The sequence below is a fragment of the Stigmatopora argus genome, chromosome 16, assembly GCF_051989625.1.
Source record: "Stigmatopora argus isolate UIUO_Sarg chromosome 16, RoL_Sarg_1.0, whole genome shotgun sequence".
Classification (NCBI taxonomy): domain Eukaryota; kingdom Metazoa; phylum Chordata; class Actinopteri; order Syngnathiformes; family Syngnathidae; genus Stigmatopora; species Stigmatopora argus.
In genome coordinates this window covers 11,160,622-11,383,968 of record NC_135402.1, presented here as the reverse complement: position 1 = coordinate 11,383,968, position 223,347 = coordinate 11,160,622, and the positions used below count along the sequence as shown (strand labels likewise).

At 39.8% G+C, this 223,347-nt stretch overlaps 6 protein-coding genes across 9 annotated transcripts; 2 read left to right on the top strand and 4 right to left on the bottom strand.

Annotated features, from left to right (window-relative positions):
* Window positions 1-78,320: 78,320 nt before the first annotated feature.
* trabd2a (TraB domain containing 2A) lies at window positions 78,321-154,111 on the bottom strand. Its single transcript, XM_077622981.1, has 7 exons — window positions 153,669-154,111; window positions 147,751-148,311; window positions 112,303-112,449; window positions 111,716-111,890; window positions 83,115-83,205; window positions 81,914-82,183; window positions 78,321-79,040 (listed from the first exon to the last, which is right to left on the bottom strand). Exons 1-7 carry the CDS (start codon window positions 153,777-153,779, stop codon window positions 78,857-78,859), a joined length of 1,539 nt encoding a protein of 512 aa, XP_077479107.1. The 5' UTR covers window positions 153,780-154,111; the 3' UTR covers window positions 78,321-78,856.
* Window positions 154,112-164,751: 10,640 nt separating this feature from the next.
* hook3 (hook microtubule-tethering protein 3) lies at window positions 164,752-180,842 on the bottom strand. 2 transcript variants are annotated; one of them, XM_077622589.1, is made up of 24 exons: window positions 180,645-180,842; window positions 178,927-179,012; window positions 178,696-178,768; window positions 178,422-178,472; window positions 177,677-177,809; window positions 177,521-177,588; window positions 177,279-177,341; window positions 176,637-176,720; window positions 173,157-173,320; window positions 172,958-173,098; window positions 172,733-172,820; window positions 172,170-172,283; window positions 171,961-172,071; window positions 171,807-171,891; window positions 171,659-171,728; window positions 170,901-171,041; window positions 170,583-170,670; window positions 170,167-170,201; window positions 169,236-169,318; window positions 169,058-169,158; window positions 168,875-168,979; window positions 168,670-168,741; window positions 168,078-168,214; window positions 164,752-166,567 (listed from the first exon to the last, which is right to left on the bottom strand). In XM_077622589.1, exons 1-24 carry the CDS (start codon window positions 180,699-180,701, stop codon window positions 166,552-166,554), a joined length of 2,166 nt encoding a protein of 721 aa, XP_077478715.1. In that variant the 5' UTR covers window positions 180,702-180,842; the 3' UTR covers window positions 164,752-166,551. The 2 variants fall into 2 exon arrangements, with proteins under 2 accessions (XP_077478715.1, XP_077478716.1); XM_077622590.1 differs by having other exon boundaries at window positions 164,752-168,214.
* Window positions 180,843-182,830: 1,988 nt separating this feature from the next.
* rnf170 (ring finger protein 170) lies at window positions 182,831-191,197 on the bottom strand. 2 transcript variants are annotated; one of them, XM_077623453.1, is made up of 7 exons: window positions 191,053-191,197; window positions 190,114-190,275; window positions 189,938-190,016; window positions 187,496-187,610; window positions 186,011-186,084; window positions 185,781-185,912; window positions 182,831-183,332 (listed from the first exon to the last, which is right to left on the bottom strand). In XM_077623453.1, exons 2-7 carry the CDS (start codon window positions 190,254-190,256, stop codon window positions 183,063-183,065), a joined length of 813 nt encoding a protein of 270 aa, XP_077479579.1. In that variant the 5' UTR covers window positions 190,257-190,275; window positions 191,053-191,197; the 3' UTR covers window positions 182,831-183,062. The 2 variants fall into 2 exon arrangements, with proteins under 2 accessions (XP_077479579.1, XP_077479578.1); XM_077623452.1 differs by lacking the exon at window positions 191,053-191,197 and adding an exon at window positions 190,813-191,046.
* Window positions 191,198-191,500: 303 nt separating this feature from the next.
* Window positions 191,501-197,753, top strand: gpn3 (GPN-loop GTPase 3). 2 transcript variants are annotated; one of them, XM_077622462.1, is made up of 8 exons: window positions 191,501-191,675; window positions 192,154-192,262; window positions 192,405-192,572; window positions 193,237-193,346; window positions 193,441-193,556; window positions 193,831-193,927; window positions 194,560-194,688; window positions 197,459-197,753. In XM_077622462.1, exons 1-8 carry the CDS (start codon window positions 191,628-191,630, stop codon window positions 197,522-197,524), a joined length of 843 nt encoding a protein of 280 aa, XP_077478588.1. In that variant the 5' UTR covers window positions 191,501-191,627; the 3' UTR covers window positions 197,525-197,753. The 2 variants fall into 2 exon arrangements, with proteins under 2 accessions (XP_077478588.1, XP_077478586.1); XM_077622460.1 differs by having other exon boundaries at window positions 191,503-191,675; window positions 193,237-193,361.
* A 371-nt stretch (window positions 197,754-198,124) lies between these two features.
* Window positions 198,125-203,581, top strand: arpc3 (actin related protein 2/3 complex, subunit 3). The gene is made up of 7 exons (XM_077622463.1): window positions 198,125-198,291; window positions 198,583-198,682; window positions 199,881-199,957; window positions 200,155-200,223; window positions 201,341-201,467; window positions 201,616-201,710; window positions 203,342-203,581. Exons 1-7 carry the CDS (start codon window positions 198,286-198,288, stop codon window positions 203,402-203,404), a joined length of 537 nt encoding a protein of 178 aa, XP_077478589.1. The 5' UTR covers window positions 198,125-198,285; the 3' UTR covers window positions 203,405-203,581.
* Window positions 203,582-204,409: 828 nt separating this feature from the next.
* LOC144090719 (ubiquitin-conjugating enzyme E2 G1-like) lies at window positions 204,410-207,141 on the bottom strand. The gene is made up of 6 exons (XM_077622464.1): window positions 206,934-207,141; window positions 206,530-206,632; window positions 206,325-206,422; window positions 205,071-205,249; window positions 204,900-204,996; window positions 204,410-204,841 (listed from the first exon to the last, which is right to left on the bottom strand). Exons 1-5 carry the CDS (start codon window positions 206,974-206,976, stop codon window positions 204,910-204,912), a joined length of 510 nt encoding a protein of 169 aa, XP_077478590.1. The 5' UTR covers window positions 206,977-207,141; the 3' UTR covers window positions 204,410-204,841; window positions 204,900-204,909.
* Between the last annotated feature and the right edge of the window lie 16,206 nt (window positions 207,142-223,347).

Below are 223,347 nucleotides of genomic sequence, written 5' to 3'. Positions count from 1 at the left end.
TCCCAAGTTGACCGGATGCCACGGAGGAGTGGAGTGAAAGTTAGATTTTACCCAAAACGATGACTGCAATGAGGATGAAGAAGGTGGTCTTAGTACACAATATTTGTATATATTTATTTTTCGATTTTACAAAATGCTTTTTCAACTAAAAACACAAAAGTAAAAAAATTGGATTTAAAACTTGCAATGATTGATGGGGAAAATCAGGAAATATAATGTACATCTATCATCTTCATTTGAATTTGATCCTAAAACAGAAAGTCGGCACTCATGTTTTATTTTCTCAGGCCATACAAAATGATGCGGCGGGGCAGTTTTGGCCCCCGGGCCAGCACTTTGACACCCGTGGGCTATAGGGAGGGCCCAAAAGACCTTTCTCCACCCAAACTCACCCTTCTCCTCCTCACATATAGTTAGTAGATAGTAGACTATCCTAGTGGAGGGCGTGTGCGCTTATTGGCTGTCTATTAAGCATGAATGACCTACCGTTTGGACCGCGACATTGCGACGTGCCTTTGCGCAATACTTGCATCGCAGGACGTGTGAGTTTTTTTTATTATTAGTGGTCATTGTTCGCGAGACATATCTGCTCTTTTAATGATCTCTTTAGGCTATCTCTGCTGACAACACCTTGGATTGGATTGGATAACTTTATTCATCCCGTATTTGGGAAATTTAATTGTGGCAGTAGCAAGAGGTTGATTAGACAGAACAACAAAGCAAATCAAAGTGAATGGGATCATTGAGAATCACCAAATCAAATCATTAAGACAGAAAAGCAGCAAAAACACAAAACGAGCATGAGTGGATGGAGCTACTGCCACTGGCTTCCGCGTGACGGCGCCATCTTGGAAAAAAATCCTTCTTGGGCTGCCTTGCATGACATCAACGAGCAGTGGCAGCCGCTGGTTCAGTGTTTCGTATTGGTTTGGTCAGGTTTTGTGTGACGTGTCCTTGTAATTGCCCATTGGGTTCACCTGCCGTTTCCCCGTCACTGGTGTATCTCCTGCTTGCTACCTCTCATGGGACCCAGATATTTCTGATTGTCTCATCAACCCATGTCTGTCTATTTAAACCCGGTGTACTTGTCAGTCCTGGTCGGATCGTGTTGTGCTCATGTGTGCTCTCCCCATGTCCAGTGCTTACTCAGCTTCCCAATCAGGTTTGGTTTTGTTCTTAGGTTTCTAATTATGCTGTTTTTGAGAACTTTGCTAGTTATTAAAGTTATGTTAGTGTGACATACTAGAGTGTTTGATCTATTAGTGTGACATACTAGTGTTTGATTTATTAATGATTGAATGTTGAGAATGCACAACGAGTTTGGATTGAATGTGTGTATCGGTGTTCGATTGTTGATCCTTTGATCCACATGGCAAGTGTGGGGCAGGTTAAAGAAGATCGGTATTCGATTATTGATGTCTTAGCAAATAGCTTGAGGCACGGGAGGTGTGCTGAATCATTACAGTAAAAGTTGGATTGAACTAACAACAACATCTCACTGTTCTGATTATTTCCCCCTGTGTGTCAAGGTATGCTGTTTGTTGTAAAGGCTGTTTGAGTTTGGGGTTTGTAATATACACTGTTTAGCGTGTGAGAAAAGAGGTAATGGTTATTAATGTTTATTTACTTTTGAATTACGGGCGTGAATGTGAGAGTCTCGGGTCACGCACATGGAATAGCATTTAGCACGCTACCTTCGGCCACCATTATCGTTGACAGTGTCTATAACGGTCATAGAAAGGATTTTATATTATTGATATTGCATTGTTTGCCCTGTTGAATAATAGTAGGACTACTAGAAGTTGTAAAAGGAAAAGATATAACAAGTTATGACCGTGTGTTGAACGAGTGTGTGTGTGCATTGGGTTTTGGGTTCTAAAGTGTTGATAATATATATATTTATATATAGGTGTAATTGTACATTATGTTTTGGGTTCTAACGTGTTGATAATGTATATATATGGGTTTAATTGTATGTTATGGGTTTTTGTGTTAATACATTACAGTAAAAGTTGGATTGAACTAACAACAACATCTCACTGTTCTGATTATTTCCCCCTGTGTGTCAAGATCGAATGCAGGGTGTAACATTTTGGAGGCACCGCTGGGATGCTGTTCAGATGTCCAGTGTCCAAGACCTGCTCACTGAATTCTGAGCCAGCTAAATCCCCCCAAACACAACAAACCAGGCAGATGGCAGTGAGAGGAGGTGTTGCTGTTTAAGAAGAACTGGAAGTTGGCGGTTGAGTACTTGTCATCTGAGGCCTACGAGATCATCAGAGGGACAGTAAAGACGTGCCAGTTCAGAGTTCACTCCTGTACAGTCAACAGAGCTCCTAGATCGTCAACAAAATGGAACAGTTACTCGAAGAGGTGGTAGGAACATTGAACAACCTGACGGAAAATAACCTACTGGAAATATGTGACTTTCTTAACATATTAAGAAGTGTTAAACGGAAATCGCGTCTATCATTAGTGGCTCACATTGTAAAGTACCTAGAAAGAGAAGAACTAGAGGAACTGCAGGATGAAGGCATGTCTGAATTGTTGAAACTGAAAGATAAAATATCAGATATGAAGCATGAAGTCAAAAGAGATGAAAACGAAAAGCAAGGATCAAGATTGGAAGAGACTCCAATAACTTTGCCCCAGCTACCAGATGCTGCGGGCCCTCAAGGGGGTGTGTCTCCCCAGCTCCAGCCAAGCTCATACTGGCGCAAGGACTTCAAAATTGCTGGCCAGATAGGTGAACCAGGCCAAAGGGACAAGCTGACATTCTCCAGCCTTGTTCATCAAATTGAAAATGGACTGAATAGGGGTTACCGAGATGTGGAAATTATTGATGCAGTTATCAGAGCTATCTCCCCCAGTTTGCAGCTACGTAATTATTTGGAAGAGAAACCTAACCTCACTCTTCCCACACTCAAACGCATCCTACGCGCTCATTTTCAGGAAAGGAGTGCTACCGACCTCTATGTGCAGTTAGCTTCAGAAGTGCAGCATATCAAAGAGACTCCTCAAAGTTTCTTAATGCGAGTCTTAGTTCTTAGGCAGAAGGTACTGTTTGCATCTCGAGAATCAGAATCAGGAATCCAGTACAACCCAAGTTTAGTCCAGCGTATGTGCTTGCACACGATACTCACTGGTCTCCAGAGTGACAGTGTTAGAGTAGATATGCAGCCTCTCTTGCTGAACTGTAAGACTTCAGATGAGCTTTTGCTAGAGCGGTTAAATGTAGCCTGTGCTAATGAAACAGAAAGGAGAAATAAAAAGAAGTTTAGTACCCCACAGGCAGCGACACATGTTAGCAAGGTGCAGTCAGAAGAACTACGACCTACCAATTGCCCTGGAGAAGAAAAACCAAAAGTGTCCCGTGAGGTACGAGCGGAGTTGACTGAACTTAAGGCAAGTGTTGCTTCTCTTAAAGATCTCAGTGCAGAGATAGCTCAGATTAGAGAGACACTACAGCAGGCTATGTTTCAGCCTCAGTCCTACCTCCCACCTTCAGTTAGAAGACCAGTTAGGGAGCCCCAGCCATCTTTTGAAAAACAAAATTACTACAGCAAGCCCCCAGCACCCCCCTGGAACACTAGCCGCTCTGCTTATGTCCCAAGAAGGTGTTTCGCTTGTCAGCAGGGAGGGCGAGATGTGAAGTGCACACATTGTTATCGGTGTGGGAGTGGAGAACATTTCCAAGCTGGATGTAAAATCCGAGGAGGCAGACCACTAAAAGAAGAGACTATAGCAGAGCTAACTCAGGAAAGGGAAGGTGTGCTTTGTGTGCTTTGTGGCACACCCAGTCCACTGGCCATCGTCAATCCTCCCAGCATGCAACAGCAGCAGGTGGGAACTCAGCAACACCTGATGGTGGAAGCTGCCGATTCAAAGGCAAAGATCAGACGACTTAGACAAGAGCTAGAAGAGAGGAATGAACAACTGCTCGACAACAGACACCAGCAGGAAAACATGGAGGAAGAAATAAAGAGGCTCCAGCAGGAGAATTTGAAGCTGCTCGTAGACGCCCGTGCAGCCCGCGCCTATCGCGATGAACTGGATGCGCTGAGAGAACGCGCAATCAAAGCTGACAAGCTGGAGTTATACAAGGCCAAAGTGGAGAAAGGGAGACAAGGGATGGAGGAGGAGTACACCATTGCCACCGTGAGTGTACGAAAAGCTGCAGAACGAGGTAAAAAGCACTATGACACCAAAGTGAGGAGCTCCGTGCTACAACCAGGAGAGCGCATCCTGATAAAAAACCTGACACCAGAAGGAGGAAAAATTGACAAGAGTATGGAGAGAAATAAACAGCAGCCGGTATCTCATCTTCAAGAGACAGACCAAGACAGTGGTTACGAAGATGACTGTCACTACGAGCCCCTCCAGGTGCTAAATGAGAGAGATGCCCAAGGGATGGAGTCTGAGCACAGGCCACTGCTAGCGAATCAGAGACTCGAAGTGAAGGGCCCTGCTTCCGGACCAGTACAAGGAGAAGATGACTATCAGCTGGAGGACCTGCCTGGTGAGGGAACAAATCTGGCTGTTGAAGATCCTCGTGATGATCATTTATCAGAGACCTCTCCGCCAACCACTGTGAATGAACCTGAGGCGTTGACTTATGAACGGCCAAGAAGGGAGAGACATCCACCACGACGAACGACCTATGATCAGCTTGGTGTCCCCTCCTGTTATAGTACTCAGTCACCACATCAGCTGCTACCTGCTTACCCTGCACCAGGAGTGGTTCCTTGGTTAGTACACCTGCAGCCATATTACATTCAACCACCCTTTATGTATGGACTCCAACAGGCTTGAGCCTACAAGGGTGGCATGTATTATGCGAACATGGACTGTTACGACTGTGATTACAGTTTCCATCCAGTGAACGTGGACCGTACGAGTTGTGGATTATATTTGAACTGTGGCCCTTGCCGCCTGGAGTTGTCATGAGTATCAGCTTACAGAAGAGGATGTGAAATGACAAGTTCGCTAGACTGTTCAGCATTACAACCAACAAGGGGAAGATATTTGGAATATACTGATGTCGGGACGACATTTGTTTTTGTGGGGGAGAGTGTGACATACTAGAGTGTTTGATCTATTAGTGTGACATACTAGTGTTTGATTTATTAATGATTGAATGTTGAGAATGCACAACGAGTTTGGATTGAATGTGTGTATCGGTGTTCGATTGTTGATCCTTTGATCCACATGGCAAGTGTGGGGCAGGTTAAAGAAGATCGGTATTCGATTATTGATGTCTTAGCAAATAGCTTGAGGCACGGGAGGTGTGCTGAATCATTACAGTAAAAGTTGGATTGAACTAACAACAACATCTCACTGTTCTGATTATTTCCCCCTGTGTGTCAAGGTATGCTGTTTGTTGTAAAGGCTGTTTGAGTTTGGGGTTTGTAATATACACTGTTTAGCGTGTGAGAAAAGAGGTAATGGTTATTAATGTTTATTTACTTTTGAATTACGGGCGTGAATGTGAGAGTCTCGGGTCACGCACATGGAATAGCATTTAGCACGCTACCTTCGGCCACCATTATCGTTGACAGTGTCTATAACGGTCATAGAAAGGATTTTATATTATTGATATTGCATTGTTTGCCCTGTTGAATAATAGTAGGACTACTAGAAGTTGTAAAAGGAAAAGATATAACAAGTTATGACCGTGTGTTGAACGAGTGTGTGTGTGCATTGGGTTTTGGGTTCTAAAGTGTTGATAATATATATATTTATATATATAGGTGTAATTGTACATTATGTTTTGGGTTCTAACGTGTTGATAATGTATATATATGGGTTTAATTGTATGTTATGGGTTTTTGTGTTAATACATTACAGTAAAAGTTGGATTGAACTAACAACAACATCTCACTGTTCTGATTATTTCCCCCTGTGTGTCAAGATCGAATGCAGGGTGTAACATTAGCGCACCTTCACTCCCAATGTCCGTCTCCTTCCATTTGGGTACTACCATGCTCCCCATACCGCATATGTAACAGTGATATTGATGTTGGAACTGTGTGCTGCAATTATATTCAATTTGACGTCCTTTGGTGGAACGAGACTTGTCTCAGGGGCCTCTCTCTCAACTCAGTGACGTGAAAGCTGAAGCCGTGAAGAAGGATCACAGAATTTTCCGGACTGTAAATCGCAGTTTTTTGTTGTTGTTTGTTTTTATAGTTTTGTGTGGGACTTATACGCGTGATTTTCATACTTTCATCCCTCGCCACTTCCTGGCTTCAAAGGTCCCAGCTTCGGTCAATCACGAAAAAGTATCCCAAATAAAATAAAAATCATAAAAATGTCTAAATTCGCACTAAAAATCGCAAGCAGAAAACAACTTAGATGCGTGAGGCTGTACTCGTCTCCTCTAAGAAAATGATGAAGAAGCGTAGTAAACGGAGCAAAAGAACAACAAGGAAGAACAGCGGAGAGGAATGGCAGCTAGAAGGAGAAGAATTACTGATATGAAGGGCGAAACATATCGGCCTTATCTGGGTGGACAAGCCGGCCAAATGCCGCAGGGGAGCAGAGCGGACATTGGATTTCCGAAATTGGAGGGAAGACTATGTTTTTTTGCCTTCCATTGTCCAAAACGCAATGGCAAACCCGTTATCACGATCGCAAAGTCAGTCCTTTTATTGACCTTTCTGTAAAAAGGGAAACATTTCATTATAATCACTTTACATTATAGCTGTAAAGTCGAGTTTCCCATTTGGTTATTGCCCCCTAGTTGAACTTATTACATTCAGAAATAGAATCTACATTGGCTCCGTGTTGTTATGCAGTCTTCCACTTTGGCAGAGGTCACTATTCGAAAGCCCAAAGTGGTCTGATTTTGTATTCAATCAACATTGTAAAATGGAACAGCATTGTACAGGTGTTAAGATTAGTTGGGGTTTTGGTTGGTTTGTTTGCTTTTCGCCTCTTGTGTCCCTCCGGGCTTCCCTTCCTCTCGTAACCAGCTGCGTGTACTTTGTTATCAACCCTTGTCTGTCTATTTAAACCCTGTGTGTTTGTTAGTCATTGTCGGATCATCTGCTTTGTTTTGCTTCATGCCACGTTGCCATGCCATGCTCCATTTTCCTCGTTTCCACATGTCTTCCATGTCAGGTTTGATTTTGTTATTTATTGCTCACTCCTTGTTATTTTCTTGAATCCCCTCCTGCCTTAAGTATTAAAGTTTTGTTAGAGCACTCAAGCGCACTCGTCCATTGCCTGCTTCCCTGCATTTGGGTCCAACTCATTCCAAGCTCGACATTCCACGCGTGACCCTCCACACGGGAAGTTCCGCGCGCGACCATCCACACGCGACCTTCCACATGCGACGTTCTACGGGGGACCTTCCACGCGCGACCTTCCACGCGCGAACTTCCACACACGAACTTCCACGTGCGACCTTCCACGCGCGACCTTCCACGCGCGACCTTCCACGCGCGACCTTCCACGCGCGACCTTCCACGCGCGACCTTCCATGCGCGACCTTCCACGCGCGACCTTCCATGCGCGACCTTCCACGCGCGACTTTCCACGTGCGACCTTCCACGCGCGACCTTCCACGCGTGACCTTCCACGCGCGACCTTCCACGCGTGACCTTCAATGCTCAACCTTCCAAACGCGACCTTCCACGCGCAAACTTCCACGCGCAACCTTTCACACGCAACCTTCCACACGCGACCTTCTACGCGCGACCTTTCACGCGCAACTTTCCACCCGCAACCTTCCACCCGCGACATTCCACCCACGAGCTTCCACCCGCGACCTTCCACCCGCGACCTTCCGCCCGCAACCTTCCACCCGCGACGTTCCACGCTCGACGTCGCCAAAGACATAACAACAGATAGTTACAACTGAGTGATTCCACAACCATTTTCAGGTATCGTCAATGAAGCGCAGGTTTGGTGTGATTAATATCCAGTATTGATCTCCAAGAACCCCGTGGGTTGTTTAGGCATGTTAGCATTGAAATTGCAACGGCGTCAACATTCTGTTTATTTTTGTTTTTCAGATGTGCTCCAATGAATCCTGCGAGTATTGAGAGTCAATACTTGTTCAAGACTGAGACGTAAAAGCTTTCACAATGAGGCGAATGTGTCTCATTAAAAATAGAGAGTGCAATCTGTTGGTGTCAGTGAGGATTTGTATCTTTGTGTCGAACCAGAATGTGTGATACATGCAAAGTGGTGTTCGCACATTAGAAAAAGCTTTTATGCATATTTTTTGGACTTAATTGGGTATATTTGAAAGCATTGTATGCATACATTTAAAATATTTATCATTCTTGTCATATATTTAACGCAGGGAGCTACCTCCACCTTGTAACTTGACTGATTGAAATTCTGCTCAAATAATATTTTTTAATGATTGCAGATGTTCTGCATGAAATGACTAAGTGCATATGTAAGGAAACAAATCTCCACAGGCAACTTGTCTACTAGATGTCCTTCACGAATTGCTGAGTGAGACAAATGGGAGCATCGATGGCAAAGTCATATATCAACCTATATGTACTTTAAAACCTTTAATTCAGACTATGATTTGGGGAAGGAGAGGATAAAAGCAGCACATCCAAAGGAGCAACAATGTCACCTGAAACTCGACAAAGCCTTGATCAATCGCCAGTGAAATTTATTTTACTATCTGAGATTCCTGCCTGAGTTTTCATCGGGGACTCCTGTTTCTATCCACATCACACAAACATGCAGGTTGGTTGAACATTCTAAATTGAGTATAGGCGTGAATGGTTGTCCGTCTCCTCGTGCCCTGCAATTGGCTGGTACCCAATTCAGGGTGTCCCCTGCCTACTGCCCATTGTTGGCTAAGATTGACCCACTGTGGTTTATTTGTGGATTTTTACAGGCAAATGAGCTGCATTTCTTTTGGTGTACATATCTGTTGGAGTTATGCGCACATTATCATTTATCATACCTTTGCTATAAGCTTTGCCTGAATTTCTTGCTTACGACATAATTTAATGTCTTACCACTAACGAAGAACGTTTTGTCTACTCGTATTCAAAATACAGTGGTACCTCGACATACGAGCACCCCGACATACGAGCATTTCGAGATACGAGTAAAATTTCAAGCAAATAATTATCTCTAGATACGAGACAAATTTCGAGATACGAGAAAGCCAGGTGGCCAAGACATGAGAGGCTGTTTATGATTTTAGCGCACTGTTTTTTTCCCCACATCTCTTTCGTGTATAACAGATATCTACGAGCACTGGGCTTTGCATTTTTTTCAGTGTTTTTTTCCGTTACTGCGAAATACGGAGAGATCGCTAATACGAGGAGTATATATCACTTCTCGTTGGCTGCTCATTAGAACATCAGGGGCATTGGCTCTCTCCCCGCAACTCCCTTGTGTAATGTCTGGTCGCAACTCCCTCTTTGTAATGTCTCTGGTCGCAACTCCCTCTTTGTAATGTCTCTGCGAGCACTAGGCGGAGCGTTGTATTTTTTTCAGTGTTTTTTTTCTTCCCCTTAGCCTGTTAGCTTCCGTTGACAGAGCGATCGCTAATAAAAGACTACTTCTCGTTGGCAAGTGCATCATTTTTGGAATATTTTGAAGGGAATACAAAATCAAACAACCCTCGGTTGCATATGAAAGTCAGGGTGGAGGCGGGACAAACAGCCAACCTGGCCAGGAGCAGAAATGTATCAAACTTTAATACAAAATTAGACTTAAGTTTAGTGTAAAGTTAGATAAAACTTATTTTTGAGTGTGTCTGCATCGTAATCCAAGTTCATTTAAATTAGTTTATGTTATGAAACGAGCGTGTTGCCGTCTCTCTTCCCCCTTCGAAATCCATATAATTTTAGTACTATTAAACACATTTTAGTAATATTAAACCAGTAGTTATGTGTTACTTTGTTAATAGATGGCAAATTAGAAGAAATAAAACATTTTTTCCAATCCAATATCCTATTTTGGGTGTTTTTTCAGAGGGTTATAACCAATTATTTTGTTTTTAGTTCATTTCAATCGGAAACGTTCGTTCGAGTTACGAGAATATCGACATACGAGCTCAGTCCCGGAACGAATTAAGATTGTATCTCAAGGCGTCTTGGAGTCCTTGTGCCTTGTGTTTTGACTACAGTGATGAGATTGTGAACATGTTTTGAAAACTCTGACGTTACAATTATCATGTAATACATACCTCCCTTTTAGAGTTGGGGTGTCCATGTAATCAGGGCCCTCAAATGTAATGAAAATGTACAAACCTGACATTATCCCCTAATGCAATATGTTCAGCTGCAGCTTAACAGACCATTGCAGTTTAAATGAGCAAATCCAATTTCTTGTGGTGTGTGCATATTCCCCTAATGGGACAGGGGAAGTGTAAAACAACACTTTAATGAGGGCGGAAGCAACATGCCAAAACATGTCATGTAAGAAAACGACCTAAAAATCATTCATTCGCCTTCCCTACCACTTATCCAATCACGGGTCGTGTGGGGTGCTGGAGCCTATCCCAGCCAACCATGGGCATCAGCCGGAGGACAATCCAAGTTTGTTGCCAGACAATCGCAGAGCACAATGAAACAGACAACCACTAACTCCTAAAAAAAAAAAATCTGACAAAAAGGGGAAAAAACAGTCCAATGTTAAAAGAAAAATTGAACTTAATATAACAACAACTTCATATTATCACGCACCCGCCGAAAAAGCCCTGTGCCCTGAGCACTACATAGTTTGCAATTGCAAAGAACATAGCTTTGTTGAAGCAAACTTTAGATTTTTCTTTTCTCCCTCTTTCAAATGGCGGTGTACAGAGGACTCATTTTGCAGATATCAAGTTGACCAAACATGTTAACTGATTGGCTGTGTCTATTATTGGCCATTTAAATTGTGAGGAATAGCAGTGCTGGAAATAACCCACGTAAAATCAGGGGGGGCATGCAGATTCCACAGGCTTGGGCAGGAGTAAACAAATGTTCCTTCCAAAAAATCTCTAATAAAACTGCTATTTAAAAAAAGATGCCGAAAATCCTAGGTTTTTCTGACGTTCTTCTATCTGTGAAGATTTGGTGAACCTGTCCATTGTCAAAGGAACTTAATGGGTCTGTCTTCTCATGCACTGGGAAGGACATTCATCAGGAGCTGAATGTTGTCAGCTCTGTGAATTGCTCATGATCAGTTCCGCTGAATGTCTGCAGAGATAGGCTTAGTTCACCTGCCACCCTAATGAGAACACGTGCTCTAGAAAAGTAATGGATGAATACCATCAAAACCCTATCAGCTGTGAGGCACTCCTAGGTGGGATTTATAACAGGATACACTTTCATGAAGTTCTATTTATTTTTATCATCCAAGCTCCACTTCTTGAATCCTATGATCTTTTGCCGCCTTGTACACAAATGTGAAGGTGTACTATTTACAGTCTATCAACAGAATGGCAATCCATGTAGAATTAGAACTCGAGAAGAAGCTAAATAAATAGGCAGCAGAATGGTGCGTTATCCTACGGGAATTACTGTGTTTTCTTTATGAATCACTGTGTAAATAATCTTTTTCTCCAAGAAAATAATATTGATGCTTATTTATTCTTAGTCTTTCATTAAACATGACAAGCCACCTGGTGGTGTGGAGGTTCATTGGCCTTACTTTGGTGTGGGCAGGTATGGGCTCGATTCCCACTGGTGCTGGTATGATTGGGAGTGTGAATGGTTGTTTTGTCTCTCTGTGTGCCCTACGACTGACTGGCAATTAGTCGAGGGTGTAGTCTACCTTTTGCCCAAAGCTGGGTTAGGCTCCAGCAACCCCTGCAACCCTTTCGAGGATGGGCGTTTTGGAAGGTGAATGAATGGCAGTTAAAAGGACAGATGAATGAACCATAAAAGCTATTGTATAGTTTATTGTTCACATACCCTATTACATTTACTTTTGCATTTTTCCAGGCAAACACATTTGTCAAACATTTTGAGATAAGGGCTTGGCCTCTTATGCTTAATTGCAACAGACTGTAAAGTATACAGAGTATCCAACAAAGTTCTCCCTATGTTATTTCAAATAAAACAAAGAACCGTTAGAATTAAAGTCGTTACATTGAAAATATGGTGAAACAAAGTGTGACGGCCATGTCAGAACCGCACAGGTTTGAGGCCTTGTCGGCTTCAATTACCTACCAAACAATCCTTTGGTGACCATTGATACATCTATAGTTAAAGGATCAAACATACAAATGTGACAATGTTGCACATAATCACTTAGAAATAAATAAGCCACCAGACAAAGTTATCTAGCATTTATTTTTTGTTTAGCATAGGAACACATTAACATAACTCAATTCCATTTTGCTAATGGCCCTGATCAAGCTATTCCTTCTCCATCTATTAGTGTAGGAATTAATCTATTTTGGGTATCTGTGTTGCGGATGAATTCTGTTAGGTGTTTCTTTTTGGTGCTTTATTTCCAGAGTCTGTCTCATGATGTTGCGTTAATTGACTGTTTGATGTCCCCTTTGTGTTTCAATGGTGCTGGCCATCTGCTATGTGTACCCCTATGTTTTGTGAATGAATTAGTCTAGTCTTATCTTGTCTAACTGCAACAATGTAGACTTCTGATTATTTTGCAATGCTTTTTGTCCTCTTTCTCATGGGGTAGAGTTTTCTCTTTCTTTTGTTCCATTTTTGCTCATTGAAACTAGTTTCTTAAATCCACATTTTTTTAACCTACTAGCCATACAATAAAATTATGGGAGCGATGGCTGTCCGATGGCAAACAAAGTTATACAAAGACTCGTTACTCGCTCGTAACATAACATAAACAAATTTAAATGAACTCGGATTACAATGCAGATACACTCAAAAATAAATTTAATCTAACCTTACACTAAACTTAATTCTAATTTTGTTTTAAATTTGGATACCTTTCTTCTCCCGGCCGGGTTGGCTCTATTTGTCCCGCTTCCACCATGACTTTCACATGCAACCTATTCCCAAACTCGTATGTCGAGTTACCACGGTAGTCCCAGTGATGACAGCAGAGCAGAGCAGCCTTGTTCCATCTGAAGTCCAGGATGAGTTCCATGGTTTTAGAGACGTTCAGCGCCAAGTTGTTGAGAGCGCACCACTCGCACAAATATACACACAGATATAATCAATATATAGTAATGATAAATAAATAATCAATAAATAGTATTAGATAAATAAGTGGCCAACATATTCAATTGATTGATAGAGTGCAATGGAAATATTAAAATATGTTCTCACTGAAAATTAAGATACCTCTACTTACGATTGCCTCTAGCAGAGTTGCCAACCACTCCGGAATTTCAGGAATTTACCCGGAAATGCAACGCAAATTCCGGGACTCCGGACAACCTCCCTAAACTCCGGAAATCCCCCAATTGTCACTTAATTTTTTTTTGAAGCAACCATTTCAGAAAAGTACCAAATTTCCAATTTAAATGCCTCGAAATTCATACCAACGCTACGGCTTCCGCCATTTCCATTCAACTGCACTGTAAACCGGAAGAATTTGGTGACAAGAGTCCACTGTGAATCATCCGAGTTACAAGTTCTGACGAATGATCCGTCTTGTGCGACTTTAGCGCATATCGATTTCGCGTGAATTGCATTCACTCCGGATAAACCACGGAAATGGTACAAGGGTACTCCTGAAATGGGGTCGACAGAGGTTGGAAGCTCTGCTCTAGGTACGAAATGTTCAGGTTCCGAAAGTTATACGCAATTGAGTTTCTCGAGATACGAAAAAGATCCAAGTTACAAAATCCCCCAAAAAGTAATGCATTTCCTTATCCGTTATTTTATTTTGAAAATGCAGAGATTCTCATTTTAGAACCTTGCCACTCTCTACTAGGCTCTAATTGGTTGTCTCACAACAACAACTATCCATGTTTCAACATTCTCTCTTATGTACTTTTGACCGTCGTTCGTCGTCTTAGAGTTCTGACGGTGTTTTTTTTTTTGAGGGTTTCCAAGTGTGGATAAAAGTGTGGATAAAGGAGCTGCTTCTGTTTTTATCATCATGCCTCCCAAGAAAATTACTAGTGTGGATGAAAATAAGTGGTCAGCAAGGAGGATGATGACGAGTTGGTCGAGGGGCATAATAATGAACTTTCAAGAGATGATGGAACATTCAGCAATACAGGACGACGTGAAGGAAGCAGCGAGCATTCCAACAGCAAAAATAAAAGAATATGCTGAAGAAATTTTACGAATTTTCTGTCTTCATAGAAAAAAAACTAATCAAAAAAAAGTCTTCACGAGTCGTGCTGTCGCCCACTTTGACTTTTGTCTGTTGCATTATAGAAACGTAATTAAAAGCCGTCAAAGTAGCGACTAATAAAATGGGTGAAAAATTAAATTCCAAAGAAATCATAAAACGTTAATGTTTGTTGTTGATTATTGTTATTAATGTTGTAGTTTTAATTCTTAATGTTGCATTTATGAAATGTTTGCTCATGTCTTTATGTGCTAAACACTGTTTCCTCTATTATTGCTTACCGTTAGATTCCTATTGTTCCTCGGCGTTTCAACGCGGATAGATTTTGTATGCTTATTATTCAGTTTAAGACATTAATCAATCATTTTCTTATACTTTCTCTCATTTTGTGTGTTTCTCACATCTTTCATGCAAAATTGGGAAACTTTGAACAATTTCAAAGGGTTTAGTTGGTAGTTGAGTGAGGTTCGTGGAACGAATTACATAATTTACATATAAAGTACTGCTCTACTTTTCATGTTACGAAAAAAGTTCTGGAACCAATTAATTTGTAAGTAGAGGTACGACTTTTACTGAGGTGAACATCTTCGATTTGTTACTGTATTGAGGACTGGAAGATTTTTTTGCTTGGTGTACTGGACCCATAAAATATTCATCTTCATAAACAGAAGAAAGAACATTTATTCATTTACTAATGGTACCCTGGTTAGATGTACAACTATCACTGAAGCAGCTATAGGAAAACATCCGGTTGCAAAATATGACGAAGTAGTAAAAGACAATAGACGGAAGGAGGTAGCCAGATTTTGCAGAGCACTGGCATCACACTTACGGAACCGCACAGTGACAACTCTTACTCTCACAGTGAGATGGAACCCAACGTATTGGAAAGCTAATTCGTTTAATTGGGTGAAATCTTTCCAGAAGATGAGGACTTTGACATTGATTTGTAAATGTTTGAATGCTTTGCATTATATTAACGTGAGTACACATTACGTCAATGAAGCAGAATAAAAACTACTGCTGCCTTTTGTGGACTACAGGGGCCTGGCGGCAGACGGGCTTGTGCTGTTTACAGTACTGACATGGTTTGGAATATTCCATTCTCAAAAGTATAACAGGGTAGGCCGAGTCATCTTTGACAATGTTATCCTGGCTTTTGTCTGTGTGTAAAAACAAAGGCTCCTATTTTTTATCTGATCAAAAATTAAATCCTGCGGTTACGAATAAAATAACAAACTGTAGTCTCCAGCATGCCTTGTGTTTGTCTACCCACCCAGGCTTTCCCCTCATTGTTTGAAGTAAGTTAAGTTTTATGGATTGTCATCTCTATGCACATAACTGCAGATACTAGTGCAATAGCTGCTTTATCCTTTCAGCGCTTCTATGTTCTTGCTATCGTAAATCTCACCCTTTCTTTCAATCTGCCGCATAAGATGCTATCTTTGACTCCTTAATCGCTATACCAGTCACGGCTGTTTATGCTCCTGGGGCAGACGGGGTCTTGTCAACTGTTCGACCTGTGAGACGGCGAAGAGATTAGAGGAGTAGCTCTCACAGTGTTACTGAAGCTTGGGGAGAGGTGGTGGGATAACAATAAAAAGGGGGTAAGAAAAGTTTGAAGAGGCTTATATGCATTGCCCTACAATTAAAAAGTATTGAACCTAGAGCTGGGCAATAGGACAAAAATTGTTATCACAATAAAAAAAAAATATCAGTCGATATCGATAATTATCACGGTAACTAAAATCTTTTTTGTTTCAAATTTCAAACTTCAAGCTTCTGTGAATAAATTACTTTCCTCCTTATTCAATTACAAGCAGAGGGGCCCAGCGAAGCAAAAGACAATTGTTACGCTATTGAAAAAAATATCTTTTGAAAATGGTTGTTTAACAAATGAAAGATTGAGTTTACGCACTTAGAGAAGGTGAAGAAATTCAATCACTCGTCTATTAGGATCCGACAGCCGTTTCTGGCAACCATAAAAAATTTCAACTTTCGACGTTGCATGGTTTGGACAAATGTAGCGAAAGAATCTTAACATACACACACAAACACACACATAAATCACGTTTTATAAAGATTATAGATTAGTTTATTATTGTTATTAGCACCTATTTTATTCAATAGCTTCCAAGCCATTTGACAGATTGACTCGAAATTGACAGAAAAAATAGGTAATTACCTTCTGTTTATCAAACACCTTTAGTTTTTCAACAACCCACTCCATTTATTAATTATTATTTTATTACTGTTATTACCACCTAATATCTTCAATAGCTCCCAAGCAATTTGACGTATTGGCACCACATTTGCAGAAAAGATAGGTAATTACCTTCTGCTTAACTGTTTAACGAACACCTTTTGGTTTTTTAATAACACATTACATGTATTAATTATTAATGTATTACTGTTATTAGCACATGAAATACTCGATACCTCCCAAGCAATTTGATGTATTGGCACCAGAAAAGATAGGTATTTACCTTCTGTTTAAGGAACACCTTTTGGTTTTTCAATAACACATTCCATTTATTAATTATTAATTTATTACTGTTATTAGCCGCTATTTTGTTCAATAGCTCAAGAGAAGAGCAGCAAGCTAACATATACTCATCGATAATACTTGCAAATGCTCAAAGCTTGAATTTACACACTTAGAGAAGGTAAAGAAATTCAATCTCATCTATTAGGATCCGACAGCTGTTTCATGCTACCATAAAAAAATTCAACTCTCTAAGTTGCACGGTTTGGACAAAGATAGCGAGAGAATCTTAACATACACACACCCATAAATCACGCTTTTTAAGTATTATAGATGATGGTAACAATGTTACCTTACAACATTCATGTAAGTTGTTTTTGAGACTGGGTAGTTTTGTTTTCCTCCAGAATGGGATGTCTTTGTTTATTTATTTTTTTAAATATAATATAACATTTGAGAGCTGGACCGATTAATGTGTCGTTAGCGGCCTCACAGTTCTGGGGTCGATGGTTCGTCCCAGGTCGGTCCCCCTGTGTGGAGTTTGCATGTTCTCCCCAGACTTGCGTGGGTTTTCTCTGGTCAATAAACCCTTTGTGGTGGCACTTATTTGCCACCACTATTTAGATGACTGGCAAAACTGCACCGGACTCGTTGGGCCCCATGTGCAGCACATGTACAATCATTGTGAGGATAAAGTATTGCCACATGGCACAGCCTGTGATCTTGAAACCTTTCACAAACTGACATGAGATGAGACACTGGAACATAGACGCTTTTAACAAAATAGGGCCATTCAAGCGGCAGCCTGTGGCAGTAGTTCCCAAATCTAATATAATCTAATTTTCGGAACCGCTTTATCCTCATTAGGGTCACAGGGGGTACTGGAGCCAATCCTAGCTGTCTCGGTCCGACATCTGCGAGTCCTGTGCAACGTAACGCCGCTTTTATGAAAATTCAGCTTGTTCGGCGAACTGCAGAGCAGAGAGCTTCGGTGAAGGTGCATTTTTTTCAGAAATGCAAGCCCCGGGCGACCTTACGGCGGACGCCGTGGTCCTGAACTGAAGGTAAAGCTCGCTCAGCGGGCTCTGGGAGCCTCGTGGTCGTGGAGCTGATGGTGGACCTTCCCTGAATTTTTTCTAAGTGCAAGCTCCGGGCGACATTATGGCAGATGCTATTGCCCTTATCCGAAAATAGAGCCCTATCGGCGCCTTAGATGGCTGGATGCCACGGAGGACCAAAGTGGAAGTTTAATTTAGCTAGAGCTCCCAATAACCTATTTTTTAAATTTAGATTAAGCGGAGAGAGACTATTTTTACTGTGAGTACAGTATTAAAAGTATTAACATTTTTTTATAGATAGATTATATTTATGTATTTATATATGACAGTCTTTTTATATGCTTATAGCTGTAATATTTAATAAATACACTTCTTGATAATTGTACTTTCAAACTTGTATTTGTGCATAGGCGCGAAAACATGTAGTATGGTCGTAATAATAGGGGTGATCCTACTTCTCGGTTTTTCGATTATCGCGGCCATGTCTGGTCTACATTTTCTGCAATATTTTAAGGACTAAATTATAGATATTTTCCTCACATTGAATTGTGAATATTTGTTTTAAAAACACCATTGCACGGCAAGAGCAGCTGTTATCACGTGTGTCTTTTAAGAGCTACACTCTTAAAAGCGTGCTACTGCAGAGGCCTGAGGGTATGAGGAAAGATATTTATAATGGGAGTAGATTGATTTATTCAAACGTAAACAACATTTTAAAGAGCTGCCTCTGTTTGTTTTCCATTCCAATCCCAGAGGAAATAGTCACCAGGGATGTAATTGGAGTCAAATCTGAACGTCACCAATGTATGAATTATTCATCTACTGTAACTAAACTGAACACTGATGCGGTTACAATTACATAGAAAAATAAATAAGGGAGGCAGGGAAGGAGTGAATGCTTGTGAGGGGTAGCAGGATAAATAGAGGAAGTAAAGCATGGTATGATCTAAAATGGGGATGTGTTGAGTCAGAAATGAACTGTGCAAAAAAGCTTTTACTGGAATGAAAGATAATGATTTCAGTCGGGTCTTGTGGTTGCTCTTTTTAATAGTGTAATCAATATTGTTATTTTAGGGTTAGGGTTTTATCTGGATCTTGTATATTTGGTCAAACATTGTGGTTCTCAAAGCGTGATAAGAGTACCACCAGTGGTACGCAAGATGCACTCAATAAAATATTCATTTTTTATTCTAAATCAAGTACAGCACAGTTCTTTGTACAGTTAAATTGTTTTCAAATTAAAATACAACAGATTCGCATTCAACATATAAGAATGGTTTCTTTTCAAAAGTTCTGAAACAAACTTTAAGGATGCAATATTACATATAATTTTCAAGAACATATTTTTTTCTATTAACTAGGGATACCAGATTTTAATGTTAACCATCAAAGTGGTACTTGCAGACCTTGGTAAGTATCTCTTGATAGAGCTGAATACCCCATCTTGAAGCGTATTGTGATATAATAATATGGACAATTCTTATATCAACCTTATTTTAAGTGTACAGATTAATTAACATCTTAAAACCAAGACTCTTGCAAGGCATGAATTTTTATTTTCTCTTTGATATTTAGGCTAATTGGGACCTGATGAGTGTACAAATAAAGAATTGTCTTTTTACCTTATGTCTTTTCTGAGAAAAATTATACCCACATCATAAGTGAAGGCCAGGCCCCTGTAATCCAAGGTACTCGGACGTTTCGTCGAAAGACGTTTGGTCCCCGGACCTTTCGTCGACCGGACGTTTGGTCGACCGGACGTTTGGTAGAACGGACGTTTGGTCGCCAGGTTGTTACTGTTGAAACCAGCTCTCAAAATTATAATCATGAGAGAGAGTGAGTTCAACTACCAAACGTCTGTTCTACCAAACGTCCATTCTACCAAACGTCCATTCTACCAAACGTCCGGTCGACCAAACGTCCGGTCGACCAAACGTTCGGTCGACCAAACGTCCGATCGACCAAACGTCCGGGGACCAAACGTCCGGACCAAACGTCTTTCGACGAAACGTCCGGTTACGGTAGTCCAAAATTTAACATTGTAGTCTTGTGACAACCAAAAATGTGATGTCCACACATGTGGATGCCAGGTCTTAGGAGGTTAAAAATAGAAAGCAATTTTTGGATAACCAATATCTATTTATTACATAGTACTGTCAAAAATTTGCAGGAATTATAGCAAACTACCAATGGCCAAATACTTGTAGTTTGGCCTACAAATTATAAAAGACAACAGCCGTGTGAAAATTCTTGAGATTATGATGATTGTAATTTTATATGGCACGCACAATTCAGTGCGACATCTAACAGGAATCTCCCAAAAATAAAATCAGGCAGAACACACGTGTGCAATGTTCCCTCTAATTTTTTGTATGTCTGGGCAGAAAGACAACCTTCCTGAGCACACTGAGTACCGGTGTGAGCAACATCATCATTGCTCGCTATGGGCACACACCAGTATCACACTTGCCATAAGCAGGTGCATGTCTACAACACATAAATGATGTAGTAATAATAAAATGTAATGATTAATATCTATGATTGGGCGGCTCGGCGGGTGAGTGGTTCGCGCGTCGGCCTCACAGCTAAAAAAAAAAAAAAAAAAAAAATTGGGATTTTATTTTGTGCGCTCCATATGATTTGCTGTGCGCAGAGAAGATGAGAGTAGTGCGCAATTGTGCATGCGCGCAGCTCAGAGGGAACATTGGACGTGTGTCTTCTCATTGCAATAACTTAGGAAGGAAATTGGACATTGGAAGATTTAAAGTGTTATTTTCTGGTTGACAGAGCCTTGCCATTGCCAGTGTAGTGGTTCAAATAGCTGTTTTCCGTACAGCAGCTGTGCGATCAGTTCCAACTCAGTGCTTTTTTTGCTCCGTGATTGATTGGTTAAAAAGCAGTTTGGAATATTGTGATTACGCTGAATGAAATAAGCTGCATGGAAAATGGGTGGCCATGAGAATGATAAGACCGCTGTACTAAATACATTAAATGTGAAAAATCAGAAGCGTTAAGAGTGTATTAATAGACGGTTCTGTTTAACTGAGTTAGACGACGAGAATAGGAGATAGACTGCATGCTATAAGTGTCTTTGTGTGAATGGATTTATTTTCAAGTCATCGTTAGTAAACATGATCCCTTTTACATTCTGTAGCATTATGCTGTGGGTGGGTATATGTGCTCATTTGGACTGTAACTGTTGGCTGTAAATGTCAGTGGGCATCACACCAATTCTCTTCGCTCACTTGCATTTAAAAATTTAAACCTTTTCCAATGATTATGTGATGTCAATCCCAGTATGTGTGTGTGCATGTGTGTGTGTTTGAGAGAGAGAAATTATGTGTGATGGGCTATTACTGTGGTGCATAAGAACTCATCACGAGTAGGCAGCCCATGAGATATTTACCAGAGACCTGGGAGATTGGCAGAAAGATGCTGAAAGGAAATCACAGTTGATGAAAAAGCCTCTTGTGACATCGTTATGAGGATCAGTGCGCCTTTTCAAGATGGGAAGGAGAGCCACTGATTATATACATTTTTGGTGGCCTTTATGTGTTTTGAGGTAACAAAATGCGATTTCAACAAGTTAAAAATATTCCTCCCAGTTGGAAATCTGATTAATACGTATGTGAGCACCTAAGTTACTGTTCAAAGGTTTTGCACATCTTGATAAATAAAAATGGTGATGGTGATGGAGTGATAACGTTTTAACTGTGTCTGACACTGTATCATCCAAAATCAAATGAAAGCCCTTCAATCTTCTTTCATGATGAGCCGATTTGGGACGAAATGTAGAATACATTTTTGACTGCTCATCACTCAACTCAAGCCTGCCTGGGGCAAACAATTATTTTTGATCATTTCTTATTCTTTTTGATAAGCGCTCATTTTGCAACTTTTTATACTTTCAAAACTCATTAAATATATATATAATTTATCTCACATCTCATTTTCTCACTTTATCCTCATTAGGGTCGCGGGGGTGCTGGAGCCTATCCCAGCTGACTCTGGGCCAGAGGCGAGGGACACTCTGAATCGGTGGCCAGCCAATCGCAGGGCACAAGGAGACGGACAACCATGCACACTTACACGAGTGGCGGTCCGTGAATTTTCCAGTGACGCCTTAAGCTATTACTAGTTTATGGCTATAAAACCTCTACTGCAGCTACAGCTGCGACACATAAAAAATCATCAATAATAACCTCATACAATTGAAATATTATTTAGGAATATAGCCATATTTTAATCACCAAAAATCATTTTTAATTATACACAATATTCATCCTCCTTTCTTTCCTCCTTCTTTTCTATCGCCATCGAAGCTAATGCTGAAAGGCAAGCCTGTCCTGTCGTATTTCTCGCATACGTTTTTATTCGATTTAGTGCTGAAAATGTTCGTTCCTGGTTGTGACAGGCTTGCTTGCTTTGGAGTTGTCCGACCTTTCTTAATGATGTCCAGCTTTTTTTTCTTGAAAAGTCCGTCTTGAAAATGGCTTTAACAGTAAATCTGCAAACAAATCAATTTCTTCTCCTCCTTCAGCCATTGCAGGTTGACAAAACCACTATTAAATCAACACAACAATATATTTGCTTGTGCAGCTCGCTCCAGATACAGTTTGGTATCTCTGGCTAGTCCACTCTATCACTAGCCAATCATAGTTGGTGAAAGCGATGATGTATCCCTACGCCTGCGAGAAGGTAATGACGTATCCCTACGCCTGCGAGAGGGCCTTGGTGTCACCAAATCGAATTCTGATTGGTTAAAGCAACAGTCTTATCGACGCTTGTTTAATGCAGCAGAGCCTGCAGAACTGATTGTGAAGGCCTTGATTTCTGACCCTGGCAACAAATAATGGCTGAAATGTGATTGGTTAAATGCTTCAATATGAAAACACATCTGGAAGCAGTACAATCAGGGGGAAAAGCAATGAAAGGAAGCTAAGAGACAATTTGGAATTATTTAATAAATATTCATGGAGAAAATATAATTAACATCAGTCTGCGATTCAGATATTTCTTAGGCCAGCAGAGAGGCCTTGAAGGCCTTGACGGCACACCACTGACTTACACCCATACCTAAGGGCAATTCAGAGGGTCCAATGTTCATTAACAATAATATGAATATTTTTATTATGTGCTGTCCCTTATTAAATAAATATAATCAAAACAAAGTTCTACTGCAAAAAAATGCAGCAAAGCTAAAGTTGTGAATTATCTGATGGAAAAATATTACATATAAATAGAAGATTGACTATCTCATATGACATATTCATCAGAAAATGAATTTGAACGAGAATGAGAAGTGATAAGACCGACCTGAAAAATAAGGTAAAAGTTAAATCAGATTTGTGCATATTCTAGTGTCATTTATTAAGTTGTTTTATTTATAGACATTTTTTTATGACTAGATCCTTTATAGATAGGAGACATGCACCTGCCTATGGAAAGTGTGATAGTGGAGTCACAACATTTATTTGGTTTGCAGAGATCCAACCTTTGAATTGTGAGATTTTTCTGTGTGTGGTTTGGATTTTCACACTGCACCTGTGTCTATTACGAAACACCCAGTTTGTGACATCTCTGGTGTTCACTCCCGTTGATGCATTCTCTTACAATATTGATGTGAGTCCAGCAACAATAATGGAAGAAGAGTGCTGTATTCTTTTGTTTATGATGGATATGGAACATATGTTTCCTTTTTTAAGATTGCAGACATTGTTTTTGCCCCTCACAGCATAAATTGTTAAGCAGGTGAGAAAGTTTGTGATGAAAAAAAAGTGACGATGCACCACTTTGCTATTGTTAAAAATATAGCTCTGAAAATAGATATTTATGGAAAAGGTACTTTTTCCTCTGCGTTTTATTTTTCCTGGCACCAAAATCTCCTTATAATGACTTGCTTCTCCTCAGAAGTGTCACAACTCTTGCCTTTGACAAATGTTGCAAACGAGTCGGCAGGAGTTGTGATACCAAAATAAAAAAAACAGCATTTGTCTGACATGTTAGTGGTTTGGAAATACATCGTTAAGCTATGTGTGTCTCCAAACTGGGTCATTCCCTCAAAAAAGAATACAGGATGCTGGACATGGTGTTTGATCCTGTTAGCTATCTGATGCTTGCATGCTGAGTCATACCAGGATAAAACTTAGAAAAACAGACCTGTAAGAGTCATAGAAAAGTGAGCGGTTGGCTCAATTATTTGATCTAATGAATAAAATGTTACATTTTGACACCAGGGTTTCAAACCGCTTCCGCAGTGGGTCCTGGTTTTTGTTTCAAATGATCCAGTGTCGACAGTTTAACCAAAATAAGTAGCACCTGGCTGCAATCAACTGATTGTTCGGTTTGAATAAATACCTGCACCCCCTGTGGCTCTTTGAGGACTGGTTTGTGACTGCTGCCTTACACTATATACTCAACATCACCAGTTTAGCCTTAGGTTCGTCGTTCTGTCAGATTTTGCCCCCTCATCAGATTTAGTTTCCGATTTTTTTTCAGATAACCCTTTCACTGGAGGCAATTCCTTTTAATCTAAAAGAAGGTGCGATCAGGAGACAATAACTTGATGCAACCACCCAAAATGTCATCATGTGGTCGATGGAAAATGAGTGTATTACAAACTCCCTAACTCACGGTTAATGACATATAATAAATATTATGTAGTCTAAAGTTTATAAACTATAAAGGTCAGAAGTCATTGCAGAAGGGGCCAATTGAATTTTGATGATTGATGTTAGCTCTGGGTGCTGGATAAATGTGGGATGAAATTGCCTTTGTAACCGCAAAATGCGTCTGTTGTGTGGTGACTGCATGACCTTCATATCAATTGGTTAACTGACAGAATGGTATAAATGGCCTAATCTTTGCTTTGTATCTGTGGAAATTTTTCTCACCGCAGATTGGTAATGCTCTTCCATTTTTATCGCTGACCGGGGGTGGTGGAGTGGTTGCGGCATGACTTCTATGAAGAAGTGTTTTGAAAGCTACATTTCAAGTGTCCCAAACCTCAAAAAAGATGAAGATAATGCATGTATGTAACAGCCCAACCAACATACCTTTGAATAGGTTTCCTTATTATCAGCTGCGGTGATTTGGAACTGGAGGAGGACCAAGTGAGTCGGGAAGACTTAGAGTAGCCCCAAAATCTGGAAAGGTGGCATACTCGCTGTGCGCCGCCAACCTTGTGTGGGAGATGGTAAGTTGTTTTACAACCTACATACAACCTCTTTGATTTTCACAAGTTTTAATATATCTTTTTGTTCCTCCAATATCATTTGTGTTTCTACAATGCAATTGAAGTTATTGTTTGTGAGAGTGTGATTTCCAAGGTGACCCGAAACGCACCTCCTGTTGTTTAAAAAAAAACACGGAGAAAAGTTTTAATATATGTTTTTGTTCCTCCAATATCATTTGTGTTTCTGCATTGCAATTGAAGTTATTGTTTGTGAGAGTGTGATTTGCAAGGTGACCAAAAACGCACCTCCTGTTGTTTAAAAAAAAACACGGAGAAAAGAGTAGTTTCATTAGAAATAGGTGTTTGTGCATGCCTCATTTAAAGGAAAATAGCTTGTGGAATTTTTGCAAAAACAAATCGGCAGTCCTTTTCTTGTTTCGTGCAGCAACACTTATTTGTCGTATAAAAAGCCATTGAGTGTGTGCATGCGGAGGTGTAGTTGTATTGGTTTGGAGACTTTGTGGTTTTGCTAACCTGCGGTTCAGCGTGCCATTGGCTCATGATCTCCATACTTAAGTGTCGACGGTGCCTCGTGTGGATGAGGTTCAAAACGTTAATATTTATTTCTATGACAGACCGGCACCAATTGGTGAGCGGTACTGGTCTGCAGACTGGTGGTTGGGGACTGTTGCAGTAAAAGATGACATTTATATTAGTAGTATTCTCAGGAGCACTGTACAATGTATAGGTATTAATTGCCCATTGGAATTTCACATTGAAGTATTCGTGTTTGTGTTCAGAGAGCTACGCTTTAAGGTCTTTGTGATTACCAATTTGGTACCAAACAAACAAACACATAGATAATCAATATATAGTAATGATAAGTAAATAATCAATAAATAGTAATAGGTAAATAAGTGGTCAACATAAGAACTACGTAGTATAATTAGTAGTCAACATGGGTAAGGGGTACAAAATGACTAAAGTGGCTAGCAATAAGTCTTGATTTGGTCCTAGGTGCAGAACTCGAGTTGAGTACGGGGACAGCTCTTGGGAAGAAACTGTCCTTGAGTCTGTTTGTCTTGGCTGTTATGGATCTGTAGCGCCTTCCAGAGAGCAGCAGGTTGAAGTGGGCGGAAGCCGGGATGCGTATGGTCTTTTATGATGCATTCCGCCCTTCCAAGGCACCGGGATTTGTAGATGCTGGACAAGGTAGCTAGGGGGCCATTGATGATCTTTTGAGCTGTGTTGATCACACTCTGCAGTCTTCTGTGCCGCTTACATGCCACACTGACACAGTGTAGGTCAGCATGCTTTCAATGGCAGACCGGTAGAAGGTAATCAGCTGGTTTGTGTTAAGGTGCTCTTTCCTGAGTACTCTCAGGAAATGTAGCCTCTGCTGCACCTTCTTGACGAGTGCTGTGGTGTTTGCCGTCCAAGTGAGATCAGCAGAAATGTGGACCCCTAGGAATTTGAAAGTGTTCACTCGCTCTACACATTTGCCGTTGATATACAGGGGGATGGAGCAGACTTGTTCCGTCAAAAGTCCAGAATGAGTTCTCTGATTTGACATTCAGGCCCAAGTTGTTAAGAGCGCACCACTCGTTGAGTCTAAGGCCCTCATCTCTGTAGGCCGTCTCATTCTTTTTTGTTATCGGGTCTGGCGGACACCTGAAAACTCCTTGCATGGAGAAATCATCCACACAGCTGAGGTTTGAACCCCAAAACACACAACTCCCATCTATTTCTTCAAGAAATCAATGACTTTTATTTGTGCCAAAATTCACAACGAAAGCCGTTCGGAAACTGAATGAATATTTACTACAAATTCAATCAGTAAATAACCTGTGTCTTCTTCCATCGTATTATATCTCTCAGTGCTTCTCGTGATTGGAGCATTATTTTTACAGTTTAGAGTACCCTACCTTACTATCCTCGACATTTTTAATTCCATGCAAACATTCCCTTAACTTACCTGTTCTTCAGAACATAAAACTCTTAGAGCACAGCAACAATCATGATTATGAAGTCGTTTACTGCATGGCCCGGCAGCTGAGTGGCTTCGAATCCAGGTCGGTCCTCCAGTGTGGAGTTTGTATGTTCTTTCTAGGCCTGCGTGGGTGATAGCCGGGTACTCCAGTTTACCCACACATTCCAAAAACATGTGTGGAAGGCTGGTTGGGTACTCTAAATTGCTCCTAGGTATGAGTGTGAGCGTGAATGGTTGTCTGTCCACCAATTCAGGGTGTCCCCACCTCGTGCTCGAAGTGAGCTGGGATAGGCTCCAGCACCCCCGTGACTCTTGACGATAAGCGGCATAAAATGAATGAATGAATGAAACGTTGTTTCCTTTTTCTGCAACTCTTGGAGATTTTATTATAATTATTTTTTCTGTCTGCTGAATGACTCTTGCACACTTTTAATAATTCATGAAATGCTAACGTTGGAATCCATATGAAATTATTTTTTTATCTACATTATGTCTTCAATCGTGCCACACGAGCGTCAAGCTATTTTTTTTCCAAATTATGTTCGAATTTGAATATGTGAGCACATATTTGATGAGATATTCTTGTTATTGTCATCACAACTTCATACACAAGAATTCAACAAAATGGTCCCCAAACAGACTAAAATCGAATATTTCATTCATGGGGAAATGATTTGTCCTCCTGATTTGTAACTCCATATTATGAGCTGATGATTGATGAATTCCAAATGCTATTAGATGTGCTGTAAATATTTTACATGCACCAGAAATATATTGCATGAATATACTCAAGAGTGGGGGGTTGTCCCTGAGTAGAATAAAAGCCTTTTGTTGAGTGCCCAACTGTAAATAACAATAGTAGAGTAGAAGGGCGGTAGAAGGACTCAAGGGAAAAAAATTGAATTATCTCCAAATATAGTTTGTATTTCATTTCTTATCTGCCCCCTCTTGGCCCAGATTCCCTTTTAAGATAATGAAAATTATGTTTGCAAAGTTGCTGAGTCGCAAAGAATTCATTTTCTTCAACAAATAGTAAGAAATATACAAATGTAGTCCTGAATATTGATGTTTGTGGTAGAGGTAGTTTTACCTCTCTATTTTCCTGCCAACAAGGTGTCATTTTAATGACTTGACCTACTTCACTGAAATCGATTGATTGGTCTCCACTTTGTAAAATAAACTAAAAAAGCTCAAAAAACAGTTTTAATCTGATTTTGCTGTTGGTCAGAAAACTACAGTTGTTACTGACTGACACCACTTGAGCGTTTTCTTCATACTCTACGGCTTCTTCCGTTTAGGGGCCGTGTACACTGCAATGCTAACAATGGTAAAAGCGCAAAAACTTTCAGACAGCTCTATTGTTTACACGATAACGCCGTTTTGGGAAGTCGAAATCGCAAATAATTTAAAATGCCTTACAGAGTGGAAAACACTCCATCTTGTCGTCCCTGATCTAGGAACCCTGAATTTGAAATCACCTGTTAATTCCTAATTTCTCAAGGTTCCGTGCGTGTTCATTCCCATATAAGTAAAAGCCACTTATTATATGCTGAAGAATTTATTAACCCGACAGAGGACTCACAAATAGCGTGCTGGGGCAGTTCATTACTATCTAAGCTTAGCAGTGGTGTAATAGACTGACAGACTCTGTGTCTTCTTTTATACAAGTTGAAAACAAAGCGAAGAGTTGTCTCTCTGATTGGTCAGCAGTCTTTTAACGTGTGCGTCTTCCATGAGGCGTGGGGGATTTTGGATTTCCAAATGTACATTCATCTTAGAAGATAAGCCAGTGTCTTGCTTCCACCGTTGGTGTATTCTGTAAACAGAGGCCTTTTGGGTTCCTTGATCTCCATCTGTTTTATGACCTGTGACCGGACGTTTGGTCGCCGGGAGTTTGGTCGCCGGACGTTTGGTCGCCCGGGTGAATATAATTTTGAGAGCTGGTTTCAACAGTAGATATTTAGATATTAAACTCTCTCTCTCATGAATATAATTTTGAGAGCTGGTTTCAACAGTAAACTCTCTGTCATGTTGTCAAACGTCCGGCGACCAAACGTCCGGCGACCAAACGTTCGGGCGACCAAACGTCCGGGGGACCAAACGTCCGGCGACCAAACGTCCGAGTACCTTTATGACTACCCTATATACATCAATGGTCTGGCCAAATAATTTCCTGTTTTAAGATAAACAGACAGCTGTTTTTACTGTATGTATTTCATAGTTTCCTTTTTCAATCTCAGCTGTTTCTGGGCGAGAGGCGGGGGACCTCCTGAATTGGTGGCCAGCCGATCGCAGGGCACAATGAGACGGACAACCATGCACACTCACACCCATAGCTACGGGTAATTGAGAGTTTCCAATCAGCTGACCATGCATGTCTTTGGAATGTGGGAGGAAACTGGAGTACCAGAAGGAAACCCACGCAGGCCCAGGGAGAACATGCAAACTCCACACAGGTGGACGTGACCTGGATTTGAACCCAGGACCCCAGCAATGTGAGGCCGATGCGCTAACCACTCGCGTCACTGGGCCGTCCGAGTAACAATGCCGTCCGAGTAACAATGCCTTCGCTTAAAAGTGCCCAAATATAAGATCCCATCACTGATCATCTCAAAAGGTATGGAAGATGAATGAATGAATGTCAGACAATAAATAATTAGATTTTCAAATTCCAGGTTTTCTTGTAGAGTCGAGGGTTGTAAATATAAGATATTTACCACTCAGTATAGCCGATGTTAATGGAGCCCAGCATTGTTTTGTGCCAGGCTGAGTTACGGAGACCGTGTTTTGGTGCTCCAATTTCAATTTGTATTGTAAAATCCCTTTTTGTCTAAATTACTTACTCCACTGACCCACTTTCAATTTTGTATTTCATGATGGGAAATGCAAACTTTTCTACATAGTCTTGTTTTAACTCAGATAACCCTCTGTTGCTGAGTTGTCATAGTTGTGTAAGAAAGTTCATGGGCAAAGTTACATAAATGATTTTTTTGTTACAATTTCAATAGTTATGGATCTTGTGTGTCTTAACTGTTCATTTTTGAATTCTCTTTGACAATATCGTATCATTTAATTGGTTAGTAAAATCTGAGATGTTGGGATTTACAGCAGTGCCTCAATTTCTACAGTGAATTTTTTATATCAAAGAATTGAAAATTCATTCTTTCATTCTAGGGCCAGTAATCATTTTCAATAAGATAAACTGTACAAACAGGATAAGTATAAAGTGAGCAGCTTTTTTTTTAGACATCTTTGCGTCTATTTACCACATATACACAGAGCTGACAACGTCCGTCAACGCAATTTCAGGAGTACCCTTGTCCCATATCAGGAGTTTCATCAGGAGTGAATGCGATTCACGCAAATTTGATATATAATGTAAAAAAAACCTGAAAATTTAAATCAAACTGTTATTATCATGCTTGGATGATTCACAATGCACTCATGTTTCCGAATTCATCTGGCTTATAGTGCAGTTGAATCAAATGCGTAAGTAATGGTGTGAATTTCGAGGTATTTAAATTGGAAATTTGGCACTTTTACGGATATGGTTGCTTCCCAAAAAAATAGGTGACAATTTTGGGGATTTCTGAAGTTTAGGAGGTTGTCAGAAGTCCCAGAGTTCACTTTGTTTGTCTGGACAAAACTCCTGAAATTCCGAAGAAATTAACAACATAGCGCATGGGCAGGCAATTAATCAAATGTAGAGTACAGAACCCCAGGCAGAATAAACGTTCAAAATAATGTGCAAATAATTTAGCCTATAGGCAGCGGAAGTTTTGAGGAAATCTCAAATTGGGAACTCCTCCATACTGGGTACCAACCGAGTCGGCTGGAGGATCCCAGTGTGATTGAGTGACAGGGGGACAACCAATCAGACAGAAACAGCAGAGCCAACCGATAAGCCTGTGGCTGCATCTAAAGAGGCTATATCTGTAATGGCCATTTTCTGCTTTTTTCTAGTGTTTAATGAGCTTTCTTTTTGATATAACATTGTAGCTCAAATTGTTTTGATCCACAAAAATTGCAGGGGCAAAAACACCATTTGGAAAAAGTGCAGATGAGACAAAATTACATCCATGCACACCAAACCCCAAAGCTATGCAATAAAGAAGTAGTAGAAGTCCACAAAAAATCTAATAAAATAGCTATTTATTTACAAAAGTTCTATAATTTGCATTTTTAAAAATGAAAACATTTGAATTTGTTCTCTTTTTTTTGCTCGTCTCTATTTTGCTAGTTCTAGATTTCGACAATTAGGAGAGCATGCATTCTCCACTAAATGTATTCAGGTTAACCATTTGTAATATAATTTTGCATTACATTTGCATCTTTTTGGTAATTGCACCCAGTCTTGTCTGACAAGCTGACCCTGCACCTGCTTTTAATGTCGTGTTTGTCACGCTGTGAACATTGCATTATTGATTACAGCTACGGAACGGTAAAGTTATTAATGGTCGGGATGCTTGAATAGCCATTCAAGTTGTAGATCAGGAAAGGGAAAGGATGCCAAACACCAAACAAGACCTTGAAAGGAATATAGACGGCAGATGGTAGTTTATGATTGCACATTATTTCAAAGCACCAAAGCCACATAATGGCACTGAAAACATGCCAGCTGCTTTATTCTGAATCTGTCTGCAATTGGGCTAATCAAGTATATTATGTAATTTTATATTTCCATTTTATTTACACTGAAATATTACTTCTATAAAATAAAATGTAAACACTGACATGAAAGGATTGCCCATTCATGGGGAACATTTTCAGCTTGAAACACTGGGTTTCAGAAAATCTGAGCAGAGGCAGGTTGGACCACATGAGAAAATGTCCATTGTTGAGGGCCTGGATACAGCCTGCTCCATTTACTTTCAATCAAATCTCGTCCATTGCATGCACACACACGTTGAATGGAAACATTTCAGCAGAAATGTATGCGGCTCAGGAACATTGTCACTGCGCTTGGCCGGTGTGACAACAATGTACGATCAATAAATGGCCTGTATGTCAATATGTATATTCAATACCTGTCACACTCCTAACTAGTAGAAATCTTCGCACATGTTCTACAGTTTACTGAGAACCTCTTATACAAGCCAATCAAACACTATATAGTAGATTAGATTAGATAACTTTATTCATCCCGTAGTCGGGAAATTCACTGTCGCAGTAGCAAGAGAACACAGGCAGGAAAATACATTATATACATATATATATATATATATATATATATACACATATATATATATATATATACATATATATATATATATATATATATACATATATATATATATATATATATACATATATATATATATATATATATATATATATATATATATATATATATATATATATATATACATACAGTGAACATTGCAGTGCATAATGTCAGAGGTGGTTCTTACATGTTAGTGTAATCGGTGCCTTTAGCTAATTTTCTGCTCATGCTAGAAGACCAATACATTTTCACTGCGACTAGCAATAGGCAATCGGACGCCCAGCCTCGTCTATGACATCCATCATCAAGTATCAACAAATATTTCGATAGTGTGTGAGTGAGTTCTACTTGTATGTATAGGCAACAAGGGGCTTAGTATACTGTGGGAGAGCTTTTAAATAGTGGTTGTGAAAGGCAATCCTGAACTATGTTTCTTACGGCACCCCTTAGGTATCCTACGCCTGTAGACACAATATTGGGGCCTACAAAGTGATTCCAAGAGGTTGTATGAGGTTAATAATACTGCTGGTACCGAGTGTGGATTGCAGTAGGTAAGGTGAACAAAGAACAAAAAGGCTGGGTCTATGATTCAGCGCTATGAATTTACTTGTGTAGACAAGAAGTCAAGGTTGCCAGGAGTACAGCTCTCCGTGATGAGTGTTAAAGGGCACTAGGTCACATTTGCTGGAGTGTTAAAGGGCTTCTTGTCTCTGCAACTGGCTACCAGTGAAGGGTGTACCACTATTATACAACTATGATAATAATGAACCAATGTTTACCACTTTGCAAGTGCTACAATAGAAAGAGAACAGTATTCTAAATTGTTATATATTGGCCAATGAATCGGGCCAGTTTGTGAATTTGAAACCTCCAAGATGGTTTTTGAAATACTGTTATAGCAGTGGCGGTCGGTGCATTTTCTCGTAGCGCCTTCAGCGTATCAATCCAACCCTCAAAAACTATTTTACGGCTATAAAACCTCCACTGCAGCTAGAGCTGCGACACATAAAAAATAATCAATAAATCAATGCACAAAAATGGGGTAAAATCCACTTCCTAGCAGCATTTCATGATTAAATACAAATACTGGAGCTTTTCAGACATTACAACCGGGCCAGGGGGGTGATTTTCCCGGGAAAAGACAGCGATGGATGTCCATGGCGAACCGGAAAAAATTGCACTAAAATGGGGTCAAATCCACTTCCTAGCAGCATTTATTGATTAAATAAATGTTTAAAATGTAAAATATTTAAGACAAAAAGCGAGTATTGGAACAGGAGTGTGGAAGCTTTTCAAATCTCGAACAAATTTCGCTTAAGAAAAAAAAATGTAGTTACTCAAAATAGTTATCATTTTCCATTAACCAAACCCAAATCTTAATATTTACTTAAAAGAAAAAGAATGTCCTAAACTTGCAACATTTGGCTAGGGGTGAAAGCCGTTTTTTTCGTTTTGTTTTTTGACCACCAGTGTTGTTATTGTAACAGTGCTAAAATACAAATCAAAGAACAGCTTCCATAGATGAGACACTAATTTAAACATTCTTGAAGGAAGAATTCACAGAAAGGTTATTGGATTTCTTTAGCAATCCAGTAAATTTTGATTTGAACACTGGAGCTTAAATACAAACACTGAGGACGACTTTCCCCGGGAATTTCATACAATTGAAATATTATTTAAGAATATAGCCATATTTTACTCACCAAAAATCATTTTTAACTCCACACAATATCCATCCTCCTTTCTTCCTTCTTTTCTATCACTATCGAAGCTAATGCTGAAAGTCGAGCCTGTCCTGTCGTATTTCTGGCATAGTCTGTCTTGAAAATGGCTTTAAATAAACACAACAATATATTTGCTTGTGCAGCTCGCTCCAGATACAGTTTGTTAGCTCTGGCTAGCCCACTCTATCACTAGCCAATCATAGTTAGTGAAAGCGATGACGTATCCCTACCCCTATGAGAAGGCAATGACGTATCCCTACGCCTGCAAGAAGGCATTGTGGTGTTGCCAACTCGAAATCTGATTAGTTAAAGCAACAGTCTTATCGACGCTTGTTTAATGCAGCAGAACTGATTGTGGAGGCCTTGAGGCAGATTTCTGACCCTGGCAACAAATAATGGCTGAAATGTGATTGGTTAAATGCTTCAATATGAAAACACACATCTGGAAGCAGTGCAACCAGGGGGGAAAGCAATGAAAGGAAGCTAACAGACAATTTGGAATTATTTAATAAGTATTCCTGGACAAAATATAATTAACATCAGTCTGTGATTCAGATATTTCTTAGGCCAGCAGAGAAGGCCTTGAAGGCCCTGACGGCACACCACTGGTATATGTATATGTGTGGGTTTTCTCTGGGTACTTTGGTTTCCTCCCATATTCCGAAACCATGCATGGTAGGCAGATTGGACACTCTAAATTGACCCTAGACGATTTAGGGTGTCCCCTGCTTCTGACCCGAAATCAGGTGGGATAGGCTCTAGCACCCCCTGCATCCCTGAGGAGGATAAAGCGGTTCAATACAATCATACCGCCACCAGCGGGAATTGAGCCCGCACCTGCCCGCACCGAAGTAAAGCTCTATACCACGATGCGGCCTATTCTCAAGGCTTTTGTACCATGTGAGCAGTCACGATTCTTGGGGAAGTCAGCATTCGTAATACATTGAGGATTTTATTCGACCTTTCCAAGTTCTCCTTTGGATTTTCATTAGGTAGTCTACCCACTGCTGCGTTCAACATCACCTTCCTTGACATGACACATGCAGGAAGTAATGTCATATTAATTAAAGCCGGTCTTATCACATATATTAATCTTTCATCTCTCATCGACAAGCCCATGTTTTATTGATGTCACTGACACAGTCACTGTGCACAATTTAATTCACTCTGGCAAGCTAAATGGAAACTGATGAAGAGGTTTTCGGGGTCCAATTCTTCTTTTTTTTTCTTTTTAAAACAACTGCTTATCACGTATCCCCAGGTCAAATTTAATCATGGTTTTCACCTCCAACTGATTCAGGTCCACCAGGTGAAGACCTGATCGAATGGAACAGATGATTTTTTTTCAGCCGATGTCTGTGGCATTATGTGCGTCTGTGCATTCAGGCAAAATACATCAATTGATCCATACATGATCATATCTGTGGCATTCATTCACTCATTCATCGTTCGTACCGTGCATCCTCGTAAGGGTTACCAGGGTTGCTCAGGCCTATCCCAGCTGACTTTGGACAAGGCAGACTACATCCTAGACTGGTGACCACTCAGTCATAGGGCAGACAGAAAGACAGATGACCATTCACACTCACAATCATATCGCCACCAACAGAAATAGATCCCACACCTGCCCGCACAGAAGTCAGGGGAGTGAACCTCCACACCACGAGGCAGCGGGATGTTTTCTTCTCTATATTAATTATTGTAAATGTAAATAATGCAAAGAGCACGTTTTAAAAATGTGTTTTCTTTGGTAAAAAAAATGAAATATTTACAATGTGCAATGCAGCAATGTTCTCAATTTTAAATGAAAAGCCTTTACTTGTAGAACAGCTTACAAAAAGTACTCAAGTACTCGAGAAGGAGTCAGCACGGCAAATTTGATCTGACATAACATCTCGACGTACATTTAGTTCTGCAAAATATGTCTGTATGCATTTTGTGACTACTACAAGCAGTTTTTGGGGAAGAAATTCAACAATATTCCTGGTAGACTATAAAATTGAAAACTGTGGATATAAATACACAAAAATCGCAGGAACTGAGATAAAGGTTGAGTCAATAATTGCATCCTAAACATTGACACACGTCTCACTAAGCTTGCTTAATCATGCTATGTATTTGCACTTCAACAAAAAGCCCCACAAACATAGTGTTGGAATAATCCTTAGGTATTTCCGAATTCACAATAAAAGAGGCATCTGAAGTCATATCTTTGTTTAATTCTTGCAAGAAGAAAACACATCCATCCGCGACTCTGGTCAGGATAATTCTAACAACTCGAGGTCTCTCTCGCTAATTTATTAATACGATTTTAACGCCATGCCCCACAGAAGTCTAAACATCTTTAGAGTCTCATAACAATTTATCACAGTCATCAAAACAATTGTAGGTCTGTCGAATCTTCCCAAGAGCGCTTGTTGTGGACCCGTCCTGCGAAGCCAAAACAGTCCACAGTTCCCAAGGGCGCTTGTTGTGGACTCATCCTGCCCAAGCCGAAAACAGTCCACAGTTCTTGTTGTGAACCCATCCTGCCCAAGGCCATTCCCAGTCCTCTTGATGCGAACCACAGTCCTTACTTTTGCAAGAGATGCATTAAAATGCTCTTTGTATTAATGTCAATTACTCCTCGTTGCAAGTACATATAATATAATAATATTGATACACATCTATAATAATGATAAACCTAACACATAGCCTTTGATATATTTTAACGAAGCCTCAATCGTTCGGTGCAAGTCGAAGAGTCGCTAACTGTAAATGATTTCTGCAACGGTCATCGTTCGGCCGTCTGGGCCTACAACTCACGTAAATTCATCTGACCCAGTGGACATATTCATGTTCAGTGCGGCTGTTTTGTTATCAAATAGCTCAGCAGTGTGTGTGTGAACGATGGTGGAAGCATGAGCTGACATGAATGAAGAGGTGGAATAGAAAGTATTTTTTTGTATTCTAGAAGTGACAAATGAGAAAATTTCATTTAAAGACTGTTAGCTGCATTGGTGATATCTAATATAAAATAGTAGAAAGGTATTGCACATGGTCTAGTAGATTGTACACAACATGTAGTCACAAGTTAGGCAGTGGCGCTTACCGATAATGCTCAATTCATACAGATTTTCATACCAGAAACATGGGTAACAAACTAAGATGTCATGAATGCAAAGACACCTGCACAAGTAAATAATTAGAGTAATTAATGTAATTTTGTCTACTTCAAATCCAATCAGTTGTAAGCCCGTCATGATAATTACTACTATATAAATGTTGGCTATTTATATCTCAACTTGTTGTGTAATAAACTGTATTAACAACAATGCTTTCAGGCTGTAATGAAAAAAATATTTTTCAATTCATTCATTCAACATTCATTGGCTCTGCCTTGCTATCTCTCCCTCCTTCTGTAAGCAAACTAGATTCATGCTTTAGGGGACTCATGAACATACATGCCGACGACGAGAGAATAATGTTGTATGATATGGTATGTATATTGACATATTTTGTTGGGTTTTTCTCCACGTCTCCCCTAGTCTGCTTGCCTTTGTTATTGTTCATTGTTTTCACCTTGTCTCATCCCTTATGTGTCTGAGCCTATCCGTTGCCTTGTATGTCTTTTTAACCCATGTAAGTGGATTTAGGTTCCCTTTGTTTGTTCATTTCTTGTTGCGTCATTGCTTCAATTCAAGTCACCTGTGTTGTACCTTACTTTAATACCGAAGCCCGAGAAAAGCCTACATACACTTAGTTGTATCTGTACTAACCTGCAACGATAACAAGTGCTCCTCACATTGAATTATTCACATACTATTGATTCAAAGTATCCTTGCACCTCTGGTAAATGTTTACATTGACAAGATTGGGCGGGCAGTTCCCTGGCCAATTAATAAACAAGGTCAGTCCAGCTACTCTGCTTTGATTTCAGCACCTTTACGCACACTGAAAAACCTGGGTTTGATGTTTTCTTTTTTAATCAAAATTTGTACTCCCATATGTACAGAAAAAACCTTACATAACAGAATCAGCATAGACCTGAATCTCGTATTAATTCAAAGCCCTCTTTGTCTCCCTTCAAAACATAACTCATAGCTGTCCCACTGCGCCACTTGGTGATCGTTAGGAGACAAGATCGCTGCATATTGGCCAGTAAACTAACCCCAAAGCAGGTGGGAGTGAGAGGAAAATACCCAGGCAAGGGGAAATTGCAGCAGTGAGACAGTGGAGTCAGCCAAAGAGAAGGGGGGGGAGATTCGAGAGGCAAATACCCACAGCCGGTAGCAGGATGTGGGAGGATAAATAACAAAGAGAATAATTCCCTGGTTGTGGCTGGAGATAACAGAAGATGGAAAAAAAGGAAAAAATGCAAAGAATGGATTCTACCGGGGTTTCGGGAGAAAGAGAGGAACGGAAGTAAATTGATAGTAAATATGCAACTGCCTGCATAAATTTTGGTCCTGCTATCATGTGACTAGCACAGAAGGACTCTGGAGGATGGAGTTACAGTGTCAGGAAACCTATTGTTGCAAACTTAACAGCAAATTGATGGATGACTGTTGGCTATGTTGAAAAATATTTTGACGATGACTATTTCTTTTGCTTTTATACAAAGCATTCATACTTCAGATTCATTTTCCATACCGCCCATCCAAAGGGTTGCGGCGGCTGCTAGAGCCTAACCCATCTGTCGTCGGGTGAAAGGCAGACTACACCCTAGACCAGGTGTCTCAAACCGATTCCGCCGAGGGCCGCAGTGGGTCCTGGTTTTTGTTCCAACCGATCCAGTGCCGACATTTTAACCAATCAGGTGTCTTCTAAAATAAGAAGCACCTGGCTGCAATCAACTGATTAACTGATTACACTTGCAAAAGGTATACTCTTGTTGAGTTGGAATGAAAAGCTGCACCCACTGCGGCCCTTTGAGGACCGGTTTGAGACCACTGCCCTAGACCAAACCTGGGCAATTAATTCCACAAAGGGCCGCAGTGGGTGCAGGTTTTCGTTCCAACCCAGGAAGCCTTTCCACCAATATATATACGTATATATCAGTGGCAGGCCGTCAGGGCCTTCAAGGCCTTCTCTGCTGGCCTAAGAAATATCTGAATCATATATTTATATTATATATTTTGTCCATCAATACTTATTATTCCAAATGGTCTGTTAGGTTCCTTTCATTGCTTTCCCCCTGGTTGCACTGCTTCCAGATGTGTGTTTTCATATGAAGCATTTAACCAATCACATTTCAGCCATTATTTGTTGCCAGGATCAGATATCTGCCTCAAAGCCTTCACAATCAATTCTGCGGGCTCTGCTGCATTAAACAAGACTGTTGCTTTTAACCAATCAGATTTCGAGTTGGCAACACCACGATGCTTTTTCAGAGGCATTGCCATTTTGCTGGCTGGGATACGTCATTGCTTTCACCAACTATGATTGGCTAGCTATAGAGAGTAGGCGGGCAAAAGCCATAGTGAGGCAGCCAGAGATCGCACACTCCACCCACAATGGCCGACAGAGCAAAACAAATGGATTTTGTTGCAGATTTGCTCACAAAGCTATTTTCCAGACGGACTTTTCCAGAAAAAAATGGACATCATTAAGAAAGGGCGGTCAACTCCGAAGCTAGCAAGCCTGTTACAGCCGGGAAAAGGGTGTGTGCGCCAGTTTCAGTGTGCTAACTACAAAGAGCTACCAAACTGTATTTGGAGCAAGCTGCACAAGCAAATATATTGTTGTGTTGATTTAAAGTCATTTTCAAGACAGACTATGTCAGAAACACGACAGGGCAGGCTCGACTTTCAGCATTAGCTTCGATACCGATAGAAAAGAAGGAGGAAAGAAAGGAGGATGGATATTGTGTACAGTAAAAAGGATTTTTGGTGAGTAAAATATGGCTATATTCCTAAATAATATTTCAATTGTATGAGGTTATTATTGATGATTTTTTATGTGTCGCAGCTGTAGCTGCTGTAGAGGTTTTATAGCCATAAAATAGTTTTTGAGGGTTGGATTGATTCCGATAGCAGAAGGCGCTACTCCAAAATGCACGGACCGCCACTGATATATATACATATTTCTTTTTGGTATAAGGTGTATAAGGTTTCAGAATCTTGAGGTAGGCGTTGAAGGACTAAGTATAGCTAGCATGTGGTTATCTTACTTTACTGTTTACGCTGCTCTGAGTAGTAGTTAGAAAGTGAAGCTGTGCGCTTTCAGCATCACAAACAACTGCTGTACACAACATCCGCACTGCACTGTTGTGAATCATGCTCCACGGCTTTTGCGGTCGTAAAGTTGTTTGCTGCTTGATTCAGCCAAAAGTTGATTGACCCGGAGGTTTATTTTTTTTATATGTATAAAAAAGGTACTAAGACAAAAATCCTCTCTTTGTCTCCAAAATTCATGTTTTATGCAATACATTGCTATTGCTTGAGAACCTAATGTTCAAAGGCAGGAAAGTGACTGTATGGCAATCATAAATGTGCTCATTATCAATAATCAGCCTCAGTCACCATCCTATTATTTTATGCCAACCCCGTAATTAAGTGGTGGAGATCTATTGGCAAACATCCACATTAGTCCAAAGCAAAATTAACTTGCCTAAGACTGTTTATAGACACACTTCATCATAATTATGGAGTATTTATTTTGCCAAGTGGCCACACTGCATTAATACTTGATCAATAGTCAATTACTCTTTTTAAGTTTTATAAATTATGAAATGTCATTAGAGATTTCAAGTCGATTAGATTATATAAGCATTGTAAACACTGTTTTAAAACATGTTCTCATCTGATTTTTGCACATTTTCTTAGCAAAACATGGATATTTAAATATCACTGCATTGCTTTTTTGTTTTTTTAACCACAAGCTTAACTCACAGCACTTACATAAAATCCTCATTCCTCATTGAAAGTAACAATAGTACCATAAATTTGGACCAGAAATTGTGGTACTCGGCCGTTTCGTCGAAAGACGTCTGGTCCCCAGACGTTTGGTCCCCGGACGTTTGGTCGACCGGACGTTTGGTCGACCGGACGTTTGTTAGAACGGACGTTTGGTAGAACGGACGTTTGGTAGAACGGACGCTTGGTAGAACAGACGTTTGGTAGAACGGACGTTTGGTAGAACGGACGTTTGGTAGAACGGACGTTTGGTCGCCGGGTTGTTACTGTTGAAACCAGCTCTCAAAATTATAATCATGAGAGAGAGCGAGAGAGTGAGTTTTATATCTAAATATCTAATATTAAAATATCAACAGTAAACTCTGTCATAATTTGACAGCGAGCAAACCCGGCGAGCAAACCCGGCGACCAAACGTCCGTTCTACCAAACGTCTGTTCTACCAAACGTCCGTTCTACCAAACATCCGGTCGACCAAACGTCTTTCGACGAAACGTCCGGTCACGGAAATTTTGGACAAAAATGCAATGCATTTCACACTGAGAGATATTGTGCTCAATGAAAACATACACTATTATCGTACAGAATTGCAGCATGCAGCACGTAGAATGTAAAAAAAGAATGAAAACAATTATGACAAAAAGCAAAGCTAATACACAGCTTGGCAGCTCTTATTATTTTGAGCTGAACTGTAATCATTTCACACCGGAAATGATGAGGTTCCAATTGATTTATGTGTGAAAAAAAACACACAAGGTGTATTTTTAGTCAATTTGACCTCCCTTCCTTCTTTTATCTTTGGCTTTCAGCAAAATGAGCTATGCCTATTTTTCACTTGTCTATTCTTCAGCCTCGAGTTGATCTAATCTGCTTGCAGGTGTATTACCGCCGCTGTGGCGATACAGATTGCTGAATATGGTTTTGGCCTTGTTTGCTAAAAGCATCTTAAATCTCAGATGATTGCAAAAAACAATCTTTCTATGGCCAAAAGGTTTTACTGAAACACAGTGACTGAAGTTGTCCACTCATTGGCACAAGACATATTGTCCAATGAAATGAAGTTGGGGGGAAAGACAGTGTTGTTACTTTTGTAGATTGTAGGAGTATTTTCAAATACTACCAATCAGCCAGAAAAGCCACGTATGCTGACAGCTGACATATACGACAATTCCAATGTGGCTGCTCAAGATTAAAGATCAACAATTGACTAAGTGCCTTTTTCAAGAGAAAACACAGAAATCACCTGCCTGGTATTCATATCAACTGGTGGCAAGTGCTATAAATCTGGGCAATCAACCAGTGAAAACAATCTGAGAAATAGCACAGCTCGCAAAAAACTCAAACAAGTCGACATGAATCAAGAATTTTACCCAATCTGCTGTGAATAAATAGATCAAAGAAAATACATAAAAATACATTGAAATGTAATCCATCTCAGGCTTTTTAAAGACACAAAAAGTGTATGAAACTTCCAATTTGCTAATGTAGTAGGTAGTGCAAGGGTGTCAAACTCGGGTTGGTTCGCGGGCCGCATTAACGTCAACGCCATTTCATCTGGGCCGGACCATTTTAGATGTAATATTTAGATTTTTGTTAATTGGTGATAGGTTTATTAATAGATATACTTTAATAAAAACAGAGAGACATGGTTGACATATTCCAGCGTTGAAACTTGCAAGTGAGAATCGTCCTGGCACGTCCTCGCCACCATGACATTCTGAAGAAACGGCATCCTCCTCTGTCCATTTAGTCGCACATAATCAAAACACTTAAGGTAATCAGATTCAAACAATTGCATAAGCTAACCGAATAACACCATTAAGGTCAAAAAACAACTGCCACAACAATTGCATATCAGGTCGGAAACCAAAAACACCTGCGTAAGAATTTGCACAAGTAAGCATACAAGGTGACCCGAGCGGATCGGAAACCAAAACAACTGCGTAAGAATTTGCACAAGTAAGCATAATAACTTCATATAAGGTAAACCGGGCGACAGTGTTTTTAAACAATATGCGAGTATTTTCGGAAGTTGATTCGATTATCGCCATCTGCCGGAATCCAAGTCAAAGCAATTTAAGAGTTCTTCACAGATCTTCATTGCGAACTCAGATCAACAGTCCTCGGCCTGGAACATGGTGAGCTGTCCGGTCAATAGCCCTGAAAACAATTAAAAGTCTTCGAAGCCAGCTGCCCTGTAGAGTGACCTCGAGCGTGCTCGGTCCCAAATTAAAATAAAGCTCCTATACATAATTAATGATTAATGCACATATAATAACATCCCAGAATAACCCCAACAATTGGATTAAAAGAACTGGATCAAAAGCCCAAAATAGTCCATTTTTATATATCTAAAGCAATGTTTATTTGAGCTTTTTTTTCTTAGTAAGGGAACATTTCTTTTAATCATGTTTTTCATTTCAAATGGAAAGAATTTTTTTTTTTTTAATTATGTTCAATAATAAAGTGGAAAATGGAAAATATTTATATATTTATTTTTAGATAAATATATAATTTAGAAAATTCTTTGTGAACTAAAAACACAAAAGAAAAAAATTGGATTAAAAAAATTGCAATGATTGTTTTTAAAAAGGGGAAAATCAGGAAATGTAATGTACATCTATAATCATTTGAATTTGATCCTAAAACAGAAAGTCGGCACTCATGATTTACTTTCTCGGGCCGCACAAAATGATGCAGCGGGCCAGATTTGGCCCCCGGGCCGCCACTTTGACATCGGTGAGGTAGTGTGTAGGTGGCAGCACCACTAAAAATTCATTCTTGCGTTTAACCCATCTCTTCCCGAGAGAAAGTGTTGTCATATTGAGCTGATTTCTGTCCAATTGACTTTTTGCAAGAGCTCCGCCACACTTAGTCATGGTTGCTATCACGACAAGCTGGGTGACACCAGAAATATACCGGTTTGAGGTAATTTATTTCAGAGCAATACCAGTGCCACATCCTCCATATTGAGGCAAAGGGGTTACAACATGAAGCAGAGGGTTATATTGAAAATATTAAAAACTGTAGCATGCTATTCAGTCATTTTCCATACTGCTTATCCTCACAAGGGTCACGGGGCGTGCTGGATCCTATCCCAGCCAACTATGAGCACCAGGCAGAGGACACTGAAATGGTGGCCAGCCAATCACAGGACACAAGGAGACGGACAACCATTCACACACACTCATACCTAGGAGAAATTTAGAGTGTTTAATAAGCCTACCATGCATGTCTTTGGATGTGAGAGGAAACCTGAGTATCCGGAGAAAATCCACACAAGCCCGGGGAGAACATGCAGATTCCACACTGGAAGGTCCGGACCAGGGATCGAACCCTTGATCTCAGAACGGTGAAGTCGATCTGTTAATCACTCTACAGCAGGCTGCCCCTTTAAGCATGATGGAGCCTGTCCCATCCAACTATGGGTTCAACTATGGGTTCACCTTCTCCTAACAATTTTCTCCTCAAAAGAAAACGCTGAATTGTGTCGCGGCCCCTTTATTCTTTTTCTCCGATGCGATTATACGTTTAATTACTTTTTTCGGATGGGCAGGTGGTTAGCGTGTTGCCCTCCCAATTGATCTCAGAACAGTGAAGTCGACATGTTAATCACTCTACAGCAGGCTGCCCCTTTAAGTATGGTGGAGCCTGTCCCATCCAACTATGGGCACCAGGCAGGGGACACCCTGAATTGGTTGCCAGCCAATCACAGGGCACAAGGAGATGGACAACTACTGCACTCATACCAATGGGCAATTTAGAGTGCTCAACCAGCCTACCATGCATGTTTTGAGGATATGGGAGGAAACCGTAGTAGCTGGAAAAAGTCCACGCAAGCCTGGTGAGAACCTGATTACTCCCAGCAGAAAGATACGAACCCACCAGGGATTGAACACTCCAAATTGTGAGGGCAACACGCTAACCACCAGCCCATCCAAAAAAAGTCATTAAAGGTATAATTGCATCGGAGAAAAAGAATATAGGGGCCGCGACACAATTCAGTGTTTTCTTTTGAGGAGAAAATTGTTAGGAGAAGGTGAATTTTACTACAAAAGAAAATTTCCTAGCGTTGGCGGCGAGGCACATAAACATTGGATCATTCACAGGAGACAGAAACTAAAGTACTCTGATTTATTGATATCATAAAAATGACAAAGAAAAAAAATCAACCAGGCAAACGTCCCTGCTGCCAGGATAGAAAAGAAAGGTATTTAAACGATTTAAAAACGAGACCCCAAAAAAGTCTTTACAAATGAATTTTACCAATAATTAAGCAAGATAAGTGAACTAAATCAGATGAGTTTACTAAACCCCTGTTAACTGCCTCAGACAGTCTAGGTAAACAGCTCCGAGATGTACAAGGACATGAAATTAAGGAAATTCTTTCTTTCATCTTCCATTCTGCACATCCTTGAAAGGGTCGCGGGGGTGCTGGAGCCTAACCCAGCTGACTTAAAGTGAAAGGGAAATTACACCCTAGACTGGTCGCCAGTCAGCCGTAGGGCACACAAAGAGACAATAATGCGGATTTTCCGATAAAGAGGACACCTTTTCACCAAGCTGGTGTCCTACAAGTGCAATCAGTGGTTGCAGTCAGGTGCTTCTTGTTTTCTGCAGAAATCTCATTGGTTAAACTGTCTGCTATATTGGTTGGAACAAAAACCTGCACCCACAGCGGCCCTCGAGGACCTGTTTGCCCATCCCTGCCTTTGCACGTAATCAGTACAACAAATATTTTCCCTACTGTAAATACTTAATCTGACGTTTTAGAAGAGAAAAAAAGTCCTTAATGGCTTCGATATTTCTGTTGTGATAAATTACAGTACGTTTCCCTATCTCACTTTTAGTAAAAAGATGTTAAATGCCCTACTTTAGTCTCTAAATGCTCTACTTTAGCATTTAGCGGTGTCACTTCCAAACGCTAAATTATGAATTAGTCAGGGGGCTCAGTGAAAGAACAACTTAATTAGGGATTCTGCCACAACATTGTGCAATCTCTAATAAGGAATTTGTTTCCCTTCTGTTCTCATCAGCGACACATGCAAAGAAAAAAATGAAACTTTTACAGTGCACAGGGATAAATACTTCATCATTTAGCAGATAATTAGAGCATGTGCTGTTTTTTGAGCAAAACAACTTTGGCCTGTTATTTTCCTTCCCTTTCCGAACCACTTATCCTCACAAGTGTAGTGGGGGTTGTTGGAGCCTCTCCCAGGCTAATATGGGCACCAGGCGAGGGTACTCAGACCCATACCTAGGGGCAATTTAGAGTGTCCAATCAGCCATGCATGTCTTTGGAATGTGGGAGGAAACCAGAGCACCTGGAGAAAACCCAGGGAGAACATGCAAACTCCACACAGGTGTACCGACCTAGATTTGAACCCAGGACTCTAGAGCTGTGAGGCCGGCGTGCAACCACTCAAGCCGCCGGGCCACCCGAATAAAATTCAATTGAATTTTGTTGTACATAATTTACATTCCGTAACAGAATTGCATAACCTGGATCGGATGGGAAGCTTTGCGATTCAACGTATCTAAAGCGTCTTTTCCCAAATTTCATGACATATCTTAATCACAACAAAATACTGCAAGAAACTTTACAAGTGTGAACGTATACTCTAGTTGGGTCATCATAAAAACAGCTGTTACTGAAGGAAATAATTTGCATCACATGGATCACATCCTATCACCTCCTACCTTATTGACACCTCATCTAACTTCATCTGATGGTTCAGTTTTTATGAGCATTTAGACCTTGCTGGCGGGTCATCGTTATCCATTGTCATCGTTGAGGCTTGCATTGCCCCCACAGCTGGCAACCAATGGTCATCGCTCACATCTTGGATAATCGGAGGAGTCAATGAAGACGGGGTCTACAGACACATCAGCATACCTGTCAACCTCGCCCAAATGCTCCCCTTATTAATGATTGCAATTCCCCTTATTAAGCGATAAAAAACTGCACATATTTAGTCACATAGGGCACATGTAAAGTCTAAAATGTTCTCCAAAGTGGACGGCTTTCTGACGCACTATATTTATATAGTGAAAAGGCGGACAGGTGAAAGGGGAATGCTCGCATGCACCCATCGGAGTTTCGGAGCTGGACAAAAGTGCCGGGAGGAGAGGCAACGCTTGACTTCTGACCAACCATTCCATCGTGGGATAAGATGGAAGAGCTGTCGGCGCTTACCAGCAACGGAGTCGAGGAGTTCTGCCCTGCTGCTGTTTTCTTCAGCTCCAGACTACTGAGGAACTGTGCGGATAAGCTTGGAAGAGTGACTCTGCATATTCTCTACCTCGATCACAGTCTGCAGAAGTTCCCCATCTTGTGGAAGACTTCCTGTGTGTGGTTCCAGTTTTTGTCCAACTTTACGTCTTTTTGAGTCTATCCGTTTTTACTACCGAAACTCGTAGCTCGTTTTTGTGTTTTTGCTGCTTTTCTGTCTTAATGATTTGGTAATTCTTAATGTTCCCATTGACTTTGATTTGCTTTGTACTTTGTGCTTTTTGCTTTTGCTTTGTTGTTCTGTGGCCTTTGACTGTACTGTCTAACTTATTACTATGCCTTTTCTTGCTACTGTCACAATGAAATTTCCCGAATATGGGATGAATAAAGTTATCCAATCCAATCCAATCCAATCCAATCGCGGCACCCCTCCCTCATGCACACATTCCAGTGCCTCGCTGTCATGCGCCGGGACTGGCAACAGTCAGAGACCATGACGGCGACGATCTGGACGGCGGCAGCCATGACTCGGTGTCTTTCCAGCAGCTGATTAAGCCGAAGCGGCGGTGCAGAGCAACACACCTGCGGCGAATTGGTACACCAAGTACTTAAGGACAACTGCCACTATCGGTGTATGTGTCTGACACCCTGTCTGAGGTTTTGCTGTTTTATAGTTTTATTTTCTTTCTGATTATTTTGGTACTTTACGTTCCTAGTTTTTCGACGACTGGTTCATGCTGTTTTTGTTGTTTTTTTCTTACTTTTTCCAGTTATTTTGTATTTTATGCTTTATTTTGTGAACTGCTTTTTATTATTAAATGTTACGATAGTGCACCTGCACCCCTTGTGTCTGCCTTTTTCCCCTGCATCTGGGTCCAACTCCGCTTCACTTACCCCGAGATTCATAACACTGGTGATGGATGGTCTGGTCATCATTTCCTGTGCTGCCGTATATCTTTCACCCCAGCAACTCTGACTTTCTCATTTTATACTTTCACATTCATTCTGCATTGCTTCATTTATCGGAAAGCTTTTTTCATTTATTTTTTTTCAATCTACTGGTATTACCGTCTTGACCTGTCACGAGACTGTTCTTTTTCTGTGGCAATTTTATTTATTTTTTTAGGGGGGGCACTCTATTCTAGTCATTGGGACAAAAATGTCTAAGAAGAAATGTTGATCACGTCAGCTTTTGTTTTGGCCTCTGGTGGAATTTTCTTTTAACCGTAGATAGTTCTTTATCACGGCGAATCCAATCTTTATAATGGGTTGGACTCAGATTAGTACTGGATCATTGGTTGAGGCCATGAAAAGAGAGAGAAAGATTTTGAAAGCCTTGCAAGTGGGACCGCAAATGATGAAGGTTGGTTCACTTGGCCGAGATTCAGGTTTCTAATTTCCAGCATAATTGGTAAAAAGGAAATGAAATTATATTACAGTACTTGTAAACAGTGGCATTGTTCCATAACATGTCTGTGATTCAACATCACTCAATTTAGTAAAATATGGCTTTCACAAAGCAAACCTGCTCCACTGTTTGTAGAAGGTTATTTCTAGTTTAACATCAACAGTTTCTTTTTACACCTCTTTCAAACCCAATGTTCTCTCCCTTCAGAATTTCTGGATCATTTCCTCAAAGAAACGACTGTTCTTTCTAAGATGTTAAATTTAACGACTGACATTGGACTTTATGAATCCGCTTGCCCATGTTGTGCCATGTGCCTGTATAATGGTTGCGTGACCTCACCTTAATAGAGGGCATCGAATTCCACACTACGCTGCAATTTGGAAGCACGTTTGTTGAGTTTGGATTTTACTCCCTATGAAAGAGTTTTTTTTTTACACAGGGTGCTGTTGAATCTACAACTGAGGTCTTCTTTATCAATAAAAGGCAGCCTATAGTTGACTGCTTCTCTTCTGCAGTTTTCCTAGTAGGGTTCCTGGTCCACTGGGCTTCTATTACACCCACCATTTGGTCAACATTAATTTTTTAAAGGAGTAATGGGCTTGTAATAATTCCACGAAGATGAGTATACAGTGTTTGAAGCATGTTGGGATTTCAAAACAACATGTTTGGAGATCTTTATCAAGATCGGATCCATGCAAGTTTTGGTATGGTGAAGGAAACCTACACAGAGGTACAGGGAGAACATGCAAACTCCAAATAGAAAGGCTAATGAACTGTGGAATGGGTATGCTAACCACTTTTCCCAACGTTCCGCTCCTAATTTCTAATTGATAAATCCTTTATGCTAAGCACCTTAGAAAGCACCATTGTTTTCAATATTGCATTTTGAATGTTCATGATAGGTTTATTAATAGGTATACTTTAATAAAATCAGAGAGACATTGTTGACATATTCCAGCTTTGAAACTTGTAAGTGAGAATCGTCCTGGCTTGTCCTCGCCACCGTGACATTCTGAAGAAACGGCATCCTCCTCTGTCCATTTAGTCGCACATAATCAAAACACTTAAGGTAATCTGATTCAAACAATTGCATAAGCTAACCGAATAACACCATTAAGGTCAAAAAACATCTGCCACAACAATTGCATATCCGGTCGGAAACCAATAAAACACCTGCGTAAGAATTTGCACAAGTAAGCATAATAACTTCATATAAGGTAAACCGGGCGACAGTATTTTTAAATAATATGCGAGTATTTTCGGAAGTTGATTCGATTATCGCCATCTGCCGGAATCCAAGTCAAAGCAATTTAAGAGTCCTTCACAGATCTTCATTGCGAACTCAGATCAGCAGTCCTCGGCCTGGAAGATGATGATCTGTCCGGTCAATAGTCCTGAAAACAATCAAATGTCCTCGAAGCCAGCTGCCCTGTAGAGTGACCTCGAGCTTGCTCGGTCGCAAATTAAAATAAAGCTCCTATACACATTAATGATTAATGCACATATAATAACATCCCAGAATAACTCCAACAGTTCAGATCTTTAAATCTTGGACATCTGTGCTTATTTTATTGCAAAATTGCAGCTCGTCATTGAATTATTTAGACTATTTCCAAAATGTTTTGTCCATATTTCCTAGAAGATAAATATAAAATTACTAGATGATTTTTTTAATGGTGGCTGTAGAGTTACAGAGCAATTGCATCACACAATGCCATGGTTTTTTTCTCGATAAATACTTAGGACCCCCCAGTATAGTTGTGAAAGGATTAGGTGTGGAAGATGATTGAAAAAATTGTTTTCTGCACTCACTTCGTGTAGCTCTAACAATCAGTTGCCTCAATAATTTTCTCCAACAGCCAGCAATCAATATAAACCCGTTTTTTTTTCATTTTATCACTGTAGCGCCGTCCTCATGGCTGTCCTTTGGCATGACGACTGTGGCTATTTTGTGTATTTTAGTGCTATAGTCTGACTTTCTGTAAAAAAAAAAAGTTTTCATACCAATTCCCATATGGCTTCTACAGTTAAAGATAATTGACTTTCTCATATTTTGCATGTTTCTAACCAGTATACATGCTATAACACAGTGGCGGGCCGTCAGGGCCTTCAAGGCCTTCTCTGCTGGCCTAAGAAATATCTGAATCATATTATATTTTGTCCATCAATACTTATTATTCCAAATGGTCCGTTAGCTTCCTTTCATTGCTTTCCCCCCTGGTTGCACTGCTTCCAGATGTGTGTTTTCATATTGAAGCATTTAACCAATCACATTTCAGCCATTATTTGTTGCCAGATCAGATCTGCCTCAAAGCCTTCACAATAGGTTCTTGCGGGCTCTGCTGCATTAAACTAGACTGTTGCTTTTAACCAATCAGATTTCGAGTTGGCAACCCCACAATGATTTTTCATAGGCGTTAGCATTTTGCTGGCTGGGTCATGTCATTGCTTTCACAAACTATGATTGGCTAGTAGGCGGGCCAAAGCAGCCAGAGATCGCAAACTCCACCCACATGGCCGACAGAAGCAGAAGCAAAAACAAATTGATTCTGTTTGCTCACAAAGCTATTTTCCAGTCAACTGCGAAGCTAGGAAGCCTGTTACAGCCGGGAAAATGGTGTGTGGGGCACTTTCAGCGCGCTAACTTAGCTCCACAAGCAAATAGTATATTGTTGTGTTGATTTAATGCTATTTTCAAAACGGACTATGCCGGAAATATGACAGGACAGGCTCGACTTTCATCATTAGCTTCGATGGCGATAGGAAAGAAGGAAGAAAGAAAGGAGGATGGATATTGTGTAAAAATGATTTTTGGTGAGTAAAATATGGCCATGTATTCCTAAATAATATTTCAATTGTGGGCCAAGTTCTGATATCTGAAAAGCTCCAGTGTTTGTATTTAAGCTCCAGTGTTTGTATTTAATCACAAAATGCTGCTAGGAAGTGGATTTTACCCCAGTTTAATTTTTGGCGTTTCACCATTGACGTCCATCGCTGTCTTTTCCCGGGAAAAATCACCCCCCTGGCCTGGTTGTAATGTCTCAAAAGCTCCAGTATTTGTATTCAATCAATAAATGATGCTAGGAAGTGGATTTTACCTAATTTTAGTGCATTTTTTGTCATTTCACGTGTCGACGTTCATCGCTGTCTTTTTACCGGGGAAATGATACTCCGGGCCCGGTTCTGATGTCTAAAAAGCTCCAGTATTTGTATTTAATCAATAAATGCTGTTTTCGGCTGGATTTTACCCCATTTTCGGGCAATGTTTGCCCGTACGCCATTGACGTTCATCGCTGTCTTTTCCCGGGAAAATCACCCCCTGGCCTGGTTTTAATGTCTGAAAAGCTCCAGTATTTGTATTTAATCATGAAATGCTGCTAGGAAGTGGATTTTACCCCATTTTTGTGCATTAATTTATTGATTATTTTTTATGTGTCGCAGCTGTAGCTGCAGTAGAGGTTTTATAGCCATAAAATAGTTTTTGAGGGTTGGATTGATACGTTGAAGGCGCTACCAGAAAATGCACCGACCGCCACTGACATATACATATACATGTTTAAGATTAAAATGAATGAATGAATGAATGTATGTGTATGTATATGGATATTAATATGTACATGTACATGTACATGTACATATTAATATCCATATACATACACATACATTCATTCATTTATGTATATGGATATTAATATGTACATGTACATGTACATATTAATATCCATATACATACACATACATTCATTCATTCATTCATTTTAATCTTAATCCTCAATAGGGTTCATTTCTTAGCTGGGATAGGCTTTAGCACCCCCATTTTCCGGATAAGAAAAATGAATGAAAATAAAGGATATATATTGGAATATCCTTATACCTTTGGATTCATTTTTTACATTATCTATATCTTATTCACTTCCATTGACAGTTTGAGACATCAAATCCACCCCTACCCTGAAATTTGGTATTGAGTCATTTTGTCCAACTGGCAATGTCGGTAATAGTCATCCAATCCAATTTGAGAGGGAGGCTGTCGATTGAACGAGCATAAAGGAGCATACTGTTTCCTATCGTGTTTTTACACAATGTTTATTTCCCCCAAAATGGGCCAAACAACAAAATTGACAACAGCAGCTGCTCAATCTCTGAAACGAAAAAGTGAAGTCCATCCATAATTCAATGTAATTGAATTTCTACCACGTTTGGTTTTGTCATTAATACCATATATTTTATTACTATTATTACATGACAAAAAGTGCGGCTCAAGTGGTTAGCGCATCAGCCTCACAGCTCTGGGGTCCTGGGTTCAAATCCAGATCACATCCACGTGTGTGGAGTTTGCATGTTCTCCCCGGGCCTGCATGGGTTTCTCCTGGGTACTTCGGTTTCCTCCCACATTCCAAAAACGTGCATGGTAGGCTGATTGAATACTCTAAATTGCCAATAAGTATGGGTGTGTGTGTGAATGGTTGTCCATCTTGTGCCCTGCGATCGGCTGGCCACCGATTCTTTATAACATGAATTACAGGGTTGGTCTGGGTTGAGAGTTCAATCCCAGTCGGTGCTCACTGGGTGGAGTTTGCTTGCGTGGGTTTTTTCCAGGTACTCTGGTTTCCCACATCCCAAAAAACATGCACGAAGACGGGTTTAACACTCTAAATTCCCCATATGTATGAGTGTGAGCGTAAATGGTTAGACTTCTCTTTGTGCCCTACGATTGGCTGGCAGCCAATTCAGAGTGTCCCCCGCATGTTGCCAGAAGTCAGCTAGGATAGGCACCAGCACCCCCCACCACCCTTTTGAGGATAAGTGGTACAGAAAATGAATGAATAACAAAATGGCTGGCAGTTGACTTAGTATTACAACTCACTCTCTTCTCATACTGAATGAACAACACTCCTCTAATTGCCCAGCTCATTTACTAAAATTGAAAGTGTTACAATCAATTGCACAGGAGACAGCTCATCTTTTCATTTCGTCTCTCCTAAATGTGTAGAGGACACAGGCTGCACACTGAAATTATCAGTCACTTACTGGACAAAACATGTTGAAAACTAAATCATTATTCATCCTGTGAGCTGACGTAATGTTTTTTCCCTGAGCAGTCAGCGTTCGATTCCCACTTGGTGGCGGTATGATTGCAAGTGTGAGTGGTTGTCTGTGTCATTGTGCCCTGTGATTGGCTGGCCATCAGTTAAGGGTGTCACTCGCCTAGTGCTGGGTTAGGCTCCAGCACCCCCCGCGACCTTTGTGAGGATGGAAGATGACTGAATAATTCTGTAAGCCAAGACATGACAGTACCACTTTAAGTAAAAAAAGGGCAGAAAAGTTACTAAATCCAAAAGGACATTCATCCCAAACTGAAAAGTATGTTTTGTATTCCATGCCAAACATTCAGATTCCAACTTTCTGTTGGAGGTTATTCATAACACCATTTGAAAAGATGTTTTTCACATTTATATGCACATGGTGCCAAAAATGCCTTAGACAGGGGATTGTCCATTGTTTTATGCAAATGAAAACCGTTTTTTTTTTGTAGTTTGTCACTTATAAAGAAAAGTTCAGTATTTTCAGCAGGACGCTGTCCTTTGCATTATAATTATAATAATAAATGTTAATTGTTAGGCCGCAGGGGTCCGTGCGGTGCACTCTGATTTCATTGTGTTGTGTTCAAAGTACTGCACTCTCTAAGCAATGTATTCCCAGCGGGGAGAGCGTCAAGTCTTTATCCTCTTAGATCAACAGCAAAATATTTTTGGGCTGCTTTCATTTAGGTTAAGCCAAACAACAAATGACTGTCTAAATGCCTCTACAGGTGTTTGTGTGGTGTGCTTGTCTCCACAATCACTTATAATGACTTTATTCATTATTCATTTTCCGTACCGCTTATCTTCACAATGGTCACAGGGGTGCTGCAGCCTAACCCAGCCAACTGCGGGCAGTAGCCAGGAGCAGTAGACTGTTTTTGGCAAAAAAATTGGACATGGGCAAATTTCTTGTCAAATCCTGGGTCGCTTGAGGAAATTGGAACGAAAAACGAAACACACCAAAAATGTCTGGACCAATTGTTTTTTGGCCTGGACCAAAGAAAGTGAAGAATAAACTTTTGCTAACTATTCACTGCAGCCATCACGTCTGTGTTTTTACTAGCTAAACAAATAAGCACGTGTTTAAAATATATAAAAAAACATCCCCCTTTTCAACGCATGTGAATTTTTGTATTTCATGTTAGTTTCCTTCAAAAATAGAGCAAACAAACCTGCAGGCTGTTAATTAACCCAGCACAATGGTAGGGGTCTCGTATATAAAGCATTAGGCTCATTAGACAGTAATTACATGCAATTTGCAGTCTATTTCACAGCTGAGCAGCCAAGTAAACTTTGACTCTCTATTTTCAATGTCATGTTTACTGTCATAATGCAGATCCATGAACTCAGGGTAAACTTTGGTAAACTTTGGCGCAGAACAGACTGGGGCGAATGTGGGTTCCAAATTCTATATGAATACCTGAATTTGTTTATTCAGCGCTGGCTAGCGAACTGACATTTATTGTGCCTCTCAAATGTCAATAACAAATAGACAACATCATGTTTGTGATTTCTGTTCCTGGTGAAGGTGACATTTTAATCCCCCCCAAAATTTGACACGGCTGTTGTGTGGAAACTGTTTGCGGCAGCGTTGGCGCTTGCGCACTGGCCGGATAATTACACGTGTGACAAATCGGTGAAAAGAGGAGCCATCACTTTGATTTAAGTGGGGCGAAAAGTCTCAATATTTCATTTTACACAGGATTACATTTAATCAGAAGTCTCACATTCCATCTGTATTCTGAGGTGAATTATGCCTTTCCCAGAAGGCAAATGAGTGTTTTCTATCACTGTGGTCAGAAATAATTATTTCTTCCACAGTCATTGTGCACAAGATGCCCACATCTGAAAAAGAAGCTTAATTTGTAGATTTAAAAACAGAATTGTTGGTCACAAGATCTCAATTTATCCTTTCATTTGCTTTCTGAACCGCTTTATCCTCAAGGGCTCGTGGGGGTGCTGGAGCAGGTACTCGGACGTTTGGTCGACCGGACGTTTGGTCAACCGGACGTTTGGTCAACCGGACGTTTGGTCGAATGGACGTTTGGTAGAACGGACGTTTGGTAGAACGGACGTTTGGTAGAACGGACGTTTGGTAGAACGGACGTTTGGTAGAACGGACGTTTGGTAGAACGGACGTTTGGTAGAACGGACGTTTGGTAGAACGGACGTTTGGTAGAACGGACGTTTGGTAGAACGGACGTTTGGTAGAACGGACGTTTGGTAGAACGGACGTTTGGTAGAACGGACGTTTGGTAGAACGGACGTTTGGTAGAACGGACGTTTGGTAGAACGGACGTTTGGTAGAACGGACGTTTGGTCGCCGGATTGTTACTGTTGAAACCAGCTCTCAAAATTATAATATGAGAGAGAGAGTGAGTTTAATATCTAAATATTTAATATCAAAATATCAAAAGTAAACTCTCTGTCATAATTTGACAGTGAGCGAACCCGGCGACCAAACGTCCGTTCTACCAAACGTCTGTTCTACCAAACGTCCGGTCGACCAAACGTCCGGTCGACCAAACGTCCGGGGACCAAACGTCCGGGGACCAAACGTCTTTCGACGAAACGTCCGGTCACGCTGGAGCCTATCCCAGCTGACTTCGGACTGGAGGCAGGGGACACCCTGAAACGGTGGCCAGGAATGTAGGGGGAACCCAGAGCAAAACTCCACACTGGTGAACCGGCCTGGATTTGAACCCAGGACCCCAGAACTGTGAGACCGACTCGCTAACCATTCAACCACAGCCCACAATTTATCCTACATACTGTAAATATAATCGTTATGTATGTCAAGAGGTTAGCCCAGAAGGCGAGTGGTTAGCCTGTCAGCTTCACAGTTCTAATATTGAAGGTTTGGACCTTCCTGTGTGGAATTTGTATGTTCTCCCTGGGCTTGCGTGGGTTTTCTTCAGGTACTTGGGTTTCCTCCCGCATCCCAAAAAGATCCAGGGTAGCCTGGATGAAGACTCTGAACACACCCCACCCCTGGTCTGCTTAAGAGTGAATGGCTGTTGGTTTCCTTGTGCCCTGCGATTGGCTGGTCACCAATTCAGGGTGTTCCTCACCTGGTGCCCATGGTTGGCTGGGAAAGGCTCTAGCACCCGACTCTTTTGAGGGTAACAGTACTCAAAATGAATGAATGTTTGTCAAGAAATATGTGACATTCATAATAATGTCTTTGTCTACTTCCAGTTCCTTTTGGTTAATGCACGTGAGTCACACAACAAAATTAAAACTTTTAAAAATCGAATATAACAAAGGTTTGTATAAGAAACATATTTTGTTCATAGCAAATGAATCTTTTAAAACATGCATTTTAAAAAACATTGATGGAATTTTCATATGTTTAAAATGACAAGCTTCGGAAGGTGTCTTCCTTAACAAATGAATTTTTAAAATCTGCTGTTTCCTCATTAACCACTCCAACATCACAGCTGTCACTGTGAATTTCATCCTAAATTCACCATTGGTACAAAAATAGCAGAGTGTTCACCTGCTCAAGGTCGCTGTCTTGCAGTGCTGTTTGCCAATACTCACTTCCAAAATTCATTTTTTTGTCAGGTTTGAACTTGCCGAACAATGGTTATCCATATCTTAATGTATTAAAATTTCCTCATATGGCTACAAAACATTTGAAAGACAGCCCAGGGACAACAATAGGTATATGACATGAAAGCAGTCATCACATTGTGACAGATGAATAAACAGGACTTGGACAACAGTCCTTTTTAGAATGGGTTAATCAGGTTTCTCAATTTGATCATGCGCATCCATCAACATATATATAATTTCCAAGTTATAACTCGGTTTGAAATTTTTTTTTTTTCTTGTTCATCACTATGCATTTCAGGAAATATGATACATAATGAATGAATCAAATGGTGGCGTACAAAGAATGTGTACTCAATACATCTTAATAATTTAATTTTTCATCCAGATTTTATTCACAACGGGTCAGGGCCAAGGTGTTTGTTTTAAATGTAAGTTAAATGAACTTAGATTACTACTCACACACTTGAAAATAAGTTTTAAACTTATGTTACTCTAAATTTGTTAGGGTTAGTTGGGGTTTTGGTTGGTTTCTTTTCTTTTCACCTCTTCTGTACCTCCGGGCTTCCCTTCCTCTCGTAAACCAGCTACTTTGTAGTCAACCCTTGGCTGTCTATTAAAAACCTGTGTGTTTGTTAGTCATTGTCGGATCGTCTGCTTTGTTTGCTTCTTGCCACATTGCCATGTCATGCTCCCTGTTCCATGTTCCTCATTTCCCCATGTCTTCCAAGTCAGGTTTGATTTTGTTATTTATTGTTTAGTCCTTGTCATTTTCTTGAATCCCATCCTGCCTCAATTATTAAAGTTTTGTTATAGCCCTCAAGCGCACTATTCCATTGCCTGCTTCCCTGCATTTGTGTCCAGCTGCATTCCACGACCGATCTAATCGTAACAGTTTGTTAGGGACTGGTTTTGTTGTTGTTTTTTTCCCCTATGCGACCAGATTTCCCATTGAGTTCACCTGCCATTTCCCCGTCCCTGGTGTACCTCTTGCTTGCTGCCTCGTGTGACCCAGGTGTTCTGATTGTCTCGTCAACCCATGTCTGTCTATTTAAACCCTGTGTATTTGTCCGCTTTGGTCAGATCGTTTGCATTTGTAATGCTCATGTACAGGTCTCATCGTGTTCCTAGTATTTCCCCCAGTAAGCTTAGTTTTGCTCATAGTTACTTGGTTACTTTTCCCTGGTTAGTTTTAGTCAAAGTTTTTGTTAATAAATGAAAACCAAGTCCGCACTCCCTGTCTTTGCCTGCTTCCCTGCAATTAGGTCCTACCACAAATCGGCAAACTTAAGTCTTCTCAAGAAATGTATCTTCTTTGGTAGTCGTTTTGCATACTTTCTACTAACAGGGCACTGATCCATCCACAACAGGTCGATTAAAGCGATGATGCATCAGTAATCATCTGTGTTGTTAAAGTTATAGTAATAGTTACTTCCCTGAAAAAGTAACAAAATTACTTGATTATTTCTTCAATTATCTAATGGAATAATTTTAATTGTCATTGTATCAATGACAACAAAAGTGCAAGAGGCAGAGTAGTACACCCTTAACTGGTTGCCAGTCACTCGTAGAGAACACAGTGAGACAAACAACAATCCTCGCTTACAATCATACCACCACCAGTGGGAATTGAGCCGACGCATTCCCACACCAAAGCCAAGCATACTATATTGGGGGATATAGAACAACTGCCTGCTGATTTGCCATTGCTGGTGCTTTTCAAACAGTTTTAATTGGGAAGAAATAGAAAAAAGACGCTCCTCTTTAAAGAAGGAGAGATGGCAGGTTTGGGGAAAAAAACACATTGAAAGACAAATAGGAATGATGACACTATATGAAAAAAAGAACAGGGTTGGATGAGGGGGTCCATCATGAGGATGTGGGCAATCGCAGCAACTAAAGCACGCGACAAATCCATACATCCACTTGCCGGAGGTGTGGGGTGGGGAGTTGTACCACGAAGGCGGTGAATCTTATGGCATGACTGTCAGTCCAGTGTAAGGCTGTGAAAGTACTATAATCAGTATGATGAGGAGGAGAAGGGGAACAAAAGGGGTCTGAGCTGGGACGCATTCGATTCTAGAAGATATGTGTTGGATTTTATAATAATGATTACTCCAACAATATGTTACCAAGGCCAAAGATAAAATTTTGTACGCAATGTATTGCATTCCGGTCCCATGATGTCCAATTATGTTCCTTTTTTTACAGTCTCCTGTCTGCAATTACTGTGTCTTTTCGGCAGCTAATTAAGCTGAAAGAGCAGGGTTATTCAAAACACCTGTGGGGCATCGGTGCACCCATTACTTAAGTAAAACCGCCTCAATCATCTGATTGTCAGAGCATTGCTTGCTTACTGCTCCTGCCATCGTATGGTTGTATTTTTTTATGATTATTTTGGTACTTTGCGTCCATAGTTTATGCGCCGACTCGGCAGAGTTCTTTGTTAAATTCAGTTATAAATGGAAAAGACAAAGTTTGAATTTACATTTAATCATTCATTCATTCATCTTCTGTATCGCACATCCTTGTGAGGGTTGCGGGGGTTGCTGGAGCCTATCCCAGCTGACTTTGGACAAAAAGCAGAATACAACCCAGAGTGGTCGCCAGACAGCCCTAGGGTACACAAAGAGAAAAACGACCATTGTCTTTTCAGATTTCCTCCAGGTATTCCGGTTTCCTCCCACATTCCAAAAACATGCATGATTGGACACTTTAAATTGCCCTAAGGTATGGGTGTGAGTGTGCATGGTTGTCCATCTCCTTGTGCCCTGCGATCGGCTGGCCACCGATTCAGCAGTCAGCTGGGATGGGCTCCAGCACCCCCGCGACCTTAATGAGGATAAAGCGGTTCAGAAAAGGAGATGAGATATATACATACATATACATACATACATACATACATGTGTATATATATATATATATATATATATATATATATATATATATATATATATATACATGGGCTATAAGAATTCAGGACTACATGTTGAACCAATGACTCAAGCACATAGTCAAAACTTTTACTTTTCAGGATTTCCCTCAAACACGTCTATGCACATATTTTATCACTGCAATAACATTTTCTGCTTGAAAAGGCCAATTGCTATGCAGGAACGATCTCCATTTTGGACCCTTTTCACCTTCATGACTTTGATTCATGCAGTAACCCCATTTTATTCACTTGTCTACCTGTGCCCATGAGCCCAATGTGTGATTGTAGGGGAATTTTAATGCGTTTTTGCACTTGAGAATACAGAAAATGTGATGATAGAAAGTCCTAATCTGGTCCTATCCAACAGCAACCTTCCACTTTTCACCCCAAAGATGAATAATCAAGGAATCTTCTCATCTTTTGCCACTTGTCCAGTTTGTCCTTATTATTTAAGACCATTTTAGCACAATTTATAATACTTCATAAATCTTACTATGCAGTTGAAACAATTGGAAAGTCTTTATATTTCAATTCTGACAGATTTTTAAAATATTTTTTAACTGATCTCCATTTTTTATTCACTCCATACCTACTTACTATGCACTACATGCCCACATATAGTCATATATTTTGTAAACTATAACTGTTAAATGAATATTGTGTCAGAACTGGACCCGAGGCAGGACTCAAATCCAGAGTATTTTGTATCCAAAAGGAATGTCTTTATTTTCAAGCAGTCTTTCTGAGAAGCACAATCCAAAAAACACAAAATCACTGCAAGGAGGAAAAATATCACTAAAAAAATCACTCCAAATGGGGAGGACAAAAAGTATAACCGAATCAAAATAGCAAAAAAAAGCAGTGTTTTAACAAAGTATATGGCTGTGGCAGTGTTATGATTTGCGTCAGCTGCCGAGAATAGCAGGAACCAAGGAGCAGGAAGTAGTCAATAAAAAGGGAGTACTGGTGCACAAACTTAAGGTTCAATGAAAAATGCTGACAGAAATCACCTTACAAACTATTAACTGGTAAAAGCAGTGAAACCAAAGTACTGGAATACCCAGAGAAAACGCACAAATTCTCAAAGACATAATACATATTCCAAACACTGTAAGGTTGGAACCCACCCGGGATCCAATAGTCAATCTCAGAACCGTGAGGTCGATGTATATAGTATTCTTCAGTGTTTTTTTTTCCTCCACACAAGCTACTGCAGACGACTTAAATAATAAATGCAACTCACAATGCCACTCTGCTTGAAATATTCTTCGCTTGCAACAAACACCACATTGCAGCGACTGCTTATTGCTCATTAAAAATTGCAACACAGACAAACAGTTGATCTCCAAACAGCTTGACAGCATCAATTCAAAGGCTCATTGGAGGCCACTAATCAAAACATTAAGCTAAATGACTGGATGACTGCTGCACAATAGAATTACTCTGCACTCCTTTTACCATTTGCCCAACAGAGTTTTTCAGTCATTCCTCTTTCTGAGGGTCACAGGGGGTGCTGGATCCAGGATACACAAATCGGTTGCCAGCCAAACGACGCAAGAAGACAACCATTTCCGCATACACTAATACTTAATAATAATTTGGAGTGTTCAATCAGCACACCATGCATATTTTAGGGATGTTGGAGGAAACCGGAGTATTCAGGGAAATTCACACAGAGCATCGAGAGAAAATGCAAACTCCACACATTAAGGCAGGAGCCATTTTTTAAACTATGAGGCGGACATTTTACAGTAATCCCTCAAATTTTGTGGCTTCACTTCATTGCAGATTTTTTTCTGGGGGAAAATTTTGTTTTAATTCTTTTTTTTGGTAAATTCATAAAAATCCAAGATGAAACTCGCAAGATGAAGCCACTCCCCTGTCCTCCGCTTGATACTAGGACTCAGCACTGAAGTAAAAAAAATAGGGGTGACCCTACTTCGCGGCCATACTTTGTCTACATTAACCGCGATAATCGAGAGATTACTGTAACCGCTCAAACTATTATTACAAATTATTCCGCCCAATACTTTCGTTCTAATGGAATTATCAGATTTTAAAATACAGATAGTTTATAATCTCATTTTTAGATTCTCAAAAATGATAAACAGTGTGTTTTAATGAACATTAATCAAGGGTGTTTGCTCTTTCTAAGGCAAATTTTTGACAGCAGTTTTTCACCTGGAGTTGTTATTTCTATTTTCATAACACAATTATCTCTCAATTATATATAGAGCTTGGAATTGATCGATTTAGGTGTGAGGCGGACGTCCTGACTACTTACATAGGTAATTGACCAATTTTTTTCATTGTTACTGTCATAATGTGAGAATAAAAATGGAAAGTGTGGCAAATAAATATCTCGAAATTATTTCATCTCCTCATCACCGCATGTCGAATCCCGACTTCTATTAGCCAGGTACGTGTGCCTTAAGTCATGATGAAGCAATAAAACTGTCTGAATATAACACAACTGAGCTTTGAGAGTATAGTATTGGTGAAGTTGAAGCACTCACGAAAAGTGATTGCGTTAATATGTGCAAACAATATTGAACTCATGAATTAGGGCAAAAGAAAGAGTACATTTTGGTTGATGCCAAAAAGTAGTAGTAAAAATATTGCATTTCCAGCCAACCTCCTTGTTGGGTTTATTCTGGGATGTTACTATATGTTCATTAAGCATTTACTAGGTAATGAAGTTATAAGTTAATTTGTGCTATACTTTATGTTGCGACCGAGTAAGCTCGAGGACACTTTCCCCCCACAGCTGCTTTCGAGGCCAGTTAATTGTCTTCAGGACTATTGACCGAACAGGACACCATGTTCCAGGCCGGGACTGTTGATCTGAGTTGGCAATGAAGTTCTACGAGGGAGTCTTAAATTGCTTTGACTTGGATTCCGGCAGATGGCGATAATCGAATCAACTTCCGAAAATACTCGCATTATTGTTTAAAAATACGGTTGCTCTGTTTACCTTATAAAGAAATTAATTATGCTTATTTGTACAAATTCGTACGCAGTTGTTTTGGTTTCCGATCTGCTTGGGTCACTTTGTATGCTTACTTGTGCAAATTCTTACGCAGGTGTTTTTGGTTCTGATCTAATATGAGATTGTTGTGGCAGTTGTTTTTTCACCTTAATGGTGTTATTCGGTTAGCTTATGCAATTGTATGAATCAGATTACTTTAAATGTTTTGATTATGCGCTGACTAAATTGACAGAGGAAGATGCCGTTTCTTTAGAATCATCTTGGACGAAGGCGAGTCGGGAGTGATTTTTCTTGGAAGTTGTAGCCAGAGTATGTTAATCAGTGGCGGGCCGTCAGGGCCTTCAAGGCCTTCTCTGCTGGCCTAAGAAATATCTGAATCATATTATATTTTGTCCATCAATACTTATTATTCCAAATGGTCTGTTAGCTTCCTTTCATTGCTTTCCCCCCTGGTTGCACTGCTTCCAGATGTGTTTTCATATTGAAGCATTTAACCAATCACATTTCAGCCATTATTTGTTGCCAGATCAGATCTGCCTCAAAGCCTTCAAAATCAGTTCTGCGGGGTCTGTTGCATTAAACAAGACTGTTGCTTTTAACCAATCAGATTTCGAATTGGCAACCCCACAATGATTTTTCATAGGTGTTGGCATTTTGCTGGCTGGGACATGTCATTGCTTTCACAAACTATGATTGGCTAGTAGGCGGGCCAAAGCAGCCAGAGATCGCAAACTCCACCTACATGGCCGACAGTGGCAAAAACAAATGGATTCTGTTGCAGATTTCTCTCACAAAGCTATTTTCCAGACGGACTTTTCCAGAAAAAAATGGACATCATTAAGAAAGGGCGGTCAACTCCGAAGCAAGCCTGTTACATCCGGGAAAATGGTGTGTACGGCACTTTCAGTGTGCTAACTTAGCTCCACAAGCAAATAGTATATTGCTGTTTTGATTTAAAGCCATTTTCAAAACGGACTATGCCAGAAATATGACAGGACAGGCTCAACTTTCATCATTAGCTTCGATTGCGATAGGAAAGAAGGAAGAAAGAAAGGAGGATGGATATTGTGTACAGTTAAAAAGGATTTTTGGTGAGTAAAATATGGCTATATTCCTAAATAATATTTCAATTGTGGGCCCGGTTCTCATATCTGAAAAGCTCCAGAGTTTGTATTTAAGCTCCAGTGTTTGTATTTAATCACTAAATGCTGCTAGGATGTGGATATTATCCCAGTTTAATTTTTGCCATTTCGCCATTGACGTCCATCGCTGTCTTTTCCCAAGGAAATCACCCCCCTGGCCTGGTTGTAATGTCTCAAAAGCTCCAGTATTTGTATTCAGTCAATAAATGCTGCTAGGAAGTGGATTTTACCTAATTTTAGTGCATTTTTTGTCATTTCACGTATGGACGTATCGACGTTCATCGCTGTTTTTTTACCGGGGAAATGATACTCCGGGCCCGGTTCTGATGTCTAAAAAGCTCCAGTATTTGTATTTAATCAATAAACGCTGTTTTCGGCTGGATTTTACCCCATTTTCAGGCAATGTTTGCCCGTACGTCATTGACGTTCATCGCTGTCTTTTCCCGGGAAAATCACCCCCTGGCCTGGTTTTAATGTCTGAAAAGCTCCAGTATTTGTATTTAATCATGAAATGCTGCTAGGAAGTGGATTTTACCCCATTTTTGTGCATTAATTTATTGATTATTTTTCATGTGTCGCAGCTGTAGCTGCAGTAGAGGTTTTATAGCCATAAAATAGTTTTTGAGGGTTGGATTGATACGTTGAAGGCGCTCCCAGAAAATGCACCGCCTGCCACTGATGTTAATGATGTCTCCCTGTTTTGATTAAAGTGTATTAATAATAAACCTATCACTCCTGAACTCTCAACTCTGAATCAGTTTCTTTGCTGCTCTGTTTCGTATACATAGCAATGTTATTATGGACGGATTGCGCTGTAAATGGACTTTCTCAGTCCTTCTATGATGCTAAAGTTCCAATAAAACAATTGAGAGATCATAAAATAAAATAAACGCAACGAGTGTACATGGACAAGGATTCAGAAACCTGATTATCTTACTTGTTATACCTACTTGGAAGTATCTGAATGTGAGCTCTGTAACTTTGTATTCCCTCCGATGGTCGTTCAACAATACACACTACATTTGATTTTCACATTATGTTGTTATGCTGATGCGGAAAATGAATCCCTCAAAAAGCTCATATTAGGCCATGTTAGCTGCCTGCAAGGTGAGAATTATAAGCATTTTCCCATTTTAATAAAACATATCCAAGCATTAGAAACAGCAAATCGATTGTTTTTCAGACTTTGCCGTCCCTCCAGGGTTTCCGTCCTCTCTGCGCTACTACACATTCCCATTACTGTAAAGTCTCTTAACAATGTGTTGATATTAAAATTTGAGCTGTTCTCATTGTTTTTTAATTTGGCAATTCCAGCTAGGTACGTTCTTACCATTCCGCTGTGAGATCTGTTGACAGTTGGGCCCGCCAATGAATACTCAATTAGTTTTGGTTCGAGTTAAACATTCCGATGGAGGAATTGTTATGTGTGCTCAGGCATGCTAACATTCCACTTGTGTCCAACAACATGAAGAAAAAAAAATAGTCGAATGACAAACCGAGGGGTGTTCCCCACCTGCTGCCCATAGTTGGCTCGGATAGACTCCAGCGACCCTTGTGAGGATTAGTGGTCTAGTTAATGAATGAATGAAATATAAATATGTAGTATAAAACAGATTTACATGTGTGGTTTGCAATGAAACTCTGGATTATTTTAATTTGTATAAGAAAATGCATGTGTCTATGTGATACATTAAGATCTTTTATCTCAATGTATCACATAGACATACATTTTCTTATACAAATTAAATTGGGCATGATTGTTTGATCTCTCTGTGCCCTACGACTGACTGGCGACCAGTCTAGGGCAGACCTGGGCACCCTGGTCCTCGATGGCCGCTGTGGGTACAGGTTTTTGTTCCAACCGATCCAGCAAAGACAGTTTAAGTAATTAGATTTCTGCTGAAACAAGAAGCACTAGACTGCAATACACTGATTGCACTTCTAAGGTGCCAGATTGGTGGAAAGGTTTCCTCTTATTGGTTGGAACGAAAACCTGCACCCCCTGCGGCCCTTTGTGGAATTAATTGCCCAGGTCTGGTCTAGGGTGTAGTCTGCCTTTCGCCCAAACACAGCTGGGTTAGGCTCCACCAACCCCCGGTTTTGTGTTGCTTCCTTGAGCCGACCTGAGGTCTTCTCCAGGTTAATAAACCTTGATCCGCAAACTGCCTTTTGCCCAGCGTCGTGCTTTTGCTTTCAGCTGTGTGTTCATCTCCCTGTTGTGACAAATTGTGATTTTCCTGACTTTTATATTGTTGCTGGACATTTTATTGCTTTCTGCAGTGTTCTTTCAATAATATATAGTAGTTGTTGTATTTTTTTGCAATATACGTCTGGAATTTTTTTGTAGCGCTTTACTCTTCCACTGCCTTTGACTGTTATAGACATTAAATCCATTTCAATTGTAAAGGCTGGCATTAAGTGATTATGTTTCACTGCTGCTAGGCTTCCAGTCAAACTAGATTGGATTTTAATTGCTATCAATGGCTGCAAAAGAGTTAATACTTAAAAATACATTTTTTTAAAACCCTATCTTTTTATCCATTATGTGATCAGGCCTGAATTCCAATGAAATGATCAGAGACATCTCTATTAGTTGCCCGTACTTTCTGTTTTTTTTTGTTCATTTGTACGACAGCTGGTGGAATTGATGAATAAAAATTACGCATTCCAAACGGCACATAGAGATCCTTCAAGTCTAATTGCATTTGATTACATGGCTCTTCTTTAACGGTGTATTATCATTCACTCCCCGCCATCAATATGTTATCATTGCACAAAACCGGCATGTAAACAAGTCTGGTAAGGAACAATTCTAACAAAGGCTAACATACAATAAGTATTTTGTTGCCTTAGGAAATCTTTAACACGATTATAACAAACACAGAGTTTGATATTCCACAGTGATCAGAAATCAAAGGCGGCTCAGAGCAGTCGGAACCTGATGAGAATACTGAGATGGTCATTACTGCCTCAGTCACCAAACAAGAGCTCTTACTGTGACTTCGCACAAGTCGATCAGTGTCAAAATGCCATCTAGTGTTCACTTCATGTTTAAATTGTGCAAAGATGGAAGTCTCAAAAATACAGAAAGACAAAACCAAAATAAGAGACCAGTAAACTCTAATTACCTGTGTGGTTTGTTTATGAACAACATTTTTCAAACTCCACCTAATTTTGAGACTTTTCAAAATTACTATGTCCCTTGAAGGCTGTCAAGGATTCACTCCCAAGTGGGTCCTCACGGAGTTTGCATGTTCTCACTGGGCTTGTGTGGGTTTTCTCCAGGTACTCCGGTTTCCTCCCCCATCCCCAAAACTTCCACGGTAGGCTGGTTGTTGGGGTTATTCTGGGATATTATTATATATGTGAATATTATTCATTATATGTGTATGAGCTTTATTTCAATTTGGGACCGAGCAAGCTCGAGGTCACTCCCCATGGCAGCTGGCTCCAGCTTGTTGACTTAACACCTCAACGGGTCCTCGGCTCCGAGGACTGTTTACTGGGAGATACACATCGACCCTTTACCCAGATGCAAGTTCGCAAAGAAGATCTGCGAAGGACTCTTAAATTGCTTTGACTTGGATTCCGGAGCAGATGGCGATAATCGAATCAACTTCCGAAAATACTCGCATGTTGTTTTTGAAATAGTGTCGCTCGGTACGCCAGATATGCAATTGTTGTTGCAGTTGGTTTTTTACCTTAATTGTGTTATTCGCTTATGCAATTGGATTGAATAGATAACCTTGTAATTGTTTTGATTTGATGTCTTAAATTGGCGGGAGATGAATTCGGTCCTGGAGAATGTCACAGTGGCAAGGACGATTCTCACTTGCAAGTTTAACGCCAGAGATGTGCCCGATGCCTGCCTTGTATTGTTTATATTATATTAAAGTATACCTATTAATAAACCTATCACTGGTTGAACACTCTAAATTGACCCTAGGTATGGATGTGAGCATGTATGGTTGTCCATCTTCTCGTGCCCTGCAATTGGCTGGCCACCAATTCAGTCGCTCACATGCATCCAACTTCACAATATTTAATTTTTTCTCTCCCAATATTACAATCTACGAATTCTTGGCAGGTAAACTGGCTGTGTAGATGATGCAGTGGAAAGGGTCAACTGGAAAAAGTTGATCCTCTGTGGCGTCCACTCACAGGACAAGCCTAAAGTGCAAAGTAGATCGCTGCTGTCAAGAGGGAATGCATCAAAATGGAGGGCAGGACATGTCCTTGAGTTTCATTTGATATGTTTTCAACAATTTTTCCACTCAATTCCTACTCTGAAATTGATTCGGACGAGACATGGCTGCTGTTTTTCCGCTAAGTGTTGTCTAACAGAATCCTGAGGTGAGACAGATGGGTTTCCCTTAGACTCTACAAAATGTCAGAGAAATGAAAAGACTTGACATTTTAGAGAATCTTGCTCACAGTGCACACAGTTTCTCACCAAGCAACATGAATCAAGCAAAAGGGAAATAAAGAAGAGCACAGAAATTTGGGTTTAATTGCTGCACCCACTGAAATCATCAATCCACTTTAAGTTGATCTATCAAAACATGCCACTAAAGGGTAGTTGAAGCACCATTTTGTTCTGTATGTCATATAATTATTCCATTGCACTGCCTCCCTCAGCATGTATTTTCCTCATTAATTTTCGCCAATGGGTAAACAAGAGCACACTTGACAGCAAAGTGGATGAGATAGGAGATGCATATTGAGGAAAATAATCCTTGGAATCCTGATTTATAATCCTTGTCTTCCCCTGGGGGAGGAAAGAGTTGGAGTGAGCCAGTTTAATCTAATGCCACGATGGCAGAACACATTAGTGGTGAACTTTGATTAAGATTTTTTGTATTACATAATCACCTCAGGACGGTTGGTGGTTGAGTACTTAGCGTGCAGGCATCACACTTCTGGGGTCCTGGGTTTGAAGTTGAGTTTGGAGATTTATTTTTTTGCCAAATGAGTTAACTCGCTAGTGGTCATTGATGTTCATTGGTTCACCATTTCATAAAAAATTAAAAGATTTGAAAACATTCATCCGGAATGTTGTTGTTGTTGTTATCATCCCTATCGGCATTTACTGTAACTTTTTCATGGTTTGCAGGGAGGATGTAAATATCTTATAATACAAAGTTAGCACTTACAGTTTATCGTCCAATATATAGTCAGTTTCTTGTAAAATATGGTGGTTGCGGCTTATAGTCAGGTGCACGTTAAGGTCCAACAAATACAGTATTTTCAAATTAATCCACCCACTCATCAGATAAAACAACGACACATAGTGCACTTCTGCCCCCCGATGGTCACAAAGTCAAATACACTTGTTGATGATTTGACAAAATGTGTCTATATGGATAAACATATTTACACCTGGTCAACCCACCGCAAGCGAAAGTAGATAACATTATGGTGGATATGAAAAAAGAATAAGGAAGAATCCCTGATTGACTGATTTGAGCTTTATATGAGATATGACGGGCAGCCCGGCAGCAAAGTAATTAGCCCGTTGGCCTCGCAGTGGGGGTCCTGGGTTCAAATCCAGGTTGGGTACTCTGGTTTCCTCCCACATTCAAAAGAAATGCATGGTAGGGTGATTGGACACTCTAAATTACACCAAGGTATGAGTGTGAACATGAATGGTTGTTTGTCTCCTTGTGCCCTGCGATTAGCTGGCCACTAATTCACGGTGTCCCCCCCCTCTGGCACGAAGTCAACTGGGATAGGCTCTTGTTGCCTTAAATACTCCTTGATGATTGATGAGCTGCACGTGCCATTGTCTCGGCTTTCAGGTGCTAGATGTAGAGCAACCACTCACCTGTCTGGCCCTGGGCATGGTGAAAGCCACATCAAAATTACAGCAAGTCAAGTCAAAATTCACTTGGAAGTTATTTTGAGGTGAGTCCATTTTATTACACACTTGGCCGCCCTGTCCTTGTTAAAGCTGCATGTCTATTCAAGGACAGATAGTATGAGGTAGGGGTAAGATCGGGCCCGGCCCGTGGGTATTAAAGCCCAGCCTGGCCCAAACTCTGCGAATTAACTCTATTTGCAAACTCGGCGAATTAACTCTATTTGCAGGACCGAGCTTGAAGCAAACGTGAAATTTCATACTTTATTTGTGAGGACTCTGTACTCGATTCGGGAGGAGGAGGGGTGATTTATGATAACAGATTAAAGATTTTCATCTTTTATATGATGATATAGATGACAACCTTCACTTTTGAATGCCTGCTCAGCGTCGAGGTGCCAGTCTTTTTGCTCTCGTATAAAAGCAAAGCGCCACATTGACTACATTCAGTGAAGCCAATGTAAGTATCTGTCGCATATTCAAAAATCTATTTGAAGCTTTTCCACACCTCACTCTTACTGGTGTGTGTTTGTCTTTTCAGTTCTCCTGTCTTTAGTTTTTCCTCAACTTCTTGCTCCTCCATATTGAGGATACCAGGTCAAAATAGATGCAGACTTACGGAAGGGAAGATTATTAAGTGTTCACGTGTCGTGCGCAAGGCATGCTCTGGCTCTGCAGCTCCAATTGCATTTACATTACAGCGCCTTCTCTGTTTTATCCAAATTATTTATGTTATATGTATTCCCTGGTTTAGTATCCACACTGTTTTAGTATACATTGTTATAAACATATATTTATTTAAGATCTCACCTAGTGTGAGGGGCTGTCAAGATACCTTAAGTGTGGTCATAGTCACATTAAAAAAATATTTCTATAAAATGTATTTGGTTGACAAAAAGACACATCAAAGAGGATGACCTCAAAGAGGATGACCTAAAAAAATGCTGTACCTCTGATGACAAGCAGAGAGCAGCAGTGCACACCAATTTCTCAGTTTGCTCTGCACAGTACAGTACCCGTGAAAGTTGAACAAAGATACACTTGTTAATTTTGTGTGCCTTCCTACTATTGCTTCATTTATTTTATCTTGCAGTTTTAACATCAACCTGCACAAGGGAATAAAGATGGAAATTACCCTTTGGCTATAATCTTAGTAAAATTAATTTAATAAAGGGACAATACATATTAATGCCTATATACATGTAAATGTGTAAGATTATCTTACACATTTACATGTATATGTGCATTAATATGTATTGTCCCTTTTATTACATTAATCAAACTCGAGGCAATAATGATGTTCTAATCGCAAATGTTTTCATGCGAGTCGGCTCTCCCGATTTTGTGAATGTGCCGATATCATGTCCCGATTTAAACCTTGGAAATGTAAGAAGGCGGGACAACTAGCATATATCCTAATTCTCCCCCTCCCCAATTTGAACAAAGATATCCAACATTACAGTCACATTACACATTTATTAGCAGAATTTTTTGGCAAATCAGATGTGCAGCAGTTATGAAAAATTGACATTGAATATTTGATTCTTATCAATTAGCTATGAAAAAAATAATAGTCCTATGTGATCAATTGAGCTCTCTGTCCACTCTATGATCTCTTTATTTTGCACTAGTGTAAATATATAATCTAAAACTCTGTGTATTTTTTGCAATATACCTTAGGATTGTTTCAATTTATATCATTTTTTAATTTTCTTTTTATATTTATATATAAGAAATAAAGCAGTGCGTTTTGGGCTTTGATTTTACAGCTTAACATATTTTCTTTGTTCTGCAATGTTTATTTCACAATTGTAATTATAAATATAGAGTATACTAGTGTGTATGTATTTGTTGCAATATACCTCAGAATTATTTTAGCTGTATTTGCGCTTTTTCACTGCCATTGATAGTTATACTTGACATCAAATCCATTTCACATGGCAAATTATCTCTTGTGTAGTATCATGGTGATTCTGCCTGATTTTAACTTATTTTGCAAATGTTCTTTGGTACTTAAGTACTTCCTTCTCTGACCCACTTTCAATTTAGTATTAGGACTCCTTGCACGAAAAAGTCAGTGAGTCTCAACAACCGTTTATCCAGAGTCATACGCATTCTGGCATATCGTTTCTTTCCCTTATGTCATCGGTTTCAACGGTACACGGTCGAATGGTCGCCGGTCTTTTGGTCGCCGGTCTTTTGGTCGCCCGGAAGGTAAGTGATAATTACCATTTAAATCGTTGCTCAAATTCCCTAAATACAAACTGTGAATTACTATTTAGTCATACTTAATGCTCTATTAATTATTAGGCTAAAGAAAAGCTCCAAATTTCCCGGAGTTTTATTGTTTTTTGTTGGAGAACTTGCTAAGACCCTGACTGACGTAGCTTCTTAAAGGGACAACGCATGTACATACAAACTCTTATACACTCACACGTCGGCTCAGTGAAACTGCTCATGGCCATTGTTGGCTTTTATTGATGCGTAGACCGTGTTGTTTTACCTTGTTTTGTCGCCGGTCTTTTGGTCGTCGGTCTTTTGGTCGCCGGTCTTTTGGTCGCCAGTTGTCGCGGTCGGGGCGACCAAAAGACCGGCGACCAATCGACCGCACACGGGTTTCAACTATGCAGAGGCAAACTATTGCATGAATTATCATTATTTATTTTTTTACAATTTCAATAGTAGTTACTCTTTGACAAGATTCAGTCATTTCATTAGTGTGTAAAATCTTGTGATAGTGCGACATTAAAAATGGGATGTAATTTCAGTTCATCTCAATGTCAAAATGTTTAAAATTCAGACAATAGTGACATTCTATTTCTTCATTTGAAATTCCCAATTATAGTTTTCAATATTTGGTTGAATACTTCTCTCAGTTGTATCAACTAGAAAGTCTGCAAACAATGACATATCAACAGTTCCCGCTGGCTAGAGCTGGAAATCAAGCCAAAGAGATTTCCTATGTAAATATACGAGGGACTCACTCAGCAGAGCACTTATTACATAGGTCTCAGCTAACATGCTGCAGTGACTGATGTCCTGATAAATAGCCTCGCTTAGACACACATGGACCAGAGCTCGGCTTGGAAAATAAACCAGAGTTGTTTCAATAGTGTGCTTGCTTGACCTTCTGAACGCCCGGACTTGGTCTTCATAGTGCTGGGCAAAATCATACATTCAAGTAGATTAGTCATAATTGGGGGGGAAACTAAATCCATCCAAGTGAGGATTGGATTAATAACAGGAAGTCTTCAAAGTTGTGAAACCCAAGGAACAGTCGATGTATTTTCAAGTCCATCACCTTATAAATGAAGCTATTCATTCTTCTTGAACAAGGGCGAGAAAGCAAAGTGATATTTTGAGAAACACTAGCCAGAATCATTAAGATTCCGCTGAAAATTAACAATTTGAAATCTGTCCTATTGGATGCCATGTCTTGCTTCGACTCACCACACAGGAAACAGACGTCTGCGAGGACATCTGCTTTCAATTGCGAGCTTTCCAGGTTTATTTCGTCCATGGCGTGTGCTTTTTAACGCTTAATTCTTGTTTGATTTAGTTTGAAATTGAATGATTCTGATAGTACAATGACAACTGGTCAACATTCCAAAAACCTGAAAAGTTGTCATTGCTAATATGCTGAATACGAACATATTTGGATCGACAACAATTCAGTTCATAGACACAGTATTTAGCATGACACATGTGGGGGTCAGAAAATTATAGTAATTTTCAGGGTTTTACATTTTTAACAGACTTGTCGTTTCTGCAGACCAAAAAATAAAATAAAACACAGTATTTCTTTGGGCTGCATTTCAGTAGCAAAAATATACCACTGTGTTAATTGGCTATTCGGTGAAGTTTGGTCCATCTTTTATTCTTCGATTTATTTATTTTTTTCTTCAGTGAACAACTTCGCTAAGATTTTTAATAAAAATATTGTGCAAAACAGGGAGTGTTAATGTTATAAGGATCTATATATATATATATATATATATATATATATGTATATATATATATATATATATATATATATATATATATATATATATATATATATGTATATATATATATGTATATATATATATATATATATATATATATATCTTTAAATTGATGGTTCAGTGGTTTGTTAAACAAAATGTTTACATTCTACAGTTTCCTATGTTGTTTTTAACATTACAGGTTTTGACCCTTGAGCTAATGAAGAGGTACTATTTACTCATTAACTGCGATAGATACACAATCCATTTTGACTGGAAGGGTAGGCACCGATCGAATCAATCGAATTGGGCTAAAAAAAATTGAATTTTGTCCGTATTTATTTTTTACTTTTAATAATGGGTGCCTTTAATGGTGATGGATGTCTAATCCATTCAAAATTGATAAAGATTGTTTGATCACTGCTGGATTGGACGTCAATAGCAGTGAAACACGGTCACCCAATGCCAGCCTTAACAGTTGAAATGGATTTGATGTCTTTAGTAGTCAATGGGAGTGAAAGAATTAAGTGACTAACTTCATCTAGTGTTAAAAATGAAAAGTGCAACGGAATGCATTTTTAGAATGTGTTGCGGGGCAATAAAAACTGGGAAACTGGGAAGCAGGTCCACATGCTGTAGTTTGGACACTGATGGAGTAGTCTCTTCTCCGTTTTTTTGTTAAAAAATTATAACATAATAAAACCCCAGCTAAATTAAACTGAAAATAAAATCTCTGGAAAAATACAACCATTTCAATTATTATTTTGTTAACTCATTTTCTGTGCCATTCATACACACAAGTCACAGATTATTTTTTCATTTTATTTCTCTTTTTTTATATGACCGAAGGGGAGCTTTCCTTTGACTCCACATCACGTTGTGCAACTTGGAAGTAAATTAATATAGTTTACGAGGGGATTTTATTTTTAATTCTCTTTTTCTTTCAGGAAGCCTATAGGAGTTTTTCAGGTATTCCAGGGGTTTAGTGACTACAGTAGGAAGAAAACAAGAATTCTAATAGAGTAAAATAATAATTTGGAGAGGAAAAAAAACTCCCATTAAATCAAAGGGCAAGAAATGTTTCTCTTTTCCTGTTGATATAACAAAGCAATTAACATTCATTTCCTGCCCATGTACAATGGCTTTAGCTATGCTTTCCTGTTTGTTTACTGCAGGATCAACAAGCTGGCATCAGAGCGGATGCCTTATTTGCTACAGACCACATACACACATCAGAGGGGTTCTTTTAGCTGCCTTATCACACCACATTAACCTCACCCAAACACGGCATGAACCGTGCTCAGGACACAGTTGGTAGCATGCGCGTGCAATGTTAACTTGTCCTGGATGCACAAAGAATGAGCAGAGTTCAGTGTTAATCTAGATAAATATTTTATTGTTATTTGGTACAACTGTATTTCACTGTACTTGAAATGTAAGCATTTGTTTCCATTTTTGGAGCACCTTATCGTCTTTGCATTGCCATTGACCACTCAAAAGGTTCCCCAAAAATACATTTTCTCCCTTTTTAATATGATAAAAAAGCAAATAGGTCTTATTTTTTATTAAAAAAACAATAGGAATAATTTTTAAAAATACACTTTAAACGCCCCTGGAGTTCACCAAATTAATTCATTAGCTGCATTCATGCTTGACTGGACGATTTGCCGAAAGACGTTTCGCCGACGGACGTTTGGCCGACGGACAGTTCGCCAAACTTAAAATATGTTATGATCACGCTGCGTCGCTGGGTCGTCGCAGCGCGATCGGGGGTATCAGTTACGGTCGCGCCGCGTCGTATGACGCGACCGTGGAAGTTGGTCGACCCAAATGCAGGAGGCAGGAGAGGACGAGGCATTAGCGTGATAACGAGTCCTTTAATGCATCAACCAAACGTGGAAAACAAACGTGGCCGCATGCGGCGCGCATACGGACAGAGGCAAACAGAATGGCAACAGCATAACGACCGCTAGCTACCGCTAGCTACCGCTAGCAACCGCCAACAACAGTGAACGATAGAGTGACGATCCGGCGACGTGTGATGACGCGTCGCTTACTTAAATACAGGAACCGAAAGTAATCATTGAATTGGCTACAGCCGGTACGTGTCGACGGCAACCCAGGAGGGCCAAAAGGGCACTCCTGACAAAATAAAGTAATAGTAACAGTAAGTACTACTGTAATGAAATTGTAAATCCAGAAATCCTACTGCAGAAAACTTACACCAGCATAGAAAACGTTGAGATTAATCTTTGAATTAAGGTTCTCAGCAAATCATTTTGAATATGTTTCCTAAAATAATGGGAAATTATTTAAAATTAAACTAGAAGTAAGTGTGTTCCATGGCATTTTCAGGTATTGCTCTCTACGCCCTCTAGTCTGTCCAAGGCACTTAGAATTTCTTCTAGCGTTGTTTTTTCTCAGTGTCAGACATCAATCCCCAGCTTTGATAAATTACATTGCGTGTCCAAATGGCTACTACTTTGAACGCAAGGATAAAATATAAAATATAAAAAATTGGCAGCACATTGTAGTACGTACTTGTATTTAGAAATATGTCCAGCGGGGGGCAGTACATGCCCTTGTTATTCCTAAATGAATGTTATCTGTAACGGGCCGTATATGGCCCGCGGGCCGAGGTTGAAAAACATGTACACACACGATTCGGGGGCGGGGCGAAACGTCCGTTTGGCCGACTGTCCGTCGGCCAAACGTCCGTCGGCCAAACGTCTTTCGGCGAATCGTCCGAGTACCGCATTCATGCCACAGAACATGATGTGCAGTTCAGATATTTTTGTGAATTCCATTTAAGTGGTCGCTTACACAACAATGATCAGTGATGAAAATGCAAAAACTTTTACAGAGTCCTACAAGTGTACGTTTTGCAATAGGCTTTTAGTTGGCTATCTAGCTACCTGAAATATCTCGTTGGAAAAGTATGACTAAAAACATTAAGGATGACAACAATAACTCTCACTTTTGTGGATATGCTTGTGGTGAAGCTAATCAGTCATTGCTATTATTGTTATTACAAATTTTAAGATAGATGTCTTTCATTTGGAGAGCATTTATAAAAGTATGGGAGAATACAAATTCATAAAGAAGATAAAAAACAACAAATATTGGGAATATGTCATTGAAATGTGATGCATTTTTAAGATAATTAAATAAATTAAACAAATAAATTGGGGGAAAAAGACCACATAGAATAAAATGAGCAAGTGATTAACACTGATACACAAAGTACAAAAGTATCCTCTTTCCATTCCAATAAAAAAAAGGTTTTCAGTGAGACACACGATAGACATTCGGTGGTTAGTTCTTGATTTTGTCCAAAAATATACTGCATATCTATTTATATATTCATATAAACAACACATGAAGATATTCTTTTTTATAATTCTAAAATACATCTATAAAATTTAAACCATATATACACATTTCTTACATTTGTAACATTCATTCATTCATTTTCCATGCCACTTATCCTCCGGTTGCAGGGGTGCCGGAGCCAATTAAGGACAAACTGTTCTAATATGGAAGAATGAATAAAAATCTGAAATAACTAAGATTTTTGGAGTTAATGATATTCCCGTTTGTGATGAAATAAAATGTGTTGTACCCCGTTTTTCTTTTCTCATTTCATCTCATTTTCTGAACTGCTTCATCCTCACTAGGGTCACGTGGTGCTGGAGCCTATCCCAGCTGTTTCCGGGCCACAGGCGGGGGACACCCTAAATTGATGGCCAGCCAATTGCAGGCCACAAGGAGACAAACAACCATTCACGCTCACACTCATAACTAGAGGAAATTTAGAGTGTCCAATCAGCCTACCATGCATGTCTTTGGAATGTGGGAGGAAACCAGAGTCCCCGGAGAAAACCCACGCAGGCCTGGCGAGAACATGCAAACTCCACACAGGTGGACCAATCTGGATTTGAACCCAGGTCCCCCACTGTGAGGCTGACGCGCTAACTACTCACCCGCAGGGCCGGCCCGTCCTATTTTTTTCAACAAAAATATATTTTTTTAAAATGAGATTTTGCCATTACATTCTGTCTTAGGTGTCCTTCTGTAAAATAATTGGAGTACTACATCGGCCCAAAATGTCTACCATTAACCAACATTGATACTTTATCCAAAGCGGTCCGTCAGATCCTCTACGTCAGTGGTGGCCAAGTCCGGTCCTCGAGAGCCCCTATCCATTCTGTTTTCCATGTCTCCCTCCACCAACACACCTGAATCCAATAATCGGGATCGGTATGAAGCTTCTAGACAGCTTGCTGATGAATTGATCATTTGATTCGAGTGTGGTAGAGGAGGGAAATATGGAAAACAGACAGGATAGGGGCTCTCGAGGACCGGACTTGGCTACCCCTGCTCTACGTCAATGGTCCCCAACCTTTTTATCACCGCGGACCGGTAAAGCTCTTTCTATTTGCTCACAGTCCGGTTAATGGGGAGAGCGACAACCTAAGACAAAATTGTGTGGGGGTGGGGTTGGTGCACGAACGACATCCACAACACCAAAAAATAAACCGAATCCCAAGCATAATAGCAATTATTTATTATTATTATAACAACTTTTCTCATTTCAAGTAGGAGGGTGAGATTGAAAACGTTAATATTTTTTACTCTGACGGACTGGAACTAGGTGGCTCACGGACCGGTTCCGGTCCACAGAACGGTGGTTGGGGACCATTGCTCTACATCACAGGTGTCAAACCGATTCACCAAAAGGCCATGTGAGTGCAGGATTTCATTCTAACTGAGACAGGATGACCACAAGCAGCACCTGACTGTAATCAACTGATTACAGTTGCAAGAAAACAGATTGATGGTTGGTAAAAACACCCGCACCCAGGAATCGTTTTGAGCTTTACATTGTATTTGAGTGCAACAAATATTCCGCTAGAGCTAGATAGTCCACATTTGAGGCACGAGTGCAAGTAAGGCACAAATGAGAATGGGTGAGCATGAGCGAAGCGGTGAAGCAGAGGGCAAATTTAAAAAATTGTAGTGGTTGGAGTCCCGACTCAGAGGCTTGACTGTGATGTAACCGTTGATGACGCGGAGGGGTGGTGGAGACTGTGCCACGGCACTATGAGGACAAAAAAATACAGGAAGCAGCATTTTAGTCAGAGCTCCAAAATGATTATCAGGAAAACATTGTTATCATCACATTTGACCAAACAAAGTTCTTGAAAATAATCAAAATTCAAAGCATCAAAGATGCAGATAGAGAGGTGAGACAGAACGCTCAGTACTGCAGGAAACATGACCACATGAGGGAAGGTAATCGAAAGAACAATGCAAATACGCAAATTTACGAGGTTCCTTTGTTAGCCGTTAGTTAAATGCTCAAAATCATTATAAATATATAAAACCATTATATGCAGTGATGACTTTGCTATGAACAAATTTCAAATCTGGGCGCGCTATTTTTAGAAAAAGTCCCCTGCACTTGTGTTTTGAAGTACTACGCACTACTACGCCACGTATTTGTTTTAATCTCAATCAGGCATGGGCAAACCGGTCCTCGAGGGCCGGTGTGGGTGCAGGTTTTTGTTCCAACCGATATAGCACAGACAGTTTAACCAATGAGATTCCTGCAGAAAACAAGAAGCACCTGACTGCAATCCACTGATTGCACTTGTAGGACACCGGATTGGTGAAAAGGTGCCCTCTCAATGGGTTGAAATGAAAACCCACACCCACTGCGGCCCTTTGTGGAATAGTTTGCCCACCCCTGATCTAGATCATTCTTAAACCAAGGTTTTCAAGTGTTTAGATGACATTTGAGCCCAGCTTTTTAAGCACAAAAATGAATGCCAAACTTCATCATGTCCAAAGAAACGTTTCTGTAAGTTGCGTTGGAGGAATGCGAAAAGAAAACACAAGCTATTTTGCGTAAGTGCTGTTGGGTGTTACTATTCTCCCTGCCGCTGACAAATAAAGCTATTTTTTTTTCTGGATGGCGCCTCTCCGATTAGACAACGAAACATCTTCATTAGTTCATGGCAAAAACATTTGTCAGTCACATTCTTGCAGGTTTGGCCACACGTGAATAACATTTGTGTTTTGGCTGATCCACCAACGGCAGTGTTGACGATTCTGAGTGGTTGTGTTTAGCTCTGTCGATTTAGCCCACGTGACCTCGACAAAAGGGAGAGATTCTGAGCAGACCATCCCAAAACTGACATTGAAAACACAAATATTATACAATCCTACTGAACCACCAGGTGGAAACACGGCTTTAAAGTGACTTTGATTTGATTTGCCATTCGGTTCTTGACAAACATTACATTTACTAAACTGTATTCTAAATCTTTTCGTGCAATACAGTGGTCTTGGTGGAACCCAGTATTCCAGAATTGGAGGGAATATGGTCTTCAAAAGTCTTGAAAAAGAATCCTTATATAATTTATTTTTAAAGCGATCATAGGCCTTTAAATCAAATCATCACAGAATATCGTATGATCGTCCAAAGAATCAATGTATTAAACCATCATGAAATATTTGCCATATTTTTCCAGATCCACTTGATGTGAGCGTTGTGGTAAACTGCATTTTGCATGTTCATATTTTAAGTTTATACTAAAAATCCAGTAACTACATATATTGTAATTCAAACAGGGGAGAAACCTGGTTCATGTTTAAACTGATTTAGGAAGTAAACAAATACAAGCCAAATCCCTTTTCCTTGTCGTGCTTCTTCTCTCCATTGTCACAATAATCAGGGGATCAAGTGTCAGCCGGCGTATTAACTTTTGGTGTCCACATGGTTATCCACTCACAAATTTTAGTAGGCCACACCTGTGCAATGGTCTTGTTTTCATCTGAAAGGCGAGCTTGATTCAGTGTCCGGTTATTCCCCGCCTAAAGCTACGGATAGAGCAAAACTGGATTCTTCCAAGGAATTCCCAGGCACCTATTTCACGAGTAACTAGTCAGAACTCATTTGTCACTGCAGGGCACGCATGTTTAGCTGGAAAGGTGAAGTGCATAAAGAACATGGTGATATGATACATTGCCTGTTTGAGCCTCCGGCATCACAGCAGGAAGTGTCAGTTTTTAACACTGTTTAACGGGGAATCTATTACACATTGAGAACGTTCTCATTTTCCCATATCGCTTCCTGTCCTATTAGGATTATCTCTGCCAATTTGTGTATGTTTTCTTGGCATGTATTTTTGTACAACTTTCATATGTACTATATGAGGGATGTACACAATGCAATCATGTTATTTTCAGAAGATAGAAATTGAGTATAAAAGATCCGGTTTGAAAAATGTATGTTTACATGTTAAAGTATTAACTCATTAGCTGGCACTGACCGCATGAGGTGTCCAATAGAGTTTGACTGGGAGATCTAGCAGCGATCATTGGATACAAATAAAAGGACTATGGGTTATGCCTCATTGAATTCTAATCTATCAAATTCAGCAAAGCACCCCCTAGAGATTTCCCAGATCCGATGAAGTGATAAAAAATCAGGCCCGGTAACGTCATTTTTAGAGGATCAGAATCGAGTAGAAAAAGATTGGGTTTTTAAATTTGGGGGGTGGCACGCTGAATCGGTGTGCAGCCAATCGCAGGGCATGAGGAGATAGACAACCATTCATGCTCACACTCATACCGAGGGGCAATTTAGAGTGTCCAATCAGCCTACTATGCATGTCTTTACAATGTGGGAGGAAACCGGAGTACCCGGAGGAAACCCACGCAGGCCCAGGGAGAAAATGCAAACTCCACACAGGTGGACCGACTTGGATTTGAACCCAGGACCCCAGAACTGCGAGGTTGACGCGCTAACCACTCACCCGCCGGGCTGCCCTCAAACCAGACATTAACAATTGAAATTGACTTGAGGTCTATAAATCAACAGCAGTATAAGAGTAAAGATCTTTCATCAGTCAGACGATTTTCAAAATACTAACAAACATTCCTCTTTTTCTTGGAGATGCTCCTTACCTCTCTTCTATGCGAACCCAGAGATCGTTGAAGTGTCTGTGTCTGTATTTCTTTTGCTTGTTCCGCTTTCTTTTCTTCAACAATTTCTTCTCCGCCTTCTCCAAAAGTTCCAGACTGTCTGAAGGCAGAAGCGTGTGGCTCAGGCGCTCGTCCTCAAGAGATTCCAGATCCTGCTCATTGTTAGGGAGTTCATGGAGGAAAGACTCCAAAAGATGGGACCCCTTGTTACGATCATCTGGCTCAGCCATATCTGATCTGGGTGAAGATCTCCTGAGTGGTTAAAAACACAGATGAGATATTGTTGACTAATATACCCCTCTATCAACTTTTTCGATTTGTAAATTGGATTCTGTATGTTAACTAATTCTTCCGTCCAGAGGCGATTCTGGCATTTAATTGCATTCTGGATGATTAAATTGAACGTAAAACTTGACTTTTCTGTCCTTCTGTGTTGCATAATCATCAACTAGATCATCATAATACATTTCATACCTCAAGAAAACATTTTTATTGCCCAATTTTTGACTGGAGGCTGAGATACTTTATTGACACCAGGTGGGAGGCAATGCCTCCTTTGCAAACTCCGCCGCGGAGCAGACGCTCAACGGCTGTAACTTTACATGGAAATGAGGAATAATAGTCTAGACAACTGCCTTGCTTCCACCCCGTCATAAAAAAATTCTGCGAGTGCCAATTTCATATGCAATGAGATGCTGCAAAACATGTCACGGATCAGAGTGGAATGTTATGCTAAGTCGGGTTTATCCATAACACTTCATAGGTGGTCAGCGTAGTCATACTGGTGGTACAGTTTATGAGGCGGAAATACTAGGGACTATAAATAGTTATAAGTAAATAGTAATAGTTATAGTAAAACATAACATCTTTTTGTGGATTCATGATTCATTTGACATATGTATACTCTCCAGAGCAGAGGAATTATGACCTGAGCAAATCTATGACATGTCCTGCATGGAGGAAGTGAGTGCTGGAAAAAATGTTTCAGATCTGGAGATTGAGATGGAGCGCACAGCATTTGCAGTATCACTAAAGGTAAAAATAATGTTGGCAAATAAACAACTGACACTAACATGAACACTGATCAAGTGATCAAAAGGTTTTGTTTTTTGCGTGTTCATATTGTTGTCTTTGCGTGCACATAGCATTTGAACCCGATGGTGTGAGACTTTGTTGTGATTACCTGTTTATGGGCTGCCCAGCAGGTGTGTGCTCTACCTCGTATCCTTGGCGACGTAGCACATCAATTACTGTGTTGTTACCCAGGAAGTGACCTGCAATCATAAATGATCACCAATTAAAATTTCTATGTATAAATGGGATGAAACATTCACCGAAGCCAGCCTCAACTGGTAGTCAGTCACTGTGTGCAGTCGCTTTCACAAATATAAAGCGAAGCGCACCACGGTCCGCTCGGAAGTGAACTGAAACCTCTCCAGCCGAGGGCTCGGCGGGATTGGTGGAGCTGATTTGTCCGCAACAGAGCTCGCTGGTTTCTATTCACACCAACGCAAAAGGTGTGCACCACTCACTTCATAGATTTGCTCCGGACCAAACATGGCAGGTCTGAATACATCCAAAATAAACAAATATTCACACTCAAAGACAATATAGGCTGCCAAAGACCACTCCTGCAATTTTTTAAATATGTTAGGAGTAAGTGGAGTACTTTTAAACGGTGGTTAAAGAAGAATTAACATTTTGGAGCTTTCAGTCAAGTTTTTTCATTATTACCTTGTTTGAACACATCCTCAGCGGTTTTCTGAACTATGCTCGTAAGTTTTAGAAATCATCGAATATCGCCTGTCTGCAGGCACCAGCTAATTTCACAGCTCAGTGAACAATTAGTACCTGTGAAGACTACTAAATTAAAGCGGAAAGCACATGGATGCTTTTCAAACAAGTGATTTTTAAAATGCTGATAAGGAAAAGCAGATTTGGATGCAAAAAAGGGTGTCTTTTCACACTTTCAAAGGACAACACACTACACCAGAAATGGTATTCCCACAGCAGCGCAGCTCCCCTCCGGCTTGAGAGAAGTAGCCGCTAATGTGACAGTTCAGTCAGTGGCGGAACAAAAAGGAACAAGGCCTGGGTGCGATGAGTATCAAGAGGCTGATTGAGTCGAGCGGCCGACTGGGGGTTTGGACGTGTGTGCTAGGGAACTCGTGGGTCCTTTCAGGTGACGGACGATGAGGGCCCCTCCAAATAACTGGCCAAGTCGACCTGGCAGAGATATTACAATATGCATGTGCATATGCATGCAAGTCTCATCTCATCTCATCTCATTTTCTGAACCCCTTTATCCACACTAGGGTTGCGGGGTGTGCTGGAGCCAATCCTAGGTGACTCCGGGCCAGAGGCGATGAACACCCTGAATTGGTGGCCAGGCAATCGCAGGGCACAAGGATAAAAACAACCATTCATGCTCACACTCATACCTAGGGGAAATTTAGTGTCCAATCAGCCTACCATGAATGTCTTTGGAATGCAGGGGGAAACCAGAGTACCCGGAGAAATCCCACACAGGCCCAGTTAGAACATGCAAACACCACACAGGTGGCCTAACCTGGATTTTAACCAGCTAACCACTCACCCACCGGGCCGCCCTGCATGAAAGTCGTCACTTAAATAGATATAAATAGTACACGGATGTTGGTAGGGGGTGTATTTTGTTGGTACACGGTCGATTGGTCGCCGGTCTTTTGGTCGCCGATCTTTTGGTCGCCGGTCTTTTGGTCGCCTGGAAGGTAAGTTATAATTACCATTTAAATCGTTGCTCAAATTCCCTAAATACAAACTGCGAATTACTATTTAGTCATACTTAATGCCCTAGTAATTATTAGGCTAAAGAAAAGCTCCACATTTCCCGGACTTTTATTGTTTTTTGTTGGAGAACTTGTCAAGACCCTGACTGATGTAGCTTCTTAAAGGGACAACGCATGCACATACAAACTCTTATACACTCACACGTCGGCTCAGTGAAACTGCTCATGGCCATTGTTGGCTTTTATCGATGCGTAGACCGTGTTGTTTTACCTTGTTTTGTCGCCGGTCTTTTGGTCGTCGGTCGACCAAAAGACCGGCGACCAAAAGACGGCGACCAAAAGACCAGCGACCAATCGACCGCACACGATTTTGTCCCACTCATATTTCTGTAGCTTGGTCTCTCCACCTGTACTTTTGGTCGGTTTGGGGTATCTGTGGCTCCCAGTCTGCTGCTCTGCTTCCGTTCTCCCGTGTAGAGGTACAGGGATATTACTAGAAATAAAAATATTTTAAAAAGCTACAAGCCTATGCCAGCATGCCACAATGTCGGCTGTATGGACAGGACAGAGTGGAAGTAGTATACAATAGTCCAATCTGGATACTTCCTTTCAGTTTTCCTTTCCTAGGGCTAGTTAAAGAGGTGGCTGTGCACTCTTCCCGCGAACAAAAGCCTCGTTCCCCCTGTTCAGCACAACTTCCATTGTGGATGCGGACGAGTTAAACACTCAATAATAATAGATCATTTTACATCAGCCCTGTATTTTTCTCACTCCCCGATATAACCTGTCAGACTAATAAATAAAACACGTTCAGGTTTTGAACAAAATGACATGATTAATTCCATTCTCTAAGAATTTGAATAAACTTTCTTAGTGAGTGTGTGTGCTCAAGCGCGTGTGCATTTCCCTTTGAAGTTTGGAAATCCGCCCACGCTTCTAAGGCCCGAAATTGTGCTGAACAGCTCCATTTGTCCCACCGTAATCCTTTGACGTAAATGCACATAAATCACATTGAGATGTTTCGAAAAGCGGGCTGGTTGGAGAACTTAATTGTGGAGAACTTCATTGCACCGTTTCGCTATGCTTTCCAATTTGCCAAGAATGTTCAATGGGCTACTTATTCATCATGCTAAAAGGAAAAAGCATGAAGATGTAGCAATAAAACAATAACATTATTAAAAATATTCCTAAAGAGATGTTGGAGCAAAAAACATCTATTTAGGAACTTCTCTACATACAAAATATCTAGGTTACAAAGTCCCTCGATGGGAAAATTTTATCTGTGTAAATGAAAAAAAAATTGCGTTAGTAAACAAAAGTTACAAAACATGTCTCAAAAATTCAAACATCCCTTGAAACGTAAAAACACCTAGCATCCGGTATTTTATTTTAAACTTGTCGCGATGGAGTTGCTCTCCCAACAGCCTACTGGCCTCTCATTGGCTAGGAGGGAAAATGCATGCCTTGCAAGATTCTGGGTCTTAGGAGGTTAAGCTTTCAGAATTCCAGTTGGCGACACCAAGGCCTTCTAGAAGTCATATAGTGAGAGAGTGTACTACCTAGAGGTGAGATCTTAAGCCCGAGCCGAGCCGACTCGAAATTTGGGTTATGTCGAGCCTAAAATGTCAATCACTACTTCGGGTTCGGGTCGGGCCGGGCTTCTCTCTCGTTGAAAAAAAAGTATACTAAAACGATGTGTGGTCTCTCTTGTCTAAAGTAAGGGATACTTGTTATAAAATAAATAATTTGGATAAAACAGAGAAGGCGCTGTAATGTAATTGCAATTGGAGCTGCAGAGCCAGAACATGCTCTGCGCACATCATGTGAATGCCGCCCTCTTAATAATCATCCCCTCCGCAAGTCCGCATCTATTTTTACCTGGTATCCCCAACATGGAAGAGCAAGAGGTTAAGGATAAACTAAAGACAGGAGAGCTGAAAAGACAAACAAGAGTGAATTTTGACCCTGTCACACTGCAATAAAAGATTTATATCCATAAGTAGTTATTGAGGGTTGGATTGATTCAGACGGAGCAGTACTGAAGGCCTAGGTGTGAAATACACAGCCCACCACTGGCTTAATGTAACTTTATTCTTTGTTTTCCATCATGGGGCACAAGAAAGTTATTCCCAGCGCGAGTGAAGGGAAGAGACAGTGTGTTGGTGAGTTACACTATCGCCAAGTTTGGTGACATATTCCTTGTGCATTTTATGAAAATTATGAAGTTGTTAAAGGCAATAATTGTTGGATAGACATTTACAGAATTTAGGGGGTAGAATTCGGGACCTTTGAATGCGACTCTACTTAGGAAAAATTCAAATTATGGAACCTTTCTCGGAACAAATTCATTTTGTACGACTGTGGAATATATTAATTACCAAACATTGTAGATTAAGATAACTTAATGACACCAATGGTGGAACTTGGCTGGGATGCTCTCAGGCAATAGATAATAAGGCATCATGAAGTCCCGAGGTCGATTTTTCACACTCTTCTATGGTGCCACGGCTGAGCAGAGCCAAACAATGGCTCCCAGCTAGGCTTTGTCACAGCGAGACTAAGAATGGAGACCTCTTGACACGGCAACCTGAAGCCTGAATGGCTACGCATCACCTAGCCAAGAGGGTTAGTGAGAAACAGGGGCCGAGGGAGTTAGTGATAAGGGAGAGGGGCGCTTGGCCAAGAAAATAAGGAAGGAAGGCAGAATGCACATACAAAATGGAGCTATTTAGATCTGGATTGCCTGAAATTAGAAGGCAATATGGACTTATGTAATACACGATGAGGACAAGAGATAATGGTTCGGCAGGAATAGAAATTTATATTTTCCAGCCAAGAAATGATGGAACCAAATGTCTTGCGCATCTGTGGTTACCTATAGGGCTATATATATAGTCATTTTACTTTATATAGCATTCATCTTATATTAAACTCTCACATTTAATTGGTTATGACAGTTTTGGTCTTTAAAGGTGTCTCCCCATGCCAATTTTGTCTATCCTCCTGGAATTATTGGCTTTTATTGATTTTTTTTCCAGCATTACCATCACATAAACATAATTCTGTTTTTGATTTGTTCTTTTTCAGATTGTAAATCAAGATTATTTCTGCAAAGATGCACTTGATCAAACCCTTTGCTTTCCCTGTAATACGTACACCTAACACCAGAGGATATATCAATCTTTCGACACACTAAAAATGGCCTTCTTTGAATTAATTTTCAAGACCAAATTGATTTATGGACAGGCAATTGTCTTTCGTTCATCATTAAAATCCTGTATAGTGTGCTCATGGGAGTAATGTGGGTGCATACAAAACCTTGTTTGTTCTCTTCTACTTTTCAGGTTAAATCTAAAAATTCTGTACTGTACTAAACACTAAGCCGCTTCGTGGTGTAAATGTTCACTTCGGTGCAGGCAGGCGCGGACTACCTTCTCACTGGTGGTGGTATGATTGTGAGGGCGTGTGGTTGTTTGTCTCTCTATGTGCCATACAGCTGACTGGCGACCAGTCTAGGATGTAGTCTGCCTTTCGCCTGCAGTCAGCTGGGTTAGGTTCCAGCAACCCCCGCAACCCTTTCGCAAATACACGGTATGGAAGATGAATAATAAGCACTTGCATTTTACGACTGTGAAGGTCTGAGTCCAAGGATTTTTTATAGGGGCCAATTTAATATTTTTCTCATTCCTGAATGATGGTTCAAGAAACAGCAATGTACAATAAGCCCGAATCGTGAGAAGCTCATTGGTTGAGATAAAGACCACGCGGCAGGCCTGAAAGTGCTTATTCACACCATGCTCAAATTGGCAGTTATACAGTACTCGGGTCTAATTACAGAGTTTTTCATGAACTAAGGTCACATTTGTTTGTGTTCTTGGGATGGGACACATTCATCTAAAATTCACCTAGTACAAAAAAGATTTGACAGTAGCGTTTGGCTGAAATAGAAAAGCATGTTAATATATTCATTCGTTCATCTTCCATACTATGCATCCTCGAAAGGATGCTCACACCAAAGTCAGGCGAGTGAACCTCTACACTACGAGGCTGCTCCATGTCAATACAATAGTATTCATTTTCCATGCACATCTATATTTATATTTGAATTTGTAAGCAGGCCTCAGGAGGCACTTCTCATAACATGACGACATGCTGGATAAACAAACGCTACAGGCGGTGCTGCCCTGTTTAGCTTTTTCAAGCTGTGTTAAATACACATGTTCCAATAATCAGCTGCTTCCAGCACCCCATTATCAACATCATAGCGTACTGAATGAAGTCTTTTATTCTATTCGGCAAGAATAACATGCCTGGTGCTTGCTTGAATCTTTAGTGTGCTATGATGGATGTTTGTTTTCACAGAGACACAGAAGCATAAACCTTGGGACTAAAATTTTGAAGAAAATGTTGTTCCAGCATTTTATAAATTGACTGTTTTATCGACGAAGATTGTACCAACTAGTCATGAGTCAATTAGTTCAGTCATGCTTGTCACTCAACTAATTAACAAGGTCGGGCTTGAGTCACTAACATTTTAAAAGTGAACAACAGAAAGATGACGACGTGCTGACTGGAATAATGATCGCAAATCTTTTTGTGTGTCAAACAATGGTGGCTCTATACACACTATGCAGACATTTGCTTACCTAGCGCCCCTTAGCTCCTTTCACATTGACCACCTAAGATTCATCTCTTCTGAAGCTTAGTGTAGTGCATGTGCTGTTTGTCTTACTGCACACAAAGCGATGCAGTCAAATGCAACTGAACTGGAAAATTGTAAGAAAATTATAGTCAGTGAAGGAAGAAGCCTTTACACCCTTTGATTGAGCTCGCACAAATACTGATTTAGAGCAATAGAAAAACTCTGCGGGTGTTCCAAAGGGCAAATGTTTTAAGAAGACATTCTGTGCGGTTTTGTTTCTTTAATCGCCTGCTATATCTGTGAGCTTGTGACACCATTCCAAACATGGTAAAACTGGTTTTTGACCGTCTGCCAAGCTGGATAACCCAACATATTAAGATGGTTCAGACGCATTCATCCATCACTCAATGTGTTCAGGCTTAAATTAGCCGTGCAAGACAAGGTGTTGACGCCGACTCATATTTGCTGTGTTTTTCTGCAGTTTAGTAGGGTAGGACTACAGCTTTTCCTCGCCCCGTATGTGTTGAAAACATTTTGCTCTGACCCAGATACCAGCACTGACGATGCTTCGTATGTCATTACCTGGATTTGCGAATCTGCTACGGTTGTTTGAAAACACACTTTGGAAAGTCATGTCTCATGTGGAAAAGTAGTTTTAACTGCCTGTTAAAGTGTGGCAAGGCACGGCAAGTTTAATTGCATATCCCAAGTCAACATAGGGCAATTCTAAGTACTTTACATAAATGAAATGAATCACATTAAACCATCATGGGCGGCATCGTGGACAAGTGCCTGGCAAGTCCGCCTCAGAGTTCTGGGAGCTGCCGTAAAATCGTGGTGATTTGAAATGTCCAGATTTACAATTGTATTATTTGGCTGCACAACTAAGATCAATGATGTATTACTACTCTGCGGGTAGAGAACCACTGCAATGGTTAAAAATCAAATCGCAAGGTCTGGAATTGACGCTCTCTTTATATTTGCACAATAATTAAATAGGAATGCTGAGAAAGAAAACGAAAAATCTATTTCTTTACAATATGATAACAGAATGGGGAAGGTTCAAAAGATTTTTCCAGGATTCGACCACCTTATCCATTTCCAGTCATATTTGGGGCAACTAGTATCTTTTTGCGCCTAGCAAAGCTGATCCTGCTTTCAAAAAAAGAAACAGTGCAAAATCTCTACCTATGCAAAAAGATATCATTCCTGATTTTTACATTTTCTTGATTGCCCATTTTTCATAAAGGTCCAATGATACGCTGGAAGCCTAGAATTTGGACTTGACTATGTCAGAGAGAGATTGGCAGAGAGCATGCGTTTTGGCCCACACTACGTCCATTAATTCACGTTTGATTAAATTTCAATGGCTGATGCGGGTGTATGTGACTCCGGTAGACCTGCATAGGTATAAAAGTAATATTCCTGATACTTGTCCCAAGTGTGCAGAGCACAGAGGCACATTAATACATTGTACGTGGGTGGCATTGTCATCAGATAGCAGTATTTTGGAAGGAGGTTAAGAGTGTAATAGAACAGATTATTCTCACCAATGAATATTAAAATGTTTTTGTTGGGCCTTAACCCAGAGAGACATATTTTTTTTTACTAAACGGATTATTTTTCACTTGTGTTTTCTCAATGCTAATTGGTGCTTCTCCCTTTACTGGAAGAAATGTTTTTGACCAACGTTGAATGGAATGGGAACATCAAATGTTAGCGACTCTTCGAATGGAGAGGATTACATACCTATTAAAGGGCAAAAAGGACACATTTGAATCAATCTTGAATCATTTCATATCATTTTTAAAAGAACAGTACTGTAAGTATTTTTGGTGTATGGCTACTTCCATAATTCATCAGTACATTTTCTTTTTTCTTTTTTTTGAGGGCACTTGTTTGTTTGTTATATCATTATTGTTAATATATCCCGATTTGTACTTCAGTTTTGCAAGTACTGATAAAGAAAAATGATGAAGGGAAAAAAAAGCTACATCAGAACTTGTGTGGGCCCGACAGATGAGTGGTTGGCCCGTCGTTCTCACAGTTCTGAAGTGGAGGGTTTGATCCCAGGTGGGTCCTCACTGTACAGAGTTTGCATGTTTTCCTCGGGCTTGCGTGGGTTTTCTCCCGGTGCTCTGATTTCCTCCCACATTCAAAAAACATGCAGGGTAGGCTGATTGAACACTTTAAATTGCCCCTAGGTATGAGTGTACATAAGCGTGAATGGTTGTCTGTCTCCTTGTGCCCTGCGATTGGCTGGCCACCAATTCAGGGTGTCCAATGTCTGGTGCCTGAAGTCAGCTGGAATAAGCTCCAGCACCCCCCGTGACTCTTGTAAGGATAAGCAGTTCGAAAAAAGAATGTATGAAAGAAATTGTGTGGTTTCATTAATGGTCTATGTTATTGCAATTCTGGGGCCAAGGGTTCGATGCCAGGTTGATCCTCGCTGTGTGGAGTTTACATGTTCTCCCTGGGCTTGCATGGTTTTTTTTTCCCGAGAACTATGGTTTCCTCCCACATTCCAAAAACATGCATGGTAGGCTGGTTGAACATTGTAAATTGCCCCATATGTAGGAAATCTGAGCATGATTGGTCATCTCCTTGTGCCCTGCAATTGGCTGGCCACCAAGGGAGGGTGTCCCTCGCCTGGTGCCCATAGTTAGCTTGGATAGGCTTCCGCAAACCCTGTAAGGATAATCGTTTCGGAAAATGAATTAATGTTATTGGGTTTTGGTGGAAAAGTTGCTTTTCCCATCTCGGTTTTACACTTTTTTGTTTTGTGTTTTCTTCTTAAGATAGTAAATCCTGTAGCCTGAACTTTTTAGAATGTATAATAGTGCCTACATATTCATATGCTATTTTAGAAATGTTTAATTTTTAGGTTTATTTGACTGATTTAAAGAATGAAATGCAACAAATCCCCCTTTTTACCTCTTTGTAAAGACAACCAAGAACATCAACAGCTTTCAATATAATTTTGGCTTAGGTCTTACCAGTTGTTTATATATTTTATTACAAACTTCGCAACAGTGGTGCAAGCCCACCCTTATTTTAATGGAATATACTAGATGACATGTGAGAGCTACACAGATGAGCTGAGTGGGCCATGTTAAGTGGTCTTAACCACAATTAAATTACTGCAGAGTAGCAGTAAAATATTATTTCAAGTATTGTAAGACTTTCATAACTTGTGGTGCTGATCCTTAAGAGACTCTCAATGTTAATCCAATAATCGTCTGTACAGAAAATATTATTCAACACTGGATAGGGGAAAAAACGAAACAGTTAAGATTAAATTTTGGAATCAGTTTATGTAGGTCCATGAATCAGTGTTTTTTTTTTCATGGAAATTGGGTGCATGCTCAGACACATTGGCAGCCATTAACTCTTATTTGGCATTGCACCATTTGCTATAGTATATTCTATTTTGGTTTTTCATCATTTGATCCAAGGATTTTGTGTACTCAAAACACATCTCTGATACATAGTGCAGGACAGAACTGTCAATTTAAGTATAAATACAGGTACTCATTTTAAAACACTCCTTGAGGTAGTATGTTCTTTCTATATTATATATCTGAAGAAATTAAGTATTGGCCCGGTGGAGCGAGTGGTTAGTGCGTCAGCCTCACAGCTCTGGGGTCCTGAGTTCAAATCCATGTCCACCTGTGTGGAGTTTGCATGTTCTCCCCGGGCCTACGTGGGTTTCCTCCGGGTACGCCGGTTTCCTCCCACATTCCAAAAACATGCATGGTAGGCTGATTGGACACGCTAAATTGCCCCTAAGTATGAGTGTGAGCGTGAATGGTTGTCCGTCTCCTCATGCCCTGCGATTGGCTGGCCACTGTTTCAGGGTGTTCCTGCCTCTGGCCTGAAGTCAGCTGGGATAGGCTCCAGCACCCCCTGCAACCTTAGTGAGGATAAAGTGGTTCAGAAAATGAATGGATGATCTTTGCCACTCAGAGCATTTAAAAGCTTATCACAAAAAAGTGCTTACTCCTGACATTAATCCACAACACAATGCAGACGAACGACAACATTATTGATTATTATTTTTAATTATGGTGTCTTCTTCTACCCATCCTTGCCAGCTTAGTCTGGCATAATTCAAATGCCACATCTTTTTATGTTTGAGTCATAAAAGGAAATTGTACACTCTTAAAACTACATATGACTTAGCAATTCTAAAATATAGTGGAAGAATATAAGAACACATCACAGGTTGATGTAAAGGCATGGCGAAGTCCGAGGTAAGGGTGAAGCCACAGATGGAGCCAAACTAAACGTACTTGTGTTGTTTTAGTGTAAACGGCTGCTCTATGGTTAATGGTAGACTGCATGAAGCTTGTTTCTCAAGATGATGTCAGAATTTCCTCACTAATTTGGACAAAACTTTTCAGATCCAGGTCCTTTTTTTTGCAAATCTGACAAGGCACATATTAATCTACGTCTTGCTGATGAGATACTGCAGCATTCACTTTGTAGGGTCCTAGATTATCTTGTCATGGAAGATTTTCTAAGGCAAAGTGGCATGAATGGACACAATGAAAATTGGTATGCTGCACGCATGCAGCCCCCCACTATAGCAAAACACAACACAAAACGTTTTCTACACCTGAGCTCCATGTTTTCCCACATGGGAAAAATCATGCCTGTGTTTACAACTTTTAATTGTGGCATACAATAATAGTGAACACTTAAATGCCAACTCCCTTCCCCATGAGCGTAATAAAAAAACTTAGCTCTCGCCACATTCTGCTTCATGGCTGATCAGCTGGAGGAGGTTTCTTATCCATACGCGACATATATTCATCCAAACAATAAGGACTCTCATCCAATGGACAAATTAAAAGATATCAATACTCCGTCAGGGCAAGGGTTTCCAAATTACAGCCTGCAACCCAATTTTTATTGGTCCACAGCAAATGATGAAAATATCCTTGAATATGGTCAGCTTAAAACAACAAAGAGACAAAAGAGCCTGTACTAGTAAGAACGTAAATATAGTGTAGGTAGGCGTTTTGCAAAACTAAGTCAGTTTGACCCATGAAACGGCCAACTGCAAAGAGGCACACAAATACTACGTACATAGTTCAAAACTGGAAGCTATTAGCTACGTGAAAAAAGTTGAAATTGAGCTGCAGCAAGACAATTCAACTTAAGCGAGTCCATGCTTCGCAAGTCTAAGGAAGCTAGAAAATCAGCTTCAACTAGTAAAAAAAGACAAAGTAGAGTTTCCTGCGATGTAAGGCGAGGTAGCTCAAGTTGGACACCAGCCTCGAGTGACTTTATGAGGTGTACGTGATGGGTTTATCCACACATCACATCCCTGCTGATCTGTGACTTCATGGGTGCCTATCTAAGGGCTGAAGTGAAACAACATATGACCTCAGAGCTTGCCGTCATTCAGGTAGGCTTGACAAAGAAACTCGAATGACTGGACATTGGCGTAAACAGGCAGCTTCGGGCGAGTTACGCGATGATTTGTGATTGTGGTTGCCTGGGCTAAAGTGTCGGCTAACATTGTAGTTCGAGCTTACAGAAGAACCCTACGTGTTGGACAGTGAACTCGCCAAATTGGCCGAACTCTTTTATGTCGGATACAAAAGGTTAGGACTTTGATGGAATTGTAGATGTTTGAATGCTTTGACTCGTATTAAGATGAGTACGCATTAAGTCATTATAAAGCACAATCAAACTCAGTTTTGTTCCTGCTACCTTTTTTAAAACATACGCTAACAGGAATCCTTGCGTGTGTTTCATGATAGTCCTGCCATATGTTGCATCCTTTAAATCTTGTATATGGGTTAAACACAGAAATAATTTCCATTTCACACCTAGGCCTTCAGTAGTGATCCAACTGAATCAATCCAACCCTCTATAACTATTTTATAGCTATAAAACCTTTACTATAGCTACAGCTGCAATACAAAAAAACATTAATAATAACCCAATATTATTTAGGAATGTAGCCACACTTTACTCAGCAAAAAATCTTTTTTATTGGTTCACACAATCCAGCCTCCTTTCTTTCCTCAAGAAGATTCTGTCGTACAGATTCCGTGTGTTTCAGTTCAAGAAAGAAGCCCTTTTCTATCTCCAACAAAGCTATTACAGAAAGTCGAGCGTGCCTTATCGTATTTCTGGCATAAGTTTTTATTTGCATTTGGGTTGAAAATGTCCATTCGACAGAGGCAATGGGACGGGGATGATCACCACCAAATACACCAACGTGTACAGCTATCCCAAGCGCTCACTCAGATTTTTCTGCTGGAGGAATTCATTGAGATCAATGGGAGATTTTCCAGCAAAATCATCAATGGCATACATTATAGGCAATTTTGTTCTCAGCCGAGGCAGATCAAAAACTGTTCCCTGGCTCTGCATAAAGCCTGAGAAGGCTGGATCGGGAAAGGTTTCTTGTATTCCCGAACCATCTGCGGGTCAAGGAGGGAGACAAAATCTGAAAAAATCTTGACATCTGGTTTGAGTCTGGCAAATAATATTGTCCAGAATCCTATCATGCCGTTGATGGTACTGCAGTTCACGTGAGGATCTTGCGATTGACCTCTTTGTGTGCTCGGAGCGCCCACGCTTCGTTCAGTGGCCTCATAAATTTCCTCGTATTGACCTTTTGTCCAATTTTTGTTGAAAGGTCCATCTTGAAAATAGCTTTGACAGTAAATCTGCAACCATTTCTCCTCCAGTCATTGTGGGTTGACAAAACTTCTATTAAAGTAACACAACAGTGTTTTTGCTTTTGCAGCTCACTACAGATTGGACAGACTCTCTCACTATCCAACCATAGGGCGTGAAAACTCTGAGTTCCCGTCACCCTTCAAGCAGGCCTTGTGTTGCCAACTCTAATTCTGATTGGTTAAAGTGGAGGTTGGCAACCATAGATTAAGAAGCTCTTAAGCGCTGCTCTAGTGGCTCCTTGGAACTTTTCAAAATTGTTTGAAAATGGGGAAGAGAAATATATTATTTGTTTCAATATGATTTTTGTAGGACAATCATGACACAGACATTCTTAATGTTTTCAACGCGATAAGAATGTGTAGAATAAATATTAAAGTTCAACATTTCTGTCAACGAAGATTTGCGTCATAGCCTGCGATACACATTTCTATCAGAAGGACGGGATACTGGGGCAGGTTGCTGTTGTAAACAAACCAGCCACTGTGTGATGGCCCATGGATCGCAAGGGGGGAAGAAAAATATAACTGAGGAAAACAAAGGATTCAATGTTTCTTGGACCGAATCATTGGCAACCATTGCCAATGTGGATGGATTGTCTGAATGTTTGTTTTGTAGCGAGTAGTTGTCAAATAACAAAACGAATCATGTGGAAAGACATTTCTAGATAAGGCATATTAAATTTGCAGGCAGGTACCCAGTTGGGAAAGAGAGAAAAAGTTTGATTGAATTACTTCTGGAGAAATTAGAGGAGTGTAAAAATAGATTTTAGCAGTGGATTGCATCTCTAAACTCCACGACTACCGTTGGTTCACAGATGGTGAAAGGCACGTTATGCATGTTCCATTTTGTTGTTGTTTTGTTGAATCCTCAAAATAAAAATGCCATAAAAAATCAGTTTTTTATTGCATTTCTTTAATTTCATCAAAGCAATGAAACACCATTCATTAATATCTTAATGAAGTTAAAGTTGAGGTGGCATCGTAGAACAGAGCAGTCACGTGGTGCATTGTTCTCGACAGAATGCACGGCAGGAAAAATAAACATTTAATCATGAATGCTCATGATGCATTTGTAGCCAACTTAGTAGTTATTTTTATAGTAGACTAAAATAGATACATAGAGCATGTGTTCCCTTAATTTTGTTGTGGCTCAATATTTGTTATTTGTTTTTTCTTTTCACCCAATATGGGTTTTTCCACATTTTCCGTTGCCGACACCTGGGTAAAAGCAACTGATTGACCGACACTTAATTCTGTGGTAGATTTCCAACAACAATTAATGGCTGAAATTTGATTGGTTAAAGGCTTAAATTTGAAAACACTCGTTAGCAATGGAACCAGGGGAAAGCATTGAAACAAAGCTGACAGACAATTTGGAATTATTTAAGTATTCATGGGAAAATATAATTAACCCCAGTCATTTTTTTCCCAAGCTGGCACCGTCACGCGGAAGCCAGTGGCAGTAGCTCTGTCCACTCTTATGTTTTTCGTGTTTTACAGCCCTTATATCTTTTTTAAATTACATTTTAATATTTCTTAATACATTCCTCTTTACTTTACTTTGTACTTTATACTTTTTACTTTAATGTTTTTACAACTTTCTTTGTTCTGTTAGCCTGGCTTCTTTTGGCTACTTCTTTTTTGGAACCATTCAGCCATGCCTATGCTGTCACACACATGGGACTAGCTGTTACAATACGCAGCAGAAGGAGCAACACCTCGGTGCCGCCGGAGATTCAGAGCTGGACAAAAGTGCCGGGAGTAGAGGCAACGCTTCTGACCAACCATTCCATCATGGGATAAGATGGAAGAGCTGTCGGCGCTAACCAGGAACGGAGCCGAGGGGCTCTACTCTGCTAATGGTGTCTTCAGCTCCAGATTACTGAGGAACTGTGCGGATAAGCTTAGAAGAGTGACTCTGCATATTCTCTACCTCGGTCCCAGTCTGCAGAAGTTCCCCATCTTGTGGAAGACTTCCTGTGCGTGGTTGCAGTTATTGTCCAACTTTACAACATCTTTCTGAGTCTGTATCCGTTTTAGCTACCACAACAAAGATGGCGCCGTTCAAGAGGCAGCCGGCGGCGGTAGCTCCGTTCACTCTTACTCGTTTTGTGTTTTTGCTGCTTTTCTGTCTAAATGATTTGATTTGGTGATTCTCAATGATCCCATTTACTTTGATTTGCTTTGTACTTTGTGATTTTGCTTTGTTGTTCTGTCGAATCACCCTCTTGCTACTGCCACAATGAAATTCCCCGAATACGGGATGAATAAAGTTATCCAATCCAATCTGTGATTCAGATATTTCTTAGGCCAGCCCAGAAGGCCTTGGAGGCCCTGACAACCCACCACTAAATAAATTGCACACACAACTGAGACACTGCCCTCATCGCCCTATCGGTTTGACATATCTTGGAATATTCTTATAACTATGCGTTATTTTGTTTCTTGACAGTTATAGACATTGAATCAATTTCAACGTGGAAAATTGGTATTGAGTTACCATTTCTGATTGCCATTGATGGTGATAGACGTCCGATCCAATTTGACAGGGGTGCTTTGACCTCACAGTCAAAAATAGTCTCTCCGCTGCGTTAGCCCCGTCTACTTAAAAATCTCCCCAAAAAGATGTCATACCGAGAATGAGCTGCAGATTTTTGCAGTTACTCGCATGCTTGTCGTAGGTGCGTTCTCCTGGTGCCATGTGACTATCTTGTCATTCTTTCAACATTTACTAACTAGCACAGCACTAAAAATGATCAGCAATTCTCCTTGTGCTGTTACAACCAGAATTTCTGAAAGAAAGTGGGCGTTCCCTGATGCATTGTTTTGTATGCAATAACTTCCAAATGGTCCAAAACTGTCAGATTTGATTGATTTCTCCATGTAAAAGTACACGAGTCCAATAATTTTCCATTTTTGAGACGGTCGCCATTTTACAGGCCATTTAAGGATATTTATTCTAATCTAGTTACTCATTTGAAATTGATGATCTCTCAATGTATAGTACATCAACTGAGAAGGAAGGTTGTTTGGCTTTCATGAAACCCTAAGTAAAATAGTACGACGTGAATGTTCCAATGCTCAGGAGATCTATGTTTTCTTGCGAATGATGAAATAGACATTTATATTTTTAGGAGCACACATGAATTATCTTCATTGGCCACACAGTGTGAAAAAGTTGTACATGAGCGCTTTCTCAGGATTGGTCCAGATGTCGGTTTTGAATATATGAGGCGGTGAGCGCACAAGAGGTCTGTGGTGCAAGGGTATTTTCAAAATAAACTCTCGCTCTAAATGTGTGGATGCGCGGCGTGTTTGGGAGCCGTGTGAAGAATTAAATCTGTCAGGTCGGCTGTAGTCCAGTCGCTTTCAATCCCAATCCAAACCTCATTTCTTTTTACTTTGCCAACAACTCAAGGCACTGCGACATATTGACTCATTCAATGCGGCCGTGATTAAAGATGGGCATTTTAATTAGATTTTATTCCAGCCTGCTTTGGGCAAAAGGGTACATTTATGTACAGCTAATTGCAGGGCATATAGTATAGACAACTTTTTCCACTTGTATTAAAATATATAAATAATTTAACATCTTTAATGAACCCAACAGGACTGTTTTTGTACAGTTAAAGGAAGCTAAAGAACCAGAAGAAAATTACTCCAACTGCAAACTGTACAATATCAGATTTTACCTAGGACCTCAGAAATATTCAGTATATTTTTCCTTTCCCCCTGTTGTATTCCCCATACGTTTAAACAAGAGAATACCTTTAAGTCATTCATTAATCTTCAATACTGCCCATCCTCGAAAGGGTTGCAGGGTTTGCTGGAGCCTAGCCCAGCTGTTGTCGGGCAAAAGGCAGACTACACCCTAGACTGGTCGCCAGTCAGTTGTAGGGCACCAAGAGAATACATACATCATCTGAAATATTTAGGTTGGGAGAGAATTCATTGGAATGTTATATTTATTCAAAATGAGTCTAGATATATACATTTTCAAACCTAATGTGTGAAACACATTTTATATTATCAAAATCAAAATGAAACAGCTGTTTAAGCTGCCTCATGGTGCATACGCTTTTTCTTCTCAATACTCTTTATTGCACCAGCTTGCTTTGGACCCATTGTTTTCCCCATAATTCTGCACTCATTAATCGCAAAAAAACACGTAAAAATGCAATCTATACGGCTGCTGCTCCTAGAGCGAGGGAGATGCAGCGAGAAAGACAGTGATGCTGTTCTCATAAGCAACCTCTCGCATACTCAACCACGCGGACGGGCGCATCAGGAACCATCTCGTATGTTCGGAAATTTGTCTCGTATCTCAAGGCAAAAATTTGCTCAGAATTTTCCTCATATCTCAAATTTAACGCAAGTTGGGACACTCGTACGTCAAGGTACTACATACTACTGTACTTCTCAAAAAGAGCAACAACTAACAGTGACCCCAATGTTTTTGTCCAAGGTAAAACAATCAATGTAGTCTAAGAATTTAAATACCTAGGAATCACTCTTGACTCTCAACCTGTCTTTCAATGACAGATAATAAACACTCTGAATAGAATTAAATTCAATTTGTCCAATTTTGGGTTCATTAGAAACAATCTAACTCCTGAGTCAGCAAAAGTGTATTTTGCCACAATGATCATATAGCACATGACTTACTGCCAAACAATTTGGTCATCGGCCTTGAAGACAACACTAAAACTAATTGAAACTGTTTATAAGCAAGCTATGGAAGTATTGGACAGACAACCAAAAACGCACCACCACTATCAGATTTAAAAAAGGAAAAATAAACATACACACCTGTACTGGGACAATACTGTTAAATATGCAGATGCCATCTTAGTTTACAAAATCTTCCATCACAAAACTTTCTCCACTGCAAGATTTTGGACAACAAAAAAATCCAACTCATCAACAAGGACTGGCTATAGAAGTGTGTGTAGTTCCCTTCAAAAAGACTGCATTCAGCCAAAGCACCTTCTCTGTCCGTGCCTCACATACCTGGAACTCAACCTGTCACGCAGCCTAAACATTCTGGCTTTATTACCCGGCATGTTATTCAACACATGGTAAGTTTTTGTTATCTGTCCTTGACCACTTTGGCGAATGTCATATTTGGTCTTGTTATCATTCTTAAATTTTCTTTACTCTTTCGACTAATGAAAGAAACTCCCTGTCAAAAATATATGATGTGGACACTTTAAGCTTGGGGACGAACATATCTAGACAATGTTCATAGAGATATCAGCAACAGACATATTAACACTAACATTTCTTCAAATAGGTATTTTTTGGAAATGGTTCATGGATTTTAATTACTTTTTCTTAATGTTGCATAAAATGAGTGTAGACCCAGGGGAAAGCCACAAATCTCGGAAATCCTGGAATGAAAGAGTTTGTGAAAGTCTATTCCCGCACAGTAAGTCCCACTTGCAATCGTCAATAAATGAATAGCAGTTTGCAAACTTTATATATAATTTTCTTTTCCTGCTCCTTTTTCAGCAATGCATAGTGTGTAGAGTGTAATAAGGGTTTGTCACCACTGGCAAGCATGTTAAGGGTTTGATCCTGGTGGAAGAACTGTTGGATTTGAAAGGGGTCAAGGTGAGTGCAATTCTTTTAATAAATCACCTTCACACTGTTGTGACAAAACCCTATGACTAAAAGAGAAGTCTGGGCTTTACAAAATACTGTAGTATGTCTTTTAAGTCCACGTGCCTTTGGCCCCATGTGTGTAAGAATATGTACATTTTTTTATGTGCTTTTCAATCCTGTGCTTTAAAAAGAGAGCGTGTGTTTGAGAGTGTGTGATAGAGTGTGAGAGATAGTTGCCTGAGAGAGAATGTCTGGGTGAGAGAATGTGAGACACAGAGTGTGTGAGAGAGAATATGCGAGAGTGTGAGACACAGAGAGCGTGAGAGTGTGTGAGAGATAATGTGCGAGTGTGAGACAGAGAGTGTAGAGAGTGTGTGAGAGAGAGAGTGAGAATGTGTGAGAGTGACTGAGAGAGAGTGAGTGAGAGCACGAGAGAGATCAATATTGCTTTAAGAAAGCTCTATCTTGAGAATGCATAACACAAAACCCAAACTACTGCTGCTTTCACAGCCACTACTGCACCCTATATATCACAGGTGTCAAAGTGCCGGCCCGGGGGCCAAATCTGGCCCCCCGCATCATTTTGTGCGGCCCGAGAAAGTAAATCATGAGTGCCAACTTTCTGTTTTAGGATCAAATTCAAATGATTATAGATGTACATTACATTTCCTGATTTTCCCCTTTTTAAAAACAATCATTGCAATTTTTATAATACATTTTTTTCTTTTGTGTTTTTAGTTCAAAAAGCATTGTGTAAAATCTAAAAATAAATATATTAATATTTTCCGTTTCCACCTTAATATTGAACATAATTAAAAAATATTGTGTTTCCTTTTGAAATAAAAAACATGATTAAAAGAAATTTTCCAATACTAAGAAAAAAAGCTCAAATAAACATTGCTTTAGAACTATAAAAACGGACTATTTAGGGCTTTTGAACCAGTTCTTTTAATCCAATTAAAATCTAAATGTTATATCTAAAATGGTCTGGCCCACATGAAATGGCGTTGACGTTAATGCGGCCCGCGAACCAACCCGAGTTTGACACCCTTGCTATATATGAAAACAGTTTTAAATTAGGCCCTTCATATGCGTCTTACACTCCGATGTGCTTTATGGCGTCGAAAATATAGTACAATTTATATCTGAATTCATCTTTTGCTCAACATGCTTTAAGTGTGCGTTTTACAATTTAACATTACAAGGTAAGTAACGTTTGTTAGACACAGATTTAGTGGACTTCACTACTTTATTGTATAAGAATAGAAGAATTACAACGTGGTCTACTATTGTTGATATGGTTGTAATGTACTTGTACTTGTGTACATGATCTCTGTTTTCAATGATTAATATTTGGATCATACACGGTCACCCTAATAAAAAATATTTTAGGATTTGCTCACACCAATTGCCAATGAATGAGTTTGTAATCATTAGTAGTACGAAAAAATATGGTGAGTTTTCTCCTGTTAAGTGAGTCCTCTGTGATCCATTTTATCGAATTATCTGTTTGGACTAGCGATTTACAGATCGTAAGAGGTTAGTGTGAATAAATGCACAAAACCTGATTAATTAATTTATGAGCAACAACTCATCAAGGCGGAACACAACTAAACACAATAAAATGAAATCCAAGTAATTAATAAAGAGGGAGATTAAAATAGAAATAAAAGCTAAAATACAAAATGGTTCAAATGTAAATCTCAAACTTAAACCATATTTAGCAATGTTTGGGCTCCAGTCAACTGTGTGGTAGGTCAGGTCTGGATTTTAATGGTACTCTATAACATGTGTGCGCTCATGTCAGCGTCGGCCCCAAACAGTTGTAAACTAGCTGTTTATGAGGGGGAGTGGCTGTGAAATAAAGTTGTACGTTTTGTGACTTTCACACCATCTGGCAAAACAGAAAAATGTTGGGGACGAAGATGGCCCCGCAGTCTTGTGACGTTGCTAAGTGAATCATACTGAATGGATACGTTGCTTAAGGAAGTGTGAGATTTGCCCCAGGGATTTTGGAACATTTGTAAAGGAATTTTTATCTTAATCAATGAAAAGCATTTTAATTATATGTTGTGATATGGAGGCGGCCCGGTGGAGCGAGTGGTTAGTGCGTCGGCCTCACAGCTTTGGGGTACTGGGTTCAAGTGCAGGCCTTGTCCATCTGTGTGGAGTTTGCATGTTCTCTGCATGGGTTTGCTCCGGGTACTCCGGTTTCCTCCCACATTCCAAAAACATGCATGGTAGGTTGATTCGACACTCTAAATTGCCCCTAGGTATGGTTGTGAGTGTGCATGGTTGTCCGTCTCCGATCGGCTGGCCACCGATTCAGGGTGTACCCCACCTCTGGCCCGGAGTCAGCTGGGATAGGCTCCAGCACCCCCCATGACCCTGATGAGGATAAAGCAGATCATCAAATGAGATGAGATGTGATATGGAAATGTTTGATTTTAGATTACTGAATTTAATCAGCCACCTCGTGGTGTAGAGGTTTACTCGCCTGCCTTTGGTGCAGGCAGGCGCTGGCTTGATTCCCGCTGGTGGAGGTATGACTGTGAGTGTGGATGGTTGGTTGTCTCTCTGTGTGCCCTACAACTGACTGGCGACCAGTCTAGGGCAGAGGGGGCCAAGTCCGGTCCTCGAGAGCCCCTATCCAGTCGGTACACGGTCGATTGGTCGCCGGTCTTTTGGTCGCCAATCTTTTGGTCGCCGGTCTTTTGGTCGCCCAGAAGGTTATTGATAATTACCATTTAAATCGTTGCTCAAATTCCCTAAATACAAACTGCGAATTACTATTTAGTCATACTTAATGCCCTAGTAATTATTAGGCTAAAGAAAAGCTCCACATTTCCCGGACTTTTATTGTTTTTTGTTGGAGAACTTGTTAAGACCCTGACTGACGTAGCTTCTTAAAGGGACAACGCATGTCCATACAAACGTATGGTCTTTTGGTCGCCCGTTGTCGCGGTCCGGGCGATCAAAAGACCGGCGACCAATCGACCGCACACGATCCAGTCTGTTTTCCATGTCCCCCTTAACCAACAAACCTGAATCAAATAATCGGGATCGGTATGAAGCTTCTAGACAGCTTGCTGATGAGTTGATCATTTGATTCAGGTGTGGTAGAAGAGGGAGATATGGGAAACAGACTGGATAGGGGCTCTCAAGGAACGGAATTGGCCACCCCTGGCCTAGGGTATAGTCTGCCTTTCGCCTGAAGTCAGCTGGGTTAGGCTCCAGCAAGCCTCACAACCCTTTCGAGGATGTGTGTTGCGGAAGATAAATGAATGAATTAATTTATTCGGGATTGCATGTCGAAAGTTTCTATTAACTCTTTTTTCTTCCAGCGTTGACGATTCAGGGGCTTTATAATTGAAGAAAGATGTTTCTTTTTTTTTTAACTTGAATAAAAACGATTTATATTTTGCCGGCCCGGTGGAGCGTGTGGTTAGCGCATCACCCTCACAGCTCTGGGGTCCTGGTTTCAAGTCCAGTTTGGTCCACCTGTGTGGAGTTTGCATGTTCTCCCTGGGCCTAGGTGGATTTCCTCCTGACAACGGCACCCTGATAATATCCGAGTATTGGTTCCTCTAGCGCAGGGGTTTCCAAACTTTTCAAGAAAGTGCTGCAGTGGCTGCAGGCTTTTATTCCATCCAACGTCTTACAAGTGTAATCAGGGATTGCATTCAAGATGGCGCCAAAACCTGCCCACGCAACAGCCTTTGAAAACCGGTTTGGACACCTCAACTCTACGGGTATCGGAAATTAAATTTCTGTCTGAAATATGCAATCTGTGGCGGCCTGGCGGCTTGAGTGGTTAGCACCTTAGCCTCACAGCTCTGGGGTCCTGGGTTCAAATCCAGGTCGCTCCACCTGTGTGGAATTTGCGTGGGTTTTCCCCAGGTACTCCTGTTCTCTCCCACATGCAGTTGATTGGACACTCTAAATTGCCCCTAGGTATGAGGGTGAGAGCTGGCCACCGATTCAGGGTGTCCCCCGCCTCTGGCCCGAAGTCAGCTGGGATAGCCTCCAGCCCCCCCCCCCCCCCCCCCCCCCCCGCAGCCCTAGTGAGGATAAAGCAGTTCAGAAAATGAATGAATGAATGAAAATGCAATCTACCCTGCTAACATGAATTCTCCTAACATTGATTAAAATGGTGTTAGATTGAGAGAAATGCATTTTTCAAGGTAGTACTTTTGGCAAAAAAAAGAAAGCAAAGCGCTGAGCTAAGCTATACATTTTTTTCTTTAACTAGATATACTCACAGGAGGCATACGTATGAATCTGATGAATCTGCCAATTCACACAGCAAATGCTCCATGGGTAAATTTTAATTATTGGGGAGAGGACACCATTTTCACACAGGAATCAACCACAGCTTCAGTACTCAGCCCTAATTAGATTTTCGGTCTCAAAACAGCTTTGTGGGGAACCACGATGTGCTAAGCCGCTTTGGACCGAAATGAAACAGTGACGTTCAAAAAAAGAAAATGCAGCCATCAGCGTTCAGTGATATATAAACACATCACTTTATTAAAGTCTGGAGAGCCAGAGTAATATTATGAAAGGAACATGGGTTCAGGTTGTATACAGGGATAGAGTTACTGTACCTATAGAGTAAGAGAAATAACGGCTTCCATATGGCGGTTGGAACATATGGCACCTTTTCAACGTTGTCATTTCTCGTGAGTGATGACTGCAGTGGTTCGTACAAACATGGAGAAAAGACAACTTCTTTACAAAACCTTAGCACAGAACATTGGTCAGACAGGATAAGGGGTTTATTTTAGACTACAACGTAATAAAAACCTTTTCTTATTCTACTTTCAAAGCTAAGTCTTGTAATCTAACTCGACAAGTGTACAACAGGCAAATTGTATCTGTCACAAATACTTCTGCAAGCATGCAAATGTTGGAGACTTGTTACTTGAAGAAAAAAAATGAATCACTGAGACTCAGTCATATTTCCGAAATGCTCCCAGGGACTTCGAGACATAGATTTCAAAATAACTCAGGGCAGTGTTTTTACTTTTTTATTGTACGGTTAATGTAAAAAATGACAAAACTTTGGTGACGTTACTGATAGTGTTCACTGGACTCCATGTTTGTGAAGCCCTTATATGGTGCATTTGGGTGTTACCCAAAATACCTCAACACTCATGTTCTTTATGTGTGGCATTTGCCATTTCATTTAATAAAAAGGCTAAATGCAAACTAAACAAGTTTTTTGCAGAATATGGTTTGTTGTGGATTTAATCCACAACTAGCTGCTTTAAAAATACAAACAATAGCGGATAGCAGATTTTTTTAAAATTAAGTTCAAGCATGTTACACACAAATCTATATTGTATCTTTAGTCATACAAATGCTGCACTGCACAAAATACATAAAGGATGAACATGAATTTAAAGCCTAATCTGTGCTTTGTTAGATGAAATGGTTGCACATTACCTGTGCCAGGATTTAGAGATGTGGTTCAATAAAACTAGGTGTGGATGTTTAAGATAAGCACATGGGCACGTCATTCTCAACAAGTCCACAAAAACGATCCCAAAATTACACAACACATGCCAAAACCCAGTATTTGAATCAAGGTGAAATGGTGTTTAAAAAAATGGAAAAAGATATCTTTGCATAGAATTATGAACAGGTTTAATGTGGAAGTATCCCAAACATGTATGGTGGATTGATAAAATAAACTGTCACTACAAGTTAAAAGTGGCATGGCTGTTGACCTTTCCAGTACTCATTAGTATTTTGCTTGTTTTGGTGTCCCCTCATCTCATCTCATTTTCTGAACCGCTTTATCCTCACTAGAGGATAGGACAGCCTATCCCAGCGGACTTCGGGCCAGAGGTGGAGAACACCCTGAATTGGTGGACAGCCAATCGCAGGGCACAAAGAGACAAACAACCAGTCACGCTCACACTCATACCTAGGGGCAATTTCGAGTGTCCAATCAGCCTACCATGCATGTCTTTGGAATGGGAGAGGAAACTGTAGTCCCTGGAGAAAACCCACACAGGGAGAACATGCAAACTCCACACAAGTGCACTGATGAGGATTTGAACCCAGGACTCCCACTCTGAGACCGACGTGCTAACCACTCAGACACCTTGTTTCGGTGTGATTCACTAAATTGCTGTTATGTTAGGTTATGTCAAGAATAAATAAGACAAATCTAAATCACTAGCGTCATTAAATACAATAACGGGATCCCCTCCCCTTTTTCCCAATTAAATAAAATTACTGTCTGAAAATTCAGATTTTTTTTGCTCCAAATAAGGTTATAAAACATGACAGCAATGCAATTATGTATTACTGACAAGACCTCATATCATTTAGCAACTCTATTTCATTTTTATGTGTTTTTGATACACCTGTTGACAGTTACTAACTATCCAGTCACATGTGGTTTCAGTAACATTTTGTTGATGGATGTCTTTAACTTGTTGGCGCTAAATGTTTTTACAATAAAAGCACAACTTGAGGGTAGAAGCAAAGATAAGAGAATGTGACAAATAAGACACATTGGATTGGTAAGATCTGCCAGGGAAACATTAATCCTCCGTTTTTAAGCGATCCCTGCAAATGAATGCTTTCTTTCCAGTCGACTCTGATAACATCTGGGCACTGACATCACTCCATTTCCTTCCACTGCGGCATCACTCAGCATGCAGCCTTGTGATTTTGCTACCACTCGAGCGTGAAGATGAAGCTTCAGATCACTGTTCGCCAAAGAGCATTTTATTGCCAAAAACATTTCATTTGTCACTTGAACTCTTATTGAAGGCCATTTTTCAACACCTTTGATCGGTCCTGTTAAAACCAAATGCAAACTGACGCAAGCAGAACACTTTTGAACCCTGGAATTTTGGGATATGTTTTTCTAAAGCCACAGCTCAATCAACTGTTTTTGGACATTGCTTTATTCAGTAAGCATTTTAATGTGATGGTTATTGGAGAGTGGAGAGTATACAATTCAAACCGCAGGACTTGATCAATGTGTGTATTTCCTTTAGTAGTGACCAAGAGCATCTAATTTATTTGAGGAACATGATTTGGTTCTTAGTCAGATTGTTAAATAGAGTATGAATTTAGATGGAAACAGTTACTTCTGTATTACCATGGGACCACAATGTACAAGTCTCGTTTCATTCTCAAGGTTTAACACGTTTACAGTGCTACCTCGACATACAAGCAATTTGAGATACGAGTAAAATTCAGGGCAAATATTTATCTTGAGATACGAGACAAATTTTGATATACGAGCTGACAGCGGCCGCGAGAGGCTGCTCAAAAGAACATCATGGGCACTGTCTTTCTGGTCGCAACTGGTGGCAAATTAGAACAAATAGAAATGTTTTTTTCCAATCCAATATCCTGTTTTTGGTGTTTTTTCAGAGGGTTGGATTGAAACAATTAGTTTTTAGTTCATTTCTATGGGAAACGTTGATTTGAGTTACAAGTAAATTGGCATACGAGCTCAGTCCCGGAACGAATTAAGCTCGTATCTCGAGGTACCACTGCATACGCAGTTTACATGGGTTGATTTTTTTTAACAACCTAGCTTTCTTTGATACTCTCGCATGCTGCCCAGTAAAAGGTACACAAAAGTGCAATTCAAATGAAAAAAAATGTTAAATGACAGAACATTTTAAAGTCTGTCTATGATGAGAGATGGTTTATTCAAGTGCTGGACTCAGTCATAGACAAATTGGGGTGAGGCCACTAAATATTACTTTCAAATTCACCAGAGTTCATTTTCGTGTTAGACAAAACTCTTGAAATGTTTTATACACCTTAAACAATAACAATAAATGTCAATTAAATTGTTCTTTGTTGTACTTAAGACCACAACCAAGACTTGCCCGAAACCAGGAAGCACTAACACCAAGTCAAGATAAGGACTTTTGGAATTCAGGACCACTACTGAGACCTACAACCAGAGTGATAAATACACAACAATTTTCTGCAATAAAACAAATAAAATCATCCTCATCCTGAGACAATGGTGTTTACAGTCAGTATGAATGATAACTTCTTGGACCACGTAAGAGCAGACTCATCTCTCAACTGATTGTTGCAGGGAAGTTGAGTAAGCTAAGCTGCCATAATGAGCTCCATTGTAGTGAGCATGTGTGTGTGTATGCGTCCTTTGACCCCTCCAGGGATAATTAAGGACACATTTTGCCCTAGTTTGTCTTCAGTGTGCACACACACACACACACACACACAGTGCAAAAGAGAGAGCTCTTGCACCCTGAATGCACCCTAATGTCCTCCATCCAGTTCCTTGTCTACACACAGCCAAGCTCCCCTCCATTTGTCTAAAACTAGTGCTTCTGGGCTGATTGGTCATATCACTTTCACTCACCAGGTCATACGCACACGCGGGCACATGCGTTTTTAGGCCTTACGTTAGTAAAGGTGCATCCTTGGGGACTCGTCATGAAATGCACTCTCGTTTTCGTGTCTGCTTTTGCTCAGCTGTTTCCTGCCAGAAGCTTTTGACGGCCTCCCTCTGCTCTACACCTCGGTTTAAAGCTACTTTGGAGTCTACTAAGTGACCTAGCGAGGAACTAACTGTGAACCATATCATCAAAAAGTTAAAAAATGACAGCAAAATGGATGGCGCTATAATGTGATCGCACCACCATGGTACGCCATCATTAGAACAAAACAACATATATTGAAATGTTCTGTCCCATGGCATCCACTGTTCTCATCCTCACTAGAGTCGCGTGGGGTGCTGGAGCCTATCCCAACTGACTTCGGGCCAAAGGCGGGGGACACCCTGAATTGGTGGCCAGCCAATCGCAGGGCACAAGGAGATCCATTCATGCTCACACCCATACCTAGGTGCAATTTAGAGTGTCCAATCAGCCTACCATGCATGTCTTTGGAATGTGCGAGGAAACCGGAGTACCCGGAGAAATCCCACGCATGAGAACATGCAAATTCCACACAGGTGGACCGACCTGGATTTGAACCCAGGTGCCCCACTGTGAGGCCAACGCACTAACTACTCATCCGCCGGGGCGCCCCCTCCATAAAATATGGTATATAAACATGTGATGTGACAAGTTGTAGTTTAGAATCGTTGTTTTGTCCTCTATGTGGTATTTTCAAAGTATTTACTAACTGGTCTATGGTGCAACAGACTGAAAACCGTTCTTAGTAAATGATTGCAAGATGCAATCCTCCTTGTCTACTCTACTAGGCGGGATCGATGTTTTTGAAGCCAACGCAAAAAGCCTCCTCAGAGGAAAAAAGGCTGTGTACCTTAGATCAGCCAATTAAGAAACATGGACACCAACACAAACCTGCTCTGTTATCTTGGTCTTTAGCAACTCTGCCTCAAATCTTGTCTCTTATCAGACTTAACAGCTTGTTGCATAGTTACACAGGAATTTTTTTTCTAAAACCCCGCAGAAGACTTCAAACAGCAAACAAGCCAGGTTCTTTTTGGACCACAAGCTGATAAAAAGGATGCTTTATTGGAGCTTCTGCTCTCTAGAAAGAGCAAATAAAGTCAGGATTTATTTGGGCCCTAAATGTTTATGGGGCCTTAGCTGTTGATCAGGGTTTTAGTCCAAGAGAAGGGAAGTTTGCATCACAATTTAATCCATAAAAGTGAAATTTTCTATTGATTACTTTGTACCTACTTACTTCAAACTCCTAATATTACGCGCAGGATAGTTTCGACATGGATATGAATTTAATATTATAATAATTTTCATAGTCGGATTTTGTTTTCTTGCTTTGCTCTGACTTTTGTTGACTGGATGTTGATGTTTCTGGCTCCAGTAACTGATCTTATGTAAATGAGGAACTATATTGATTGGCCAATTTCTTGTGGTTCCTTTAATTTGTCGTAGAAAGATAAACTCAGCCATATCCTCGGTGGCGCAAATATGTAGTGCATGACATCGCAGGGCGTGGCCTACTGGCTATCGGCTAAAACTGGCAACATGGCCTGATGCATGTCGCCTGTCGCAAAGCCAGCTGTCACCCTTCCACATGCTATAACATTGAGTTTGTAAGGGAAAAAAGTACAAATTGCACCAACCTGCTCCAAAGGCAAAGAAGAAGCTCTTGTCTTTGTGCTCCTCCAGCAGGGCTTTCACCCGTTTACCCATCCGTTCATTCCTCTTGTAGATAAGTTCTTGCCTGAAGTAGCTGTCTATTTCCTGGGCAGTTACCTGCTCGCTAGGCGGCAGTGTTACATTATTGAAGTTTGGAACCTGTGAAAGACAAGGCATTAGTTATTGACGTTACAAGCTGCACACCAAACGTAAGTGCTCCCAAAAGAAACGCATTACAAATACTTTTGAAACAAACTACTATTGAAGAGGATCAACTCAGAGAAAAGCTCTGAATTGAAAATCAGTTGGGAGGGCGGGGGGTGCTGCTGACGGTGGGTTGGTTGGATTATAAAGGTTTGAAAAGGGGGTTAAGGGTTACTTCAAAGGGCCAATGGGCCGTGTCATTGCAACACTCCATGTGGTGAAAGGGTCAAAATGACTCTTCGCCTATCCCTAAAAGAGGGACCAAGAGAGACCTACACAGAGATCCTACATCTGTGTTGTGAAGCCTGATTGAATCATAACCAACATACAAGCACCCTGCTTGTTCTGGGACGGAAATAAGACTTACCTGTGAGGTGTCATGATTAAAGATGATGGAATTGAGGTCTCCGCAATTGTAGTGCCTGATGAGGTCTTCTGTTGTGTATGGGACTTGAAGGCTACCAGCCCTTAATGATTCCTGCTGTAATAAAGTCTGGTTGAGGGCAAAGATTACCTGAAGTGAGAAGAAGACAAACTAGGTTTTAAAATTTTGGGGGGAGGGGTAATAATTTTGCAAGTGTGGTGCACTTCATGGGGAATCATGAAGAAGATGAGTGAGATAAATCACAAAGTATGAGTTAACTCTTCTGCCTGCCAGTTTTGTTTTCATTAACAATGACGAAAACATTTTTTTCATGATGTTGACGATGAAACTATTGTTCGTGTAGCTTGTCAGCCTGCATCCTCGCCGTGTTTGGTCGTGTCGCTTTTGTGACGAGATAATCTGCACTTAATCCAGTAAAAGAACTGGCCTGAACAGGAGATGTTAAGAGGAAAACCAAAATGGGGAAAAAGTTCCCTACCTGAAATGCATTTCCCATCTTTCCATTGTCTTATAGTTTCATTATTTTTTTTATGATCCTGGGAGTCAGTGCCTAATAAGCAACAGCAATCCAATAATTCATAACATAACTGGAAATTCTATGTGAACCAGACAAATAGTAACTGGGGGCGTATTCAAAACAGGAAAGTCCATTGTTTGCTTCCTTTGGTCCGGACCGTATAACAATGTATAATTTTTGGTTTGATGGTTCCTTTTCAGATTGGAATTAACATTCGAGTCCAAGGATTAGACAACAAACATCGTTTAATCACTGGGCATAAATGGACGGGGTAACACAGTAAAAAACATAAGTAAAAGAATCACTCATTTTCATACGCCTTTCGCCTTCATCGTGGTGCTAAACATTTTAAAAATATCCACATTTTTATGTATATTTTCCACCATAGTTTGTATGTTGGCACCTGCCCAGATGTCAAGTGGCATTCCGTCTTCTGATTGCTCCACGTTGTACCCCAACTCGGTGTTAGCCAATTTACTGTTTACTGCAGACTCTTATGCTAAGGAAACAACATGTGGCTCTGGAAGCCTGTTAGGTTTGTGATTTAAGAACAGGTTGGGACCATGGTGTGGACACTTTACGACATAAGGCGAACCGAGACCATCTCAGACCGGTTGTTTCCTCCGTATCAGAGTCGGTCGGTTTGTATTCATACCAGCCCAAAAGTGTCCTACCACCAATTTTCTAAACCAAACTGGACATGTGGGAATACACCCTCAAACATTATGAGACACAAGTATTAATTGAGGGTCCGTCTAATCTGGAGAAGTATGAACCCATGTGACAAATTGACGTCACTACAAGATTCTAACCAGGAACAAAATTTTGACTAATGGTTACTGCATGAAATTTCACGTCACTTCCTCTCAGGCAACGATGGCAGATCTAAATATATTCGTGTAGATTAGATTAGTAATGTAGATTAGTAAATACAGCCATATCCAACCAATGTATGCATACACATAAAAAAGGAACGGTATGACTTTAATAATAAATAAGTCTTACTTAGATCTCGATTGGGTCTGCACATAGGCAAATTGCGTCGCCTCCTCATGAGCCTCGTGTGATTTATGTGGTGAATTCAGACATAAAAATACATTATTACTCAAACAACAATTATTGCAGGGCCACATTTATTTTCTATGTCTGAATCTCTCGCGTTTATAAGTATAAAACCTTCGGAGGAATTGACGTACAAAAGAATAGATGCAAATTCCGCGCATCTGCAGTAGCAAGAAACCATACATTATCATGACTTTTTCCTACTGCGCATGAGTCAATTTCTCTTCAGCGACGACACTGTTCTGCGCAGGGACGTAATACATAACCTCTTTTCTAGCCTCCTTCCCCGTGCAGACGTATAAAAACATTTTTGTGTAAACTGCGTGACTGATCATTTGAAGAATAATCATTTTCTATGTCTTGACTGTACTGTCTAACTTATAACTATGCCTTTTCTTGCTACTGTCACAATGAAATTTCCCGAATACAGGATGAATAAAGTTATCCAATCCAATCCGATCCAAATCTCTTGCATTTCTAAGCAAAAAGCCATTGGAGCAAGCGACACAGCGAAGGCAACACTCTGTGGGCTTTCACAAACGTATGTGCATGTGTGTTTTAGTAGAATTCATGCATTTTCTATACTGCTTATCCTCCAAGACAGTGTTTCACAACCTTTTTTGAGCTGCGGCACCCCTGCGCTAAGAGGTCGCATGGGTCTGGGTGGGCAAACTATTCCACAAAAGACAGCAGTGGGTGCAGGTTTTCATTCCAACCCTTAAAGAGGAGACCTTTTCAGTAATCTGGTGTCCTAAAAGTTACAAATTAGTGTATTGCAGTCAGGTGCTTCTTGTTTTCTACAGAAATATCATTGGTTAAAGTGTCCTTGCTGGATTGGTTGCAACAAAAACATGCACCCACAGCGGCCCTCAAGGACCGGATTGCCCACCCCTGGTCTGTAGCCTATCAGAGTCAACCATGGGCAGCAAGGAAACACCCTGAATTGGTTGCCAGCCAATCGCAGGACACACACAGACAAACAACCATTCACGCTGACAGTCATGCATAGGGGCAATTTAGAGATCTCAACAAACCTATAACGTATGTTTTCGGGATGTGGGAAGAAACCGGAGTACTTGGAGAAAAGCCACGCAAGCCAGAGGAGAGCATGCAAACTCCACCACAGAGGATGTTCGGAACCCACCGGGAATTAACCCTCAATCTATCAGAACTGTAAGACAAATGTTGTAAGCAATCTTCCACTAGCCATTTAGGAAAATCTAAAATGTATGTATATTTTCGAAAATGATTTCATTATCTAATGTTTCGCAAAGAATTTTAAAGTATCCATATTTCATCTATTCCTATTAGTTCGTAGTCCTAAATGAAATTTATGTAGGAAACAGGGTTGGTGCGTCGGCCTCACACTGGGGGACCTGGGCTCAAATCCAGGTCAGTCCACCTGTGTGGAGTTTGCATGTTCTCCCCGGGCCTGTGTGGGTTTTCCCCAGGCAATCAGGTTTCCTCCCACATTCCAAAGAAGTGAATGGTAGACTTATTGGACACTCTAAATTGCCCCTATGTATGAGTGTGAGCGTGAATGGTTGTTTGTCTCCTTGTGCCCTGCGATTGGCTGGCCACCAATTCAGACTGTCCCCCGCCTCTGGCCCGAAGTCAGCTTGGATAGGCTCCAGCACCTCCCACAACCCTAGTGAGGATAAAGCGATTCAGAAAATGAATGAGATGAGATGTAGGAAACAGTATTATTGTGAAACTGTACAATTAACAATTCAGTAATAAAAAGAACCAAAATATTGACTTGCTGATGGTAAAATTTTCTATTTTTGTGCATGTTTGTAAATATTATAATGTATGTCATTTTATGTGTTGTGCTTTGAAGAAAAATATTTGATTATGATAAAATTTTCTATTTCTGTCAAATGTAATATTGCCCATTAAATCTCCACATGTTCACTTTTTTATGCTTTTTTAACACTGAAAACTGTGGCAGACAGTCATTGCATAGCCACAAAAGTTAGGCTACAGCACCACCAATTCCTTTTTGGGAACGAGCCGATGAATAAATGAATAGAGATAGCTGCTAGGTGTCATTTAATATCGTTATGAATTTTATGAAAATGAGAGATGAGTGTGAACTTGAATGGTAGTCCGTATCCTTGTGTTCTGCGATGGGTGTCCCCCACCTACTGCCCATAGTTGGCGGGGATAAACTCCAACACCCCCACAAGCCTTGTGAGGATGAGCGTTACAAAATATGAATGAATGACTCATAAGAAAGAATGCAATGAATAGTATCAAAAACATGAAATTGGTATGTGATGCTAAGCACAAACAACTTTAATATCCTTTAAACTCTCCTCCATGCTGTAAAACTCCACTTTTCCCAGTCTAAACAATTCATACAAAAGAAGAAAGAGAAATTATCCTTCAACCATTGTGTTTTTTTCCATGTTCTGTATCTCTGATGACACCAAGATATGATTACAGGCGATTAAGTGCAATTCACTGCCTGGAAATTGGTTGAACTGCTCCCCCATACGTGGGGTAGTCCGTGATGTAAATTACGCACATTCACGGTAGGAAAAAAAATCACGATTCTGTTCCTGGTCACGATCTTATAGTGACAGACACGAGCTTATGCCGAGAAAATAATACTTTGTTCTCTTGCTAATATCCTCCAGAAACAGGTGTTCCCGATAAACCCCCAAAATATTCATTAATTCATTTTCAATTCCGCTTATCCTCTTCAGAGCCGTAGGGTGCTGGAGCCTACCCCAGGTAACATCCGGCAAAAGGCATCCAACGAGACTGGCCGTCAGTCATGAGGCACAACGACAGACACCCCCTCACTCTCACAATCATACCGCCCCCAAGTGGGAATGAATCCCAAGCTGCCTACAATGAAGTTAGGCAAAAGAGCCACTGCAATATTGGATGGCCCCCCAAAGTGTATTTAACAAATTCTTCACTTTGTACTGCAAGCACCCCTAAAGTCCACCACTGCCGAAATACCACTTTCATGTGACAGTGAAATTGGGCCACTGATTGGCGAAAAAGACCCCAGTGAGCCTGCCGCCTGCCGCGCACTGAAGGTCCGCGGGTGTTCTTAAGAAAGACTGAAAGCGTCGCTCACCTCTCCGTAATGTGTATACTCTCTGATCTCATCACCAGCACACACTTTCACACAGAACAAGAACGTGAAGTTGGTGGGAACATTTCTTTAAAGTGAAGGTGGGTGTTGACAGCTGTGGAATTAAGTTGATCTGTCCACAATATCGCTGAATTGCTTACGCAATTCACTGTGTCGGCGCTTACTACCAGCTTCTGTTTTGTTCACGTTCTATCTTTCAAGTTCCTTCGATGACACTTTTCCCTCTCGGCCGCCCCTTTGTGGGAACCTTGGTAGAGGAGGGCGACATGGAGCAGATGCCTTCTTGTCAGCGGACAAAGAAGCCCTCGGTCACCCTGTCCTCTCCTCTCCTTTGCGCTGCCTCCAGCTTTCATCAGCCGCGCATCAAAGTGGCGCTCTGCATATGAAAAGGGCCCCCGTCTTTATGCTACGCAAATTAGCCTATCGCCACCCCTCCCCGACTTCATTTCACAAGAACACCCTCACATCTGTGCCATGTCCGTGAAGGAAGGCCCTCATCTGCGGAGTCTTCGCTCTCTTTTCCTCAGCGTGCTCCTCTTTCTCCACTCGCCGTGCCTTTCAGCCCCTTAAATTATGGCCGTGAAGAGAGAAGGAGGGTGACGGGGGGGCTCAGTCTTGCTAGATAAAAAGGACGACGGCTAAAAACAGGGGTTGGTTTATAGAAGGAGTGAGATGAAGAGGAAGCAAACAAACATGAAAGTGAAGACGGATACAGAATCAGAAGGAAATCTCTAACAAATGATGTTTTTGTTTCTCCCAGTGATTCTATTACTTGTGTTGGTGCACCCTGGGTCAACGGGTGCACTTTCCCATTCCCACTCCTTTCATCAGGTCCCCCATTCCTTCTTCTCATACATAGCCCGCGCCCCAACACACAGACACACCCCTTGCTGATATCAAAGCAAACGGAGCCAATGAAAGTCAATAATTGTCCATTGTCATGGAAATGGTCCCTCTTATTGAGACGGAGTGGGGTGCGAGCGTGCATGGACGGCAAACATCACACTTGGATTCCCACATGCAGAGATTTGGAGTGTTCGGCGGTTAAGAAAAAAACAATAAGGACTCACGCCACATAGCTTAAGAGAGTTAAAATGTACTTTTTCCTGAGGAGAGCTTAGCTTCAGGGTGGCTGTCAAATGATGATCACATTGAGTTCACTCATATGGACGGGAGAAAGCGTCTTAATGCTGCATTCAGAGCAGCCGCGTTTCGTCGTGCGACAGTGCCCATCGCCAAATGCTTTCTTGTTTTCAGACCGATCTTTACATCCCCCAAAAAGAAGTCTGCGTACCCTGAATAACGTTAATGTAATGTAAACATTTTTACCACTGTTTTTCTCCTAATTACTAGAATCTCCTAATTTAATGTCAAAAGTAGTTTTGTGTTGATAAGTCAGCCCATGAAATCACATAACTTCCTGTTCACATAAGGGAAAAATAGGCAACAAAACAACGTCAATCATGTAATATTAGAATTAGTTTGATTCATTCACTCATTCATTCATTTTCTAAACCGGGGTTCGAACCCATGAACCCAGAACCACTCGGCTGCCGGGCCGCCAAATTTTTTGCCCACAAGGGTCAACGGGATCAGGATTATAATCCCGGTATATTTTTGTAAAATTTTCACTTAATCTCGTAATATTACAATTTTAAACTCTTATTTTTTTTGTGATTTTATTTTCCTTTTGTTTTGACTATTCTTGTAGCCTTTTTTTCTTTTTGGGGGGCCCAGTAAGTGAGTGGTTAGTGCATCGGCCTCACATATTTGGGCTCGAGGGTTCGATGCCTGGTCGTTCCTCACTGAGATTCCATGTTCTCCCTGGGCTTGCGTGGGTTTTCTCTGGGTACTCTGGTTTCCTCCCACATTCCAAAAACATGCAAGGTATGCTGGTTGTACACTCTAAATTACCCCTGGATATGGTTGTGAGTGTGAATAATTGTCCGTCTCTATGTGCCCCGTGATTGGCTGGGCACCAATTCAAGGTGTCCAAGTTCTTTCTTAGATATCTTGTACCATTTTGTGTATGGCCCGCAAATTCAAAGTGCGTCACCTGTCGCCCTCCAGACGCAATCTCATAGATTTTGACCGAAGTAAAGTTCAAACTCTTGTCATCATTAAAGAGGAAAACATTGATAAAGTGCATCCCAGTTGAAAGAATCATGTTTGATAAAGTGAAAAGACAGAATTTAATTTTTCTAAAGGTCAATAGTGGAGAACAACGAAAACAAGAGCCAATATCTCCCAAAGGTAGGGACAATAGCTGTCCTCAAACATTTTTAAATGTCAATACTATCCAATATGAATATCATAAAACATATACTAATATTATTATAAACAACCAATAACTTTAATTATTCAAAGCACATTTTTATCTTTTGCATCAGGCGCTATTGCCTTTCTAAATCAGACCTGTGCACAAGTATGATAATTGGTGGAATAACAGCCAATAAATGATCATTTACCTTCATATTGCCTAAACATTTCTTTTCAGTTCCTAAAATTTATATATTCATATTCATTACCTCGGTTTCTACACTGGTGTCATGGGTGCTGGTCATTTTTTATCACAGGTTTTTAACCGGATAACTGCGAAGCTAATGGCTATCGCATTCTACGTTTCATTTGGCGTCTTTTTAACTGACACTGTGTATTTATCCGGATCAAACTGTCACCGCCGCGCAAGTACGCTTTTGCTTTCTCGCTGAAACCCCAGCTTTTAAACACTCAGACGCGTATAAACATGCACACTCGTCTGTTTAAGTTAGCTATCCTGTTTCCACACTTTTATCCTACATCCTTTCTAATGCCTTCCCTGGCCTCCCCCTCGTCTCTCGCAACACGTTCACGCAATGATTTCATTCCAACCCGCCTCAGCCCCCTTTTGATCAAGCACGTTCCCTCTCCTCATATGCCTCTTTCCATCCATCTCTCCCTCTCCCTTCCTCCCCTCCACTGCGCTTTGATCTTACACATCCCCTCTATCAGCTAGCTCTCTCTTAAAGACGTGACCCCTGCATTCCTCGGGTCACTAATGACCCCTTAACCGTGCGTGCGTCTATTTGGGCGTGCAAAGTGTGTGTACACCTGTGTGAGATTAGCTTTCTGCCCCAAGTGTACATGCAGCCCGCCCACATGTGTGTTGCATTGTTTGTGTGTCTTTTGAAATGCTTCATAATTGTGGATTATTGCCACCCCTGTGGAATGAAAGATGGCCTTTTTAGCAATATCAACTTTTCATCAAGGGAAGAAAAAAAAGACCTTCAACAAATTGGATGGAGAAATCAACAGGGTTGTGAGACTGAAAGACATTAGAAATACCATTCTGTGGTTTTGAGCAACCTTGAGCAGAGACCAAGACCAAACTCTGTTAGTGAGCTGTCCCACCAACCCAACTAAGCTCAAGTATCCCTAGCACTTTACGAAAGGGGTACAAGATAACTAAGAAACAACTTGTACACCCTGAATTGGTGGCAAGTCAATCGCAGGGCACAAGGAGACGCATAACCATTCACGCTCCATTCACACCTAGGAGAAATTTGGAGGGTCCAACCTGCCAACCATGCATTACTTTGGAATCTGGGTGGAAACCAGACTACCTGGAGAAAACCCACGCAAGCCCGGGGAGTACAGGCAAACTTCAAACTGGTGGACTGATTTGGATTTGACCCCAGAATGGTATGCCAGCATCCTGGCATACTGCATTACAGTGTGGTACGCTGGAAGCACGTCAGCAGACAGAAAGGCCATGCAGAGGGTGATCAACACTGCCCAGAAGATCATTGGCTGCTCTCTGCCCTCGCTACCTCAGCATAGACAGGAACATTGTCAGGGACCAATACCACCCTGGTCACAACCTGTTCCAGCTGCTGCCCTCTGGCAGACGCTACAGGTCTCACAAAGCACGGACAAATAGACTTAAAGACAGTTTTTTTTCCCACAGCCATCATAACTCTGAACTTGAGTTAGCGCGACACACAATCCCTTCTGTGCAATAACTTTGAGGTGTGCAATAACAATGTGCAATATCTTTGAAATCCGTGCAACATGTATACATGTGCACAAGACTTACAGCGTTGCTATACTCCTTTTCACCAGTAGATGTCGGCAAATTAACATTTAGTATTTGGTGGTTATTTTCTGTTTTGCAGTAAGAAAACAACCATTACTGGATGAATTACTAACTTTCTTATGATATTGACCCTAATAATGTGCTTTTGATTCATACAGTATCTCAGAAATACCACGTGCCATGATTTTTCTTAAGATTTTCTCATCAAAGTAACACATTTGTACTACCTATTAAAACGGTGAATATCGAGGTGAAAATTGTGAATCAGGGGTCAGCTTATACGCGAGAAATTGTGAAAATCTACAATTTTAGGGCAATTTTAAGGGTGCGGCTTATACACGAATGCGGCATATATGCAATAAAATATGCTACTATGTTCAATGTCAATAACAATACATTCCCACTACAGGCCATGCTATGAAAAAAATATGTCGACATCTTTCATGTAGCTCCTCATTTCAATGAACAGGAATGTTAGCACACACCCGCCAGTGTGTTTTGTGTTCACTTCTCTTTCAATGAATGTGAACATTTTGGCCATATTTAAAAGGGACCACAGGGCCCACAGTCAAATATACAAACCACATTTAATAAGAAGAGTCCAGTCATCCCTTTTCCCTTCTCTCTGTTACCATCTATTAGCTTCACCCAGACACCAGAAACATCATTCTCTCTCTTGCCCTGTAAAAACAATTTGGTGGGGTGCATTTACCTTGGTGCCCTGACGCAGCCAAAATATTTAGGCTGTCACAGGGAATCAGCCTCAATCCAAATGGCTCTGAGGTCCGTGTGTTTCTGTGCGCGCGTCTGAGTGTGTATTGGGGATTGTGTTGATTGAAATGTCAATCCCCTAAACCACCCGCGCAATACTATCCTTCCTCACTTACACCCCAAAAAGTTGTTTGAGTGCAACCCCCTTTCTCTCTCATTGAACTTTAAAGTTCCACTGTGTTTCATATAGATATTGGACGGCTCGTGCCTTATTTTTATTTTTAAATTGACTTTGATTGTTACTCTCACATAGAAAAAATGTTGAAGAAGCCACTGTTTTGGCTCGAGAGATCACACTTCTGACGTCTTAGACTAAACAAGAGAAGCCGGACAAGTTAATGACAGGGACACCAATTGTTATGGCGCAGTTCAGACTGTGGTCTCCTAATTTAGCACGGGATTTTCCATTCATATACGTACTATACTGTATTTTTCGGATTGAGTCGCACCTGTGTATAAGATTTTAGGGAGGGCATTTTTTTATTTTATTAGAGACCAAGAACATATGTTCAAGTAACAATAGTAAAATTGAAAACAAAGGGAGATGAGCACGTCAATGGCAAGGTGTTTGAGCATTTATTCCATGTCCGTCTTGCTAAATTGGCATCTGTTAACACAGGATTTTTAGATAACTATAGCCTAAAAAACTGCATAACAAGCTGTTGGTGATCAGACAGAGAGAAAAACGTAAAAGATGGACTTCAGTATTTGTCGTAGGCCCAGCCAAACTATGAAAAAATATGGTAGTTTAACCTTGGTGTTAAGTTAAATGAATGGATATAAATTGTAAACACCAATGTCTAAAACAATTAGTGATAAACCAGAGATAGATCTTTGTCATGCTCGTTTCCAAATTAGTCGTGTCTACGGAGTAAGATAGCCACAACAGCAGTCAGTAGACTACTTTGGCTAAAAAGCCACTACTGCTACTTAGTAGCGACAAGAGATTTTCTAGATACGATCATGTGATCGTAAATGGAGCCTGATCCTTTTCAAATAGGAATCAGGTTAAAAAAAATCGAGGTTTTAAAATGTTTGTATTTATATAGGTATTCACTCGTTGGCTTCCACTGAAGGCGATAGAATCTGCATCTCTCATAGTCAAAATGGATCTATCGCCCTCAATAGCAACTCACTGCCAACCTTTACAATTGAAATGTATTCGATGTCTTGAACTGTTCAAGACGGGGAAAAAGTTCAGGGAAACAAACAACAAAAATAATCCTGATGTATATTGCATAAAAATACATATACAGTACCATTCATTCATTCTCTATACTACTTATCCTCACAAGGGTCATGGGGGATGCTGGCGCCTATCCCAGCTAAACACATTGTACACCAAGCGGTGGACACCCTGAATTGGTGGCCAGCCAATTGCAGGGCACAAGGAGACAGACAACTATTTACGGTCACAGTCATTCCTAGAGCCCATTTAGAGTGTTCAACCATCCTACCACGCATGTTTTGGGAATGTGGGAGGAAACTGAAGTACCCAGAAAAAACCCACACAAGCTCAGGGAGTCTATGCAAACTCCACACAGGAAGGTCCGGGATCCTGGGCTCGAACCCTCAGTCTCAGAACTGTGAGGCCAACTACTTGGTTACAGAGCATAAAAGTAAAAAAAAAATTATATTCGGGTGCAGAGAACCACTTTCCATCAGCTTGCACCATTGAGTGGTGGTTGTTCACCACTAACCATAACTTCTCAACCACACACTGGTAAATACAAGAAACATCCCAATATGCTGAATTTGTCAAATGTGTCAAAGCTAGATAGTGTACATTTCAATATTGAAGTGAACCCATCTCATTTTCTGAACCACTTTATCCTCATTAGTGTCGAGGGGGTGCTGGACCCTATCCCAGCTGACTCCGGGCCAGAGGCGAGGGACACCCTGGTAAAAAAAACTGTTCACGTTAATGATTTAGGCCACTGTTAAATATTCAAACCTTAGGAACTAATGAGGCTTTTAAATTAAATTTCTATCTTTTATTGTTAACCAGGAGTCAAATAAAAACATTATTATAACTATGGAGTAGTTGTTCATTCATTTTCTGAACTGCTTTATCCTCATTAGGGTTGCGGGGGTGATGGAGCCTATCGCAGCTGACTTCGGGCCAGAGGCGGGGGACACCCTGAATTGGTGGCCAGCCAATCGCAGGGCACAAGGAGATGGACAACCATGCACACATACCCATACCAAGGGGAAATTTAGAGTTTTCAATCAGCCTACCATGCATGTTTTTGGAATGTGGGAGGAAACCAGAGTACCCGGAGGAAACCCACGCTGGCCCGAGGAGAACATGCAAACTCCACACGGGTGGATGTCACCTAGATTTGAACCCAGGAGCCCAGAGCTGTGAGGCTGACGCGATAACCACTCGCGTCACCGGACCGCCTTTGAAGTGATCATTGGTTAAAATCATCAAATCAAAAGGGGAATTCCGAACTAATGGCTCCCAAAACAGGCTATACTTCTCCCATACAGTTTGACCTTATTTGTTACCGCCCAATAGCTGCTTATTTAAATCGCTAGAAGGACAGAAAGAACAGCAACAAAAGTCTGTATACATTATTCCCTACTCACCGGATTTTCCAGACTATAAAACACACTTTTTCATAATTTGTCTCGGCCCTATGACTACTACTTAAGTGCTACTTATACATATGTTTTTTTCTCTGACCACCAGTTATGTTGATATTTTTATTCTGTAATATTTGATAAAATGTTATGTTAACAGAAGCCTAATTAGCCAGTTGTTTTCCATTTTATCATTATGACATTAGCAGATTTGTTCTTGATTTCTAATAAAATAAATTGTCCACCCATATGTGACATATGTATTTTTTTCATTTGGTGTATTATTTGGTTGGTGTGACTTATAGTCCGAAAAATATGGTATAGAAAATTAGGCTTTAGGATTACACGTTTGAATCTTGGAAATACAGCTGCTTAGAGTACAGGTTTTAAAGCCCTGTGGGCAGATCTATCCTGCCACATCACTTTCTGTGGCCCATGAATGTAAATTCATGTTTCATATTCAAATTTAAATGAAAATGAAAGTTATATAGTTTATCCTTTCTTTGGAATACAAAATCACATTTTATGATTGAAAAACACCACCAAACTGAAAAAGATATCTGCTGAAACTGAACAAGAAGAAACTATCAGTTTTGCGCTTGAAGATATGTAACACTACAAACATTTGCCTGTCTGGTCAAAACATCTGTGGGGATGCAACAAATGCCTCCCGTGTGGTGGTCCTATGTGAAATTCCACAAAACCACCAAATATGTGCACTAAACACAGAAGGTTTATGGTCAGTTGAGTTCAAATACCATAGTATAGCTAAACACATTTACATACACTGTCACGCTATCCAATATAATGGCAGCCCGTGCAAGAGCCATTTTAATTGTACCGCTTATCATTATGATGATGAATACTTCTTTGAACCCATAAAGTTATCAAATTATAAAACAACAGTTGGACATGGAAAAAAATACTACAGAAAAGGGAGACAATATTTTCCATTCTATAGAATCATTCATCCAAATAGCATACAGAAAAGGGCTGCTCCTGCAATTAAAAAAATGTAAATAAAGACCACCGAGTAAATAAAAACAGGTGCGTTTGCACACGGCAGCAGAAACTGTTAAACCACTGTGTTGGTCGCTGGCGGATAACTTTGGCCCGAGGTCCGTCGGCTCAAGTCCAGCGAGGTTTGGCTCATTACTGCTAAGTGCTGTAGAAGCTGGAGAGAAACCAGACCAGCAACAAATATGGCCAGTATGGAGCAATCCAAGCAGACTTGGGGACATTTATATATTTAAACCGCATATCAGGTTAATGTTCATTTGAAAACTAAAGCCTGTCAAAAACAATCCAAAACGAATATTCTCTTGACATGTTGAGCATTTAGGGAAGCTATTTATCTCAAAACCAAAACAGCTTTGTCATACGGGTTAACTTGGTTCATTTGTTTCGTAGTTGGGAATTTCAAGTTGACCATGAGCACGAAGATGTTATGTTGTGCTTCACCACTTTCGCTTGTTGCCGTGTAATCATTTAGTCCCCAAAAAAACATCCTGCTTACCCACATATCCCCTACCCTACACACCCTATGCCTTTTACAAAAGAATCTGGCAAAGTAGCATGTGGTGTTCCAGAAGCTGCACTTGGACAAATCAACACAATAGTTGATTAGATAGGTGGTCAGGTCACATCTGGGGTGTCAACAACTGTGACAGTTGTTTGGATAGGGACATGAGTGGTAAAAATGTGTGGGCATGGTTTTGGTCCACCCTCTGGACATAAGTAAGAGTACTGTTGTTGTTGTTGTTGTTTTTTTCAGGTTTAGCGCCACATAAGGTGAGACATGACGAGTCATAGAACAATTTGAAGCCAACATGATCATTTTGAGAGAAGGCTAAAATAGATACATACAGCATGTGTTCCCCTAAATTCAAGACTTGTACAGTTGTACCTCTACTTACGAAATTAATTGATTCAAAGACTTTTTCGTAACTTGAAAATTTTGTAAGTAGAGGTGTACTTTATATGTAAATTCTCTAATTCGTTCCATGGTCCTAACACAACTGCCAACTAAACCCTTTAAAATTAGTCAGTGTCCCAATTTTGTACGAAATATGTGAGGAAACACAAAAATAAGAGAAAATTATAAGGAAATGATTTATTAATGTCTTAGGATAAATGAAGCATTTGAAAATGTGCCCTGCGCCGCTGAAATATCTCCGTCCGCGGCCGTAATAAATGTAATACCCGTGTTTGTCAGCCAGATGGCGGCAAGAGCCCATTCTATCATCGCCGAAAGCCGTCCACTTTGTAGTACATTTTAGACTTGTACGTGTACCCTGTGTGTGTGTCATACTATGTGCCACGTTCAATTTGTACAGTTTTTAACTGCTTAATAAGGGGAATTCAAAATAAAATAATGGATAAGGAAATGCATTTACTTTTTGAGGGATTTTGTAACTTGGATCTTTTTCATATCTTGAGTCACTCGTTTGCATATAAAAAATTCGTAAGTAGAGATATGACTGTCATTTTTTGAAGCACCAAACATATTTGTATTTGTTTTTTTATCCAATAGGGCTCATTTAAAAATTTGGGTTGCCGACACCTGTGTTAAACTGTTGGCGCTGTATCAGTTGGACCAAAGACCAGGAATCACTGCGGCTCTTTGCGGAACCGGTTTGAGACCCCTGGTTTGTAGTCTTTGTGATCTGGAAACCCTGAGGTGAGTGAAGTTTAACTCATTAATATTTATTTCTCTTGCAGACTGGTACCATTCCTCGGACCGGTGGTTGGGGACCACTGATCTCGGATGATCCACAATAGATAGCAACAATATTCAGCTAATAATCAGCCCTTGTACAATAAAAATGAATGAGGCGCATTCTGGCTTTACAAAAGTGACATTTTATTCCAGTTAACTCAGCTCAAAAGGATTGTTTGCTAGAGAGTTGGCCGTAAATTCCCATCGCTAGGCGCTTTTTACTGCCAGGCCTCCCACAACACGTATTTTGCGCCGAGCACCATCAGTGGCAGCAAATGAGTTAATGTCCTCAAGAAATAATTTCATTGAGGTTTGATAACAGGAAGTCTAAACTTTCCGTCTTTAATTACAACACTGTTTGTCCACCGTATCCGTAATTTGTGTGTGTTTATTATTGTTTGTGTCTGGGTAGGCTTGTTTGTGCTTGTGAACATTTTTGGGCAGTTTTTTTTATCCTGGTTAGGGTAATTACAGATGGCTGGTTGTGTGTTAATAGGTAATCCGTGCTGGAATTTCCATGGTGCCTTCACTACTCTGGAGAGCTACTGGTATCATGTCACCAGGTGGTATTTGATTTTCTCCTTTCTGTTGACCAAACATTCCCATATTAGATGTCAGCTACTTCCTCTGATGTTATCTAACCATCATTTAAGTTGGGATGCATTACAAGAAGCTCCTCCTATTTTGCGCGTTCCATTTCCGTACTAAAATTTATGACTATTTTACAACTGCTCTTTATCAAAATCGTATTTCTTTCAAATAGTTCTTTCTATTCATTTAATGATAAGTTTGGGCACTTCGTGGTTAGCATGTTGGCCTAACAGTTCTGGGGATGAGGGTTCGATCCCAAGTGGGTCCTCACTGTGTGGTTTGCATGTTCCCCCGGGATTGTGTGGGTTTTGTCTGGATACACCGGTTTCCTCCCACATCCCAAAAACATGCAGAATTGGCTGGTTGAAAATTTGTCCCTAGGTATGAGTGTGAGCGTGTATGGCTGTCCGTCTCCTTGTACCCTGCAACTGGCTGGCCACCAATTCAGGGTATCCCCACCTTGTGTTTATAGTTGGCTGGGATAGGCTCAAGCACACCCCGCAACTGTTTTTTACGAAAATCAATGAATGAATAATTTTTGGGCTTCCTTAGATAACTTCTAAAGCAAGGTTTGTTAATCACAACATTTATCCTGTGAGCGTTGTGTTTTGATACACGGACCAAAAAAAAGTAAGGAGTAAAAATACAGTCACAATAAAAACATGTCTGATACAAAAAAATTAAAACAAGACAGATCACCTATTCTTTTTCAGAGGGGGAGTAAAAAAACGGAACTGTTATGGTTGTACTAACAAACGAAAATTAGAATAGTGACGAGAAAAAGTCTGATAAAAATAATTAAAACAAGACAAATTATCTATTCTTTTACAAAGGGTGGGAGACTGTTATAGTTTCACAGGGTCTCACACACACACGAACGCACGCGCACACAATCATTTCACCAGAACGTGTCTGCGTTTAGAATTAATATTCAAACTCGTTTTATATGCATAAACGTCCCACCATTTTGTACCCCAAATTAAACTATAATATCTTACTGATGGATTTTACATTCCAGTTAAATATTTTTTGCTCATATTTTGAACTTTGCATAATTCCCTCAATGTTTAATTAACCCAAGATCATCCAAGTAATCACCACAAAAAATACACTTAATAAAATAATAAAAGCCTCCACTGCCATTTTCCAGTCTGCTTGTCAGTCTTGTCAGAGGGCGCAAAGCCACCTACTGAGGCTTTACAAGCACTGGACATTAAACAAACTCACCTCCCTGACTTTGGCATCGTTTTGGCATTTCTACTAAGTAAACAACAAAAATGAATATAGTTGACGCATGATGCTGTGTAAATAAACGTTTGTTTGTGTTGAAATAGAGAGGGGAACAAACTCTTGGTGCATGTTTGCTTTGAGATTACTGTAGATTTTCCTCTAAGTATACATCCAGTGTAGCAACCTGCAGCCCGTTTTGTAAATGTTTCCTCTGTATTACTGTGAATGCCATTCATGTTAGCAAAGCCATCTTCTTTGATAATGAAATAAGACAAGTAATTTGGGGAATGAGTTTGAGTAGACAATATAATTTATAAACTAAAGAAGGAAAATTAATGACTAAGGATCTTAGCGGATAGTTCCGAAAATTTACTGCAGGACAAACAACTGCATGGAGACGAAACAACGATGTAGAACATTTGGTTTGAACTCTTTAAAATGAAAATGTTTTGGCATTTCCACAACGCTTAAGCGTCACTAACAGCAGTCCCCCTCATTTTGAGTTCAATGTAAGTTATTGTCTGTTAAAGCATAAGAGACATGTAGAGTAATTACTGTGCTCATTTCAATTTGTTTAGTCAGTTTCTCTATTGTTACTTACGTAAAGATTTTTACAAGCTGAATGGGAATAAGCCCCCGGACCATTGTTATGAGAAAAACTAAGGGTAATCAGTCTGGAATTAGCAAGTCATAGTTACAAATTAGATGCCTAATATAAACAAATGCTGACAAAATAGAGTTGCATTTACATTTAAATAACAGAAGTTATTTGTAGATAAGACAAGAGGCCCAGTATCTCTCGTTTAATTATTTATAGGATGAGTAGGATTAGTTACTTACTTGCCTTATATCAGTTTTGTGGTGAAACTATTACATTTTGCATCTAATGTTTGGAGACAACAAAATAAATTCATATCATTGTTGGTTCAAGCAGAATGACATATTTTTTATGTTTATGATCATAAATATTGAAGATATATATCTCCATAGACAATCTTATTCATCAGTAACATTGTTAATTTCTTTTTATCATACTAGTTAAATCCTGCAAAATTAAATTTCTGTCTGTTCCCATTCATTTCCATTAAAGGCTTTCAATTTTAAACATCATTTTTATTGTAGAGCAGGTTACTGAATGGTTAGCATGTCTGCCTCACAGTTTTGAGATTGAGGATTCATTTCCCGGGGGCTCCGACCATTGTTCGCTCTCAGCTGCGCGCATGCGGAATTGTGCACTACTCTCGTGTTGTACGCGAACAGCAAACATACCGTATTTTCTCACATATAAGCCACCCCCTGATTCACAATTTTCACCTCCATATTCATGGTTTTAATAGCGAGTACAAATGTGTTACTTTGAAGGGAAAATCTTAAGCAAAATCATTGCACGTGGTATTTCTGAGATACTGTATGAATCAAAAGCACATTATTAGGGTCAATATCATAAGGAAGTTAGTAATTCCTCCAGTAATGGTTGTTTTCTTATTGCAAAACTGAAAATAACCAACAAATAGTAAATGTAAATTTGCCGAAATCTACTGGTGAAAAAGAGTATACCAACGCTGTAAATCTTGTGTGCATATAAACTGTACACTTGATTCAGTCATCATTTTTTTGTTACAAATGTGTCTTATAGAAGAGAAACTACTGTATGCAGCGCACAAAATAACATCCAATATAAATTGAAAAGAAATAAAACACTTCAATTTTTCCTGTGCCATTTTGAAATGCAACTCAGAGAGTGGCAGCCTGTCACTGACGCAGCCTGTAAACTGACAAAAGGCAAGATACGGTAATTACGGATAAAACTGACTAACACTATGTCCAGCCAATGATATGATGCGGTTCACGTCACGTGTGTTTACTTCCAGGGCATGAAATGTTATCGACATTGATTGGCTGCATTAGTTACGCATTATGCGCAGGTGCCTGTTTTGCAGGTTAGCATATAGGCTGTCAGTTCTGCTGCTGCCAACTCTATATCATGGAGAAATTAGCCAAAGTAAAAAAGAAATGTGTTTTTTTTAAGATGGAATGGGTCTCAGAGTTTGTGCAAAGAGAAGAACAAGTGGTGAAATTGGGTGAGAAATGTCTCAGCAAAACATGCAGCTAAATCATCAAGTTTTTCGATGGAAAAATATTGCATATAAATGGAAGCTTGACGATCTCAAGTGACACATTCAGCAGAAAAGTCATTTGAACGAGAATGAGAAGCGTGAAGGACTGACGTGAAAAATAAGGTAAAATTTAAGTCAGATTTGTGCATATTTCAGTGTCATTTATTAAGATGTTTTATTCATAGATATTAAACCCTTACATTTTATTATGACTAGATAATTTATGAGTAGTAGACATGAAACTGCTTATGGCAGGTGTGATACTGGTGTGTGCCCATAGCAAGCATTTATGATGTTGCTCACAATGGTCCTCAGTGTGTTCGGGGAGGTTGTCTGTATGCCCAGACATATGAAAAATTAGAGGGAACATTGGTTCCAACCTTCCTCTGTGTAGTTTGCATGTTCTCCCTGTGCTTCCTGTGTTTTCTTTCCTTCCACACTCCAATGACATGCATGGTAGGCTAGTTGAACACTCTAAAACAGTGGTCTCAAACTTGCGGCCCGCGGGCCAACTGCGGCCCGCGGGACGATAATTTGCGGCCCCCGTCTTAATATGAAAGATCGATTTTTTTTTTTTTAATTTTTTTTTTTTTTTTTTTTTACCCCTTTCCCCATGATGGCGCCGTTTAAGTGGCAGCCAGTGGCAGTAGCTCTGTCCACTCATGTTTTTCTTGTTTTACAGCATGTTTTACATGAAAAATTAGAGGGAACATTGACATGCACCTGCTTGTGGCAGGTGTGATACTGGTGTGCCGATAGCGAGCAATGATGATGTCGTGACCGGATGATTCGCCTAAAGACGTTTCGCCGACGGACGTTTGACAGACGGACAGGTCGTACTAGTATTTGTTAGTTTAATGATTAAATACAAATACTAGTATTTGTATTTAATCATTAAACGCTGTTTTCAGCTGGATTTGACCGAATTTGAGAGCATTTTGAGCCGTTTGGCGAATGGACGTCTATAGACGTTTTTTTGCCTCCATCGCGATATCATCCAGTAATTGTATTTAATCATTAAATGCTGTTTTAGGATGGATTTGACCCGATTGCTGTCATTTTACGGCTCGGTTCTGCTACATCTGCCTGCCCAAGAGTGCTTATTCCCGGACTGCCATTGATGGTAGACGAACATTGATTTTTACTATAATTTGGACAACACCGGCGGCGGGCCGGATTAAAAATCCTAACGGGCCGTATATGGCCCGCGGGCCGAGGTTGAAAAACTTGTACACACACGATCCGGCGGGGCGAGCGTTCGAATCCCGTTTCGGCGAAACCTCCGTTCGGCCGAATGAACGTTCGGTGGAATGTCCATTCGGCGACCTGCCCGTCTGTCAAACGTCCGTCGGCGAAACGTCTTTAGGCGAATCATCCGAGTACCGATGATGTCGCTCACACTGGTACTCAGTGCGCTCAGGGAGGTTGTCTTTCTGCTCAGACCAACAAAAAATTAGAGGGAACTTTGGTTCGGAGCTGAATGAACCAATCACGGTGAGGTATACGGCTCTGGAGGGTGGGACATCGGCCGGGCTGTCCAGTGCCTCGCTCACTCACTCATTCATTCCTCCAATCAGCTGGGCGGAGGAGAAGCCGTGAGGCCGATCACTCCGCTCGGCGCGCACACTCCTCCGCTGCTCTCAGCATAGAACTGAATGAGGCGCTATGATCCGTGATCCAGCCTGTGTCAGTGTCTGTAGCCATCTCCGCGATTGAAACGGAGAGCGAAAGTGCACATGCCCCACAAACCCGCGCGACTGAATGTGAAAGATCAACCCGAGACTCATTCCAAGTGGAAAAACATATTACAGAGCCCCAGAGATGTCTCTTTCAAAGCCTGCCGTGAAGAGAAAGGTCGGTGATGAGCACAGACAGTTTCAAGAAAAGTGGGGAGTGCAATATTTCTTTGTTGAACACAGGGGCACCCCGACGTGTCTCATTTACACTGAAAAAGTTGCGGTGCACAAGGAATACAATTTGAAACGTAATTGTACTATGAGACATGCTGAGGAGTACGAAAAATACCAGGGAGATGAGAGAGCCAACCAGGTTGCCAGTCTTAAAACACGTCTTCTGAGGCAACAGGATCTCTTCAAGAAGGCTACCAAAGACAGTAATGCAGCAGTCAAAGCTAGCTACGCCGTTTGTGAGTTGATTGATCCTGTGCTAAGTGATCCCAAATGGCTCATGGACTTGGCTTTTCTTGTTGATATCACACATGAGCTTAATGTACTGAACAAGAAGCTACAAGGCCAGGGGCAACTTGTCAGTGCTGCCTATGACAACATGAGAGCATTCTGCACTAAACTTGTGTTATGGAAAGCCCAGCTCTCTCAGACAAACCTTTGCCATTTCCCAGCATGCAAGGCTCTCGTGGATGCAGGCACACCATTCAGTGGTGAGAAGTATGTTGAGGCCATTTCGAAGCTACAGGAGGAATTTGATCACAGATTTGCAGACTTCAAGACACACAAAGCCACATTTCAAATTTTTGCGGACCCCTTCTCCTTTGATGTGCAAAATGCCCCTCCTGAGCTTCAAATGGAGCTCATTGACCTGCAGTGCAACTCTGCACTCAAAGCCAAGTTCAGGGAGGTGAGTGGAGAAGCAGACAAGCTTGGGCAATTTTTGAGAGAGTTGACCCCCAGCTTCCCTGAACTTTCCCGAAGGTTCAAGCGGACCATGTGCCTTTTTGGGAGCACATACTTGTGTGAGAAGCTCTTCTCCACCTTGAACTTCAATAAGTCCAAGTACAGGTCCAGACTTACTGATGAGCATCTTCAAGCTCTACTGAGGGTCTCCACTGCTTCCTCCCTCAAGCCAAATGTGACTATGTGAGAAGAAGCGCTGCCAGGTCTCTAGCAGCAAGGAGTAGGCAAAAGAAGCCGTGTTCAGAATATTTCATGTTCAATGTTCCATTCAAGTTCAGAAAGTTAAAGGTTAAAGAGCTGTTATTACAGACATTTGAAACGGAATAAAAATAATTCATTTTCTCTACTTAGCCAGCCAGTGTATATCTACTGTATGCTCATTAGTATTATTTGGTTTTATATTACTGATTGATTTATTTTTTATTCATCTTTAAGTTAATTTATTTAATTCATTATTTTTTGTTAAAAAATAAAGATATTTGATAACGTTGGAAAGTTTTATCAGTGCTTTTCTTGTGGAAATCCTGATGCGGCCCAGTCTCACCCAGACTCGGCCTCTAGCGGCCCCCAGGTAAATTGAGTTCGAGACCCCTGCTCTAAAATGTGTGAGCGTGAATGGTTGTTCCTCTCGTTGTGCCCTGCGATAGGCTCCAATACCTCTGCGACCCTTGTAAGGATCAGCGGTCCCCAAAATGAATGGCTATATTGTAAATCTTTTCTAAAAGTTTTACAAACGATGTAATTACATCATCGCGTACCTAAGATTCTTTAATTGTACAATGAGTTCATAGCCTTGCAAGCAAGAGGATTCTGCCTGATTCTTGACAGGTGTCAATGGTGGGCATCTGATGACTGAGTCAATGAGGTGAAAGAAGCGTGACCAGGAAGCAACTAGTTGCTTGCATACAATGTCGGAGTGCAGAGAGTGGTTCTTATAGATAGGTCAATTTCTGCAGTTTTGTCGGAAATACACTAAATTTCATCACTAAAAGAAGAGCAAAGAACACTACAAAGTTGTTGTTTTTTGGGACAGTAAACAATGTTTGGTTTCCTCTTCCATCAAGCTATGGTGGCTACACGTGGATTGGTCGCCTTCTGATAGAAAGCCAATCAGAGCAAGAAAGGCAAGAACTGTGGGCGTGAACAGAAAGTAACTGTTTGCACAAATATTACGGGGTAATGCAAAGCACTTCATTTCCTCATTAGTCATAGTAGTCCAATTAGCAGCCTTACATTTTGTGAAGGTTCCTCCCAGGAGAAATGTGTCAATTGGATCTTTCCCAGAGTCATTTATGGAACATATTGATAGTGAAAATATAGAACAATCAATCTGGCGTGCCAGATTAGTAAATTGAGATAAAGGGGTAGAAATGTTATGGTTGTAAATGGAATCTATATGTTTATAGTAAGGCTGCAACAAGTAATCAATAAAAATCAATAATTACATTTGTTGCCAACATATTTGATTATCGATTATTGTTGGCAACTATTTGCAGGCGCACTCAATGTACTCAAACGCATGGGGAGAAATCAAGGTGGAGGAACAGATGGTACACACTCTTGTAAAGTAGGTGGCAGTATGCACTTAAATGTTGCTTCCAATCTGCCATTAATCAAAATGTGGAGATGCTAGCTTCCCTCTTTTTAATAAACTTTAAATTTGTCATTATATAGACTAATGACACCTTCCGTTGCAAATGCATTAGTTTGTAATGTGTAAAGCTGATCATCTTTAGATCACAGAGTTCCATAATGCACTTTTTCTCATTGATTTAAGTTATTTTGTTATTACTATTGGTTATACATTCTTGGTTTATAGAAAAAAATGTACATTTTTGTTCTAAGTATATATAGGAGTAGGTAATTAACCATTTATATCACCACCAGCAGTATTTTTTTTTTAAACGTAATTACCATAATTTTTCAGACTCAGAACTAAAGATAACAAAGGTTTTATGTACAGTTGTAAGAAAATGTTATTTTTGAAGGAAGTAGTCATTTATTTGGCTTCATTTTTACTTAAAATATGCCTAATAAACTTAACTTGTTTATTCTATATTATTGTTTACTACTGTTATTAAATGTAATTGCACAAAAAAGTCAAATTAGTCGACCAGATAAATTCTCGTTAGTTGCAGCTCTAATTCATAGACAATAAGTTTAGCAGATGTCTCGTTCCAAATTCACGTGTGAAAATATTTTGCTTGAGTTTGTCTTACTGCACAAATATTTCCCTGAAAATAAAGTTGCCATTTGAACCTGGAGAAAGCAGACAATGATCTGGCTGAGTTGTCATGTTTCACTTAAATTCCAATGGATTTGCTTTTAGCCGCAGTGCAAATATGAGCCATTGTGTCATCACCCATTGGAACAGGATTTGATAACTTTTTTGGGCTGCCTGCGTGCTACGTGTGTGAGATACTGTCATCACGCCAGCATCAGAGTAGCGCTACAGCTCGCTCTTCCAGACGCTGTCTGCGTAAGGACTCTTTACCCAGTCGGAAACCAATTGTGGAATAAGAAGAAACGTATACTATGTAATAATTTAGTTGTAGTGTTGTAGTATTTAAACGCAAGTGAAATATCATTGATTAAAAAAAAAAAAAACCTTATCTGTCCAAATAGTTATTTAAACCTTACGAAAATGCCTGCTGAAAAACATATCTGGACAACAGTATAGCTTGTTGACATTACATTTTAGTCCATGGCAAATAATCAGCGCAATAGAGGATTTGAATTGCTCCTTCAAATACGTGCTACATTTATGGCTGAGGCATTATTTTCAGCCAGTCGACCTTGCATTACAATCAGGTGTTGAATCTGGTTTCTGTTAGGATTTCATCAGACCGCACTTTGTGAAAAATCAGAAGATGTGAAGCACAAGTACAACCAACCCATAAGCAGGTAACATCCCGGCGCCTTTTAGGCGCAGATGGAGTCACGCCTTTCCTCCTTTAATGACTCTTCTCGAGACCCAAAACTACATTTCGGCTTTCTATGTGCCAATTCCTACTTGTCATGAATGGACCAAATGAGCTTCAAACATTCCTCATAGACCTGCATTCATGCCGTCCGCCATGCACCATTACTCCCAGTGATGGCAGGAAAGAAACCACTTTCATTAGCAGGTCTGCTCCAGTGAGACGTGGAATGCTATGCGGCTTTCCAACAACATGGACACAGAGGGGACGCCTTCATGCACCCATTGTTGTCGTCAACAAGCTTACTTAGTGTAATGGGCTCCGCGGAGCCCACTCTTCAAAAGACAAGGGGCATAGAGCACGAATAAGAGCAGTCATGCTTAGTCAGATTAGAGAACTGAGAAAAGATTATTTGCGGAGGTTTAAAGAGGGAATACTCAGTAGATCTCATTGATTTCAGCCAGACCAACTCAATAATAATCCTCGTAAACATTACGCAACGAAAAAAAAACATCATTAGGAACAATTTTACCCAGAAAAAACAGCTAAACCAACCACTGGAAAGGCGTGTTCCTGATGAATTAGCAGCAAATGACTATGATCGAGGGACATATAATACTTAGAGTACCGCATTTTCACGACTATACAGCGCATCGTATTTTTAGCCACAGTGTCAGTAACGAGTGCTATTTCTGTATTTTAAACACACAAAGGACGCAACGTTTTTATAGACGCAGCCAGGCATGGCATATTTATATTATATATGGATGAATATCGAACCGCAATAGCGCTAGCTACGGGAAGCAGCCCCAGACTCTATTTCCGGTGCGCAGTGAGTGCTGGGATATATAGTTATTTTGTCAATACACCCAGGATGACGGCGAACACACTAATTTGGTGCTACATGCACCAAATGCACGCTACATCCACACGCTAAAAACACGTTTTTAAAAAGGCAACGGAAGCAAAACTGAGTTCGGTTGTACTTTATTTAGCCATTTTACAATGTACTCACGTCATCATTTCATTTTCGTGACTTAGTCACATATCAAAAGTGACGGCGAGCCATGAAAAAAGCCATCCGGTCGCTTGACATACGCCTCACGTAGCCATAATCTCATGTTGCGGTTCGATATTCATCCATATATAATATATATATATAGTTCACAGTCTAGCTTTGAATGCTCTGTTGACGCCAACATCTAGCGGCAGGATTTCCTTTGCCAATACATCCAGTATGACGGCGAGCACCAAATTAGTGTGCTCGCCGTCATACTGGGTGTATTGACAAAAGAACTATATATTCCAGCTGTCACTGCGCAGTACTTTTTCTACGGGAAAATAGTAGTCGGGGGCTGCTTGCCGTAGTTGTCCTATCGACTGATTTATTTTATTTTATCGTGATAACAATTTTTGTATTGGTCCATATATAAAGCGTACTGGATTATAAGGCGCCCTGTCTATTTTGGAGAAAATGTAAGACTTTTATGTGCGCCTTATAGTCGTGAAAATACGGTAGTTGCTAAATCTGTCATTATTGGGTTGCTGCTTGATGTCAAACTAAAAAGCTGCGTCAATTATTATATTGTGCAAGGACATTATATTACACAGTTGTATTTGTTTGCATTTACATATGAATGCTTTAAAAACTGCCTTAAATTGAAATAGTCCTTCTGACTCAGTCACCAAAGGCGCAGTGGTTGACTCAGCTGACTTCTGTGCGAGTGTGGATTGTGGTCCCACTCATCGGTATGTCATTTGTTGTCTGTCTCTGCAGTATATCATCTGTAATGTAAAGCTGCGTTGGGTGAAGCTGCGTTATGTCGCGGAACAAACACATCTCTCCACCGTCAACCCCATATCACCAGATGCTGTTATGTATTCACACCCACCTTTACGTCAGAAACAGTCCAGATACTACTGATTCATGTAAAAAGAATGAACATAATGACTTTAACCGCGTAGTTTTGTGTTTTTTCTCCTAATGTTACTTCAATCTCCTGATATTACTGCAACAGGAACGATGGGGGCTAAGTATTTTGAATCAAACGCGCATCCTCTGGTTGCGGGAACAACTACTCTTCCCTTATCCACGTCTCCCTTGAAATGGCAGAATCAATCCTCCCCAATTACCGAAAAGCAAATCTCAGCTCTGGGAAAAATTGTGTTTTATCATCTTTATCTGTCATCTCTGATTGGGTAAACTGTTGAATCTGAGGAAAAGCCTCAATTTTCAACATGAATACTATGTCAATAAAGCACTAAGCTCATTTGATTATTTTACAACTAGCACTCAACCCCATTCAGGAACAGACAGACAGCAACACTGTAGCATTGACCCAACCAACAAATGAAAAGCATAATCTTTCAAACACATATATAAATAATTGTAAAAGAAAACAAACATGGTAAATTTTGGGAAACCCTGTATTTTATATTATAATCACTCTCTAGTATATATCGTATCGATTGACAATTATTTTATAGGATATGTGTTGATTGGTTAAGCAGAACTGGATCAAAACCAATGAAAATTGATTTATTTTACAACTAAAAGTACAATGGACTTTAACACTGTGTAATTTTCTTGTGAGCCTGTATAAACAAGAAATGGGAAATTCCATTTACCGATCTTACAGTTGATTTGAGCTTCAAGACTCGGAAAAAAAAGTTGTTTATTGAAAAATGTAAGTGGCCGCTTCAAGTCAGACAGATTGCGTACCTCAAACTGCGGCTGATCAACATAAAACTGAGAGTGGAAGCCATTGCCAAGTTCTGTGATGTGTATGCGTATTGTGATTGTGGAGGTTATTTAAAGGAGACGAGAATTCATTGTTTGCTCCTCTGGGGCTTTTGTGGGTTTAAATGAAATGAACGCTGTGATTACAAATGGTTTAAAGTCTCCAGGCATGGAGTATCACTGTAACACAACTATTGGCAGACACTAAAATTAAGGGTTTTGTCATTTGTTAATTATATTGATATGTGAAGAGACTTTACATCAGGTTTTGGAGCGTACTTGTCATTTCTTTTTTTTTTAAATATCTGTGAAAATATCAATTAAGCTTAGACTGATCATTTTTCATCTATGTTAACATTGTACAAGGATTGTGGGGAAAAAAACAACTTTTGAAACCACTTAGGTATTTTAAATACTGTAAATTGTGGATGTCAATCACTGAAACATTGATTATTCTTCCAAAAAAGGTTTCAAATACCAGGTATTCTTCACCTATTATCTTATGATGTTCAAGCAATTGTGAATTTATAAAATGTTTACTCAAGATAATAGCCAAAATATTGTTTTTCTCCCTCTTGAAATCTGATGGTGTTCAGTTAACAGTGTTGGAACTAACGCTGTTACATGCGTTACATTCATTCATTTATTTTCCGAACTGCTTAGTATTCTCACAAGGGTCGTGGGGGTGTTGGAGCCTATCCAAGCTAACCAGGCGGGGAACACCCTGAATCGGTGGGCAGCCAATCGAAGGGCACAAGGAGACATGCAGTCATTCACACACACATTCATACCTAGGGGCAATTTAGAGTGTTCAACCAGCCTACTCTGCATGTTTTTGGGATGTGGGAGGTACCACTTCCAGAGTATCTGGAGAAAACCCACGCAAGTCCAGGGAGAACATGGAAGCTCCACAGAGTGAGCACCCACTTGGAATCGAACCCAGACAAAACACTCGTTCAGTGTTGTTACAGAGTAAAACATTATAGTTATCGTTACTTCTCTAAAAAGGTACTAGTTACTCAATTATCAAAGTAACTATGTTACTTTTTTTTTTATTAGTAAAAATATTATTCGTCCCGCCACTAATTCAGGGTGTCTCCTGCCAGGTGCCCATTGTTGGCTGGGATAGGCTCCAGCACCCCCAGTAATGTTTGTATTTCCACCCTGAAAAGCCTCCTCAGTGTGATCCACACTTGCCATTGCAGGGTCCTTTGGCTTAAACAAAGTTTTGTGACTGTGTGAGTAAATTGGGTTTTTATGTGACTGCTTGTGGGTTTTCTCCGGATACTCTCTCACATTCCAAAACCATGCTTGTAGGCTGGTTGAACACTAAATTGCCCGTCGGTGTGGTCATGAATGGTCTCCTCGTTCCCGCGTTTGGCTTACCACCAATTCAGGTTGTCCCCGCCTCGTGGCTGAAGTCAGCTGGGATCGGCTCCAACACCCCCGCGCAAATTGTAATGATAAGCGGTTCAGAATATGAAGGAATACATGAATGAAAAGTAACTTGAACAACACTGTCAGTTACACACTGAGATAATGGTAAAGGTTATGCAGTACATGCACATTCTATGCCATTACTCCATTTTTTTAGTATAATAATATACTAATAGCAATGTGTTTATATTCATTGTAAAAAGTATTGTGTAATTGATAGGTCTTTGAAGGTACTCTGACGATTCGCCGAAAGACGTTTCGCCGACGGACGTTTGGACACGCAATGTAATTTATCAAAGCTGGGGATTGATGTCTGACACTGAGAAAAAAACAACACTAGAAGACTTATGTGAAATTCTAAGTGCCTTGGACAGACTAGAAGGCTTAGAGAACAATACAGACGCTCCCCTACTTACGAACGCAATTGGTTCCGAGCGATTGTTCATAAGTTGAATTTGTTTGTAAGTTGATTTAGTGCTATATTTTGTATTATAATTTATGTTTAAGGCCGATATAAGTATATTGAAGGTTTATATAAGTGCATTTGTATGTTTAAGGCTTGTATAAGTAACACGCATTGGTTTGTACTGAAAAAAAACATTTAATAAAATGGAGAGAATATGTACAGTACTGTAGAGAGACAGAGAGATTTATGTATTAGAAACTGGCCAAAAGAAGCGACCTAAAGACGATTGCAGTTTTCTTCTTTTTTTCATCATAAATGATGCTGTATGGCATCATTCAATTGATTTGCAAACTTTGTGCAACGTTCAATATTTGGGTCCTGCTGCTCGATCTTTCTGTTTATAAATGGTACTGACGGTCGAACGATTTAATGCCCGTGAAACGCTCACCACTCTCACGCGCATCAAGCTTCGTTATTATTGCCACTCGTTTCAAATGAAATGGCTTGCCTCTTCCTTGCAACTCCCTCAATAGAAGCCTTTAGCTTTTTACCAACCATATTCATTATTGGATGCATGAGATATTTAATGATACAAATGAAAAAGGTTCTTTGCACACTGGAGATACATTCACGCACTTCCGCATTACAACGAAGAAGAAGGTAGATGCTGGGTGAGCTGAGCTCTCACAGCGCCAGGCGTCGGTATTAGCGGCGGAAAGAAGTACTACTCCGAAAAAGGCGCGAAATACAAAATTGGACTTGCGAACATTTTTGGACTTAAACGCAATTTGCAGACATGTTCGTATGTACCGTTGTTCGTAAGTTGAATGTTCGTAAGTAGGGGAGCGTCTGTACCTGAAAGTGCCATGGAACACACTTTTACTTCTAGTTTAATTTTAAATAATTTCCCATTATTTTAGGAAATATATATTCAAAATGATTTGCTGAGAACCTTAATTCAAAGATGAATCTCATTTTCTATGCTGGTGTAAGTTTTCTGGAGTAGGATTTCTGGATTTACAATTTCATTACAGTAGTACTTACTGTTACTACTACTTTATTTCCTCTATTTCTTCTGTCATGTACTGTTCTGCGTGATCTCCAAATGGCTACTACTTTAAACGCAAGGATAAAATAAAAAATATAAAAAATTGGCAGCACATTGTAGTACGTACTTGTATTTAGAAATATGTCCAGCGGGGGCAGTACATGCCCTTGTTATTCCTAAATGAATGTTATCTGTAACGGGCCGTATATGGCCCGCGGGCCGAGGTTGAAAAACATGTACACACACGATCCGGGGGCGGGGCGAGCGCGCAAATCCCATTTCGGCGAAACGTCCGTTCGGCGAACTGTCCGTCGGCCAAACGTCCGTCGGCCAAACGTCTTTCGGCGAATTGTCCGGTCACGGTCTTGGTAGGTTTGCCAAGAATATAAAAGTATTTCTCACAATAAATAAAGTCACAAAATCTGCAAAACAGAATCCTGGTGATAAATAAATTGCACTAAATGGTAGTAAGACCGAGTGCTTGTGGCATTTTGGTAGGATTCGATGCAATTAAAGCTCTCGTGTGACAAACTTTTTTTTCTAATCTGTGGTTCTGTCTTTTAATGTCCTAAACCATCTGCCACAGGCTACGATTTGAAATTGCTAGTGTCCTGGATGAATCGGGCACTCAAGTATGTACATTGCCTTCCTTAAACAAGGAGAATTGATTCCACCGAGAAAAGGAGGGAGCAGACAGTAATCTTCTGGTCTGTGGTGAACACTTTCCAGTAAACCAAATGTATGCTGCCCAATACTCGATAATATCTCCCTTCTAAATGAAGAAAGAAACCTCTGCCATCTTACTTAACTACGTGTTAAAACGAAATAGCTGAGACGATGAAAAAAAAATTCTTTCCAGAGCGACCTTAAACATCTTCTCCAAAAGGGATCTGCACGCAGGCGCCTCATGTTGACCACAAGCGCTGTCATTGCCCACTTCTGCTTTCCTTCACAAGTTCCTGAGATTGTTGTGGAGATTGTTGATGAAAACAAAGTCGAGGAAATGGAAGAAAAGACCAGTGATCCGGTCAATTTGTGTTCCACGCGTCTCCTGCGCAATCTACCCAGCAAACCTTCTGACCTCACAGTCTAATTTGAGGAAAGTATGATAGCAACTATTCTCACAAAGGAGAGACGGAGTCTGTGGTGGTTACGGTGCTGTATTTAGTACGTGTTCAGCCGCATGTCACCAAGTAAAACGAAACAGCTGCCTTTTCACTAGGTTTGAGTTTGATTTATTTAATAAGGGACAGCACATATTCATCAACATATTTATAGTCATGTTAATGAATATATATATATATATATATATATATATATATATATATATATATATATATATATATATATATATATATATATATATATATATACTATGTAAATATGTAAGATTGTAGCCAAGGACTAATTTCCATCGTTAGTCCCTTGTGTAGGTTGAAGATAAACGATGAAACATATACACACAAACACACATGCACATACGCGCACACACACACACATGCACACATACACACACGCACACACACAAGTATGCACAGTTTTAGATAACGTTCTGCTGAGTTGATTGGCGAAGGTGAAGACGCATTTCACACACTGTTCGTAGAATCCCGATACTATCATGTAACCCTTTAAAAATGATAAAAATATACCATTTTTTATGAAATCTTTGTAAAACACAAAAGCATGCTGCTTCTTTTCACCCAAACCATGACTTACAATGGCCCATAATGACCAGCTAAGAATAAAGCTGCATTAAGCACACAAACAACATGTTAAAGCTGCGGCCCAGTGGAGCGAATGGTTAGCGCGTCCGCCTCACAGCTCTGGGATCCTGAGTTCAATTCCAGGTCACATCCACCTGTATGGAGTTTGCATGTTCTTCCCGGGCCTGCGGGAGTTTCCTCCAGGTACTCCGGTTTCCTCCCACAATCCAAAAATATGCATGGTAGGCTGATTGGACACACTGAATTTGCCCCTAGGTATCGGTGTGAGTGTGTATGGTTGTCCTTCTCCTTGTGCCCTGCGATCGGCTGGCCACCGATTCAGCTGGGATAGGCTGCAGCACCCCCTCGACCCTAATGAGGATAAAGCGGTTCAGAAATGAGATGGGTTCACTTCAATATTGAAATGTACACTATCTAGCTTTGAGCTTGGGGCGAAAGGCTGACTACACCCTAGATTGGTCCCCAGTCAGCCGTAGGGCACACAGAGACACAAACGACCACACACACTCACAATCATACCGCCACTAGCGGGAATCGAGCCTGCGCCTACCCACACCGAAGTAAGGCGAGAGAACCTCTACACCACAAGGCTGCCTTTATCCATAACATTTAACATCAATTTGACATACCATGCAGCCCAGTGGGCGAGTGGTTAGCATGTCGGCTTCACAGTTCAGTGGTCGAGGGTTAGATCAGAGGCGGGTCACTGTGTAGGGTTTGCATATTCTCCCCAGGGTACTCTGGTTTCCTCCCACATCCCAAAAATATGCAAGATAGGCTGTTTGAGTCTGAGCGTGAATGGTTGTCCGTCTCCATGTGCTCTGCCATTGGCTGGCCACCAATTCAGGTGTCCCCCGCCTGTCCATATTTTTCTGGGATAAGGTCCAGCAACCCCCGTGACTCTAGTAAGGATAAAGCGGTTCAGAAAATGAGATGAGATGAGAAATTATTAGTTCCTTGGTTGTAGAGTCAAGAAGCGAAAACGAATGAATTTCAATAGTTATGGATCTGTGAAGTCATCAAAATTCTTTATTGAGTCCTATTTAGATTAGATAACTTTATTAATCCCGTATTCGGGAAATTTCACTGTCACGGTAGCAAGAGGGTGAGGTAAAGATGACGGTAAAGTTTCAATCGTTTAAGCATAGTGTGTAAAAACCTGTGATTGTAGGCCACTAAAGATCTTGTTAAAGGAAACTAACATATAACAATTCCCACTCCTCCAAGAGGTAAATGCTGCACCAGCTGGAATAAGGCATTACAAAACATTGTTTTTAAAAAGCCATCAAAAGCCAATCAACTCAACCTACAGAAATGATGTCTTTTTTTTCTTTCATTACGTAGCGGTTTTTGCCACAGAGGATCCAAATTCAAATATTGCTGGGTGGTTTGAGGAAGAGAATTATATGGTGAGGGCCAGCAAAGCCCGCTTTAAAATAACAGTACTTAAAGCTTCTGGGTGTTAGCGTAAATGGTGGTGTATAATCCCCTCAGCTCCGACCAGCATTAGCTGAAATTCCTCAATAATGGGCAACATGACTCTGTTGGGACTCAAGTCTTAGTGAGATGTTTGTAAGACTGTTAGGGTCAGCGGAGGGCGCAGACAGACAGGCAGACGGACAAGGAGACTCAAGTGTGCCTCTGCTTTGGGTAACAAGGTGCCTCTTTTTCAGGGTGATTTTAGACCTGGACCATTAGGATCAATTTTTCCATCATAACAAAGGAGGTGGAGCCGGGCTGAATGTTTGCACAGCTGATTATTAACACCACACCTTTTTCCACTCAAACAAGCCAAGGGTAGAAAGTGGCAACTTCGGTTTTGCTGAAGTTTAATCTGTGTATTTAGTCTTTGTCAATTATATTGAAAGTGGAATCAATTTGTGAGTGAGCCTTCACCCTCACATTCAAAAACTGAACAAAGCTACCAAGTACAAAAGCGGGAAACGCACGATGCCCATCGATACTGCAGGTGACAACCGTCCTGCATTTCGGCTCATTCGACACAATACATACCTTGAGTGCATTATCATTGCTTCTCACACTATGAATAATAACTAACAATATACAGCAGGCCCGCTTATTGGAACACCAATAACGCATCCTTGAGCTTGAAGCCGTTGCAGCTATATAGGCAGAACAGTTTGGTTTAGCTTGGTAGGACACTGTATGGAATTAGGAGCTCCTATCTGAGCGCCAATTTAACACAGCAATAAGATTAGTATTAATAAACATTAGCTCTGTCATAATCAGTTGTATTGTTTACTGCCCAACGTGTGCGGTCGTTTGGTCGCCGGTCTTTTGGTCGCCGGACTTTTGGTCGCGGTCTTTTGGTCGCCCGGACACAAACAACGGGCGACCAAAACACCGGCGACCAAAACACCGGCAACCAAAAGACCGGCGAAAAAATGACCGAGTACCACTGCCCTAACTCCTTCCAACAACCTTGTGTGTCGAATGTTACCTATCAAGTGTAATGTCACTATACAATGATAAATTGAATAATGAGGTAAGTGTAATGTCACTATACAATGATGAATTGAATAATGAAGACCTTTTATATCTCATCTCATCTCATTTTCAGAACCACTTTATCCTCACTAGGGTCGCTGACTTTGGGCCAGAGGCAGGGGACACCCTGAATTTATGGCCAGCCAATCGCAAGGCACTAGGAGACACACTACAATTCACGCTCACATTCATACCTAGGGGCAATTCAGAATGTCCAATCAGCCTACCATGCATGTCTTTGGAATGTGGGAGAGAACCGGCTGTACCCAGAGAAAAGCCACGCAAGCCCGGGGAGAACATGCAAACTCCACACAGGTGGACTGACCTGGATTTGAACCCAGGTCCGCCACATTTTTTTAATAGCGCAACAATTGTCTGTTGGTTCTAAACAAGCAGGTGGGACCGGGGAAGCCAGGCCCCCTGCTTGTAACCAATAAAGAATGAACCAGGATTATAAGGGATTTATGACGAACATAAAGCCGTGAAGCTGGCATGACAGGGGAGGACGTTGACACACTACTCGAGTGCCACTCAACCCTCACAACTGATGAGGATCTCGTCAAAATGATGCCCTCTGGGAGTAAGGAAGAAGAGGAAGTGGACAACGACGAGGAAGAGAATAAAGAATGTGGTTTTACTTTAAGAAATCTGCACGAGATCTTCAGTATGGCACGGAGTTTGCAATAACGGGTCCAGGGGCCGTTGAATTTGGCAATCACCTTGAAAGTGTCATGTGGTTGTATAAAAGCATATTTGTACTAAAACCTGAAACACCGGTCACAACTCCCACCGCTATCTTCCTTGTGTGCCGCAAAACCTCCTCCTGCTGCCCCTACGGCGCCTCCTAATGATTTCATCTTGATCCAATGTCTCTCGAATCTGACGAAGAGGACTCCCAACAACCTGTTTTTTTTGGCTTTCTTTTTTAAATCAAGCAGGGGGGGAAATATTTTCACAGTAATTAAAGTATTTAATTTCTATTATTTATAGATTATATTTAGATATTAATACATTTCAGTCTTTGTCTATAACTGTGGCATTTAATAAATACACTTGATAATTGTACTTGTATTTTTATATAAGCGGGAAAATATGTAATATGGTAGTAATAGTAGGGGTTATTCTATTTTATGGTTTTTCGATTATCGCGGCCATGACTGGACTACATTATCCGTGAAATTCGAGGGATTACTGTATATGTGACTTTACACTTACCTGGGAGAAATTGAGGCCGTTGAGGGGATGACACTGTTCCTCCACTTTCTCCACAGCTCCTGTCCTCTTCCTCATTCTCTCAGCCTCCTGGGCCAGGTACAAGTCCAGAACCGGCACTCCTCGAGTTTTAATGTCTGCCTCCGTAAGAGAGTTAACCATCAACATGACCCAAACGGGACGCTTCCTCTCCCAATTTCCGGCGATGGCGTTGAAGAGATAGTCCGCATAGAGTCCCTTCCCTCTCTGGTCTGGCGTCATCCACGAAGGCATCATGAGTTTTACATACTCCAGGTGCCGTTTGAGTCTGCGATAAATGTCTCTGGGTAGAACGTCCTGCAGGTTCTCGCCCTGAGGGAGCAGCTGACAGCTGGTCAGGGCGGAGATGGTGTAAGGATCGGTTAGGTCGAGCTCGAAGTAGACAATGTTGCTTTCCTGGAAGGCCAACTTGGAGTTCTCTGGGATGAAGTCCCACACACGTGTGTAAGGAACATGGATGGTGCCGTAGAAATATGAGGGAGGGTCTCGTTTGATCGTCCATAAGAAGGAGTTTAAGTCAGTTTGCTGCAGGGAGAAAACATTTTAGATTTTCTCATGTGGTAGAAATGGTATCATAGCCATTCTAAAGCATACTAATAAAACTGACAAATTTCACCACCTGCAGAAATGCCTACGAGGTGCCAGATGTCATCATAGGCTAGACACAGGACTTTTTCCGGAAAGCATGGCAAGGAATTTTACCACCAATAGAAAATAAAACCCCTGGTTTCCTTTCCAAATAATCCACCTTCTCAATGAGGATCACGGAGCCCGTCCATACTTTTCATTTTCATGAACAGATCAAATATTTATTTACTTTTTTTTCATGAGCTTTAACATCCTTGTTAAAAAAAACATGATATGTAAAGATCCGATAATTTAAATGTTATTATTTGTTTTGTGATAAAACTATGGAAAACAAAGCTTGCTCTTAACCATTGTTTAGTCACAGGTGGCTGAGAAAGTAGCGACAGTGGCACAACGAGACCCACGTGTCTCTAAGGAAGTCTGGGACGTCATTGCTTGATTGTGCCTGAATTGGCGTGTTCTCGTAAGAGCTCTCGTAATTTCATTCATTCATTCATTATACGTACTGCGCATCTTCGTATGGGTTGCGGGGGTTGCTGGAGCCTATCCCAGCTGAGTTCGGGCGAAAGGCAGACTACACCCTAGACTGGTCGCCAGTCAGTCATAGGGCACACGGTACACGGTCAATTGGTCGCCAGTCTTTTGGTCGCCGATCTTTTGGTCGCCGGTCTTTTGGTCACCCGGAGGTTATTGATAATTACCATTTAAATCGTTGCTCAAATTCCCTAAATACAAACTGCGAATTACTATTTAGTCATACTTAATGCCCTATTAATTATTAGGCTAAAGAAAAGCTCCAAATTTCCCGGACTTTTATTGTTTTTTGTTGGAGAAGTTGTTAAGACCCTGACTGACGTACCTTCCTAGGGGGACAACTCATGTACATACAAACTCTTATACACACACGTCGGCTCAGTGAAACTGCTCATGGCCATTGTTGGCTTTTATTGATGCGTAGACCGTGTTGTTTTACCTTGTTTTGTCGCCGGTCTTTTGGTGGTCGGTCTTTTGGTCGCCGGTCTTTTGGTCGCCCGTTGTCGCGGTCCGTGTGACCAAAAGACGGCGACCAAAAGACCGGTGACCAATCGATTGCACACGGGGCACACAGAGAGACAGACAACCATTTGCACTCACAATCATACCACCATCACCAGCGCGAATAGAGCCCACGCCTGCCAAGACCGATGTCAGGCGAGTGAACCCCCACACCATCAGGCGTCAGGCAGCCCGCTCTCGTAATTTCCTCTATCTGCTTGCTGCCCAAATTCTTTGACCAAAGCAACCGGTGGATATTGACCTGAAATGTTCTCATTGTGGTGACATATCTACATCAGAGCTGCAAGCGTGTAATTTCTAGGTCAGCCGTAGCAGCCTTTTTTTCACCTTGGATATACTGCATACAAAGTTAGCTAATATATTACATGCTGCAATGTGCTTCTACTTATTTTCTAAAGCACTTGAACTCAGCAAATATGCTGAACTGATTGCCAGTGGGGCATTTATGAATTAGACATCCATTTACACCCAGCCTCATTTTTAATAATACATTTAAATGAGGCGTGTAAAGAAAGATTCCACCAGTGGTGTCACATAAGATTCCCTTCAAATAGTTTTCCTACTCAAGGGATTCCTTCCTGGATCCCATATTTCTCTGCCACACCTTCAAAAATGTAACAGAAATTAAACCATGGAGGCTTGTTAAAATATATATATTTAAAGATGTCCCAGATCGTGGCGGCCCGGCGGATGAGTGGTTAGGGCATTGGCTTTTACAGTTTTGGGGCCCTGGGTTCAAATCCAGGTCAGTACTCCTGTGTGGAGTTTGCATATTTTCCCTGGGCCTGTGTGGGATTTCTCTGGGTACTCTGATTTCCTCCCACATGTGAAAAATATGCACGGTAGGCTGTTTGGACACTCTAAATTGCCCCTGGGTATAAGTGTGAGCGTGAGTGGTTGTCCTTCTCCTCGTGCCCTGCGATCAGCTTGCCACCAATTAAGGCCCCCCGTCTTGTGTCTGAAGTCAGCTGGGGTAGGCTCCAGCACCCACCGTGACCCTTGTGAGGATAAGCTGTTCAGAAAATGAATGAATGTTCAAGATTCAATCACATGATCGGAAATTGGGCCCGATCAAGTAATTTTTAGAGAATTGTAATTGGGTCAAAAAGGTCAGGTTTTAAAAAAAAAAAATTTTGTAAGTCGTTGGCAGTCATTGATGGCAAAATATGTCCAATCTATTTCGTTTGGGAGGTCTAACAGAACACATTTGAGACATTCATACCATCCAACATTTGAGCCACATAAGAGGGTTTATTAACAAAAAAATATTTTTTTACAAATAAATTGTTCAGCACATAATAAGGTTATTATTATTAGATTTAAATATGTGGTTCTCATCAATGAAACCGAAAGAAAATAATAGTCCAATGGGATAAAACGGAGCTCTTTTGATTGGATTGGATAACTTTATTCATCCCGTATTCGGGATATTTTATTGTGACAGTAGCAAGAAGGTGATTAGACAGAACAACAAAGCAAAAGCACAAAGTACAAAGCAAATCAAAGTAAATGGGATCATTAAGAATCACCAAATAAAAACCATTAAGACAGAAAAGCAGCAAAAACACAAAACGAGCAAGAGTGGACGGAGCTACCGCCACCGGCTGCCACTTGAACGGCGCCATCTAGGTTGCGGTAGCAAAAACGGATACAGACTCAAAAAGACGTTGCAAAGTGGATTGTGCTTTTCTTGACTTTTATGCTTTCTTTGTTCTGTTTCAATGAAGTAAATATAAATAAACAGTACTGTACATTACTGTGTCTGTATTTTTTAGATATACCTCTGGATTATTTTAATTATTATAAGAAATAACAGTGTGATGAATCAAGCTCACATGATTGTCATTTCCTTGACTTTCATATTGTCGCCAGGAAATTTTGTTTCACTAATGCATATATATTTATAGTATAGTACTGTATTTATATTTTCTGAAATATTATTTTTGTTCTTTGTAGCCCTTAGCTCTTTTTTGTCATTGTTAGACATTATTCATTTGTTTTCTTTTCAATCCGTTTCGATCAACACTTTCCCTCCTCCCAATCACAATGGATTGGACGTCTATCTTCATCAGTCAATGCAGTTAATACTTTTTTAAACCTTTTAAAAACTGTTCCCTTACTCCCTCTGAAAATGATGTCTTGGGGTCGAATTTCCAAACGCGTGATCAGCACCATCTCTATTTGTGAACGTAATATAGAAGTTTGAATTTTAGTTTCTTGTCTATTGTGCATCATTTGTAATGAGCTGCCAGTCAGGGAGGCATAAACCTAGTCCGTGCAAAAAGGTGGCCTCGCATACATCCCTTTTTTGAATTCATGTCTAGTGCTAGGCCCAGGGCTACACAAACGGGAGTATTGAATGCACCATCTGCTGAGGAATGTAATTTTACAGATCATTCAATAAGCATTTCGGCAAGTTAACACTAAGAGAAGTTAGTCTATGCCTTGCATATCAAACACTGGGGCCGTCTGACACTTGGCCAGGAGATTGTTTATTAGTCGAGTGCTAACAGAGCCATAATGACTTATTAACAGGCCACTTGGGTGCAAAGTGTCAAACAAACAATACATATGATGTCACATGGTCAGACTGCCGGATGAGTCGCACCAATGTTTGCAGCTGAATCAGACGTAGAATAATATACTGATGTCTGAGTGTATTTTATGTTGCTCTATTCATTCATTTTCCAAACCGCCTATCCTCACACTCCTTTACTAACTATGGCCACCAGGCAGGGGACACCCTGAATCGGCGGCCAGCCAATCACAGGGCACAAGGAGACAGATAATGATTCATCCTCACACTCATATCGAGGGGAAATTTAGCGTGTTCAACCAGCCTAACCTGCAAGGAGTACCCAGACAAAACCCAGGCAAGCCCGGGGAGAACATGCAAACTGCATACAGTGAGGACCCTTGAGGATTGAACCCTCCACCCCAGAACTGTGAGGCCCGATGCACTAACCACTCTCCACCGGGCCACTCAATAGTGCTCTATAGACAATAAATCAATTGCAGTTGTGACCAAAGGTTTATGAAATGACTATAAGTTTGAGGATGTAATGTATTAATTTATTTACATGACTAATTTACTGAGGGATAATGATGTGTTGATCAAGCACGTGCTGACTATTATTTTTAAAATACTTATTTAGACTGAACAACATGTAATGTTTGTGGAGCATGTAAGCATGAAAAAAGCAAGCTTAGCAGGAAAAAATGTGAGTCACCACCAGAACATTTGGCTACGACTGCAGAGCGGTAAGTGAATTAATAACTCATATTTGTACAAATTGCTTTAAAGGTCATTTTTAATCAGCCTTTTGGGCAACATAATTTCAGAATGCATGGCATTAGAGCTCATGTTCCAACTAGAAAATGCCAGAAAGAGGAAAGAAAAGATATTTGTAGTGTCCAAATTATTTTAAACTCCATATATATATATATATATATATATATATATATATATATATATATATATATATATATATATATATATATATATATATATATATATATATATGTATATATATACTTATATATATACAAAGCAAATCAAAGTAAATGGGATCATTAAGAATCACCAAATAAAAACCATTAAGACAGAAAAGCAGCAAAAACACAAAACGAGCAAGAGTGGACGGAGCTACCGCCACCGGCTGCCACTTGAACGCCGCCATCTTGGTTGCGGTAGCAAAAACGGATACAGACTCAAAAAGACTTATATATATGTATATATATACTTATATTTACGATATTGTTTGAGGGGTATATTCAAAAAGTATCTTCAAAGTCGAATAATTAGACATGTAATTGTGTTTTGTTTGCCTTTTAAGAACTGTTTTTCACACTACACAACTCCAGTAAATTTAAAGTGACATTAAAGCTCTCATATGTGATCAGTACACTTAAAATACTACTGTATGAAACATAACTAGAGTCAGCCTGACTCTTTAACTTTCATGACATATTGAGAAAGCAAACAACAGGATATGGTAAAAACGATGCCACATTTTGGTCTTGGAAAGATCTGTTGATGCACTTGACAAAATGTAAAATCTTATACTATCTGCAATATTTCAGTTTTGAAAAGAATGTCGCCCTATTTCTTTTTTAGGATGTTTTTTGGTTCTTTTTTTATCTACCTGTCCATCACTCATTTTTTAATGTACCTGTACCATCCATCCATCCATCCATCCATCCATCCATCCATCCATCCATCCATCCATTCCACTTACTTTCTTGTTGAGCTCACAGTTGCCTGAGTCCGGTCTGATCCTCCACGGGTCTCCTCGGACTAAAAGAACCAGACAGTAAAGGATCAGTGCGCTCGGGTCTCCGCTCATCATCGTGTCTCTTTGCCCCCCCTCCCCAAAAAAAGTATTCGGAACTACTATTCCACTGAATGCATGAGTGAATCGGAGCGTCGTGGGCTCCACGCGGCCACGCCAAACAAAGCGGTCATGCTCACGCACTGAGCCCGCACTGGGACTCGGGCGCCGCGGTGCTGGTCATTTGCTGGGGTTTTTCCTTTTCCTTCCGCGGGTGGGGGTCACATCACATCGTCCGCTTGTCAGACCTCTTCTCTCCGTGTGGCCTCCTCTTGCGCAAAACTGCTGCGTAAAACGCGCTCGTCCCAGCGGACCATACATTGAAAAGTTAGACTGACCTGAATGGAATCGTGCGTCCAATCAGCCTGACTTTTTATTTGCATCTGTGTGTCGGCATGTCGGCTGTGCGCGTGCACGAGCATCTTTGCTGACAGGGATCGACCCCCTGTGTCCCCTGACCACCCCCAACGCCCACACGACCTCCTTACGCACGCGCAAACGAACACACCCTCTAACCTTACTTTAACCTTAGACCGATTCTCAGCCCCAATAGCGTTCAATGGTTAACCCTTTATTGGGTAATGACTACTTTTGGTCATTCAAAAACAAAAACAACTGGTGTCCATGAAGTGGACATGATAACAATTTTGGTAGGCCACACCAATAACATTTGCTATATAGTGTAGTAAATTGTATTTATAGGAGTGGCGATCCGTGCATTTTCTCGTAGTGCCTTCAACGAATCAATCCAACCCTCAAAAACTATTTTATGGCTATAAAACCTTGACTGCAGCTACAGCTGCGACACATAAAAATTAATCAATAAATCAATGGACAATAATGGGGTAAAATCCACTTCCTAGCAGCATTTAATGATTAAATACAAATACTGGAGCTTTTCAGACATTACAACCTGGACGGGGGGTGATTTTCCCGGGAAAAGACAGCAATGAACGTCAATTGCGTACCGGCAAACATTGCCCGAAAATGGGGGAAAATCCAGCCGAAAACAGCATTTATTGATTAAATACAAATACTGGAGCTTTTTAGACATCAGAACCATGCCCGGAGTATCATTTCCCCCGGAAAACGACAGCGAAGAAGGTCTGGCATGGTCCGTCATAGATAAGTCCATATACGTCCATACGCGAAACGGCAAAAATTGCACTAAAATGGGGTAAAATCCACTTCCTAGCAGCATTTATTGATTAAATACAAATACTGGAGCTTTTCAGACATTACAACCGGGCCATGGAGGTGATTTCCCCGGAAAAAAACAGGGATGGACGTCAATGGCGAAACGGCAAAAATTGCACTAAAATGGGGTAAAATTCATTTCCTAGCAGCATTTAGTGTTTAAATACAAACACTGGAGCTTTTCAGATATCAGAACTTGGCCCACAATTGAAATATTATTTAGGAATATAGACATATTTTGCTCACCAAAAATCCTTTTTAACTGTACACAATATCCATTCTCCTTTCTTTCTTCCTTCTTTTATATCGTCATCGAAGCTAATGCTGAAAGACGAACCTGTCCTGTCGTATTTCTGGCATAGTCCGTCTTGAAAATGGCTTTGCCCGCTCCAAATACAGTTTGGTAGCTCTGGCTAATGACTAGCCTCATAGTTGGTGAAAGCGATGACGTATCCCTCTGCCTGCGACAAGGCAATGACGTATCCCTACGCCCGCGTCAATATATTGTGGTGTTGCCAACTCGAAATCTGATTGGTTAAAGCAACAGTCTTATTGACGCTTGTTTAAAGCGGCAGAGCCCGCAGAACTGATTGTGAAGGCTTTGAAGCAGATTTCTGACCCTGGCAACAAATAATGGCTGAAATGTGATTGGTTAAATGCTTCAATATGAAAACACACATCTGGAAGCAGTGCAACCAGGGGGAAAGGAAGCTAACAGACAATTTGGAATTATTGTAGGTATTGATGGACAAAATATAATATATGATTCAGATATTTATTAGGCCAGCAGAGAAGGCCTTGAAGGCCCTGACAGCCCACCACTGATTTATAGTATCCATTTTTGCTACTGGAACCAAGATGGCGCCGCTCAAGGTGACAGCCGGTAGCGGTAGCTTTGTCTGCTCTTGCTCGTTTTGTGTTTTTGCTGCTTTTCTGTCTTTTTTTATTGCATTTTGGTATTTAGTTTTTTACCTAGGTCTACAATGTCTTGTGAGTCTTATGTCTGTCTTGCTGCTGCAACCAAGAAATTTCCCGAATACGGATTGAAATAAACCTAACCTAACCTAACATAATAAGTAGAAATGCACTCTCACACTTACCGTATTTTCTCGCATATTAGCCACCTCCGCGTATAAGCCGCACCCTTAAAATTGCCTCAAAAACCATTGAATTTTACAGTTTTCACCTCCATATTAGTGGTTTTAATAAGGAGTACAAATGTGTTACTTTGAAAGGAAAATCTTAAGAAAAATCATTGCACGTGATATTTCTGAGATACTGTATGAATCCTGCTGGATTGCACATTCTGAAAGAGTGTTGCCCGCACCTGGGCGATATTAGGGTTGCTTGGTTTTATGCTTTTTCCCCCTGGTGTCCTGTCTGAGTGATTGCCCATTGTGTTCCGCTGTCGTTTCTCCGCCCCTGGTGTATTCCCTGCCTTCTCCCTCGTGTGTTTCCCAGGTGTTCCTAATTGTCTTGTCAACCCATGTCACTCTATTTAAACCCCACTGATTGTTATGTCATTCGTCAGATCGTCTGCTTTCGTTTGTCCACGTTTCCTCGTTACCTCCATCCATGTTCCATTTGCCTCGTTCCTCGCTTTACAGTATCTCCCCTTGTCAGGTTTGGTTATGTGATTTGATTTCTAATTCTTTGTAATTTCTAATATCCTGCTTAATTTATTAAAGTTTTGGTTTGAGCGCCACTTCCCTCGTTCTCGCCTCGACATCTTGCCAAAGACGTAACAGACGAATTCAAAAAGGAAGTCATTATCAGAGTTGGGACATGGAAAAGCAATGTATTCATTCACATTTTCAGAAAAATAATATCGGCACAAAAAACAAATATGGATAACTACAGAAAAAAACAGTTTTATACTAATTCATCTCGTAATTGTTGTTTTCTTACTGCAAAACAGAAAATAACCAACTAATAGTAAATGTTAATTTGCTGACATCTACTGGTGAAAAAAGTATAGCAACTCTGTAAGTCTTGTGCGCATATAAGCCGTACCCTTGATTCTGTCATCTTTTTTTACAAATACAGATTATATGCGAGGAAATACAGTAATAGCACATTAAAGCTTATTCGTTCATTCATCGTTTGATGGTTCAAAAAGCAAGAGAACACGTGGAACTTTTGGTATGACTATAACTAAATTCAAAAAGATGTATTTAATAAAATTGCAACTGAGGAAAACATGAGTAAAATTATAATATTGTTTACCTGTCTGATAGGCTGGCATGAATGCTGCAAAGCTTTTATGCAATTTTCTTCAGTGTGTCAATGTGAGGGCGGCCAGGGCCCTGAGTAGTTAGCGTGTTGGCATCATAGTTCTGTGGTCCTGGGTTCAAATCCAAATTGGTCGTCATGCGTGGAGTTCGCGTGTTCTCCGTGGGCCTGCGTGGGTTTTCTCCAGGTACTCCAGTTTCCTCCCTCATTCCAAAAACATGCATGGTAGGCTGGTTGGAAAATGTCAATTGCCCCTAAGAATGAGTGTTTGTCTCCTCGTGCCCTGCGATTGGCTAGCCACCGATTTGGGGTGTCCCCTGCCTCGTGCCCAAAGTCAGCTGGGATAAGCCCCAGCACCCCCTGCGACCCTAGTTAGGCTAAAGCGGTTCAGAATGAAATGTCAACATGATATAGTATGTTAATACGATGGGTGTGCAGGTCTGACAGAACACTGGCACGGGGGAACATGCAAATTCTTCATAGGAAGGTCAGGCCCAGAATTGAACCATAAAACTCAGCAATGCGAGGCGAACATGCTACCCACTCAAGTGTATTATTTATTTACATTGTATTTAACTCAATGCCCGCCACTGACATTGATAGAAGTCCAAATGATTTCAATTGGGAGGCAGGAGTGACGGTGAATGTTCTCGTTTCAGTAGTACTATTGTTCTATACCAGGGCTGTCAAACTCGGGTTGGTTCGCGGGCCGCATTAACGTCAACTCCATTTCATGTGGGTCGGACCATTTTAGATCTATATTTAGATTTTTTTTTTAATTGGATTAAAAGAACTGGATCAAAAGCCCTAAATAGTCAGTTTCTGTAGATCTAAAGCAATGTTTATTTGAGCTTTTTTTTCTTAGTAATGGAAAATTTCTTTTAAACATGTTTTTCATTTCAAATGGAAACAAAGTATATTTTTTAATTATGTTCAATATTAAAGTGGAAAACGGAAAATATCTAAAAACACAAAAGAAATAAAATTGGATTGAAAATATTGCAATGATTGATTTAAAAAGAGGAAAATCAGGAAATGTAATGTACATCTATAACCATTTGAATTTGATCCTAAAACAGAAAGTGGGCACTCACGATTTACTTTCTCGGGCCGCACAAAATGATGCGGCGGGCCAGATTTGGCCCCTGGGCCGCCACTTTGTTCTATATTTTAAATGAGAGGTAGATGTCCCAATAAAGTGCTAAACATGATTGGGACAGTGCAGACAGATTTATGACTCCCACATCCTACATCCCACCACAAGTACAGACACATATCTGAAAACTTTCGCTGCCATCCTACATTTTAATGAAGGGAATGTCAGAAAAGATGCTGCTGGCCTGGTTTGCGCCCATAGTTTGCGTGCAAAGTCGGGCGGTGCCAGTAGAGATGCGACAGCCGATAATGTCCGACAGTGTGAGCGTCATTAACATGAGAAAACGACCCATTATGTTCGCTTTACGCTGCAAATTGACGAAGACGATGCGGACACTCAATTAGCGCAACTGTATGCGCATCCTCTTATTAACTAGTGACTTTTAACAAGATCAAATTAAAGAGGCTGAGAAAACAAATCAGGAATTTGTTAAATTAATCGTCCCCGTATGTCCGTAAAGCGTAAATCGTGAATTTTGACACATTATAAGACAACTTTTAAAAATGTCCAACTTGATAAAATTCTCGACTGGCAATAGTCGTTTAATTCGAGCAAGTTTCGGAAAGCAAAAATAATTTAAGACTAAAACTCGTGAAAAGTGTGTTTTAACCCTTTACTAGGCATATAACAATGAACATATTATGTATGGGGCGCCGTTTGTAAAGCTACGGTCGTTTTAAAAGACATTTTCTCATATTTAGCGCCACACAGTGTTTCAAATATGTTGTGAAAAATTTTAGGGTCACCTTTTCTCGCATATTTACCACAATATTTAGCAACATCACTACTATATTCCTGAATAGTAATTGCTCAATCTACATCGTAAATTTAAATGTTAAATCCACATCTTATTTTAAAATGTTACATCTAAATCTTAAATGCAAATGTTAAATCTAAATCTTAAATTTAAATGTTAATTTTAGCGTGTCAGTCTCACAGTTCTGGCGTTGAGGGTTCAATACCAGGTCAGTCCTAACTGTATGGAGTTTGCATGTTCTCTCCAGGCTTGCGTGGGTTTTCTCCGGGTATACTCCAGTTTTCTCCCACTTTTCCAAAACATGCAGGGTAGACTGGTTGAACACTCTAAATTGCCCCCAAGTATGAGTGTGAGTGGGTTAGGGTTAGGCCCGAAGTCAGTTGGGATAGGCTCCAGCACCCCCGCAACACTTGTGAGGATAAGCGGTTCATAAAATGAATGAATGAATAAATGTTAAATCTAAATATAAATCCTAAATAGAAATCTGAAATTTAAATGTTAGATACACTCAAACCGGAGTACCCGAGGAGAACCCGCGCAAGCCCGGGGAGAAAATGCCATCAAGGTGCTTGGTTTTTCCTAGTGGGTATTACTTCACATATTGTTGTCATGTGTGCGTAGACAACAATAGGGTGTAGGCAGATTCATCTCCCTCTTTTGTGAACATTGCTGGAATTCCATGCATATGGTGAGAGTATATCTTCACAATGTACTCAACATTTTAAACACAATATACATTCAAACCGAGGTTTGCTAAATGCAATGATTCTTGAGGACTTGCTGTGAACACCAACGTCACCAAGTCTGCTTGTATTGCCCCCTAGTGGATATTTGACAGTGATATTCTGATGCCTTCACTGGGAATTTTGTGTAGGGCTATCATTTAACATGTTTAGGTTCAAGCAGAGCCAATTTTTGCTCTGAGCAATGTGGGGGACCGCCCAGGGCATAATCCATAAGAGGGTGCACGAGAGCCCTCCAAAGAAAATCTTCAATAAATTAAACCAATCCCTTTGAAATTGATTCAAATGGATAAACTGTAGCAGATGTTTTAGACTCCTTTCACCCTTTTTACACTTGGCATTATATTCTGGATGTTTTGCTTCAACCTAAAACATGACTTTTTTGCCCTTCTGTGATTGAATTGAATTGAATTGAATGCTTTTATTGTCTTTATACAAGTATAATGAAATTTATTATATATATATATATATATATATATATATATATATATATATATATATATATATATATATATATATATATATATATATATATATATATATATATATATATACGTATATACATATATACCATTAGAAACATTTTATTATTGTTTAAGGGCTGGTTAATAAATGTATTGTTGTTACTTTGGTGTGTGTGTAAATGTTTTATTACTGTAATCAGAATACTAATTGGCTCTACAAAAAGGCTTGTTTTGGTTTCAATGTCATTGTTAACAACTCTTCATTCGCAACATGTCAGTTTTCAATTGGTCAAAGTAGTCTTCAGTAAAATGTTTTCATTAAAATTTTCAGAATAGCCTACTTAAATCTAAAGTATATATGTGGACAGTAAACTTGATTATGGTTCATCCTTATCCTGCACATTTGTAAATCTATACACACTTAACCATGACCCCAAAACGTGTTGAAAGGGTGCATGAATGATTTATGTTATCTTTTGGTTTTCTTTCTTACCTCCATGCTTGAACAGGGCAGCAATTCTTTTCTTCGCCGCCACATCACATCCTATCAACACCTCTGCAAGATGTGCTTAGACAGCAGGAGGCATTGCGAGAAGTAGAAATAAATGAAAGAGATTCTTGTCTTGAAAAGAACACGTTGACCTGAGCGCAGCGTCTCGTCCCATGGCCTGTGCGCTCAGAGGTCAACGGAATCCAAAGAGCGTGCCTGTCTTCCGCTCGACTCTGACTGTGTCAACAGGCCGAGCGCCAGCTTTAGGTTTCCTTCACCTGCGCCTGTGAAGTGGCGCCAAAAGACGATTGCGAGCAGCGGTACCTCGTGCGTGCGGTCCAAGTGTTTGTTTTGGAAGTCGCGTTTTGCCCCATCAAGATGTGTCAAAGGCAAAGTGTTGAAACATCCCTTTCTTGCGAGCGTCGCGATTGTGCGCCTCAATGAGAACATTGTGATTTCACGCCAGATTTTCAACCAATGCCGCCTAGAAATAATAGAGGGCTTGCGTTTTGTGCTGATTTTCTTCCTAGAGGAATATTTCGGTAATTATACTTTGATATTTAGAATGAGGAATGTTGGGAAAATAAGAACATCTGGCAATGGTGGTAAGTTTTGCTTGACATATCAAAAGCGAGATTGCAAATGCGACCGTTTTCTAGTTGTTGATGTTTCTTTAGTCATTCAAAAATGTCAAAAATCATTTTGTCAAAAAGTTTCCTGCAGACTAAAACTCAGTGCTCTTATTTGTGAACCCGCTTGCAAATTTACATAATTGGTGACAACAAGAACTCATTGACACTAATACCTTGAGATATGATCTTAATGCGTTGCAGGACCAAGCTCATATGTCGATTTACTCATATCTCAAATCAACTTTTCCCATAGAAATGAACGAAATACAAATTAATTTGTTCCCACCCTCTGAAAAAACACCAAAAACTGGATATTACAATGGAGAAATATTATTATTGGTTCTAATTCACTATCTACTAACAGAGTAACAAATAACTATCTACTGGTAATGATATTCAATGCTAAAATGAGATTTACTCGTATCTCAAATCAACTTTTCCCATAGAAATGAACGAAATACAAATTAATTCGTTCTCACCCTCTGAAAAAAACACCAAAAGCAGGATATTACAATGGAAAAATATTTTTATTTTTTCTAACTCACGATCTACTAACAGAGTAACAAATAACTATCTACTGGTAATGATATTCAATACTAAAATGAGACATAATTCAGTACAATGCGGAGTGCATGGAGGGGAGAGAGACTTTTTGGACGACAACATGCTCATAACATAACCTCATCTCTCATCTCATCTCATTTTCTGAACCACTTTATCCTCATTAGGGTCATGGGGGTGCTGGAGCCTATCCCAGCTGACCCTGGCCAGAGGTGGGGGACATCCTGAATCGGTGGCCAGCCAATCGCAGAGCACAACCATGCACACTCATCCATACGAAGGGGCAATTTAGAGTGTCCAATTAGCCTACCATGCATGTTTTTGTGCAATGTGGGAGGACACTGGAGTAGCCGGAGGAAACCCACGCAGGCCCGGGAGAACATGCAAACACCACACAGGTGGACGTGACCTGGATTTGAACCCAGGACCCCAGAGCTGTGAGGCCGACACGCTAACCACTCACTCCACCGGGCCACCCTCGTAACACAACATAAACATAAATTACACTTAAATTAATTTAGATTGAAATACAGAAACACTTACAAATAAGTTGAATCTTACCTTACACTAAACTTAATTCAAATTTTGTTTTAATTTTTTTACCCTTCTTTTTCCGGCTTGGCTTCTTTTGCCTCGCTTCCACCTTAAATGTCTCTCACTGTCATTTCGTTTTCTTCTGATGACTATGATAACTTAGCAGCCTAAACCCATTTGGCATTGTAAAAGCAATCTGTAAAAATATTAGGGTTTTGTCTTCTGTTGCATTTAAAAGAATGGACTCAAGTATTATGCTGTGTATTATTTGATACGTGACTTTTTATATTTTTATATTACTTATTTATGTTTTTACTGGGAAAACGCACTACGTGGAGTAGCACCACCAATTTCTTTATACGCAGCTGTGTATAATGACAAGAAAGGCTTTTGATTTTTTTATTGAATATTATGAAGGGGGAAAAAAATCAGGTTAAGTTGCATGGTAGATGAATTAGGGGTTTGCCTACTGTTAGGGCCGTTAATTTTTTGGTATTGATTCAAGCATTTATTTGTGTTAGGGATTCCGATCCAAACACTTAATCGTAATTTGGCCTAAACATCATTTTTAAAAAGATCGGGATCTAGTTTAAAAAAAAGGAAAAGATTAGTTTATTACGCTTTTCAACCTGCACAAAGGACTAAAGATGGAAATGAGCCTTTGGCTATAATCTTACATATATGTTCACTAACATGAAGATGTATATTAAGATCTACTCTCCTTTTATGAAATATATCAAACTCAAAATATGTCATAAATAAGTATTTACTCATTGGCTGCCAATGACGGTGCTAAACGTCCTATCAATTTTGACTGGGAGGTGTGGCAGCAACCATCCGATGATATTCAATGATGCACCAATGAAATATCAGTCATTCATTCATATTTTTTGGGATGTGGGAGGAATCCAGAGTACCCGAAGAAAACCCACACAAGCCTAGGGAGAACATATAACCTTCACACAGTGAGGACCCACCTAGGATCACACCCTCGACACCAGAACTGTGAGGCCAACGCGCTAATCACTCGACCTAGGAAATAAAAATTCCAAAATGTACCTTTGCCTGTAAGACCAATAAAATGTAGACATACCAAATATATTTCAATTCAAGTTTTATTTACAAGGCTGTCTCCAAATAGCACAATATCAGATAGATGCTATCCACCCAACATTTTTTATTTCCACTTTTCAAAGCATTCAAGGACTCTTTCTATTTTGCATCATGTGACTATGTACATAGGTGTATACAAGGGATAGAAAACTTGGCAAATGGAAAGTTTTTTCATTTTTTTTGTCCAGATAAGTACACAAAATTAAACACTTGATGTTAGTCTGACAGTTTTTTTTCTCTGTACACAACAAAGTTGGCAGTCCAATAACAAAAAAGGGGGATTTAGGACTTATACCGAGCTACCTGGAAAAAAAAAATCTAATCTCAAGTAGAAGTTATTTTCTTATTACACTTGAACATAAGAGATGAAACAAAAAAAAGCAAACCAAGTTCAATCAGTTCCTTGTAACTTTCCCTATTGAGATTTTCAGCTTTTTAAAGCAACAACCTTTTCAACAAACTTGTTTTCTGAGTATTTCGAGTGCATTACTTTACTTTAGGATAGAAACAATTCTGATGATCAATCACAAAAGAGCCGCAATTAAGGCTTTGTTTGCAGATATTGTACATCATAACTTCTAAGGAAAAATTTAACCTAGACAAAAAAAGACACGTTCGTTAAAACCAATCAATCCCAAAAAAGTTCAGTTAAAACACACTCAGTTAATAATAATACTTCATTCATCAAATGAATTTTACAGGTTACTGTCCAAGTATTTGGATAGATTAAACAAAGAGTTTTACGGCCTTAACGTGCTACAATTTGGTAAAAATATATTTTTTAAGTATTGTTACCACGTGTGCCAATCACCTTAAAAAGGCTCACCAGTCGAATATGGCGAACTTAATGCATTAAAACAAAAGCTAGTCAAATACAGCTAATATTAGTACTACTTATGCATAAATTCAAGCAATAGCTGTGAAAAAATGCAGCAAAATGAATTTAGTGTGTCTCTATATCTTGACTGTTAAGTTTTAATAAAAAAAAATAAAAATATAATTTATACATATACAGCAATTAAAGTACTAGTTTAAATTTGAGGAAATTTTAAAAAAATTTAAGTGTATGGAAAAAGTATTTTATTTAATGAACTTGGTATTGACTGCAATCGACTGTTTACCAAATATCATTTTATTCAATTCCCAAGTGAGGAAACAGTCACAGAAGTAAGATATATTCATTTTGAGTATCAGAGTAGATTAATTAGAATGAATTTTGAGGTTCAAAATGTGCTTTTCCTGTTACAAAATTCAACAAATAAAACCTGAAATAGTGATTTCCCTGGAAAACAATAACGGTAAAACACAAAATTGATTTATCAATCAGACTGTTAAACTGTCAATCTAATATATGACGAAAGCACTGCATGAAACCACTTCGTTCTTGACCAGTATAAGACGATTATTTAAAAATATGGAACCTTTAAAGTGTGTAATGTAATAGTAAAAACTGCAGCACAGGAAAAAAATAAAAAATAAATAAGAATAAAAAAAATATTTTCAAAAAAGAAAAGGAAAAAAGCACACTGCATATGTTAAACCATTACGTACATTATAATGTAAAAAGTATAATGTGAAAAAGGTAAGCCCTAAACAACCCTGGTTCACAATCAACTATGAGGCTAACGCTCATTTCCTATAATTTTCTTTCCAAAAATGACACAATAAAAGGTCAGCTTGCATCACTGCCTTAAAAATCATCGCACCAGTAACAAAGGCACTACACTGGAGGACTTAACCATCTACCATGTGTCAAAGTATGCATTTATGCCTGTAACAAGCATGTCACCACCACTTCTATTGACCTATAGCAACCGCTGCAAATAAAATAGTAATATGATTGAACAGCTACACAAAATTAACAATATATATAACACATGACAGATACACCACACTTGCATGATAGCGTTGACCTAAGTTACACATAATGGGGAAAAACTTTTTAAGGCAGGGCTTTTGTCTGCTTAGGCTTTCTAATATATTAAAAAAAAGTATTAGGAATTGGCTTCTCTAATGAATCTTTTTGTTTTTCAAGGAAATGATTCACAAATGGGAATACTTACATTCAGCTCAATACTGGTTCTTAAGTCCTTGGACATTAATTGACAGGTGCCTGCTTTATGTCCAAGTATATACTAAATAGATGAGCATGGAATCTACATTATATCACAAAATACATAGTAATTCAATATGTTCTAGCTTAGAAAAATACTTGAGAATAGCCTGTATTGAAAGTGGACCTGTTTGTGAATTCTATGTTGTATGCGAACATATTCCTATCCTATGCCTGTCAGCTAAAACTTGACGTAAAACCCCATTTAGCAGGCCATGGTATCACATTGAAAGGTTATGTCTTTATATTTTAACCCCCAAAACAAGTGCCCCCACATCTGAGAGGAGCATTCGACCGATCTTTGTTTTAATGTTTCTTCTTCTGATAGTTTTCCTATGAAATACTGACATCTAGTCACTATTGAACAAGTAGAAAATTGCTGTTGAGGTATTCAGGACAGATTTTACGACGCTTTTCTGGGCCCGTCTGAGGCCTTTGTAACAGTTTTATAAGACCTGATGCAGGTTGGAAGCAATAGCACGTGAAATCGTGAGTAACAAGAAAGGAGCAGCGATGGTAGTAACGGGGTAACCCTAACCCCCAAAACAAGAGATGACTGAATAAAAAAGCACGATGAAAAGGAGTCGCGAGTTTGCTTTTCCCGCGGCTCCCTCTAAGGGCGCGTCTGCGAATTGCAAGGTTGCAGACGCCCGTTAGTGGTCATGCTGCTGTCTGTACGCTGGGTTAACTCAGTCACTGCAAAGTCATGCAAAGAGTCAGCAGGCGGTATTTCATGCATTGTGCGCCTTGGGTTTCGCCAGCACAGATCACAGATGAGCCCGGTCACTCGTGTGCCAGTCATGCTGGGATATTGCTGTTAGTGGGGGAAGGAGGAGAACAAAAGATGATGGTCAGATAGCTGGGCGTGTTAGCAGCAATTTTGGCCTTGATTAGAGCGAACTGACTATGAAACCCCAGAAATGATGTGGTAAAATACATTAGATTGTGGCTTCAGTTCCAGGGTTATCTGTATTTGTTAATTGGCCCTGCAGCAAAGCAATAAAATATAATTGAATATGGCCAACAAAAGAATGTTAAATAAGCCAACATTCACTTGCATTTCTCAGCTTCCACACTAGATGGGTGTTGTCACAGAAGTCATAGAATGTAATATTCAGGGAGAAAAAATAATATGAATATAACGACATTAAAATTGAACTTCTACAAGGTTAAAATAAAAATATGATGAATGCTAAATTATAGATTATACTATTACAAGATGCAAATTGTGAAACAGTCATTTTGTTGCTTATTTTTCTCTAACATGAACCAGAAGTTGTTTGGTTTCTAGGGCATCAACTTTTGCTGAGGTGAAGTCTGTGTGAGCACAACATTTTTTTGCGTAATATTAGATTTAATATTTGGAGAAAAGTCCTAAAACTATACGATTAAAAACTATTACATTACTTATTTTTCAAAGTCCGAATTTCTCTGACAAATGAGTTTGCCCTTGCAGCCTTTGATTTTCTTAAAATCAGAAGAAGCAGGCCAGTTCCCCAAACGGCAATAAATTAAGTCCTCCATCTAATCTTACAATTTACGTAGAAGGTACAAACAATATTAATATATTAAATATTTTTTTGTGTGTGCACGCATTAAAAATTTGTCAACACAAATACATTGTATTTTCCGGCCACAGTTTAAATTAGTTCACATCTAGGGTTTCTTAAATGATCAATTAAAAGGGTTCATTTTTAAAAGGGGTTCGGAATGAGGATCATGGAAAAAATGGGTGCTCAAATAACTGCGTGATCACTTATCAGTCGATGAAGTTGCTTCAACGCTATTGTCTTTACTGCATGCTTAAAATTCCTTTTTGGCAATAAACTTTTTATGAGTGAACCACATACATGCTGATGAAGCCTCCGGCCCTTTTGAACTTATTGCATCATTTTTAGATTTTTTTTCATCGGCTAATTTGGGAATTAAAAGGGACAAATAAAATGTCTTAGCTTCCTTTCTAAAAATAGAAATAAATATCAGATGAAATGAGTAAACTAGGAACCTGACACATTGTCATTTGTTGGCTGCAGAAACCTACAGAACCTTTTGGATCAATGCAGGTCGAGGTGAGCAATGCATTCGACAAGACTAATAACACTTGATAAAGTAACGCTGGTTCATCACTTGATTTAGGGAAAATACGCTAAGGTGGAAAATATTTTAAAAAGTGGTGAAATATTTTGGCAGTCTTGCATCTCTACCTCATGGATCTGATTAGGAAGAAGGATGGAAAAACAAGTCAAATCAATAGGCAGGAGTTGCAATTAACGGTTCAGGGCTTTGCATGGTAGTTTTGCTGTCACACTTTTTTCCCGTTCTACCTTGCGGTAGCTGGCTGGACGTGGCCTGGGTAGGAGCGCCGAGAACTGGTGGCTTGCCTCTGGCGTGCCAGGAAAGATTGACTAGAGCCGGTGTTGGCCAATCTGTCTTCAGCCGCCTTCTTTTGGAATGTCATTCCCTGAGAAAACAAAATGAGAGAAGAAATGCCATTAGCACAATGTAGATGTGATTCAGTCATGTTAAAACAGATGGTGTTGCAGGAAACGATTATTACCAGCCCAAAAATGCTGATGAATTGGGGGGAAATGAAATTTCTATCAGATAAGATGTGTTAGCAAACATTTGTTATGATCAGGCTTATACTGTATTGCTACCTAGTCATTAAACATTTGTGCATGAAATAATTTGATCAGCTTTGGAGGATTGGGTACTGAAATTATTCATTAAAATTAATGAAATGTTACTTTTTCTGTGATTTAAGGTGAAAGTAATTATGAACACAAAAGAATGAATGTGTGATTAAGATGGGATGTTTTCCCTCCATTTGTCATTACAGGATAAAAATCTTAAAGACAAGACATGCACCGATAATTTCACTGGCTGCATTTTAAAGCTGTTGATGTCAGGTCTTACCATATTGTACCAGGCCGAAACTATCAGTCTCTCCTCGTAATCCCTTTGGTTCTTTGTTTTATCCATCTCTTTCTGTGGTGGAAAAACAACACCATGGAAACATGATTTTAACGAAAGTCCATAAGCTAATCACACTCATGTCCTGACTCATCTTTGGCCTTCAGTGTGGCTTCCCCAATTTCTCTAAGATAGCCGTATTTATTACCTCCAATGAGTGCAACATGCGCTCTTTCTCCTGTAGTTGGTTCTTCAAGGCTTGAACTTCTGGACCCGAGCCCTGGTTCTGCTTCGGATCCAAAGTGCGAATAACCTGGGAATCCGGTGTAATCTGTCATGTGTGCTCTGCTGTCATTTGCCACTTTTTCAAAAGGTAAAATAAAATCCTCACGCTCTTGGCTTTCTCCAGGTATTTTTTGTATCTCTCCTCCATCTGTTTCATCTCATCATCTTTCTTTTTCAAGGCCTCTTCAAGTTCATCCACTCGTTGAGCTGAAGGAAAGGGAAAACATTACACCGGATGCAACCACAGTTCTTTCTATAACATCACAGTTCTACTGTAAACTCACAGGTGGCAGCATATTTGGGCTCCAGCTCATCAATGAAGGTGTTCTTCTTGAGTAATTCATTGTTCACCTCTTGTAGTTTCTCCCTGGTGAGGAGGATTACAAATACATGGAATAGAGCTCATAGTGATGGCAGAAACATTTTGAAATGGATGAATTTAGATCAGTGTTTCCCAACCACTGTGCTGCGAGAAATGGTCAGGTGTGCCACGGGAAATTACCTGCCAAGTAGTCATATATTGTAATATTCCAAAAGAAAATTTGTAATGTTATGACATTAAAATTGAAATTTGACCAACAATAATTCCATATTGTAATATTACAAGGTTGAAATCATAATATTAGAAAATTAAAGTCTTATTTTTAATCTAACGTGAAGCTGAAGATGTTCGGTTTCACCGACATCAACTTTGGTAATGTAAAGTCTATGTGTGACCACAAAACGCAATGTTAAGGAATTGAAATAATCCAAAAATTAAGAGAATAAAATTGGTACATCACATATTTTTACATGTGACCCAGAAGATATTGAAATACTTTTTTGTGTTGCTTTGATTCCTGCTAAAAACGCTTTGATGAGAATGACTTTATAGTGTAAATTTTACACTATAAAGTCATTCTCATCAAAGCGTTTTTAGCTGAAATTTTTTGGATTTAAAACTGTAAATACATAAGTGATCATTTTAAATCCAAAAAAATTCAGCTAAAAACGCTTTGATGTGAATGACTTTATATTGTAAATATATAGGTGATAGTTTTAAATCCAAAAATTTTCAGTTGGTCGTGTGCTATGACATTGTTGCAATGCAAAAAGAGGCCCGCAGCTCAAAAACAGTTGGGAAACACTGACCTACATGACCGTGTACCCGACATGACTTCAATGAAATACTTGAGCTTTAGTGCAAACTGGTGGGTGTGTTAAAAAATGACATACATGTGCTCTGCATATTTCTTCTTCATATTGGAGGACTGAAATAAAAATGAAAGAATTCCAGTTAAACACAATCTCTCATTTAACATAATCAAAATGACAGTATTTAGTACCAAGATAAAACTACAAAGAAGAGGAAAAACTACTGAGTACTGGATTAACGGTCATCACGAATTACACAAAGATAGCAGCCTCTGAAAAATAAGGTCATCGACATTAATCTTTTGCTCGAAGTTTCTTTCACAATTGCTAACTGAAACTAGGAGCAGAAGAGATGAACAACGAAAAGAAAGCAAGGAGAAGAAAACTACTGGAGTTCTACTAAGAGTTCAGTCCAAACAAATATTGTTAAGAAACTGATTTGTTTCCCTTAGATCCCGTAACATCCATGAGAAACAAACAATCGTTAAATTACGTACATCATCTGCTTTAGAGCCTTGCTCTTGTAGATTTTTCTGTAGCTCTTCTATCTGACTCTGTTCCTCCATCAAGCGCTGGTTGGTTAACCTGAAAACACGCAAGGCTCAGACCAGTTTGACAACATTGTTTTGCCCACAGCATGAAGTTTATATTTGGATGGTATTACATTTAATATCTCAGAGGCGAGTTGGAGGTAAAAGGTTGCTGTCCCGATCTTGGAATAAACTTTTCTAGAAAGTATTTCTTGTTTCTGTGTGCATGTGTGTTTGGGGGGGTTATAAATAGATACACGTCATGTCGTTGAATGCTTTGCTGACCTGTTTTCCGTCTCAAGTTCACTTTTCCTCCGGTTAGAGTCTTCAAGCAGACTTTGAAGGAGTGCGATCTTTTCGTTATCCGAGCCCTCCTGGGCCAGTTTCAACATTTTGTTCTCATGCTGAAGGCGGATTAAATGCTCCCTGTGGGAAAATGCATCCCAGAGAGGAAATGAGGCTGGAAACTTTTTTTCCTTCTAAACCAAGTAGTGGTACGCCCTTTTTAAAGCCACTTTATTCACTGGTATGCACGTATCTAATTCGTTTGACATGACTAAAACTGAAACTGACATTTGGAACTCGATGCAATTAGAAACAATACAGGAAGAGTGAAGGTCAAACAGCAATTTTAGTTAGGGTTTCCAATGTGAAGCATGTTTTTTAAAAAAAAGTGTGGCTCTGCCAACACATAATAAAAACCTATTGGAAAGCAGTAGTCAGTCAGCACCGTATTTCCTCGATTATAAATCGCACGAGCCATAAAATGCATAATAAAGATGGAAAAGACATAAGTCGCACTGCAGTATAAATCACACCCTGGGCCAAACTATGGAAAAAAACTGATTTATAATCCAGAAAATACAGTAGCTATTGCATAAGTCAGATGAGCAGGCACATTTCAGGATAAACTAAAATATGTAACAGCTGTAGTCGAAAGGAAAATGAGCTGCAAAGCATCTGGCTGCAAAGTGAACAGCAGCTCTGCACAGATATTACTCTAAAAAAGAGATTACATGGTACAAGAGATTACAAGAACTAACCGAATTTCCGGCGTTGTGATCTCAGCCGCCAAAGAATCAGAGCCATCGGTGTTGGTAAGTGGAAGAAGACCTGGGCAAAATGATGATCTTGTCATTGCGTATTGTTGAAAAAGACTGCTCAGATTTTATCACAATCTTGGCATTATACCTAATGTTAGTTGTCCCTCTTGGGCTTGGACACAATGGAGTTCTTCAATGGTCTCCTTTAAAGAATCTCTCTCCGTTCGCATACGCTACATGGAAAAGGGTAATTATTAAAAATTGTTTTATGTGACAGAAAAACTTTTAATTAGTGCTCATACATCTTTTTCTTTTTGCAAAGAATCTACTTTCTCTTTGACGCGTTTGTACTCAAACTCCATCTTGTCTGCCTTTTTCGATTCTTCTGACAGTCTGTTTTGAAGTTCCACAACCTGCGCAGAGCAGAAGAGACAATCATGGCCAAAATAAGAAAGTGCATGTTATACATAAAAACGTGAGAAGAAATATGGCTGACGGCCATTTGCATTACCTGTCTCTTGTATGTCTCTAACTGGCCTTTGGTTGCATTCGCTTTTCGAAGCTCTTCTTCTAAGCTAATGTTGGTTTGCATTAACACAGTGTTCTTTTCTTCCAAAAGTTTAATCTTTAAGAAAAAAAACAAGGGGATTAAACAAATTACATAACAGAATTATTATCATGAGGAACCACATTTCCTAGTTTAAAATATGCTTTGGAATTGTAATCCCTGTTTTGGCTTGTATTAATACCATTAGGCTTGTAGCGAGGCTGGTAAAGATGTCTTATATCAGCATATTATGATTCAACAGGGTAGAATACAATATAATCAAAGAAGAATGTGATAGTACAATGTAAAAAAAATAACAATGGACATCCATTGTGTCCTTTATTTGTGGGATCTGGCTCTTTTTTATGTTTGAAATAAAAACTCCATTATAAGGTTTATTATGTATGAATTATAATATTAAGCAATTTTGGAACATTTTTTGGGGGAAAAACAATTACGTGAATGTGTATATAAAAAAACTATTAACTTATTGGTGGAATTAAGATTTCATAAATGTATGGTTATACCTGTCTCCTGAGAAGTCCCATGTCCTCAAGTTTTTTCTTATAGTGTTCTACTGTGCCCTCAAGCTTTGACACCTTGTCCGATGAATGCCTAGTTGTAAAATAAAATGAATAATTTATTCTTTATTAGAGGTATGCCAAGTGAAAAAAAGCAAATCATTAAAATCATTTTGCCAGCAATTCTTTTTCAGGATAGATAAAAGTAACAGAAAAAAAGAGATTGCTTACCTGAGGACATCCATTTCGTCTTTGAGTGACTGGGCTTCATCAGCCAGAGATGTGAGTTCTTCATTCTGTGACCGCGCATCTAGGAGTTCCTTTTCAAGCTCCTCACAACGGATTCGATAGTCGTCTTTTGATGCTTCCAACCTGGAAGTGAGAAGGATAATATGAAACTTTCATGACAAAACATTTTCAAAAATCATACCTGAATGTTTCTTCCTGCAGCTGTTCTAGTTGAGTCTGTAATTGAAGGTGTCTACGTCCAGCCGGGCTGTTTATATCCTCAATGGAGTCCGACTGATTGAGCCTTTCCATTAAAACCTGGTTTTCTGCTAGCAAACTGCTCTTTTCCTCCTGGAGAGCTGCGACCTTAAGTTCCAAAGAGAAATTAGTTTAATAAAAAAAACAAAGTTAGATAGCATTATGGCTGGGTGATTCATTTTCTTCCCCCATGTTCAGTGAACTAAAGACATGGCTGTGCTTGGTTTAGCTAATTTTACCAGGCCTGGCAACTATTTCTGAAAAACGTAATGGGTCAGGTAGAGGTGTTTTGTCTTTGTTCAGACATCATTTTAACAATCATTTCCAAATGAAGATCGTTTTAACAATCATTTCAAACTGCAGAAAGTCTTTTCCCCAAAACAAAGCATAGACTTTTATTTGATTTTAATTACGTACTATATTATTTCAGTGGAATTTGAGGTAAGCTACTGAATGGGGGAGCGGGGGGTAGTAGTAGCAGTAGTTGTGAAATAAATAAATAATGTTAATAGGATGGGTAAAGTTTATTTCTGAAGGGGTGAGGTGAAGCTTTGTATACTTTTCAAGCATTTTCTTTAGTTTGAAAGGAAATGTAATGTAAATAGAAATGTTCATCAGTAATAAAAAAAGAAAAAAGGCCATATCACCCAGCTCTATAAAGCACCTTAATTAGTCTCTACATAGCAATATTAGCCAAGGTGATGAGGCAGACACACAGCAAAACCTCAACAGGGCAAACCAACAAAGAACTACACACTGATATTTTCTCAAATTTTAAACCAAGCAAAGCAAAAGCTACATCTCAATGTTAGTCTATTAGTACTATACTGTGTATCATTAAGTATAGGTATAGTATTTTAGAATTTAGTATTAAAGGGTTGACACTTGACACCCTTCTGCAATTGTGGGCAGAGTACCTCGGGTTTCCTGTGTGCAGACACAAACGTGTACTGTCACACGGAAGGTGTAAATTGATGCAAGCAAGCTGAAAAAAACTTGTGGACTCTAATTTGACACAGCACACAGAATGAATGAAAAAGAGGCAGAAGTAAAGTTTGAATTTACCCTCTCTTCTAGCTCATTAAACTCTAACCTCAGTCTATCGCGCTCCTCTTGAATATGGAGGGCCTTTAAAGCAAGGCACATAGTATGAAGAAGTCAGGAAAATAGAAGAGACAGATTCCACACAAAATTTTCGGTCTTCCTTACACCACATGATACTTTTGGTAGTGGAGGGAAATGCATGCATGCATTAAAAAAAGCTACCGTATTTACTCACATATAAGCCACACCCTTAAAATTGCCTTAAAATGGTTGAATTTTACAATTTATCACATATAAGCCGCCCCTTGATTCACAATTTTCACTTCCATATTCATGCTTTTAATAGGGAATACAAATGTGTTACTTTGAAGAGAAAATTCTAAGAAAAATCATTGCACGTGGTATTTCTGAGATACTGTATGAATCATAAGCACATTATTAGGGTCAATATAATAAGATAGTTAATATGCCTGTCTTTGTAAATGCAAAATATCAAATTCTTCAATTTGAAAAAAGATATAAGTCTATCTTAATGAGAACCTGATGCTTTTTAATGTACAGACGCTCCCCTACTTACGAACGAGTTAGGTTCCGAGCGATTGTTCATAAGTTGAATTTGTTTGTAAGTTGATTCAGTGCTATATTTTGTATTATAATTTATGTTTAAGGCCTATATAAGTATATTGAAGGTTTATATAAGTGCATTTGTATGTTTAAGGCTTGTATAAGTAACACGCATTGGTTTGTACTGAAAAAAACATTTAATAAAATGGAGAGAATATGTACAGTACTGTATAGAGAGAGAGAGAGATTTATGTATTAGAAACTGGCCGAAAGAAGCGATCTAACGACGATTGCACAGTTTTCTTTTTTTCATCATAAATGATGCGGTAGCACTGTATGGCATCATTCAATTGATTAGCAAACTTTGTGCAACGTTCAATATTTGGGTCCTGGTGCTCGATCTTTCTGTTTATAAATGGTGCTGACGGTCGAACGATTCAAGTTGTATATGTGCAAAGCTCACCACTCTCACGCGCATCAAGCTTCGTTATTATTGCCACTCGTTTCAAATGAAATGGCTTGCCTCTTCCTTGCAACACCCTCAATATAAGCCTTTCGCTTTTTACCAACCATATTCAATAATGGATGCATGAGATATTTAATGATACAAATGAAAAAGGTTCTTTGCACACTGGAGATACGTTCACGCACTTCCGCATTGCAACGAAGAAGGTAGATGCTGGGTGAGCTGTGCCCTCACAGCGCCAGGCATCAGTATTAGCGGCGGAAAGAAGCACTACTCGGAAAAAAATACAAAATCGAACTTACGAACATTTTTCGACAAAAATGCAATTTGCAGACATGTTCGTATGTACCGTTGTTCGTAAGTCGTATGTTCGTAAGTAGGGGAGCGTCTGTATTACAATTTTCTTATAAGAAGTTTAATATGTTGTGGCGCCCAAATTGCTTCTAATGTCGAAATATCTAGTTTTTTATGGTTCATGTTACTGCAATAGTTGTCAGTTTGGAACAAGAAATAAAAGAAAAAAATCTAAGTGGAATTTTGATTTATTTCATAATCACAAATATACAATTTCCTTTAAAAAAGGAAGTTACTAAGCACAACCAGGAAGTGTGTCCGTATAGTGTTCACCAAGTCTCTGGGTGCAATAATAGCATGAGATACAATTACGCAGATATCAAGGCTGATATTTTAACGATCGACCGCAAGACCTTTGATCAACCTTAATACTATTGGGATGTGCTGACATGGTAAACGCTACGAATCTATCAAGGCTACTCGCGTTCGGCCAGTCAGAGCACATTTGTAACTGCAGTGGGCTGATGACGCCATGAGCGAGCAGTGGCAAGCACAAGTGAGTTTCTTCACCTTTTATGCAATACACGGTTTATTTGTTTTTCTTGAATTTCTTTCATAGAGGTCAAAATAAATTTTGTTTAACGTTTTATCTGTTTACATTTTCTCTATTTTGAAATAAATGACCACACTGGCCGCATTGTCTTGTGTCATGGCATTATGGAGTTATGTTGTTTCATCTTTGTCACCTTTCAGTTTTGTGCTTGTCGTCTTTTTATGCGCATTTTAGCCGTACCCTTGATTCAGTCATCATTCAGTCCGACAAATGTGGCTTATATGCGAATAAATATGGAAATTGTAATCAGCTGACACTAGAAAACCTACAGAATATTAGTATTAAGGAAGAGGGACAGTATGAATAAAAGGAAGTGTGAGAAATAATTTTATTCTGATTACATTTTTAAAAAAAAATGGAATAACTTTAGGGATAAATCATTTAACATGTGAAAAGGCCAATTACTCATTTGACTGCGATTTCCAAACAAAAATGAAACAAACCTGCATATCGAGTTCACGACACCTCTGGGAAATTTCCTCCTTTGTGGCCAAAGCTTCATTCAGTTCCTCGACAGACTTCTTCAGCTAAAATGTAAAATAAGTTAAAATCATTCACTTTAGTGCTCAAATTGCAGGCAGGGATTTCCAAAGTAAAATTAAAATATACAACTATCAAACATCTAACATAGCATACCTTTGAAAGCATTTATAAACATTGTCAACCAATTAATATTATTTCAGTCAAATTTATATAATTCAAACAATTTCTGTCAGCTCTATTTATTTTTTTGTTTTGTTTACCTTGTTGGTTTTAGGCAAGGAATGAATGGACAAATAGTGTTAAATATATTAGAAAAATGTCAAATTAAAACCCTTAACAGTTAACATTAAACCTTACAATTAATTTAAAAAATAATATGAACTGTAAAATGCAGTCAGGTTAATTGCTATTACACACAAATTTTAGACGGTTAAAGGGTTTTAAGTATTAAGGTAATTAGCGACATTTCATAACAGAAACCTTGGCCCCAGGTTGGCATTTATGCATTCACAATTCACCCAGGCAGTTCAACGATGCGAAGACAATTATTCAACAAATAGTTTCACCAGCATGTCATATGAAGTCAAAACACGTGTGCATACCTGTCTGTCTAGATCCACGTAGGATTCATTCCCTCCTGTCACTGGCGTTTCTTTACTCATCAGCTGACAGAAACACAAAACAGTTGATTTAAGATATGACTACATGGCACAACATGGTGCAGGAATGTTGGCAAATTTAATCTGACCACACAATTAACTTGAATAAAAGATGAAGTCTAGGTAAACACCACTAATGACTATAGTAAATATCTCATAAAGGCATCAAAGACTTTTTAATCTACCTCTTGGATGGCTGTCATGACCACATGCTGGACTGATTCCTCCATCATCATAATGGTTTGGATATATTCTAGAGGAACAAAGGTAATGCTAAGGTTTTTTTTGTTTCTTTTTTTTTATATACACTTATTATGTTTTGACTAAAACATAATGTGTACCTTGCTTCTGTTCACAGTTGACAGCGCAGCCTAGAATGAGTTGAAGCATCCTCCCAAGTTCTGCAGGGTCAGAATGTTCTCCAATGAGACTGATGTCAGGTAGCGTGAAGTCGTTAATGTGTTGCCCAAGAATCTTGAAAAGGGAGAGTAGATTATTATCCATGGCTGTGTTTCCTCAAATGTCAATTGAGTTATAAAGGCATTGAAAAACAGCAGGAGCAGAATTGTTACATTTTTTACTTTACCAAACTGCTTATCAACACTGGGTTGCGGGGAGTGATGGAGCCTATATCAGCTAAGAATGGGCACCAGGTGGGGAACACCCTGAATCGGTGGCCAGCCAATCGCAAGGCACAAGAAGATGGCGGCCAGTCACGCTTACGCTCACACTCATACTTTGAGGCAATTTAGAGTGTTCAACCTGCCTACCATGCATGTTTTTGGGATGTGGGAAGAAACTGAGTCCCTGGAGAAAACCCACGCAAGCCCAGGGAGAACATGCAAACTCCACACTATGAGGGCCAACCTGGTATTGAACCCTCGAGCCCAGAACTGTGAGGCTAACGCGCTAACCGCCAGAATTGTTATAGTCTTATAAATTAACAAGGTTGTTTTGCGAAATAATCTCATTGCAGTGTAATATCATAATGCTATTGTTAAAGCAAAATTGATTTTGGTGCCACTAGGCTACAAAACTGACCAAGAAAGAGGAAGAGAAACAACAAACTAAGGGAATTAGTCTTACCTCTTGGTTGTAATCTAGGATACCCTTGAGAATTTTCTTTAGATTGCTGACCTGAAACAAATCCAAAATTACACAAACACTTTTTGCTAAGTATTAATGAAATAAAGTGGCTAAGTTTCTCACTAACGGTACTTTTCCATATAATTTACATTGAGTTACCGGAAATTACAACAAAGATTGCATGGAAAAAAAAAACACAGACGTTGGCACCATAACAATACTCATCATTCACAACATGTGAATCAATAAGACAAAATTCTAAGACTATCCTTGCCTTTAACCTCCAGTTGTCCCCCACATCGGGCTTGATGCGAGTAATCCATGCATCGTTAAAATACACTTCGTCTCTACAAAAAGAAAAAAGGACGTCTTAATTACATAACAAATAATATGCATCCCGGCGAGAATCACAAAACATTTAGCCATGTTTCCATTGCAACAGTGCAGAAAATTAAGGCAAACTATCACAATCCATTCAATGCAAGATTTGAGATTTTCTACTTACATTTTCTGTAGAGCCTGAGCCATGACGATGCCACTCGTCATATCATCAACAGTTTTACATTGAGCCTCTACCCCGAATGTTTGAACCTAAATAGAAAAACAAAAATACATTGGAATATCAAATTGTCGTTCCAGTATTAAAATCATTTTATATGTAATATGTTGCACACCATTACATTCCTTCTGAACTACTTTAGTATAAACAAGTGGAACTGATTAAAGACACCATCTCCTCTTTTGCTCAATGTTAAATTAATCTATTGCCTAGAATGTCAAACCCATATGTTAAAAGTTCATGTGACGGAGGCAGCGAAATTGAGAGCAAGCATGTTGGAAGTTTGATAAAGGAAATGAAAATCTGGAACTCTGCTCATTTATTACATTCCCTACTTTTTGAATATTGCAGTTCAAAAGACCATGTAGAGAAAAGTAGCTCAAATAATAACTTTAAAAAAATCATATATACAAATACACAAAATTATATTTACATCACTGGTAAATATCTATTGCTTATAAGTTAAGTCAGGGGTTGGGAACCTTTTTGACGAAGAGAGCCATTAACAATTCATATTTTCTAATGTTATTCCTTGAGAGCCATACTCCGAATTTAAAAGTCAAAATACATGTAAATGGGTGTCTTTTATTTTAGTAATTTCACCACTTTTAAAGTGGAAAAAAAGAATACTTTTGAAAACATTCTTATGCAGTTGCTAATCAATGAGAGTATGCATTCTAGCAGAGTCTAATGCAAAAAAAGAAGACTAAAGCAGCACTGGACGTAGTATCTCAGTTCTGTCACCAGCGGGTTCCATATTTTAGCACACAAGTTAGCGAAGAGCCAGATGGACCCATCGAAAGAGCCACATGTGGCTCCCGAGCCATAGGTTCCCTACACCTGAGTTAAGTCATCTTTGTATACTGTACACACACACCTAAAAAAATTGAAAAAAAGCTTATGGAACATCACACATTTTATGAACCACAGGCAGAGAAATCACACTATATACAATTAAGAGTCATCATCAGGACTCAACTACCGAAATTGTACTAACGACTTAAGAAAGGGCGGCCCGTTGGAGCGAGTGGTTAGCGTGGTCGCCTCATAGCGGGGGACTTATGTTCAAATCCAGGTCGGTCCACCTGTGTGGAGTTTGCACGTCCTCCCCGGGCCTGCGTGGGCTTTCTCCGGGTACTCCGGTTTCCTCCCAAGATCCAAAGACATGCATGGTAGACTGATTAGACAGTAAATATCCCCTAGGTATGATTGTGAGTGAGAATGGTTGTTTGTCTCCTTGTGCCCTGCGATTGGCTGGCCACCAATTCAGGGTGTCCCCTGCCTCTTGCCCGAAGTCAGCTGGGATAGGCTCCAGCACCCCGCGCGACCCTAGTGAGGATAAAGCGGTTCAGAAAATGAAATGAGATGATTCTATAAACCGCTTGACCTGCCTGCCACAAAATAACAAGACATCCATTAGGAAATGCGGAAAAGATTGCACGGTTGACAGTATTTCGTTCGATAAGACAGCCTGCAAGCTTCTACAACACAACACAACACAATGTAGGCAGCCAACAGCTGGCCTGCATACGTCAAGCTCGTGTCATTTTTCCTCCAGCCTCTTCGCGTCACCACTGTTAGCTCATAAGCTAGCATTAGCATTATATGCTAACATTAGCTAGCCAAAACAACGCAGACTGGTGACGTTGGGCTCGATGACTTACCCATGTCAGAAGGCTTTCGCAGAGCTCCACGCGATCCAAGGACCCCGATGTAGACATTTTAAATATAGGTAGACAGAATGTAGATGATAAATAGAGCGTAAAGTTTGGAGTAACCTCAGACGCTCCAGAGGTCTCTCGCTCTCGGTGTGTCTCACTCCCCTGCACCGGCGTCTGGCTCAGACAGGCTGGGTGGGTGGAGTTTGGGCTACATACACATTATGTTCCTTCCTTTGCTATCAACCAAGGTTTCCAAACCAAATTTTGCACGAAAAAGATCTCACCAAAATCTGCCCAAAAGCGTAACCTGAATGGATGTAAAAGTCTGCAACTCCCCCTTTGAATGCCATATTTTGTGATATACAGGAACATTTTGAAAAGTTTAATGAAACCTATACACTGTACCCTACAAATCAATGAAAAGGCTTCTGCAGTAACTTTAAGATTCCTCTGATTATCCCCGCTTTTATTTGAATTTATATCTGTATATATCCAGGTCGATCCACCTGTGTGGAGTTTGCATGTTCTCCCCGGGGCCTGCGTGGGTTTTCTCCAGGTGCTCCGTTTCCTCCTACATTCCAAAGACATGCATGGTAGGCTTATTGGACACTAAATTGCCCCTAGGTATTGGTGTGAGCGTGAATGGTTGTTTGTCTCTTTGTGCCCTGTGATTGGCTGGCCACCAATTCAGGGTGTCCCCCGCCTCTGGCCCGAAGTCAGCTGAGATAGACTCCAGCACCCCTGCGACCCTAGTGAGAATAAAGTGGTTCAGAAAATTAGATGAGATGTGATTATTTTTCTGTTAAATCACACATCACTTTATAATTACAATTACTTTTTACATTAAATTGAATAAATGCAATGTGTGCACTTTTCTGATTAAGGAATTTTACACTATAAGTTTCCAGACACAAGTGTATGTGACATACTAGAGTGTTTGATTTATTAACGATTGCATGTAAAGAAGATCGGTATTCGATTATTGATGTCTTAGCAAATAGCTTGAGGCACGGGAGATGTGTTGAATCATTACAGTAAAAGTTGGATTGAAGTAACAACAACATCTCACTGTTCTGATTATTTCCCCCCGTGTGTCAAGATCAAATGCAGGGTGTAATTATCATGTACAATTATCATAATTTTTTTATTCATCGCAGGTTGAATGCTAGCTTTAAAAAAAATTAAAAAACAATAGGATAGGTTCTTACATCAAAAAGCAAAAAATATGACAACAAATTCTATTACATAGAACCCTAAAATTTCTTCTCGATTGCAAAAAGGTGTTTCCTATCTGTTTAATATGTATGTTGCATCACACCAAGCATTTCACAATTGATTCCTAAACGATGAGATGTATCATTGATTACTGCTGCTGTATGTATATGCACATATATTGATGTCGTAACAATTGTGGTGGGGCTTGCGCCGCAGCCTCAGAATCACACTGTTGGAGGACTTGAGCCAACAAAACTTTAATGACTAACTCCCTCAACAAACACTGAGTAATTACATGCTGAGTAATATATTTAAATAGAAAGCCACTGTAATTATTGCGCAAGAATCACATTTATTTCCCCAAGTCCATTTAACAAAGGGGATCAAATGTCCAGTGTACAGTAAGCATCAGTTCACAGCCAGAGATATGTCTTAAAAAATAGGATTTAGAAATAACGACTAATTAAAAAATACTAATTTATTAGTTTGTATGGATTGAATATTTAACACAACAAATATTGTTGTATATTGTTGTTTTATTTATGGAGAACTAAAATAATTCTTACTCATTGGATGGAAATATTGTTCATTTGATGGTCTAACTAAAAAAAAATGAAATCCTAATTTCACACATTTGTGTTGGTACTACGTATTGAATCTTCTGTAAACACGGTCCTTTCTTACAAAAGAAATGTCCAAAACAAAATGCTAACACCCCTCAAGTGTGTCCTCCCTGCTAGATGAATAAATGTTCCTATATTATACACTGGTAATTCATAACAGGATACCATGATGAAATTCAATTTTGATACCATAAAAAGATTGATGTACTTTATAAACTGGAGGACAAAAGGCACACAGCCAGTCAACCATTCACACCAATTGATTTTCAGTTTTCAATAAACCTAACATTCCTGCTTATCATGAAGGCAAAACCCCACACAAGCTTTGAAGCAGACATGCTGACAACTAGGCCGATTGAAGTTTTTTTTATTTTGTTTAGAAGTATAGTATAGAGAAGCCATTTTTAATCCCTCACCCTAGAAATCCAAGCACAGTGGCAAAAAAATAAGCATAACAAACCAGATGTATTGAGAATCTTCCCTTTGGTGAGTTCCTCAGCTTTAAACCTCCATTGTGAGGTGAGCTCTAACTTTCCAAGTGTCACGAGAGCAGGAGTGTCTTTGAATTACAAGGAGCGCCAGTTTAGCCATTAAGTCTCTGTGTGACCACCTCCCTGTACATGATGGAGATGTACACAAAGAGCAGGAGAATGACAAAGAAGTCATCCATGAATCCCAGCAGGCCAAAGAGTGCCTCAGGAAGGATGTCTAGCGGTGAGGCAAGGTAAGTCAGGGCTCCGATCAGGCAGAGAAGGATTCGAATTCGGAACATCCAGAAGAGGCCCCCCATAGAGAACATCTCCCTAAAGGCGTGACGGAGGAGGGTGGGTACATCCCGTAGCCTGTCCATTAACTGAGTGAAATGGGGAGAAAAGAAAATAATCAACAATGAGTTATGACTTACTACTACTTACCTTGTGTTTAATATGGTTTCATTCAATAAAAATGACTGTTAAAGGTGCTATGAAATACTACAGCAAGTGACTTTAAAATGTCAGCAGACCATGTTTTGGACACAATTCCATCCCCCAAAAATGGAGGAGAGGATTAATATAAAATTAGATTCTAATTAAACTTTCGTTGTCAGAGGCCTTGGCACAAGCCACTAAAAATCTCAAACAGTGTGTGATGTCACACCCAGAACGAGCTGGAGATTTTTGCAGTCTGGTAGCATGCTATATATAGGGGCTCGACTCTCTTGTTGCCATGTGTGATCATACTGTTATTCTGTCAACGTGTGCTAGCTAGCCAGCATAAGAAAGCTAAAATGGTCATCAATTATGGTTGTGATGCCTCAACCAGAATTGTTGAAAAATGGGCCGTTCCCTGATTGTTTTGCCTGGAATAATTGGAAAATGGTATAAATAGCTGCATTTGAGTGCTAACTTTGTTTTCCACATGTAAAATGAATTACATTAGTGCAGTCATTTTCATTTTTAACAGGTTTGCCATTTTATAGCACCTTTAATGAAAAAGTAAACATTGCAGCTGGTTAATTTGTCATTCATTAATTCATTTTCTCTACCGCTTGCATAGCTGTCAACCTCGGCCAATTTCTCCCCTTACCAATCAATGATTGCAATTCCCGTTATTAAGCGATAATAAACCATCCAAACGCAATGTGGCACATATTTACTCACATTGGGCACACTTAAAAGTCTAAAATATTCCCCAAAGTGGACGTGGTGCCCAATCAGTCAGTGCGCCTTTTGCATACACTAAATTCTAGATTCTGTAGCTGTCGCTGTATTTCGCTGACAGCTTGACTGTCTGGGTACATTGCTTGCTGACGTGCTATATTTATATATAGTGAAAAGGCGGATGTGACTGACGCGTCTGCGTATATCATGTTTAAAGCATGACAACATTAGCAATTGACGATTAATTGCTACCAGTGACTGAGACAATCCAGATTAGAGCCAAAATGGGTAAAACGAGATCGGCTTTACAAAAAATACTTTTAAAAAAAAAACTACAAAAGTTGTTATACAGCGTACACAATTTGAAAAACGTATAAGTTGACAGCTATGCGCTTGTCCTAAGAGGTGTCATGGAGGGTGCTGGAGCCTATCCCAGCTGACTTTGTGCACCAGTCGGGAGACACCCTGGATTGGTGACCAGCAAATCACAGTGCACAAAGGGACGGACAACCATTCACGCTCACACTCATACCTAGGGGCAATTTAGAGAGTTTAACCAGCATACGCTGCATGCTTTTGTGATGTGCGAGGAAACCGAAGTACCCGGAGAAAATCAGCTCAAGGGGAGAACATGCAAATGCCACATGGGAAGATCTGGATCTGGGATCGAAACCTCGATCTCAGAACTGTGAGGCGAAGCGCTAACCACTTGTTTACTGGGCTGCCGTTAATTTATCAATTACAATTAGAGCTGGGCGATAAAGCGATATTTATCGTGAAATAATTTTTGTCAACGATAATACTAAAAACGTTCGATAAAAATTCCATAATTTAAAACTGCAATTTCACCACCCGACAACCACAGAGAACGGTGGCGCCGTCTCGAGATGAACACTAGTTCCTGACCAAGTTGATTATTTTATTTCATATTGCCCACCAACTTTTGGTTGGAAGGCAAATTTATAAAAATAAAGAAGCATCTCAAAATGTCTGCAGGTTTTATTCTTTACTTATCATAGAGTAAGGTGTGAGATGTCTTATCTTTGTTGCACAAAAGAACAACAAAATACCTTTTAAAACCATTATATTTCATATTCTCTTTTCTTATAAAGTACGGTAACATAGTTACCTTCATATTTGAATAAGGAGGAAAGTTATTTATTTACTTATTCACAGAAATTTGAAGTTTCAAATTTGAAACAAAAAAGACGATTATCGTGATAATTATCGATAGACTGAATTTTTGTCATATTGCCCAGTTCTAATTACAAAATTTCATTCTTGGGATGACCATCTCATGTTTACTGTAGTTTGATTTTGAATGTGTATGGTTGGCATGGCCCCCTCGTAGTGTAGATGTTCACTCGCCCGAAGACAGCTGGGTTAGACTCCAGCAACCCCTGCAACCCTTTCGAGGGTGGGTGGTATGGAAGATGAATGAATGAATGATGGTTGGCATGGTAATTGATTTAGCTGTCAGTGAATGAGAATGTGGAGTTGTCTGGCTGTTAAAACAGCTAACCAGATTGGTTTTGTCTTGTTTTTGGACTATCATAGATATGAATAAAAAATAGGATTCAAAGTTTAATAACCTTAGGACAGTGTGACTTTCGAGGTTCTTTTCTATCATAGTTATTTTTAGAGAAGAAATCAAAACTCACAGATCTTGGCTGCCCTGAGAAGCGTCGGTTGTAATCATTGATGTCCCTTAAGATGAGTTGAGGTTCTGCTTCGCCATCCTGTACCCTCTGAGGAGCAGCATTCTCATGGAACAGTGGGAAGAGCAATGTTACCTAAAAACAGGGCCAAGGAAAAGAATTGTATAACTTCAAATGAATCACACTAACAAATACATATAATCTTACACAGAATATAATGTGTGTCATGTCACCATTTGTCTGCATATGGGACAGTTAATGGCACCCAACCAGGCGCCATATCTCCAGTAGGCTATAATACAGGAACCTATACAGGAATAAATAACACTTGCATTAAATATGGCAACATGACAGGTGGCCATCTTCACTGTCAAATTTGAAAGGAAAAAAAACACCTGAAATGAGCACTAGATAAAATCACTAAAATCCCCCATATATAAATTCACAAACAATTAATTCCTAAACTACATGACTGTCAATTTGACTAAGAAAACAATATTCCAAGAGTGTAAAATTCATCCTTACTCATGTAAGACCCACCATTGATGTTATTTTTCATTCTAGCTTGTAAATAGTACTGTATTGCCTTTCCTGTAATCAAGTATCCTTGAAATTGATGATGCAATTCAGTCGCTTTATTACCATGAGAAAAAAAAGTAGAATGTATAATCATACAAGAACTGGTGTCAGGCAAAATTAACAGCCATACACACAGACTCTAACTTCTTCCCACTCAGATGCCCCAACTAAAAATTCTCGCCTTGAGCCAAAATTCAGTTTTATACTGCATGTCCCTTTAACTCCATCCTTTATTCCCCAAATGTAAACATGGCATAGATCAAACAATACAGACACTCCTCAACTTACGAACGCAATTGGTTCCGAGCGATTGTTCATAAGTTGAATTTGTTTGTAAGTTTATTTAGTGCTATATTTTGTATTATAATTTATGTTTAAGGCCTATATAAGTATATTGAAGGTTTATATAAGTGCATTTGTATGTTTAAGGCTTGTATAAGTAACACGCATTGGTTTGTACTGAAAAAAAAAACATTTAATAAAATGGAGAGAATATGTACAGTACTGTAGAGAGATAGATTTATGTATTAGAAACTGGCCAAAAGAAGCGATCTAATGACGATTGCAGTTTTCTTCTTTTTTTCATCATAAATGATGCAGTAGCACTGTATGGCATCATTCAATTGATTTGCAAACTTTGTGCAACGTTCAATATTTGGGTCCAGCTGCTCGATCTTTCTGTTTAGAAATGGTACTGAATGTGCAACGCTCACCACTTTCTGACGCGCATCAAGCTTCGTTATTATTGCCACTCGTTTCAAATGAAATGGCTTGCCTCTTCCTTGCAACTCCCTCAATAGAAGCCTTTAGCTTTTTACCAACCATATTCAATATTGGATGCATGAGATATTTAATGATACAAATGAAAAAGGTTCTTTGCACACTGGAGATACATTCACGCACTTCCGCATTGCAACGAAGAAGGTAGATGCTGGGTGAGCTGAGCTCTCACAGCGCCAGGCGTCGGTATTAGCGGCGGAAAGAAGTACTACTCCGAAAAAGACGCGAAATACAAAATTGGACTTGCGAACATTTTTGGACTTAAACGCAATTTGCAGACATGTTCGTATGTACCGTTGTTCGTAAGTTGAATGTTCGTAAGTAGGGGAGCGTCTGTACTAACAGCACAATATTCTTACCACAAAAAAGATGACCACAGTTTGTCTCAACCGGTAAAACAGCTTGTTGTAAACACACAGGGCAAGACATGTCTCTGTAATACTGCTGTCTGGGTTCTGGCTGGGGATTTTCCTCCTGACATACATTCAAATGAAAACATGTATTAACATGGCATAATGTAATGTTTTTCTTTTTTGCCTTTGAATTGAAGGAAACATATATTTATGGGTCAAAATAAATAATGTGAATATTTCTGGTGAAAGCATTAGGAAAAGAAATGGTTAAGAAGGCCAAGATCAAAGAGAGTAGACAGAATGTGTGCTTGTATATTACTAACAGGGCCATAGATCAGAAAGATCTAAGACAGGGTCGGCAACCCAAAATGTTGAAAGAGCCACATTGGACTAAAAAACAAAAAAACAAATATGTCTGGAGACGCAAAAAATAAAAGCCATACATAAGCCTTATAATGATGCAAAACACGTTGTATGTAGCAATATAAGCGTACTATCAAAATGACTAAAGAATGACGCACCACGTGACTGCTCAGTTGTACAATGAATAAAGTTATCCAATCCAATCCAATGCCGCCTCATGTTTAACTTCATTGAAATATTAATGATGTTTCATTGCTATGATGAAATAAGAAAAAATACAATAAAGAAATCTAATTTATGTCATTTTTATTTTGAGGATTCAACAAAACAACATCAAAATGGAAGTTTTGAAGTTTGGAGATGCAATCCACTTCTTAAATCTATTTTTGCGGCCCTCCAATTTTTCCAGAAGTAATGCAATCGCACTTTTTCTCTCTTTCTCAATTGGGTAGTCGGCTGCAAATGTACAGTGGTACCTCGACATATGAATGCCCAACATACGAGCAATTTGAGATACAAGTAAAATTTTGTGCAAATATTTATCTTGAGATACGAGACAAATTTTGATGTACGAGCAGACAGCGAACGTGAGAGGCTGATCATAAGAACAATAGATGACGAAATTAGAACAAATTAAAATGTTTTTTCAATCCAATATCTTGTTTTTGGTGTTTTTTCAGAGGGTTGGAACAAATTAATTTGTTTTTAGTTGATTTCTATGGGAAACGTTCGTTTGAGTTACGAGAAAATCGACATACGAGCTCAGTCCCGGAACGCATTAAGCTCGTATCTCGAGGTACCACTGTACCTGAAGACTGTTTTTGTTATTTAACACTTTCTCTTTACAAAGCGAACACTCCGGCAATCCTTCCCCATTGGCAATAAATGCAAATGAGTTGGTCTAAGAAACTGTGAATCCTGTTCTCCTATTTTTATTTTATTTCCCTCTTAGGATCCATAGCCTATAACACACTCGCCGATTTGTTGACAGCATCGACCTCTATAGCATCCCGCCTTGCTACGTGTGTCGCAGGCTATACGCAAATCTTTGTTTACAGAGATTTTGAAATGTAATATTTATTCTACGCATTCTTATAGCATTGGAAAACATCCAGAACCATAGCCTTGATTGGTCCTGATTTGTTTGCATTTGGAGGTATAGCTGTCTTTGGGCCTCCTGTGCTTTGTAAACAGGGCATGGATGCAGAGTTATGGGTGCGAGTTAATGGCCGTCGTTAACACAATCAAATGATTGTAAATATGCATTTAAAGTGTTTCTGCTGCTTGATTTATTTGGGTAATTTCGTGTTGGTGGTATTGTTTCTAATGGGGTTGTGGTAACTGTGTGGGTGCTGTGGTCTTGGTTTTTGGTAAGCAAACTTCATTTAAACCAGTGGTCTCCAAACTATTCCACAAAGGGCCGCAGTGGGTGAGGGTTTTCATTCAACCCATAAAGAGGACACCTTTTCACCAACCTGGTGTCCTACAAGTGCAATCAGTGGATTGCAGTCAGGTGCTTCTTGTTTTCTGCTGAAATCTCATTGGTCAAACTGTTTATGCTAGAACGGTTGGAACAAAAACCTGCACCCACACCGTCCCTCGACGACCGGTTTGGGGACCCCTGTAGCTCTCTCCAGAATATTCATGTTTTTCATTCACTTTTCAGGATCCCCATGAAAGAGAATTCTATTTCTACACATTCCTCAAGCTGATAGTGTGCTATTTTGTTATGGTATCCTATTGACACTTTTGCTTGATTGAATTGAACTGCTGAATTGCTTCTCATATTATATCTGTACATTTTGCTCGATTGATTTGAAGTGCTGAGCTTTTTCTGTAGCATACCTGTACATAAATGTATACAAATGTTGGCTGTGCTATGTGTTTAACTGAAATTTTCATTTCTCATCTAACCTATTTTTCAAAAGAGATTTTTTTATAACGCAACAACTGTCTTTTGATTCTAAACAAGCCGGGCACCTCTGCTTATTTTACAATACATATAAAAAGGGTAAAATTAACATGGTTTCCCTGGGCCACATTTGGGATTATGACGCTCAGGGAAACCTTCATTTTCAAAAATACCTGCTCTGATTGTAGTTGCTGGCGGACAGCGTGAACATGCTCCTGGTTCTCAGGATGAATATTCTGTGGTTGTTCCTCTCTGAAATATAAACATGAACAGTAGGGAGATCAATTTACAACTGATCTTTTAAGATTCAGGTTATCTATTATGATTGTTATAATTTGTATATGCTTACCGGCATAGTAGTGTTAAGATGCCCACCAGGAAGGTAAAGGTTAACACCACAACAAAGAGAACCTGGTTGCTGACGCCTTCAATTAAAGTGTCTTCATCTTGAATAAGATAGTCCACGTCTCCACACGGATTGTCCTCCATCATCCACACTCATAACCCAATACTGGAATCAATAAAGATAAATCACATTATATACAATTAAATTTCATCATCAGGACTCTACCTAAATTGTACCAACGACTTAAAAAAGGGCGGCCCGTGGGATGAGTGGTTAGCGTGTCGGCCTCACAGTGGGCGACTTGGGTTTGAATCCAGGTCGGTCCACCTGTGTGGAGTTTGGTGTTCTCCCCAGGCCTGCATGGGTTTTCTCCGGGTACTCTGTTTTTTTCCCCACATTCCAAAGACATGCATGGTAGGCTGATTGAACACTCTAGAATAGATTGACCCTCGGTATGAGTGTTCGCGTGAATGGCTTTTTGTCCCCTTGTGCCCTGCAATTGGCCGGCCACTAATTCAGGGTGTCTCCCGCCTCTGTCCCGAAGTCAACTGGGATAGGGTCCAGCACCCCCCGCGACCCTAATGAGGATAAAGCGGTTCAGAAAATGAGATGAGAAAATGACACTCAAGAACGGTCAGCGCAAATACTTTGTATCTTGATCGGCATATTCAATGAAGATTTTGTAACTATTATTCTACTCACCTTTTAGTTCCAATGCAATAAACTATCTGAGGAGACTATCTCAAAAGTCGTTACTTTATTGCCATCCAGTAAATATGGTCTGCCATGACGCTACATGAATTTATATCGTGGCCTCGTTCTTGTGAATCAAATTATGAACATTTGATGAAGTCTGTTTGCCATTAGCTTTACGAAGCCTCAACCTAGCTAGCAATAGCAATTCGTTTCACTACGTTGTTTGACAAGCGTCTTGAGTCTTACCAAAGCTGTTATAATGAAAGAGATTTCCTGGTCATGCAGCTATTAGCCGACACCCATCGGAAATTAAGAGCTGATCCTCTCACGGTATGTTTAATTTTAAATTTCAGTTTTACGCTTTTTCATTTTTGTTTTTGTCCAGGTTAATGATAGTTTGTTCATTTTTAAAACATTTTTTCTATTAGATATGTAGATAATGGGCGTGGCCAATGTGTCGACACAAACTCACAAAACGCTAATTATTTGTATTTATTTTTTTAATTAAATGATGTGTTTCTGTACCACCTGCAATAATACAAAAAAATACAAGAGAGGAAAGTTGCAGGCCGCTGTAAAACTTCGTTTTATTCGCCTTACCCAAGTATCTTATTTCTTGAACATCTCTGATCATAACTACAGTGCAGTTCGTGAACTATTTTACCACAAGATGGCAGTAGTCTTCCATTGAAGCACTTTTAATTTCGTATAATGGGCGCGCGAGGAAGTATCCGTCATCCGGTTGTCACCGAAAATGTTGTTCTTTCCAACAGCGAGATAAATTTATATCAACAATTTTGTTTTTATTTTTCGGCGTTAAAATGCCACGATTTGCTCAGATAGTAATGGGCCCTGCGGGTAGCGGTAAGGTAAGTTATCTGACGATTCATGGCTAAATGCTCATTTAATGCTCATAGTCGAGATTGCATCGTATCATAGCTTCAGCCTCTTAGCACTAGAAGTGGGCACTTGTGAAAACAGAATTTTGCGCTACAACACTTGAAGTTGCGGGTTTTTGTGGTTCCAAACCCGCATGTCGTCTTGTGGCATATTTTGAAACTATCCTCGGAGCAAGTTGGTTGTATAAAGTTTTGTTTGTTTGTTTTGACGCTGACAACATGGCGGAGCCACCACTACTACATTCAACGTGGGATTAATTTTGATTACTTTGAAAAATTACCCCTGGAACATTTATGTTTGGAATTTTGAATCAAGGGACTGTCAATGGTTCTGTGAGCCTTGTAGAATGGTATCAAATTTTGTGGAAAGGTGATTTGGATTTTTTTTGTCCAAGTGTCAGCTGTAAATTAACCATCTTTGAAATTTTTGTTTTGTTATACTTCAAAGAGCACCTACTGCGCTACGATGATCCAGCATTTTGAGTCTTTGAACCGTTCTGTCCAAGTGGTCAATCTCGACCCTGCTGCTGAGCATTTTGACTATCCTGTAATGGCAGGTGAGTTAGATCGACTAACACAAAAGTCACCAAAACTGCCCCATGTAGACACACTTGTACACCAGAATGGACTGTGTATTAATTTGTTAAACATATGTGATTTTATAGTAAAATTGTGTCATTATGGTGTATGTTTTGTCAGACATCCGTGAACTCATTCAGGTTGATGACGTGATGGAGGATCCGTCTCTTAGATTTGGCCCCAATGGAGGTCTGGTCTTCTGCATGGAATACTTTGCCAACAACTTTGACTGGCTGGAGGAAGCCTTGGGTCACGTTGAAGATGACTACATCCTGTTTGACTGCCCAGGTGAAGTTTGGGGAAGATATAACATGCACGTTTATTTATTTGGATGTGCCATTTTTCCCTCCTGAACACATTTCTGAGGTATCGGCAGATTCACAAATTTGAGCGACTCGACTCGCATTCAAAAATATGCGTCTGACATGATAGATCAGTAAAAAACAGTTTCAGGAACAGGTTAAGAAAGAGTGAGATCAATTTAATAGGAAATAGGTTTATTACCAGACTGCAGGATGGGGAGAGAGCTCGAACAGCTGTGAACCGCTCACAATCTGTTGTCCTTGCAACTCTCCGATTGAACAGTGGGTCAGTCTTTATATAGGATAACAGGGTATAGTATAGTTTCTATGACAACGACCAAACTTTGGGCAAAGTCTGATCAATCAGTGGCAAGTCTCCATGACAACGACCAAACTTTGGGCAAAGTCTGATTAATCAGTGGCAAGTCTCCATGACAACGACCAAACTTTGGGCAAAGTCTGATGAATCGCTGTTATGTTTCTATGATTACGATGTTTATAGACTTACAAAAACTGATACAATATGAACAAGCAATTGCCAAGCGTCTTTGTCATCTTATCTTACAATCTTATCTCACATGACACATCCCTAAAAAGTATGTTTCCCATAGTCTTTCTCCTTTTAAAATGAAAAGCTTTGTCTTTTCCAGGTCAGATTGAGTTGTATACTCACCTACCCATCATGAGGCAGCTGGTGGAACAGCTCCAACAGTGGGAGTTTCGGGTGTGCGGAGTCTTCCTGGTCGATTCCCAGTTTATGGTCGAGTCTTTTAAGGTTTTATTTTAATTTTTATAGTTGCGTACTTCTTATGTGTTCTTTGTGTGAAAATAAATGCCATTTCTTCTGATCACAGTTCATTTCAGGAGTCATGGCAGCCCTGAGTGCCATGGTGTCATTAGAGGTTTCCCAAGTTAACATCATGACAAAAATGGATCTGCTCAGTCCAAAAGCCAAGAAAGAAATTGAACAGTAATCTTAATTTTTTCCTCATATCGTGGCAGAGAGTGCTTGTGTCCATTTTGGGCAAGACCTTTGTGTGTTTCTGTTTAGCTGTAGTTTTGGACTTGTCGTCATAAGTATTTACTATAGCAATACACATAATTAGTTTGAATAGGTAGTGATCATTTTTTAAGAAGCACTGTATTTACTTCTTGTAATTAGTCTGAGAAGTCGTTAAATCCATAAATGTTTTGCCAATTTATTTATAGGTATTTTACAAACCATTGTGTTCTGTTTTGCCAAGGTACCTTGACCCTGACATGTATTCCATGATGGAGGATAGCTCTGACGCCATCAGAAGTAAAAAGTTCAAGAAGCTGACCAAAGCGATTTGTGAACTGGTATTGTTTTATCTGCAATTGTATTTTTTCACACCAGAATTAGTACGTCAATTCTTGGGCATGGTGTTGATTTCCTGTATTTACATACTTAGACAATGTTGATGAAAGCATTAACTAAAAAAAACAAACAAAAAAAAAAACCTTGAATGACAAAATACACCCCGTATTTTCTCGCATATATGCCGTATTTGTAACTAAAAAAAACTGAATCAAGGGTACATGCACAAATTAGACCTGACATGCACGAAACTGCAAGGTGACAAAATGAAACGCCATAACGCGAGGCAATGCGGCCGATACGGTCATTAATTTCAAAATAGAGAAAATATAAACAGATAAAACCCTAAGAAAATTAATTTTGACGTCTATGAATGAAATTCAATTAAAAAAAAAAAACCGTATCTTGCATAAAAAAAAAAAAAACTCACTTACTTGTGCCTGCCATTGCTTGCCATCTTACTTTTTACCGGTTCTTAACCGTGCTCTGACTGGCCAGACGCGAGTAGCCAGAGGCGGTCAATATGCGAGAAAATACAGTATTTCTAAATGAGGATGACAATGACAAAATAACTTAATGACTGTCTTATTCCGTATTCTTGCCTTAGTTATTTGTCAAACATTTCTATTTACAGATTGATGACTACAGTTTGGTGAGATTTTTGCCTTTTGATCGCACTGACGAGGAAGGTATCAACATAGTACTTCAACATATTGATTTCTCTATACAGTATGGAGAGGATTTGGAAGTCAAAGAACCTAAGGTACCAAACCAATGAGTGTATTGACTTTAGGCTTAACCTCTCGTATATTCTGACATACTATTTCTCGATTGACCGCATCAAACTTTGCATTGTTCTTAAAAAGAAGAAAAAAACACTACTGACTGCAGTCTTGTATTTCAGCAGTGGACTAAGCTTTATTTTTACTGGGTGTATTTCCTTGATACAAGTGATATCATACAAAAACTGTATGTAATTTTAAAACATTTCACAGTCTGCACACATACTGAATAAATTAGAGATTGACCAATATGAGAACGATAAGGGATGTTCCCGATAAAAAATCAGATGGGAATTTGGTAAAAAAAAAAGATTTCCTTTAATGAATTGGTTGACATTTTAATGAACATTATTTATTTGGATACTCAATATAAAAATTAAAAAAAACGCAATGTACTGAAGCCGCGAAGTGGTAAAGGATGATAGTATACAACTCAGGTGGCCATCTGCCTCTATATTATGATTTGTCCCCTGACATTTTGTATTTAAAAATTTATAGGGGTTAAAATTTCTTGTGCATGTTTAATTTGCTGTCACATCTGAAATCTTTATAACATATTATATTGGCAATTTACAGGTGATTACAATTTGTAACTATTTCACTACAAACTGCTGGTAATCGGGTGAGAGTTGGATTGATTCTGCAAACTGCCCATTACCGTATTTTCTCGCTTACAGGCCATATTTGTAACCCAAAAAATTATACAGTGGTACCTCGATATACGAGCACCCCGACATACGAGCATTTCGAGATACGAGTAAAATTTCGAGCAAATAATTATCTCTAAATACAAGAAAAATTTCGAGATACGAGAAAGCCAGGTGGCCAAGACATGAGAGGCTGTTCATGATTTTAGCGCACTGTCTTTTTTGCCGCATCTCTTTCGTGTAAAACAGATATCTACGAGCACTGGGCAGAGCGTTGCATTTTTTTCAGTGTTTTTTTCCGTCACTCACTGCAAAATACGGAGAGATCGCTAATACGAGGAGTACCGTAATTACTCGAATATAACACGCAGGTTTTTGCAAAATAATTAATTCCAATAGTTGGGGGTGCGTGTTATAATCAAAAACTATTTTTTTTTTTTTTTTTTTTTTTTTTAAATTTTTTTTTTTTTTTGTGTCTTGTTACATGGCCCTTAGCCTGGTGCTTTTTCTTGCCAAATAAATTGAATTGAAATTGAATTGAATAAAATAAATTACAAATTTTCGATCGAAAAAAGCATTGTCAAACTCACTTTGACGCACGGATTTTACGTCATCTCGTGAAGCCGACGCACGGATTTTACGTCATCTCGTAAAGCCGAGACCACCACTGCCCCCCTCTAGCCTCGTACCCGTCTCAGTTCACCCTCTCTCAGTTCAGTGTTATAATCAATAACTAAAATAAATTACAAATTTTCGATCGAAAAAAGCATTGTCAAACTCACTTTGACGCACGGATTTTACGTCATCTCGTAAAGCCAATCGGATGATGTGTTGTGGGAGGAAGAGGAAGTGGATGAAGGAAGCGTGGACGTTGATAGGATTCTCAACGAAGAGATGTATGAGAGGACAGACAAAGAGAGAGAGGAACTTTTCATTTGAAGGATTCTAATGAATAAATTTGTTTGAACAAAACAATCGTGAAACGAAGAAAAAAAGGTAAGATTTCTGATTTTCGTCAGCGGGAAATTTTAGGTGCGCACTATATTCGAGTACTGCGTTTTTCCAGATTTTTTTGGCCCAAAGTTATACCTGCGTGTTATTTTCGAGTGCGCGTTATATTCGAGTAATTACGGTATATATTTCTTCTCGTTGGCTGCTCAAAAGAACATCAGGGGCACTGGCTCTCTCCCCGCAACTCCCTCGTGTAATATCTCTGGTCGCAACTCCCTCTTTGTAATGTCTCTGCGAGCACTGGGCGGAGCATTGCATTTTCTCAGTGGTTTTTCCCCCTTAGCCTGTTAGCTCCCATTGGGGGAGCGATCGCTAATACAAAACTACTTCTCGTTGGCAAGTGGTCGTGCGTTATCCTATTGAAGGAAATACAGAAGCAAACAGCCCATCGATAGTGAAAGTGAGGGTGGAGGCGGGGCAAATAGAGCCAACCTGGGAGAAGAAAGGTATCAAACTTTAATACAAAATTAGAATTAAGTTTAGTGTAAGGTTAGATTAGATTTATTTTTGAGTGTGTCTGCATCGTAATCCAAATTCATTTAAATTTGTTTGTAATATTACGATTCACCGGTGCAAAAAGTCTCCCCCGCTCGAACTTCACGCAGGTTGGCTGTCATGCTGTTGGCAAATAAGTCATAATTCCAGTAAATCATTTTTTTGAAAGAAGGCATGAATACAAGTGGAATACAAAGTAGGCATCTTTTAACAACAGTTTTCCAGATAACTACATATAGCCTACGACATAACAGGTTGTCAGTGGCCAGAAAGAGAGGGGAAAAAACATATTCGTCGCAGGCCCAGCCAATTTATGAAAAAAGTGCGATTTACAGTCTGGAAAATACGGTTCTAGTAAATAATCTTGTAACGCATGACAACATATTCTGGACAGAATAGTTCATGGTGCGCATTCATGACTTAGAAATATCGTAGTTACAATTCATTTTTCTGTGGAAAACATTTTGAGGCCAGTTCTATCAAGCACTACGCCACTGAGCACGTTTTCTTCATACCTTGTATTTGCGCCTTCAAAATGGCATCATAGACGGACTACCCTACGCATCCAATAATTCTTTCATTCTTTCCCCTTTTGCAGGAAACCGGTGAAGATCCTGATGACATGAATTATGATGAGTTTTTCAAAGCCCAAGTGGAAAGTTGAGAAATATTACCATGACTAGTCATCTAAAAGGCCCAATGATTAACACGTGGGCTGCCATTGACAGTGATAGATGAACCAAGGATGTTATATAAAAGAACTGTTTTTATTTTAGATTGACCATGCATAATGGTGACAGCTTAACCCTCACAGCACTCAAATGAAGAAAATACAATCTTCCTACACCTAGATAAGATTGACTGTTATATAAAGCAACCCATTGGCTAGCATTTTTTTTTTTTTTTTTTTCGACAGGTATGAATAAAAACAATTTATTCACTTAATAGCATTGCAAGACATAAAATACAAAGATTCACAAGGATAAAAAGTAAGAATAATAAATAAAATAAATAAAATAAATAAAATAAATAAAATAATGGCTAGCATTGAATGGATAGAACGTTTATCACTTTCATTGACAGTGAAACATGATGATTCAACGTCGGCCATCCCAATAAAAAAATGTCCTTGTCATCAATGGCAGCGAATGAGTTGAGGATTTTTTTGGTCATTGTCTTTATATTTATCGTGTTTTTTTAAACTGTGACCTTTTGTTGAAATCACGTGTATATTATTTTTAGTAAAAAATAAATAAATAAACAAACTGCATTATCGTCTTCTTGAGTTCATTGTTAGGACGCCCCCTAGCGGCCCTGCTACAAAGTGCTATGTTTCCTCTTCCTGTTTCAAAAGAAGGCGGAAGCAGCATCTTACGGGTCTAGCATTTGTCTGTAAACGGTCCAATTAATAATTCGCCACCCAATATGCCGGTAAGTGTGCCCTAATTATTTTTAGCTAAGACCAAACGTTCTATCGTTCGGTATCTGTCGAGTGACTCCAAATAACTTTCTTTTACGTGCGGTCGCTTTCATGTTAGCACTGTCGGCTAACTGGGGTAGCATTCGCTTCAAACGAAGAAATTACGTCGGCGTCTAATGATGTCAAAATGTTAAACCTAAAGTTTGAATTTGTATAGTAGCTGAGTGATTTATGGCCGGACAGTTTACTTGCCGTTGTGAATTTGGGACATGTCAGCAGCTGTGTTGCACCTCTCTTGTCAGGCGTATCACTCAACTATGCAGGAGGATAACACCAGGACGGTTGGGAACATGGCTTTACTGCCCCTTAAAACACAATTTAAGGGGCCGGCGAGAGGAGACGGTGAGTCTGCATCTCTTTTACATAGTGTATATTAATGTAATTGTTAGGGTTGTCTTGGTCAAATATTTTTTGCATTCGAGTCACCTCATATTGTGGGTTTGCCCAGTATCGACCAATACCTCATCATTTATTGTTTTATTCCAAAACACATCTTTCTTTTGACAATATCTACCTGCAATTTATATACTAACCTTTTCTAATCATTTTTCCCAAAGAGATTTTTTCCTTTTTTTCCCTTTTTCTGAACTGCTTTATCCTCACTAAGGTCGTGGGGGGTGCTGGAGCCTATCCCAGCTGAGGGGGACACCGTTATTTGGTGGCCAGCCAATCACAGGGCACAAGGAGGCAAACAACCATTCACGCTCACACATACCTAGGGGCAATTTAGTGTCCAATCAGCCTACCATGCATGTTTTTAGAATGTGGGAGGAAACCGGAGTACCCGGAGAAAAACCCATGCAGGCCAGAAGATGCAAATTCCACACCGGTGGACCGTGGATTTGAACCCAGGTCTCCCACTGTGAGGCTGACGTGCTAGCCTACCTCAGCAATTTATTTAATAATTTATTGATTTCTTCCACAACATACATCTTTCTTTGGACAATCTCCACCTGCAATTTATATTTTAACTTTTTATAATCATTTATCCAAAGATAATTTATTTATTTATTATTAGGCACTGTTGAAGTGACTCGTTCCATCTAGGGGTAAAGCTGAGACATGCAATGTAGGCCTATTTAAGCTTCTTGTGCTGGCCGTATACAATTATACTTTTACCATTTGCTGTGGGCCAATCAAACCTGGCAGCGGGCCAGAGTTTGGACACCACTGCACAAGAATGTTTTAATTTGTTAAAATTGCATCATACACCCAAATCGCGTGTGAGACATATCTTGTAAAGAAAATAAACTGGTGAAATTGATAACATGGAGTGGTAATCCAAGGCAAATAATCATTTGACCTGAAAATAAATGTCCTTCTTTAAATGGTAACTAATGACCATTTTATAGTTTACTCTTGACATCACTTAATTACTAAAATGACTTTTTGTAGCCTTGAAACTTGTTTCCTAGGTGTCCAAAAGTGATCTGGTGCATCATTTAAATTTATTCTGACACATGATTTAAATATATCTGTGTATGTGTATATCTATATTTGCAGTAGAGGATGTTTAGCAGCATATTTTAATGCATTTCAGGCATAGATTCGGACATAATTGATGAGGCGATCTATTATTTCAAGGCCAACGTTTTCTTCAAGAACTACGAGATCAAGGTAAGAGCTTCCAATAGTTTTCCTTTATATTTTTAAGGCAGACAGAATATTTAAGGACGAAACCGCACATTGCACACGATCCACTTCATTCTTTTACATGCCCTAGCTTGTTCCCTCTTACCGCTTAAAATAGATGTTTCCAAATGTTGGGAATTGCATTCCCTTTTTTCATTTATGCTGATTTTGTCTTTATTCAGAATGAGGCAGACAGGACGCTGATCTACATTACACTTTACATCTCTGAATGTCTAAAGAAGCTGCAAAAGGTATTTCTTATAGGATATCCAATTATTTCTTTTTGGTAAGAAATTGTTTTTCTCTTGTCATACATGTTTTTGCTATGATACCGATTCTAAAAAGTAACTTTTTACTCTACAACCTTGCAACTTACTTGATTAATACATAAGTACAGTGGTACCTCGAGATACGAGACGGCGGGGGGGGGGCTTTATCCACGGCAACAATGCACTCGTAAACGAACAAACAAATTTAAATTAACTTGGATAACTATATACAGACACTCAACGTTTAATGTAACTTCAAACAAAACTAAATTCTAAATTTGTTGTAATCTTTTTTACCTTGCGTAGTTCTACGGGTTGACACCACCTGGCCGCTCCGCCGAAGTCTTCAAAACGAACGCATCAAGAGTTGTTTTTGTTTACCCTTCAAAATATTTCGATAATAAAGCCCTCTTTTTGCCCGCGCGTTGTGCGTTTCCTGGTCCTAGGAGGAACTCGTCTGAATTAATTGTTCCGTGCTCGTAGATATTGTTATACACGAAAGATATGCAAAAAAGACCTGGCTTGGTTGCATCACGAAATTTTGATCGCATGACGGGCGAATTATTCGATCGAAATTTCCCTCGTAAGACGAGAATTTTGTATGAAGAGCGGTCGTATGACGCGGTACCACTGTACTGTATTTTCTCGCATGTTAGCTGTATTTGTAACTCAAAATGATGACTGAATCAAAAGTACTGCTTATATGCGCACAAGACTTGCTATACTCTTTTTCAGCAGTAGATGTCGGCAAAGTAACATTTACTATTTGTTGGTTATTTTCTGTTTTACAGTAAGAAAACAAGCATTACTGGATGAATTAATTCCCTATGATATTGACCATAATAATGTGCTTTTGATTCATGCATTATCTCAGAAATACCACATGCGATGGATTTTTTTTAACGATTTTCCCTTCAAAGTAACACATTTGTACTCCCTATTAGAACCATGAATATTGAGGGGGAAATTGTGAATCAGAGGGCGGCCTATACACGAGAAATTGTCTAATTCAACGATTTTAGGGGTGCGGCTTATACACGGGGGTGGCTTATATGCGAGAAAATACGGTAAGTTAATGCTTGCATTTGGCTCATTTCAGTGCAGCTCTCGAGGGCAAGGGGAGAAGGAGATGTACACTCTTGGAATCACCAACTTTCCTATTCCTGGAGAGCCCGGTTTCCCGCTCAACGCCATGTACGCCAAGCCCGCTAACAGGCAGGAGGAAGGTATGATAGAAAGGAGATGTAAAAAGTGGCCGAGAAGAAAACAAATCAACATCTTTTTGGCAATACTATTAATGTGACTGAAAGGGATAGACAACTTGGATTTTGCAACAAATGTAAACTGATGACAACATTCTCCCACATTGTCTAGATACAATGCGGTTGTACCTCCAGCAGATTAGACAGGAGACCGGCTTGAGGCTCTGCGAACGGGTGTTTGATCCCCAGACAGATAAACCGAGCAAGGTGAGTCTATGGTGTACACAGCCAAGAAAATTCCTGAACCCATTTGGAGATCAAATTTGATATATGGTTGTTTAATTTGTTCCGTGACTGGTGAAGATGCACCAAACTCGAGATGAATTAATACATTTTAGGAGATCTCAAATTGATCAATCATTAAACGTGTAGCCGATCTTGTCAGCTATTTTCTCAGTTGAAATCGTGTAGTTTTCTTTTTAGATGAGATTAAACTTTATTCACCCCGTACTCGGGAAATTCACTGAATTCACTTGAGAAGAAAAATACTGCTGCAAATTTTAAAAAAAATTCAATGCCGAATTGCAAAAATGTGAGTGATCAATATTGTAATGAAAGGAAGTTTTGAGATTTTTATCTTTTGCATATGCTGTTGAAGCAGTCTTATTTCACTGGTAATTAATTTTTTATTATTGAAGATGGCTTCAGAATATTAAAGCTGAATGATGTTCTTGGTGGAAAAGGTCATAATTGTAAAACAAATTGTTGAGACTTAAAAAAAAATCTTTGTTTGGCCAAGAAACGGATTGTTGCACCCTATCTGTGACTGAAACACTATTTGGTTTATCAAATTGTATGAATATATGGGACGTTGGTGATCTCTGCTGCCATCTAGCGACGTTATATTCGAAGGACATTTTGGCAGTTGAAAATAATTGAGAGTGCAACTCTTAAGTTAAGGTACTTTTTATCAGATAATGAAGATGCATCATATCAACATTATCATTTGCACATAGTTTTTTGTCATTTGGTAAACGTGGATTCAGCGTTTCTGTTTACACTACAATTGTATTGGCTTTTTCCCCCCTCTTGGGTTTTTACTATTTTTGTCGTGAAGCTTTTACAAAGTGGGGCGGCCCGGTGGTGCAAGTGGTTAGCGCGTCGGCCTCACAACTCTGGGGTCCTGGGTTCAAATCCAGGTCGTAGGTCCACCTGTGTGGAGCTTGCATATTCTTGCGTGGGTTTCCTCCCACATTCCAAAAACATGCATGGTAGGCTGATTGGATGCTCTAAATTGCCCCTTGGTATGGGTGTGAGTGTGCATGATTGTCTGTCTCCTTGTGCCTTGTAATCGGCTGGCCACCGATTCAGGGTGTCCCCCTACTCCGCGGAGTCAGCTGGGATAGGCTCCAGCACCCCCCGTGACCCTAGTGAGGATAAAGCGGTTCAGAAAATGAGATGAGCTTTTACAAAGTGGTGGAGCAAAATAAATTATGGTACTGTTCTCAACACATGCATTCCTAAATTATACATACTGTGCTTTATTAAGTTTATAATTAAGACATTTTCTGGACGTGTTCAAATGCCCATTTTATACTTTTTTGGGTCTACATATTTACATTTGTATTTGCACTGTAACACAATGCTTATTTTGCCATTATAATTTTGTAACTATTTATTCTTTCCGGCCATGTATTGTACAGCATTTGCGCATACTAAATTATAACCATTTACTATCTGCTTGTTACACAGTACGCCAAGTCATACTCAATATCTTTGGCCGTATACAATTCATGGCCTGAAAGTATTTTGTTTTGAATGCTTTGTTTATTTTGATACCCAAAATATACAAGGATGCAAGCACACTCTCTGAACTGATGATTTTTTTTTTGTTGCAGTGGTGGATGTGTTTTGTCAAGAAGCAGTTCATGAACAAGAGTCTGTCTGCTCCAGGACAGTAAAAAAGGGCAGCGTACACTTTTCATCGATGCCTGCCCGGCGGACGCTTTTTCTCTTATGGTTCAATTTGTGCTTTTTGTGGTGCAATTTTTTACTAGAGTTCAGAGGGGTTGTGAATGTGGACATTAAATTGAGCTGGTGCTTAATTCAATAAAGAAATTATGGCCATTGGGAAACTACATTCTGAGTTTGCTACAATATTGTACTACAAGGCAAAGAGAACATGATTTTACATGCGCAATATTATTAGTTTTATTTGTTTATTCTGAAAAAATGACTTACAGCCTAAGGATGAACATGAATGCTTTTTAAATGCCAATCTTAGTGAATATTCACAGAATTTTTTTGTGAAAAAAGAAAAGCAAACCAATGACAGGACACAAAACATGGCTTTAAGAAACAAAATAAATTTAAGAGAAAATAAAATGTGGTTGCCAAATACTTTTATTTTTCATATCGTGTAGTACAAATTTTGCAAACGAAAAAGCATTCAAGAGGAAATTGAATAATGGCTCAATCCTATCTTTTCAAACTTATCACTCAACTCCTTAAATGGGGAAAAGAGGATGTGTCTACATTACAACGGTACTCAAATACTTTATATGTTTAGCCCACAAGCCGATTGGTTAAGGATACCCTCGCTGGGTATTTCTTTACATTACGTAGTTTGCTAATTTTAGAAACGCTGGGTATTTCTTGACAGTGTAAAGAAGGAAACAGACTAATCAGCCATCTTTTTTTTTTAAAGTGAAAATGATATATTCTGAGATCACGACATGCGGAAGGCATGGCAAGAAAATGAGCTCCTATAGATTTATTTAACAACACCCATACTGTAAGATAAAGGCCCAACTGTTCACTATTATTGAACCCTTTCATTAAGAATTTTAAAACAGTTCCAAAGTGATTCTAAGTGATAAAGTGTAGAACTTTCTAATTTGGGCAGATCGTTCTCTTACTTCCATAACCACTCTTATGTAAAATAAATTCTTTCCTCAATTCAATAATGTATTTTAAGTCATTGTTTATTTTGTACTGCATTTTTTTTAATGTTAAACTACACTTTTGATGATGTAACATGTGCTTCCTCCCATTTCCAAATGTGCCTTGGCTTGCTGCAATTTGTAAACATCTTTAGAACCAAGTATATCAAACACTGCATAACCTCCGTGATGGTGTAGATGTGGACTGAAACTATACAATATAGTCTCTAGGCACTGTAGGCGTATGGCAGATAAAGTAACCACCACCGTGGCCCTCCAAAAATTCCAAAAACTATTCACTGGTACATATTGTAAAATAAATACATTTATATAAAGAAAACCTACAATTTGAATGATCCCATATGGATCAAAAGAAATAGGGAAAATCCCATTGGTGGAGTCGACTCCTTTGCATTCCTGGTCAACTTCTACTGAGAAAATTCTTTAATCCGCCATCTAAAACAATACGAATCAAATATGATTTCATTCAGTCACGTTTCAAATTGTTACTCACATTGCAGATGTCAGTCAAAAGACATCTCTTGACTTTTCCGCACACAGCGTGCGACCTTTTTCTTGAAAACTCCTTTTGGATCGTCACGCCACTCTTTCTGTAAAGGTTCGCCAACACAGGTTAACGCTCAAACTTGTTTTTTTACAAAAAAAAAAACAGACAACAACTTACTGCCGCATCGACATTGGCGGGCGAGTCGCCGTTGGGGTCTGCCAACATGGAGATGACGCTGATCATTATGGTTTCGACAGTGTGGATAGGCAACCAGCGCTCCTCTGGTTTCTCGTAGCCGTACTTGTCTTCTCCTGGTTCGTGCAGAATGGAGATGCATACCTCCCCATCTTTTGCAACTGTCCTCGAAAAACAGATTTGCATTTATGTACAGGAAAATCTAAATTTTCTTGCATTTAAGCTGTTTTTGTAACTAAAAAATTATTGAATCAAGGGTACGGCTTATATGCATACAACTTACAGCTCTTTAAAATGTAAAATATTTCAATACTGCAGAGATTATCACACTTGCGCCATGCTATTAGTGTTAGCTTCCAAAGAGAGCCTAGATGGTCTTTATTTTCGCTGATACCGCCTGTGTTGTGTAGTATAAAATTGCAATTTTTTGTTCTTTTGGAAATATCCTTGTACAGCGAAAATAGTAAGTTGCTTCTTAGATCTAAAATGTAAAAAAACATACATTTTATAAACCATTTTTTTTTCAACTGATTCCAATCCTCTGAAAATGTGGTTTTGGTAGGGATTTCTGTCCACGTAATCAGATTGGGGACATACCAAGTTAAGTTTTATCGGAAATACACTTAATTTCCTCATTAAAAGAACATCACGAAAAACTATTATGAAATGATTCATTATGTTTAGGAAAGGATCTCAATTTGAAAGTGAATGTACATTCCATACCTGCCACCTATACATTTTTACTTTAAAAAAAAAATCTTTTCAAACAACTTTTGTACAGGAAAAATAATATTAAAAAAAACTAATCCGGATTGTCTCGGTCACTGGTAGCAAACGAAAACATAATCGTCGATTTCTAATGTTGACATGCTTTGAACATGTGTATGTGCATCATTAACTTCTGCCCTTTTCACTATATTAATATAACGTGTCAGCAAGCAATGTACCCAGACAGTCAAGCTGTCAGCATCATGCAGTGACATCTACAGAATCTTGAATCTAGTTATATACAAAGGCGCACCGACTGATTGGGCATCCCGTTCACTTTGGGATTTTTTTTTAGACTTTTAAGTGCGCTCTAGGTGAGTAAATATGTGCCGCGTTGCCTTTGTACAGTTTATTATCGCTTAATAAGGGGCGCGATTGGCTGAGGTTGACAGTTATGACATTCTGCTATTCTGTAGAGTTACCAAATGTAAACAAAGTTGTGCGTGTAGGCTTTTAAATAATACAAACCGTTGGGATGCCAAATTTCTGAGACAAATTTCATTTTGGGAGGTCGTAAGGGATAATCCTGGGGAAAGCTTAAAGTAGCCTTGAAGAACCCTCCTTCACTAGAAAAAAAAAGAAAAATATATCAGAAGGATCATTAGAAAGACTGGAAAATACATTAAGCACTTCTTATAGGTTGCCAAATAAAGGATGGCTGAACATGACTTACAACAGTGTATCCTGGGGGCCAATGACGACCACTTCCCACTGAAAGATGTCATTGTCATCTACAAGACCCGCTGAGAAGCCTTCCACTGGGTTCTTGTTTAGATCTGAAAGGTCAGTCACATTCATTTGCTTAAACGTGCTATGTTGTCAACATGACAATGGCGAATAACCACGTATGTATGTAATAACAACGCGGACGCTCGAATCCGTTCTCTGGTCCTGGGTAGAACTTCACGTGCGAGCCAGAGATTTAACAAGATCACAAAATAATTGGACACTTGAATAAGTGTCCAATGATTTTTTTTTCGCTAAAGAACATTGCATTTCAATCCAATAATACACGTGTACATACAACTGAACATTAAAGAGACTACAAACTAAGCTGTTCCTATAGTGCTAACTTACCCGCTAATTGTTTTCGGAGCAACAACGCCGACTGTCCCGACATTTTTGTACACTCACTAAAACTTGATCACTCTGCTATTTTTAATGATTTTTTTTTAAATGAATGTCAAGCAATAAACGCCGAAAAGTAAGACATTTGGCACAAATACGATTAACAACATCCACGTTTCTTGGTACTACGATGAACACCGCACGCGAGCGAGTGGTAAGGCTCACCGGAAGTCAATTGCGTGACAAATTTGCCCTCAGTTTAGATTGCAGGCAACAAACAGTGGCCGTGTTTCGGAAACAGGATAAAACAACAGTTTAGTGAAGACCTACGGTAAATATTATATGAGTCAAAGATAGAAATGTGATGAATTGTATCATTTAATACAGCCTATTGGAAAAAAAGAATCCCTAAAAAACAAAGTGGGAACAAAAGTTTTGACGTGTAATGTGGAGTACTTGATTTTAATTTCTCAAAGCTATGTTGAAAGAGAGTTGCGACACTGATCTCGACGCAAGGGTGGTCACGTGGTTCTCGGGAGGCACGAACTGTTCTAAACACAAGCAGTCTAAAGTCGAGCTAATCAGCACATGAGAGCTGTTCATCTACTATTAATTCTCACAAATACATATTAAGTGTATACATCACAAATGGCACCTAATATAATGTTAAGAGTTGACAATTTACAAGCAGTTGCATTAATCAGTTTATTCTGGATATACCTTACCAGCTAGTTGCCAGCTTGCAAAAGCAGAAAATCACTTGTCAATGAGGGTCTCTCTCATCTCATCTCATCTCATCTCATTTACTGAAACGCTTTATCCTCATGGGGGTCGCGGGGGGTGCTGGAGCCTATCCCAGCTGACTTCGGGCCAGAGGTGGGGGGACACCCTGAATTGGTGGCCAGCCAATCGCAGGGCACAAGGAGACAAAAAACCATTCACGCTCACTCATACCTAGGGGCAATTTAGTGTCCAATCAGCCTACCATGCATGTTTTTAGAATATGGGAGGAAACCGGAGTACCCGGAGAAAAACCCACGCAGGCCCGGGGAGAACATGCAAACTCCACACAGGTGGACCGACCTGGATTTGAACCCAGGTCTCCCACTGTGAGGCTGACGTGCTAACCTACCTCAGCAATTTATTTAATAATTTATTGATTTCTTCCAAAACATACATCTTTCTTTTGACAATCTCCACCTGCAATTTATATTTTTAACTTTTTATAATCATTTATCCAAAGAGAATTTATTTATTTATTATTAGGCACTGTTAGAGTGACTAGTTCCATCTAGTGTTAAAGCTGAGACATGCAACGTAGGCCTATTTAAGTTTCTTGTGCTGGCCGTATACAATTATAATTTTTATAATTTTCGACATATAATTGCTTTCATGACAATTGTACATTAGGTGGATGTTTTTGTACCACAATTGTTAAATTCCAACCGTACTTTAAAAATATCAAAATTCATAACTTTCTGGGAAACAGCCCATTACCGGTCTCTCCCATTCGATTTATTTATTTATTCATTTTGTTTTTATAATAAACACACGTTCGGTCCGGGGCGGTAGTTAGCACGTCAGCCTCACAGTTCTAAGGTTGTGGGTTCGATCCCAGATCAGTCACGAGCATTGAGATCATTAGACAGTCCTCCTGTGCTGTTCTAGACTCATCTCTAACCTTTCTTATAATCTTCGAGATCCCACCTGATGATGCCCCTAGCCTTGATTGATTGGCAGTCATGCTGTACCTCTTTCTTCCACTTTCGAACATTTAAAAACAAACAAGCACATCCAATTAATCTAAGTATTAGCTCTAGAAGAAGCACATGAAGCCATGGAATGGAGTAGTGTGTCTCATAACCTTAATACAAATAGGCACAATTAGACAAACAACCAATCACTCATAGCCAAAGACAATTAGTGTTCAACCAGCCTACTATGCATGTTTTGGGGATGTGGGAGGAAACGGGAATATCCAGAGAAAAGAAATTTCTCTAATGCATAAAAGCGCATAAACTGTATTTCACCTTTGCAAAGCTATAAATGCAAAAACTTCACACATTTGCATCTTAACAAAAGATCGCCTACAAATGACAACCTCTGACTCTTCAAAGAACTTGATAGCTTCCTTCCTGCGGCAATGAGCTCACTTCAGTGCATTGTTATTCCTCCAACAGATTCTGGGAAGGAAATTTTCTCAAAGAAAAGGTTAGGCGTCTTCAAGAAAGGTTCCCTCAAAGGTCACTAAATGTTGTTCATTTGTACCCACCATTAATCATCATGTGTTTAATGTAAAACAATTTGCTGGAATAGAAAGTTTGGGCACTAACTTAGAAGTCATGCGCAATTCAGAAGGCTGGTTTTAATGAAGGATATTCCTTAAATTGTGGTGTTTCTTTTAAAATTAATTAATTGCATCCATGGGGCGGCACGGTGGAGCGAGTGATTAGCGTGTCGGCTTCACAGCTCTGGTGTCCTGGGTTCAAGTCCAGGTCAGTCCATCTGTGTGGAGTTTGCATGTTCTCACCGGGCCTGCGTGGGTTTCCCCCTGGTACACCATTTTCCTCCCACATTCAAAAAAACATGCATGGTGGGCTGGTTGGACACTCTAAATTGCTTCTAGGTATGGGTGTGGGTACACGGTCGATTGGTCGCCGGTCTTTTAGTCGCCCGGAAGGTAAGTGATAATTACCATTTAAATCGTTGCTCAAATTCCCTAAATACAAACTGCTAATTACTATTTAGTCATACTTAATGCCCTAGTAATTATTAGGCTAAAGAAAAGCTCCAAATTTCCCGGACTTTTATTGTATTGTTTTTTGTTGGAGAACTTGTTAAGACCCTGACTGACGTAGCTTCTTAAAGGGACAACACATGTACATACAAACTCTTATACACTCACACGTCGTCTCAGTGAAACTGCTCATGGCCATTGTTGGCTTTTATTGATGCGTAGACCGTGTTGTTTTACCTTGTTTTGTCGCCGGTCTTTTGGGCGTCGGTCTTTTGGTCGCCGGTCTTTTGGTCGCCGGTCTTTTGGTCGCCTGTTGTCGTGGTCGGGCCGACCAAAATACCGCGACCAAAAGACCGCGACCAAAAGACCGGCGACCAAAAGACCGGCGACCAAAAGACCGGGGACCAAAAGACGGCGACCAAAAGACCGGCGACCAATCGACCGCACACGGGTTGGACACTCTAAATTGCTTCTAGGTATGGGTGTGAGTGTGCATGGTTTCTGGCTCCTTGTGCCCTGCGATCGGCTGGCCACCGATTCAGGGTGTCGCCCGCCTCTGGCCCGGAGACAGCTAGGATTGGCTAGAGCACCCTCACAACCCTAATGAGGATAAAGCGATTCAGAAAATGAGACAATCTTAACTGGGGAGGATAAAAACGAGGGAGACACACACCGACGAAGGGCGACATAACGAAAGACAGAAAATACCTCCACGCTGACACACAAACACGGGGTTTAAATACACAGACAGGGGTTTGATGACAATATCAAACATCTGGGTCAGACAACCTCATATACAATCACATGGAGAGAACACCCAAGGACACTCAACCACCAAAACCACCCCAAAATATGAGAGTCATACAGTTCTTTTTATTGGGATTGATTCAGATAGTGCTGAATTAGAGAGTTAGTTTCCACAAGAACAAACAAAGGAAAAATGGTAGACATGCTTCTTTTTTCCTGGGTTGAGTTTGTGCTCAGAATACAATAATGTTATTAATTTTAATGCGAGAGACAACATACCCCTGGTATGTTTTTAAGTGCCACTGATTAACTCTACTTTGTCCTTTGATGTGAAGAAAAAGGAACGATTGCTATAATGGATCCTGCATTGTTAGAAGCTTTCAATAGGTGGCAGCCTATAACAGATTTTGAACAGAAAGCAGTCGATTTTTATGCCATTCAAGATGAGGAGGAAGGTGGCAGGCAACTGTTCTTTTATAGCAGGGGTGGGCAAACTATTCCACAAAGGGCTGCAGTGCGTGCAGGTTTTCCTTCCAACCTATTAAGAGGACATGTTTTCACCAATCTGATGTCTTAAAGGTCAATCAGTGGATTCCAGTCAGGTGCTTCCTGTTTTCTGCAGAAATCTCATTGGTCAAAATGTCTGTGCTGGAACAAAAACCTGACCCCACAGCGGCCCTTGAGGACCGGTTTGCCCACCCTGCTTTATAGGTTAGACATGTAGTGCACCTATAGACACACACCTATACTCATTCACATGTGCATAATATAGTCTTCTATTTAACCTTATGTTGTTTGGTATTTGGGATGAAGCAGAGAAAACCCCTGAGAAATTTAAACCCAAGGTGGCGACACAGAAAAAAACCCAAATAATTCAACATGTGCCTTTGTGCACAACGCCATTTAAATTTAAAAATGGCTGATGAAAAGGTTGTTCTACACTTGTACCTGTTGAATAAATACCCGCAACATTTTCAGAATTCCTGATAATTGAATACATATGATTTGAGAACGAACATTTCTATGTCTCATGCAGGGGGTGCAGAATGATTAGGCAAGATGTGTTTATGAGGATTACCATATTTTCTCACATATAAGCCGTATTTGTAACAAAAAAAATGATGACTGGTTCCAGGATACAGCTTATATTTGCACAAATTAGACTCGACATGCACGGAACTGCAAGATGACAAAGACGAAACGCCATAACGGTAAACAATGCAGCCGATACGGTCATTTGTTTCAAAATAGAGAAAAGATAAACAGATAAAACGCTAAAGAAAATGTATTTTGACGTCTATGAATGAAATTCAAGAAGAAAAATGTATCTTGCATAAAACGTCAACATGCAAGCAAGCTGTCAATATGCGAGAAAATATGGTAATTATATTATTGAACAAAACCCATGTTCTTAATGAGCCAAAAAACTCATTTATATATTGAAAATTTTTGGTGGTTGGAGTGGGGCTTATGTATATCTTATATTTTTATGTGAAGGTAACTATTATTGGGAATAATTATTATGTAATTTGCAATTATATACCCATTTTAATTATATATTTTCATCAGGGAAACTAATATATAGCTTCATTCAGAAAGAAATCAGTGTCCAATATAGCCACCTTTCTTGGAAGGATACTCAAAAGCTTGCCATCCATGGATTTCTGTCAGTGTTTTGATCTGTTCACAATCAGCATTGCGTGCAGCAGCAACCACAGCCTCCCAGACACTGTTCAGAGAGGCGTACTGTTTTCCCTCCTTGTAAATCTCACATTTGATGAGGGACCACAAGTTCTCTTTGGGGTTCAGATCAGGTGAACAAGTAGGCCATGTCAGTAGTTTTCTTCTTTTAGGCCCTTTCTTGCCAGCTATGCTGTAGAGTACTTAGATGCATGTAATGGAGCATTGTCCCGCATGAAAATCATGGTTTTGTTGAAGAATGCAGACTGCCTATACCACTGCTTGAAGAAGGTATCTTTCAGAAACGGTTAGAAGGACTGGGAGTTGAGCTTGACTCCATCTTTAACCCGAAAAGCCCCTACAAGCTAATCTTTGATGATACTAGTGTTATGTGTTTCACCTATTGTGTCCCTTTACCTTTCCTTGTGTGATCAAGTGTAAGTACTTTGTAATCAACCCCTGTCTGTCTATTTAAACCCTGTGTTTGTCAGTCATTGTCATATCGTCTGCTTTGTTTGCTTCATGCCAAGTTACCATGCTATGTTCCATGTCCCTTGTTTCCCCGTGTCTTCCCATCGGTACTCGGCCGTTTGGTCGCCGGACTTTTGGTCGCCGGACGTTTGGTCGCCCGGAAGGTTATTGATAATTACCATTTAAAATTGTTGCTCAAATTCCCTAAATACAAACTGCAAATTATTATTCAGTCATACTTAATGCCCTATTAATTATTAGGCTAAAGAAAAGCTCCAAATTTCCCGTACTTTTATTGTGTTTTGTTGGAGAACTTGTTAAGACCCTGACTGACGTCCCTTCCGAAGGGGACAACTCATGTACATACAAACTCTTATACACTCACACGTCCGCTCAGTGAAACTGCTCAGGGCCATTGTTGGCTTTTATTGATGCGTAGACTGTGTTGTTTTACCTTGTTTTGTCGCCGGACTTTCGGTCGCCGGACTTTTGGTCGCCGGACGTTTGGTTGCCAGTTGTTTGGGTCCGGGCGACCAAACGTCCGGCGACCAAAAGTCCGACGACCAAACGTCCGGTCATGCTTCCCGTTAGGTTTGATTGTTATTTGATTCTAAGTCCTTGTTAATGTCTTGATACCCTTGCCAAGTTTTATTAACGGTTTTGTTAGCGAACTCCCTGTCCTTAATTGCTTCCCTGCATTTGGGTCCAACTACGTTTCTCGACCGACTTAGTCCTAACAACTAGCCCATAGCAATACCCCACCCCGCCCTTGCTTGCATCTGAGTCGGACTGGAGCTCTCTGCCCTCTACCCATCCAGCCACGGGCCCGTCCATCTGGCCCATCAAGACACTTTCATTTCATCAGTGTATAAAACCTTAGAAAAATCAGTCTTTATATATTTCTTGGCCTAGTCTTGACGTTTCAGCTTGTGTGTTTTGTTCAGAGGTCGTCGTTTTTCAGCCTTTCTTACTTTGGCCATGTCTCTGAATATTGCACACGATGTGCTTTTGGGTACTCCATCGATGTTACAGCTCTGAAATATGGCAAGTGGCATCTTAGCAGCTGTACGCTCGAATTTTCTCAGTTCACAGGCATTTTGCACCTTGGTTTTTCCACATGCTTCTTGCAACCCTGCTGACTCTTTTGAATGAAATACTTGATTGTTCGATGATCAGAAGCTTGGTAATTTTAATAGTGCTGCAGCCCTCTGCAAGCTATCTCACTATTTTTGACTTTTCAGAGCCTGTCAAATCCTTCTCGTGACCCATTTTGCCAAAAGAAAAGGAAGTTGTCTAATCCACACCTGATATAGGGTATTGATGTCACTACACCACACCCATTCTCATTACAGAGATGCACATTACCTGATATGGTTAATTGGTAGTGGGCTTTTGAGCCTACACAGCTTGGAGTACGACAACGTGCATAAAGAGGATGTTGTGGTCAAAAATCTCATTTGCCTAATTATGCTGCACTCCCTGGATAATCTTGGAGGAAATTGCAGAAGTAACTCTGCTGCTCCCACTGCTTTTTCAGTGTCAAAGTTTATGATATAAATGCAGTCTCATATTCCATCACGGTACCGCGGAAAACTATTATGTGCTGTTCAGTTAAACACTGTGATTATGATTATATTTTGACGAATCTATGTATGATCCTGTCGCATGACCTGCAATCATTTAGAAATCTAGATTTAGAAAAAAGGCCACACACACCCTCAGTTTTTCACACAACTGGTGTTTCTGTTTGATTGCCCTGACTAACCGCTTGATTGGGCTTATTTTCCCATTGATATGCCCCCATTTAAATAATGGAGCATTAAACCCCTGCAGGGGGAAAGCACAACCCCCTGCTAAGCAGATTGCCGCTTGTCTTGGTGTAAATTCAATATCAACCTACATAGACGTTGTTTGGGTTGAAATTATCAAGCCAATAAAAATGGCTTACCATATTTGGTAAATAAATCGAATCTGGCCATTATACAGGCACAACACATCTTATGTTAGTGTTTAATATCTGTTTACATTGTTACACATCATTTCAACACTATTGTAAATGTTATTTTCTCTCATTTAACTCTGTTGAACACAAGCTATAGTTACAATACTAGAATAAATGAAGCCAAAATAAATGTGTGTGTGTGTGTGTGTGTGTGTGTGTGTGTGTGTGTGTCAATTACCATACTTTCTGAATAATACTCAAGTGCGACTTAAATGAGGATTTTTTCCCGAGTACCAACAGCATGTGTTGTTCTTTTTAGGCTCTAGTTAACTGAAAAAACTATTATGTTAACAGATGCCAAATTACAATTTGATTTGTCAGGTCAAATGTAGTTTTACTTTAAACAAAATTAAAGCCACCTCAGGGCACCAAATTTTGTATTTTTTTTCCTGAGCTACCGTTGCACAAATTTAAATAGTCAGAGGTCAGAAAATGCCATAAAACCTTGTCTGATCAGATTGCTCACAACACATTCGCGTTCCACCCTGAGGAGCCATCTTTGATGTTTAACTTCAAATAAATTAAACGTCTCCCTAAAACGTAAATTGAATGTGCATCGAGGGCTTGTTTGAGCAGCGGCCCTTAATGGCACCGAATAGTATTGTGTTTGGTTCATTTTAAAATGGAACATTGAAAGATTATAGCTGCCTCGGGCCAGATGCCCGAAATAGATGCCCTTGATGTCCTTTTGGTCTGTGGCTGGTCAGGATTGAGACCCATTCTGTGTTTATCAGTGTTCCAATTTATGCATGCGCGTAAAAAGCTAAAGCAACAACATTGATCTCCTAGATTACAGGATGAAAACACAATTGGCCTGGCTAATGCATCATGTTACACAGATCACCCATGCGAAAGAATGACATGGTGAAGGGAGAGTGGGGCTTGGATTGTTTAAAAAAAATGAAAGGTCTTGTTTTCATGCATACAAAATACTGCAGGGGCTGTTTAGAGGTTCTCATTCTCAAGTATACTTTTTTTGGATATCTTTTTAGCTTCACTATAGTACATTTGATACAGTCTTGTTCTGAGATATGAGTTCAATTTCTCTCATGCCAATGCTCGTAACTCCAAAAAATCTCTGGTTTATTCATCATTTTCTGTACTGCTTATCCTCACTAGGGTTGTGGAGGGTGCTGGAGCCCATCCCAGCTAACTATGGGCACCAGAGGGGGGCAACCTTAATTGGTGGAAAGCCAAGGCAATTTAGAGTGTTCAACCAGCGTACCCTGCATGTTTTGGGAGGTGGGAGGAAACTGGAGTACCCGGAGAAAACCCATGCTAACCCGGCTGGAATATGCAAACTCCGCACAGTGAGGCTCGACCAGGGATCGAATCCTCAACCCCAAAACTGTGAGGCCTCTAACCACTTGGTCCCCGGGCCACCTCTTTACAATATGTAAACAAATAATAAATACAGTCATACCTCTACTTACGAATGCCTCCAGGTACGAAATTTTCAGGTTAGGAAAGGTTTTTATATGCAAATGCGTGCCGCGTGATACGAACAAGATCCAAGTTACGAAATCCCCCAAAAAGTAAATGCATTTCCTTATCAGTTATTTTATTTTGAAAATATTGTCACGGCTGGATTGATTCTCACTTTAGAACCTTGCTACACTTTACTGAGCTCTCATTGGCTGTCTCACAACAACCACTATCCGTGTTTAAAGATTCCCTCTTACATACGTGTCAACCTCGGCTAAATGTTCCCCTTATTAATGATTGCAATTCCCCTTATTAAGCGAGAAAAAAACATACAAATGCAAAATCAAATATCATGCTTGAACACGGATAGATTTTGTATGCTTGTTATTCATTTTAAGACACAAATTATTAATTTTCTCATAATTTTCTATCATTTTTGTGTGTTTCTCACATTTTTCATACAAAATTGGGACACATTGACCAATTTTAAAGGGTCTCTCTCTCGTCCGTGCACTCCGCGGTAAATCTGTATTGACTAATGTCACACTTTAGTATTGAAGTTCATAACTACTAGATAGATATTTGTTACTTTGTGAGCAGGTGATGAATTAGAACAAATAAAAAGATGTTTTTCCATTGTAATATCCTGTTTTTGGTGTTTTTACAGAGGGTGGGGACGGATGAATTTGTATTTAGTTATTTTCTATAGGAAAAATTAATTTTAGATCCGAGTAAATTGACATACGAGCTCAGTCCCGGAACGCATTAAGCACGTATCTTACGGTATTTATGTATCTGCACTTGTACTTTGCTTGATCTTTCGTAAATTGGAGAGCTTTTTGTATCTTGGAACAGTAATTTACTTATCAAAGGGTTTCGTAACCTGAAAATTTCTTGTGTACAAGCGTTTATAAGTAGCCGTTAGCACTGTTTTGATGAACTATGTTATTTAAGTGTAAGTCTGCTTCAGGCATTATGACACATTGCACATTGGTCCTCTTGTCACCCTTTGTGACAGCTTTGTCCGAGCATATTTTATGGAAAAGCTATTTATTTCCTTGTTTTCGTTCATTTTCCGTACCGCTTATCCTCACAAAGGTCGCAGGGGGAGACTATCCCTGCACACTATGGATTCACGCACATTCCTACCAAGGGGCAATTTAGAGTGTCCAAGCAGAAAAAAGTAATTATATGTAAAAAGCCTACCTCCAGGTACACATTATTTTAAATCAAAGAAAGAATACACATGATTATCAGGAATATTTCTCTTTGGTACATACAAAATCCTATTAAACTTATGTGAAGATTTTGTATTAACGTAATTAGCCATGTTTCAAAAGGGGAACACTGGCTGTCAAGTTGTTGTGTAATTCCCTCAATTTTTGCCCCAACTTGAAAAAGGCCCCGGTCTTCTCAACGCATGAACAAGTCAAATTCTTCCCCATTTTTGCAATTTTATTGAAGTGATTAGGTTGAAAACCTTAAAGAAGCTGGAAAGAAGGAAGCATGTGACATCATTCAAGTTTCAAGTTACTATGTTGATCAGTGTTGCTCTTGCTTGAGTTTATTAGTCACATCTTGAATTTACTACAGAAATGCAGAAGTGTTCAAATGAGAGAGTGAATGGGTACATTAACTGATTGAGTAAATCAAACACAAATATTCACTTTACAGAGATTGATAGTAAGAGTAATCCTGTTACGATCACGCCGAGATGTCGTTGCGCGATCGGAGGGATTTGGACCCAGTAGCGGGGAAGCAGGAGGGGACGAGACGGACTGTTCTCATGACAGTAACTTTAATGACTCAAAAAGCTTTACAAAACAACAAGGAGTTGTACATCCCAAAACGAAACAAAACCGGAGCATGGAGAATAGTACCTTTGTAGCGATGTATGCAGTGTCACGCAGGACGATCCGATAATGACTACCACTTGCGTGGTGCTTAAATACCCACATCAGGAAGTAATCAAGAATCACTCGCAGCTGCTCTAGCCTAACGGCAAGCCAGGAGGGACAAACGAGCTGCTCCTGACAAATCCAAGTTAAAGAAAAACACAACTTATACAAATTATGGTTGTGAGAAACAAACTGAGCATCAATCAGGTGGAATCCAAGTAGTACTCAAATTTGATCCTACTAGTTGCGTATGATCGGGAACTGAATGGTGTCTATGGTTCCTTGATTGCCTGTCTTGTCTTGTACTTTTTTGGGGTGGACTACTGAGTTTATATACTGGCTATGACTTCAGGCAGGACGCGAGGAGAGTTTGGTCTGATTGGGGTTTTATCTGCCTTGACTTGACACTGGCAGACCTGTAGTATGTAAACCTCAACCGGGTTTGACTTGAGCACTTGAAGCCATGTTTTTCTAACATTCCCTATCTGCAAAACAGGTTTCTAACTCTACTCCTTCTGCCTCCTCCCTGTTAATCTTTTTAAATACATTGAGAGTACTTACCTATACTTGTGCTTCAGTAACTGTAAAAAGTAATTGAGCAACTCCTACCTAATGATGATAATGAAACAACATTTTCTCACACTTGCCACATGTTTCATAATAAATCTGCTTGGCTGCTTAGTAATTGCTGCAAGATGTCCATGTGTGTTGCAAAAATATTCAGTGTTGCCTCTGAACAGGTGTTTGCTCAAAAGAAACCCATGCAAATTAATTAAACGTTTTTGCTTGCTCAGATGGGTAATTTTTTAAGTAAGATTGAGACTCAAGAGTCAGAAATACATTTTCGGATTATATCTGTCTGAGATGCCGAACTTCAGGTTATTACTTTATAACATGATGAGCCCAGGTGTTGCAATCTAAACGAGGGTTAGCGTAATCACGTATAGGCTCTAACGCCAATAAGCAGCATGTTTTTGACATAGCGGATTGCAATCACACATTTTACATTTTCATTTCCCGCCTTCTGCTCGCCTGCTTTTTGTCACCATTCCTTTTTTTCCCCTTTCGACACGCACTCAGTTTTTCTTCCGAGTTCTGCTTTCCGCTCTCGCTTTTGCACAAATACAGTACAGCATAATATATTTAAACAAAAGGTTTCTCTCTGTATTTATACCCCAGCATGCGTATTAAAAAAACATAAATCTAAAACAGAACACAGATGATCCTGTGATCTAATGGAATTTTGTTCCAATGGTGACAATGTAACTGCATTTTGGCGCAAAAAAAAAGAGATTCACAGTTAATCACTCATACTTATACATTAGTCAACACGCAGTTTCAGTAAATACAACTCTAGACTATATATTCAAAACTAACCGATCAAAAATGACAAGGTAGGGGAGTCACCCTGAATTGTTAGTACATCTTAAATATAAATGTTCCTAATGCAGTAGATGTTTCTTTATAGAACGTGAGCACCCATCTGTCTGTTACTCTACACTTGCATGTGCCTTTTATTTTGTGTGAAATAAATATGAGAACAAATATTTAATTAAAACATTATGCTTATGACTGGATGCATTTTTGGAGACCATTAATAATAATAAAAAAAGGCTGGATTCACAGTGCTCACGTTTTCTTTGCGTGCGGTCGATTGGTCGCCGGTCTTTTGGTCGCCGTCTTTTGGTCGCCGGTCTTTTGGTCGCCTGGACCGCGACAACGGGCGACCAAAAGACCGGCGACCAAAAGACAGACGACCAAAAGACCGGCGACAAAACAAGGTAAAACAACACGGTCTACGCATCAATAAAAGCCAACAATGGCCATGAGCAGTTTCACTGAGCCGACGTGTGAGTGTATAAGAGTTTGTATGTACATGTGTTGTCCCTTTAAGAAGCTACGTCAGTCAGGGTCTTAACAAGTTCTCCAACAAAAAACAATAAAAGTCCGGGAAATTTGGAGCTTTTCTTTAGCCTAATAATTACTAGGCCATTAAGTATGACTAAGTAGTAATTCGCAGTTTGTATTTAGGGAATTTGAGCAACGATTTAAATGGTCATTATCAATAACCTTCCGGGCGACCAAAAGATCGCGAACAAAAGATCGGCGACCAATCGACCGTGTACCAGTTTTTTTACCTGCACTACAAAAATAAATAAATAATAATAATCTTTCCAGGGATATGAAGCCAGAATTCTGGACAACAAAGCCAGTATCATTGCAATAAGGTGTTCCCTATGTTTTCATTTTAATTTCTAAACTACGTGATCATCATTATTCTTTTTTGTTGCTGTTTGTTAAGGTGCGTACATATAACCATGTTATTTAGAAATGAAGCCACCCTCATTCCACCACCTGCTTCCCTGCGTTTGGGTACTACTCCGCACACCAGGTGAAACCCTTAACAATCAGAAACAAGATTTATTAACTTCGTAATGTTAGTGCAATTAGTAATGGATGTAGTTATAGTGCATGAACAGTGTTAGAAAAATTCGAGTCATAGTAGTAAAAATCTATAAATGCATCTATCAGAAAAGCTTCAGTAGCCAAATCAACCGATTTATGCATATAATGTTTGTGAGCGCATGCAATGAATTTTATTTCCAGTGGTCACACTTGGTCCTCTTCAAACCTCCCGGGTAAAGCAAATATGTTCCTAATTACAATGGAAGTGACAGAGGAATGAACGAGGAAAGATGGAGCTCCCCGTGGGCTGAGCCAATATTGGGTGCCTGACACGGTGCAATTGAAACGATATATATGCAGTCTGTAAGACTACACATTTCCCCGGGGAACTCAGGCATCGCCTAGGTGCTTTTGGTGTAATTTAAAATCCAAACGATTGATCTGAGTACTTTGGCAGAAAAGGCAGATTTCTTTTCCTATCCGACAGCATGTGGCAAGAACGGACTATTTTTGCGTTCGCTAATTTTTAGATTGCAGCATTTCACCCTTGTCGTCAACGGTTATCCAGTGCATACTCCAGTCGAGTGAGCTGGAGTAAATCAGTATTATTTGCATTCTCTTTTACATGCTAAATGTTTGTTTCTTTAAGAAAATGCTAAAAAAAGTGCCCTCGGAATCAAGGATACTTATAGTTTCTGCTGTAACTCCTTTTCTTTCCACTGTCTACTTTGCATAATGCGACCCCCCCAAAACATGTTTAGCAATGCATACAAGGCACTGGAATTTCATCGCTACTGGCCCCACGGCAAATTGGCCCTTTGACAAGCTGGGCTCACATTTATCAAGTCACGGACAGGTATTGAAATTGCCACTGTCCACAAATCACAGCAATGGATCTGGTTTTATCTCTGACAAGGCCGTCATCACTCTGGAGAGGCAGCGAGGAGTAGGAAAGGGCCATTTAGGAGTCCATCTGGCATTTCCTTGATGATGAATGTGGTCTTCCTGACCTCCCGGTGACCAGTAGGAGCCGGAATGGGGCCAAACCACCATTTGGTGACGGCAAATTCAAATCAAGTCACTTCAGACCAGGAAGCAGTTTGGCAGATCTATTTCTAATTCACTTCGGCTGACTTCCCAGTCTTCTCCTCACACCATCTCTCTCTTGACCACATATCTAAAAGGGCGTTTATTTGGCAAAGCCAATCAAGGCACATGGAAATAGACAATAATAAAGGACAAGACAGATTGCTCAGCTGTTGTTGCAGTTGTGCTTTTCATCGTTTTATACATGACTCCCCCTGCTACAATTGATGAGAAGTCGCGGCGGGATAATGGCCCACATTTGCCATTTCCTTCTGAATGCGGCTGTCTAAGCAAAAACAACTTCAATCATTTATGTATGTTATCATATTAGGGCTAACATAATGTTATGAGATCTACTTGTATTAAAAGTTCAGAATTAAGGTGGGAACCTCTAAGTACCTCACAATGCGATTTACGATACAAAGCTAACGATAATAATTACGATAAGGCGATATAATAATTATTGATACAATAGTCAATAAATCCTTATATATAATATTTAATTCACGAGCACTAATATCCATAAAAAACATGTTTTTGTCCACCTGCTGTCTCTGAATGGAAATGAGTTATATATATATATATATATATATATATATATATATATATATATATATAAAATTTCGCATACAAAAGTTGTTATAAAGCATAAACAATTTATTTGAAATGATCAAAAAACGCACAAGTTGAAAGGTATGATCTTTAATCAGCTACCAAACTTTTGCTTCGTTCATCCACTCCAATGGGAAACGCCTTCCATCTCAATAATTTTAATAATAATAATCGGACATAGGCCCTGTCGTCATCATCAACAACAAAAGCCTAATTGTCATCACACCCAGAAACTGCGTCTGACGAAATTGGTAAATTGGAAATTTAACGTCTTAATTAATGACTTTGGGATCTTTTTTCTGTTTGAAAATTTCATGCAAAATTGGTTTACTTTAATAATTTTTAAAGGGTTTTGGGAGAGTATTGGGGACTTTAGAACGATTGGAATCAATTCCCATGTTTGAATATAAAATGTAGCTCTATTTAGGAAAAATCAAATTTACAAAACCATTTCTGGAACCAATTAGTCTAGTAAGTAGAGTTACCATAATATAGACACCATAATTCCCCTCTGTGTCTAAGCAGCTGAATGGGACAGGTTAAAAAAGCAAACAAATGGATAAAAACTGAATGATCAGACATTTTTTTAATCATAGATTGTCAAATATTACCCTTTTAATAATGGAAATTGTAGCCTGTAATTTCAAAACACAAGCTAAATAACAGATTAACATCACCCTCCTGCTGCCCCTCACAGTACTCAATACTTTGACTTTAATGCATTTGTCAGGTAGATAGAGCACATGTGAAGTAGTCCACATAATCCTGCTTCTTGCCCTTGGAGCACAGTGAGAAAATGGAACACCCTCAAATGTTAATCAAATTTAACAAAACCAATTCCAAACTCTGGAAGCCTTATCCTACCCTATCGCTTTGACTCAGGATGTGTGAGGTTTTATCAGTGGACACAGGGGAACCAAGGGACCCTTGGCTCGCCAGTGTTCGGTAAGGAAAAGGCAGAAGTCTTCAGGGGTGGACGAACACCCACACAAAATGGACGCAGACGAAAAGTAAAACAGGTCAAGACTCTCCAGTGGTCTGATAATGCAGAGGACTCATGAATTAAAGAGTGGTGGAGTAAATATGACATTTTGCCTTTCCATTGTGTCTATGGGGACTAGTTGGAGAGAGAGAACTGAAACAATAATAGACTGGTAGAGGCGTGATTCATTCAAGTAATTTCTCTCCTCACCCAGGCAGATTGGCACCACAAAATTTAAAACAACCTTTTCTGCCTTTTGGGAAATATGAGCAACAAGAGAATTACATTACCATACCAGATTATTTACCAAATCATTTAGATCTAAATATCTATTGTTCCTTTAAAAGAATGGGAATTCTTACAGCAGCCAGTCTGAG

Coding starts and splice junctions, on each gene's coding strand:
- gpn3 (XM_077622460.1), top strand. CDS start 191,628: ATGCCACGATTTGCTCAGATAGTAATGGGCCCTGCGGGTAGCGGTAAG. Junction 193,928..194,559: donor CCAAAGCGATTTGTGAACTG/GTATTGTTTTAT, acceptor TTCTATTTACAG/ATTGATGACTACAGTTTGGT. Junction 194,689..197,458: donor TGGAAGTCAAAGAACCTAAG/GTACCAAACCAA, acceptor CCCCTTTTGCAG/GAAACCGGTGAAGATCCTGA.
- trabd2a (XM_077622981.1), bottom strand. CDS start 153,779: ATGATGAGCGGAGACCCGAGCGCACTGATCCTTTACTGTCTGGTTCTT. Junction 83,206..111,715: donor CTTCTTTGCCTTTGGAGCAG/GTTGGTGCAATT, acceptor TTATGATTGCAG/GTCACTTCCTGGGTAACAAC. Junction 79,041..81,913: donor TGGGTTCGCATAGAAGAGAG/GTAAGGAGCATC, acceptor TTGTCCTCATAG/TGCCGTGGCACAGTCTCCAC.
- arpc3 (XM_077622463.1), top strand. Junction 198,683..199,880: donor GGGGCCGGCGAGAGGAGACG/GTGAGTCTGCAT, acceptor AATGCATTTCAG/GCATAGATTCGGACATAATT. Junction 200,224..201,340: donor GTCTAAAGAAGCTGCAAAAG/GTATTTCTTATA, acceptor GGCTCATTTCAG/TGCAGCTCTCGAGGGCAAGG.
- LOC144090719 (XM_077622464.1), bottom strand. CDS start 206,976: ATGTCGGGACAGTCGGCGTTGTTGCTCCGAAAACAATTAGCGG. Junction 206,633..206,933: donor GCTCCGAAAACAATTAGCGG/GTAAGTTAGCAC, acceptor CTGACCTTTCAG/ATCTAAACAAGAACCCAGTG. Junction 204,997..205,070: donor CCGCCAATGTCGATGCGGCA/GTAAGTTGTTGT, acceptor GAACCTTTACAG/AAAGAGTGGCGTGACGATCC.
- hook3 (XM_077622589.1), bottom strand. CDS start 180,701: ATGTCTACATCGGGGTCCTTGGATCGCGTGGAGCTCTGCGAAAGCCTT. Junction 172,821..172,957: donor GACGAAATGGATGTCCTCAG/GTAAGCAATCTC, acceptor TTTTACAACTAG/GCATTCATCGGACAAGGTGT. Junction 168,980..169,057: donor ACCTGGAGAAAGCCAAGAGC/GTGAGGATTTTA, acceptor CCGGATTCCCAG/GTTATTCGCACTTTGGATCC.
- rnf170 (XM_077623453.1), bottom strand. CDS start 190,256: ATGATGGAGGACAATCCGTGTGGAGACGTGGACTATCTTATTCAAGAT. Junction 186,085..187,495: donor CTGTGGTCATCTTTTTTGTG/GTAAGAATATTG, acceptor ATTCCTGTATAG/GTTCCTGTATTATAGCCTAC. Junction 185,913..186,010: donor GTCCCATATGCAGACAAATG/GTGACATGACAC, acceptor CCCTGTTTTTAG/GTAACATTGCTCTTCCCACT.